Source organism: Macaca nemestrina, chromosome 11 (genome assembly GCF_043159975.1).
Source record: "Macaca nemestrina isolate mMacNem1 chromosome 11, mMacNem.hap1, whole genome shotgun sequence".
Taxonomy (NCBI): Eukaryota; Metazoa; Chordata; class Mammalia; order Primates; family Cercopithecidae; genus Macaca; species Macaca nemestrina.
Window position 1 is genome coordinate 66,842,023 of NC_092135.1, and position 288,358 is coordinate 67,130,380.

General features: G+C 38.9%; 3 protein-coding genes and 1 pseudogene across 5 annotated transcripts in view; 2 read left to right on the plus strand and 2 right to left on the minus strand.

Annotated features, from left to right (window-relative positions):
* Positions 1–3,282: 3,282 nt before the first annotated feature.
* LOC105483284 (ATP binding cassette subfamily B member 11) lies at positions 3,283–124,231 on the minus strand. Of its 3 annotated transcripts, none has more exons than XM_071072902.1 (28): positions 124,145–124,231; positions 109,972–110,074; positions 108,670–108,691; positions 106,191–106,242; positions 105,160–105,398; positions 86,847–86,934; positions 85,567–85,700; positions 83,945–84,116; positions 81,053–81,177; positions 76,598–76,772; positions 70,390–70,503; positions 67,151–67,261; positions 64,887–65,012; positions 63,022–63,225; positions 61,228–61,398; positions 60,533–60,734; positions 59,607–59,676; positions 55,369–55,471; positions 48,825–48,989; positions 34,932–35,036; positions 34,680–34,841; positions 26,053–26,256; positions 23,678–23,919; positions 20,870–21,026; positions 19,153–19,350; positions 16,420–16,626; positions 13,931–14,077; positions 3,283–4,696 (listed from the first exon to the last, which is right to left on the minus strand). In XM_071072902.1, the coding sequence occupies exons 2-28, from the start codon at positions 110,045–110,047 to the stop codon at positions 4,619–4,621; spliced, it is 3,849 nt and encodes a 1,282-aa protein (XP_070929003.1). In that variant the 5' UTR covers positions 110,048–110,074; positions 124,145–124,231; the 3' UTR covers positions 3,283–4,618. The 3 variants fall into 3 exon arrangements, with proteins under 3 accessions (XP_070929003.1, XP_070929002.1, XP_070929004.1); XM_071072901.1 differs by lacking the exon at positions 3,283–4,696 and adding an exon at positions 10,584–13,094; XM_071072903.1 differs by lacking the exons at positions 3,283–4,696; positions 109,972–110,074; positions 124,145–124,231 and adding an exon at positions 10,584–13,094 and having other exon boundaries at positions 105,160–105,426.
* A 37,751-nt stretch (positions 124,232–161,982) lies between these two features.
* Positions 161,983–188,345, plus strand: LOC105483282 (dehydrogenase/reductase 9). Its single transcript, XM_011744069.2, has 5 exons — positions 161,983–162,181; positions 173,909–174,279; positions 175,463–175,721; positions 183,841–184,004; positions 187,722–188,345. The coding sequence occupies exons 2-5, from the start codon at positions 173,967–173,969 to the stop codon at positions 187,943–187,945; spliced, it is 960 nt and encodes a 319-aa protein (XP_011742371.1). The 5' UTR covers positions 161,983–162,181; positions 173,909–173,966; the 3' UTR covers positions 187,946–188,345.
* Positions 188,346–207,231: 18,886 nt separating this feature from the next.
* On the plus strand, positions 207,232–207,611 carry LOC105483370 (ubiquitin-conjugating enzyme E2 variant 1-like; annotated as a pseudogene).
* An 11,170-nt stretch (positions 207,612–218,781) lies between these two features.
* The window catches only part of LOC105483280 (LDL receptor related protein 2), a 214,626-nt gene continuing 145,049 nt past the window's right edge, over positions 218,782–288,358 (minus strand). Inside the window, exons 45-79 of the mRNA XM_011744068.3 lie at positions 287,802–287,927; positions 285,929–286,048; positions 282,767–282,898; positions 280,873–281,074; positions 276,905–277,200; positions 274,425–274,941; positions 271,109–271,261; positions 270,415–270,585; positions 266,747–266,970; positions 265,356–265,533; positions 264,143–264,339; positions 262,848–263,093; positions 262,025–262,153; positions 260,944–261,063; positions 259,468–259,584; positions 258,620–258,736; positions 257,458–257,595; positions 254,812–254,934; positions 251,136–251,264; positions 246,503–246,634; positions 245,409–245,540; positions 243,583–243,726; positions 241,932–242,097; positions 240,067–240,195; positions 235,328–235,548; positions 234,327–234,503; positions 231,275–231,394; positions 229,062–229,152; positions 228,148–228,215; positions 227,856–227,976; positions 227,175–227,304; positions 226,017–226,118; positions 224,250–224,357; positions 220,687–220,758; positions 218,782–220,504 (exon numbers count right to left, since the gene is read on the minus strand). Coding sequence (XP_011742370.2) covers positions 220,337–220,504; positions 220,687–220,758; positions 224,250–224,357; positions 226,017–226,118; positions 227,175–227,304; positions 227,856–227,976; positions 228,148–228,215; positions 229,062–229,152; positions 231,275–231,394; positions 234,327–234,503; positions 235,328–235,548; positions 240,067–240,195; positions 241,932–242,097; positions 243,583–243,726; positions 245,409–245,540; positions 246,503–246,634; positions 251,136–251,264; positions 254,812–254,934; positions 257,458–257,595; positions 258,620–258,736; positions 259,468–259,584; positions 260,944–261,063; positions 262,025–262,153; positions 262,848–263,093; positions 264,143–264,339; positions 265,356–265,533; positions 266,747–266,970; positions 270,415–270,585; positions 271,109–271,261; positions 274,425–274,941; positions 276,905–277,200; positions 280,873–281,074; positions 282,767–282,898; positions 285,929–286,048; positions 287,802–287,927 — 5,516 coding nt within the window. The 3' untranslated portion in view covers positions 218,782–220,336. The remainder of the gene's footprint in view (positions 220,505–220,686; positions 220,759–224,249; positions 224,358–226,016; positions 226,119–227,174; positions 227,305–227,855; positions 227,977–228,147; positions 228,216–229,061; positions 229,153–231,274; positions 231,395–234,326; positions 234,504–235,327; positions 235,549–240,066; positions 240,196–241,931; positions 242,098–243,582; positions 243,727–245,408; positions 245,541–246,502; positions 246,635–251,135; positions 251,265–254,811; positions 254,935–257,457; positions 257,596–258,619; positions 258,737–259,467; positions 259,585–260,943; positions 261,064–262,024; positions 262,154–262,847; positions 263,094–264,142; positions 264,340–265,355; positions 265,534–266,746; positions 266,971–270,414; positions 270,586–271,108; positions 271,262–274,424; positions 274,942–276,904; positions 277,201–280,872; positions 281,075–282,766; positions 282,899–285,928; positions 286,049–287,801; positions 287,928–288,358) is intronic.

The following is a 288,358-nucleotide window of genomic DNA, read 5'->3' on the forward strand; positions in this document are numbered from 1 at the left end:
CAGGAAGAATATTAGTGCCTTTCCTTTGACAACCTATTGATCGGACATCTGCCTAAAAATGTTAAGTTGGTGCCTTCTTTAGACATATTTCATTACAAAACAGATGGTGATTAAAATAATTGTTATAAGATGTCCTTGATACTAAAAGTCATATCTCGAAATGCTTTACATTTTTTTAAATTTTTTAAATAAATTCAAGATCAAATTGGTACACACATACAAAAATCTTGGTGTAAGAGAAAGTCAAAAGACTTGGTTCTAAAAATGATATTCTTTTCTTAAGTATTTTAAAATTGTATATTCCAGCACTCTTCAGTTGAACTTTTTACAGTGCTGGAGATGTTCTCTGTGCTGTCCAATATAGTAGCCACTGGCCACAGATGTTTATTGAGCTCTTGAAATGTAGCTGATGCAACTGAGGAAATGCATTTTTTTTTTTTTTTTGAGACGGAGTCTTGCTTTGTCGCCCAGGCTGGAGTTCAGTGGCTCAATCTCAGCTCACTGCAAGCTCCAACTCCTGGGTTCACGCCATTCTCCTGCCTCAGCCTCCCGAGTAGCTGGGACTACAGGCGCCTGCCACCACGCCCAGCTAAATTTTTTGTATTTTTAGTAGAGACGGGGTTTCTCCGTGTTTGCCAGGATAGTCTCGATCTCCTGACCTTGTGATCCACCCGCCTCGGCCTCCCAAAGTGCTGGGATTACAGGTGTGAGCCACCGCAAAATGAAAAATGAAATGCATTTTTAACCTTCATTTACTTTTAATTAATTTACATTTAAGTGGCCATGTGTGTCTAGTGGCTACTGAATTGGACAGCACAAATCAAGTCTCACAGTGCTTTTCCTTGAAAATAAAACCCAAGTATTTTGTATATTGTCACTTGTGCCGTGTTCAAGTGACAACATGAATCAGCCTTAACGACTCTAAGAAGTTAACAGATATTGCTGCATTTTCCAAAGGGATCCTCTGCAGACCTGGATTCTCTCTCTGCATCTTCCTTCTCTCTCACTCTGTTCTGTGAGCTCTAGCCGCCTTGGTGTCCCTGAACTCTCAGCTCTGCTGCCTGGAATCAGAGAGTCTGGGTTTGCCCTCCCTGAACCATGTTCCGGAAACCCTCTAAGGGCCACAATACTGGGGGGGAGCTTTACCCAGTCCATGACCACATTCTGGATGGCTGGATGGCTTTCTAATGAAGCCTCCCTGCTTTTCTGGGTCCAGCATACATGAATGCCCAACACCTGTACGTCTGTGGCTATTTAGAAACTCTTCCAAAAAGGACCACTTGTGTCCAGTTGCCCCTGAGGATTTTGCCCTCATTGATGGGCTGTCCTAGCCACTTTGGAAATGGCAAATAGCTTCTAGGATGAATTCCTAGATCTCAATATTACCAGGAAACTAAAATGGGAGTCTAGCTTTTCCCCTCCCCTTACTTTCAATGCTTTCAGATGGTGTTTCACTCTGAAGGTAATGTGGTGCCATTTGCCAATTGTTAAAAGTCTGTTTTTTTTAAGTTAACAGTAGAAAAGATCTATAAGAAGCAACGACTCCAGAAACTTCTGCCAAATGACAGAAATTCATGAGAAGATTCTAAGACTTAGAAGTGCTTCCTTTTCAGCTCTGTAAAGTACAAATGCAGTTTATGTCCAATTTGAGCAGGTTTGGTGTGGAGTACTAATTACTGTCTGCTATCCTTTGAGGGAGAGCACAGTAATGACTCAGATGAAATCACTTCTCATTTCTTTTGGCAGCATAGAAGTAATTGCTCTAAAGGAGGGAAGAAGCTTCAAAGATTAAGGTTATAAAGGTTAGCATAAAACCGATTGTCTTCTGTTTTGAATTTTTTAATTTCTTAGAGTTTTTCTTTTTTCTAATGTTTTGCCGTTTGCTTTCTGAAGAGAATCTGTCCTCAGTTCAAAAACCATGGTATTTCCCCAAAGAACAATATGTTCTGAAGGAGCTGCCAGGACAGGGGCAGGTAAGGAGTGAAGGCAGCAGCTGCGGTCCCGCGGAGCGGGACTCCTGGCACACGCGGGAAGCGCGGGGAGGGAGGGAGGCGCTCGCAGCACAGCAGCCCATTTCCGGCGCTGGCCAAGTGGAAACTGAAGCGGCTTCCATGGGAGGATCTGGGTGCGCTGCAGGGGGAGCCGGTCATATGTGTGCCTGGAAAAGAAACCCAGCGCTACAAAGACAAAGAAGAGCTTCTCTCCTCTCGCACTCACCTAACCCTGTGCATCAACTAAGCCGATCACACTCTAATTCCTGTTCAAAGAGTTGGCTTTTTCCAGGATTCAGGCTTTGTCTGACGAACAGCATGGACCGGATTGTCCTCTGTGCTCATACATACATCCTGCTGCTAATGGAAGATGGGCATTATCTTCCACCCGCCCCCGCCCCTTGCCTCCAGGCTCAGTAATTCTGCATCAAAAACATTTCTATATAATCATTCCTTTCTTAACAGTTGTTCAAATAAAAAAAATGGTAGAGCTCTTGCAATATTTCTAGATGAAAACTGCATTGACTTAACAAAGGAAAAATAATGTTTCTGAGTTTTGGAGGGGTGTGTGTGTGTGTGTGTGTGTGTGTGTGTGTGTGTGTATCTTATTCTCTTAGCTTTGGAATGCTGATGCCCTGCCCAACCTGGCCAAGCAAGAGGCTGCGCCACAGGTCCACATGTGGATCCCAGAGGAAGTCTGAATGCAGGTAGGCAGGTGCCAGGAAATTCAAAGGCAGATGGATGTACAAAGACCTGCGTGGAGTTTAGCAAGCAGCATCCTGGACTGGAATAATCAGAACTACATTCTAGTCTGGCCCTGCGTCTAACCACTAAAACTTCAGAAGGCCATTTAGTGTTGGTGGCCTTAGTTTACCAAGTTCTCAACTGAGGAGTTTAGTATGGGGTTAAAATGGAAGGTTCATTCAGGGTGTGATATTCTGCAACTCTGAGGTTCTCATTCAGTCCAACATACTGTACTTTGGCTCTCCAACCAGCTCCTCTATTTTGTTTGCTTTTTGTGAAGCACTATTTCTGTGGAAGACTTTCAGATGTATTGTTAATTTTTCTGTAAAGTGGAGCAAGAAGGTGATAAAGAAGACCCTGGCTAATGTGTTTTGATACTGTTTTAATTTTAGTTACATGCAATGAACAAGGCTATAAATTCTACAAGGCACTCCATTTTGAAATGTGCTACTTTATTAAACAATTTTGGATTGATCAGTCTTTTAAACATTTGATTCCAATTATAATCTGAATTTTATAGCAATAAAAAAGTACATGGAGATATAATTTAACTGATGTTATGGGGCAAAATTATTAACATGAGAATAGCCATAGACTTCCTGCTATCCTGTCTTGCAAGAGACATCCCATAATTAAATTCCAACTCCAGTTCTCCTTTCTCAACATCCTAAAGAAGAAATTCTTGCTGGAAGAGATACTAAGCAGATCACATAATAATGGGCTGAGTGAGAAGAAAGGAAGGAGAGGGAAACTTGGCTTTATGGGAGGTAAGGTTGGAGAGCTTACATGACTGAGCTGAGTGAGGAAAGTGACTAGAGTTTTGACATAGCATTTTAGCAAGTTTGTTGTGGAGTAATTACGGATCTCTCAAAGACATAAAGATAAAATTTACTTTTTAATTTTTTTATGGCTGTTGAAATGTGCTTCCTGAATGAAACGCAACTCTGACACCAAGTTATATGACGCCGAGCTTTTTGAGGATGACAAAATTAGAAATCCAGATCCAAAAAGCTTCTAAAATCTTCTCGGGCTTAACTAGGGCCCTTTCTGTCCATGCTTGTCTTTTTACTCGCCCACCCACCAGACCAGAATGTATTAAATGCCTTCAGCTGCTGGAGATGCAAGGGTGAGTTCAATATAGGCTCTTCCCTGGGGGAGGCCTCCATTGATTTTGGGCTCGCTTGCAACAGCTCTGGGTGAACTTGAGAGATACCTCTGGCCTGTGGGCTTGAAGAATTGGTTTGTGACTATTTCCAGCTATAAATTAACTGGTAACTTTACTCCCCATTTCTTCTAACCCATCCTTTTCCAAATTCATCCTCCTCTTGAACCACTTTTTTTCCCACCTCTGGCATATCCTGTCAATGGGGTCTAGATTGTTCCCAGTCTAACATCAATTTTATTCTGTGAAAGGATGAGAAAGCATACTCAAAAAACACTAAGTGCCTAAGTAAAAGCTTCCTTCATTTAAAGCAGGGCATGTGCAATGTTCCAGGAAAGAATGAGCTGCCAGGACACCCATCCAGTCATATCATCTTTCCATGGCAGTGATACCAGGTAAAAAAGACTGATTAATTCCTTCTTTCACTGAATATTTTTGGAATATCTCTAGATATAATGATCATATTTGAAGATCATTTAAGCATGTGTTAATACTTCAACACTGCATTATTTTCTTTATACTTACATTTCAGGATTTTTATTAATAAAGATCTAACTATCGACTAAGATTGTATTAATTTTTAATTAACAGCAACGACAACAACAAACACAATTACAAAAAACTACTTCAGTGGCTTAAACAAGTGAGAGGTGTCTTTTTCTCCTGTAACAAGATGTATGAAGGCAGGCAACCCAGGCTGGAGTAGCTGCACAAAGGATGTTCAGGAATCAGGCTGAGTATCTTCCTGCTCTGCCATCTGTGGTGTGTGGCTTTTGTTCAAGTGATCACAGCATGGCTGCTGTGCATTCAGGAAAGAAGAAAGGGGGAAGAGATTCAGGTTTTATTTTACCCAGGCTTTATTCAGAAAGGGACAGCCTGCATAGGGCCTTGTGCCTATATTTCATTGACAAGACAATGTCACCTGGCCTTTATCTAGCTGCAAGGGAGTCTAGGAAGGTAACTATTTTGCTTTCCAGCCTCTGTAATAGAGGAAAGCAAAAGAAAAGGGTGTTGGATTGGGTGTCAAGAGAGACAACTCCTGCCATAGTGACTTATCACATACGTAACAATGAATGCAACACACAGCTGCATCTCTCCCTGCAGCCTGCCAAATTATTTTGCAGTAACATGCTAAAACCATGAAGGCAAAATGCTTTATGAACATTATCAGGAGATATATTTCAATGACTAAATTTTCTCCTTCCAAGAAATGTTATTGAAACACTGCTCATTTCTTACTTTGATTCTATACTTGAGATATGAAAAAGAAACCAAATACCACAAAGGTTTTATCTTTTTTGGTAATCTTTTATAATAATCATAGGCACTTGTTCTCTGTCACCCTTAGCAAACATTTCCATTTCTATCTCCAGCTCTTCTGCTATCTCCAGCTCTTCTGTTCTCACATTTATTTTGTATTTGAGAGCAGGAGCTGTACCTGAATTACAGGAAGGAGGGAATTGCCAATTCACCAGCTGGCTCTGTATTTTTTCTTTTTATATAACACATTTTGTCCTAACTCCGATTTATTGGGTTGAGTAGTTGCATTCGGATAGCTGCATGCCAATCATGTGTATCCTGATTACTCATTATGAGCCTTAGGATGCCATACAACTCGCTAATGAGCACATTATAATGCTGGCCAGTGCTAATTAGATGATAATCATGTGCATTGCTTTATTTACAGTCTGCTATTTAAATTAATTGGGTATTTAATTGAACACAGTGTGAGAGAAATTGGAAATGGGTTTAGAGGTTCAGTGAAGTTACTTTCACCTGCCGTCTCATATGCAGGTGAGATTATTTACTTGATCTGTGAATTTAGAGCAAATCCAAGTGGACATAGTGCTCATTTTATGAGGGTACACATGCATATGTAAATTTCTCTCAAAGTGTGTTTGAAAACAACCAAATTCTTAATTTTGTATATCCTCTAACATCCTTTTGTGCCTTGATTAAAGGGAGATTTTGCATGCATAAGAAATATTTAATAAATCAAACCCTTAGTTGGAAATATGAGGTGGGATCCTAAACCAGCATGATGAAAATGTTCTGATATTTTCTTAGGATAGGAAACTTATATTTAATTATTGAATAAATATATGGCAAACTATTCCTAATTATAATCCTATGTATTTTACACTTTCAGGATATAGTATCAAAATATTCCAAGACCTACGTTTTAAAATGAGTGTATAATTGCCAAAAATTATAGGCATGGGGGCAGCACCAAATTCAGAGCACCTTTTCATTGAAATAATTTCCTAAGGGCACATGTAGAGTAGATCTAGAGTAACTACATAAAAAAGAGTTTTTGGACAAAAAAACTAGAGGCCAATTTTTCTACTTTTTTTCTCAAACAGTAGCATTTCTAATATATGGGCATCTCGTTCATGTGATTTTGAAATGGACCAAAATTCACTGAGAGTCTCTTTTCAAAATAAGTTGGAAAAATGTGCTGCTTCAACTTTTGCTAAGAATTGTTCATAGAAAAAAAAATCATAGATGGTTCTTATAGATCAACTGGAAGAAAACTTGTTTTGGAAAAGGTCCTCAGGAAGCTTAGCTAATATGACCGTTTTTAATGTCATACTGTATTTTGTTACACTAAATCATCTTAGTTATTTCACTTTTGTCAACTCACATTGGTGAATCAAATAAAATGTATGATGTAAAGAATTTTAACCACTTCTGATACAGGCCAGTGTAGCTCTATGACTTCTGACATCAAAATGACTTGTTTGATTCCCCAAAGGTCTTTCTTTCATCCAAACTGACATCCTGCAAAACTGAAGTTTTGCAAAGTTTCTGAGTACAGTGTAAGGACACATTCCAATGGAGAAACTGGACTCATGTTTTTATAAGACTAGAATTACAGAGACAACTGAGATTCATTCAGACTAGAAAATTCGTGCACCTGATATTCTAATTCTGTGTTATCCAACATAGTAGCCACTAGTGGCTCTTGAGAACGGAAGTTGATAGAAGGTTGATTTGAGCTAAGATGTGCTGTAAATGTAAATGCACCTCAGATTCTGAATATTTAGTATGATAATGTAAAACTCTCAGGATATTTTTATTGATTATATGTTGTGAGAGCAATATTTTGGATATATTGGGTTGAATAAAATATACTATTAGCATAGATTTCACCTTTTTTTTTTTTATTTATGTGACTAGAAAATTTAAATTTCCTATGTGGCTCACATTAGTGGCCCATATTATATTTCTGTTGAAAGGCACTGCTCTGACCCATGGAAAGAATGGGTGTTTCCCACTTTTATTCCTTATGTGGTAGCTGACAAGTTATAAGCTACCTGTGTGACTTTGAGAAGACTATTCAACATGATATATTGAGGTAGCGCTTTATGCCAAGTACCGAGTAAAGCACTGGGGACATTAAGATGAACTAGGAAGTCTCTGCCCTCAAAGACCATCAATAGACATTTTAGTATATGCAGGGAGCTCTGGTCACACAAAGGACAAATGGCTGGAAATAAAAGTTACCAAAATTTGGCAGAAATTCTTCCAGACATCTTTTTACACATACAAGTATGTACAAGCACATGCCAAACACACATAACAGATGTGTGTATGTATGAGTGTGTGTGCATAGATGATTAGACAGATAGATAGCATACCATCTTTGATGATCAGAAATTGTTTTTTTTCTGCACAATATATCATGGGCATTGTTCCATAAAAAACAACAAATGTAAGTCAACATCATTATTTTGGCTTCATGATAAACGTCATTGTATATATGTACCAAAACTTATTTGACCTTTACCCCATTGTCTTATTTATAGATTTGAGATTTTTTTCCAAATGATTGTGAACAACGCAGGAAGAGAAAATTGCGCTCACTTTTTGTGATTAGAAGTTTAAAATAAACTCTGATAAATGGGCTCTCTGGTGAATCTATATCTGGACTCCCTTCTCTTCTGGTGATGTATCTTTCAAATCTATAATAGTTTCAGTATCTATTGTTCTAATTTTTGTGACTGTACTGCATTTCTATCCCCTTTTCATTTTAAACTTTAGTTTTTTCAATGAAAGATACACATGTACATAAGTCTTTTAGCAATTTCTTTCAGTATTCCCCTTCATCTTTTACAATAAGATGTTTTTATTGCTATTTGTTTACATGTTTAACTGTTCAGTTTCCATTATGAAATATGAGGACCACAAGGATCCAGTTCTTTTTTTACCCATGTCCTATCCCATCCACAGCCTACCCCACACATTTTTCTTGTTCCTTTCATAGTCTATCCATAATTCTGGTTTAGATCAGTATTAAGCTTTTACATTGATGTGACTTTGTAAATAACATACTCAGTGTAATAAAATATATTTCCTTTTTGTGTAACTTTTCTTTCCCCCTAGAGCTAATAGCTAAAAATCTCCAATCTCACTCTGTCTTCTATTATGCATTGCTAATTTACCCTCAAACTCTAGCAGGGGGTTCTGTCTTCTCTCAGCGTTCAAACCCATCAGGCAGTCTAGCAGCTCCATGTTTTTCTGGGGGACATTCCTCTCAGAACCCATGTCCCTGCCTCAGTCTGGCTCCTTCCTATGGGAAAAGCACACCTGTAATCCTGTGAGCTCCTTCCTAATCCTCCTGGACATTCCCAGCACCTCATTCTCGAGTTAGGTCATCTGTTCTTACATCCCATATCTTCCTATTTCTTTGTCTGTGCCCGTATTTTTAAAAAGAGCCCCCTTTTGTGGCTTCCTGAGAAAAGATGGGGAGTAGAGGTGTTGAGACCTGCATGACTGAGAATGTCTTTAGACCTCTCTCATTCTTGAGAATAGCTTTGCTACATATAGAATGATTTCCCCTTAGAATTTTGAAGGCAAATCTTTATGAATTTTAGTTTCATTGTCAAAAGGTCCTATGTCATTAGAGCTCTTTTTTTGTTTGTTTTGTTTTGTTTTTTTGAGACAAGGTCTTGCTCTGTTGCCCAGCCTGGAGGGCAGTGGCACGATGTTGGGTCACCAAAGCCTCAACCACCTGGACTCAAGCAATTGCCCCACCTCAGCTTCCCGAGTGGCTCATGCCACCATGCCTGGCTAATTTTTGCTTTTCCTTTTTTGTTAGAAATGGGTTTTGCCAGGTTGCCCAGGCTGGTCTTGTACTCCTGGGCTCAAGCAATCCTCTTGCCTCAGCCTCCTAAAGTGCTGGGATTACAGGCATGAGCCACTGTGCCCGGTCACATCATTATAATTCTTTATCGATTATATGTCACACATTCCCCCTTCTCTCCTGGAAAATATTCTCCTTTTCCCTCGTTTTCTAAAATTTTATAATGTGCCCAAATAGGATTTTTATTTATTATATTCAGTGTTAGGTGAACTCTTTCAGCTTGGAAATTCATATTCTTCAATTATAGGAAATGTTCTTAGACTATTTTTAAAAATAATTTCTGCCCCTCAGTTTTCTCTGAACTCTCTGGAACTAGACTACTGACTAATTATTGCACCACCTGAAAGGTTACCCTCAATTTTTTCTTTTCTTTTTTTCCCCCTACTTTTCATCCCTATCTTTCTGTTTTACTTTCAGAGAAATTTCCCCAACTTTATCTTCCAATCCTTCTATTTTTTTTTTTTTTTCCTGTTAAGTTTTATTAACTGGGGTTATGAGGAGAGTCTGATTACAACACCAACACATTATGAAAACATTAGGAAATTACAGAAAGACTTGCAATAAGTTTAAACAGAACAAATTAAGCCAGCCCCTTGGTCTTCTGAGAAACAATGAGGTAAAATTGCAGAGACCAAATCTTTGTCAGCGATAGAGGATGCAGGTTAAAAATGTAGACATCATCGCCCCCTGGTGTTGTAAAATAACATGCAATGCTATCTATCTATTCATTTTTGAAGCTGTAATCTTCTACCTTGTCACTGAGCCTCAATTATTTCCTCAATTTCAAGCCCTCTTTAGTCAATCTTTTCCCTCATATCAATAACTTTCAAGTATCTTATTTGAAAATATAATTTGCCGGGAGCGGTGGCTCACGCCTGTAATCCCAGCACTTTGGGAGGCCGAGACGGGCGGATCACGAGCTCAGGAGATCCAGACCATCCTGGCTAACATGGTGAAACCCCGTCTCTACTAAAAGTACAAAAAAATTAGCCGGGTGTGGTGGTGGGCGCCTGTAGTCCCAGCTACTTGGGAGGCTGAGGCAGGAAAATGGCATAAACCCAGGAGGCAGAGCTTGCAGTGAGCCGAGATCGCGCCACTGCACTCCAGCCTGGGGGACAGAGCAAGACTCGTCTCAAAAAAAAAAAAAATATATATATATATATATATATATATATAATTTGTATTAATTCCTCTTTCAGACTCCATAAATTCCTTTCCAGGATACTGGCCACCTCCCAGCACAAGAGTCTATGCTCTTGCTCTTTTAAATGCAAGGCAAAACAATAGCTTTAGTCTTTTTAAATCAAAATTAGAGGATTAGCATGTATTTATTGCAAACTTTAATTTCCTCTAAAAGGCATCTTTACTCTGCAACTTGTCATTGCCATTTTTCATAACCAGAATGCATTCCTTCACCATCTGCCTCCTGACTTGGCAACCATCAAGAATTCTGGCCTGATCAGTTAACTTGCTAAACCATCTTTGCTGTTATATACCAGGAAACACTGGAAAAGAGACGTAAATAATAAACCTCCATATCCTAATGTCCCAGCTTTATTTATAGGCAGAATTTCATTTGCTGGCTAAGGGAAGAAAAACCATCTACGTAGAGTGAGCTTGGGAGGAAACTGGAGTAGGGAGAAAACATGATGGCAGGATAGGTCTGTGGGAACCGTGGATGCAGTGCTGCTCTCAAAGTTTTCATTTCTGTGACAAGAGCTCTTTTTCGTATGTTCATTTTTATTGATTCCTGTTTTTATTTAAATAGATGGAAATATCTTATCTTGACTCATTGAATACATTTATTACCACGTTTTGAGTGTTTTCCTAATCACTGCATTGGCTCTGTTAGTTCTACTTTCCTTTGTCCAGCTGTCCTATTGTTGCTTTTGCTTTATATGTTAAAATACTTCCTCAGTGTCTGGTGGTCCTTGGAAGTCAATTTCCATGCAAGAGGGAGACATTGAAAAGCCTGGGGAAGCTCTGATTGAGTGGGTGCTTGTTGACTGACAGGTGGGCTTCATAGGAGGGTAATATGGCTGGAAAATTTTCTTAGGATTCCAAGGATGGGGTCCTTGACTTCTTTTCTTTCTTTTTTTTTTTTTTTTCGCTCTGTCGCCCAGGCTGGAGTGCAGTGATGTGATCTCGGCTCCCTGCAAGCTCTGATTCCTGGGTTCACGCCATTCTCCTGCTTCAGTCTCCCGAGTGGCTGGAACTACAGGCGCCTACCACTATGCCCGGCTAATTTTTTTATATTTTTAGTAGAGACGGGGTTTCACCGTATTAGCCAGGATGGTCTCGATCTCCTGACCTCGTGATCTGCCCGCCTCGGCCTCCCAAAGTGGTGGGATTACAGGTGTGAGCCACAGCACCTGGCCCAACCTCTTTTCTTAGATTGGCCAGTTTCCCCAGAAAATCATTCTTCAATCTCCTGCCAGAGGAGAGGGGCTGGAAGTTCTTTTGTTCATACACAGCTTTACACTCAGTCCCCCTGTCTCTTGCATGTTAGCTGCCCCTTCAACTGCACCTTGTGTCTCAGTGCATACCTCCCTGTGAGCCTCCTCAGAGGGGGAGTATTCAGTCTCTCGCTGGAACTGGGGAAAGGCAGCCATCCTGCTGCAGGCAGGGCTCTGCAATTCTGTTTCCATACAGGCTTTTGGCCCATTCCTCTGTCTTCAGTCCCTCTGTGCCCTTGCCTCCTCCTTCCAGAAGGACCCAGTGTTTTTACATCTTGACCTTTCTAGGGGTCTGTGGTACAAAACAGGACGTTTCTAGGCTCCCCAACTAACAGGTTACATTTTTGTTTTCTCTCATCTTGTAACTCTATTATCAGTTGTCCATTTGCTTTCTGGCTCCCAAAATTTTGCAGGTGGCATCACTGTGTTTTCTTCATTCTTCTAGATTCCTGCCACCTTTAGTTCTATGTCATTATGTGGTGTTTTGAGGGAGCAGGGGCAAACGAGTGCTTTTCTGCCATATTTACTTGCTTTTTTGTATAACACCTTATGAAACTACAGCAAAGTAAAGTGCACTATTTTCATTTCATGAATAGAATTTTGCAGAAACTAAAAACAACGATCAGTATGCAGGGAGGTGCTGAGGAGTACGAGGCCTGGGAGAGAGTCCCCTGCTCCAGCCACACTGGCAGGTTCTCACAGTAATGGTAGCTTCGCCGCCCCTACACCCACTCTGAAGCTGAAGCATAAATCAACAGCCCTAACTGGAAGGCCCATGCCAATGCTTTCCCTTTCTGCCTCCCTCAGCCTGAGAGCATCCACCCCTTCCCTATCTTCAGCCTTAGAGAGATAAAGGAAGCTGGTTTGACGTAAAAGACAACTTTAGTCAAGAAACACAGCTGGTCTTTAGTCCTTCTGTTCTTTTCAAATTTGACCTTGGTCAAGCTCAAGAAATGTTTGTTGAATGCCTGTTATAGACACGCCTCTGTGTACACTGAGGTTTCAAAAATGCAAGACAGTTCTCTGCCCTCGAGGAGTTCAAAGTCTCACTTACTCCCTGATGCCTCACTAAGTCCCACATATTAATCAGGACTGGCTCCTGCACAGAGAAGCACTGAGTGGTGGCTGAGCCGCCACTTGACATTGGGTTTTCCGTCACATGGACCCTAGTTTCTTTCATTTTCTGTAGATACATCTAAAGCAGAATTATTATGGAAGGTCATTAGAAATTAGGTTGGATTCTGATGTATGACAATGACTGTAAAAGTAAAATATTAACATTCTTCTTTAAAGAAAAAACGATCCCAGCAGTCCCCTCCTGCTGGGATCGTTTTTTCTTTAAAAACAACCCCTGTAACTGGTGCGTCATGTGTGTCTGAGGTTCTTGCATTGGGTCAACTGATGGGGGATCCTGTGGTGACTAGTTTGTAGTAGGCTCCTTTTTGGGCCATCAGTTCTTCATGGGTTCCCTTTTCAATCACCACCCCCTGTGCCATGACAGCAATGATATCCGCGTTCTGGATGGTAGACAAGCGATGGGCAATGACAATGCAGGTCCGACCCTCTCTGGCTTTGTCTAGAGCAACCTGCACCGTCTGCAAAGAGAAGATGGAAAGTTGATGCAAAGATGCATGATTGCTCCCCAGCCCACCATCATGAGAGTTCAGTTAACATGACCTGAATAACAATTCTATACTTGAGGGCAAATCCGAAGGTTTGACATGAGAGAGGATTAAGTAAGTATTCTCTGAATGCAATGCATCAGTGATTTCAATGGCAGTGCACAGGCTGAAAAATTTCAGTGGAGCAAGAAGGAAGCAAACTATGAAGTCCTATGTAATTTTACGACATTTGATGGTCTAGCTTCCTGAAATGAAACCAAGAAAACAATGGAGGGTGGCAGTTAAGTGGCCGTTCCTGATACTGCTCTTCATTGAAGACATTTTAGCTCTCTCCAAAATGGAATCCCAATTGTTATGGCATTAATTATACATTTTAAATTTCATAATTGCGTTCTGCTCAATTGCATCTTCTTTCATGCAAACCACACATCAGATATTACCTCTTGCTTTGTGTTGTATGTGGCCTACCTTCTCTGTCACATACCTTTAGAACTATAAAATATTTATAACAGATCATCTAGATTATTTCACTTTATTCAAGAAAGGTGATCATTTGCCTTTGGAAAAAAATGTCACTTAGCCTAAAGAATCTTAAAAACAATTCTTATTTTAAAGGTAAAATATTTTATTTGAAGCAATCTTATAGTAAATCACTTGCTCTAGATAATTTTCTTTTGGTTCCATAAAGTATTGCCAAATTCTACTGTTATTAAATCAGAAAATTGAAAATAATGCCATTTTATAAGGACAAATTTTACAGCCAAAGACTCATTTGTAACGATATAAGACTTTAGAAAATCAGTACTTACCTTTTCACTTTCTGTGTCTAAGGCAGAAGTGGCTTCATCTAGTAGCAAGATTTTAGGGTCTCGTACAATGGCCCGAGCAATAGCAATGCGTTGTTTCTCCCCTCGAGAGAGTTGAGACCCCTGGGACCCAACGTTAGTTTCATATTTCTGAAAGAAGTATGGTAAGTTTGAGAAATAGGAACAGTTATTGCTCCTGTGCTGTACAGAACTCATGTCAAGTTCTCCTCTGTAATTTAAATTATTTATTTGTTGAACTAGGGAATAGTGAGTGAATCCTCCTATAGGATGAAGGATGTCAAATCCACTTAGGAATATAAGAAAAACATGGAATTTGTGACCTTTGATGTGGGAAGCAAGGGGACTTTATTCCTCATGTCTGCATTTCTTTTAGGTTTATATTTTCAATCTCCTCCCTGTGTCCAGGTAGGAGCCCATATATGAGATCCTCCTTGATTTGAGACTGTCTGATTCTACACTCTTATCTGGAAAAATCCTTCCAAGATGGACTAATCTCAAGAATGGAAATGTCTTTGTGAGATCTTCTGGTCCATTTCTGTATTAGGGAGGTGACAACCTGGAACACAGGCCTTGGTTAGAAGCTCCACTCTGCTGCTTACTAGCTTGTGTTCATGAATAAATTATTTACATTTTTTTGAGCTGGCTAGTCATCTGAGGTGCAGTATTAACACTCACTTCACATATTTATTGTGAGTGTTAGATAAAATCAGGAAGAAAAATCACTCATGCCTCGGATGGCTACATAAAAATTAGTTAACATTCACAGTGCGTTTACCATAGAGGTATTGTGCTAACTATTCTAGCAAGGTTATCATTTAATACACACAGAAACCATACCCACCCTATTTTTTTTAGATTACAAAACTTAGGCACAGGGAGGTAAGAAAATGGTGTGAGGACAAGTAACAAGCAGTGAAAGTGAAATCTGAATCCAGGTGAAAGTGAATCTGTCTCTCCTTTGAGTCCCTTGACTACTGCTCTTCCTGCCTTCCACAACACGAGCTGTTTCCTTCCCCGGCTTCCCTTGCCTCCTGATGAAAGCTCCATCATGCCAGGTGAGACCCATGAAAATCTGCTTTGTCCTTGTGGAGACAAAGTGCTCAGAGAAGGGTACCATGGGGAAGTCTGTATGAGGACAATGTAGTAAACCAGCTCCATGCCAGCACCTCACCCCAAATGAGTAGGTATTCAATAAGGGTTTGTGGGATAAATGAGTCTCCCAGGAGACACACAAGCTTTGCTTTTGAACTCTGGATTCAGCAAATAGTAATTTCCATGTGCTTATAGATTGGGCTAACAGGTAAGAACCGGGCCAAGAGCCGAACACTTAGGAGACTGTGAAAAGAGCAAACAAAAAGCCCTCCACAAACACCACAAAATTTATAAACATAATCACTTATAAAGAAAAATAATTTTCCCAGGGATATTTTTAAAAAGTAAGTAGAGAAGGTAAAAGGTAAAATTTGGCCCTACAATTTGGTTTCCATGTTTTAATTTTTCTTGTGATCAAAACTAAGAGGGACTTTTGGTGGATGGGAAAATGCAGAGACAATATTGTGTGAAATCTGGACTTGGCTCTGGCAAAGTAAGAGACACCAAGGCAGGTGCAACTTACCCACCACCCACGGTACACACTGCCAAGTAATGAAATAATGATGATGGCAGTAATACCAGCGGCAGCTTTCTTTGTGTAGCTATTAAGTGTGTTTTCTTCATTTTAACGTTATTTTCTTGCACTTTGCAGATGGAATACACAATCTCAGAAAGGATAATTGTCCCAAAGCTATGAAGCTACTAAGTGGCAAAGCTTGGATGCAAGCCCAGGTCAGCTCCAAATCTCAGGCTTTTCCCCACTATGCTAAACTAAAGCTCAATGTGCAAAATAATTCTACAAAAATAGCATCCATTGCATTGGGCAATCCAATATTTTCCAAAATTAAAGAGTATGTTGATGAAGGATATTTCTTTTGCTTAAAAAACTAAGACAGTCCGGGGCCACTGTGAGATAAATTGTGTACCCTTTGACCTTCTAGAGCCACAATCATAATACAGATTGAATATTTCTTATCAGAAATGCTTGGAACCAGAAGTATTTCAGATTTTGGACTTTTTCAGATTTTGGAATATCTGCATATAATGAGATATCTTGGGGATAGGACTCAAGTCCAACCACAAAATTCATGTTTCTTATCTACTTTATACACATAGCCCAGAAGTAAATTCCTACAATATTTTTAATAATTTTGTGCATGAAACAAAGTTTTGACTGCATTTTGACTGTGGCCCATCATACGAGGTCAAGTATGAAATTTTCCACTTGTGGGATCATGTTGGCACTCAAACAGTTTTGAATTTTGGAAAATTTTGGATTTGGGATTTTCAGATTAGGGACGCTCAACCTGTACACTTTGGTCGTTCTACTTCTCCCCATCCTTGTCTCCCACAGGGAATGGCTCTGACTTCGTACTCACCTCTGGGAGTGACATGACAAAATCATGCAGCTGAGCCTGTTTTGCAGCTGCTATGACTCTTTCCACGGGAATTTCTTTGGTGTTGTCTCCATACTTGATATTGTCCATTATGCTACAGGCAAACAACACTGGTTCCTGGGAAACTATTCCAATGTTTGAGCGCAGGAACTGGATGTTTACTTTTTTGCTGTCATGCCCATCTATCATCTGTCAATAGAGGAGATGACAGGTCATTAAGTTTTCAGAATTTCAGCAGCGAGGAAAGTTCATATGCTAGCGTTAGGCGTTATGCAGGACATCTGGCTTGCTTAACAGACAGCAATCCCAAGGCTAAAATTACGGAATAAATTATGCTGCCTTTGACCTCTGGATGTAATGTCTATCAGGAGTGGCATCCATGTTAACACTAATCAGACTATAGTCCTATTTATTTCCTGAACTCTGGCTCTACAGGTGAAACAAATGAGAAAGATGCTCAGGTATTCAGGTAAGAAACAACTTCCCCTTACTTTGCTGCAGCACACTCTCTACAAATATACAGGGTTGCTCTATTTTGAGACTCATGAGTTACGGAAAGGATTTTTGTCTGGGAAGCTTTTGGTCAATATAAGGGTCAAACCTGTTTTCTTGATTTTACTAATGCCATTCTCTGAATAACTGAGGTAATAAAACCAAGTAAAAAAGGAATACATTTATTCACTTAGTCAATCAACAAACATATATTTGAATCACCTGCCACAAAGCACCATCCTAAGCAGTCTATGTCTGCTATGTAAAGAAAATATTATCTCTGTTTCCTTGGAACTCACAGTCTAGTTAGGCAGTGAAGTCCAGGTACTTGAATATCTACAACATGAGCTGGTTCACAAAAAAGTCCTAGAATATTAAAGGCACAGTATGCCTAACGTACTACTGTAAAGTATTTGGCCCTATTATTTCAGAAAAAATGGTGATAAATGGTATGAACAGATTATATTTAAGATAATTTCTAAGTAATGGAAAAAGCAAACACCATTAGAAAAAGTATAAAGCATTTCTCAATAACAATTAGCCCTGGCTTTGCTTTATGCAAGGAAATCTTTAGTTGCCTCTTTCAAGTTTTTCTCAGCATGTCTTTTCATAATGTTATCTGTCCTCATTACACTAAAGATTATACTATTCAGGGAAGTCAGGAAGGCCACTTTGAAAATATTAGCATTCAACAGTGAATCAAGTATGGAGCAAAATAAAACTTTTTCAGACCTATATCTATGAACGATTTCTTAGAAAATTGCTTGTGGATGAGCTCCAACAAAGGGGGGTGAAAACTATGAAAAGGGCATTTATGGGAACTATGAAATAATGGATCTAATCCAAGGAAATATCACAGGGAGCTCACAGGATGACAACTATTCAACAGGCAAAGGTTGCAAGTGACAGAAATGAGGGAATAGATGGCCTGAGAGGGACATTGGAAGAACACAAAGGTTTTCATAAAGACAAAGAATACAAGAAAAAAAGAAACCTTTCAGAAAAACAATCAAGAAAAAATATAACACAAATGTAACTCACTATTTGACTAAGGGATGAACAATACTTACATAATCATTTAAAAAGCTGTCAATTGGTTTTCAACTTTTAGAATCAACTTAGAGTGAAAGCAGGAAAGATAATGTTGTAAACAGAATGTGCTCTGAATTCTTGATAATAGTGCAGTTAGAACTTAAGAGGTAAAAGAAGGGAGTAAGAGGTGAAAATAAAGGTAGGATTGCTAACATTTTTATTTTAGAAAGCGAGAATTCAAGAGGAACTATCTACAGGTGGTGGAAGAGCAACGGAAGCAGATCAGAAGTTTACAAATTTATAAATAGAAGGTCTAAAAAATGATATCACTACATTGGGAGGAGGTAGGAAAAAGGAGGGGGTGGTGAGGGTAAGTAGATTTTTATCTCTTGAGAATAAATCACAGAGAGTCTAAATTTGTTAAATCATGAAACAGCAGGAGCACATTATTTAAAGACATAAAAGTAATCATCGGCAGGTCAAAAAACATCAAGTGGTCAAAGATAGTTGCCTTTGGGCAGAGAAATGTGGAGTGGGAGTGTAAGCATAAAGCAGGGGGCGACTTTTCATTATAAATGTTTATTATTTGATTTTGTGACCTTCTGTATATATTACTTTTAAAGAAAGAAAAAAAGGACAGAAAAGAGAAAGAAATGTTATGAAAAATAAATAATAAAGCTATTCACCAAAATTTCAAATATCCTTGCCAAAGGTTTATGGTACATGGCTCTCAATCTGAGTTCCTTGCCTTATTTAGATTTCAGCTTCTTGAACAAGGATTGTCTTAGATCTTTTCATGCTAAATCTCCTTTCTTGCTCATTTATCATTATTTCCCTTTTCACTCTACTTTTTTCATTCCTGGTCATTAGTTTCCTGATTAGTCTGCACTTTCTGCTCCATATACGGGTAAATGAATGCTTCTATTAAATACACTCATCTCCAGGTTTGCAGTGTGCCCAGTTTTCTTTGCCTAACTGGTCAGCAGGCCATCTGGAACTGGGGAAAATCTGACATTAGAAATTGTGAGGGAGAATAAGGTGAAGCAGCAAATGACTGGGACTGGAAAATATGCATGGGGTAATGCCTAAGGCAAGCATTTTAAAATGAGTCTGGCAAAGCAAAAACTTGAAGCCAAAAACTTGGAAATAGTCTGCAGAAGGCAAAATTCTCAAAAAGGTTGTGTGGCTTACCACTTTTCCTTGATCAGGATCATAGAAACGTTCCAACAGCTGAATGCTGGTGCTTTTGCCACATCCACTGCTCCCAACAAATGCCAGTGTCTGCCCTGGACTAATCGACACTGAGAGACCATTCAGAACTTGCGTGTCAGGTCGAGAAGGATATGTAAATTTACAATCAACAAAATCAATCTTCCCCTGGAAGTTGTTCTGTGGATGGGAGGATCAAAATTAGAGATGCTCTTACTGGAGCCTAGAATATTGAAAACACACCTAAATCTTGAGTTTAAAATCCCTACTTGAGATACCTTCAAACCACGCTGCCAAAATGCAAAGTATAGAGACAGTAACTTAATAAAAGGACATTCCATTTTCTATTCTGAAAGATGTAGTATAAAGAAAGGCTTGGGCAACACAATTAAAGACATTTGACTCCCCCATTCCCAGTCTAACCTAAGGGAATTTTCTTGCCATCCATTCCTGACATTCTGAATAGAAGAGAACAGCTGGAAGATATTATATCACAGAAGCCAGTAACTGTCCAAACCCTATAGCTTTGTTCCCCTAAAGACTAAAAATAATGTTACACTTAAAACGACCTAGAAAGAAAGTTACCTGAGGTCTGTACTGCAAAGGTGAATATTTTCTATTGTACTTTGGTGTGCTTAAAACTCTCTAGCCTATAAACTCTAGAAATGGATAGACATTTAACAGAACACACAGAAACTTTACATTTACTGAACTGAAGGAGAAATTTTACAAATTTAGAAAGATAACGAATTTAGCTTAGCTTTACTAGTGTTTAGGTTTGCTTTGCTTTCTGGAACATACTAAAATTTTCAAAAATAGGTAGAGAAGATTTAAAAATACATATCTATCAATTAGAAGAAGATATTTTGTCAAGATTGAATTAATTTTCTGGACATCCACATAAGCTAAAACTTGAATCAAGATGAACATGAATTAAATCAACGTTATTGGACAGGAAGAATTGATTTTTCTACATTCCGTATCAGAACATCAATAGAAAACACAGTGGTTAGGTAGATCTCAGAGGACAACTGGCTTCATTCATTCAGGAACTAAGTGTATTTTATATTACACAGAATTTAGCATTCATTGAAAGTCATCGCCTTGTTCAAATGCCAGCTTTAGGAATAATTTTTGATGCTAATTTGCTTTATTCCTGTGTAGTTATAAATCTACTTTGTGTCCACTCCGAGTACGTATGAATGAACCCATACACAGCAGGAATTTAGAAGCCAAGTGGTATTGATGGCCATCCCTAATGGCTGTCCTGCACACACACACACACACACACACGCACAACCTTACCCCTCATCAATACTTACACATTTTATTTATGTATTTTATTAGACTTTAACTTCTGGGGTAGATGTGCAGAATGTGCAGGTTTGTTACATAGGTATACATGTGCCATGGTGGTTTGCTGCACCCATCAACCTGTCATGTACATTAGGTATTTTTCCTAATGCTATCCCTCCCCTACCCCCAGCCATCCCCTGACAGGCCCCAGTGTGTGATGTTCCCTGCTCTGTGTCCATGTGTTCTCATTGTTCAACTCCCACTTATGAGTGAGAACATGCGGTGTTTGGTTTTCTGTTCTTGTGTTAGTTTGCTGAGAATTATGGTTTCCAGCTTCATCCCTATCCCTGCAAAGGACATGAACTTATCCCTTTTTATGGCTGCATAGTATTCCAACACTTACCCATTTTTCTCCTGCACTACTGTATACACTGATTGGGGGTTGTCGGTCCAGCAGTTCAAAAAAGCGTGCAGCTGATATTTTAGCTTTTGCATAACTTGGGGTGTAAGAGAAGGTTCTTCCAAGAGCTGTCGCACTCAGTACAACTGCAGAGATCACCCTGTAACCAGACAGACACACAGGCAGAGAGCAGGGAGGAGTAGTTGGTGTGGTGACCTGAGGGCAGAAGTTTGGGGATCTAGCCCTGGTTCTGCTAGGAAAGGACCAAATATCCTTAAGCAAGTCACTTTAGATTTGTCTGGGAATGAAGAGGGTGGTGTTTAAGAGATTAGCAGTTTTCAAACTGTGTTCTATGAAAAAGGGGTAAGAAGAGGACTGAACGAGCATGAAGGGGAGAGCTCAGACCTCCAAACCTTTATTTGACCACAATAGCTTCTTTTAAGAAAATTGTTGGAGGGGGAAAAAGACTTCTGAAGGTTTTTTTTTTTTTTTTTTTTAAAGAAAAAGCAGGCTTGAAAGATCACCAGATTGAGTTGATTTTTCTAGAATTGTAACAGTTTTTTGAACCTATAATAGATATGTAAAAGATAATGATTGATGATGTAAGCTTCAATTCTGTACCAGGTATGTATATAATTTATGCTTCAGAGAGCAAGACAGATGAAATTGCCTGTCTCCTTCTTCTTGTGTTAGCCTCTAACTATATTCAACATGTACTTAATTAATGAGAGTGAGTGAATGAATGAATGAATGATAAATATAATGAGAGATAACTTTGTTGCTGTACAGACTGTGATGTGAGTAGTAGCCCCCAAAGCTGTTCACCTGCACTGTCATGCACAGAGGGTCTGCCTGGGATGGGGATAGGGATAAGGGATGTGTCTTTGTGTGTCACACTGCTCAGTTCATAAGCAGGAATTGTTTTAGGCCAGAATTGCAAATCCAAACATCTCCAGGAGCCCAATTTAAAGCCTAAGGGAATGAAAAGCACTTGAAATGAAATGGAAAATGGTGGAAGATGACCTTTCAATTTTTAAAGTGAAGCCTGAAATTCAGAGTTTTCCATAGTCCCAGAATTTTTTTTTTTTGAGATGGAGTCTCACCCTGTCACCCTGGCTGGAGTGCAGTGGCATGATCTCAGCTTACTGCAGCCTTCGCCTCCTGGGTTCAAGCGATTCTCCTGCCTCAGCCTCCCGAGTAGCTGGGATTACAGGTACACACCACGACACCCGGCTATTTTTTTGTATTTTTTGTAGAGACGGGATTTCGCCATGTTGGCCAGGCAAGTGTCAAACTCCTGACCTCAAGTGATCCACCCACCTTGGCCTCCCAAAGTGCTGAGATTACAGGCGTGAGCCACTGCGCCCAGCCTGTAGCCCCAGATTTTTACACGTTGGCAAAAAATTATTCTAAAACCTTAATATAAACTAAATAAAAATAAGCCAATGGTTTGCATTTTTTTCTAATTTAGATTAGTAGCTTTAAATATCAAAGATTGGCCGGGCGCGGTGGCTCAAGCCTGTAATCCCAGCACTTTGGGAGGCCGAGACGGGCGGATCACGAGGTCAGGAGATCGAGACCATCCTGGCTAACACGGTGAAACCCCGTCTCTACTAAAAATACAAAAAACTAGCCGGGCGAGGTGGCGGGCGCCTGTAGTCCCAGCTACTCCGGAGGCTGAGGCAGGAGAATGGCGTAAACCCGGGAGGCGGAGCTTGCAGTGAGCTGAGATCCGGCCACTGCACTCCAGCCCGGGCTACAGTGCAAGACTCCGTCTCAAAAAAAAAAAAATAAAAAAAAAAAATAAAAAATAAATAAATAAATAAATATCAAAGATTTAGAAAAGAGAGACTTTCCTGGCTGGGTGGGTGTAGTGGAGCGGGAGAGAAGTGCTGAAAGAGATACCATGTGAGAAGGCGGGACTCATGGCTAGAGAAGGAAACCCAAGAACAGATTCCTATAGGACCACTTTTCCTAATGCCCTCCAAACCTTTCTCAGACCATCTCCACCTTTATACCCGGCCCTCTCCCCGACCCATATACATGTGTACCTCATTCCCGAGTACCCTGACTCCCTTAGGCTTTCACCTCTGGAAATGTGAGAAGTTGCACTCAAAGCTAATCTTATTAGAAAAGCAGGCTTTGGCTATACGAATGGAACATCATTTACCTGTATGGCCTATGCTGTCTCTGCCTAGGAGGAGTCAGCTGGGAACATGCCCTCTTTGCAAGAGAGGAGTTCACATAAAACAGTACTTTATGAACCATCTTAGCCAAGGCCTCTAGATTTTCTCAGCATTAACATCTGTGGCAGATTGTTTATAAACAATGATCATATTAATTCACACTATCATGCATCCCTTTGCAACATGACTTTTTTACTCCTCTCATCAAAAAGTGGATTCTATTTTTTTCTATTCCTTAAACCTGGGCTTGATGGTATGACTTTCTTTGGCCAAACAGAAAATTAGAAAGTCTCTTTGCATGGAGAGACTTGAAAAGTACTTGCACAGTGGGGCTTGCCCTCTTTTGTGGCACTTGGAACTCTGAGGCCATAATATGAACAAAAGAAGCTCATCTGCTTGACAGGCCATGTGGAGACAGAAGAATACACAGAAGCCTGACTGAATCAGCCCAGGTCAGAAGAACCCCCCTGACGACCCACAGAATCTTGAAAAATAATTAATCCCACCTATTGTAAGACACCAAGCTTGGGATTGTTCGTTAAGCAGCAAAAAAGCTAACTGACAGAACCAGGCTATTCCTTCCTTGTGTGTTGATCTTTTCTCACCTTGGCTGGATATTCCTCACCTGAACACGTAGCTGAAATGGAGCCCCTCATTGGGGATTAAGTAACCTCCATATCTGTAGGAAGCAGAATTTGCAACAAACAGGATGCACTGGGAAAAGGCAAAGCAGAATCCATAAACGTTGGCTTTCTGAATGGCTGTCTTGAGGGGCTTCTCCAGCTCAGTCTCAAGTGTTTCAATGAACCGCCTCTCCTTTCCAATTCCAGCTACAGTGCGGATGTTACTGAGGGCTTCATTTGTAATCTGAAGATCGAGAAAGAGTCTTAGGAATACAAGGGCGGAAATAACTCCTTTCATGACATTTCAATGGCTGCGTGGATTAGATGGTGCAAATGGCAGAATGTGGTACAAATCAGAGAATGCATCATCTGGGAATACAAAGAAGTGGCTGGAGATCAACCCAACTGGACCACGAGACGATTTTTCAGTTAAATTCAAGTTTCCCTTAATTCTAACATGGCATGGCTTTGTTGCCTCCACTTGTGGTGGAAGAGAGAAGGAAAAATAAAGGTACACAGTTATCCTTGAAAGCTTTTTAGCTTCTTCGTTAATTCATTTGAAATGTATAAAATGGTATCTTTAAACATTTTCTGAGACAAAAGATTAAAAATATACATTTAAAATATTAGATTATATTTTCTTAAAAAATTAATCTGTCCAAATATTATATAACTTAAATTAGTTTTAGCAGTAAACAAAATTAATTAAATTTGTTTGCAAATAATGTTTTAGGAAAAATGAGTATTTATACCTCTAGTGGTAAAACAATACTTTTTTTCCATAGCATTAAAAAATGTTTAAGTTGTATATATTTAGGGGGTATGAGTGTAGATTTCTTGCAGGCATATATTGTATAGTGGTGATATCTGGGCTTTTAGTGTACCCATCACCTGAATAATTAATTTCATATACAATAGGTCATTTTTCAACCCTCACTCCCTCCCGCCCTCCCTCCTTTTGTGGTCTTTAATGTCCACATTAAAGATGTAGACATCTTCCACATCTTTATGTCCATCCATACCCACTAACATAACTTGAAATGAGTAGGAAATGTATCTTTTAGTCTATACTATGAATTTGTATTTGTTTTAACCCACACTCTAGGGCAAGTAATCACTGTTTCTGAATTAGGGTCTTACCCTAAAAAGGCAAAAAGGTAGGCCCCTTTGTTCCATTAACATATGAAGTCCTTTTGGCGTCTGCCTACTTGAGCAGAGTTCACGTTCCCTCTTTTAAAAGAGACAGAACCTAAGTTATTGTGAATTTGTTAAAAGAGTGTGTATATGTATGTGTGATTTCTTTCTTTTTTCTTTTCTTCCTTCTTCACTCCCTTCCTTCCTTCCTTCTTTCCTTTCCTTTTCTCTTTTTTCTTTCTTTTCTTTCTTTCTTTTGTTCTTTCGTTCTTTTGTTCTTTCCCTTCCTCCCTTCCTTCCTTTCTTTTTTTTTTTTTTTTGATGGAGTTTTGTTCTTGTCACCTAGGCTGGAGTGCAGTGGCGTGATCTTGGCTCACTGCAGCCTGTGTCTCCTGGGTTCAAGTGATTCTCCTGCCTCAGCCTCCCGAGTAGCTGGGATTACAGGCACCTGCCACCATGCCCAGATAATTTTTGTCTTTTTAGTAGAGATGGGGTTTCACCTTGTGGGCCAGACTGGTCTTGAACACCTGACCTCAGGTGATCTGCCTACCTCGGCCTCCCAAAGTGTTGTAATTACAGGCGTAAGCCACTGGCCTCCCAAAGTGTTGGGATTATAGGCGTGAGCCACTGCCCCCGGCCTGTGTGATTTCTTATACTTGAGAAGTGTTTATGCCACCATCCCTCATTTACCCCCGAGGACAAGATATTAATTAGAACACACTTTAAAATGTGTAGCTAAAACCTAAGTGTATCCAAAACCTAAACTGCAGCTTGTAATTCTAGTTGGGAAAGACACTTGCCCCAAGCCTGGGGGACACTACAGTGTGAAGAGAAAAGGCATGTGCCATTAAAACCATCATAGCTCCTCTGTATATGGAAAGCATGGCTCAGGGAAACCATTAGATTGCAAAAGCCTCACAGCCAGAAAACTGAACTATCTACCCCTGCAAGTGAGAGTACACCAAATGGGAATGTGGAACGAATCACTATGCGAGAGGAAATTGAACAGGCAATCCTCTGTTCACCCCACTATTTCTCCACGCCGGCTCAAACTCAGAGCCTTGGAGCCTTATTGCCTCAGTCTTTGGGCCAAACATGCATGGAAAGGGTGGTGGAAGGTTCTTAAGTGTGCCTGTCTGTGGGCTGACAGCTTCCTTAAGTCTCTTCCTACTATTTGTTTTTAACAGTTTGTCTGATAGCCACTCAGCCATGAGGAATGGGAAAATTAGATGTGCAAGATTACCTGTCCCACCATCTCCAGGGCCCGCTTATCTCGAGAGGCAAAGCCTGTCAACATCCTGGTCTGTGTGGCTCCTGATAAAGCCAAGAAGGGGAAGAAGCACAAGATGACCAGGCTCAGCTTCCAGCTAAAGTAGAAGGCAATGATCATGGCCACAGTGACGTTAGTGAAGGAATTGACCATCATCCCAATCTGAGAGCCGGCAGCCTGCAAACCAAAAAGCAATCAACCCATCTCAGACACACAGTCTCTTTTACCAACTACCATTATAAAAAAGGTCAGATCTTTTATAAAATTGTGATAAAATATACATAACAATATATATCATTTTAATCATTCTTAAGTGTACAATTCAGTGGCATTTCACAATGTTGTGTAACCATCACACATCTATACCTAAAGCTTTAAAAATCATGCCCAACAAAACTCTGCATCCATTAAACAATAACCTCCCTTTCTTCTGTCTCCCTCGCTCTTGGTGACTTCTATTCTAACTCTCTGTCTGTGTAAATTTGCCTACCCTAGGTACTTCTAGAAGTAGAATTATACAATATTTTTCCTTGTGTGTCTGGCTTATTTTGCTAAGCATAATGTTTTCAAGCTTCAGCCATGTTGTAGCAGGTATAAAAATTTCATTCCTTTTTATTTTTATTTTTTGTTTATTTTATTTATTTTGGGACAAGGTCTCTGTCACCCAGGCTGGAGGACAGTGTCATATTATGGCTCACTGTAGCCTTGACTTCCTGGGCTCAAGCACCCCTCCTGTCCCAGCATCCTAAGTAGCTGGGACCACAGATGCATGCCACTACACCTGCTAATTTTTTAATCTTAGTAGAGATGAGGTCTCACTATGTTGCCCAGGCTGGTCTTAAACTCCTAAGCTCAAGTGATCCTCCCACCTTCGCCTCCCATAGTGCTGGGATTGCAGGCATGAGCCACCACACCTAGCTTCATTCCCTTTTAAAACTGAATATTCCATTGTATGCATATATCACATTTTGTTTATCCATTCATCCATTGATGGACACTGGGGTTATTTCCAACTTTTGGCTATTGTGAATAATGCTGCTATGAACATTGTTGTATAAGCACCTTTCAAGTCCCTGCTTTCAATTCTTTTGGATATAGACCTAGGAGTGGAATTGCTGGGTCATATGGTAGTCCTCTGTTCAAAAAGTTTATTTCTTTTAAATGATTAAGTTCTTTTAAATGATGAGCTCCCATAATGTATCTGAAGGCTGAATTAATTAAAAGGTTCTTTATTCATAGCTTATCCAAAGTTCATTATTGACTAATCTCATTTTATGAGTGTCAGTGCAAGAGCAGTGTGTCTGAGATTAATGCAGCCCTAAACACGGGCTACACATGTGTCAGGTACTGATGCATTTGGCTTGTTTGACGATATCCAGTCATTGGGCTTGAGGTAGTATTACTTATTCAATGAAGATTAATGCTTGCTCTATAATTATGTTTTTGAAGTTGATACAAGACTGTTGCAAGATACCACTTTGATTCTCATTGAACTCAGCCTGCTCATTGGTACAAAGTTACATGCTGCTGTAATACACAGCTATGTAGTCAATGCAGATGGACAAAATGGATTCAGTCCCAATGTAGATGGATAATGGACCACTGTGGTAATTATATCTTACTAATCAGAGTATCCAGTGGTTCCAAATCTTCGTTTCAGTTGCAGCTAGGCAGGTATGACCAAAGCTTGGTACACTCTGCAGAAAATACTAGGGTGAGGACAATTACATCGCTTCTTTTTAAAATTGTAGAAACACATTATTATTTAAGACAAAAAAATGTAAAACAACCAAAGGTAAGGTTTTAGTCACCATTAGATGCTAAGGCAGTGTTATTCAGGAATAATTTGCATCTTTATATTGAATTGAAGACACAAATGGAATATAAAATTGTGTCCCAAAGCATTCTCATGTGTTAGTGCTAACTTCCTTGGAGACTAACAGGCTAAATCAAGAATTTCTCATTTGTACACCTATGTTCATAGCAGCACTATTCACAATAGCCGAACAACCTGAATGTCCACTGACAGATGAATGAATAAAGAAAACATGATATATCCATAAAATAAACATCCATAAAAATGTAGCTCTGATACATACTATCGCATAAACTTCGAAAACATCATGTTACATGAAATAAACCAGACATAAAAGGATAAATTCATATGATTCCACTTAGATGAGGTACATAGAGTAGTCAGATTCATAGACACAGAAAGTAGAATGGTGGTTGCCAGGGCTGAGGGGAGAGAGAGCAGGATGGGGAGTTACTGCTTCAAGGGTACAGAATTTCTGTTTGGAACGGTAAAACATTTCTAGAGATGAATAGTGGTGATGCTTGCACAACAATGTAAATGTACTTAATGCCACTCAGCTGTACACTTAAAGATGGTTAAAGTAGTAAATTTTATGTTACAAATGTTTTACTGCAATTTTTTTTAAAAAAGAATTTTTGGTTGGCAAGGACTGTCAGGCATTACAGAGTACTTGAAAAGCAACTTTGCAGTTCTTTGGGATGTCCTTGCTTCCTTTTACATTTTATTCAATTGGTATTTTTTTAAAAATTAAAAATAGTACAGCCTAAGACACAAACAAAACATACATATTTAACAATATATGCATATATATTTATTTTTTTCTTTACAAAAAGGACTCATACTTTACATATTACTTTGTACTTTGACTTTTTTTCACTTATCAATGTTACTTAACTATCCTTCCAGATCAATATACAGGAACACTTTAAAAAATAGCTGTGTAATATTCCTCAGTATAAATGTATCCTAATTGATTCAGCTATTTTCCTGTTGCTGGATATTTGGGTAGTTTCCAGGGAATTTTATTAATTTTTTGGTTAATATAAAAATGATAAATATCCTTGAACACACATTCTTACACAACAGGAGGGAATTCACTCATGAGAATTCTGGTCAAAGAGTATATAATTAAAGAAAAAAAAAGAATTTCTGGTTGGCAAGGACTGTCAGGCATTACAGAATACTTGAAAAGCAACTCTAAAGTTTTGGGGGGGATATCAATATTTACTATTATTCTCCAAAACATTTGCTTACTATTATTTACTATTACTCTCCAAAAAACATTGAAAAAGTTTGTACATTTTATGAGAGTGTCAGTTATTCCCCATTCTCACGAGTACCATTCATGATGGTTTTAGGAACACTACACATAATATGGTTATATGAGGGATATTACTATTCATTATAAATGTTTTTCTAGTTTATCATTTGTTTATATACAACTTTTGGGTTTATGAAGTCCAACATGTCTACTTTGTAGTTTTGAGTTTTTGTCTTGCTTGAGAGAATCCCCTCTACTACCACTCTTATTTCTCAATGAGCTCTAGCTAATATAATAAGAAAATAAAATAATATGAGTATAAACATGAAAAAAGAAAAAAGAGATAAAATGATCTTTTTTGCATTTTTTGCTTTGTGGTTATTGTGACTTTTACTAATTGAAGGCTTGTGGCAACCCTGCATATGCAGAGCAATTCTATTGGTGCCGTTTTTCCAATGGTATGTGCTCACTTTATGTTTCTGCATCACATTTTGGTAATTCTCACAATATTCAAACTTTTTCATTATCATATCTGTTATGGTGACCTGTAATCAGTGACCTTTGGCATTATCACTGTATTTGTTTTAGAGCACCACGAACCACGCCCAAATAAGACTGAAAACTTATTCAATAAATGTGTTTGTTCTGACTGCTCCACTGACTGGCCATTCTCTGTCTCTCTCTCTCTCTCTCCTCAGACCTCCCTATTATCTGAGACACAATAATATTGAAATTAGGCCAATTAATAACACTACCTTGGCCTCTAAATGTTCAAGTGAAATAGTCACACGTCTCTCACTTTAAATCAAAAGCTCAGTGAGGAAGGTGTGTCGAAGGCTGAGACGGGCTAAAAGTTAGGCCTCATGCACTGAACAGGTAGTCAAGCTGTGAATGCAAAAAAAAAAAAAGTTCTTGAAGGAAATTAAAAGTGCTATTCCTATTCCAGTGAAAACACAAATAATGAGCAAGTGAAGTGAACCAGATTTATTGCTGATATGAAGAAAGTTTGAGTGGTTTGGAGACAAGATCAAACCCACTACAACATTCCCTTAAGCCAAACCTAATTCAGAACAAGGTCATAACTCTCTTCAATTTTAGTAAGGCTGAGAGAAGTGAGGAACCTTCGGGACAAAAGTTGGTTCATGAGGTTTAAGGAAAAAAGCATCTCTACGATGTGAAAGTGCAAGGTGAAGCAGCAGTGCTAATGTAGAAGCTGCCACAAGTTCTCCAGAAGATCTAGCTAAGGTCATTGATGAAGGTGGCAATACCAAATAACAGATTTTCCATGTTGACAAAACAGCTTTCTATTGGAGGAAGATGCCATCTAGGACATTCATATCTAGAAAGGAAAAGTCAATGCCTGACTTCAAACTTATAAAAAACAGGCTGACTCTCTTGTTAGGGGTTAATGCAGATGATGACTTTAAGCTGAAACTTACCATTCCAAAAATTCTAGGCCCCTAAGAGGTATGCTAAATCTACTCTGCCTATGCTTTATAAATAGAATAATAAAGGCTGGATGACAGCACATCTGTTGAAAACACAGTTTTTTGAATATTTTAAGCCATTGTTGACAACTACTGCTCAGGAAAATATATAGCTTTCAAAAATATTAGTGCTCATTGACAATGCACCCAGTCACCCAAGTGCTCTGATGGAGATGTACAAGGAGATGAATGTTGTTATGCCTGTTAACCCAACATGAATTCTGCAGCCCATGGGTCAGTGAGTCATTTTCACTTTGAAGACTTTTTATTTAAGAAGTAACATTTTGGCCGGGCGCGGTGGCTCAAGCCTGTAATCCCAGCACTTTGGGAGGCCGAGACGGGCGGATCACGAGGTCAGGAGATCGAGACCACCCTGGCTAACACAGTGAAACCCCGTCTCTACTAAAAAATACAAAAAACTAGCCGGGCGAGGTGGTGGGCTCCTGTAGTCCCAGCTACTCGGGAGGCTGAGGCAGGAGAATGGCGTAAACCCGGGAGGCGGAGCTTGCAGTGAGCTGAGATCCGGCCACTGCACTCCATCCAGCCTGGGCGACAGAGCGAGACTCCGTCTCAAAAAAAAAAAAAAAAAAAAAAAAAGAAGTAACATTTTACAAGGCTACATCTGCCATAGTGATTCCTCTGAGGGAACTGGGCAAAGTAAATTGAAAACCTTCTAGAAAGGATTCACCATTCTAGATGCCATTAAACACATTTGTGATTCATGGGAGGAGGTCAGAATATCCACATAAATAGGTGCTTGAAAGAAGTTGATTCCAACCCTCACGGATGACTTTGAGGGTTCAAGACTTCAGAGGGAGTAACTGCAGATGTCATGAAAATAACAAGATAACTAGAATTAGAAGCGGGGTCTGAAGATGTGCTGCATTAAATTGCTGCAATCTCATGATAAAATTTGAATGGATAAGCAGTTGCTTCTTATGGATGAGCAAAGTGGTTTCTTGAGATGAAATCCACTCCTGGTGAAAATGCTATGAACATTATTGAAATGATTATAAAGGAGTTAGACTATTACATAAACTTAGTTGATAAAGTAGCAGCAGGGTTTAAGAGAACTCAATCCAATTTTGAAAGACATTCTACTGTGGGTAAAATACTATCAGTCAGCATTACATGCTACAAATAAATCTTTCACGAAAGGAAGAGTCAATTGATGAGGCGAACTTCACAGTTGTCTTATAAGATATTGCCACTGTAACCTTCAGCAACCACCACCATGATCAGTCAGTTGCTGTTAATAAATTAAGATCTGTACATTGTTTATTTTTATTTTTAGACATAATGCTATTGCATAGTTAGTAGAATACAGTATAGTGTAAAACACAACTTTTATATGCACTAGGAAGCCAAAAAATTAGTGTGACATGCTTTATTGCAATATTCTCTTTATTGTGGTGGTCTGAAACCAAACCTGTAATATCTCAGAACTATATCTGGCATTTTATTATATATCTAGAAAACCCAGTAGACTATATTAAATTTCTAAAATTAAAACTTACAAGAGAGCATGGAAAGTCCTTAAGATAAGTATACAAAAACTAACAGCTTTCATCTCAACTCATTTACAGATATAATTGAGGAAAACGTCTCATTCAAAATAGTGGAAAAAATACATGAGAAAAAGTGAGCAAGATAGTGGGACATATTAATGTAACTATGAATCTTGGTAAAAACTAAAGTCTTATTTGTATGTCTCTCAGGAAAATTTAGTACTCCCACAATAGCAATCCTACTGTGTATGTATGTGTGTATATGAATTTGACCATAATAAAAACAAATTTTTAAGAAGAAATTAAAATGAGTGTAAAGTACATTAAAATACTTAACATCCAGGAATAGATAAGAGAATTTTGAAGAGGAAAAATTAGTGTGCAGGGATTTGCCTTACCAGATACTAAAATGTATCAAGTTATAAGAATTAAAACAATGAGTACAAAAAAAAGAAATAATGAATAAGACATACTATTTGATAGCACAATAGAATGACTATAGTAAATAACTTAATTATACATTTAAAAATAACTAAGAGTGTAATTGGATTGTTTGTAACACAAAGGATAAGTGCTTGAGGGAATGGATACCCCATTCTTCATAATCACTTGTTTCATGTTGCATGCTTGTATCAAAACCTCTCAGGTACCCCATAAATATATACACCTACTTGGTATCTATCTACAAAAATTCAAAAAAATTATGAATTAAAACAATAAGTTTTTAAATAGAATAAGTCAAATTGATCAATTCAGACTAGAGTATCTCCAAATAGTTCTAAGTATATATGGAAAGTTAATATTCACAATTGGAGGAAACATTTCAAACCAGTGGACAACGTAATCTATATTTTAAAAATATTTTTGGAATATTTTCTATTCAGCTTCAAGAAAACAAAGCCAAATCTACCTCACACCAATCTTAAGATAAATTTGACCTGGGCTAGCAATCTTATTTTTTAAAAAACAACAAAAGTATTAGAAAAATTCTGAGAAAATCCTCTTTTTAAAAAGATAAGTGTTTGTAAGATAATTAGATGCTACTCTCTGAATTCTAGTGATAGTAAATAACCTTCAAAAGTTCCTTGCAGATTGAAGGACACAAAAATAGAAGAGATAAGATTATGACTTATTTATTTAGCCTAAATTTAAGAGTAAGGGGAGTAGACTACAATACTCCAATGATGAGAGTGAAATTGGAACAAACCTTCTTTAAGCAGTTATGCAATACATATCAAAATCTTCCAAAATGATTATATATCGATTCAGTGATTATATTTTGAGAACTAAGACAATAATCAAGGATGTGGCAAGCTCAATGTAAAATGATATAAATTGCTTATAAGGAGGAAAAAACCTGGGGGAAAAACGTAACTAGAGAATCCTTTAAGACATGACAGTAGATGAAAATGAAGTATTGTGCATTAATTAAAATCTATTGTAGAAGAATAATGATGAAAATATGTTCACCTTAGATTATTTTATGGGAAGAAAGAAAGACTGCAACACATATGTAGAGTGCAACCCTAAGTCTATGGGAAACACATGTGCTTACAGAAAAAGCCTAGATGAATTGAAAGTGAACTATTTATAGGGATTTCCCCCTGAGTAAAAGGATTCCACGATCCACTGAAATTGTCCCATATAATTTTTGGTATTTTTGGTTAAACTGTCTAGGAGTTGAGACATGCTACAGTACTATCAATCCAGTGAGTTTTTTTCTTCCAAGAGCCTCACAGACCATAGTTCAGTTTTAAAATTGTACTTAAAAACTTTTTTCCTTTGTTTTTGTTTTTTAAAAAATTTATTAACATATTATTTCTTTTTTAAAAATAATTTTAAGTTCCGGGTTTAAAAAAAAAAATTCATAGAAAGTGGGTAGAGATGTTGGAAGGGAAATTTGGCTCTCTTCACTTTAATCCAAACACCTGGTTTTATAAAAGTCTAGCCTCATCATGTGTGTAAGCCCTTTGAACAAGGCTGTGGGTTTTGGGGTTTACACACCACAGCTCTGCCTACCTTAATCAGAAAGTCAGCTCTTTGATACCTTCAAGATTCTAGATAAAAATCATTTCTTTCCCTCAGTTTCCTGACTGGGCTCCTGCTGAGGCTGCCCAGGACAGCTTCTCTGTTCATAAGGCTAAACCACACTCTGGGGTCCTGTGTGAGTAAGGAGACTTTTGCCCTGTTTCCCCACCCTCTGGGGGGTGGTGTTGAATCTTGTTGAAGCTGAGCCTCTGGGCCTGAAAACAATCTCAGAAATGAGTCTCAGGAAAGCTAGACTCAGAGGAAATCCAAAACCCTGACAGATTTTGGTGCATGCCACACACTGATTCTGGGCACTGCCTGGGAGACACTGTGCTTTTGCTGCTGTTTGTCAGTGTTAGGAGCAGTGGAAAATGTGGCTTTAGGATATCCCCATCCCACTAGTCCCTATTCCATAGGAAACATGCAGGTGATGTCAGAATGCTCTAACGAAAGAATGCCAATGCAGTTAATACATTTCTACTTCCCCTCCCATAGCTTACCCCTTGAACTTGGGAAGCATCTGTAGCAAGTCTTGTTGTCAATGCTCCAGGGCTATTTCTGAGGTCATCAAACCAGCCAATGTCTTGCCCCAACATTGCCCTGAAACCGAATTTACGTAGCCTTTTTGTTAGGAGCTCCCCGGATTTAGCAAAGGCATATCCCTAAAACATGAAGAAAGAGACTTTAGAGACATTTTAATGAGAAAAAAGGATATATAACTAAATCACTTACTGAAAAATAACATTTCTTACCTGTAGAAATTGGGTGAAAAGAGATACACAGCCCATTGCTACGAAAAGTAGGCACACACCATTGATCTGTGACCTTTGTTCATCTTTATCAGGAAGTGCAAAAGTCTTGGAAAGATAGTAAGCAAGGTAACTTTGTTATTATAAACAATAGAAAAATAAATATATTTATATGTTTAAAATGAATTTTTCTTACCATGTCATTATAATCTGTCCAAATTCATAAAATATACAACACCAAGAGTGAACCCTAATATAAGCTGTGGATCTGTGATAATGATGTGTCAATGTATGCTCATTAATTGTAGCAAACGTATCATTCTGGTGGGAGATGTTGATAATGGGGGAGGTTATGCATGTAGAGGGGTAGGGGGTATATGGGAAATCTCTGCATCTTCCTCTAATTTTGCTGTAAACCTAAAAGTGCTCTAAAAAATAAAGTCTTTTAAATCATGGTTCCACTTTAAACATGCTAGTAATTAAACGAAAGTTAGCTATGAATATGATGACAATGTACTACAGTCCTCTGTGGAATGGAAAACCTGGTGAATGAAAACCAATGGTGATGACTTACAGAATTGTTGTCTTGTTATTTTGCCTTTTTAGGCAATCGTGTTGGTTTTTCATTGACACAGATGAAAAGGATGATGAAATGACTTAAATCATTTAAGTAATAAAGCTGAGAAAGAAGGAAGAAAGGAGGGAAGGAAAGGAAGGAGAGAGAGAAGAAGGAAGAGAGGAAGGAAGGGAAGAAGGAGGAAAGGAAGCAAACAGGGAGGGAATGAGAGAGGTAGTCATGAAGGAAAAAGGGAAGGAAGAAAGGAAGGAAGGAAGGAAGGAAGGAAGGGAGGGAGGGAGGGAGGGAGGGAGGGAGGGAATTGAGATCTGGAAATGTTATCTGTGACAAAACTCAAAGTAGTATTAATATTTTGACCCATGTCTTTCTCAATTACTAAATGAAACAAAATATGACTTTCACTCAGGTAATTTGCCGGTTAATTAGTTTTATAGAATATACATCATTAAAAAAGAAACTATCAAAGCATTGACTGGAATTACCTTAAGAGAGAAAAAAATTTCATTCATCTGATATTGAGGTTGTTGCCTCTAACTCACCAGAACCTGAAACATTTCCCCCACCCCCTAAAAAGCTATGGCCATTGTGAGGGGGAGTTTTTAGTGTATAATGCTTAGTAAACTACGCTCAAACATATGCTGAATTTACAGACATTTGTTCAAGTAACTGAGGATCTTGTTGCAATAAGAAAAATGAAAGAACACAATCCAACGACATTGCCTTGTTGTGAAATGGATTTTGTGCATAACAGAACTTTTTAAATTCAGGCCAGGTGAAGGAACTGGGAAGGTCAGAAGAAGTATGCATTAGAGAGCTATACAATAGATCTTTATTCATTTTCCTGAATTAATTTGAGTCATTAAAACAGTTTCAACAAACAGTTGCTCAAAGGAAACCATTTATTCAAAAATATTACTAAGTACCTACTATTTGCCAAATAAATCTCCTTGCGAACAATATGTACTACTCCATTAACAAATCCTTTTTTTGTAAAGCAAAAGTAACCCATTCAAATTATGGCAAATTACAAAATGGGTAGGAGGGGTTCTAAATTAATGAAATTTTACTGTTTGTAGGATAAAGTTTCTAGGGTCTTCATGGTGCTCAATACTGGTAAAAGCGGGTTCAGAAAATAGCACAGTAATTCTTCCCAGCATAGCATGACTCATAAGTTTACAGAGTCTAAAAAGTCAAGAATTTGAAGATAAAGATTTTTAAAATCACTACCCTGAAACCCCAAACTGCAATGCCACAATTCCCATTCCTCCTTAAAGTCACCTTTTATAATGATAATCTATAAAACCACAGATTTTCCCATTTAACTCTTACAGATGGAAAATAAAGCCCCAAACATCAAGTTGTTTGTTCAAGTTCATTAAGTTAGTGGTTATTACTGGATAAGGAGATGCCTGTTTTTTGGCTGCTGGTGCAGTGGTTTTCTTCTGGGTATGCTCTTTTAGCTTTTTGCATTTCTTACCTTCTCAGTGTTTAAAAAAAGAGCATTTAGCTAATGTTAAAATTCATACAACTGTCCAATTCAAGATTGGACATCTCTCTATCCATAATCTTTTTTCACAAAATTCTGCTCCACAATTTCTTTGTATATTCTTGTTGTTGAAATGCAACTCCATAGGGCTATCCATCCGTAGATTCCTCTGTTCCTTGACTAGCTGTAGTTTGGGCACCCATCTTTGCTATTTTTGTAATGGTAAGTTTGGTTAAGGAGAAAACTAACATTCATCAACCTTTTGCTATGTACCACATGTCAAATGTGTGGATTAACGTGCTCTAACTTAAATTAGGAATTATGATTCTCAAAACAACCCAGTGAGGTAGATTTTCTTGCTCCTTATACAGATGAGGAAATTAATCAAGGATAAATCACTCACCCAAATATATACAGATAGTACAGAGTAGAGACCTGCTACAAATCCAGAGCTGGCTGACTCTAACGTCCATTCTTTTTTTCCCTAGCATGCTACATCCCAATTGCTGTGCTTGGAACATTGGCACATTTTCCAAGTCAAATAGACACAGGGAAAGTGAAGCAGATAAATTACGCCTTACGTGTTTATTGAGGCTTAGCTAGATTGGCAACTGGGCTCCTAATAAGGCCCAATCATTCCCACAGTGTGGTCTCAATACACCAAATGTGCATATTGTACCCTTTAGGTATGTCAGAAGGAAAATAGAGCAATTATAAACAGACTCACAATTATACGCTGTGAGTTTACTAATGAACACATGATAATTATGCAAAGAGACAACCTACTTTACCAGGGAGGAAAAATAGTGGTTTGTTCAGCATCGTTCTCTTAGCAAATATAACCCTGTGAGAACAAGAACGACGAGCAGACTTTGGATTTCATCAGCTAGATGCTGCCTACTCTGGTCCTATAGCCCTCAAGTCTCTAAGTCCATCTTAAGGTTTCTGGTTGTCACCAGAAGAAACACAGAGAACATTGTCACCACCAATGACCAAGCAGGTGCTCAAGAAGGACAGCAATTATAGTTGAATCTTCTTTTTTTTTTTTTAACTTAGCCATTTCATGGACCACTGGAGCTGGAAGATATCTTAGAGATCATCTTTGTAAATCCTTCATTTTACAGGAAATGGAGACCGGGAGAAGAGGTATGACATGATCCCAGGGCACACAGGATGTGGTAAGTAACTAGAAGAGCCAGTTTCAGAAGAAACATCTCCTGACAGGACAGTCAGAACTCTCCACAGCAGCTCATATGCACAGTTTGGGTGGAGTTGGGTGAGTATATTCTTTGCTCTGCTTTTATAAGAGAGAAAGAAATAATCAGCAAAGAAGCTGACATTTTGGATTTCTTTTAAAAAACAGACATCCAGGACATAGGCTTGGATTCTTTCCAATCCAATCCTATTCCCTACACCTTCTACACTAACATCGTTGCTCAATCCCTACACCTTTCTGATCCAACCCCATTCCCTACACCTTCTACACTAACATTATTGCCCAGTGAAATGCATTTCCCCAGCCTCTCCCTACTAGAATGCCAGCTTTGTGCAAGCAACACACAAACACACAATGATTTTCTTGTCCTCCACTCTATGCCCAACATTAGATACAATGCCTGGAAAACTATAGGTGGTAAATATTTGCTGAATGATGGGTGGGGTTTTTTTTGTTGTTGAATATTGTCTTCCCCACAGACTGAAAACTCCACTAGGGAAAGCATCATAACTGATATGCATTCCCCAGTCCCCAGCACCGTATCTGGGGAAGACAATACAGATCTGTTGAGGGAATAAAAGATGATTCATTTTATATTTGGATATTGCACCTACTAGGAAATCAAGAAATATAAATTATTTCAAAGATTTTCAACATAAAAGGTTATGGCACCATATAACTAGAAATTCAGTTAACCACAGTTGGGTGTTTCCGATTCTCTACCTTTCTGAAATTAATGTGATGTCTTCTCTTACCACAAGGGGGCAATGTGAAATCCACAGTGGTGGCTGGGGCCCTCCTTACCCAATGGACTTGATTTTGTTTGTGGATTTATCCAGGATTTTCTGTACAACTCATGCTTGGGGCGGGGAGGGGGGTCATTTTTATGGTCAGGAGAGGTGATGTGAGAGAAAGAAATGGAGGAGGGAACTAAAATGTAAGCTTTTATCATGTACTAAGCTCTGACAATGTGATATGTTGGCAAATTCTATAGACTAGGATTCGGTAAACCTGGACTCTAGTCCTGGCCCCATCACCTAATGGCAGTGTCATCTTGAACAAGTTAACAGTTCTAGGTTTCCTTCCTTGTGGACCTCAAAGGATTTATGTGTGTATGTGTGTGTGAATTTCAGCTAAGAAAACGTGATCACATTTTTTAAAACTGCTTCTTTTATCTTTTAAACATTTTTGTATATTTAGGGGGTACAAGCACAGATTTCTTACATGCATATTGAAGTCTGGGTTTTTAGTACACCCATCACCTGAATAGTGAACATTGTATCCAATAGGTAATTTTTCAACCTTCATCTCCCTCTCATCCTCCCACCTTTTGGAGTCTTTAGTGTCTATTATTCCACCCTGTATGTCCATGTTTACCCGTTGTTTAGCTCTCACTTATAAGTGGGAACATGTGGCATTTCATTTTCTGTTTCTGAATTATTTCACTTAGGGTAATGTCCTCCAGTTCTGTCCGTGTTGCTGCAAAAGACATGATTTTATCCTTTTTATGGCTGACTAGTATTCCATGGTATACCATATTTTCTTTATCCAATCCTCTTTTGATAAAAATTTAGATTGATTCTGTGTCTTTGCTATTGTGAATAGTGTGACAATAAACATATGAGTGCAGGTATATTTTTGAAATAATGACTTCTTTTCCTTTGTATATGCCTATGTGATGGTTAATACTGAGTGACAACTTGATTGAAGAACACGAAGTATTGATCCCCTGGGTGTGTCTGTGAGGGTGTTGGCAAAGGAGATTAACATTTGAATCAGTAGACTGGAGAAGGCAGACCTACCCTTAATCTGGTGGGCACAATTTAATCAGCTCTCAGCGAATATAAAGCAAGCAGAAAAAAAAAATGTAAAGGAGGAGACTGGCCTAGGCTCCCAGCCTACATCTTTCTCTCCTGCTGGATTCTTCCTGCTCTCAAACATCGAACTCCCAAGTTCTTCAGTTTTGAGACTCAGACTGGCTCTCCTTGTTCCTCAAGCTTGCAGACAGCCTATTATGGGACCTTGTGATGATATAAGTTAATACTTAATAAACTCCTATATATATATATAAAATGATATATATCCTATTACTCCTATATATATAAAAAATAGGATACATATCCTATAAACGCCTGTATAGCTAAACTCCTATATATGTATATATGTATGTATGTGTGTACACACATATATATATATAATAGGATATATATACTATTAGATCTGTCCCTCTAGAGAACGCTGTCCCTAATACAGCCCCGTAGTGGGATTACTGGATGAAATGGTAGTTCTATTTTTAGTTCTTTGAGAAATCTCCATTCTGCTTCCACAAAGGTTGTACTAATTTACATTCTCGCCAGCAGTGTATAAACATTCTTTTTTCTCCACATCTTTGCTAACATCTGTTGTTTTTATACTTTTTAATGATAGCTGTTCTGACTGGTGTAAAATGGTATCTCTTTGTGGTTTTAATTTACATGTCTATGATGATTAGTGATGTAGAGCATTTTTTCATGTTTGTTGGCTGCTTGTATGTCTTCTTTTGAAAAATATCTGCTCATATCCTTCACCCACCTTTTAATGAAATTATTTGGTTGTTGCTTGAGTTGAGTTCCTTATAGATTCTGAATATTAGCTGTGTGCTGGATATAATGTTTGTAAATATTTTCTCCAATTGTATAAGTTGTTTATTCTGTTGACTGCTTCTTTTGCTGTGCAAAAGCTTTTTGGTTTAATTTAGTCCCATTTGTCTGTTTTTGTTTTAGTTGTGTTTGCTTTTGAGGACTTTGTCATAAATTCTTTGCAAATGTCCAGAAGAGTTTTTCCTAGGTTTTCTTCTAGTATTTTTATAGTTTCAGGTCTATGTTTAGGTGTTCTATCTATCTTGTGTTAAATTTGTAAATGGTGAGAGGTATGGGTCTAGTTTCTTTCTTCTGCATGCTGCTGTCCAATTTTTCCAGCACCTTTTATTGAGTAGGATGTCACTTCTCCAAAGAATATTTTTGTTGACTTTTTCAAAGATAACTTGGTTTTAGGTATGTGGCTTTGTTTCTGGGTTCTCTATTCTGTTCCATTGATCTATGTGTCTATTTGCAAAGCTTGGTAGTATAATTTAGTCAGTCAAATAATATGATACCTTTAGCTTTGTTCTTTTTGCTTAGGATTGCTTTGACTATTAGGGCTCTTTTTTTTGTTCCATGTGAATTTTAAAATTGTTTTTTTCTAATTCTGTGAAAAATGACATTAATAATTCGATAGGGATTGCATTGAATCAGTCATTGCTTTGGGAAGTACGGTCATTTTAATATTATTAATTCTTCCAATCCATGAGCATGGGATATTCTTCCATTTGTTTGTGGCATCTATGATTTCTTTTATCAGTGTTTTGTGGTTCTCCTTAGAGAGATCTTTCACCTCCTTGATTAAATATATTCCTAAGTATTTTTTTGTAGCTATTGTAAATGGGATTACCTTCATGATTTGGTCCTCAACTACATCAATATTGGTGTATAGAAACACTACTGATTTCTGTAAATTAATTTTGTATCCTGAAAGTTTACTGAATTCACCTACTAAATTTAAGAGTTTTTGGTGAAGTCTTTAGGGTATTCTAGAAATAATATATCATCGGTAAACAGGGATAATTTGGCTTCCTCTTTTCTAATTTGCATGCCTTTTTTTTTTTTTTTTATCTTGCCTGATTGCTCTGTCAAGGACTTCCAGTACTATGTTAAATAACAGAGGTGAAAATTGGCATCCTTGTCTTGTCCCAGTTCTTGGAATTCTTTCAACTTTTCCCCATTATGTATGATGCTTGCTGTTGGTTTTTATGACTTTTATTATGTCAAAGTAAGTTCCTTCTATGCCTAGTTTATTGAGAATATTTATTAAGATGGGATGATGAATTTTGTTGAACGTTTTTTCTACATCTATCAAAATGATCGTTTTTTCCCCTTAATATTGTTTATGTGATATATCATGTTTATTGCTTTGCATATGTTGAACCATCCTTGCAGGCATGGTATAAATCCCACCTGACCATGGTGTGTTATCTTTTCGATGTGCTCTTGGATTCAGTTATTTTGTTAAGGATTTTTACATCTATGTTCATCAGAGATATTGGTCTGTAGTTTTCTGTTTTTGTGATGTCCTAGTCTGGTTTTGGTATCAGGTGATACTGGCCTTGCAGAATGAGTTAGGGAGAATTCCCTCCTTTTTGATTTCTAAAATAGTTTCAGGAGGATTGGTATTAGCTCTCTGCATGTTTGGTAGAATTCAGCTGTGAATCCTTCTGGTCCTGAGCTTTTATTTTTTGTTAGGAAATTTTTTATTACTGACTCAGTCTTGCTATTCGTTATTAATCTGTTCAGGTTTTCTATTTCTTCCTGATTTAATCTTGGTAGGTTGCATGTTTCCAGGAATTTATCTATTTCCTCTAAGTTTACCAGTGTAGTGTTCATAATAGTCTGTGATAATCTGTTGTATTTCTGTGGTATCTGTTATAACGTCTTCTTTTTCATTTTTGATTGTGTTTATTTGGATTTTCTCTATTCTTGATTAGTCTAGCTAGCAGTTTATCAGTTTTATCTTTTTTTTTTTTTTTTTTGAGACGGAGTCTCGCTGTGTCTCCCAGGCTGGAGTGCAGTGGCGTGATCTCGGCTCACTGCAAGCTCCGCCTCCCGGGTTCACGCCATTCTCCCGCCTCAGCCTCCCAAGTAGCTGAGACTACAGGCGCCCGCCACCACGCCCGGCTAGTTTTTTGTATTTTTAGTAGAGACGGGGTTTCACCATGTTAGCCAGGATAGTCTCGATCTCCTGACCTCGTGATCCACCCGCCTCGGCCTCCCAAAGTGCTGGGATTACAGGCTTGAGCCACCGCGCCCGGCCAGTTTTATCTTTTCAAAGAAACAATTTTTTGTTTCATTGGTCCTTTGTATTTTTTTGTTTCTATTTTGATTAGTTCTGCTTTGGTCTTTGTTATTTCTTTTCTTTTATTAACTTTGGGTTTGATTTGTTCTTTTTCTAGTGTCTTGAAGTGCAGTGCTAGATTGTTAATTTGTGACCTTTCTACTTTTTTATGTAGGCATTTAATGCTATCAAGTTCCCTCTTAGGACTGTTTTTGCTGTATCCCACAGGTTTTGGTATGTTTTGTTTTCATTTTCATTCATTTCAAAACAATTTTCTAATTTCCATCTTAATTTCTTCATTGACCCAGTGATTGTTCAAGAGCGTGCTGTTTAGTTTACATGTATTTGCATAGTTTCCAAAGTTCTTCTTGGTATTGATTTCTAGTTTTATTTCACTGTGGCCTGAGAAGATACTTGATATGGCTTCAGTTTTTAAAAAATTCATTAAGACTTGTTTTGTGGCCTAATATCTGATCTATCTTGCAAAATGTTCCATATGCTGATGAAAAGAATGTACATTCTGTAGTTGTTGGGTAGAATGTTCTGTAAATGTCTGTTAAGTTTGGTATAAGGTCCAGTTTATGTTCAATGTTTGTTTGCTAATTTTCTGACATGATGATCTGTCTAGTGTGTATTTTCTAACATGATGATCTGTCTAGTGTGTGAGTGGGGTGTTCAGTTCCCCCAGTATTATTGTATTGCCCTATCTTTCTTTAGTTTTGCTTATATTTGTTTTGTGAATTTGGGTGCTCTGATGTTGGGTTCATATATATTCAAAATTGTTACAATGTTTTGTTGAATTTTCATTATATAATTACCTTGTCTTTTTTTTTTTTTTTTTTTTTTTGCTATTTTTGATTTAAAGTCTGTTTTATCTGAGATAAGTATGGTTACTTTTGCTCAACTTTGGTTTCCATTTGCATGTGTCTTTTTATGTTCCATTATTCTCAGTCTATATGTGTCTTTGTGGGTAAGGTGAGTTTCTTATAGTCAGCATTTAGTTGGGTTATATTTTTTTATCCATTCTTCCAACATGTATTTAAAAGTGGACATTTAATCCACTTACATTTGTAGAAGGCAAATATGGGCCCCCAAAATCACTAAGCTAAAGAGAAAAGTCAAGCCGGGAACTGCTTAGGGCAAACCTGCCTCCCCATTCTATTCAAAGTCACCCCTCTGCTCACTGAGATAAATGGATACCTGATTGCTTCCTTTGGAGAGGCTAATCAGAAGCTCAAAAGAATGCAACCATTTGCCTCTTATCTACCTATGACCTGGAAGACCCCTCCCTGCTTTGGCTTGTCCTGCCTTTCCAGAACAAACCAATGTTCACCTTACATATGTTGATTGATGTCTCATGTCTCCCTAAAATATATACAACCAAATTGTGCTCTGACTGCCTTGGGCACATGTCGTCGGGACCTTCAGAGACTGTGTCATGGGTGCACATCTTCAACCTTGGCAAAATAAACTTTCTAAATTAACTGGGACCTGTCTCAGATTTTTGGGAGTCACACATTCAAGGTTAATATTGATATGTGAGGCTTTGTTCCTGTCATATTGCTGATTGTTTTCAAGTTGTTTTATAAATTATTTGTTTCCCTCTTTTTCTGCTTTTTTTTTTGTCTTTGTGGTTTGATGAAATTCTGTTATGCCATTTTATTTTTTTCTCTTTTTCCTTGTGTGATTATTTTATATGAACTGTGAGTTTTATATTTCAATGTGTTGTTGTGATGGTGAATAATGACCTTTTGTTTCCATGTTTAAGACCCCTTTGAGCATTTCCAGTAGGTCCACTCTAGTGGTGATAATTTTTCTAAGTGTTTGCTTATCTGGAAAGAGCTTTATCTCTCTTTCACTTATGAAGCCTATTCCGGCAGGATACAAAATTCTTGGCTGACAGTTTTTTGTTTTTTTTCTTTTCTTTTCAGCACTTTGAAAATGCCATCTCATTCTCTTCTGGCTTTTAAGGTTTCTGCCAAAAAGTCTGCTATTAGTCTGATGGGGTTTCCTTTATACATGAGTAGATGCTTTACTCTTGCTAATTTAAAAATTCTTTCTTTTACTTTGACTTTAGACATTCTGAACATAATATATAATGGTGAATTCCTTTTTATAATGTGTTTGCCTGGGGAATCAATGGACTTCCTGAACTGGGTGTCTAACAGTCTTGACAGACGTGGGAGGTTGTTACTGATAATTTCTTTAAATACGTTTTCTAAACTTTTTGATCTCTCTTCTCTTTCAGAAATACTGATAATTCATAAGTTCAGTTGCTTTATTTAGTCCAAGTTCAGTCACTTTACTTAGTCCAAGACATCTCAAAGGCTTTGTTCGATCTTTTTATTCTTTTTTCCTTATTTTTGTCTGACTGGATTATTTCAAAAGACATGTGTTCAAGTTCTGAAATTCTTATCTCTGCTTGGTCTAGTATATGATTTAAGCTTTAAAGTGTATTTTGTATTTCCTTCAATGAAATTTTTAGTTCCAGAATTTCTGCTTATTTTTTAAAAATGATATTTATCTCCCTGGTAAATTTTTCATTCATATCCTGAATTGATTTTCTGATTTCTTTGTATTGGTTTTCAGATTTTCTTGCATTTTATTATCTTTAAAAATCAAGATTTTAAATTATTTACCAGGCATTTCAAGAAATTTTTTTGATTGGTTCTATATTAAACTGTTCTCACACTGTTATTCCTGAGACTGGGTAATTTATGAAGAAAAGAGGTTTAATTGACTCACAGTTCCACATGCCTGGGGAGATCCTGAAAAACTTACAATCATGGTGGAAAGAAAAGAGGAAGCAAGCACATCCTCATATGGCCAAAGCAGGAGGAAGAAAGCGTGAAGGGTAAGTGCTACACACTTTTATCAAAATTTGTGAGAACTTACTCACTATGATGAGAACAGCAAGGGGGAAGTCTCCTCCATGATCTAGTCACCTTCCACCAGTTCCCTTCTTCAACATGTGGGGATTACAATTTGACATGAGATTTGGGTGGGGACACAGAGCCAAACTATATCATTCTGCCCCTACCTCTCCAATAGCTCATGTCCTTCTTACATTTCAAAACACAATCATGCCTTCGCAATAGTCCCCCAAGTTTTAACTCATTTAAGCATTAACTCAAAAGTCTAAGTCAAAGTCTCATATGAGACAAGGCAAGTCCCTTACACCTATGAGCCTGTAAAATCAAAAATAAGTTTGTTACTTCCAAGATACTATGGGAGTACAAGCATTGGGTAAATGTTTCTGTTCCAAAAGGGAGAAATTGGCCAAAACAAAGGTATTCCAGGCCTCACCAGGTCCAAAACCCAGCATGGCAGTCATCAAATCTTAAAGCTCCAAAATAATATTTTTTGACTCCATATCTCACATCCAGGCCACGCTGATGCTGAGAGCGAGTAATTTATGAAGAAAAGAGGTTTAATGGGTTCACAGTTCCACATGGCTGAGGAGGTCTCAGGAAACTTACAATCAGGGCAGAAGGTGAAGGGGAAGCAAGGCATGTTTTCATATGGCCAAATCAGGAGGAAGAGAGAGCGAACGGGGAAGACTACAAAGTTTTAAACACCAGATCTCATGAGAACTCACTCACTATCACGAGAACAGCAAGGGGGAAATCCACCCACCCATGATCCAATTACCTCCCACCAGGTTCCTCCTTCAACATGTGGGGATTACAATTTGGCATGAGATTTGGGTGGGGACATAAAGCCAAACCATTATCGGTTGCTGGACACTTGTGGTCCTTTGGTGGTGTCATATTTCCAGGCTTTTTCATGTTTCCTATGTCCTTCCATTGATATCTGTGTATCTGATGTATCAGTTGCTTGTTCCAATTTTTGAATTTGCTTTTGTAGGGGAGATTTTTAAAAAATACTTTGGCTTTGATTTTGGGTTAATGCCATAGTGTGATCTTTGTATGATACTACTCTGAGTCTGTTTATGACTCAGTCTCAACAGTAGACCACAGCAGGCTGGCAGGGATCCTCCCAGAGGTGATGGGAGTATCTAGTCTCCTCTCTCTCTCCTTGGAGCAGTGCAGAGGCAGTGCGTGTTTGTATATTCCTGGTATCTAGGCCCTCAGAATGATGCCTGACTGAGGCTGCTCCAGGATTGGATGCCTGTGTGATTCTGTGTGGGTTTCCCTTTTGGAGCAACATCTCTGTGGAATCTTTAGGCAGTTCTTCATGTCAGGGAAAAGGCCCTAGTGAGTCAAGAATTTATCCCATAGCCAAGATTGTAAAAGCCCATTTTGGAACCCAGGGGGGTTTGTCTCTTACTGTTTGCCCATATCCAAAAGCCTCTTGTGGCTCTCAGGCAGTCCCTAACCGGGTAAGCTGCCTCAGATCCTCTCCTTTCTTATTCCTGGTGCTTCCCCATCCCTTGTTTGGTGAATCCTAATGTTCTAGCCCAGGTAATCTGTTCTAAATGTAAGTATCTACTTATTATTCTGATTCCTCTTCATGGTGAAGGCACATACTACCTGCATCTAGTCAGCCATCTTTCAGTACTGTTTCCATGATCAAATTTTGATAACTAATCTTGCAATGACAAGATTTTACTAGAACCTGGCTCTACAGTTACACTGGCTGGATTTGAATGCCTACTCCACCACTTGCTAGCCTAAGCTCTCTGTGCCTTGGTTTGCTCCTTTGTAAAACAGAAATAATAAGAATACCTACCTTAGATGGTTGTTATCTATCTATTTATTTATTTATTTTTTGGAGACGGAGTCTTGCTCTGTCGCCCAGGCTGGAGTGCAGTGGCCCAATCTCAGTTCACTGCAAGCTCCACCTCCCGGGTTTACGCCATTCTCCTGCCTCAGCCGCCCGAGTAGCTGGGACTACAGGCGCCCGCCACCTCGCCTGGCTGGTTTTTTTTTTTTTTTTTGTATTTTTTAGTAGAGACAGGGTTTCACCGTGTTAGCCAGGATGGTCTCGATCTCCTGACCTCGTGATCCACCCGTCTCGGCCTCCCAAAGTGCTGGGATTACAGGCTTGAGCCACCGCGCCCAGCCAGATGGTTGTTAGTAAACTTAAATGAATTATTGTACATAAAGTGCTTATATATTGCCTAATACATGTTCATAGTTATTATTATAATGATTACAGCAATAAAGTCAGATAGAGAATAAAAGAAATTCTAGGAAGTAAAAAATTGGAATAAACTTAGTTTTCAACCATGCCTTATTTTACTTCTTTCTTTTTCTGCTTCCTATCCACATTCCTATTTCAATAGTGCAATCAATGGAAAATTATACATCAAACACTAACACCTGCTATATAAGTCAAACTTTGTACCTCTTCTGTTCAGCAAGATCAAAATTTCCCTAAAATCCTTTTGTATTATTCAGTGAATCCACTTTGCATTTTGATTAGGCTTGATACATATTACTAGAAAAATTGCCCTCTTCTAACACAAAATTTTCAGTGGCAGTACCATATATATATATATATATATATATATATATATATATATATATAGGCACAATGACTCTGTGAGTGTCCTGCCAGCCCAAATGAGAGTTCTCAGCTTTGCCTTCTTAGCTTCTGTGTGATGGAGGCTCAGGAAATTTTTCATTCTTTAGACATGAGAAAAATGAACTAACAGAAAAGAGCTAAATACATGAAAACAAAGAGCGGACTTATCAAAATAATAAAATAAAAGGTATGAGAAGAAAGCTAGTCCAGCTGTATACTTACCCCAAGAATCTGGCTGAATAAAAAGGCATACAAGGGTGTGACTGTCCCATTCACAGCTGCACCCACAGACCCTGCCAGCATGTAGGGCCATTCTGGAGCATTGAATTTCAGAATCCTCCTAACTGGGGCAGGTTCAACTTCTTCCCGCACAGGAATGTCCTTGTCCTTGAGCAGAGAGAGGGTTATATTAATCATCTAAATGTACTCACGACATTTTGCATGTGCTCAAGACATTTTGCAGCAGATCCTTTGGCATTCACAGATTTAAGGGTCATAGTTCGATTAGTTATGAGTGACCTCAAATGTCTATGAGATGTGGCGGTTTGTTATTTTTTGAGGAATAGTTTTGAACAAAACTATTGCTGTGGCTGAATAAAAACTGAATTGAGCGAATACTCATTTGAAGGTGAGTTTATAGTTCTCATTTCATTATTACATGTGTATTAACTCTCAGAGAGTAATAAATATGTTGGATCTTGGAGAAAAATAACTCCCATTAAAAAAAGAAAACCTTTGCTATAGTTATATTTATACCTGTGAGGACTTGTGAAATTTTCAATTTTTTAAAATAAATGTCAAGGTTCTATAATGTAGTAACTGGTTAAAGCTCTAAGGCAGGTCAGTATATCTGAAGTAAGAAAGACAAAATAATTTTAAAAATATATTAAGTGGTGTCAACAGTTATCATTGAGATGTTTTCAGTAAGGTTTTCCTTAATTAGTACCCAGAGGTAAGTAGTACTCCATTTGGATTTCTAAATTGCACATTTCTTCACACAGAGTGAACATTAATCAGCATTTCTCTTTAGTTACCATTGAAGTCAGAGCTAGCAAATTTTTATCTTCTCGAAGGCAAATATTATACATGGACCTCCGTTGTCTTTTTTGGCCATAATTTTTCCTTACTATGGATACTACTCATGTTTTGTCTTAAGGGTAATTAATTCATTAATTTGATAAATTTATTACCCACTTTGAAAAAGGATTTTAGGTAGCTTATATAGATTTGCATTGATTTTTAAAGGTTTTTCTATTAACATTTACTAAAAATATCTATAGCAAATTGACTATAAAGCTTAATTAGTGCTCTCTTTCATTAACACAGTAATTTATCTTTTAGGGAGCTGAATGGCAGGGATAGACAACAGCAAGGATCCTCAAAAATTTTCCCTTTGCTTACAAAGTCAAAGACCACATTCAATTTAAATGAAAGTCTGGTGTCATGTCCATTTCATTACAGTTGCAAGTCAAATAAAATGAGGGGAGGCAACTTGGGCTGTTGATGAATTTGGTACTGCCTCCACTTCAAGTTCTCTCTTGGCCTGCTCTCACCATTTGTACTTTGTCATTACTGCTCACTCATGCAACAGGTCCTTCTGTTCAATTATTTCACCTGTGACAGCTTACTAGCTCTAGGCAACCTATGCCAGAAAGGAAGAAGGGTACCTGGGAAAGTGTGAATGTAATAGGCATAGAAAAAACGGAGCTCTTGGACAAGCCCCATGTGGCCACCAGTAAAGTATATCACCAAGTGCTCTAGCTCTCTGGACCTCAGTTATTTCATCCTTAAAACGAGAGACCTGGACTAAGTTATTCTGGGGAAACAATCTCTCTGAGTCTCCCATGTTTTTGCACATCTTGTGAACAGAGGCATTGATTGCCTTCATTCACATTATTTTTTCAAGGGTATTTGTATAGCAAACAGTTTTGGAGGACAAAGAAGGTGTCTTCATCCTAAGTGCAGTGCAAACCTTACTGTCCCCATCTGCCCATTATGAAAGATTCAAGCTCCTCAAGCCCGGGATTCCTCTCGTTTAAAACACTCACTTCATTTGTTGGTATCATCTGGCCCTCTTTGCATTGCCTTGTGGGAACTAGGGGTTGGGTTGGGGAGCCAGTGCAAATGCTGAACACTGGCTACTGCTATTGCTATGAGTAATAAAGTCCTTTGTCTCTGGTTCAGGCTGCTTGTGTGACAGAGCAAGACTGCATCTCCAAAAAAAAGAATATGAACACTGTGATTCAGGATGCTCGTGTATACTGCCAGCATCATGAAACTGTGAGACTAACTGAATAGCTTGCAATTGAGCAAAATATTTCAACCCTTCACTGTTTTAGACAGTGGTTGGTATCCAGATCTGGATGCTCTCAGATTCATGTGGTTTGGTGATTAAAAAACCAGATTCCTGTATCCTGTCACCAGAATTCCAATTTAGTAGGCCTAACTGTGAATCTCTGTCTTAAAAAATACTCATCGGGTAATTCTGGTAACCAAAGTTCAGTTTGTGAGAACTCCAAGCCTCCTCTTACCACTAAATGGCAAGGATTCAATAATGTATGTTTGAGATGTGTCAGCTGTGCTGTATGTACCATCAAAGGGTACGCTTTGGAACTGGTGAAGACTGCTAGCACTCACTAAATTCTGCCAGCTTCCTTGTGACATTAAATACCAGCATTTCCTGGAACCACTGCCTCACAGGATGGTCCACCCACAGTTGGACATGATAGAAATTTTCCCAACTTTCTGATACCTGAAGGTATCCTTATCCCTAAACAACAACACTCAGGACATGTCAAAACAATATAAAGTAATTCCTGTCTAGTGGTTTTCATTCCAAGAGACACTAACAAGAAACACAAATTAATTAATTTGAATACTTTTCTTTGGTTCCTCGATACTAAAAGTTTGACTTTAAAGTTTGACCCCCCACCCCGCTGAAAAAATGCAGCTGTCCAGATTGAATGCTGCAAAAACTAGAAAATCTGTCCCTAAATATTGGATTTTTGATTGCATTTTATTTGCTATCTCTACTAAAAGAACAGGAGAGGAACAAAAGAAAACAATACAAAATATAATTAAAGTCGTTCTGTAAAGAAATATTTTTCTCTCTGATTTTGCAAAATTAAACATACAGAGGAGATTAATACATTAACAACAAATTGTAACTCACAGGCAAAATTATAAAATTTATATGTGTTTCCTTGTACCTCAATTGTAGCAGTGGCAGGTTGCATAGCACTTTTTAAAAATTACATACAGCCGGGTGCAGTGGCTCACGCCTGTAATCCCAGCACTTTGGGAGGCCGAGGTGGGCGGATCACAAGGTCAGGAGATCGAGACCACCGTGAAACCCCGTCTCTACTAAAAATACAAAAAATTAGCCGGGCGCGGTGGCGGGCGCCTGTAGTCCCATCTAGTCGGGAGGCTGAGGCAGGAGAGTGGCGTGAACCCGGTAGGCGGAGCTTGCAGTGAGTGGAGATCGCGCCACTGCACTCCAGCCTGGGGGACAGAGCGAGACTCCGTCTCAAAAAAAAAAAAAAAAAAATTATATATAAAGAAGTGCCTGTCAGCAGCTGCATAGCAGGGAGAGAAACAAAGCTCTTATTCATCTTTGCATCCCCAGTGGGATACCTGGCACTGCATAGTGTACAATCAATGTTTATGGGATAAAAGAATGAATGAAATTTTTATGTCCATGCTGCATACATGCAACAAGAGATTTATTTTAAATTGCTCATCTACTATGATGGATTCATAGTTCAATGCTAGACACTGGGCTTTTCTCAGTTTCCTTTCTTACATCTTCTGTGTAGGTCAGAGGAAAAAATAACCTCTGACTTAAATCTTAGGTCCTGCTTTCTATACTTTGTTACACTAATTTCTGCAATCCATTCAATAGAGGTCTCCTGCCCTAATAATAACTTTAAGATTTGATGATAAAAAGTGGTAACTATGACAAAGGAGCAGAGATTTTTCAAATGAACTAATACTGATAGCCATTTTTATGGGTCCCATCTCTGTCTTATCTTAACCAATGCCCAAATCCTATCTTATAAGTTATCTGTGATGCAGTTATGGGTGTCTAATATTTGATCCTGACTTGATCTCATACATATTCTGCCTTGTGTTTTAGTTTCACTGAAAGAGATGCCTAAATATTAGAGACTAAAACCTTTAGCCTGTGGCTTTCCCTAATCCTAAACTTAATGTTGTCAACATCGTAACTAACATCTGACCTCATTTACAGCTAAGAGTACTGCTTGGAGAGCAAGGATAAATGGGTATAGTCTCATCTCTGTCACCAACTAACCATGAGACCTTGGGTGAAAGCACAGACTTCTCAGGAAACGATTCTAAGTTTTAGAGTCAATACTCCACAAGACCACAAGGTGGAGATAACTCCTTTGTGTAAATTGACCTTTAACACCATAAGAGAGTATTTTCCAATCTATAGAAGGTAAGGTTAGGTCTTTTCCATCAACATGAGAAACAGAAAGGATTTCACCAATGCTTGGGCTTGTGGAATTTAGTTAAGTATTAAAATACTTTAAAATACCAAAACAGAGCAACATTTTACCCTATAATGTTACTTGAGATTAGAAATTTCATGTCACATTTTATTAACCCTTTTCCATTATATTCTTTTCAAAAATCATTAATTTTTTAAACCTGAGGTACTAATAAAATTATTGTACAAACCAGTGGTATTAATATGAGACCTTTTCCCATTGGAGCTTTAGTATAATCACACTGGCTCCCCTATCATTTTTCTCTCTCTTCTTCCTTTCTATCTCCCTTAACTAGAGAGAAAATAAAGTCACATCTTTTAAAACGTATGCTGGTCTACATATAATTGAGTTTAATTGCTCTATTCTAAATATATAATGCTGACTAGTAGAACATAATATGAAACATTTTAATCACTGTAAAACTAGCCCATATATTTGATTTAGATTTCCTTTTAGTTAAATAATTCCCTCCTGAATTGTTCCTGCATCAAGTGAACTCTATGGGAATCTGATCTCCAGATGTCCAGGGAATCTGATGATCCCCTACACCTATGCTAGGTCCTCTACCAGCTTGAAAAACAACAATGAAAAAGTCAGATTTTCCTTCCCTCCCTCCCTTCTTTCCATCCTTTTACTTTTACTTTTATTGTCAAGTATTTACCCAGAAACTAGAAAAAATTAAAAGGCAAAAATTAAATATGATTGGTATTGCTGTGGTTCAATAGAAATGTCAACGTAGTGTTTGGTTCTTTCTCCCCTGAAGCTCTATTAAACTCCTGTTCTTATATAATACATCTTATAGTTATTTGGGGCAGCACCATGGACTCAATGAAGTAGCTATTTCTAGAACTAGAAGAGCAGTTGAGTCTTTAGTGGCAGGATGCAGTAAGAAACTATGCTTGCTAAATGTGTGTTCTCTCACTGTGATTCATCCTGCTGCTCCTGAAAAAACGTGTTCTATGGAATTTATTTAAAGCGTCTGTTAGAAATTGAGACCCCTGTTCATTCAATATTAATACATTGAAAACAAAAGAGAACCTCATCACTCCCTTGTCATTTTCATAAGGTCATAAAGAGTATGCTACTTTATTCCAAATTTGTCCATTGTGAACCAATGTTTGTAATTACTGCCTAGCGGATTCATGTGTTGGAATTTTATTTAAGACAATTTGAAATTACATCATGCATAATGGATGTGCTTGTAATTTAAAAATTCTCTGACTTATTTGCTTTGATAAGTCTTGCAGTTGGGGTTTTATTTTACTGTGGACAATTTTTCATTCTAGTTTTTAAAATCTCCTGATGTCTTACTAAGTGCAAGGCACTGGGTTAGGTGACCAAGTTGATTCAGACACAAATAAGATGTATCACTAACTTTAAGAGGCTTATAATTTAGAAAGGGGATAAGTCAACATGACTTTGATTAAGGCTCAATAAGAAAATTGCCATGAAAATTTTCTAATGAAGGGTGGTAGGGGAATGAATGTGAGAGTATCAGGGCTGAAACATAATGTGCAGTAATGAAGAAAGGCTTGGAGGAGAATAGGTGGGCTCTTTATGTGAAAATTAGACAATGTCTACAAGAGCAGAACACTTGTATCCTTAGGAAGAAATTGTATATTGCTATACATGTTGTTTCCCCTCCTAGATCTTTAATTTTATGGTACTTTGAATTATGTTAAAATTGATAGCATTAATTTAAATGTATCTTAAAACCATTATAAAATTGTATGAAATCAACAAATGTCTGTGAAACCTAATTGGCCTCCATTAATTCAAATATTTTGATAACTTGTAATAAGGGCTAGCCTATTCAAATACCTTTGTTGATCAAGATAGTTTTGCCAAAATTATTGTAATTTAAGAAAGAAATTTTAAAATTTGAGAAAAAAAAGTTTTCAGGTATTCTTAACTTTTATAAAAGAATTTCTACATATGAGCAAATAATTTGCTAAGTACCTATAATTCACACATTCTGTATTTGTTAGAATAGTTTGTCTAAGACTCTTAATTAACCCTTAGAAGTCCGTTTTCATTACCTTGTATTCTTAAAAGTAATCAATTAACTAATCTCCACTAAAAATATTGTCTAAAATTTAGAGTTTTCATTAGGTCTTAATGTTCCGTCTTTTAGTCTGACTTGAAACACTGCTAGGTATATACCTAGAAAATTCATATTCTCAGGCTTAAAGGGCATCCAACAGTCCCCAGGAGAGACTTTTTCCATTTCCCCCCATGAGCAGTTGGTGCCTGACCTTTCTGTCTTCTTCATAAGTAGACTTATGATCTACAACAGCTAATGGAGGTTCGTGCACCAGGTAAGAAAGCTGAGACTTGGAGCGTTGCCGGATGGAAGCTCTGTAAACAAACAGAAAGATGAAACAGTGTAGACTGTGGCCAGATTGGAGCAGGATCAACTGGTGTCCAAGTTTACATCTCATATGTCAAATAAATAGAAATGTTTGGTAGGTCACATGGTAACCAGGAAAGGGAGCCTGCAGGTTAGGTTTGACAGAGCTGTTCTTATGGTAGAGCTAATCAGGTTGATTGCTCTGGGCCCTAATATCTTGCAAGCATTGGACCCAGATTCAGAGTGCAGGCAGGGAGGGAGAAAGAGAAACGGAGCAAAGTTGTCTTACCAGTTCATCAAAAAACCACCTAAGGCTCAAATACTTTCTAAACCCTGGTTCTGCTAATTGCTGCCTTTGCAACAGTCCATTTCCTTTACCTTCCTTCTGGCTTAGATTGTGGTCTTGATCTCTCTCTCTCATACCTGATGTGTTCACTTTAGCATGGTTACAAATGATATGAGGAAATAGGGCCTCTGAAGAGATTTTCTCCAGGCTATATACTACCCCTAGAGATGCATGAATGAGTATCTTGTTGAAATATAATTTAGCTCAATGTGTTCATTCATATATTCATTAATTCAACAGAAGCTTATTGGGCATCTACAACACACAAACCAAGGCCAGGTGATGTTGGAGACACAAAGACTAGCCAATGACAGATTTCTCCTTCAAAAAGTTTAAATCTTATAGAAGAGGGCTGTACCACACCCTGATGTAAAGAAGAATGTAGTAAGTGCTATTAGGCAGGTTTGAATAAAGAGTATGGAAAGTCAAATGAAAAAGAAATGTATGGCAGGTGTTACCAAGGCAAGATTCATGGATGAGATGGCTCAGGTAGGATTTGGTGATTTGTAGACTATAGAAAAGAGCATTTCTGATTGAGAGAACAGTACAAACAGAATCATGGAGACAGGGGAGGACAGGCTTGCTTGCTGAATATACTGAGTACATGATAAGCATGGGAAGTGATTGGTTCAGGCTCCACCCTTCTCTTCCCTCCCCCAGACTCCTGGGAAGGAGGCCCCCCTTCTCCTCTAGGTTAACCTTAAAGTATTCAATGCTGGGAGTTGTTGACAATTATGTTGAGACCTTCAAAAAAAGAAGTTTCCTGAAAAATGAAGCCAGTGGTGAAATAGTAGAGCTGAGAAAGAAAGAGAGAGAAACTGCTATCTATCTTGGACATATCACTGAAGCTCTAGCCTTGCCTGAAGCCAAAGCATCTTTGGAATATTTAGTTATGTGAGCTGATTCTTTCTCTCTAAAGGTAAAGCCAGGTTGGGTTAGGTTTTCAGTCATTTGTAAACAGTCTTAATGGCTAAGAGGCAATGCTGAAGACTGTGTTTTAGAAAGAATCACCTGAAGTAAATGGTGTAAAGAGAGAGATGTGAGTGATAAGGAGACCTGCATCAACTGTTTTAGTGCCATGTAGATGAATCCATTCACATATCTTCCTCTAGCATTTTGTATCCAAGTGATATTAGACCAAAACAAATACCAAGGTGGTGCCTGCCTACTATATGCTCACCCAGCCTTCTAGAGAAGGCAGTAATACATCAACTGAGTTACTCCAATTTGTACCCATTTTATGTTAACAGCACTGCCATCCTCTTAGTCACCCAGGTTCAACACCATGCAATTACCTCAAGCCCTCCCTCTTCCTTGCTCTTGCACATTCAGACTCTTGCCAAGTCTCATTATGACCAGGCATTAAACACTCCTCAACGCTACTTCCTGCCACCAAACTGGCTTCTGGGACACCTCCAGAGACTCCCTCCCACCTAGCCTGAAACTCCACAGCAATGAAGTTATTTGTCCCAGTTAGGTAGCAGAGGTCAGGATGTCTTCCTCAGAAGGTATGCAGCATAGGCTTACGTCAGCAGGTGAGAACAAGGTGCATGATAGGAGGAGACTTAAGGTCAAGGTCCTAAAAAGCAAACGCACAGCAATGGACTCCAAGGTAGGAGTTTGTGGAGGAGGAGAGGCCATCAACATATGACTGACTACCTTCCAGTTCTGAGTATGGGAAGACCTATATCCTTTACCCCTTGGATATCTACTTTATATTTCTTAAGTCTCTCTCTTTCACCATTCTCCAGATCATTCGTGCTGTCTAGCCTAGGCTGTCATGAGGCCATGGGCAGTGCATGTGCTAGGCAGGTTTACCTCTCTCATCTACCAGTAATACCATCCCTTTTGAGAAACTGACAACATCTGTCCCTCCCCTTCTCTGAAGCTGTGTACCACTTCTCACTGCAAATAAAAACAACTAACTTGGGGGAATACTCTTTCTCAACATTATTATTTAGGAAATTTGTGGCTGTTTTCTATTAAATTGTTCTTGAATCTAAAATATATAGCTGAAAAGGAACTTAGCCATCAGATAAAACTGGAACCAAAGAAACAAGATACATATTAGCACTTCATTTAGTCATCTTTTAACGACGACAAAAGAAATCTGTCAGCATATACAAGGAGATATTTTAACAGACTTTCATACTCAAATATACAAATCTTTCTCTGCAGAAGGTTAATAGCTACTTTCTGTGTGTACATTGTATTTCTGGATTTCTCATCCTAATCACCAAAATGTAGCATTTGTGAGAAATTATAGTCAAATTAATGTTCATATTTAAATGGTTATCTAGTCCTAATAATAAACTGCAAATAAACTACTTAGCATGGGTAGAATTTTGTTCATCTGAAGAGTTAAGAAAATATTTATTTTCTTGTTGGCCTGATCATAAGAAACATCTCCACTTTGCAACCTTTAACCTACCGACCGAAAGAGATGCCTTGTCATTCTCTGTGTTTAAGAAGTTAGTTGATATTTTCGGATTGTGATTATAATGACTTCAATGATTTAAATTTAGTATTCCAATCAGAAAAGCGTGACTAAACTTACTATCAGGTGCCTATAACATTGTTTTATACCTTTTACATGACAGAGTAATGTGAAGCTATTGCTTTGTTGTTTGCCAAATTCAATAAATTCAATCAAACTAACATTTCTTAAAATTTGTTTGAATAAACTTGTTCTCAACAAGAAAGGAAAACCCAAGTCTGAAAATTCAAATTGATAAGGAAAAGATATACTAGGGCCTGAAGTATTTATCTACATCTGAAAATAAATACACTACTTTTTGTGAGCTATTCTTTGAATATTTAAATGAATAAATCTGTGTTTGAACTACTTGGAATTGTTAGCTGAATGTTTTATTTTAAGGCTTTTTAATGACTTTTTCAATAAATAATTATCCATCTTGAATGTGCAAGTCCTATCTCTGAGACTTTGCACAGCCTTGCATTAAATGTCCTAGAAATGGAAAGGGCAATTGTAGAGAGATTGCTGCCATCTCATTGCCTATTAAAAATCTTCTGACTTAAGAAAACAAACAAACAAACAAAAAAAAACCTTGAGTAACGGTTATAAATATAGACAAACACTCCTGGGCAGAATTCTTCTTAATACAGACTTTTAACATTAGAGGAACAGTTTTATTGAAACTCTTAAACCAGGATGAAAGGCTAAGGTGTATAGCCTCACTAATAGCATACTCCAAAAATATATTTTGAAAGTAAACAGCTTTATATTGATCCAGAGAAAAATAAATAGCTCTTATTTAGGAAAATTCTTTTTAAATGCTAAAAAATTACATTTCTTATTTCATCTTGTTAAGGAATGATTTGACTTCAGATGGGTTACTCTGGGAGCAGAAGTGTTTGTAATTCAATTGTCCCTCAGTAGATTAAAGAATGGAGCTAAAGGTATGAATTTGACCTTCATATAAGACAGTGTTTCATACCACAGTTAGCTTGGAGCTGAGAAACACTAAACACCGATTTTTTTTTTAAAAAAAGAAGTCCCCTTTCTAAGCTCAATACACAACATTTTAACCATAAAGCATCTCCATTGTAACCCTTATCCCCAATAAGATGAGAAGTTAAACAGAAAAAACCATGAATTGGTGACAGAAATGTCAACAGAGCAACCAAGGATCATTTGCATGTTTATATTTGACAAGACCTGGCAGTCTACTCAGAGTTTCCTTGTTGTACCTGAGATATTCTCTGAGGATTATGACTACAGAGGACTCCTAAGAATATTTGGAAACCTTGAAATCTGCCCTGTGACTTGAACTTACCTTAAACTATCCTGGTAGCTCCCTCTGCTAAAGGTCCCCGCAAGCATGTCATCTTCAGTTGCATCTTTTCCTACTCAACACAGCATGAGCAATTCTTTAGTACATATAATGAACAGAACCATACCTAAGTAGAATTCTTTACTATGTTTGCTTAGAATATAATTACTATGTCTAATGCCAAAACATTCTGTTAACTTTTTGGCAATAAATAAAACTCGGGACTTGTCCTGCAGATTCTAACATAAAATTTCAAAATACTCAGCAAGACTGAGTCATTTAAACCATACAATAGCTTGTTACCTCTACAGAAATAGGTATTTTTTAGCATAAATCATAAAAAGTTTAAGAGAAGTTCATCAGAAGTAGCAAAAAAAAAAAATGATAGAAACACTGAACTTTTCAAAAGTCTGTTCAGAATAATCCTCATATGTTAAATGTATATAGTAGTTACACCTAATGGAGTGAAATGGTAGAGAAAGTTTAGAGTGGTTGGTTAATTTAGACTGCGGTAACCACCAAGTCTGAAAATTCAGACTGATAAAAAAGAACATGCACTAGAACCTGAAGTATCTATCTACATTTGAAAATAAGTATTACACTTTCTTGTCATTGATTAATTCACTCAGCCAATAAGCATGAAGCTTCTACCGCGTGCGGAACACACTCTAGGAAGCCTCTTCCATTTGCACAGGCTAAACAACAAAAAAAGAGGGGATAAAATTGAAAGTTAGAAGACCTTGGTTTTAGTGCTATAACTTGATTAGATAGCTTAGCTTCCTGAGCTTCAGTTGTTTCCTTTACCATCTATATAATGCCTGCCAGGGTTGTTGGGAGAACAGTGTGCATTGAAATACATAGAAAACCATAAAGCACTATAGACATTAACTATTTAATATAACGTACAAGTATAGGGAAAAAGCACTTGCCCTTTATGTCCTCTTCATTAAGGGCTTGATTTCCCTGACTTTGCAAAGTCACTAGAGTGAAGTAAACACCTTTCCTTTCCAATAATTCTTCATGGGTGCCTCTTTCCACTGCAGCGCCATGTTCAAAACCAATGATAGTATCTGCAGCTTTGACCGTAGACAAGCGATGAGCCACTGAAATAATTGTGTGCCCATGCTGAATCTGTAAGAATGTGCAGTGCACCATTAAACAAAACTGTAAGACAGAGCTGACACTGACCTTCGGATCATTTCAGAATCCATAGGAAAGGTACATCCTTGGTTCCTGGGAATATTCTTAAACAGGCTGTGCAGACATTAGAAAAGGCCAGCACATTTTCTTGCAGCCATAAACCCCAACACACACTGGCCCTGTTGCTGCCATTAATCAACAGCTAAAAATTTTTTTTTAGGTAATTTAAAAAATATCATAAGCTAATCTTCACAAGATTTAAACTTTTACATGTGTAGCTTTTGGAAACAAATTATGACTTTCTTCTGTTCAACTGTGAGGAAGATTGTAGTCAGCTAATATTTTCTAAACAATCAGACTAGATGCATGAACCCATGTAGTATCAACTACTCCCATCCCTCCCACCCCACAAGGAGCTGCCTTTCCTGCAGCAGCACAAGCATTTCCACATGGGCCTGTCAAATGGACTGAGACTTCCACAAACCTTACTCAGTGCTTCTTGCACCAAGGCTTCACTCTCATTGTCCAGAGCTGAGGTGGCCATGTCCAATAGCAGAATCTTGGGATTTCGGATGAGGGCTCTGGCGATGGCTACCCTTTGTTTCTGGCCGCCACTCATCTGGCCTCCTCCTTCTCCAACAAGGGTGTCAAATTGCTAGGTGGAAGGTGACACCAGTCATGAAGGGAAAAGAATTTGATGGCTTCTGACAGTGATCCACTACAATGTCCTTTCTATTATAGCTTTCTTCTCAAGCACGAATTTTCACTGCTGCGACTTCCACTGAAAGAAATTTCCCTTTCCCAGACAGGTTATTGTCTAATCAATATTTATGTGTGAAATAAAAAAATTGATTTATGCTTTTATTCCAGGGTTTACTGGGCTATGTAAATGTTCCTCTTTAGTTCAACTTCAAATAAGATTTTTCAACCAAAATAAAAATTGGTCACGGTCCTAAATATCTATCTTAGAGGATTAAAGCACAGAGCAAATCCTTGTCTCTTTTCTCTTGTTAGACGACACAGCAAAACATAATGCAAAGGCTGTTTTTGTATTATGAATAAAAGGTCAAACTAGCTTTATAAGGATTATCATTGACAGAAGATGGTTACTGATTATCTCACAGGTCTAGCACAACATTGGAATCTAATAATTAGGTATTAACGGACAGACACTTATCTTGCTTATTACTAACCAACACGAATTGAGCTCCTACCGTGAATAAAGCATGGTGCTGAGCTTTTTACACATAACATCTCTTTTAGTTCTCATAGATACCTTATGAGGCAGGTGCTGCTATTTGCAACTGATGAATAAGGAAACACTGGGCCCAAAGAATTAAAGTAACTTGAGAAAGTTCATGAAGTCTATAAATAGAGAAGCTGGGATTTGTATCAAGGCAGTCTGATTCTAAAGCTTTATACTCTTCAACTACTAGGCTGTATCATAGCCACAGCTGCAATCCTATTCATAAAGAGAATTTAGAAGGCTGAAAGGGAAGTGTTCAAGATCACTGACTCTGAAGGCAGACCACCTCAGTATGAACCTTGTCTTTCCACTTACATGCTGTGTAATCTTGAGCAAGCTCTTTGACCTCTTAGAACCTCAGTTTTCCATCTGTAGATGGAGATAATAATATTAGCTGCTTAACAGGGCTGTTGTGAGGATTTAATGAGTTAATAGATGTGAAGTGCTTAGAACAGTGCCTGGTGTGTAGTAAGAACCGTACACATGTTAACTCTTCTTTGACTTAGCAGACCATCGGTGGCGAAATCCATTTAAGTATAATGCTGAAGAGTTGGCTTTTGCAGTTGTTGTTGCTTAGAATGGAGATAGACAAAGAATAATTTTTGACACAATATTAGCTGCCTAAGCACAAGAAAATTATAAGAGTAGACATCATAAGATTATTGTGCAAGTTATTGCCACATGACGTTTAGCATCTGCTTAGACAAATGCTTAATAAAAGGAATAAGGACACTGTATCTATGTCAAAAGAGTTTTAAAAAAGATAGTTCCCCATTTTGGTAGATGTTTAATATATTACCAACAAAGGGAGCTTTTCAAAAGAAAACTTCCTTTTTTGATAGATTCGAACATATAAACAGTGTATTTTCAGATGAAAGGAAAAACTCATGGTACTTTTTCAGACATGAAGCTAAAACATGGCTTAAGAATTTAATTACTTGGGAATCATATGAAAAGAAATGTGTATAATTGTGCTACTTTTTTTCCTTCTATGACATCTTGGTTTCTCCCAGGAATGTACGGCTAGGGTACCTGTGGCAGGTCCATAATGAAGTTGTAGGCATTGGCCTCCTTGGCAGCTTGGACTATGTCTTCCATTGTTGCATCTTCTCTGCCGTAGCGAATATTTTCTGCAATGGTGGTAGAAAACAGAACTGGCTCTTGCTCCACGATCCCAATCTGATCTCTAAGCCACTGAATGTTAAGAGAGCGAATGTCATGGCCATCCACGGTCACCTAGAGAGCATGGGCACAACATCACAACTTTTGGAACCTTTCAGGGTTCTGAATCATAATATTATGTCATACTTGACCAATGGGCAGAAAAAATAGAGGCCAATAAGATTCTAATGGAAACAATTCCTCTTGAAATGTGGTTCTTTATGTAAGGATGATAATATATAATTGAAATCAAGTATAGCTGCAGAACAATTCATTGTAGAAACATAAATGATGTAAATAAAGGTCAGTTAATTTAACACGACTGGCCCAGGAATGGACAAATTTTTAATTCCAGTAAAGGGTAGAGTCAGTTATTCACTATATTTTAAATATTTTTATATCTTTTGAGTTTTGATGAAAATGGACTCAAAAGATACAGTAAAAATAAACAATGATCCCTATCTTGTATATATGGATTATAGTAAGTCTTATTTCTGGCCAGATTCATCAAATAACAGTTTGCTGTTAAAAAGCAAGTGAAACTATCAGTGGGAGCAAATAAAAATCACTATTAGTAAAAATGTAAAAATCTTACATCAAGAAACTATGATTTCTATATATTCAGAGTGCAGTTATGGTAGTATGTAGTGAAGACTACTCAATCAGAGATGAAATGTCTGTGAAAAACGAAAACTCTGTTATATTTGCCATGCCTGTGTAATATTATATGCATGATAGAGAACTCATTTTGTTGAAGCCATTAAATACACAGTTAAACGATTCCGTCTCAAGGCATCAAGGAGATGCTGACAAGAATGATTTTGAGACAGAGTGAAAAGAGCATGGGCTTTGGAACCAAACACACCTGGATTCAATCCTGACTTGGTCATTTACATGCTGAATGACCCTAGACAAGTCTCCATCTCTCTGACTCTCTGCTTCCTTGTTTGTCAAATGGGCCTATGTACCTTTGGGGGTCATTGTGACAATAAGTAATTATTTTAATAAAGTATCTGACACATAATATGTGATAAATAAATGGCAATTACTAATACTCATTTTTCTTAGTTTCTTAGGACGGCTATCTCTTAATTTCAAGTCCTGTTATTGTTCCTATATTTAGTGTTTGGAGAACTTAAGGACACAATAACATTTTTGTTATAATACAAAGAAAAAAGTGGAATAGATAGTTCACTGAAGAGGCATCAATAGCATTTTAAATGTACAGTTATTTATAGTCAAGCGATGGGGATACATTCTGAGAAATGAGTCCTCAGGCGGTTTCATCATTGGCGAACATCACAGTGTAGTTACACAAATTTAGATGGTGTATATATATATATTTCCAAATGTCCTAGCACCATTACTAAAATCAATCATTTCTCTTAACTTGATCTGCAATGCCATGAAGTGACATATGTCAGATTTCCATATATGGTCCATCATAATCTTATGGAACCACCATCATATATGCAATCCATCACTGATTGAAATGTTGTTATGCCACACCTGACTGTATCTGCACATCCAGTTACATTACACAGTGAATGGAATTGACTGGTTATTCATTGAACACTGGTACCATGTAGGGAGCGTGTCCCATCAATTCAGTAACAAATCATTAACTATGCATGCCAGCACAGTCTCAATGTATGCCACGCCCTTCTGTTTGATCAATATGCTGCCATTTGCCCTTTACTGTCCCATGTATTGAGGAGTTTCTGGAAGACACTCACCATTCCTTCACAGGGATCATAGAGTCGCTGAATGAGCTGCAGTGCTGTACTTTTTCCAGCTCCACTGGGTCCTACCAGAGCTGTCATTTCCCCTGGTTTAATGACCATGTTGAGGTTATTTAGAATCTGGAGAAGAAAGAAAAGAGCAAAGTTCAGATTGTCACTGTTTACCAAATCAAACATTTGGGCTACAAGTGCAGATGCTTTTTGTGGATACTCGGTGTCTGTGTGTGTGTTTACGTATGCCCCCAAAGCAATGTCCACTGATATCCATCAATAACCAGCAAAAGAAAACATTGGCAAGGGTGAGGTTTTGGCATTTAGCACATTACTTAATTATTTCACTGAGAGCCATGACCAAGAAAAGAAATGATGTACATTAACACAGGTGAAGTAAATAAGACATGTTAACTTTCAAAATTATGTTCCAAAATCTAATTTAAAATATTCCTGACATACTAGGATAAGGAGACTATGCCAATTAGTTAAAGAAAAAAAACCATTAAGTTAGAAATATAGTACTAATTTACTGATCATGGATTAACAGTAAGATAATTTGCAGATTTTAAGCTACCCTTCCTGTGTATGGTGTATGAACATACCATTTGAAAAACTTACTTAATAAATAGTCATAGTGTGTTTGCTAGGTAGAGACTGAATGCTGGCTAGTAGGTCTTGCGAGGAAAGAATGAGAAGCTAATTCATAACTATCCGTCAAATATTTTCACCAATTAAGAGGTGATTTTTGTACTGATTATGGAAAGTGTGGCTTGGGGTCCTCTGTGTCACAAAATCTCACACCTTTCATTTCACACTAGGAGTCAAACTTGCAAATACATTTTCACTTATTAGTCTGTATTGGACTGTAAGCTCCCAGGGCAAGCAGGCATCAAATGTGGTTGTTTATTATTACAGGCCAGTACAATCTGGCACACAGAGGGTTAAAAACATACTTGTACTATGAATAAATACATATAGGTTTAAGTAAGGAGATTTTATTTTGCTATTAAAAGTAATGGCAAAAACCATAATTACTTTCCACCAACTTAATATAAGTTTTAGCTATCCATTCAAAAATATTTACTGAGTGTGTACTACTTTGTAATTTATAGCTTACAAAGCACCTTTACACACATTATAACATTTGATGTTTAGGTAGATATGTAATAGATAATAAAAATATACTTTAAGTATGGAATCAGAATATATATTTACTTATGTTTTATATATTTACGTATATAATGTAGGTAAATAGAGATATACACCTATATTTGTACATTTGTCATATATATTTATAGATATATTTATATTTACCTACATACCGATAATGTAGGTATGTATATATAAATATAAAACATAGGTAAATATATATTTACATATCATATATTTATGTATTATATACTATAAATATTATATAAATATTGACCTGCATTTTATGTATATGTTTACCTTCTTTCTGTATATATTCATATATTAAAAGAGAGAATTATATATATATATATATGATAGGTATGTAGTGTCAGAGTGAAGTTATGCTAACAAAATGGGATTTAGTTCTGTGCAGATAACAGAAATATTATTAAGAGAGAGTAGCTAGAGATACTCTGTTGAAAATGAGGAATAAGTCTAATTTCAAAGCCAATTTATTCAGGGGTAGTAGATCCTAATTTTCCTGTAGAGTAAATTGCCTTTGAAGATAATTTAAAGGTAGGAAATTAATTTTTTTTCACCATGTGCCCTGAACAAGACACGAGAGCATAATATCACAAGGATACCTTCCCATAAAGGCTGATGCAGTGGCCCTAGTGAATTTACAGATGGGAAGTAAAAACGTACATAATGGCAGCTTTCCTTTCCCTCTTCACACCGTATACTCAGTGTCCTCCACTTTCTGCAGTCTCTACGAAGGTTGGGAGGAACCTGTGCTTCTTGATTGTTCTAACTGCCTTGTCATTTATCTAGCACATGCATAGAAAGACAGGACCTGCCACTCATTTCAACAGAGTGTCCTATGGTTCTTTTAGCCTGAATGTGCTGCCAGACTGTGTCCCAACCAGGGGATTTGCACATTATGGTTATCACAAAGGAATGTGGTGTGTTGCCTGAGATGAGCCAACACTGGAGGATACTTCCAGAGAAATACACCTCTATTCCCTATTCCTAGGAACTGAGTCAGGCTTCAGAAAATGAGCAATTTGTGGTTATGCAAATAAATCATCAAAGAAGAAAACATCTATTGTTCTGGGGAAAAGACCAGCACTCACCTTGACCTCTGGTCTGGAAGGATAGTGGAAGGTCACATTATGGAATTCAATTTCACCCTTGATTCGATCCAACTTGTAACCATCTTCTGACATGCAGTCAATGATGGGTTTCTGGAGTGAAATACAAAAAGGACACAGTGTAAATTCAAACTAAGATGCACAACTCAATTCAAATTGTAAATTCAAACTAAGAAACATCTTTGGCATATCTCTGCAATGTTTTATCTGGTTGTTGCTCTGCTTTATGAGTAAATTCCAATGAAGATGTATATATTTATTGTGCCTCTTAGTTTGCATGTATCTTAATTTGAATTTACTTAGAGCAACAACCAGATAAAACATTGCAGAGATATGCCAAAGATATTTATACATTAAACATTTATTAATAATAGTGAGAATAATCACTACTTATTGAGATATTATATATTAACATAATACATATTTAATTAATTTATTTAATTGCTATTATTTATTGACTTATTACTGAGATACTATATGTGTACTATTATATAATAATACATATTATATTGTATTAATGTTGTATTAATATTATAAATGTATATGTTAACAATATTATAATATATTTTATATTACTATATTATTAAGATAATACAGGAGGCAATGTACAAGATGTTTTCATACTTTTATTTACATAATTGTCACCATGACCAAACTAGACAGGTGATATGCCCATTTTTCAGTTGAAGAAGCAGAGAAATTGAAGAGAGATTAAGTTTCTAGGACCATGCAACTAATCAACCAATCTGGGGTCCAAGGGTATTCTTTTGAGTATCCATGGTAGATGATGATTAAAACTGAGTGTTCCTAAATGATGTCTTCAAATGCTACCAACTTTCAATTCTTGTCCTGAATTTCACCTCTGTTGCTAAGCAACAAGCCCAATCTAGAATTTAACTACTCTGGTTAATCAGAGCAAAGTGAGGGCCTCCTCCTGCTACCAGAACACTCCAGCATCATCTTCTTCCCTTGTCCATAACTAGTGACGGAAATTCATCACTGTATTAGTCCATTTTCACACCGCTATAAAGAATACCTGAGACTGGGTAATTTAGAAAGAAAAGAGTTTTAATTGATTCACAGTTCCAAATGGCTGGGGAGGCCTCAGGAAACTTACAACCACAGTTGAAGGCCAAGGGGAAGCAAAGCACGTATTACATGGTGGCAGGAGACAAAGCACGTAGGGGAAACTGCCACTTTTAAACCGTCAGATCTCATGAGAACTCCCTCACTATCACAAGAACAGCGTGGGGGAAAATGCTCTTATGATCCAATGACTTCCCACCAGGTCTGTCCCTCGACACATGGGGATTACAGTTCCAGAGAAGATTCGGGTGGGGACATAAAGCCAAACCATATCAGTCACTTTAGCTCTATTTAGGAGTATAATGTAATCTGCCTTCTTATTGGGTTGCTAATAAAGATAACAATTTTTAAATGCCTTAATTTTTTAGTTTCAGGGCACTTTTAGAGTCATCATCTTATTTGAGCATATAACAACCTTAAGAAAGAGGTAGAATTTGAATACATTGACATCAACTTTTTTTCTTTTTCAGAGACAGGGTTTCATTCTGTCACCCAGGCCAGAATGCAGTGGTGTGATCATAGCTCACTGCATCTTCAAATTCCTGGGCTTAGGCCATCCTGCCATGTCAACCTCCTGACTAGTTGGGACTATAGGCATGTGCCATGACACCCAACTACTTTTAAAATTTTTTGTAGTGACAGGGTTGCCCAGGCTTGTCTCAAACTCCTGGACTCAAGCCATCCTCCTGACTTGGCCTCCCAAAGTGCTGGGATTACAGGTGTGAGCCACCATGAACATTTTTATGTGGTTTTCAACAACCTCTTTGTATATGAAACCCCAAATTATAAAAACAGATAAAGCAATGAGTCAGTTCCTTAGTAGGTTACAACTTCACTGTTTGGCGAAAAAGTATCAAACAGGGGACAGGGAACCAAACAGGTTCAGTGAACCCACAAATCACCTCTGGATTTCCAGGGCTTGCTTTGGACTCAGCTCAGGGCTTTTTTTTTTTTTTTTTTTTTTTTTTTTAAGAGAGAAAGAACAACAAATTACCAACTTCCCCTTCTGTTCTTGGCTTTCTGTTTGTTTGTTTTTTGAGACAGGTTCTCACTCTGTTGCCCAGGCTGGAGTGCAGTGGCGCAATCATGGCTCACTGTAGCCTCAGCCACCCTGGGCTCAGGTAATCCTCCCACCTTAACCTCTTAAATAGCTGGGACTACAGGCACATGCCACTGTGGCTGGCTAATTTTTGTGTTCTTAGTAGAGACAGGTTTTCACCATGTTTCCCAGGCTGGTCTTGAACTCCTGGGCTCAGGCGACCCGCAAACCTTGGCCTCCCAAAGTATTGGGATTACAGGCAAGAGCCACCATGCCTGGCGCGTTCTTGGATTTTGACTCCCTAGCTTGGCCTCCAGTGTGCTTCTATAGACTAACCAATAAAATCCCTTTTTGCCAGATAAGCGAATTTTATGGACATGGCCTTGAAGTCCTGCATGGTATGGCCCTTCCCATGCCTCCAGCCTCTGCCCCTTGTTCACTCTATTCAGTTGCACTGGGCTTGTTTCAGCTTCTTTAAATCAGCAACCTTTCCCAACCTGGGGGCCTCTCTTCCATGAATGCCCTCCCTGTTCTTACTTCCCGTACCCCACCCCCTCGAATCCCCCTTTGCATGGCTGACTCTTCAGTTCTCTGCTCAAATGCTGCCTCCTCAGAGATAGCATTGGCTGTCACCACCAACCAATTTAAAGACTCCTTCTCCCACCCCAATCGCTGTCACATTGCCCTATTTCATTTCCTTCCTTTACTTACCACTCTCTGCTATTGTCTTATCTTTGAATGTGCATACTTCTTTACTGCCTGTCCTCTCCCAGCATGAGTAAAGAACAGGGTTCTTACTTGTTCTCTTGTTGCATTCACTCCCTTGAGGCAGGAGAATCGCTTGAACCCAGGAGGCGGAGGTTGCAGTGAGCGGAGATTGTGCCACTGCACTCCAGCCTGGGCAACAAGAGCGAAATTCCATCTCAAAAAAAAAAAAAGAATTGGCACCAGCACATGATAGCATTTAATGTAATAAGTGTTGCTGAATTAAGGGCCTTGTGATAGCTTCTATTTTTAACATTAAGGTAAATTCTTAATGGGTGCTCTCTCCCCAGCCCCCAACTGTTAATGGACTTCACTTTTGGCTTTTACATACCCTGTCTATTGTCTCAAAAATGCTGGTGGCTGCTGCACGTCCAGCTGCAAAGGCTTCCAAACAAGGCGAGGCATTGCCAAGATTTAAAGCTCCTACTATGACACTGAGGAAAATCTGAAATGAAGAGAGAGAGATTTTTCATGTGTTTTTGTTAATGTATAAATAGTAATTACTATCATTTGGGTCATCCATGTTAACTCAGAGAGTTATCAGAAAATCTCTTCTGTGGGTTCGAAAGCTAGCTCTTTGGCTGTTTGGAAATACCCAAAATAGTTTTTGTTCTGTAAAGCATCTCCAATTTTTCCACTGTTATGATTTAGAAGACCACTTTATTTTTTACTGAATATTACTCTTCTACAAAGTAGAACTGTTTTGAAATGAGTAAGAAGTCTAAGCAAGGTAGCATGTAGACCCAAAGTGGACTTGAATAGTGATTTGATCATTGAATTCATTATATAATCAACCTTATAGTGATTTTCTGGTTAAAGGGTTGCCAAAAACAATACAGACACTAAGATCAGCCTGACTATTCTAGAGGCTGGTACATGCAAAACCAACCTGCTACTGCTGTTACCGCTATACTAATGCTGCTATTATAGTAGTCACTGGGGTAACTACTGCAACTACTGTGAATAACAGCAATAATAACAATAATAACAGGTATGTTTCTAAGTGTTCTATCTGTATTATTTCATTTTATCCTTACAACAGAAGAGTGAACAGACAGGTACGGAGGCTCCTAATTTGCATTAGGTTACAACACGTCATAAGTAGTAGAGCAGAATTTGAATCCAGGCTTTTGACTACCATTCTACCTAGCTCCCAGACTCACCTGTTGCTGGCTACATGCAGGAGGAGTGATCAGGTTCCTGTGCAGACTTGGGGCAGCTGTTCTTTGACTTAACAATGCAGTCATCTCATTACCTTAGGGGAAGGCTACCTGATCATGCCCAGATGTTCCTACCAAATAGCACTCTGTTTTATTTATATCAGCACTGTTTATAAAGGTGAGGAAGAGGCAATGAGGCAAATCCTCAAGTTGGCCTCCAGAAGGAATACCAGTCTCCTCTCTACCCTGTCAGCCAAAGAATGGTCCTATTCTTGTGACTCGCATAGAGGATGTTTCATTGGCTATAGTCTGCTGCCAAGCCAAAGAGTGGCCCTGCATGAATGTAGTCTTTTTCAGGTAATCAAATGATCCTGGTCTGTGATGGTTTCCATAGGCCAGACCCCTCTCATTTGTTCTATCACACTGGGGCAAATTGCCCGAGTCTCTCCTGCTTCTCTTTCTTCCTTGTGGCTGGAGTGGCTGAACCATGGAAAGTCTCAGAGCCTCTCAGCCATGTCTCTCCCTCTTCAGTAACCTCTTCATTCACACATTAGGATGATTAACAGGGCCAGGGTTGCCCTGTGTGGGTGGTGGGTTAGCCCACTCACGCTTTCTCCCTAGAGTCCTAGCCTATGCATAGGCACAAAAATTATCTCTTCATCTCCTTTTCCTCAATTATGGCATGTGATTCCTCCCATAGGCAGATAATGTAATCTTTCAAGCCCCCATTTCTTCATCTGCAACACAGGGATAATGATAGCATATATTTCATAGGATTATTACAAGGATCAAATGAGATAATGTGTGTAAGGATGATTAATCCAGTGCTAGTCACTTCAATGGTAGTAACGATGTTGGTGATGATGATGCTGACAGTGAAGAAAGTATTGAGGTCCCACACTTAGGAGGTGGTAAAGGGACAGACAGAACACTTCTTATGGTCTAATTTAGTTTAAGACCACACGCATCAGAGGTTTTCCTACCTCAGCAAAGAAACCTTCCATTTGCCCTAGATCCAGGGCCAGCAAACATTTTCTGCAAAAGGGCCAAATAAGTGTTTTAGGCTTTTCAGGTCATATGGGCTCTGAAGTAATTACTCAACTCTGCCATGTAGTATAAAAGCAGCCACAGACATATGTAAATAAATGACTGTGGCTCTGTCCCAGTAAAATGTTATTTATAAAAACAGGCGGTGAGCTGGATTTGGCCTGTTAGCCATAGTTTGCTGACTCCTGGCTGACTGGAGGCCTAAATTGAAGTTTGGGGTCCAAGTCTTTGAATGGCTCTCTGGAGGGGGAGGAGTGAGTGAGACGGGACAAAAGCACATTCCCAAACCATCACAGTAGCTAGCAACATCCCAATAAGCCATCACCTGTCACTCTGAACATCATATTCTTTAGCCCTGTGAACAGCAGAAGTAGTGTAGACAGAGAGATGGGAAGAGAGACTGCTGTGGAACAATCAAGCTATGGGTGTGCTGGAGAAAAACGGGTCCGTGGCCCCTGGGAAGACAGAGTCAGAGGCAGGAAAAAGTGGTTAATAGGTAGGCGCCAAAGTCAGGGAGACCTGAGTTCAAGTCCCTCTTAACGTCACTTGGCACATATTTCTTGACCTCATGGCCTCAATTTCATTTTTAAGTGGTAGTATAATGACACCAATTACAGAATGAGATTGAGAGCATTTCATGCAGTAATTTTGTTACATAATACATCACTCAGTGCTTGACACTTTATATATACTGAATGAATGTCACTCTCCATTATGTGATTATTTTTATTAATGAATTCTAAAACTCAAGAGGGTCATGAAAGAACAACCTTCTGCACCATTCAGGTCCTCTTTGTCTTTCCCTACCAGACTACAGAGTGTATTTTTTCTCTGTGTACAAGTGATACTAATTATAGTCACTTATGTGAACTACTTACTATTTATGCCCAATTATCATGCAGCCAGTGATGATTTTGTGCATCACAAAATGTACTAGATTAATCAAATCGTTAATTAGTTTTGTGGATTAAAACACTCAACTCAGCCCATGCACACTCAGCCTTCATAGTTTGCTGCTCAGAAGTTTGGCCAAGACCTCACTGAAAGAGAGAGAGAGAGAGAGAGACACACACACACACACACACACACACACACACACACACAGAGAGAGAGAGAACAAGGAGTATAGTGTTAAAGAATGCATTTCATCTTCCCAAAGGAAATTTTCTCTTAAGATATAAGCAGACGCTTACAGAAAGATGTTGGGAGTAACAGGTTAATAATTAGTGATTAAAATGTTAGAGACCCATAGTATGCCATGCCTGCACATAGCAAGGACTCAAGAAATATCAGTTGAAAGAATAAATTATTTACAAAAGTTAAAGTAGCTCACTGTACAATGGGCAGAAAATTTAAAGATGAGAGCCATAAAATTGGATTCCTACTACAGACGGTTACCAAAGGGCTTTTTATTCAAGTGCTTCCAGTTGGAATTGTGTATTATTTGATTTTCAATTTACCAATTCACTTTTCCCTCTGAACCATTATTATTGTGTACCTCTATCCTCTCCTTGTAGGCATGGAAAAAGGGAAAAATAAGCGTTCTCAATGCTTGTCTTCTTGCATAGTAACTATATATAAGCAGCTAGGACTAAGGCCAACTACTGATATCTCTAGTTTGGTAAATGTCAAAGTTCTTAGGAGGAATTGGATTAATAAAGACAAGGGACTATAGTTACAATTTGGACCTGCAATACTTCATTGGCTTTTCCAATCTGCAAAAAATGTACCTAAGTTGTTAAGAAGTGGTTAAATTATAAAATTGGTAACACTTCCCATCCATACTATCTCTTTAAAGTTTACAAAACACATGAACCTGTATTATCATATTTATTTCCTTTAACAAAGTTCAAAAAATGTCAGCCATTCATGTTGCAAAGATAAACTGAATTGAAAAGGTTGTTCTTCGTGTATTATCATGTTTAATGAAATAAAGTCCGTGGCTTGGAATGATTATGGTTTGACCTCTGATAATCACTTCCATTTGCAAATCAAAATCCTACTCAATTTTCCCAGGCAATGTATTTATCCTAAAGCAGTAGATTATGAATTTTAAGCTTTCAACTAGCAAATTTCTGGTTTACAAGGTTTTGATATTTTTCATTGTTTGCTCTACCCAGAATCTGGAGCTAAAAAATTTTACTTAAGAATTTGATATAAAACTACTCATCAACTACTTGCAGGCCAAATGAAACAAATATTTCATTTTTTGTTTCCCTGACCTCATAGATCTTACTGTCTGAGGGTAGAAAGGGATGGGCACAAGTGTAAATAAATGCAAATATTCAATGTCACACAAGTGCTTTGAAAAAAAAGTACAGCAAATCACAAAAGAGAATAAAAAATGGGTGAGCGTAAAAGGCCTGACTGGGAAAGTGACATTTAGCTGAGAATTCAAACAATGATCAGAGTCCAACTGCAACAAGAGAGAACCATAAGCTAAGGAGGAAAGGCCTTGGGAGAGGGAGCAGGATAAGAAGGCTTCCTTGACCCCAGTCACACCTGGTTATCCTGCTATTCACTGTCAAGGTTCTCTGTCCTCTGTAGCACGTCTCTATTTGTCTGTATTCATTTACATGGTTACTTATTTACTGCTTGTCTTCTCCATTAAACTGTAAATTCCATCAAGGCAAAAAAGAAAACCCCACATTTCTGTTGCTCACTGTTGAATCCCCTGCATTTTCTAAGTGTCTGGCACATAGTAGATGCTGAATAATTACTTATTGAATGAATAACTGGAAGGACAATGAAAATTAAAGGCATTAGCTACTTTAGCACAAGTGAGCAATAAAGTACATTTGTAATACCTGTTCAGTTAAGGATGTTATTGACCTGGCATTTTAGTAACTCATTATGTTTCACAAATACCTTTATTAGTACGTATCTTGGACTGTCATAAAGCTCAGTTATATGAGCTGTTAATTTTTAGCTGAGAGATCACTGACTTTCCATTTTCATGGTATATTTGCTTTTGGACTCAGAAAATCATTTCATAGCTATAAAGTCTTCAGTTAATCTGAAATTATTAAATTGTGGGTTTCATCAATTCAAATGTTTAGCATCTCTTTACTATAAAATGTATAAGTATTACTTGTTTCTCTATAAAATTTCTAGAAGATAACATTGGAAAAACCCTTCTAGACTTTGGCTTAGGCAAAGATTTCATGACTAAGAACCCAAAAGCAAATGCAATAAAACAAAGATAAATAGGTGAGACTTAAACTAAAGAGCTTTTTCACAGCATAAAGAACAGTCAGCGAGTAAACACACAACCCACATGATGCGAGAAAATCTTCACAATCTACACATCTGACAAAGGACTAATATCCAGAATCTACAGCAAACTCAAAAAGTGGGCTAAGGACATGAATAGACAATTCTCAGAAGAAGATATACAACTGGCTAACAAACATATGAAAAAAATGCTCAACATTACTAATGATCAGGGAAATGCAAATCAAAACCACAATGTCTCTTGCAAGAATGGCTATGCTAAAAATATCAAAACATAATAGATGTTGGCATGGATGCGGTGAAAAGGAACACCTCTACACTGCTGGTGGGAATGTAAACTAGTACAACAACTATGGAAAACAGTATGGAAATTCCTTAAATAACTGAATATAGAACTACCATTTGATCCAGCAATCCCACTCCTGGGTATCTACCCAGAGGAATAGAAGTCATTATATAAAAGAGATACTTGCACACACATGTTTATAGCAGCACAATTTACAATTGCAAAACTGTGGAACTAGCCCAAATGCCCATCAATCAACAAGTGGATAAAGAAACTGTGAGATGTGTATATATGATAGAATACTACTCAGCCAGAAAAGGAATGAATTAATGGCATTCACAGCAACCTGGATGGGATTGGAGACTGTTATTCTAAGTGAAGTAACTCAGGAATGGAAAACCAAACAGTGTATGTTCTCACTCATAAGTGGAAGCTAAGCTATGAGGATGCAAAGGCATAAGAATGATACAATAAACTCTGGGGACTCAGGGGAAAAGGATAGGAAGGCAGTGAAGGATAAAAGACTACAACTTGGGTTCAGTGTATACTGCTTGGGCGATGGGAGAACCAAAATCTCACAATCACCACTAAAGGACTTACTCATGTAACCAAATACCACCTGTTTCCCAAAAAACTTATGGAAATAAAAAAAAAATTTTGTTAAGGTATTACTAGTTTCCGCAGACAGACTCCATAAAATCATTGATGCTTTTTTCCTGAGGACACCAAAATAATAAACAAAACATCTAATCCATGGACTTTTCTGAGATACCAGAAGGAAATGTTATGTCTTGGTCAATAAGTCAAGGTACCTGGACGAGGGTTCCTGGTGTATATTCTCCTTCATCCAGGACAAGTGTGGAGCCATACCAGAAGGCCAGTGCATAACACAGAAAGATGAGACACCACACGAATCCTGTAAAGAATCCCATCACTATCCCTTTTCTAATTCCCCAACGCTGGGCAAACACAAGATTTTTCTCATACCTGTGAAGAGAAAACATTTGAGCCAATTTCAGCAGAAACAGCTCAAGTTATAATGTTTAAGACAGGCCATGATGCAGTGGTTTTACAAAATGATCATAAAATCATCCCAAACACAGCAACTTTAGGAAGAAAAATCTCCAACAACCTTTGTGTAGTTTTTTCAAGTTTGTTTTAACCTGACAATGAAACATGTTGAAAGGACGATACTTAACAAAGCTGCCTGATTGCTGCTTGGATTGCATAGTGAGGTAAGCTTGGCCCCAAGAGAAAAAGAATTTTCAACATAAATGTATGAACAAGAGAGATCTAGTATTACTTGTGTCTGAAGTGTTTCCTTGAGTCACATGACATGTCCCTATCAGAAAATAATGCAACGGGTTCCAAATAAGCAGACCAGACTATTTTGTTTCCAGCTCCCCAGGCTTGGAACTAGTGTTTGCACCAACTCATCTACAACTCACCCATCTTCCCTGTGGCTGAGATGCTGTGTTGTGACATACGGGTCAGGTTCACAGCCATGAGACATGGATAACTGAAACTATGTGGAAGTCCAATGCAAGGAATAGGTTTCAGTAATTCTATGATCTAGCCATTAACAATGGGCATTGTCTCATATATAGCTCAGGCATTCTGAAACCACCTTCCTACATCTCAAGAATTGAATTCATGGAGAACTTTTAACCTTTTGCAGGACACAAACTGAAGGTCTATCCTATGTTTTGACCATTTTTAAAACACTACACTGCCTCTTTTATTGACAATAAAAGATAATGTCTTTCATGGTGGAAGAAATATGCTACTGAAATTTTTTACAAGAAATAAAGAACCTCACTCCACAAACCAAAAGAAGTGGGGAAAAGAGGATAATAAGAGGTTGTAAATCCTATTAATCTTTTTTACTTGGTGGATTTGGTAGCAACTGAGAATAACACCATCTTACCAAATCTACAACACATAAAGTAAGATTTACTATTCAGTTGGTAGTTATTTTATAAAAATCAAAGCATGGCACATAGTAAGTACTCAATAAATACCAGATAAATTAAAGAACAAACAAAATTACATTTTAGACAACAGTATTATTTTGGCCATTTGGGTTTTTCTTTTCATTGAGAGTTAACCTCTAGAATAGTGATCTATAATTTATCAACACTAATTTGTTTTTTGAGACAGGGTCTCACTCTGTCATCCAGGCTGGAGTGCAGTAGCATGATCACAGCTCACTGCAACCTCAACCTCCCCAGAATCAGGTGATCCTCCCACCTCAGCCTCCAGAGTTGCTGCGACTACAGGTGCACACCACCATGTCTGGTTAATTTTTGTATTTTTTTGTAGAGATGAGGTTTCGCCATGTTGCCCATGCTGGTCTCAAACTCCTGGCCTCAAGCAACCCACCTGCCTTGGCCTTCCAAAGTGCTGGGATTACAGGTGTGAGCCACCGTGCCCAGTCTGTTTGACTAAATTGAAATCTTATCAGACTTTATAAAGAACATGTAGCATGGTACCTGAATAAAACGTGTTTAATTAAAAAGGTGTTCAATAAAAATGTGTGAAATAGCATTTTGAATCATGCTGGCATTTCGTCATTATTTTTTAATTGACAAAAGTTACATATATTTATGGTATACAACATGATGGTTTGAAGTATGTATAAATTGTGGAATGGCTAAATCAAGATAATTAACAAATGCACTACCGCACATACTTATATTGTGTGTGTGTGTATGTGGTGAGAACGCTTACCTCTCACCTGCCCCCTTCCCCTCAAGGCCCGTGGTACTGTTCTGCTCTCTGCTTCTGTGAGTTCAACTCTGTCAGTGATATCATGGGGTATTTTTCTGTGTCTGGATTATTTCACTTAACGTAATGTCCTCCAGGTTCATCATGTTGCTGCAAATAACAGTATTTTCTTCTTTTTCAAGGCTGAATAGTATTTTATTGAACGTGGCATGTAAATTTACACACACCATATTTTCTTCATTCACTTGTCTGTTGATGGGTGCTTAGGCTGATTCCATATCTTGGCTATTACGAATAATGTTGCAGTGAACATAAGAGAACAGCTATCTCTTGACATACTGATTTCATTTCCTTTGGACATATACCCAATAGTGGGGATGCTGGATCATATGGTAGTTCTATTTTCCATTTTTTGAGGAATCTCCATACTCTTTGGCTGTACTAATTTACTTTCTCACCAAAAGCGATCTGTGTAACAGGGTTTCATTTTCCCCATATACTTGCCAACACTTGATATCTTTCTTCTTTTTATGATGGCCATTCTTACAGATATAAGATGATATCCCATTGTGGTTTTGACTTGTGTTTCCTTGATGATTAGTGATGTGTGACATCTTTTCACATACCTGTTGTATGTTTCTTTTTGTATATTTCTATTTGTATGTTTTTTTTTGAGAAATGGCTATTCAGGTCTTTTGACCATTTTTAATCAGGGTGTTTTCTTGTCATTGAGTTGTTTGTGTTTCTTGTATGTATTGGATATTAATCCCTTATCAGATGTATGGTTTACCAATATTTTCTCTCATTCTGTAAATTGCCTCTTCACTCTGTTGATTGTTTCCTTTCTGAAGCTTTTTAGTTTGATGTAATCCCATCTGTCTATTTTTGCTTTTGTTACCTGCCCTTTTGTGGTTGTGCCAAAAAATCATTGCCTAGACCAATGTCATAGAGCTTCTTCCCTATGCTTTCTTTTAGTAGTTTTTCAGTTTTACATCCTACATTGAAGACTTTAATCCATTTTGAGTTGATGTTTGCGTATAGTGTGAGATAAGGATCAAATTTCATTCTTCTGCATGTGGATATCCAGTTTCCCTAGCATCGTTTATTGAAGAGACTGCCCTTTCCTCATGGTGTGTTATTGGCCTCTTTATTGAAAATCAATTGACTATAAATGCATGGACTTCTTTCTGGGCTCTCTATTCTTTTTCACTGGTCTATGTGTCTGTTTCTGTGATAGTCCATGCTGTTTTGATTGCTATAGTAATCAAATAATCAAATAATCTAATAATAATCTACTACTTTCTAGTAGATTTTGAGATCAGGTAACATGATGCCGCCAGCTTTGTTCTTCTTGTTCAGAATTGCTTTTGCTATTCAATGTCTTTTGTGGTTGCATAAGAAATGGCAAGAATGGGTATTTTTGTCTTGTTCTTATCTTAGTAGGAAAAGCTTTCAAATTCTCACCCTTGAGTATGATTTAGCTGTGGGCTTGTCATGTGTGACCTTTATTGTATTGAGGTACATTCTTTTTATACCTAATTTGTTGAGCGTTTCTGTCAGGAAAGGATGTTGAATTTTGTTAAATGCTTTTTCAGCATCTATTGAGATAACCATATGGTTTTTGTCTTTCATTCTGTTAATGTGGTATATTACATTTATTGACATGCCTATGTTGAACCATCCTTACATCCTAGGGATAAATCCTAGGATCATGGTGAATGATACTTTTCATGTGCTATTCAATTTGGTTTACTAGTATTTTTGTTGAGCATTTTCACATCCATGTTTATCATGGATATTGGCCTTTGATTGTCTTGTAGTATCCTTTTCTGGCTTTGGTATCAAGGTAATATTGGCCTTGTAAAATGAGTGTGAAGTATTCCCTCCTCTTCAATTTTGTGGAAGAATTTGAGGAGGACTGGTACTAGTTTTTCTTTAAATATCTGGTAAAATTCAGCAGTGAAGCTATCAGGTTCTGGGCTTTTCTTTCATGGAAGACTTTTTATTACTGATGCAATCTCCTTACTCATTATTGGTATGTTCAGATTTATTTCTCTTTATTTTTCCATGATTCAACCTTGGTAGGTTGTATTTTTCTAGGGATTTATCCATTTCTTCTAGGTCATCCAATTTGTTGGCATTTGTTTTTAGTAGTCTCTTATGATCCTTTGTACTTCTGTGGTATCAGTTGTAATGTCTCATGTAGGCTTTTCTTTAATGACAGCAAACAGCATTATAGACTGATATGAGGTATAATATGTGTACAAAAATACCATCAGATTTTGAAATAAATATCTACTCTAAGTTGGCTTTCTAAAAATTGCCAAGTGCAACATCTTTAAAAACATACTGCTAAAGGCTTGGGACTTCTTATAGTGCTTTGACCAACCTAAATTACTCTGCTTAGCTCCCTCTTGAACAAGTACTTCCTCTGGAGGCCGTAGACCAGGGTTGGTCTGCCACTTTGCACAGACTGAGAGATTCAGGGTACTACACTGATTGATGAAATTAGGGAAACAATCAGATCCCAATTAACCAACCTTTCAACCTCTCTTTTCTCACCACCAAAAGCAGCCACCGTTCTCATTGATGAAATGACTTCATCAGCCACCACCCCTGCTTTGGCATAGGCCTTCAGTTCATAGTCCGTAAACTTGGACACACTCTAAAAATCAAACGAAGGAAAGAAAATGTGAAGTCCAAGAAATTAGGTAAGTCAGTCTGTCATTTAGATTCATTTAGCATGTGGCATGGTTTAATACAATATCAGATTCTCACTGTAACATCACTGACAGGAGGAAGAAATCTGGTCCAGATTTGGTCTATGGTAAGCTTCATCCAGGGTTGTTTGTTGATATATCAAAATGACCCTACTAAAAGTAAGAACCTCCTCACAGAATAAATTCCAAATAGGACATTCTGTGAGACTAAAGTGTTTCCATCATTATACTAATAAAGTGTTAAGTTAGACCATGTCATAGTTCATTGCTATTAGCCAATGGCCATTGCATAATTTATAGACAAACACCAGAGACACATGCAGATATCATGACTGGGTATACATATAACATATAGAGTATAGGCATGATGTTGAGAGATGATTCCAGATGATTCCAGAAAAGAAAGTTCATTTTCACTCAGTTGGAGACGCTCAACTATGCAGTTTTCATTTTTATAAAAGGAAATGAAAAGACATCTGTACTTAACAGTAGACACATTACTTTTTCTAAAATTGACTTGGATTGAGTCCTAGTCAAAACGAACCCCCAGAGAAACGCCTGGCACAGATAAATAAATAAGAAGAGGAAAAAACACATATTGCAGAAGATCAACTAGTTCAGAAATATAAAAAAATATATAACACCCAGATTAAGGGAGTTTATCTTCCAGTAGTTTTTCCAAACTTTTAGCAGCAAAACTCTTATCAAAATCTTAGATGGAATTCTAAGATGTAAGTTAAGTAAGTATTCATAGTAGTTTTAAAAAACAATATATTTATTTCATCAATGTACATTTGATAAAACATGTGAATTAAAAATGTAACAGTAAGGAAAGTGAGGCTCTTTTTTTTTTTTTTTTTTTTTTTTAAAGAGCCAGGTTCTTGTTCTGTTGCCCAGGCTGGAGTGCAGCAGCACGATGCTAGCTCACTGCATCCTCAAACACCTGGACTCAAGCATTTCACTGGCCTCAGCCTCCTGGGTATCTGAGACTATAGGCACATGCCACCATGCCTGGCTATTTAGAAAGTTTTTTTTTTTTTTTTTTGTAGATATGGGATCTCACTGTGTTACCAAGACTTGAGGCTGTTTTTATTAACATTAAAGTTTACATTTGAGCCGAGTGAAGTTGCTCGTATAGTTTGCTTTATAGTTGCTTGTAGAAGTTTGTTGTATAAGAACAAGCATACACAGACTTGAAAGCAAGACAAGACATGTGCAGACCTACAACATTCCAAATCAGTGACATGTTTATGAGAAGCTGGAAATGGGTACTGAGATGACTAGAGAAGCTAAGCCTTAGATCTGTTTAAAACCAAGTGAACTGGGCTATGTTTTAACCTCCAACATGTTGAAATGTGGCCTATGATCCATGTGAGTGTGTATATTACTTTATCACAGGTTTGAAGAAAGAGATTAGTCTATTTGGAAAAAAAATGAACAAAATGTTTGCAAAACCCCTGAAGCTATTCTGTGGAAGTTGAGGGTTCCCTGGAGTATAGCTGGGAAGTGGTTAGTAGGAAAGACTGCTTAAAGCTTGAATGATATAGTGGATTGAAAAACATATACATCTGTCTTTAGCAATTGATTCTGTGCCTGACACTGCTTAAATGCATATCGTGGATTATTCCCTGAATCATCATAATGTTTTTGGGAGGTATTATCCCTATTTTAAAGACAAAGAAACTGAGGTTTTCATGGGTTAAATGGATTTTTCCTGAGTCACATAACCTGTGATGACCTAGTGAAATGGAGTGAGCTCTTTGCTATTGTCACTTTAAACCATTTTCTATATTATCTGGCAAATGTCTGAGTTATTTAGTCAGTGGACTGTGAGAATATTTTGCTATTGAGCAATAGGAAATTGGTACCTATTGCTCAATGATGTGTGAGTATGTATGCAGTTTTTCAGTTAAATTCTATTCTAATTTATAGCAAATTTTTAGTATGCCTGATCCCATAATGTGCTATCTAATGTGACTGATCTAATAATAATTTCTCAGTCCTTGGGAGTGTTTTTAGCTGATGTGATCCAAAATTCCTATTCCTATATGTTGTCCAGGCCTCAATACCTGGGGAACCAAGACAGTGACTGGGATAACTCTTGGAATGGGTCAAATCACTTCTCTCTGAAAGAGGTTATCTGAAAGATAAGATGAAATGGAGAACACAGTTATGATTGCAGAAATCCTTCTTATGTGCTTGTTAATGCTCTGAGTCTGTTGTGCCATTTCAGGGAAGTGCCTGAGCTTGGCAGTACATGGGGAACAATAGGCATATTGGAGAGTGAGTGGGGTTTGGAGTCAGAACCCCTTAGACTTGAATCCTGCTCTGCCAGCGGTGAGTCCCAGACAAATCTCCTTACCTCTCTGAGCCTAGTTTCTTATATTTAAAATGATGCTAGTGCTCACTTTATAAGATTGTTGTAAGGATTAGAGATAATGACTATTAAGCTCCTAATAGTGCCTAGAGAAACAGTGAATGCTCAATAAATGTATTTGCTGTTAATAAAACAATATTTACCTTATTAAAACATCATTAATCCCTATTTGATGAAATGTCATTTGACATTGGGGAGCAATCTAACAAACTACATGAAAATAGTGATAATTATGTTGCTAACTATACTCAGGAAAATGGACTCGAGCTTCACGTTTTTGGTTGTTTATGAGGGCAAATGTCTTTCCATGGAGAGATGCAAAAAGACATTCTTACCAGACCAATGGTGGCTGCTCCAATCCCAATGAGAGGGCTGACAGAAATAATAACCAAGGTCAATTTCCAACCCCTGAAAAATCCCAACAGGAACCCACAGATGGTCGAGGTCATGCGCTGAATGAAAAGGGCCATTTGGTCAGCTATGGCATCATTGATTTTATTAATATCACTAGAAACCAGAAAGATTTTGGTCACTAAAGCTGAATTTGATCATTCAAATGTCTTGCTGAAAGTCTCAGTCTTTCTCTTTTAAACATTCCCATCTCTCCATCCCCATCACCCTTGGGTAGCATTAACAGCCTCTCAAATCTTGGAAAATTTGCTGCACCTTGGGATGTTATCAAGCCTCTTTCCTCATTGCCAACCAACTTTGTCCTTAATCTAGGTCTCACAACGGGTACTAATTGTTGATAAAGGCTTTTGCCAACCATCTTATTTGCCTTTTTCTTTTACATGGCTAATATCCTTGCTCTGTCTTGAAAAGCCTTTCTTCATGTCTGCTGAATCCTTTCAGCCTCAAGGTTCTAGTCACATACCTCCTCGTTCATCAATCTTGTATAATCCCCCAAGAAGTTACACATTTCTCCCTGTGTTCCCATAACACTGTAATTAATGCCTGTGCATGTGTATGTGTGTAGAATTACTGCATTCTGCTTAGAGGCAGTATAGAGTAGCGGTGAAGAGTACAGATTCTGGAGCCAGACTAAGAATTTGAATACAAACTCTTGTTGGGCAAGTTACTTAACCTTTTCTGTGGCTCAATTTTCCTGTCTGTAAAATGAGAACAATAATAGAACCTACCCCAGTGGGTAGTAATGAGGATTGAAGTAGTGAATGTATGTAAAGCCTATAGAACAGCGCCTGGCATATAATAAACCATATATGCTAGTTCTGATTATTTGCTTGCACTTCTTATTTCCCCTACTAGGCTGTAAGTGCCTTAAGAGCACAAGTACAAGGTAATTGCTACAGAATATTGATTGAATATAATTATATTAAATTCATATTCCTGAGAACATTTCCTTAACCTCTTGTCCAGATGGAGTGAATAGAGCTTGTAACTAAATAGCAAGAAAGAACCTAAGACATCACCCAGATATTAGGCCATTGTTTCTGGCAAGGTTAGATAACTGTTCAAGGTCACAGTAAGGAGCAGAGTAAGTGCTGGATGAGCAGAGTAAGTGCTGGAAGCTAGGGGTCCTGACTTTCAGTATGCATTATCTACACTGTAGAGTGACTGTCTTTCAGGGGACCTCAAAATTCAGTTCAGTAGGGTTCAACCAATTCTAATTCCTCTCATTTAGAATTCCTGGGTGGCTGTTAATGACCTAAACCAGGTGTAAACAGCTAAATAACCTTTTTAACTGTCTTCTATAATACTTCATTTCTAATATTTTAATTGAGGTCTACACACCAAATTGCAGTACCTTGGCTTTCAATTTTTAATGTCCATACTTGACAGTGTATTACCTATGAAAAAGTCATGCCACCTAGGAAAGCCCAATTTAAGAGATGAAACAGGAAAACTGAAAAATACTTTTAAATTGTTATTTAATTTAGAAAGAAGAGTTTTATTATCCAAAATCACACACTAACATACTGTTTTACAAGCTACTTACTCAGAGAATCTTGTATTCAGCTCCCCCACTGAATTGCAGTCAAACCATCCTATTTCCATTCTCATTATTCTCCTAAAGTAAAATTTTCTCATTTTCTGTGTCTGACGAGCTGCGGCAATGACCCAAAAGCATATCTGAAAATGGACAAAGGAAGGTTTAGCATTACAGTGTCTAAAATTTTGTTAATTTCTTCTTTTTTTCAGAAGAAAGTACTTTCAATACAACAGTTGAGAAAAGGGGGAAAATAATTCAGAAAATGCCTCTTCTTGGGAGCTAAGGTGTGAGCTCTGTCATCTGCCTGCTAAAAGTGGAGGTAAACAGAACTTTGGGCAGGGTAGCCTGAGATTTGGGTTTGAATCCAGCTCTGACCCTTAAGCAGGTCCGTGTCTTCTGGACTTTACCCTACAGAGCTTCACTTTCCTCATGTGTAAAAGAAGGCTCACAGAACCAAAAATAAGGCATTATTGTTCTTAAATAACTTTTTTTCCATGCTATTTCTGAGTGAATTTCCCTCCTGAAAGACCTGCCTGGAAGCATTCATGCATAGTTTTCAGGCAATAATTTTCAAGAAATGTAAGACAAAAATTATGACATCAGCATAAATCTAATCTGCTGATAGATTTTCCCAAACTATTTTTTTAAAAAGCCTGTTATTAAAATTCCCAATGCCTAAATGGGAAAAATTGATTCATTTCTCTTTACAAACACCACTGCCTGGAATTCTTGAATGAATGGGAAGGAATTCATTATTTTTCTGCAAAAGAAAGCAAAAGATAAAATATTTTTCTTTCTTAACAAGGGTTAAGTACCTCCAAGCCCTTCCATCACTTAAATCTAAAATATGCTCTAGATTCAGCTTTTCAGAATTTGGGTTGGAATGCAGTTTGGTGAGACTTTAGCAATGCGAGAAAAAGAAAGTAAATTTTGTTTTCCTCTATCTCTCCCTCCCCTACTTTCTTCAAGCTACTCAACTGCCCCCTACAAACACACCTGCAAATGTCCATTTCTGGATATAGAAGAGAGGATGAAGTAGGGAAAGGCAGGGGACGACAGGACATTACAACTACGAGTCTATTATTCATCTCTCTGGACAACCACTTGCATCCTCCTAAGTTGTCCACCTGAGAGAAGAATCCCTACCCATTCTCTCATGTCCTCTGGAAACAGACTGTAGTTCTTAGGGCTTCTGATTAGCCTAAAGGGTGGCAACACGTTGCATCTCATTGTAATGTCTTTGAGGTCAGATATTGATCTATAAATTATATGGAGGAGATACTAACTTGAATATATCCTGTGATAAGTACTGCGACAGCAATTCCAGCATAGTAACTGGCAAATCTGATCATTTCGCTCTCAATGTTCAGCAACCTTCAAAAGAGGGAAAAGAATGTTCATACTTGCAAGTAGGATCAAGCTAAGAGAGATTACATTTGTGGATATAGAGGGATTTAAAAATATATATATATTTTAAAATATATATTATATACTTTAAATATATATTATATATAATATATAATAGATATACTGTATATAGTATATTTCTATTAAACATAATAAGACATTTTATCTATGCAAAATTATAATAAATCCAACCAAATTTCTAAATAGTACCAATCACAGAAAATATGCATATCCCCTTCATTTTTATAGGCAAAGATGCTGGGACCATGAAATAATTAATTAGCAGTGGTTGGAAGCCAGGATGCCCTAAATGGCAGCCCAGGGCTTGGTCCACTTTAGTCTCTTTCATGCATACTCATTATGCAGTGATACAGCAATCATAGGTAAGAAAGATTTTCAAAAGCCAGATAGGCTGTCTGAAAAGAAACTGATAGAATGATGTGTGCTGTAAATCAGGAGGCTTACTATTACCTCTTCTAGGAATGCAAGCCAGCTTTTCAACTTCTCTATCTCAGAGTGACACTGAAAAATGTGCCTGTTATCTTCCCATGGGAGAGAAAAGTGTTTTATTAGCCCTGTCTTTTGCTGACTACAGCCTAATCTTCATTCACCAGGACAATTTCTAAGGTTGAAGCCAGACACTTGTGGGAAATAGCAAGAAGAAAAGTAGCAAAGAAAAATACTTCGGCATTTTTCCCAGCAGCACTACCATGTTGCTGCACAGGGCTTGGGATTGGCAGTGCCAGGGAGGGGAGGAAAAAATTCTGAAGTTGCTTTCAGGAATGAAGGCATTCCATAATTAGAAAATTAACATATTGGTTGATGACAGTTATGATCCTCAGGGACAAGTTACATGGTATAGAGTCTACTTTAGAAAATCAGAAAGCAGCCTGTTTAGCATGGGTTCTTCATCCCACATCCTTTTTGCTCTCTGTCAGGCCTTCATTTTGTGGCTTGAGCTTGAATTTTTTTCTCTCTCTATTGAACTCAGATCAAGCATTGCAATAGAATTCATTTAATACAGAATAAACTGCACTATTAGTCAATATCTTTATTGACTATATTTATATTGAGTACATTTATGCTTGTCTTGCTAATAGATTGCAAGCTACTCAAGGTCAAGGGCTGGGCTTATACTGCTTGTTCACTCTTCCTGAAATCAATAAATGTTTCTGGATTTTGTTTTGACTTTCAAAATATGAATTAGGAAGGGAAATAACTGTTGTGGTCAACCCTTCTGACAACCTCAAAAGCAGCTAAGGTCTCTTGTGCTCACCACATTCCCAGTCTTTCATGATGACTAAGAAGAATGCTGAGATGAACAAGAACTAGAAAATCATAAACTTATCTATGAGGATCTACAATCAGAGGCTCTTATAAAAGCTAAATATCTCTGAATAGAGAGTATACTATACTATTATAAGTAAAAGCTTTCTAATGTATACATGAGTCAATTCTCTTCATTTTCAGTTTGTTTTGGGGTGTCTAAAACCAGAAAACTATAAGTATTTGTCCAAACATTTTACTTAGAGAATAGTAGTTAACAGAGGCTGGGAAGAGCAGTGGAGGGGGACGGATGGGGAGAGGTTGGTCAACAGGTACAAAGTTACTGTTCAGGAATAAGTTCTGGTACTACATTGCATAGTAGGTGACTATAGTTAACAATAATACATTGACTATTTCAAGAGAGCTAGAAGAGAGGATTTTGAATGTTCCTACCACAATGGCATGATAAATGTCTTAGGTGATGGAAATGGTAATTATTTGATTTGATCATTACACATTGTATACATGCATCAAAACATCACACTGTATCCCATAAATATGTATAGTTGTGTGGCAATTAAAATTATAAATAATAAATAACTTTACTTAAATTTCCTGTGGTGTCTTTATTCTATAAGCACTTTAAGCAGAAGTGATGAAGTGACTGTCATTAAAAATGCCAGTTTACAAACATATGTGGATTAAGGGTGTTGGGCACTGGCCCAGCTCTGGGATTTTCTGGTACAAAATTCAGGAGAATTCTATCACTGCTGGATGGTGCAGATAAAGATATTGCAGTTTATCACGCTTTTCAGCCCTGTCACTGAAATGAGTGGTTAACTCATTTTTATTTTATTCTGGGAAGAAGAGGTGATTAAGGCATTAGAGAACTTGATAATATTTCTGGAACAACAGAACAAACCTATCGGAAAAACTGACAGGAAGGAAAAGAGCAGGCCTGGCTTTGCTCCCTTGACTACACACCAAGGTATTTATTGTCTGAATGGTGGGAACACTTGTCATCATAAAACCCCAGGAAGGATTCTATAAAGTATGCAGGTGATTTGGACCACAGAATGGCATTTTATTTTTAACAGCAAAAACTGACATGAATCTACTTGAACGAATTAAGATTCCCCATTTGTTGAATAACAAAGACTCATTTGTTGAATAGCAAAGAAGGGAGAGAGATGACAATTAGAGGAAAGGATAAGAGATGTTTTACAAATTATTATGATATGAGGACTTATTTTGCTTTTTTTTTTTCTTTTTACCTTGTTTTGGAAACTTTTTATCTTTTCTTTTGTTTTACCTTGTTTTGTCATTCAATTTACACATCAAGCTTACAGATTAACTAAAGCCGTATCTTGCAAATACCTTGTAAAACTGTAGGACAATATCACACCCAAGATATTGACACTGATACAATCAAGATCAGGACGTTCTCATCATCTCAAGGCCCCCTCATATTGTCCTTTTACACCTCCACATGCTTCTCTCCAATCCCCACATCCTCCTTAGCCCCAGCTACAACCAATCTGTTCTCCTTTGCTGTAATTTTGTCATTTCAAGAATGTTATATAAATGGAATCATACAATGTAGAACCTTTTGGGGTTGGCTTTTTTCCACTCAGCATAATTCTTTCAAGTTTCATCATTAACAGCTCATTCCCATTTATTAAGGAGGATTCCATATAATATAGATGTCTCACAGTTTGTTTAACCACTCATCCTTTGGAGGATATCTGGGCTGTTTCCAATTTTTATCTATTAGAAATTAAGCAGCTATAAACATTTGTGTATAGGTTTTTATGTGAGCATAAGTTTTCATTTCTCTGGAATAAATCCCCAAGAGTAGAAATGCTGGGTCATATGGTAGTTGAGTGTTTAGATTTTTTTTTAATTACCAAACTGTTTTCCAGGATAGCTATGACATGGTTTGAATGGCATGAGTGATTGTATGAGTGATCCAGTTCTTCCACATCCTCATCAACATTTAGGGTTATCACTATTTTTAATTTTAGCCATTCCGATAAATCTATGGTAAGAGCTTATTTTGATTTAATTTGCATTTCTCTATTGATGCTGTTTAACAGATTTCATGTGCTCATTTGCTGTCTTATATCCTTACTCTTGGCTTTTTCCCATCTTTGAACTGAAATTTGCTATTATTTTAACACTGAGTTTTGAGAACTCTTTTTTAAAATTGTTTAATTCCTACAACTTTTATTTTTTCACAATTTGAAAAAGATGCACTTTTTCTTTCTATTTTATATGGCATGCATAAAACAATGAGTAATGTTCATATAATGCCTTAGAGCAAGCTTCCCCACAGGTCCCAAGCCAACTAGGAAGGCCCAAAACAAATTCGTAAACTTTCTTTTTTTTTTTTTAATTATACTTTAAGTTCTAGGGTGCATGTGCACAATGTGCAGGTTTGTCACATATGTCTACATGTGCCATGTTGGTGTGCTGCACCCATTAACTCGTCATTTACATTAGGTATATCTCCTAATGCTATACTTCCCCTGTCCTCTCACTCCACAACAGGTCCCGGTGTGTGATGTTCCCCTTCCTGTGTCCAAGTGATCTCATTGTTCAGTTCCCACCTATGAGCGAGAACATGCAGTGTTTGGTTTTCTGTTCTTGTGATAGTTCCCTGAGAATGATGGTTTCCAGCTGCATCCATGTCCCTACAAAGGACACGAACTCATCCTTTTTTATGGCTGCATGGTATTCCATAGTGTATATGTGCCACATTTTCTTAATCCAGTCTGTCATTGATGGACATTTGGGTTGGTTCCGAGTCTTTGCTATTGTGAATAGTGCCGCAATAAACATACGTGTGCATGTGTCTTTATAGCAGCAGCATTTGTAATCCTTTGGGTATATACCCAGTAATGGGATTGCTGGGTCAAATGGTATTTCTAGTTCAAGATCCTTGAGGAATTGCCACACTGTCTTCCACAATGGTTGAACTAGTTTACAGTCCCACCAACAGTGTAAAAGTGTTCCTATTTCTCCACATCCTCTCTAGCACCTGTTGTTTCCTAACTTTTTAATGATTGCCATTCTAACTGGTGTGAGATAGTATCTCATTGTGGTTTTGATTTGCATTTCTCTGATGGCCAGTGATGATGAGCGTTTTTTCATATGCCTGCTGGTTGCATAAGATAATTCTTTAAATATTCTGGATCCCAGTCCTTTTTTGGATACATAAGTTGCAAATATGTTCTCCCAGTCAGTAGCTTGTCTTTTCTTTCTCTTAACAGGATCTTTTACAAAGTTTTTTAATTTTTTTGAAGTCCAATTTATCACATTTTCCCTTTATGAATTGTGCTTTTGGTGTAATTTACATGCTCTGTCCAACCCTAGAACAAGAAAATGGTCTCTTCCATATTTTTCTAAAAGTTTAGTTTTATTTGTTACATATAAGCCCATGATTCATTTGAGCTAACTTTTGTGTAATTTCATTTTTTTTTTTTTATGCCTACGGATGTCCAATTGCTCCACAAACATTTGATTAAAAGCTTATCTTTCCCCCACTGAATTGTTTTTCCACTTTTGTCAAAAAATCAATTGGACATATTTGTGTGGGTCTGTTTCTGGGTTCTCCATTGTGTTCCATTGATCTATATATCTAACCTCTGTCAATGCCACACAGCCTTGACTGCATTAGCTATATAATATGTCTTGAAATTGGGTAGATTGATTCTTCTCACTTTATTATTCTTTTTCAAATTTGTTTTAGCTATTCCAGTTTTTTTTTTACATTTTCATAAACATTTTAAGGTAATCTTTTCCATATCTACAAAAAATCTTCCTTAGGTTTTGATATATTAGGGCTTAAATATGTCATTTTATTTCTTGTTTTCTATTTGTTCTCTCTGTTATTTCTGTGTTTGTTTTCTCTTACCTTCCGATGGGCTGCTTGAGCATTTTCTTAGAATTCAATTTTGATTTATCTATAGTGTTTTTAAGTGTCTCTCTTTGTAAAGCTTTTTTAGTGGTTGCTCTAGGAGATACATTATAGATACATCACTTTTCACCGTCTACTAATGTTGTCATTTTACCAATTCAAGTGAAATATATAAAGATTACCTCCCATTACATACCTCTACTCTCCTTTGTTAATAATATAAGTGTCTTAACTATTTCCAAATTAAACACACATCAGACAGTGTCATAATAGGATCATATCAGTGTTAGAGTTTCTACCATAAAACATAATTTAGAAAGCTCAAGAGAAGGAAGGTCTATTGCATGTATTCATAGTTTTGTTACTACGCACTTCCTTCCTGATGTCTAGGACTTCTTTTATTTTTTCCTTTCTACTTAAAGAACTTTTCTTAGCCATTTTTTTGGGGTAAGTCAGCTGGCAACAAATTCTCTTGATTTATGTCATCTGAAAATGTCTTGATTTCCCCTTCCATGAGGGTAGTGGTAATGTTTTGACTCTGTCACCCCAACCCCAGCAGGTAAGAGGAGAGGTGCCTTATTATAGTGGGGATGATTCAGGCCTCCCACATATTCTCTATGGACACTGTGGGGGTGGGTGAGGGGGTGGCACAAGAGGGGCTCATTACCACCTAGCAAGTGTGGAAAAGTCTATGCTCCCAACTCAACATTTGCTGGCATGGGTGAGAGTGAGGCCACCATTTTCTTCTGTGGTGTTTGTCTGGAGTAGAGCAATTATTGCTTAAAAGTTTTCTACTAGGCTTTCTCTTTCTGACCCACTATCTAGAAAAAGCAGGATTTTGTTGGGTCTTTTTGGTCTGCACTCATTGGGGTTTCCAGTTTGCCAGCTTTTCCAACACTCAATCTAGTACACATTAGGCATAAGATACCCAGGGAACTAATCAACATGTTATTACTTGGTTCCTGAAGCTCTAGCCAGTTGACCTTTTTTCCTCCACTTTTCAGAATGTTATGTTTGTTTTATATGTAATGGATTAAACAATACAATCAAAAGACAGAGATTGTCAGATTGCATAAAAAAACAAGATCCAACTATGTGCTGTCTACAGGAGACACACTTTAGATCCAAAGATACAAACAGGTTGAAACAAAAAGATAGAAAGAAAAATCATTTCAAAAAGTAACCATAAGAAACCAAGAGTGGCTATACTAAGATCAGACAAAATAGACTTTAAAAACTTGTTACTAGAGATACAAATCATTTTATAAAGATAAAAGGGTCAATCCATCATGAAAGATAACATTTATGAAGATATATGTACCAGAAAAAGAGCCCCCAAAACACATGAAGCAAAGTCTGACATTTGAAGGAAGATACAGATATTTCAGCAATAATAGTCAGAAATTTCAATTACACACTTTAAATATTGGAGAGAACAAATAGGCAGAATATCAAGAGGAAGAGAAGACTTGAAATCAGTATAAACCAACTAGACCCAACAGAGATCTTTGGAATACTCCATCCAGTAGCAGCAGAATACACATTCCTCTCAAGTGCATATGAAACATTTTCCAAGGCAGACACATGCTAGGTCATAAAATAAACTTCAATAAGTTTAAAAGAATTAAAATCATATAAAATATATTCTCTGGCTATGATGGAGTGAAACTTGAAATTAATAATGAAAATACTTGGGAATTTCACAAACATATGGAATCAAAATAATACACTCAGAAATAACCAATGGGTCAAAAAAATCACAAGAGAAACTACAAAATACTTTGAGATAAATGAAAATGAAAACGCAACATTAAAATACTTACAGGATGCAGCTAAAGCAATTCTTAGAAGGAAATTTGTAGTTTTAATGGTCTGTGTTAAACAAAATCTTAAATCAATAACTCAACATCTCACTTTAAGACACTGGAGATAAAAGGACAAACTAAGACTAAAATAAGCAGAAGGAAAGAAATAGTAAAGATTAGAGTGGAAATAAATGAAGTAGAGATTAGAAAAACAATAGAGAAAATACAGAACAATAGAAAAACAATAGAGAAAATAAAAAGGACCAAATCTGGTTCTTCAAAAAGATAAACAAAAACAACAAATCTTTAGCTAGACTGACCAAAAAGAGAGTAGACTCAAATAACTAAAATCAGAAATGAAAAGAAACATCACTATTGACCTTACAGTAATAAAAAAATAAACAAATACTTTGGACATTTATATGCCCATCTATTAGAAACTGAGACGAAATGGACAAATTTCTAAAAAGTACAAACTACTGAAACCAACTAAAAAAAAGAAATAGGAAAAAAATGGGCAAAAGACCTAAATAGAAATTTCTCAAAAGAAGACATACAAATGGCCAACAGGTATTTTAAAAGATGCTAAACACCACTGATTATCAGGGAAATGCCAATCAAAACCATGAGATATCTCCTCACACCTATTAGAATGGCTATTATGAAAAAAGAAGGACAATATCAAGTGCTGGCAAGAATGTGGAAAAAAGGGAACCCTTGTACACTGTTGGTGGGAATGTAAATTAGTACAGCCATTATGCAAAAATGTATGTAGGTTCCTCAAAAAGTTAGAAATAGAACTGCTATATAACCTAGCAATCCTATACTGGGTATATATCCAAGGAAAATGAAACCAATATATCAAAAAGATATCTACACTCCCATGCACACTGCAGCATTATTCACAATAGCCACCTATGGGTCCATCAACAAATGAATTAAGAAAATGTGGTACATATAGACAATGGAATATTATTCAGCCTTTTAAAAAAATCCTGTCTTTTGCAACAGCACAGATGCACCTCGAGTATATCATGTTAACTGAAGTAAGCCAGGCACAGAAAGACAAATACAATGTAATCTCACTTAAATGTGACATCTGAAAAATTTGAATTCATAGAAGTAGAGAGTAAAATGATAGTTACCAAGGGCTAAAGGTGGGGAGATTGGGGAGATGGTTAAAAAATACAAAATTTCAATTAGGAGGAATAAGTTCAAGAAATCTACTGGGCTGACTATAGTTAGTAACAACGTTTTGTATGCTTGAAAATTACTGAAAGAGTAGATTTTTATTATTTTTTTGTTTTATAATGTATTTTTTATTATTTTTAAAAATTTTTAATTTTTATTTCAATAGGTTTTTTGGGAACAGGTGGTGTTGGGTTACATGAATAAGTTCTTCGGTGATGATTTCTGAGATTTTAGAATGATGCACCCATCATCCAAGCAGTGTACACTGCACCCAATGTGTAGTCTTTTATTCCTGTCCACCCACGCTTTCCTCCAAGTCCCCAAAGTCCAGTGTAACATTCTCATGCCTTTGTGTCCTCACAGCTTAGCTCCTGCATATGAGTGAGAACATACATCGTTTAGTTTTCCATTTCTGAGTTACTTCACTTAGAATAATAGTCTCGGCCAGGCACGGTGGCTCACACCGGTAATCCCAACACTTTGGGAGGCCGAGGCGGGTGGATCACAAGGTCAGGAGATCGAGACCATCCTGGCTAACACGGTGAAACCCTGTCTCTACTAAAAATACAAAAAATTAGCTGAGTGTGGTGGCATGTGCCTGTAGTCCCAGCTACTTGGGAGGCTGAGGCAGGAGGATGGCATGAATCTGGGAGGCAGAGCTTGCAGTGAGCCGAAATCGTGCCACTGAGTTCCAGCCTGGGCAACAGAGCAAGACTCTATCTCAAAAAAAAAAAAAGAATAATAGTTTCCGATTCCATCCAGGCTGCTGTGAATGCCATTATTGCATTTCTTTTTATGGCTGAGTAGTATTCCATGGTGTGTGTATATAAATATATACGCATATATATGTGTGTGTGTATATGTGTGTGTGTGTGTATATATGTGTGTGTATATGTGTGTGTGTGTGTATATATATATATAAAACATTTTCCTTATCCATTCGTTGATTGATGGGCATTTGGTTGTACTAGTTTACATTCCCACCAATGGTGTAAAAGTGTTCCTTTTTCACCACATCCATGCCAACATCTATTCTTTTTTGATTTTTTGATTGTAGCCATTGTTACAGGAGTGAGATGATAACACATTGTGGTTTTGATTTGCATTTCCCTGATTTGCTTGGTAGTGGCAAATTCCCTCAGCATTTGTTTGTCTGGAAAAGACTATATCTTTCCTTCATTTATGAAGTTAAGTTTCACTGGATACAAAATTCTTGGCTGATAACTATTTTGTTTAATGAGGCTAAAAATAGCACCCCAATCCCTTCTAGCTTGTAGGGTTTCTGCAGAGAAATCTGTCGTTATTCTGATAGGTTTTCCTTTATAGGTTACCTGGAGCTTTTGCCTCACAGCTCTTAAGATTCTTTCCTTCATCTTGACTTTAGAAACTCTGATGACTACATGCCTAGGCAACGATCTTTTTGCAGTGAATTTCCCAGGTGTTCTTTGAGCTTCTTATATTTGGATGTCTACATCTCTAGACAAGAGATCTTCCTCCAGCAAGGCCAGGGAAGTTTTCCTTGATTATTCCTTCAGACATATTTTCCAAACTTTCAGATTTCTCTTCTTCCTCGACAACACCAATTATTCTTAGGTTTGGTCATTTAACACAGTCCCAAACTTCTTGGAAGCTTTGTTCATTGTTTAAATTCTTTTTTCTTTGTCTTTGATGGATTGAGATAATTTGAAACCTGTGTCTTCAAACTCTGAAGTTCTTTCTTCTGTTTATTCGATTCTATTGCTGAGACCTTCCAGTACATTTTGCATTTCTCTAAGTGTGTCCTTGACTTCCAGAAGTTGTGGTTGTTTTTTATTTATGCTATCTATTTAACTGAAGAATTTTCCTTTCATATCCTGTATCATGTTTTTTATTTCCTTCAGTTGGACTTAACTTTTCTCTGGTGCCTCCTTGATTAGCTTAATAATCAACCTTCTAAATTCTTTTTCTGGCAATTCAGAGATTTCATCTTGGTTTAGATCCATTGCTGGTAAGCTGGTATGATCTTTCGGGGGTGTTACAGAACCTTGTTTTGTCATATTACCAAAATTGCTTTTCTGGTTCTTTCTCATTTGGTTAGACTATGTCAGAGGGAAGATCTGGGATTCATAGGCTCTGTTCAGATTCCTTCATCTCATGGCGTGCTCCCTTGATGTGGTGTTCTCTCTCTTCCCCTATGAATGGGGCTTCCAGTGAGCCAAACTGTAGCGATTGTTTCTGCTCTTCTGGGTCTAGTCACCTAGCAGAGTTACCAGGCTCTGGGCTGGTACTGGCGAGTATCTGCAAAGAGTCCTGTGATGTGATCTGTCTTCAGTTCTTGGAGCTGTGGATACCAGCACCTGCTCCTGGTGGAGGCAGCAGGGGAGTGAAGTGGGCTCCATGAGGGTCCTCTGTTGTGTTTTTGTTTAGTGCATTGGTTTTGTGTTGGTTGGCCTCTAGCTAGGAGGTGGCACTTTCAAGAGTGCATCAGCTATAGTCCTATAGGGAGAATGCAAACTTGCCCTCAGGACACCTGGTTAAGTATTCAGGTTTCCCAAGCAGTGGGCAGGGCCACAGAGTTCCCAAGAGAATTGGGCCTTTGTCTTTGGCTACCAGGGCAGGTAGAGAAAGACCACTAGGTAGGGGCAGGGATAGGCGCGTCTGAGCTCAGCCCCTCCTTGGGCGGGGCTTGCTGCAGCTGCTGTGGGGAATGGGGGTGTGGTTCCCAGTTCAATGGAGTTATGTTCCCAGGAGGATTATGGCTGCCTGTGCTAAGTCATAGAGGTCACCAGGGAAGTGGGGGAAAGCTGGCAGTCACAGGCCTTACCCTGCTCCCACTCAGCCCACAGTACTAGAGGCTAGTCTCACACCCACCGTGCCCCCAACAACAGCACTGAATCTATTTCCAGGCAACCGGTGACCAGGGCTGAAAATTTGCCCCAGACCACAAGCCTTCCCATTGAGAAAGCAAGCAGACTCACAGTTTTTTTTGGCATCCCAGGAAGCCTAAAGCCAAGAGTAGATTTTTAGCGTCCTTGCAACAAAAAAAGATAAGTGTGTGAGGTAGTGAATATGTTAAATAGCTCAATTTAGCTACTCCACAATGTATACATATTTCAAAACATCATGCGGCACACCATAAATATATATAATTTTTATTTGCCAAATTTAAAAAAATTTAAAGAAATAGAAAATCTGAGTGGACCTATAACAACTAAAGAGATTGAATCAGCAATCAAAAACTTTCAACAACAAAAAGTCTAAGATGAGACGACTTCACTGAAGAATTCTACAAAACATTTAGAGAACTAATACCAATTCTTCACAAACTCTTCAAAAAATAGAATGGAAGGGAATACTGCCAAACTATCAGGTCAGAATTATCTGATACCAAAAGTAGACAAAGACATTATAAGAAAAGAAAACTGTTATATATTATATCTTTTATTAATATAGACACAAAAATCTTCACTAAATACAAACAAGTTGAATCCTGCAGCACAGTAAAATGATTACTCATTATTACCCGGTGGGATTTATTCAAGGAGTGCAAAGGTAATTCAACATATGAAAATACATTGATGTAACATACCATATCAGTATTATAATGAGCAAAACTGCATGATCATCTTAATAGATGTAGATGAAGCACATGACTAAATTCATGACTTAATGGTTAGAACGTTCTACAAACTAGGATTAGAAGGGAACTTCCTCAACATAATAAAGGACGCTTACGAAAAAGTCATAGCTAATGTCATACTTAATTGGTGAAAGACTAAACGCTTACCCCCTAAGATAGGAATAAGACAGGCATGTGTTCTCTCACCACTTCTACTCAACATTGTACTGGAGGTTTGGGCCAAAACAATTAGGCAATAAAATAAAATAAAAAAGGCAGCTAGATTGGAAAGGAAAATGTATAGTTATTTTTATTTGCAGATGATACGGTCTTGTATAAAAAATCCTAAAGAACCCACTAAAACCTATTGAACTCATAAGTAGTTCAGCTAGGTTTAGGATAAAAGATCAATATACAAAAAAAAAAATTGTATTTTGCTATAGTAGCAATGGGCAAACTGAAAAGAAAATTAAGAAAAAAATTCCATTAATGACAACATCAAAAATAATAAAATACCTAGCAATCAGTTTAACAGAAAATTGCAAAATATTCTGAAAACTATAAAACCTTGCTGAAATAAATTAAAACAGACTCAAATAAGTGGATCATGAATCAGAAGACTTAATATTGTTAAGACGGAAATATTCCTTAAATTGATCTACAGATTCAATGTAATTCCTAGCATTCTAGCTGACTTCTTTGCAGAAGTTAAACAATTTATATGAAAATCCAAGAGACCCAGAATAGAGAATCCTTAGTAGCAGACTTACACTTCTTGATTTCAAAACTTACTATAAAGCTACAGTAATCAAAACAGTGTGTTACTGGCATGTGGATGTGTAGGTCAATGGAATAGCATTAAGAGTTCACAAATAAACCCTCTTAATTACAGTAAATTGATTTTGATAAGGATTCTGAGATTATTCAATAGGGAAAAAATAGTTTTTCCAACAAATGGTGCTGGAACAACTGGCTATTCATGCAGATAGGAATCAATTTGGACCCCTAATTCACCCTAATTTACTCAAAGTAGATCATAGACTAACCATAAGAGTGTATGAGTTTACTCTCACGCTGCTATAAAGAAATACTTCTGACTGGGTAACTTATAAAGAAAAGAGGTTTAATTGGGTCATAATTCTGCAGGCTGTACAGGAAGCATTAGAGCATCTGCTCAGTTTCTGGTAAGGCCTTAGGAAACTCACACTTATGGTGGAAGATGAAGGGGAAACTGGCACTTTGCATGGTCAGAGCCATTAAAAGAAAACAAGTATAATGTTCATGACCTTGGCTTTGGCAATGGTTTCTTAGATATGACATCAATTCAGAAGCAACAAAAGAATAAACTAGACATCACCATAATTAAACACTTTAGTGGTTCAAAGATAATTATCAAGACTTTGGATTTGGCAATGGTTTCTTAGATATGACACCAATTCAGAAGCAACAAAAGAACAAACTAGACATCACCAAAATTAAACACCTTAGTGTTTCAAAGATAATTATCAAGAAGTTAGAAAGACACCCAAAGAATGAGAAAAATTGTTTGCAAATTGTATCTCTGATAAGGAACTTACATCTATAATATATAAAGAATTCCTACAACTCAATAATCAATAGACATATATCCCAGTTTTAAAAGGGGCTGAATACATATTTGTTATATTATTTATTTCCAAATAAAAGATCTGAATAGATATTTTTCTGAAGAAGATGTGCAAATGGCCAAAAAGCACCTAAAAAGAAGCCAACATCACTAGTCCTCAGAGAAATGCAAATCAAAACCACAAAGAGATTCCACTTTGTGCTCCCTAGGATGGCTATTGTATTGGTTTCCTATGACTGCTGTAACAATTATCACAATTAAAACAAGAGAAATGGATCCCCTCACATGCCCAAAATCAGCTTCGCTGGGTGGAAATCAAGGTGCTGACTAGGCTGTGTTCCCTCCTAAGGCTCTAAGGGAGAAATTTCTCCTTGCTTCTTCCAGCTCTTGACAGCTGCTGGCACTCCTCGGCTGTGGCAATGTCATTTCATTCTTTTTTTCTGTAGTCACCTTGCCTCTACTCTTCTCTCTACAGGCAAATCCCCCTCTGCCTTCTTCTTAGCAACTGTCCCTTTTAAGAACACACATGACTGCATTTAGGGCCCACCTGGATAATCCAGGATAGTCTCCCCCATCTCGATATCCTTTACTGAATCACATCTGCATAGACCCTTTTCCCATACAAGGTAACATTCATAGATTCTAGGGATAAGGACCTGGATATCTTTGGGGGTCATTATTCTGTCTAGGAGTGATATCATGGATAATAAATAACAAGTGCTGTTGAGGATGTGGAGAAATTAGAACCCTCATACACTGTTAGCAGAAATGTAAATGGTGCAGTCACTGTGGAAAATAGTCTGGTAGTTCCTAGAATAGTTAAACATAGAGTTACCATGTGATACAACAATTCCACTCTTAGGCACGTACCCAAGAGAAATGGAAACATGTTCACACAAAAACCTGTATACAAATGTTCATAGCAGAATTATTTGTAATAGCTCAAAAGTGGGAACAATCCAAATGTCCATCAACTGATGAACAGATACATAACATGGATTATATCCATGTAATTAAATATTATTTAGCAATAAAAAGAAAATATTGATTCATGCTACAAGTGGATGAACTGCAAAAAACATATGCTTAAGTTAAAGAAGCCAATCTCAAAGGATCACATATTATATGATATTATTAATATACATGTCCAGAATAGGCAAATCTACAGTCAGAAAGCAGATTAGTGGTTGCCTAGGGATAGGGAGGAGGATGAGGTACTAGAAAGTGATGGCCGAGGGGCAAGGGGTTTCTTTTTTTAGTAATGAAAATGTTCTGAAATTGACTGTGGCAGTGAATGCACAACTCTGTAAATATAAATATACTAAAAAACATCTAATTGTACACTTCAAGTGGGTGAATTTTATGGTATGTGAATTGTATCTCAATAAAGCTGTTATAAAATTATATAGCCTAAACTGTCTAGCTTGAAAATAGTGCTTGCTTATACAAACTGAATATACATTTCAGTCTATATTCTTAGACTGAAATCCAAGTGAAAGGACAGGCCTAGATTTCTGCATTGATTTATCTGTATGAGAGGAAGTGAAAACTTGAGCTCCCCAATGCCCACAGTAGTAATCAGCCTCCAAAGGGCCCCTAAAATTCTCATCTCTCAGCATTCACACTTGTTTAGACTCCTCCCAAACTATACCAGGGTTGGTTTCTGTGACTCATAGAATATGGCAGAAATTATGGTATGTCTCTTTCATAATTAAGTTACATGAGACTTTGTGGCTTCCATTTGAGTGTTTAAACTTTAATTGGATAAACGAAAATAAAACGAAATTGCAATTGTGGTATTTTAACTTCCTATTCCTTCATCTGCTTTCATTTTTTTTATCTTATTATTTAACTGTTCTGACCAGAAATTCTGATAAGTTAATCAAGAGACCTGACGCTCTGTAATCCTTATCAGTGTAATTCACTGACAACCATCTGGAAGGCTTTAACTTAAAAATTCCATCCAATAGATTACAATTTACACGTGGAAACCAATATAATAAAAGAGTAAAACCAGCTCCTGTCACTACACATACATGCTTTTGTTGCTAAAATTATTGGGTTGTCTTGTATATTCTAAGACTAATATATCTATTATAATAAAAGGAGAAACTGTACCTTTAATGATACACTTTTTCCATGAAAAAAACTTGCAAATAGTTTGGGTGACTTTGGAGGTATATAAACTACTTACAAGTAGGAAAATGTCCTCTCTCTTCTCCTCTGCCCCACCCAAGTCCATATTCACAGTGATCTTACCACATAACAGCTAAACAAACATGTTATTCAGAAGACAAATAGTATTCATGTCAATGATCATAATAACTCACAATGAAAGTATTTAACTCATCAAGGAGTTCCTAGTAAAGACATGCCTAGAAAGGTATAGTCCATACAATTTCAGCTATCTGTATGAATTTTTTTAAAAAAAGAAAAGGACAAATGTCCATTCACATTTGGTATCATGTGAATTCAGCCAAAGCCAATGGACTTCGGAAAGCTTCAGTTCATATTCTTTGCTGGCCTTCGGGTATGTGATCCAGTAACAATGAAGACAGTGAGTAATGAGTGGCCACTAGAGAATTCCTTTTTAATAGATGGCCAGGATGCAAATGTTGAAAGTAGATTCATTCTTTAATTCATTAGACAAATATTCATAAGCACCTAGTATCATGTATATGCCTCAAATTTTGACCCCTCCAACATTTATTTCCAAATTTTAAGGCATAATAAGATATACTTGAGGACTTTTTCCTCAAAACTTATCTTCATAAGTTTGGGTCAATTTACATCACACATAGGTCTGAATGCAGTTTTTTTCTCAAAGGGGAGAATGATTAATTTTATGTTTTGCGGTCAAACCCCTCTGTAAAAAGCAGTTCACTTCTGTCCTCCAACATAAATGAAGGATTTCAAAGACTTTCGTTGAACTCAGTCTCTCTTTTATACAAATTGCTCTGAGTTTTTCAAATGAAAAGAAACTTCCAATTTTAGAAAAGAAACATACATATTTAGACATTAGGGAACTTATATAGAATGAGTAGACTTGTTGTTTATAAAGAATAATTCACATTGTATATTATCCTGTGTTTTCTATCAGGTACCTCCAAGTCTGTCACTACATATTTTTTAAATGATCATTAACTGAATGATGGCTTACTAGGCTTAAGCTTCACAAAGATAGGGATCATGACTCCTGGTTTTTCTGAGATGGGATCTCATTCTGTCACCCACGCGATCACAGGCAACTGCAGCCACAAACACCCAGGCCCAAATGATCTTCCCATCTCAGCCTCTCAAGTAGCTGGGATGACAGGTGCATACCACAAAGCCAAGCTATTTTTAAAAACTTTTTTTGTAGAGACAGGGTCTCACTATGTTGCCCAGGCTTGTCTCGAACTTCTGGGCTCAAACAATCCTCCTGTCTCACCCTCCCAAAGTGTCACAATTATAGGCATGAGCCACCATGCCTAGCTGGGACCATACTCTTAAGACAACTGTGTCCTTGATGCTTTCATGAGTTCCTGGTATGCAGTTGATGTTTAAAAAAATTTTGGTTGAATGAGTAAATGAATGAAAGACTGTAAGAGAGATAATATTATGGAAGAGTGTCAATGATTTTGAAGGACTCATTCATAGTCTGGAATCAAACCTATAGAAAATTTCAAAAATGAAGGTGAAAACTATAAATTCCTTTGAGGGAGCCATTCCTAGTGTCTTTCTAGCCAAGATGTGCCCCACCCTTCATTCTTGAACCTGAATATGTGGGTTCGTACGTGCAAATAAGCTTGTTCTGAACTTGAGGCAGCATGAGGCACACTGCAAAGTCCATGCTATGACAATGAGTCAGTCCTGAGTACATGATGGATTCACTGATTACAAGGTGGCCTGTCAGGCTTATCACAAAGAGAACAGTAGCATAGTGACTGTGTCTGTGTGAGTTCTGGCTACTTCTGCATGGTTGCCTCTGATCACAGCACTGCACCAGTTTTCTCACGCCTGTAATCTCAGCACTTTGGGAAGCCGAGGCAGGCAGATCACCTGAAGAGACTGAGACCAGCCTGGCCAAAATGGTGAAACCCCGTCTCTACTAAAAATACAAAACTTAGCTGGGCGTAGTGGCAAACGCCTGTAATACCAGCTACTCAGGAGGCTGAGTCATGAGAATCGCTTGAACCCAGGAGGCGGAGGCTGCAGTGAGCCAAGATCACACTACTGTACTCCAGCCTGGGTGAAAGAGGAGACTCCACCAGAAAAAAAAAAAAAAAAAAAAAAAAAAAAAAAGAAGAAGAAGAAAACAAACTCAACTATTGGTTGAGACTAGTATCCCCTACTCCAAGTAATGCAGCATGTTCATGAAATTCCCATTACAAGTGGAAGGGTTAGGATCAAGTGGATCACCAGCCACAGCCACAGCCACAAAGCTAAGGGGCAGAGGGGAGTTAGTGGGGCGGTAAAAAAAGAACTCTTAGAGATGATACTCAAGTAAAATTCATGGGTCACCTCCCTAGTGGTGTTAAGTATTGGTGTTATCAAGCTCAAGCCTATACTCAATGAAGTGGTTACAATTTGCCGATGTATTTGATGAGTGACTTTCAATCCTGTTTCTGTTAAGATTTTAAAACATAGTAAGATAGAAGGAAACTTGAGGCAGTGTAATTTCTGGAAATATGGGTAAACTCATGTTTCTATTCTCTTTGTGTTAGATACCACTCCAGTTCAGTCAGTAAAATCCCCTCTATATATCTTGAATTACAATTTAAGATATGAGCAAAAAAAAGTAAAAAATAAAGAAAAAACAACCTACCCACAACGTGTTCCATTTGTCATGGTCTGGTTGAGGGAGCTGTTAGTCCATACGATGGTGTTATTCACACATGCTTTTCCTGGAATCTGGAGTTCTTGTAATTCAATGTCATAGTCAATAAAAACATCTGTCATTGTGCCAAAAATGAGCAGCACGCCTGGCTGGGCTATTCCATGGAGAAACGCACACAAACTTCCCACAAACATCAGCCAAATGTCAGTTGATGAAGAAAACCGAAACTTGAAAAACAAAGGGTTCAGAGATCATCTATGGGTGAAAAGCGGGAGAGGTAGGAGGACTATTTAATTTTAGTTACTAGATTCCGATGAATAGTACTCAACACCAAATTTCATGGGAATCATCTTAATTGAGCAGCAGGTTCGTACTAATTATATTGAAATAAATGGCATGGTACATCAATTATCTAAAACATTAGACTCTTACATTGTTAGATCATGTTATAAATTTCCTGGTCTCTGAATTCATTCTGTTTATTTCAGGAGCTGACTTTAGTTTTTAGCTACTCATCTACAACTCAAGGGGAAAATAATCACTATCAGTGATGCCACTGACAAGTAGATAAACCGTGTGGGGCATTCAGCAACAGTATAAATTATTTTGTACAACTGATAGTGACAATGAAGAGTGCCGGTTTAAGCCTAGAAATGCCTCCATCCTGAGCAAATTTGGGGTAAATACCTATAGTATGAAATTTCTAAAGATTTGTCATAAGAATAAATATATATAATGTGATTGTTGTGATGACTTTCCTTACAAATATGATAACCATGGGCTGAGTGATAATTTTCCAAGACATTTTTCTGATCTATTGGACAGGATTTGTATGTTTTATGAGCAACATATTTCTAATAGTTATTCAGCATGTTATCACATCGGCAAAGCCTATGACTGAAAAAGTGATCACTGAAGTTAAAAACCTACCAATATGACTAAAGATTTAACACTCCTTTCATGATCTAAACAATTTATAGTTGCACAGTCACTGCCATAAATCAACACAGTTTTATTACCAATTGAAAGAAGCCAACTCGAACGCCATCACCTTTCTTCTCATCTTGTAACCTGAGGAGAAAAACATAGGGATTTAAAGACCATCCTTTCCAATACAATGGGAAATTATCCCTAGGTGGTGATTTTATGAGTTATTCTTTAGTAAGAAAGAAAATCCTCACTGGCTGGGAAATTCTGGCCAAGCCTGATATCTTAAACACAAGCTTTATTCTTCTAGATTTACCTCTTCTAGAGATTTCAGTATAGCTCAATCTCAGGTTCACTAGCGATTCACAGAGAGGAACACCTGAGAGGTATGGAGAGAAAGTAAGAAGTCCTCTATACTCCCAGTTATACCAACAAATAACTTTTTGCCCTCAGTCATGACCCTCAATCTATTTGTGACTGCATTTCCTCATGGGGAAGCTGAAGTCGTTGGATTAGCTAATTTTAAAGTTTCCTCACACTCAAAAAGTTTACAACTACCTTAAATAATGTTGATATGATGAAAAATTCAAGAACATGCCCATACTTTTCATAGAATCATATTTCCTTAATATTTCTCATTCATTTCATTTCCCATAAGGCCATGTTTAACCTGTATTTGACCTCTTCAACTTCGGGGATCTTGACTTAACCTGAGTCACCCAGTCCATGAATACACCCTGGACCTTGCTGTCACCAGGAACTACTGTCTGACATGTGTAACTCCTTGGCACTCTGTGACTGCCCATGTATTTCATTTTCTCACTTCTTTCCTCCTTCCACACCTATTCATCAACCTCACTTGAGCCGTGCAGTCCCTTAAATCCTTCATTTCCTTCCATTGCTAAACCCCATTAAGATTTTTCTTCCTTCCCCATGCAGCCAAGGTCCCTCTGCCAGGCATTTGAACCACACTCTCACCATCATCGTCAATTATTATCTCTACATCATCCTTGTAAACTTCATCCTGCATCCATCCAGCTGTTTGCCCTCTTCTCCTTAAGCCAGGCTGCTGGGCCGGCTGAACACAATCTTACCACCTTGTGAATGGATACCAAGACAGGCAGAGTCTAGTACTCAGCTGCCCTAAGCTTCCCTTCTGGCCCAGAAAAGAATCCCAATTTTTTTCTGAGACTCCCCACGGTCTGGCCCTTAGCTCTCTGACCTCATCTCCTCCAACTATATTCTAGTTCTCAACACCCCACTCTCCTGGCCTCTTGCTGACCTTTGTCCATGCCCAGCTGTTCCCAACTCTGGGTGCGGGCACCTGCTAGTCCCTCTCCCCAGATGCATTTTCTTTAGGTAACCATAGGGACAGCTCCACTACCCCCGCTAGACCTTCCTTCAAAAGTCACCTACTCAACAGAGTCTTCCCTGGCCAAAGTCTTTAAAATTTCAACCCCACCCCCCACATACTATTTCATAGCTCCATTTCCATGTTTATTTTTCCTTCTCAGAAAGAAAGTGATAGATTATCACTAGCTACCATGCTATACATTTGATTTATTTACAGTGTTCATTATATCTCCCTCACTAAAATGTAAACTCCTCAAGGGCAGACACTTTTGCCTATTTTGTTCTTTTCTGTACCTTCTGTACCCTCAGCACCTACAATAGTGTCTGATACCAAATAGACACTCAATTAATATTTGCAAAATGAATGAGTTAATGGAGTGAATGTGTGCTCTCCAGCTCAACATGCAATTGCACACTTCATTCCTCTACAGATCGCTCCCGTTCCTCTCAGCAGCTCTGGCAAACTTTTGCTGTGTTCTTCTCATTCCACGCTCACCTCCTCTAAAAACAAAACAACTCATTCAACTTCCTACTCATCCTCTCCTTGCCATTCATCTACATCCACACCCATTTTTAAAATTTCCCACCCAATAAGAAATATGTGGTTCTCAGAGGCCCAGGCTGACCTGACCACTACCAGCCCAAAGCTAATCTTACCACTCCCACTCCCTCCCTCTGCTGTGAATTACTTAAAATTTCTAAAATACCTTTAACCCTTCCCTTTCCACCACCTCCACTTCAGGAACTTACCTGATGTCTCACTTCTGTCTTCTAAATTAGACCTCATCTAATCCTGCCTTCATACCAGACTGTGATTAGCTTATATTTGTTCTATATGAGAATTCAAAATCTTTAGCTAAAGAGAAATATGCAATAATAACACTTTAGGTTTGTACTCTTTGCCTGTGGCAAGAATTTGGGGTTTAGGGACCTCCCCAATGCCCATGAAATTATACTTGTTGTTCAACTTTTCTTCTTCCCTCTTAGGTCAGGAGTTCTGTGCCATTCCTGAATACACGAGGGAGATTTGGACTCAATCCAGAAGCGATTTTCCAAAAGGTTTTAAAAATCAAATTATAGTAATGTTTTAAAGAGAAAAAGAATGGATTATATATATTATTTTATATGAAGTGCAATGTGCATGAAAATATTCTCTGCTTTGTGCCGTTGATATGAATATTATGGAGTTATTCTAGAAAAGATGCTGCAGTCACTTACCTTGATTTCTTATCATTATTATCTGTCAGAAAAAAAATCAGTGCAAAAAAGCAGTTAATAATAATGACAAAATGCAATACAGTCATTAAGAAATTTGCTCTGGAAAAATATTCCTATAAATTACCTTTATTCATGGAATATTACCAAATGATTATTGGCCTTTTCTTTTTTCCTGCTCACGTTCTCTCTCTCTCTCTCTCTCTCTCTCTCTCTACATGCACACACACGCACACACACACGAAGACACTCATTAGGGTCCAGGAGTGCTGCTACATTTACTCATTTACAGACTTTTCTTCAGGACATGAAATATTTGCACCATCTGAATATCAAACAGACAGCAACATTTCTAAATTAGCTGAAGAAGATCTGACTTTTTGAACTACAAAATAAAATTGATATTTATTTATTGTTTTATTGTTTGGTTCTTTAAAAGCGTCAGAATTTATCTGTTTAAAATATAGACCACAAATTAACAATAAGATGTTAATAACAAGATGTCATTGACACTTCTACACCAGTAGAAACCATAGGATTGAGACACATACTGTTTTCCCCAGTGTAGGTCAGAACAGATGCAGGGCAGGAGGTGAAAGTCGGGGGTTATAGCGAGGGGTGTAAGGAAGCCACTCGGGAGTTTTGTCATCCAACACTATCATGCCTCTTTACTCTTATTAAAGTAAAGAGGCATGATAATGTTGACAGATGGCAATATCCTGGGCTTGGTAATCAAACACAACAGTTTGATTAGAATTATGGTTCCATTAATTTTACTCATGTGACCCTTGCCAAGTTTCAAAAACATATCCGAGTCTCAATTTTGTCATCTGTAAAATATAAAATCATAGGGTTAGAAAACAACAGCTTAGAACCATCTGAGCCCAAGACATCCCAGGTGCTAGTGCTACAGGCCCCTCCACATGATCTCATTCTGGTCTGCAGAGTCTGGGCACAGCTCTTCCTAAGGAAGAGCACTTACTAAATTATGATTAATAATAACAATACAGGAATAAAGTTAGTCATAACAGCCACTGCTGGACCAACCTTACTCTACCTAGGAAAGGGGTTGGTGAGGGATGCTTTCATTTACCCACACTTGGTGTGTTCTTACCTAGTGCTTTCAGATAGTACGTTATGTGGCTTCTAGGGAGAGCCACAGAGTTGTGTGTAAGGATCACACCCAATGATAGTTCTACCTACTGTTGCTGAATATTTTCTGCTCCTTGAGACTTCACCAACTTGTCCCACCTTTGTTCTCGCCTCTCCTTGTACAAGATGCAGTGAGAGAAAAAAGTCACTTACACGATTTATCTGACTCAAAACCACCATTCTCCTCTCCAAATTTCTTTACACTTCGAAGAATTACTGGGTCAGACATGGTAATTGCAATCTGCAGGCAACAAATCTATAAAATAAAAGAATCATTGCAATTATTATCTTTTCTTTCTTCTTTAACCAAAGTAGCCAAATGAAAAAAACAATTCACTAATCAATCTCAGACAAAAGCAGGTTTTTAAATTGGTTAATAACTCCCTGAAAGAACCTGATTATCAGGAAAGATAAGCTACAGCCATTGATGAAGGTTTTCTCTAGTTATTACATGGATGGTTGTTTTCTATAGCTTAATTATAGGAAAGATAAACCAAAACCATTGATCAATTTTCCTCTCGTTGTTGGATGGGTGGTTATACTTTATGCTTATCTGTGTTTTATTTATTTTTAATGAGAAAACGTGAAAACTATGAGAAAGGCAAACCAACTGGTGATATTCTTGAGTTGCTGTAGTTGATGAATAACACCCACATACTGTTGGGTAACCTTCAGTGTTCTTTTGTAAATGCAACCTCAAGATAAGGTGAGTCGAGCTTGGCTCAAAGGAACAGAAAGGAGACATTGTCTAAATAAAATGTAAATGTCAACAGAGTCATGGTTAGTCTTATTCACAGTGGAAAAATCAGTTTATAGAGGGCACAGGCAGAGAATTCCAGGATATAGACGCTAGATTCAGCATGAAGTTTATGCTTCACTAACTTTCTCTGCTTCAAATATATAGCAATGATGGATAACATGTTTTTAAAGAGATACAGTTGGACTCAAGCAAATAAAAATAAACATCTTCAGGAACCAGAAATGGCAGAGAAGCACCAAAGAGTAAACAGAGCACAGAAGCAGCTGGTATTTCCCCCTCAGGGTCTGGATGCAGACGAGTGTGAGAGTTTAGCTCCTGAGAGGACTGTAAGTGCCCCAAATCAAACAGGGAGCTAGAGACCATCTCTTTGCTTGGAGCCAGAGGAGCTAATGTGGGTCTCTTGCACTGCTGAGAAGACCCTGAGGAAACTGCTGCCCAGCATTGAAGCAGCTATTCCTTATGATGAAATGCAGACCCATGGAGGTTATAGGAGGAGACAGTGATATATATTATATACATATATACACACATGTACAAATAAGAGAGAGGAAGGGGGAATTATGAAAAACTGAACTCACCTAATTGGAATCCCAGAAGCAGAGAGTGGAGAATGACAGAAGTGTAACAATTAAAGAGATAATTACTAAGAATTTTCCAGAAGCAATAACCTGATTCTTCAAATTAACAGTAGGCTCCAATAATTGATTGGAATAAACATCAGTCAAAACTTAAATACGTTATCTAGAAATGTCCCTCAGTATATGCAGGAGATTGGTTCTAGCACTCCCACATATACCAAAATCTGCATATACCAAAATCCAGGTATACACGAGTCCCGCAGTCGGCTTGCAGAACTTGAGCACAGGAAAAGTTGACTCTCCATATCCACTGGTTTTGCATCCTGAGAATACTGTATTTTTCACTGAGATTGGTTGGAAACAATCCCCATATAAGTGGACCCGCACAGTTCAAACCTGTGTTGTTCAAGAATCAAACTGTAGTAAAGCATCAAGAATAAACAAAATCCATCCTAAACACTGTAAAAGGGGAAAATGCATTATCCAAATATAAAGAACAGACTGACAGAAGTTTTCTCATCAGCAATAGAGGCTAGAAAACAGTGGAGTAAAGTCTTCAAAGTGATGAGGGAAAAAGTAATCTTTATCCTAGAATTTTATACTGAGCCAAAAAATCATTCAGCATCTTTCCAAACATTCAAAGTCAAGAGAGTTGCCACTTACGGACCTGCATAAAACAACAACTAGAGGATGTGCCTTAGCCAGAAGGAGTATCCAGAAGGGAGCCGTGAAAGAGAGAAACAAGGGTGAGCACAAGAGTTAACAAAATATGTCAGGACGGCCAATCAAATATTGATACGAAGTATAACCTTTTATATTTCAAAAGAGCATAATTAAAACTCTACACAATAGTGTAGATACGAGTGTATCTTGAACACAAGATAAGGTGTTCAATATGCAGATAAAGTATGTTAGGTTCATTGTCATGACAATCTAAGGACATGGTTTTACAATTATAATTAAATATATATTTATACTATTATAATTAAATATATATTTATACTATTATAATTAAATATATATTTGATTAAATGAAATGAAATTGCCAATATTTAACCATTTTTTAATTACAAGGTTCAACTAATATCTGAACAAAGTTCAACCAATATCTGCAAATTTTAAGAAAAAGCAATGAAAAAGTACCAGTAAAATCCATAGCTTCTAAATAAGCACGGATTGAAAACCGAGTATGTAGAAAACTTCATCAATCCAACAAAAGTTAAAAAAAACTAAAGAAACTTTAAAAAGCATAACAAACAGAAAATATAAATGAAGGTTATTGAAAATAGTACAAATGGTTCAGTAATTATGGTAAATGTATGTAGATTGAAGTACTGATACATACTACACAGATGAACCTCAAAATCATGCTACATGAAAGAAGACAGTCTCAAAAGATCACATACTGTATGATTCTATTTACATGAAATGTCCAAGATAGGCATACCTGTAGAGACAGAAAATAAATAAGTAGTTGCCTAATACGGGGGTAGGGGTAGGGGTGGGAGGGGAATGAGGAGTGACTGGTAACAGATTTCTTTTGGGGATGAAGAAAATGTTCTAAAGTTAGAATATGGTGATGGTCGCACAACTCTGTTAATATACTGAAAACCATTGAATACTTTAAATAGGTGAACTCTATGATATGTAAATTATACCCTCAAAAAGTTGTTTTTTTAAAAAAAGACAGGTCAGTTTATGGAATTTTTTAAAGTCCAAACATATACTTTTTTTTTTTCTTTTTGAAACGGAGTGTTGCTCTGTTGCCCAGGCTGGAGTACAGTGGCATGATCTCGGCTCACTGCAACCTCCACCTCCTAGGTTCATGTGATTCTCCTGCCTCAGCCTCCCAAGTAGCTGGGATTACAGATGTGCACCACCATGCCTGGATAATTTTTGTATTTTTAGTAGAGATGGGGTTTCACCATATCGGCCAGGCTGGTCTCAAACTCCTGGCCTCAGATGATCCATCTGCCTCAGCCTCCCAAAATGCTGAGATTACAGGCGTGAGACATCACACCCAGCCAATCCAGACATATACTTATTATAAAAGAAATAATTTATAAAATCATAAAAATGGTCAAAAATTAAAGGATGAAAAGGATATGTCATACAAATACTGATTTCTCAAAGCTGTTATGTTAATGTCAGAAAAATAGAATTCATGCTCAAAACAATAATGGATATAATAAAGGACATGTAATAATTAAAAGTACAATCCAGCTAGAAGACAAATCAATTATTGGACTGTATATACCCAGCAACCTAACACAACATAACCTGCAATTGTAATGAAAAATTTAAACATACCTTTATTAGAAACTGATAAACAGACAAAAAATTAGAAAACATAAAAGCTTTTAAAATAAAAAATAAGTAATTTTATATAATTTACTATATAAAATTTGTTTTTCATAAAATTTGGTTGGACATTGTTCACATATTAGTTGAACTTTCTAAGTAAAAAAAGATTAAATATTGGCAATTTCATTTGATTTAATAAAATATATATTTAATTATAATTGTAACACAATGTCCATAGCTTTTCATGACAAATTTCATTACTATGGAACCTGTAACCAAGACATTTTTCAATTACATTTGGCACTTTTTAAAAACTTACCCATTAATAAGCCATCAAAAATGTCAACAAATAAAAAACTATGTATTTCTTTATAGTGTTGTTATTGTTAAGAGTGTATTCTGACAATGCAATTAAATAAAAACTAAAAAATTAAACACTAGTAAAACACACATATAATCAGTCAAATTGTGTGTGTGTTACAAACTTTAAAATACATATTCATATAACTATGGGTTAAGGATGAAATCACGACAGAAATAGAAAATATTTAAAACATAGTGATAAAAAATATATAAAATCTTGTGGGCTACAGCTAAAGAGATACTTCAAGATATATTTATAAAGATAAATGCATTTTGTTTTTTAAGAGATTAATAAATGAATTTGTTCTAATCAAGAACCCATAAAAATGCAAGATTTATAAGATAGAAAACAATATAAAATGAAAAACAGTGGAAAGGATATATCAATTCAAAAGTTGTTTTTTGAAATAACTAAAAACACGCAAGTCAATAAGACTGTTGAAGAAAAGAGATATAAATCACAAATACTAATAGAAAATGGGAAAGATAAAATAAATAAAGTTTTAAATCATAAGCAAATACTATGAGTAATTTTATGGTAGTAAATTTGAAAACCAGGTTAAGATTAATTTTCTAGAAAAATATGAGTTATCAAAATTTGTTGACAAAGGAATAGAAAACTTAAAAAGTAATGGCTATTAAAATATTGGTTCAATATTCAAAAGTCTCCCACCTCAACAAACAACAGGGCTAGATAATGTTACAGGCAAATTTTACTACAACTTCAAGCAGTAGATAATTCTAATCTTATGCAAATGGTTTTGGTGAAAATAAAAACAGGAAAAGCTATCCAAATCATTTTATAAAGCAAGTATAATCTTGACATCAAAACAAAAAGGGATAAAAATAGGCTTATAATTACTTCTGAAAACAGATTTTAAAATGATAAATAAAATATGTTAAATGTAATTCAGCAGTTTATGAAAAAAAATGAAATAATGTTGATCCCAGGAATGCAATGACTATTTAAGGTTAAAAAATAATCATTTTCATAGATGCAAAAAGTATTCAGTAAAAAATCATTATCCATTCCCGAGTTTTGAAAATCCATAAAATTTAAAAAATCATTATTTTGCAACCCTAATGAATAAATTTGGGTTAACGATCAGCAGTGAATACTAAAACTGTTCATTGAAATATTGGCAAAGATGAAATATCCAGTAGTACCAAGTGTTGTGAAGATGTGGAGGACGGAGTCCTTTCAAGCACAGCTAATGAGAATAGAAATTGACTGAATGACTTTGGATAGCAATTTGGAAATATCTAGCAAGGCTAAAAATGTTAATACCCCAGGTCCCAGAATATCCTTCTCTGGTATTTTCCTTAATAATTTAAAAAACAGTTAACACCAATATGGCATTTATTACGTGCCAGGCACTGTTCTAAATGCTTGATACATGCTATGCCATAAAACCTCCCAACAGCCTCCTGAGATGGGTACTAGGACTATCCCCAATTTTCAGATAAGGGCACTAAAGTATGAAGGACTAAGTTATAAGCTCAAGAGGACAAGTTAGTAAGTGATACAGCCAAGGTTGAAACTCAGAAAATACATGCAGAGATATATGTAAGCTTGTTTATTGCGGTATTTCTTTGGAAACAAAAAGCTTGGAGAAAATATAAATGAACAAGGGATTGGATTCAATAATTTATAGAATTATTAATTATTCTATACACAATGGAATATTATCTAGCCATTAAAATCAGTGAATTCGCATGGATAAAGCTCAAGCAACGTAAGTTTAAACAAACAAGACAGAAAGTTTCAGAATGATACTGTATGATGTCATTTATGTAAAATGTGTTACCTGCAAATTGCTATTTGTAATGTTCATAGATATATAGACACTCAGTAGAAATATAAAGACTTGCCTGAAACTAATAAGCACTGAATTAATGATAGTGGTTACCTCTGAGGAAAAGAAGTGGAATGAGACTGGGGAGGGGCTCAGAGGGCCCCTGCGATAAAACAGGGTATCTGCATGTTTTAATTTCTTAAAACAAAAAAAGTTTCAGCAAGTATGGCATAATGTTTAAGATATGATAAAGTTGGAATGAGGTAACTTGGTGTTCATTAAATTTTTCTCTCTCTCTTTTTTTTTTTTTTTCCTGTGGCTTTAAAATATTTCATGATACGGACACAGAGAGCACACGGAGGGGAACAACACACACTGGGGCCTATTGGGGGAGGGCAGTGGGGAGAGCATTAGGAAGAATAGCTAATAGATGCCGGGCTCAATACCTAGGTGATGGATTGATAGGTACAGCAAACCACCGTGGCACACGTTTACCTAAGTAACAAACCTGCACATCCTGCACATGTACCCTGGAACTTAAAATAAAATAAAATAAAATTTAAAAAAGAACAAATGGAAAGCTGGATAATGCCACAAAAGGGTTAATGTTAGCAAGCTTGGGAGGGTAACAATCATCATGTATTTTTCCATCTTAAGTAGCATAGCACTCCTAAATAAAACAAAATCATTTTGTAGAAAATAAAATACTTCATGACAGAAAATAATTTTTTTTCCTAACTCTGGGGAATCCCTTTAATTAAACAAATTTGAGCAGCTTTGATTTTATAGAAAAATTGTGAAGATGATACAAAATTCCCATGTACCCCACACCCAGTTATTAATGTCTTCCATTAGTATTAATGTACCAATGTACACTGTAAATATCTTAGATTAGTATTAATGAACCAATATTGATACATTATTTTTAGCTAGAGTGCATAATTTATTCAAATTCCCTTATTTTTCACCTAATTGCTTTTTTGTTCCGGGGTTCCCTCTAGGATACCAAATTTACCATGTTACATTAAGTTGTCATATCTTGTTAAGCAACTCTTGGCTATGACAATTTCTCATGCTTTCCTTGTTTTTGATGACCTTGGCAGTTTTGAGGAGCACTCATCACTTATTTTGTAGAATATCCCTTAATAGAATATTAAGAAGTAGAGTGAGAAATGTTATTTAATTAAGTAGTTTCTGAGGCTGCTTTAAAAAATACTAAAAGAACCAGATTCAAAATTCTTTTATTCAAGAACAAAATTTGTTCACTATAGCAGTATTACATTCAGAGACTGTAACATTTGCTGGTTACACAATTTTTGAAGTTTTAACCAAAAACTTTTTTCAAAAAACAAAGACACTCTTTAATAATGAGAAACTAATAAACAACATTTAACCACAGATGTACTATTGCATTTCCTAATTTTAAAATACAATATTAAAAAAATTTAGTCTCCAATTATTTTTTCCTCTGGCTTAGCTCTTCATTTAAAAAGGTTTCTTTCCACTGCTGTGCAAATACTTCACAGTGTTTAGAGGACAGTGGTCTAGTGTCTTGCCCACAAAATTTGGAGTCTCTCAGATCCTGATACTACCTGTTGCTTCACTCTACGTAGTTGGATTTATTTTTAAATCTCTCTTCACATCCTTATTTCTCCACCTTTCATGTCAGGAAGTGGTGGTGATGGTGGTAAAATCCACCTCGCAGGACCGGTGGGAAGATGAAATGAAACTGTATCTGTACAGCAGCTAGCACGAAGGGAGATAGCCGCTGAAGTTCCCTTTGCCCTTCAAGCTTAAAGACTGAGTCCCCCCTACCTGATCCTCCACCCCACCTGCCCTTCCAGGGTCATTTGTAGTAATCTGTCCTCCATTAAGCACAGGAATACTAATCCACCAACCTATTCTCTTTACTTTCCTTCTGTGTCCCCTTGTCAATTCCATACATTAGGTTTCAATTGCTTACATTTTGCTTCTTTCTGAATACCCCTACAAATCGTTTTTGTGGTTTCTAATTTACCGTTAAAAGTAACATTCCAGGCCGGGCGCGGTGGCTCAAGCTGTAATCCCAGCACTTTGGGAGGCTGAGACGGGCAGATCACGAGGTCAGGAGATCGAGACCATCCTGGCTAACATTGTGAAACCCCGTCTCTACTAAAAAATACAAAAAAAAAAAACTAGCCAGGCGCGGTGGTGGGCGCCTGTAGTCCCAGCTACTCAGGAGGCTGAGGCAAGAGAATGGTGTAAACCCCGGAGGCAGAGCTTGCAGTGAGCTGAGATCCGGCCACTGCACTCCAGCCCGGGCGACAGGCGAGACTCCGTCTCAAAAAAAAAAAAAAAAAAAAAAAAGTAACATTCTAAAAGGCAAAAATTCATCCAAGCATGGATCTCTATGCCCACAGCATTGTCAATGCCCCTCAGTCAGTGAGCACCAAGAACACACCTGTAGTGAAACAAGCTGTGTTTGCTACTCATTGCACCGAGGGTGAGCACACTGTCAGGGGCTGTGGGTACCTCAGTAAAACGGTGTTGAAAGAACCTATTATAGAACTTGGGCTTTAATCAGGTGATTTGGGGAAGGATCTAACGTAGTGGGTATTTGTTCTAGATTGGATGCTGTTAAAAAGCTGGGACTATGTTATGACTAGATAAAGAAATAGCAGTCATTCATTTAGCAAGATGTTCGGTATTTTGTGAGTTGGACAGCGACCTTGATTTTGCCTTTGCTGAGAACAAAGTACGAACTGACCTTGCATTGACTCAGGGTGACTTTGCGGTTGGTATTCTGTGAGATTGTTTAGGTCTAGTAAGAGAATAACGTGACTTAAGTGTGAGTACCAGGCCAGCTACAAAATGGAACAGGGTGTTCTTTTGTTTGTTTATTTTTCTCAGCATCAGTGCATCACTCTGAACTTTGGTAGTCCACTGTTCTTTTCTGACATGCCAAGGAGCTATACTTCAAAAGATGTGTACTCTGTAGGGCTGAAGGCATGCACTGGTTGTTCAGTCAGAAATGGAAGCTAGTCCCTTTATCTTTGGGCAGCTTAGAAATGGCAGTGAAGACTTTTGAAGGCCATTGTGCTGAAAATCTTAATTATTTGCAAGTACCCACAAAAACACTGGGAATTTTATAACAGTAAGTTTGGGAAAGTACACTGAAAAACCAAAATTACTAGAAAGAATAAATGAAAGCCTTGCCTGTGATATTTGCCACAAAAGACAATGTTTTCAGAATTGAATATTAGACAAATTGCCTTGTATCATTATGAATGTAGAATAATATATACCTCACATATATTATTAGACCATGTTTTCTCCCACTGGCGAATTCTTTTTTTTTTTTTTTTTTAAATTAGATGAGATGGTGGGAAACTCATACAGCAGATGCTGGAGGACATGGCTGCCAGTCTCGGAAACTCTGGAAATGCAGTGGGAATCTGGTTTTTGGTGATAAACACATTTGTTTTGCAGGTTCTTGAGAGCGTAGCTCCTCCTCATTCGGTACTTTCTATGATTTAAGAGTACCATAGTATTTTGCCACATTATTTTTCCTCACTGATTACAAGCAGATATAATGTCATCTAAATCTACTCTCTCAGCCATTAGCTGCAACACTTTTTTAGCACCTAACCTAATAACTTGATTTGAGTTTCATACATTGCAGGAGGCTTTAATTAGTGTTTCTTAACAAATTTTCAATAATGAAATTTTACTTAAACTAACACAAGAAAACTCATAGTTGAAAATAAGATTCAATGTTATTTCATTTTTGCTGTGCAATTTAATATATTAAATTATTTTAACCTCCCCAAAGTCTCTTCAGAAACAGACTGAGAATTTTCAAGGCATTCCAGAAAAATGTATCTTCCAATAAACTTAAGGGAATCTAGGAGTAAAAAGTAGGAAATCGAGATGTCTAAGCACTAGTTGGCAGACTTTGGCCACCTAATCATAGAATCCCCCAATAATTCTTAATTGTTCACACCAACTCCAGTGTTCCTCTCTGCTAAGTCTATAACCTGCACACTACATGTGCTTCTGTTTAACTATTCAGGGTTGAAGTTTTCTCTTGATAAAATATGTAATCTTATCAACACAGATACACACATTAGAGGACAGTCTCCTGACCATTGCTGGTAAAAATATATCAAAGATTTTTCTACCTTAGACTCTAACAACAGCATTCTGAAAGACCTCACTGCTGGAGAGGAGTGGATGGGGAAGAGAAACCATCAGCTAGATGGTCATTTGAGAGAACCTAGTACTTTGACCTTAAAAATGGGCCCGACAACCTACAGGATGGGAGAAAATTTTTACAATCTACTCATCTGACAAAGGGTTAATATCCAGAATCTACAAAGAACTCAAACAAATTTACAAGAAAAAAACAACCGCATCAGAAAGTAGGCGAAGAATATGAACAGACACTTCTCAAAAGAAGACATTTATGCAGCCAACAGACACATGAAAAAATGCTCATCATCACTGGCCATCAGAGAAATGCAAATCAAAACCACAGTGAGATACCATCTCACACCAGTTAGAATGGCAATCATTAAAAAGTCAGGAAACAGCAGGTGCTGGAGAGGATGTGGAGAAATAGGAACACTTTAACACTGTTGGTGGGACTGTAAACTAGTTCAACCATTTTGGAAGACAGTGTGGCGATTCCTCAAGGATCTAGAACTAGAAATATCATTTGACCCAGCCATCCCATTACTGGGTATATACGCAAAGGATTACAAATGCTGCTGCTATAAAGACACATGCACACGTATGTTTATTGCGGCACTATTCACAATAGCAAAGACTTGGAACCAACCCAAATGTCCATCAATGACAGACTAGATTAAGAAAATGTGGCACATATACACCATGGAATACTATGCAGCTGTAAAAAAGGATGAGTTCATGTCCTTTGTAGGGACATGGATGAAGCTGGAAACCATCATTCTCAGCAAACTATTGCAAGGACAAAAAAACCCAACACCACATGTTCTCACTCATAGGTGGAAACTGAACAATGAGAACACTTGGACACAGGAAGGGGAACATCACACACTGGGGCCTGTTGTGGGGTGGCGGGGGGGAAGGGATAGCATTAGGAGCTATACCTAATGTAAATGTCGAGTTAATGGGTGCAGCACACCAACATGGCAAATGTATATATGTAACAAACCTGCACGTTGTGCACATGTACTCTATAACTTAAGGTACAATAAAAAATAAATAAATAAATAAAAATGGGCCCAAATGAGCAGTACCACAAAGGTCCTGAGGCTGCCAAAATTGGAGGAGATACAGGGTTCTACAAGCCATGCCAGGAAGAAATCAAAGATCCTGAGAGCATAAAATATCAGTGCCCACTACTGGCCACTACAGCAAGGCTGCTAGTGTGAACTGGTGGGGATGTCAGCCTGGAGCAACAGATGGACAGGCTGACGTTCACCAGTGGCTGGGATCAATGCTAGCAACTGGCTATTGTTATTGTAGAAGAATTGAAAATAAAAGGGGGGTCAGGGCTGAGAAAAGGTGTCTCCAGAGCTGAATTCTTCTGGGCTGAAAGATACTATTACCATCCTATTTTGTAAATACAGTTTTATGGGAATACAGTCACACCCATTCATTTTCTATCGTCTTTGGCTGCTTCTGTGCTCCAATGACAGACTGTATGACCCTTTCTGTCTCCCGTACCTAAAATATTCACTATATAGCTCTTTGCAGAAAATGTCAACCCTGTACTGTGAGATCAGTTCAGGGCAGCCTGAGGCCCAGGAAGAAATCTCTGAGGTCCTGATTTACCTACCCTAAAAATTGTGTGGAGCACCAGCCCTCCAACCAGCCCTACCCTCATGGAACTTACAATGTGGCAGGGAAGACAGACAATATCTGGGAAATTAGGCATCAAGCAGGATGGCAGTGAGGAAAGGGGAAATACAGGCATCTCCTGGGTCCTCGTGCAGAAGAGCTGCCTTGTCTAGAGAGCTATAGAAGGCTCTGGAGCAAGTGCTTAGCATGAGACATTGAAGATGAGAGCAAGTTTGCCATGGGAAGAGGAGAGGGAAGAGCAGTCCAGGCAGGGAAGGACACATGCAAAGGCCCAGATGCAAGAGACAGGGCAGCCGGGTCCAAGGCTGAAGGAGCCCAGTGAATCTTGGGGAGGCGGATGGGCAACTCGGGAGGATGTGGCTGGTTGATCCTTCGGGGCCTCATGATCCTTACCACTGAGAACTTGGGACCTTATCCAAAAGGCCATGGGAAGCTAATGAAGTCTTTAGGTAAGAAAAGATTATGATCAAACTTATATTTTAAAAAAGTTCCCCTGATAAGGCTTGGGACTTGGAGCCCACACCCAGAGAGGTTAGGAAATTGGTTTGAGAAGAATAGAAATCCCACCAGACCAAGAGGCAGAGGTGGCTCTGTCTGTGTTCTAGGGTTTTTCATTTTCTCTGCAGAGATTTGTTCCACTTTCCATTTAATTTTCACCCAAATGCTATTTTTTGAAACATGTTTACCTTTTCTAGGCTTAATTAAGGAGGAAGAGTTTTTTTCACATTCAGGTCAAGATGGTAGGAAGAATCTGAATGCCCTCAAAGCCATCGAGGAGCTGAGGACAGTGAGGGGAACCAGGCCAGGCCCGGGAGTGGAGAGCACCTCCCCCCACCATGCCCCACATCACACTAAATATTCTGATCATGCGAGGGTCCCTCTGTGGCTTTTCTCTTGTGAAGCCTTGCCCTCTGTAAAGCCTTTCAAGACTCCAGCCCCACAAACCCTCCCTTCACAGAGCTGCTCTGAGAGAACAGAATTGCCCCTGCTCCTCTTCAATTTGGATGTCTTTTCTAAGCTACAGTTTTCTTTTCTTTTTTTTTTTAAACCCTTAAAACATCTTTCACTGCTGACATTTAAAAATGTAGGTAGGACACCTTTGTTATTATCAGCTCAGCAAACGATTTCTTTATCTGAAAGATCATTAGAGGAGGAAAGAAACATTAATATACGCTAAGAAACAAGGAAAATAGAAAAGCATTATTTTCCAGATAAGTTCACTGTGGGTTAATGCTGTGTGTCAACACTGTGGGACACCCTGTCTGGGGATAGACTAAAATGAGGCCCTTCCAGCCCTGAGGGCTATGGCTGATAGAGAAGGGAAATAAATACACGTGATCCCATTGGCCACATAAGTCCTTTTTTCAGAGGCACCACTGAGGTAGAGGACTAAAGAATTGCTTAGGAAAAAAATAGAATGTAACAACAAAGTTAACTGCCACAGCGATTCTTTGTCTCTAAATGTACAGTTCTTTCCTCTTGACCAAGCAAAACATAACTCCAGTATTTTATTTCTGCAATGAAACTTGGGCATTTTATGGCAATTGTAGCATTTCAAAACCACAAAATGGGCATTTTTCCCCCTAAATAGCTTCTTAATCAATTTTTGGGAGTCATCCACTAATATTTGTCACCATTATTCTTGGTACTAGGAAACGAAAATTATTCAAGGGGCTTGCAATCTAGAGTGGGGAGGAGTGTAAACAGAAGCTCCTAGACAGGGAAACAGAGGCTTCAATCAGAGGCAATCACAGTGTTCCAGAGCACAGCAGGGAGAACCAAGGTGAGGGGGTAAGCAGTGAGGGGACGTGGTTGCCCATAGAAAAGAACTTCTGTTAAACAAGAGCTCGTAAATAAGTTATCACTTCAAATATTTAATAATAACCACTACTAGATCAGAATATTAAAGTTTTCCACTATAATTTGTCTCTAATATCTCTAAAAAGCTATTCCCCCTCAAAAATGTTGACAAATACTGTCTTTTATTCTGAGTGTGAAGTGTAAATAACATTTGATCTCTGTGCTCAAGTCATTAGCGATATGTGATTCCCACTGGCTTGGGTAACCTAAAAACTGAAATTAAGTCCTAGAAACCAACTTTCTCCCCTCTAAACATGCATCCACAGCTAATTTTTTTTTAGTGTTTATATTTTTGAAAACCGGGAGAATGAAGAAATGAGTACGGTGTTGGAGAAAAGATAAAGTCGGTGTCGTTCTGTATCAAACCAGCTTTCAAGGGTAGAATTTGTGATCATTGAATTTGTGATTATTAGAGCAAACAGAATTGTGCTTTCATAACGCCAAGTTAAAAAAGAAGCCCACTGGTATTTTTACTTTGAGCAGATTATTCAATCTATTTGGTCATTTGTACCACACACCCATGTACACCACACACACACTCTCTCTCTCACACACACACACACTCTCTCTCACACACACACACACACACTCTCTCTCTCTCAAGAGATTGATGCATGAACTAGCATTACTATAAAGAAGACAGCAACCAAGAGTCCTCTGTATTGTGTACAATGTTATGAAATAATTAATGCATCCTGAAAGTTTCTATCCAAGTATTGTAGCGTTATTTACACAGGACAAGAGACCAATCTTTAATAAATCAGAAACACTACACCCCACAAAGTGAGAGTTAAAGGGAAGAGGGAATGAATTTGCAGAGACAAGTATAAGTTACTTACCTGTGAACGTGAATTGGAGGAAGCCAGAGGAAATAATGGACTCCACTGTGGAGAGTCAAAAGGTTTCACAACCTTTTCCAACCTCAGTTTTCATCATTCTAAAGCACTGAACAGAATTCAAGCCTTTTCGAGAACATTATCTATTTGCCTAAGGGTCAATGTCCCTGAGGGCAGCCTAAGCACAGTTCAGTGACATATGAGAAACATACTCAGAGCAATAACCCCAAACACAGAGTGTGCTTGGGAAACCCTCTGAGGGTGTCAACAGGCCTTGGAAAGTGCTGATTCACCTTTGAAGGAGAGGCAAATTGAGCAGAGTGGGCCCAGCAAGAAGCCTGGAATTCGGGCTATCCCAACCCTTATTTTTTACAGGCCTGTAGTTGTGAAAACTTACTTAAAAACATAACAAGACAAAAAAAAATACCTTCAAACTTTCCCCCTCAATATAAAAGATTATTCTTGGAAAAATCCCTGGTTGCAGGCTCCAGATGCTCCTGGCCCAGCCACAGAGTTTTGTGGAGACAAATACCCTAAAAGAACATCTGAAACAGCCTTGCACAAAAGTCTGAGTGCATAGACAACTCTTGCACCCTGGCATGAACGGTCATTAACCTCACGCTTGGCACACCAGACGAAGCTCTGTATAAGCAAAGATGAACGATTTTTTAAAGGTTCAAATGAACAGAATCTCAAGTCAAATAAGCACATGGAGCTCCTCCAATATATTTGTGCTGCCTCTTCCTCTCCCTTCTTGTGAATCTTTCCATTTTTCCTACAATGTTCTTATTTTTTCTCCTTTGCCTGAACCTACTCTTTCCTAAATGTATCTCACTCCAGCCTTCAGCAATGAATAATAATAGGCAACATTGGTCAAGACTCTTGGTTGGGTGCCTGGCCCACTTCAAAAATGTTATTTGTATCACCTCACTTGGGTAGCCCTAGGAGTTGGGTGCTATCATGTCATTTCTATTTTATAGTTGCACAGAGAGGTTAAATAATCCACCCAAGGTGTAATAACTAGTAGATGTGAAGCCACAAGCCAGTCTGTGCTAACCTTCTTCCACTCTGTGCTCTGAAATGCAACTGATGGACCAGTGCTTCTCAATTAGCAGAAATTAAACTGTAAGATCAAATTTTCTCAATTTTAGATTTCTCTGTCATAAATTTTTCATTAAAATTCAGCATCCACCATTTTTTTCTCTACTGGAATTTATGTATAAGATGGTTTATGACTTAGCCCATAAACCTGCATGGTTTATGACTTAGCCCACAAAACCCAAAATTATGACATATAATTTTATATGTTATTATATTTATATGTTCAAATCTCAATATATCAAGGTCAGCAAAGAGAAGCAAGATTTCTAGATGTTTCCTCTACCCAAACTGGATGGGTTGCCTTCTGAGGTGACGCAAATGTAGTAATATAGGATTTGGCACCAATTAGGACCCAGGAAAAAGAATTTTGCTTCACACAAACCCAAAAAGGCAAGACAGCTATGTGGCTGTAGCTTTGATTGGGAAAAGATTCACGATACAGTTTTGCTACCTTTGCTGTGCTGAAGTTATTGACAACAGTCAAAGGGTAAAAATGCCAACAAGAGAAAACTGTCAACTCAGGACCAGAGCTGATCTGCTCACAGGTCCGAGGGTCCTAAGACTTTCCTTCTGGTGGCATGAAGATCCAAGGGAAGACAAAAGCAGAGAGTTTTAGAGCTAGAAACAACATTGTATATATTGCTATATCATCCAACAACCTCATCTTCTAGATGAGAAAAGTGAAGACAGAGTGGCCATCTGTCCAGGGCCCTGGAGAGTTTAGGGTGTCTTCCTCTGCACCCTCATGCTGGCCCCTAGACACATCTGGGCAGTGTGAGTACTGAGCTGATCGTGCTTAATTCACTTCAGCTGTAGGCTTGTCTTCTTTATGCTTCATGGTCTGAAAATAGGTAGGGTTGTGGTCCCTACAGTCATCCAATTAAAATACCAGCTCTTTTTGAATGTTTATGTGCCAAACACGGTTCTCAGTTCTGGGATTCAGGAATGAATGAAACAGACGAGAATCCCTGCCTTAGGAATCTTATATTCTGGGGGCGGGGAGGGGGCAGTATAGACAGGAGACAAAGAAGTAACACACACAATACATCAGATAGTGTAAATGGTATGGAGAAAAGCATTGCAGGAAAGGGATATGATAGGGAGTGTGTGTGTGTGTGTGAGAGAGAGAGAGAGAGAGAGAGTGTGTGTGTGTATATGTATATGTGTCAGTAAGAGTGTGAGGGGAGAAGGATGTTGCCATTTTTAACTGGGTGTTATGGAGGCCCACTGAGATGGTGACATATGAGGAATGACCTGAGGGCAGTAAAGGAACAAGTACATGGGTATCTGGGGAAACCGCATGGGCAAAGCTCTATGCAGGAGCATGCCTGGTGTGTGTAAGGAAGCTGAACCTGGAGTGGAGTAAGCAAGACTGAAGTCAGTTGGGGATTATGTCAGAGTGGTGGGAATCAGGGAGTGCCATGAGCTCACAGGGCAGTGGCTCTGAAAGCGTGACGACTGGCCCAGCAGCAGCCTCCTCATTACCCAGTAGGAATGTACGTTCTTGGTCCTTTCCTGAGACCTACTGAATCAGAAACTCTGGGAGTGGGGCCCGATGAGCTGAAGCTTGAGAACCACTCCTGTAGAGCCTTGGAGGTCACTATGGACCAATTTGGAACCTGCTTCAAAACCATAGCAAAAATGTCTCAGAGAAAGCTCTAAACCACAATGGTAGAATTCAGCCAATAGCTGTTTAAAAAATATATTGAGGATTGCACTATGGAAGAGATAAAAGAAGTTGCCGTCACTTTACTCCTTGAATCATTCAAAAACTAATGATTGAGGATCTTCTTTTTATAAGACACTATGTCAAATGTTATGCTGGCTACCAAGTTGTACACATTACAGTTAGTGTCCTTGAGAAAGTTTAAACCTTAAAAGGATAATAAAGCTTAGCATATAAAACAAGTAAGAATAAAAAAGAACAACAGCAACTGTTATAATGTTTGATGCAGACCTTAAGTATTTAAAAAGTGACCCATCAATATGGATTCTCAAAGAAAGAAGGACTTGAGTTATATCTCAAAGTATGAGAGGCACCAGGTCATAAATACAGCATGAGTGCACACAGGCAACATTGAAAGGACCAAGATGGCTGCTGAGAGAAGAGGCAAACAGTGGCTTGTAAATTTGATTAAGTAGGTGAAGAAAGACAAAGAAGGGCTTTCAATGCCAGTAGGATGAGTCGCATGCAGTCTAAGATAAGAACTTCTGTTCACGGCCAGCCAGGGCCAGTGTTTACAAAGCTGAGCCACAAGAAGGATTGGTTAGGCAGGAAGTCTTGCACACCAATCACAGAAGCTGGTTATTACCACCCTGAAAATCAATATAAATTGTGTAAAGTCAGCATGAGTCAGTTAACAATATAATTGGCTATTTTTTTTTTTGTGGCATAGAGACTAGCAGAGAGAAAAATGTCTAGATTAGAGCTTTCTTAGGTAGTTTATGTGTTTTTAAAGCAAGCTGTGTGGAAGAACACAATTTCTGTAGTTTAGTTGACTGCAGAGGGAGGCAGAATGGTATAGTGAAAAGAGCACAGGCTTATGAAGTCACAAAGAACTGGTTTTAGATCCTGGTTTTGCCACTTGCTTGTTGGGTGATTTGGTTAAGGTAGTGATACTTGCTAATTATTTCTCCTCATGTGAAGTCCAGTAGGCCTTGAATAAGGGGAAATTGGTGTTGAGCAAAGGTGCTCTGCTCCATGCAGTCATTCAGAGACCCAGGCTGACAGAAGCTCTACCATCCTCAGCATGTGGCTTTTAAGGTCTCCTTGGACATGGACATCTATCCATCACACAGGGAAGAGAAAATATGGAGCATTTTGTATGGACAGTTCCTATGGGCCAATCCTGGAAGTGGCATCCGTTACTTCTACTCAGATTCCACTGGAGAGGACAGTGCCACATAGCCATACCTAACTGCAAGACAGACTGGAAGATAAGGTCAGGCTGTGTGTCTAGGAGGATTAGTTAAAAGTTAACCAATCTTAAGAGATGGTCTTTGAAATCACAAAGGTTTGTGTTCACTTATTAGCTATCTAACTTTGGACAAGTTACTTAATTTCCACTAGCCTCAGTTTCTTCATCTGTAAAATGGGAGTGAGAATACCACCTGCACAGGGTGATGAGGACTGCCTGAACTTCCCTGTGCCATAGATTCCGGGCAAGTATGCTGCTGGTGGAAAAGCGTTTTAGAAGTGGAGGCAATGCAGGTTCTCCTCCAGCATGAATGCCACCGACTGGTTGATCTGACTCCCAGGGATTATGCTGTAAGATTAGAATATTTTAGTTTTGATTCTGAGATTTCAGTCTATCTGGAAGGCATGTGGATGTGCATCCCAGACCTAACATCCCCCAAACACAGATTAGGCCCTCCTTAATCACATCCCACAGTCATGAGTCTGGCTGAATCTGCCCTGAAAATAGAAACATGTTTAAGATTTGTAAAATAAACTTTCTCAATCTCATTCTTTAGGTCAAGGAGTCCCCATGATGCTGGATAAGGCATCAATAGTCCTGAAGTAGAAGCCTATCCCAATAAGTCAATCATATTCCAAAAAAATATTTAGTTCATGGTTGTGCAGGGATGTTCTATATTAGTGTAGTAGGATAACACTGTGAACCAATTACCCACGCATTTTTCCTCTTCTACTTTCTTTTATCCTGGGGCTCCTCCCCCAAGTAGCCATGTAATTGAATTGTGCACATTTTTTTACCTACCAAAATCAGTATATTCCTAATTTTGTCATGTAGACATGTAAAAAAGGACTGGAAGAAGTACAATATAAAAGTGATTATCTGTAGGTTATGCAAATGTGAACGACGGTGGTTTTCATTTTCTTCCTCATGCTTTTCTGCATCTTTTAAATTATATACAATAAGGGTAAACTATTTTTTAAATATATGTTATTAAATAAAAATAATGAATATGACAAAGGAAATAATGACACATAATAAAATTTTATTAATGATTTTTAAAAATACATAGAGAGTCTAGCTATGTGGGTGTTCTCCAAATATTAGTTGTAGTTCAGTCATTGCTTTTTTTCTGGGAAAACTCTGACTTCTGCAGAAGGGATGGCGCCCTCATCTGGACATCACAAGCAAAGTTTCTGTGGATTCAAAGCCCATTAAGAACTTGGTTTATCCTAACACAGACCAGCCCCGTGTCGTGGTACCTGAAGCTCCTGTTCAGTGGTGTGCCCTGGATGTCCTGAACCTGGAGGTAGATCTACCCTATCCCAGCTCTCTGCCTCATTTGGCTCTCCCAAAAGCTGGCTCTCAGTGATCGCCTTTGGCTCAGTGCCTAGTCTGCCCCACCTCCACATCAAGTCTGGGTGGGGCTCCTGGAATTCCTTCAGGCCTCACTTGTGGGCTATTTAGAGTAAAATACTGGGCACATACAACACTTCATTATGGTCTTCAAACCATGCTTCCTTTAAGATGATCTTAAGGACAAAAGTCAGAAATAGTGAGTTGAGTAAGTCCAATGTATTAGTAGATGTTTTATGCTCCCTCTGTAGAATTAATAACACCACATAAGACTAATTACAAGCCTAGCATGTTGTCATTTACAGTTATCTAAATGAAATACATTGATCTCCACAGCACTCAGTACTTGGTTAGAATTTATATTTTTGTTTCTCGCTCTAATGAGGAAAACCAGCACAAAAATATGGACTTCATTCATAAGCAAATCTTTTCTGATGTTTTTGAGTGTGGTAGTTCTTGTCTTTCCCTGAAGGCTCATTATTGTGCATAAAGTTATAAAAATTATAAGGGTACATTTGTAATGGCCAAATGAAAAGAAATAGGTGAAATAAACAAAGAGGAGGAATCAGAGAGAATTCTGCTGCAGAACAAAAGTCAATTATAAGTAATTGTGCCTGCAGTGTTGAATATTCATTTGAACTGTAGAATTTATCACTGGCAAGGGGCAAGTCTGCCTGGGGGTATGGGTACCTTGGGTTTTCATGTCTTGGCTTATCCAGGACACCTCCCTTCTTAAAGTCATGTCTCAGTCTTGGAAGCTATTCCTTTGTTGAGGTGGAAGAGGAGGTGATAAGAAGTGGGTGCTTGTTAATAGTCAAGCATAGATCACAGTGATCTATGCCAAGTGGTTATAAATAAGCTGTGGGTGGTGCCTACTACTCCCTAGCTTAAAGCAAGGCAATTCATACTCAATGCAACATGCTTAGGTAATAAGAAACTAGTTTTACCAAATTAGTCAACACATCTTTGGACAGCAATCCAGTTGCCTCATGAAATCAAGATTCAGTTCTCTATATTAGCTTTTCAATCTAGAAAAATGTTGTTATAAACATTGTTAAACTAATATTTTTATCTTTGAAGGGGAAAAAAGGAAGGCAGACATATTATTTTTATTGTTATGTTTCATATGGCTGTTCAGAGCTTTCCAGTTCCACCCTTACTGACCCTGGGTGACTCCTTACGACTCCAGGAAACTTAGGTTGTGAAATGCTGCTCTGAAGCCATAAGCTATCTAGAACTGAGTCACTAATTCATTGCTTCTCACTGACTAGACACACATTTGGGGGTCACAATTTTAAAAAGCAATAATTAAGAGCAGTTAACTACAAGGACCCTGAGCTTGGGCACCAAACCTCAAACTGAAGTAGGACAAAATGAAGGACTTGCATCCAAGTCTAACCTGCATCTAACTGCTGGAAAGGTTGACGTGGCTGCCATAACACTAGGGACCCTCTCCCAATTCAGCCCAGGGGTTTCAGCAGACCCTGTGTCAGAGTCCACACTTACCTCTCCCAGGATGCAGCCAGGCATCTTTACCTTTAGACCACAGCCCTCTCCACAGTAGTTAATTTGCCACGTACTCTCAGGACTCTTTATTGGATGTGGAAGGGTGGTTGCCTGCATTCTCAGGCATTCATTTCAGCACCCCGCATGTGACTTAGGAACACGTGCTAATGGCAGTCACTAGATTGTTTTTCTTCTTGAGTGTTGTACATGTCTTTATTTTGAGTATACCTCGTAGTAGTGTGTGTGTGGATTATAGGTATAGATATAGATAGATATGCCAAGAAAAAGCAAAACTCACAATGTTATCATATTCTAAGTCCTAGTAGTTTCCTTCAAGTCAGATCTCAAGGAATTTTATCTGAAGCCATGAGCTATCTAGACCTGGGTCACTAATTCATTGCTTGTCACTGACACTTGTTTAGGCAAACATTTGGGGGTCACAATTTTAAAAAACAATGATTAAGAGCAGTTAACTACAGGGACCTTGAGCTTGAGCACCAAACCTCAAACTGACATAGGACAAAATGGCTCTAGGTTAGTGCTTTATACATAGTAACTTATTTATTCTCTTCAAGATAATAACTCATCTCTCCAGTTAATGAGAAAACTGAGATTCAGAGGTTAAATAATTTACTTGTCCAAAGATGCACGTGTGATAAGTAGGATTTAAGCCCAAGTCCACAGGGCTCCAAACATATACCAAGTTGTTTGGAGTTGCCAAGTTGCTCCTTAAAGACCTTTGCCAATTGCCTAACTCTATCTTGTCTTGCAGTCACTATTTGATGTTAGTACTTTCTTCCTTACTAACAAAACCCTAAGTTTGGAAAGAAACACATTCAGGGAAGGTGAGCTCCAGGCCTAGCCCCAGCTCCAAAGTCTAAATCAGTCATGGTCATTCTATTTCCCTACTCCTTTGATAGAATGGAGTTAGACATGTGACCCAGTTCTGTTCAGTGAAATATAAGGAGAAAATCTGCTAAGGGCTTTCTGGGAAATTTTTTTTCTGACGAAAAGATGGGAGTTTTAACAAGAGAAGTTATTTTGCCCTTAGATTTTTTTTTTTTCTGTTTTCAACACTCATGTATGAAAATGTGATATCAAGAGATGCAGCAGTCATTTGGTGACCATGAGGTGATGTACCAATAATGAAGAGCCACATGCTGAGAATGGAAGGATGGAGAGAAAGAACCTGAGCCTTGGTGGTATGACTGAACCACTGAACAAACCCTCTAACCAAAGACCTCCAGGTTTTATGTAATGCAAAATCATTAAGTCATCATTACTGAGATGCTCTTTTATATGCCAATTGATATCTCTTACATTTCTAGAGAGCTTCAGAAATTAAATTGCATCATTACTTTGCAAAGAGTTATAGGCAAACACACATATACACACAATTTCATATATTCTGAAGATTTTATTATAGGGAATTGAGAAAATGACACAAGAAAGAAAAAAAAAGGAAGTACTGCTAAGAAAACTGAGAAAACGAAAGAAGAGTACAACTAAGTGATTCTTCAATGACTCATCTCAAATCTTCATTCCAATGACTTCTCAAGGCTTCTCTGAGTGATCCCTCACCCAAGTGATTATTGACTTCCCACTCCTCCCTCACCCCGGATTTCTCATGTGTCACTGCCAACTCAAATTCATGGCTAAAGCACTAATCTCTTTCCACACCTCTGCTTCCTGGAACCCTTTGTTATTATCAGCCTTATATCTATGCCCAATTCAGCCAGCCATTGGAGTGATGAACTTTCCATCCTAGAACCACAGTCCAATTTGCCTGTCACCTCACTGAAAAGGCTCTGGTGCTCTGGCAAACACTGCTGTGAGTTTCCTGAAACCTACTTTGTTTTTTTTTTAAATTTTTATTTTAGGCTCAGGAGTACATGTGCAGGCTTGTTATATAGGTAAACTCCTGGCACAAGGGTTTGATTTACAGATTATTTCATGACCCAGGTACTAAGCCTAGTAACTCAGTTAATTTTTCTGCTCCTCTCCCTCCTCCCATCCTCTACCCTCCAATAGGCCCCCAGTGTCTGTTGTTCCCCTCTTTGTGTACATGCATTCTCATAATTTAGTTCACACTTATTGGAAACCTCCTTTGGCCACACTTTGACACTGTCAGGATAGGTGGGATCCTCCAATTCCTGCTGAGATCACTCCAGATACTTAGAGCCCAAATAAGATAATCAATAGTGCTTTCAATAGCTTATAGTTTAAAAAGCTGTGCTGAATGTTTTGCAGGCCACTGAGGTGTGGACATGTTTTATATCAGTGAGATCACAGGTGAGCAAGCTGTTATTGGCTATACTGTTCGAAAATCAGCCTTTAACATCTGATTATATTTGGTTTCTTATTTGAGTGTCCTTGGACCATGTGTGACCAGACTGCTATGGGAGTAAAATACGATAATGTATAATTTTTCTATACCTTCTTCATGCATAAAATCCCATTAGCATTGCTGATTTTTCCCACTATACCCGAAATTCCCAAACATTCAACTTTAAATTTTTGACTTTAAAATACTGGTAAAATTCACAGCAATAGAAGTTTCACATCCTTCCTCATAATTTCCAATGCTGCTTCTTTTTTTCTTTTCTTTTCTTTTCTTTTCTTTTTTTTTTTGAGACAAGGGTCTCACTCTGTCACCCAGGCTGGAGTGCAGTGGCCCAATCTCTGCTCACTGCAGCCTTGACCTCCAAGGCTCAACCGATCCTCCCACCTCAGTCTCCCAGGTAGCTGGGACTACAGGCATGCACCACCACACCTGGCTAATTTTTATATTTTTTTGTAGAGATGGGGTTTTGCCATGTTGCCCAGGCTAGCCTCAAACTCCTGGGCTCAAGCAATCCACCCACCCTGGCCTTCCAAAGAACTGGGATTACAGGAGTGAGCCACTGTGTCTGATGCAATGTTGGTTCTTAATTATCATCTTTTAAGTCTCTAAGCCCCTAAACTCCTTACAGCTTTCAACTCTTGAGACTCACTTCCTCTTTTCTTTCACACTTCCACTGTCTTGACATTTTTTATTTCTACTTGCAAGGGCCTGCAGCTGTGTTTTTTAATTTTTTTTTAAATCAGTAAGTCTGGTGATAATGAGGAATGGGGAATCAAGGATGACCCCAAAATTCCCACAGAAGCACTGGATGGGTAGAAGTGTTATTTAGTAAGATAGGAAAGAACTAAGAAAAAAAATTGCAAAAGTAAAACTAAGTGTTCAGTTTTAAAATTTGTTTATTTTAAGATAGTATGAGATATCTAAGCAGAAATGTAGTATAGCAATTGGGTCTGGAACTCAACAAGTAACAGTAGACTGGGGATATCAATTTTGGAGTCATTGGGGTATCTACAGTATTTATAGGCTTAGAATATAATATCTCCTAGGAGAGTATAGAATGAGAATAAATTCTATAATTGATCCCTGAAGGACTCCACCATTTAGGACTGGGCCAAAGAAGGGGGAATCAGTAAAAAAGATTAAAAAATGGGCTTATAGAAAAGTAGAATAAAAACCAGAAGAGCTTCTAGTAATTAATTCTGGAAGATAAGTTTTTCAGATAGTTCATCTTTTCAGCATATCTGAGAGCCAGACTTTGAGCCAGAAAAAAAAACCTCACCATTATTCTCTACAATCATCAAAGAAGAAACTATACTAGAAGAAATTAAACTAAATTAGTAGTTTTGGATCGATCTGGTATCCAACTGAAGACACAGAAAAGGGATTCAAACATCACTGAAGTGGCTTGGTAACATCATGAAGATGGCAGAGTAGGGACCTTAAGGGGCCTGTGCCTCCCCAGAAAAACAAAAATACAGGAAAAACTGTCAAGATCATCCTTATTGTAACTGTGGAAGATAGGAAAAAGGTTTACAGCAACCAAGAGAACGTGTAACCAAAGAAAGGCCACTAAGACATAGTAAGAGAGCTTTGTGGCATTTTAACTTACCCTTTCCCCACCCACCTCCTTGGCCTGATGGTAATCTTGAAGATGGCAGCCTGAATCCCCAGTATAAATATCTGGTCCTGGAGGAAGTAGAGAAAACCTTTTTTCCCAAGAAATCACATTTGTTTTGATCCAACTTTGGGTTTCCTGAAGAACTGACACAATGGACCTGCCTTTGTATTGCCTAACTTGGAACTCTCTCAGAGTGGAGGACATTCCTCAAAAACACTGAAAGATAAATGAACAAGCAGCTACCACCTGAGACAAAAATCAAGCATTGAGGCAAACAATAGATATGACTAAAGCTGGGTAGGAAAAGCTGGGGAGTGAGACTCTTTGGGGAACAAGGGATTTGAAATGCTTCTTTGAGCACTAGGCAATCTAGAAAGTCACATGTATACCCAAGGCAGGATGAATGCACAGAAAAGACCATAAGTTTTCACTTCTAGCTGATCTTGTGGTTTAGCATAAGCAAGAAATAAACACTAACTCATAGTTGTAAATAGCCTGGCTAAGTATTCAGGAATGTCCAACACAGCCAATCAGGAAAAATCTGCAGATTAATTTCTTTTTTTTTTTTTTTGGCTCCAAGCATCTAGGTAAATCTTGGTCAAACAGCTGGCTGACTATTAAGCTGAGAAAAAAACAGAGACTTCAGAGATCAACAAAGAAGACACCGGCAAAATAGCTTAGGAAAGTCACTAAACAGAAAAAACTACTACCCTCAACAAGAAAGACAAAAAATTTCTACGCTGAGAAGACAGTATAATTTTCAAAGTTATCAAATTATAATGTTTAAAGTATCCAATTTTCAACTAAAAACTACAAAGTATGCATGTAATAAGAAAATATGATCCAGTCTAAGGAAAAAAGAAATTAACAGAATCTGTCCTTGAGGAAACCCAGACATTGGGTTTACTAGATAAAATCTTTAAATCAACTGTCTGTAAAGTGCTTAAGAGCTAAAGAAAGCCATAAACAAAAAAATAGAAGGAAACCAAAAGAACAACGTCTCAGCAAATGATATCAATTAAAAGAAGAAATTATAAAAACAAACCAAATAGAAATTTTGGAGCTGAAAAGCTTAAATAACAGAAATAAAAAGTCATCATGACAGTATATTTGAGCTCTCAGAAGAATCAGCAAACTTGAACATAAGTCAAATTGAAATTATTTACTTAGGCCAGGTGCATTAGCTCACACCTGCAATCCCAGCACTTTGGGAGGTTGGGGTGGGAGAATTACTTGAAGCCAAGAGTTAAAGACCAGCATGGACAACATAGCAAGACCCTGTCTTTATAGAAAAAGAAAAAGAAAAAAATACACTTTCAGGAGCATTAAAAAAGGGTGAATAGAAATGAACAGAGTCTAAGAGACATGTGAGACACCATCAAATATACCAATATGCACATAAAGGGAGTTTCAGGAGAAAAGAAAAAGGGGCAGAAAGAATATTTGAAAATATAATGGCTGAAAACTTTCCAATTTTGAAGAACAATGTGAATCTACACATCCAAGAAGCTCAACCAACTCTTAGAAAAATAAATGTAAAGAGGTTCCAAACCAAGACACACTATAATCATACAAGCGTTAGAAGACAAAGACGAAGACAGAATCTTGGAAGTACCAAGAGAGATATGATTCATTGCATACAAGGAATCTCAATCAGATTAACAGCTGACTTCTCAGCAGAAACCATGAAGGCCAGAACGTAGTGAAATGACATTTAAAGTGCTGATTAAAAAAAAAAAAAAAAAAAAAAACTATGAACAAAGAATGCTATACCTAGCAAAACTATCATTCAAAAATGAAGACAAAATTAAGATATGCCATGAGAAATGAAAGCTGATCAAGTTTGTTGCTAGAAGAATTGTCCTACATAAATGCCCAGGACTAAATGGCTTCACTGGTGAATGCTATTAAACATTTAAAGAATTAATAACAATCTTTCTCAGTTTCTTTCTGAAAAGGAAAAGAGAGAAGAGTACTCCCTAATTCATTCTATGAGGTCAGTATTGCCCTGATACCAAAGCCACTTTCCTTAGGAAGATGAAAGCAAAAATTTTCAATAAAAGACAAAAAACTGAAATCAGCAGCATGTTAAAAGGCTTAAATATCACGATTAACAGAGTTTTATCCCAGGAATGCAAAGGTGGTTCAATATACAAAAATCAATCAATGTAGTTGATATGGTTTGGCTGTGTCCCCACACAAATCTAAAATTGAATTGTATCTCCCAGAATTCCCACATGTTGTGGGGGGAACCCAGGAGGAGGTAATTGAAACATGGGGCCTACTCTTTCCCATGCTATTCTCATGATAGTGAATAAGTCTCATGAGATCTGATGGGTTTATCAAGGGTTTCCACTTTTGCTTCTTCGTCATTTTTTCTCTTGCAGCCACCATGTAAGAAGTGCTTTTTGCCTCCCACCATGATTCTGAGGCCTCCCCAGCCACGTGGAACTGTAAGTCAAATTAAATCTCTTTTTTTTCCCAGTCTCAGGTATGTCTTTATCAGCAGCATGAAAACAGACCAATACAGCAAATTCATACCAAGAGTGGGGTGTTGCTGAAAAGATACCCAAAAATGTGGAAGCAACTTTGGAATTGGGTAACAGGCAGTGGTTGTAATGGTTTGGAAGGCTCAGAAGAAGACAGGAAAATGTGGGAAAGTTTGGAACTTCGTAGAGACTTGTCGAATGGCTTTTCCCAAAATGGTGACAGTCATATGAACAATAAGGTCCAGGCTGAGGTGATCTCAGATGGAGATGAGGAACTTGTTGGGAACTGGAGCAAAGGTGACTCTTGTTATGTTTTAGCAAAGAGACTGGTGGCATTTACCCCTGCCCTAGAGATTTGTGGAACTTTGAACTTGAGAGAGATGATTTAGGGTAGCTGGAAGAAGAAATTTCTAAGCAGCAAAGCATTCAATAGGTGACTTGGATATTGTTAAAGGCATTCAGTTTTATAAGAGAAGCAGAGCATCAAAGTTTGGAAAATTTGCATCCTGACTATGCGATAGAAAAGAAAAAACCCATTTTCTGAGGAGAAATTCAAGCCAGCTGCAGAAATTTGCATAAGTAGCAAGGAGGCTAATGTTAATCCCCAAGACCAGGGGGAAAATGTTTCCAGGCCATGTCAGAGACCTTCACGGCAGCCCCTCCTATTACAGGCCCAAAGGCCCAAAAGGAAAAAGTGGTTTTGTGGGCCAGGCTCAGGTTCCCCATGCTGTATGTAGCCTAGGAACTCTGTGCCCTGTGTCCCAGCTGCTCCAGCTGTGGCTGAAAGGGGCCAATGTACAGCTCAGGCTGTGGCTTCAGAGGGTGGAAACCCCAAGTCTTGGAAGCCTTCATGTGGTGTTGAGCCTGTGGGTGCACAGAAGCCAAGAACTGAGGTTTGGAAACCTCTGTTTAGATTTCAGAAGATATATGGAAATGCCTGGATGCCCAGGCAAAAGTTTGCTGCAGGGGTGGGGCCCTCATGGAGAACATCTGCTAGGTCCATGTAGAAGGGAAATGTGGGGTTGGAGCCCCCACACAGAGTCCCTACTGGGGCACTGCCTAGTGGAGCTGTGAGTAGAGGGCCACCATCCTCCAGACCTCAGAATGGCAGGTCCACTGACAGTTTGCACCATGCACCTAAAAATGCCACAGACACTCAACACCAGCCCATGAAAGCAGCCGGGAGGGAGGCTGTACCCTGCAAAGCCGTAGGAGTGGAGCTGCTCAAGACCATGTGAACCCACCTCTTGCATCAGCATGACCTGGATGTGAGACCTGGAGTCAAAGGAGATCATTTTGGAGCTTTCAAATTTGGCTGCCCAGCTGGATTTTGGACTTTCATGGGCCCTGCAACCCCTTTGTTTTAGACAGTTTCTCCCATTTGGAATAGGTGTATTTAGCCAATATCTGTACCCTCATTGTATCTAGGAATTAACTAACTTGCTTTTGATTTTACAGACTCATAGACAAAAGAGACTTGCCTTGTCTCAGATGAAATTTTGGACTGTGGACTTTTGGGTTAATGTTAGAATGAGTTAAGACTTTAGGGGGCTGTTGGGAAAGAATGACTGGTTTTGAAGTGTGAGGACGTGAGATTTGGAGTGGCCAGGAGTGAAATTATATGGTTTGGCTGTGTCCCCACCCAAATCTTAAATTGAACTGTATCTCCCAGAATTCCCACGTGTTGTGGGAGGGACCCAGGAGGAGGTAACTGAATCATGGGGACCAGTCTTTCCCTTGCTATTCTCATGATAGTGAATAAGTCTCACAAGATCTGATGGGTTTATCAAGGATTTCCACTTTTGCTTCTTCATCATTTTTTCTCTTGCTGCTGCCATGTAAAAAGTGCCTTTGTCCTCCCACCATGATTCTGAGGCCTCCCCAGCCATGTGGAACTGTAAGTCCAATTAAACCTCTTTTTCTTTCCAGTCTCAGGTATGTCTTTATCAGCAGCACAAAAACAGAGGAATACAGTAGTATACCAGATTAATAAAATGAAGGAGAAAAAAACACACAATCATTTCAATTGATGCAGAAAAAAGCATTTCACAAACTCCAACATCTTTTGATGATTTTTAAAAACACAACAAAATAGGAAAAGAAAAGAGCCTCCTCAACATGATAAAGGGCATTTATAAAAACCCCACAGCTAACACTACACTCAATGGTGAAAGTTTTTCCCTGTGATCAGGAACACGACAAGCATGCTGTCGTTTGCTACTTCTATTCGACATTGTACTAGAAATTCTAGGGCAATTAGACAAGAAAAATAAATAAAATACATCCAAATTGGAAATGAAGAGGTAAAAATATATTTATTTATAGATCTCACGGACTTATATAGAAAATCCAAAGTCACCCATAAAAAATTGTTATAGTTAAGAAACAAGTTTTGCAAAATTGCAGAATATAAAAGTAACATGCAAAAACAAAAAACAGTTGTATTTCTATACACTAACAATGATCAATCCAAAATGAAAACTTAAAAACAATTCTATTTATAACAGCATCAAAAAGAAAACACTTAAGAATAAATTTAACATAGGAAGTATAAGACTTGTACACTGAAAACTACAAATAATTGCTGTAAGAAATTAAATAAGACACAAATAAATGGAAAGACATTCTGTGTTCATAGACTGTAAAACTTAATATTATTAAGATGAAAATACCCCTCAAAGTGATCCCCAGATTCAATGCAATCCCTATCAAAATCTCAACAGCCACTTTTTTTCACAAATAGAAAAAGCTGAGCCTAAAATTTATATGAAATCTCAAGGTTCCCAGAATAACCAAAGCAATCTTGAAAAAGAATAAAGTTTGAAGACTCACACTTTCTGATTTTAAAACTTCCTACAGAGCTATGACAATCAAAACAGTGCGTTACTGGCACAAGTATGGATATATAGATCAATGGAATAAAATTGAGAGTTCAGAAATAAACTCAGGACAGACAGCAGAGAAAGATGGCCAAATAGAAGACTCCACTGATCATCCTTCCTGCAGGGAACACCAAATTGAACAACTATCCACACACACACACACAAAAAAAACTTGATAAAAACTGAAAATCAGGTGAGTGATCACAGCGCCAGGTTTTAACTTCATATCACTGAAAGATGCACTGAAGAAAGTAGGAAAGAGAGACTTGAATTACCAATTCCACCCCTCCCCCATCATCTTGGGAGCAGCTGCATGGCACAGAGAGAATCTGAGAATCTGTATGCTTGGGAGAGGGAGAGCACAGTGACTGTGGGACTTTGCATTGAAACTCAGTGCTTCCCTGTCACAGTGGAAAGCAACACTGGGAAAAACTCCGTTTGTGTCCATGGAGAGAGCAGTTAGAGCAGACCTAGAGGGGAATCACCCATCCCAGAGGTCAGAACCTGAATTCCAAAAAGCCTTGCCACTTACAGGCTAAAGTGCTCTAGGGTCCTGTCCAAACTTAAAAGGCAATATAGGCCACAAGGACTGAAATTCCTGGGCAAGTCCTGGTGCTATGCTGGGCTCAGAGCCAGTAGACTTGGAGGGGAGGGGGCACGTGACCCAGTGAGATGACATTTCTAGACACACCCTGGGCCAGAAGGGAACCTGCTTCCTTAAAGGGAAGGACCAAGTCCTGGCAGGATTTATCATCTGATGACTAAAGTGCCCTTGGGACCTGAATAATCAGGAGTGATACCCAGGTAGTACTCACCACGGGCCTTTGGTGAGACTCAGGGATGTGCTGGCTTCGGTTGTGACCCAGCACATTCCCAGTTGTGGTGGCTATGTACAGAGACTCTTTGTGCTTAATAAAAGGGGATAGAAGAGTTAAGGGGACTTTGCTTGCACCTTAGGTACCAGTTCAGCCACCGTGAGGTAGAGCACCAAGTGAGCTCTTGGAGTCCCCAGTTCCAGGACTTGGCTCTTGGACATTTCTGGACTGGCCTTGGGTTAGCGAGGAGCCCACTGCTCTGAAGGGAGAGTCCCAGGCCTTATAGCATTCACTACAAGCTGACTTAAGAGCCCTTGGGCTTTGGATGAACACTGGTGGTAGCCAGGCAGTACTCAGCAAGGGCATAGGGTGGTGATGACCATGGGGGAGACTGTTCTGTTTGTGGAAAAGGGAAGGAAGAATGGGAAGGACTTTGTCTTGTGGCTTGCATGACAGCTCAGCTGCAGAATACACCACTAGGCAGATTCCTAAGGTTTCTGACTCCAGGCCCTGGCTCCCAGATGGCATCTCTGGACTCACTCAGGATCAGAGGAACTCTCTGCTCTGAAGGAAATAACACAATCTGGCTGGTTTCACCACCTGCTGATTGTATAGCCCTAGGTCCTTGCGAAAACATAGGCAGTAGCCTGACAGTGGTTAACAAGGGCCTTGGAGACCCAGTGCTATGCTGGCTTCAGGTCTGACTCAATGCAGTCCCAGTGGTGGTGGCTTCAGGGGTGCTTGTGTCACCCTTCTTCCAGCTCCGGGTGGCTCAGCACAGAGAGAGGACTCTAGGAGAAACTAAGGGAAGAGAACAAGAGTCTCTGCCTGGCAATCCAGAAAATTCTTCTGGATCTTATCCAAGACCACCAAGATGGCACTTCTATGAGCCTACAAGAAACACAGTATTACTGAGCTTGGGGTGCCCCCTAATGCAGTTACAGCTGCAGGGACCAGAAGCTTAGGTCACAACACTCAGTACCTGGAAAGCCTTCCCAAGAAGGGCAGGTACAAACAAGCCCAGACTGTGAAGACTACAATAAATACCTAACTCTTTAATGCCCAGACACCAACAAATATCCACAAGCATCAAGACCACCTAGAAAAAACGTGACCTCAACAAGTTAACTATGTAAGGCACCAGGGACCAATCATGGAGAAACAGGGATATGTGACCTTTAAGACAGAGAATTCAAAATAGCTGTTATGTGGAAACTCAATGAAATTTAAGATAACACAGAGAAGGAATTCAGAATCCTATCAGATAAATTCAACAAAGAGACTGAAATAATTAAAAAGAATCAAGCAGAAATCCTGGAAATGCAATTCACACACTGAAGAATGTGTCAGTCTCTTACCAGCAGAATTGATTAAGCAGAATTAGTAAGCTTGAAGAAAGGCTATTTAAAAATACGCAGTAGAGGAGACAAAAGAAAAAATAATAAAAAGGAATGAAGCATGTCCACAAGATCTACAAGATCTAGAAATAACCTCAAAAGGGCAAATCTAAGAGTTATTAGCTTTTGTGGGGTAGAGAGAGAAAGAGATGGGGTAGCAAGTTTATTCAAAAGAGAACTTTCCAAACCTAGAAAAAGATACCAATATTCAAGTACAGGAAAGTTAGAGAACACTAAGCAGATTTAACCCAAAGAAGACTACCTCAAGGCATTTATTAATCAAGTTCCCAAAGGTCATGGATAAAGAAAAAATCCAAAAAGCAGCAAGAGAAAAGAACAAATAACATAAAATGGAGCTCCAATACGTCTGTCAGCAGACTTTTCAGGGGTTACTTTACAGGCCAGGAGAGTGTGGCAAGACTTACTTCATGTGCGGAGGCAAGGAACTGTTTATCCTAGAATAGTATATCCTGTGAAAATATCCTTCAAACATGAAGGAGAAGTAAAGACTTTCCCAGACAAACAAAAGGTGAGGGATTTCATCTACATCAGACCTGTCTTATAAGAAATGCTAAAAGGAGTTCTTCAGTCTGAAAGAAAAGGACATTAATGAACAATAAGAAATCATCTGAAGTTGTAAAACTCACCAACAATGAGTACACAGAAAAACACAGAATATTATAACACTGTAATTGTGGGATGTAAAATACTCATATCTTGAGTAGAAAGAAAGATGAACGGATCAAAAATAATAACTACAACTTTCCAAGACAGCACAATGAGTATAAATAGAAACAACAAAAAGTTTAAAAGCAGAGGGATGAAGTTAAAATGTAGAATTTGTATTATTTTTCTCTTTGCTTGTTTGTTTATGCAATCACTGTTAAGTTGTCGTCAGTTTAAAATAATGGGTTGTAAGATATCATTTGCAAGCTTCATGGTAACCTAAAATCAAAAAAAATACAACAGATACACACAAAAAACAAAAAAGCAAGAAATTAAAACATACCACCAGAGAAAATTAGCTTCACTAAAAGGAAGACAGGAAAGAAGGAAGAGAAGACTATAAATCAACCAGAAAACAGAAAGAAACTCAGACATTTATGGCCAACTGATTTTTGACAAAAGTGCCAAGATCATTCAACAGGGAAATAATAGACTTTCCAACAAAATGGTGCTGGGACAAGTGGTTATCCACAAGTCAAAAAAATGAACTTGGACCCCCCTATCTCACACTATATACAAAAATTAACTCAAAAGAGATCAAAGACCTAAATGTAAGAGCTAAAGTGATAAAACTCAGAAGAAAATATATGGGCAAATCTTTATGACCTCAGTTTGGCAGTGGTTCTTAAATAAGACACCAAAAGCACAAGCAACAAAAGAAGGAAGATAAAAATTGGACTTCATCAAAATTTGAAACTTTTTTGCAACAAAGGATACTATCAAGAGAGTAAAAACCAACCTATAGAATAGAAGAAAATACTTGCAAATCAAATATCTGAGAAGGCTCTGGCGTCCAGAACATATAAACAGGGTGTTCAGCATTAGGGAAGTGCAAATCAAAACCACAGTGAGATATCACTTTACACCCACTAGGATGGCCAAAGTTAAAAAAATATATAAGTAATAACAAGGGTTGACAAGGATGTGGAGAAATTGAAACCTTCATGCATTGCTGGTGGGAATTTAAAATGGTACAGCTGTCTGTTATGAAAAACAGTTTGACAGTTCTCCAATAAGTTAAACATATAATTACCATATGACCCAGCAATTTCACTCCTAGAGGATATAACCAAAAGAATTGAAAATAGACATTCAAACAAAAATGAGTACGTGGATCTTCATGGCAACTGTATTCATAATAGTCAAAAGCAAACCAAATGCTCATCAGCGACTGAGGAGTTAACCAAAATGTGGCACACAATGGAACATTATTCAGCTATAAAAGAAATTAAGTACTGATATATGCTACAACATAAATAAACCTTGAAATCATTATGTTAAGTGAAAAAAGCTAGACAGAAGAGGCCACATATTGCATGGCTCCATTTTTAAATGAAATATCCTGAATGGCATATCCATAGGGAAAGAAGAGATTATTGTTTGCCAGAGATGCAGGGGAGAAGAGAATAGAGAGTGACTGCTTAATGGATGGGGGGTTTTCGTTTGGGATGAAGAAAAATTTCTGGAACTAGATAGTGGTAATGGTTGTATAATATTGTGAACACACTTAATATCTTTAAATCATGCACCTTAAAATTTTAAATGGTAAATTTTATGTTATGTGTATTTTGCCACACAAAACAAAGAACAGAAACAACTATTCAAATGAACAAAAAGCACTTTCAAGGTAAACTTACATGCTTTATCTAATTGTAAACATTATTTCTGGACTCATCACTTCTACTCATGCAAAGATGACTAAGCAGGAATAAAACAAAAAAACATGATGCATACACACAATGATTAATGACAAAAAGGGAATGTCGTACTTACACTTGAGGTACTGTTGTGGGTTAAATTGTCCTCTCCAACCCCAATTCCTATCTAGAAGCTTCAGGATGTGATTGTATTTGGAGATAGTTCCTTTAAAGGCAGTGATTAAGTTAAAATGAGGCTGTTAGAGTAGGCCTTAATCCAATTTGACTGGTATCCTTGTAAGAAGAGGCATCCTGGCTCACAAAAGACAGTAGGGATGTGCGTGCACAGAGGAAAGACCATGTGAGGACACAGTGAGAAGGCAGTCATCTACAAGGCAAGGTGAGGCCTCAGAAGAAACTACACCAGCCACCACTCTGGTCTTGGACCTCCAGCCTCCAGAATGGTGAGAAAATAAATTTGTGTTGTTTAAGCTATCCTGTCTATAGTCTTTTATCAAGGTAGACCTAACACACTAATAACAAGTACACAGCCCTAAAAGTGACTAAAATTGACACCAGAAAAAAATAAAATTTAGAAAACTGTTTGGCAAACCAAATATGAAGCAGGGGCATATAAAATAAATGAAATAGGAGTAAAAGACAGGAGAAGAGAAAACAATTATGTGAAAAGATAATAGAAGGAAATAAGGAAGGGGAACAGAAAACTAAAAATGCATTACTATAACAGAATTGAAATCTTCATTATAAACAGTAAACCACAAGCAAACATAAGAAATGGAATCTGTGACATGATATATAAATGTGAGAATTCTTCCAAACTGTAGAAGAACATAAAAATTACAAAATGATGAAGTAGAGGTTATCAATTTAAATTACAGAAAACAGAGACCTACAGGAAGTGTGAAGCTTCCTGAAGAAGTAACAAAGCCAATAAAATTGAAGCAATAATCATTTTAAAAATTAACTTTCTGAGTAGAAAAATTTCAAAGTATAAAGATTAAAGGTCAATATAAACAAAACCACCCTTGCTTAGTTTCTGGTAAAAATTTCAAATCATAAAAATAGAGAAAAAAGTTCTGAAAATATTTAAGACAAAAAATGTTCACCTTTGAAATGATCACTTACCATGTCTGACAGTTGTTTAAAAAATTACTGGTGCTGTTCTGTTAAAAACTTGATAGTCCTGATTAAATAATTTTTCAATTTTTTGTAAATGTAGAACACTGTCTTTGCCTAGGGAATCACTAAACGTTTGCTTTTTTATTATTTAAACGAATAAACAGTTGCTTGCTGCAGAAGAAATGAGGGTTTTTAACACCAAGGAAATTGAGAAATGATATTTTGTATCTTTAGAATCCACATTAAATGACCTGTTAATTACAAAAGACTAATAAAACATCCACTGGCAGATATAGTCAGTTACTAAGCACTCTTAGCGTCATTTTTCAACTTGGAATTGCAAATGACCCCAAAATAACTACGTATAAACATAAGAATTTGCTATATAAGCTTGTATCAGTTAGCTTTTGCTGTGTAACACAGTACCCTAAAGCTTCACTGCTTAAAACGACAACCATTTTACTTGCTGATGTAGAGGAGAAGCAATATCTTTTCCTCACCCATCACGAACTTGTATGCCTTTCTCTTGTTAACCTGTCTCTTGTTGTACAGGAGACCCAAAGAGAGAAAACCTAAAGACCCAGAGAAAACTGTATTGTTATGGGCAGTGGCGCAGAAGTGTGACTGCAGGACAAAAGGGTGTGATCTAATGGTAATAAGCTAGGGGAACTTGACAAGGCCTGTTCAGATTTTTCTTGCACTTCAGGTATAGAACAGGACCCCTCGGAATGAGGGTCTTATAACCTACTTTCAGGGAATGTAGTTCAGAGAATTATTTTATGACCTGCTTCAAGAGAGAAAGGTTGGAGAAGGACAGAGAGTAACCTGCCTGATTGTGCAGTTTTCTCCAACTTAACATACTCAGTATGCCAAGGTGCCATATTTTGGGTACCATGCTCTGAGCCACAACACTGACAATTATGCAGGCTAAGAATGTAAGTGACCCAGGCAGGGTGTGGTGACACACCTGTAATCCTAGCACTTTGGGAGGCCAAGGAGGGTGGATTGCCTGAGCTCAGGAGTTCAAGACCTCCCTGGGTGACACGGCAAAATCCCGTTTCTACTAAAACCAACAGGACACCAACATGGCACAAGTGTACATATGTAACAAACCTGCACATTACGCACATGTACCCTAGAACTTAAAGTATAATAAAAAATAATAATAATAATAATTAAAAACATTTTTTAAAGTAATAAAAACAAAAACAAACAAACAAAAAACCACTGCATAAAGGTATATGTATTGATACAAGAAAGTGTTTGGGATAAGCTTATGAAAATTTTTAAATTTTTATTTATCTTTTTTTAACTTTTATTTATTTATTATTATTTTATTTTTGAGATGGAGTCTCACTGTCTCATCCAAGCTGGAGTGCAGTGGCACAGTCTCAGCTCACTGCAACCTCTGTCTTCTAGGTTCAAGTGATTCTCCTGCCTCAATCTCCCAAGTAGCTCGGATTACAGGTGCACACCACCATGCCCAGCTAATTTTTGTATTTTTAGAAGAGACGGGGTTCCACCATGTTAGCCAGGCTGGTCTTAAACTCCTGACCTCAGGTGATCCATCCACCTTGGCCTCCCAAAGTGCTGAGATTACAGGTGTGAGCCACTACATCCAGCCTGTATTTTTTTTTTTAAAGAAATGAGCCTACAATACATACAATATTTTTCTAAAAAGAAAATATGTTAAGGGCAGCTAGAGACAAAGGCCAGGTCACCTACAAAGGGAAGCCTATCAGACTAACAGCAGACTTCTCAGCAGATCTCTTAGTGGAAACCCTACAAGCCAGAAGAGATTGGGGACCAATATTCAACATTCTTAAACAAAAGATATTCCAAACCAGAATTTCATATCCGGCTAAAGTAAGCTTTGTAAGTGAAGGAGAAATAAGATCCCTTTCAAACAAGCAAATGCTGAGGGAATTTGTTACTACCAGACCTGTCTTATAAGAACTCCTGAAGAAAGCACTAAACATGGAAAGGAAAGAGCATTACCAGCACTACAAAAACAGTAAGTACACAGACCAGTGACACTATAAAGCAACCACATAAATAAAGTCTGCAAAATAACTAGCTAGCATCATGATAACAGGATCAAATCCACACATAACAATCCTAGCCTTAAACCTTTAGTCAATGAGCTAAATTCCCCAGTTAAAGGACACAGAGTAGCAATCTAGATTTAAAAAAAAAGAAGACGACCCATTAGTATGCTGTTTTCAAGAGACCTACCTCACGTGCGATGACAAACATAGGCTCAAAATAAAGGGATGGAGGAAAACTTACCAAGCAAAAAGCAGGGGTTGCAATCCTAGTTTCTGACAAAACAGACTTTAAACCAGTGAAGATCAAAAAAGACAAAGAAAGGCATTACACAGTGGTAAAGAGTTCAATTCAACAAGAAGAACTAACTATCCTAAATATATATGCACCCAACATAGGAGCACCCAGATTCATAAAGCAAGTTCTTAGAGACCTTCAAAAAAAAACTTAGACTCCCACACAATAATAGTAGGAGACTTTAACACTCCATTGACAATATTAGACAGATCATCAAGATGGAAAATAAACAAAGATATTCAGGACCTGAACTCAGCTCTGGATCAAATGAACCTGATAGATATCTACAGAACTCTTCACCCCAAAACAACAGCATATGTATTCTTCTCCTTGCCACATGGCACTTACTCTAAGATCTATCACATAATCTGAAGTAAAACACTCCTCAGCAAAGGCAAAATAACTGAAATCATAACAAACCATCTCTCAGACCAAGGCACAATCAAATTAGAACTGAAGATTCACTCAGAAACCACACAACTACATGGAAATTGAACAACCTGCCTCTGAATTACTCCTGGATAAATAATGAAATTAAGGCAAAAATCAAGAAGTTATTTAAAACCAATGAGAACAAACAGACAGTGTACTAGAATCTCTGGGATGCAGCTAAAGCAGTGTTAAGAGGGAAATTTATAGCACTGAATGCCCACATCAAAAAGATAGAAAGATCTCAAATTGACACCCTAACATTACAACTAAAAGAACTAGAGAATCAAGAGCTAACAAGTCCAAAAGGTAGCAGAAAAGAAATAACCAAGATTAGAGTGGAACAGAAAGAGAGAGAGACACAAAAAATACCCTCAAAAAATCAATGAATCTAGGGGCTGTTTTTTGAAAAAATTAATAAGATAGATAGACCACTAGCTAGATAAATAAAAAAGAAAAGAGAGATGAATTAAATAGACACAATAAAAATGATAAAGAGGATATCACCACTGACCCCACAGAAATACAAACAACCATCAGAGAATACTATGAACACTTCTATGCAAATAAACTAGAAAATCTAGAAGAAATGGATAAATTCCTGGACACATTCACCTTCCCAAGACTAAACCAGGAAGAAGCTGAATCCCTGAATAGACCAATAACAAGTTCTGAAATTGAAGGAGTAATGTATAGACTACCAACCAAAAAGAGCCCAGAACCAGACAGCTGATGTCTACCAGAGGTACAGAGTGGGGCTGGTACCATTTCTTCTAAAACTATTCCAAACAATTGAAAAGGAGGGATTTCTCCCTAACTCATTTTACAAGGCCAGCATCATCCTGACACCAAAGCCTGGCAGACATACACACACACAAAAATACTTAAGGCCAATATCCCTGATGAACATTGATGCAGAAATCCTCAATAAAATACTGGCAAACCAAATCCAGCAGCACATGAAAAAGCTTATCCACCATAATCAAGTAGGTTTCATCCCTAGGATGTAAGGCTGGTTCAATATATGCAAATCAAATCAATAAACATAATTCATCACATAAACAGAACCAAAGACAAAAACCACATGATCATCTCAATAGACACAGAAAAGGCCTTTGATAAAATTCAACATCCCTTCACGTTAAAAACTCTCAATAAACTAGGTATTGATGGAACATATCTCAAAATAATAAGAGTCTTTTATGACAACCCACAGCCAGTATCATACAGAGTGGGCAAAAGCTGGAAGCATTCCCCTTGAAAACCAGCACAAGACAAGAATGTCCTCTCTCACTATGCCTATTCACTATAGTGTTGGAAGTTCTGGCCAGGGCAATCAGGCAGGAGAAAGAAATAAAGCATATTCAAATAGGAAGAGAAAAAGTCAAACTATTTGCAAATGACACAATCCTATATCTAGAAAACCCCATCATCTCAGCCCCCAAAAGCTCCTTAAGCTGATAAGCAAATTCAGCAAAGTCTCAGGGTACAAAATCAATGTGCAAAAATCACAAGCATTCCTATACACCAACAATTGGCAAGCAGAGAGCCAAATCACAAATGACCTCTCATTCATAATTGTTACAAAGAGAATGAAATACCTAGGAATACAGCTAGGGAAGTGAAGAACCTCTTCAAGGAGAACTACAAATCACAGCTCATGGATATAAGAAAGGACAGAAACAAATAGAAAAATATTCCTTGCTCATGGATAGGAAGAATCAATATCATAAAAATGGCCATACTGTCCAAAGTAATTTATAGATTCAATGTTATTCCCATTAAATTACTATTGATATTCTTCACAGGATTAGAAAAACAATACTTTAAAATTCATATGGAATCCAGAAAGAGCCCGTACAGCCAAGACAATCCTAAGCAAAAAGAACAAAGCTGGAGGCATCACGTTACAGGGCTTCAAACTATACTCTAAGGCTACAGTAAACAAAACAGTATGGTACTGGCACAAAAACAGACACGTAGACCAATGGAACAGAATAGAGATCTCAGAAATAAGACTGCACATCTACAACTGTCTGATCTTCAACAACCCAGACAAAAACAAGCAATGAGAAAAGGATTATCTATTTAATAAGTGGTGCTAGGAAAACTGGCTAGCTGTACGCAGAAAATTGAAACTGGACCCCTTCCTTACACCTTATACAAAAATTAACTCAAGAGGGATAAAAGACTTAAGTGTAAAACCCCAAACTGAAAACCCTAGAAGAAAATCAAGGTAATACCATTCAGGACATGGGCACACACAAAGATTTCATGATGAAAAATGTCAAAAGCAATTGCAGCAAAAGCAAAAATTGACAAATGGGATTTAAACTAAAGAGCTTCTGCACAGCAAAAGAAACTATCATCAGAGCAAACAGGCAACCTGCAGAATGGGAGAAAAATTTTGCAATCTATCCATCTGACAAAGGTCTAATATCCAGAATCTACAAGGAACTTAAACTTATTTACAAGAAAACAACAAAACAACTCCATTAAAAAGTGGACAAAGGACATGAGCAGACACTTCTCAAAAGAAGACATTTATGCAGCCAACAAACATATGAAAAGAAGCTAAACGTCACTGATAATTAGAGAAACACAAATCAAAACACAATGAGATGCCATCTCACACCAGTCAGAAGGGTGATTATTACAAAGCCAAGAAACAACAGATGCTGGTGAGGCTGTGGAGAAACAAGGGTGCTTTTACACTGTCGGTGGGAATGTAAATTAATTCAACCATTGTGGAAGACAGTGTGGCAATTCTTCAAAGACCTATAATACCATTTGACCCAGCAATCCCATAACTGGGTATATACCCAAAGGAATATAAATCATTCTATTATAAAGATACATGCATGCGTATGTTCATTGCAGCACTATTTACAATAGCAAAGATAGAGAATCAATAGAAATGTCCATCAATGATAGAGTGGATACAGAAAATTTGGTAAATATACACCATGAAATACTATGCAGCCATAAAAAGGAATGAGATAATGTCCTTTGCAGGGACATGGATGGAGCTGGAAGCCGTTATCCTCAGCAAACTATCACAGGGACAGAAAACCAAACATCACACGTTCTCAGTTATAAGTGGGAGTTGAACAATGCAAACAGATGGACCCAGGGAGGGGAACAACACACAATGTGGCCTGTTGGAAGGTTGCAGGGAGGAAAAGCATCAGGAAAAATAACTAATGCATGCAGGGTTTAATACCTAGTTGAAGGGCTGACAGGTGCAGCAAACCACCATGGCACATGTTTACCAGTGTAACAAACCTGCACATCCTGCGCATGTATCCTGGAACTTAAAATTAAACTTAATTTAATTAAAAAAAAAGGAAGAAAACTAGCACAAGACAAGGATGCCCTCTCCCATCATGCCTATTCAACATAGTATTGGAAGTTCTGGCCAAGGCAAATAGGCAAGAGAAAGAAATCAAAGGCATTTAAATAGGAAGAGAGAAAACCAAACTATCCCTGTTTGCAGATTACATGATTCTATATCTAGAAAACTCCATTGTCTCAGCCCAAAAGCTTCTTAAGCTGATAGCAACTTCAGCAAAGTCTCAGAATACAAAATCAATGTGCAAAATTTGTTAGAATTTCTATACAACCACAACACTCAAGCCAAGAGCCAAATCACAAGTGAACTCCCATTTACAGTTGCCACAAATGGAATAAAATACCTAGGAATACAGCTAACTAGGGAGGTGAAAGATGTCTATAAAGAGAACTACAAACCACTGCTCAAAGAAATAAGAGATGACAGAGACAAATGGAAAAACATTCCACGCTCATGGATAGGAAGCATCAATATCATGAAAATGGCCATATTGCCCAAAGCAATTTATAGATTCAATGCTACTCCCATTAAACTACCATTAACATGCTTCATAGAACTAGAAAAAAACTATTTTAAAATTCAGATGGAACCAAAAAAGAACCCAAGTAGCCCAGGCAATCCTAAGTACAAGGAACAAAGCTAGAGGCATCACACTACCTGACCTCAAACTATACCACAGGGCTACAGTAACCAAAACAGCATGGTACTGGTACAAGAACAGACACATAGACCAATGGAACAGAATAGGAACCAAGAAATAAAACCGCACACCTACAACTATCTGATCTTCTACAACCCTGACCAAAAAAAAAAAAATCAATGAGGAAAGGATTCCCTATTCAATAAATAGTGTTGGGATAACTGGCTAGCCATATGCAGAAGATTGAAACCCCTTACCCTATATACAAAAATTAACTCATGATGAACTAAAGACTTAAATGTAAAACCCAAAACTATAAAAACCCTGGAAGACAACCTAGACACGACCATTCAGGACATAGGCACGGGCAAAGATTTCATGACAAAGACACCAAAAGCAATTACAACAACAAAAAAAATTGACAAATGGGATCTAAGTAAACTAAAGAGCTTCTGCACAACAAAAGAAACTATCAACGGAGTAAACAGACAACCTACAGAATGGGAGAAATTTTTTGCAAACTATACATCTGACAAAGGTCTAATATCTAACATCTACAAGGAATTTAGACATATTTAAGTGGGCAAAGGACATGAACAGACACTTCTCAAAAGAAGACATACATGTGACCAACAAACATATGAAAAAAAGCTCAACATCACTGATCATAAAAGGAATGCAAATCAAACCACAATGAGATGCCATTTCACATCAGTCAGAATGTCTACTATTAAAAAGTCAAAAATATTAATAACAGATGGTGGTGAGGTTGTGGAGAAAAAGGAATGCTTATACAATGTTGGTGGGAGTGTAAAATAGTTCAACCATTGTGGAATACAGTGTGGCAATTCCTCAAAGACCTAGAGACAGAAATACCATTTGACCCAGCAATCCCATTACTGGTTTTATTCCCAAAGGAATATAAGTCATTCTGTTATAAAGATACATGCACGCATATGTTCATTGCAGCACCATTCACAATAGTAAAGACATGGAATCAACCTAAATGCCCATCACTGATAGACTGGATAAAGAAAATATGGTATATATTCACCACAGAGTACTGTGCAGCCATAAAAAGAACGAGATCATGCCCTTTGCAGGAACATGGATAGAGCTGGAGGCCATTATCCTTAGCAAACTAATGCAGAAACAGAAAACCAAATACCACATGTTCTCACTTATAAGTGGGAGCTAAATGATGAGAACACATGAACACATAGAGGGGAACAACACACACTGGGGCCTATCATAGGGTGGAGGATGGGAGGAGGGAGAGAATCAGGAAAAATAACTAATGAATACTAGGCTTAATACCAGGATGACAAAATAATCTGTAAACAAATCCACATGACACAAGTTTATCTATATAACAAAACTGCACACGTACCCTTGAACTTAAAATTAATGTATATTTAAAAAGGAAGGTCATGGTTCCCTTATGACAGAAAAAAACCCCATATATATATATATAGAGAGAGAGAGAGAGAGAGAGAGAGGGAGAGAGAGAGAAACAAATATCATAGAGAATAAAAGATTAAATGGATGTATTCTAAATTGTAATAGTGATTGATTGTAACAATGTGGATTCTGAAGTAAGACAGATCTAAGTCTGAATAAGTTAATTTGATCAGTTATTTAACCCTCCTGAGTCTGTTTTCTCTACTATAAATTGGAGCCGAAACAACAGCATGGGGTTGTTGTGCTAATTAAATAAGATAATACTTGCAGAGTAGTACTTGGCACAAAAAATTAAAGATTGTTAGTATTACTCTGATTTGATAAATAAGGAGTACTTTTTCTTCTTTTTGCTTATCTCCTATTTTTGTTAGATGAGACTGAATCATTTCACTTAATTAAAAAAACTAAGAAGAACAGTACAGAACATTTCCTGGGATTATTGGCCCTGGGGATTTTGTTTAAATAAGCCTCCATACAGATGGACAGAGCCAAAACCACAGTGCTAGAGCTGTGATTCAACAAGGAAAGGCTCTCCTTCCTTTGAGAGGAGTTGGAAAAACAGGTCCCCCTGCACAGGGAAAACTCAGGAGAAACACAGAGTGCCACTGATAGCTGGAAAATTAACCTGTGTTAGGCCAGATCTACTTCACTACAGGCCATTTTCTATAGCCAACCAACTTCAACAGGGTAGTTATAACGATATGTCCTTTATTTTTGGAAGTTTCATGAACATTACCATTCCCAGGATATGATGTGTAAGGGAAGAAAAATTTCTTTCCTCACTGTTTGTCAGGTTCATGGCTAAAGCCCCATGACAACAAACAAATTAACAAGAGAAAAACATACAAATTTATTTAATAAATGTTTTACATGACACAGGAGCCTTCATAAATAAAGATCTGGAGATCCAGGTAAACCTGTGTGTTTTTATGCAAGGAAGAGTGAATAGTTGTGCAGCTAGAGGGGCTATGAGCTAATGGTAATAAACGGGGAGATTTAGCAAGGCTTATTTGTTCAGATTCTTCTGTCTTCGTGTCTTCAGAGACAGGCGCACTTCTTTCCCCCAGATACAGGGAGGGCACCTCTGGAATGAGGGTTTTATGACCTACTTCAGGGGAAGGTCAGCTACATTTTATGACCTGCTTCAAGAAAGAAGGGGCAAGGGTGAACGTGACATACTGCTTCTGCCATTTCCTCAAATGCTAAGATTCCATATTTTAGGGTAACGTGTCCCAAACCCCGTCAATTTTGCACTCGAATTAGTTTATAGGCAGTTTGCCTTCAAACTAATAATTTACATTTTAAAATAAACAACTACCATAAAGTCAAGTTTATGTTCTTGTAGTCAAGCAGGACAGTAACACGATATTCAGAAAAGCACAAAGGGGGATAGTCTTTCACAAATTTCAGTAAACATAATAGTGTCAATGAACCTTGCAAACTAAATGAATCCAGTGTATCTAGAGGATAAAGATATTTAGGTGTAAAACCACCAACTATTCCAGATATTGCAAGCTTTTTGAGGGTCAAGTTAGTGTCCTATATTATTTGTATTTCCAAAAACACTTGGCAAAGTATTTTGCACAAGACATACTTGGGACCCGATTGTCCTGTATTATTTGTATTTCCAAAAACACCGGGCAAAGTATTTTGCACAAGACATACCTGGGACCTGATTGGTTTTGTTGATTACTATCCAAAATACTTGTATTGACATTTGTGAGGCAGTACTGCCTTGCAGGTACAGGCTCAACCTCATAACCACAGGGAAAGCATTTGATGCATTTTAAAAAATAGCAATGAGGTATCTACTTTTCTGACACCATATGGCAAAGGAACAGTGAACATTTGAACGGGTATTCAGAAAGTGTAAAATTCTGACAGCAAAACTATAACTTCCATTGTGTTGGCAGCCCATTCTTAAGATGATACTCATCCTGGGCACAGGTATCGGACCTGAAATTAATCTCAGTGTATCCCCCTCCTCCTCTAAAATCTAGTTTTTAACTCTAACTCAGGAGAATGTTTAAGTCAGGAGAATTTTTAAAAATATCAAAATCAGTCTTTAATTTCTTTTAAAAATATGTGCATATTTGTAAAATATTCTGTATAAATAAAGTGTGGTCATGTTATTTTTTTAAATTTTATTTTATTTTTTCTGGAGACAGAGTCTCACTCTGTCACCCAGGCTAAATGCAGTAGCGCGATCTCGGCTCACTGCAAGCTCCATCTCCCAGATTCACGCCATTCTCCTGCCTCAGCCTCCCAAGTAGCTGGGACTACGGGTAACCGCCACCACGCCTGGCTAATTTTTTGTATTTTTAGTAGAGATGGGGTTTCACTGGGTTAGCCAGGATGGTCTCGATCTCCTGACTTGGTAATCTGCCTGCCTCGGCCTCCCAAAGTGCTGGGATTACAGGCATGAGCCACCGCGCCTGGTCTGGTCATGTATTTTAAGCTTTTTATAATTGAATACTTAAAACATACATAAAAGTAGACAGAATAGTATCATGAATGCCCATGTACATATCACCAGCCCCACCAACAACCCATGGGTCATCCTGCCCTGTCCACCACCTTTATCCATTCCTTACAGTCCTGCATTATTTTGAAATAAATCCCAGATATTATATATATTTCATTCATTAATATTTAGGTTAAATAGGTAAGTAATTGACCTAAAAGATAAAAACTCTTTTATAAATAACCGTATTATTCTCATATCTGAAAAATTAATATTCCTTAATTATCAATTATCCATTATTTACATTTATAATTGTGTCATAAACATTGTCATAAATAGATTTGTTGTTTTAAAGCTTGTTCCTTCATTTTCTCTGATTGTTTTGTTTTAGATAAATATTGTCATAAATAGATTTGTTGTTTTAAAGCTTGCTCCTTCATTTTCCCTGATTATTTTGTTTTAGATTCAGGGGTTACTTATGCTTGTTTGTTACACAGGTATTACATGTGTAAGGGGGGATATTGGGCTTCTAGTGTACTCATCACCCAAATACTGAACATTGTACTCAAAAGGTAATTTTTCAACCCTCATCCTCCTCCAACCTCTCCGCTTTTGCAGTCTCCACTGTCTATTATGTCCACCTGTGTCCATGTGTACCCATGGCTTAGCCGTCACTTATAGGTGAGAGCATGCCGTATTCCTTCTCCATTTTGTGTGTGTGATTTATTTCTATTGAATAAAACAATTTGTTTGTATTTCAGATTCCCCTGCTGGTTTGATGATTAGAGAATAGTTGCACTTGTTTCCTTTATTCTCTGTTTTTCCTGTGAATAGGTCATTGGATGTAAAGGCCCCATTCAATTCAGGTTTTTTCGTTTTGGGGTTTTTTGGTGTTGGGAAGACTTTTTTCTTGCTTTCATTGTGTCAGATCCTATCATTTTCAGTGAAGTTTTTAAAAGCTAACTTTTCTTTTTTTCTCTTACCTCATCCTTGCCTTTGTTTTGCCCACACCTTCTATCTGCAAGTAACCCATATTAAAAATAGAGTGCATACCCTTTCATATTTTTCTCCATATTCACATAGGTATCTTTACACCTGCACACACAGAGTTTGCTTTCCAAAAATGAGGTCACAGAAAGCCTTCCAAGTCAAATAGTAGAGCTCGAGTTTGTTCTATTTAGTGGCTGCAAAATAATATTCCACTGTGCATATGCACCACAATTTATTCAGTTATCTCACTACTAGTGGGCACTTGCTTTGCTCCCAGTTCTTTTTGCCCCATCCTGTTCATATACATTTATATACATTTATACAGGATAGAATCCTAGGAGTAGGATTTTTGTCTCAAATAGTAGCTTTTTATTTTAACAGATGTTTTTTCTGGACAGCTTTCAAAAAAGGCTGTAGCAATTTACATATCCATCAGCAAAGGATGAGATCACCCTTTCCCCCACAATCTTAAATAGCCTCAAGGAGCCAGCAAGGATCAGCAGTTCTTCAAGGAGAGGGGAAACTCTATGAGATTCCCTACTCAGCAATAAATGAGCTAACAGTGAATTATTCCTCAATAGAAAGGCCTCTTTCTGGCATCTTTGGATCTCTTTAGCCAAGTAGGCCTCACACAGAACCAAAGTCCAGGACACCCCAAACCAGGGTCTGAAGACAGTTGTCTCTAACTCACTCCTCCCCACCTCGTGAATCCCTGTGAGTTCTTTCCTACTGGATAGTACTTGCATATTACACAATCGGCTGCATCTAGCATCTGCTCTTAATTTCATTTGATATTTTAATCATCTCAGTTAAGATTCTGGGAAAAAGAAGTTGCCTGGGATTGAAAGAAACTAGGAAACTTAGCGAGATCATTCTTAAGCCAGGTAAAAAAAATTTTAATGCTCACATATGCATATGTGATGGTCACACCAAAAGGAGCACCCACCTCCCTCCCTGTGTGATAGATACATTTTCTTAGCCTCCACCTTTCCTTCTTTCAAGTCTCCCTGTTGCTGAAAATCTGGTGATTCTGTTCATTTGTTACTTTCATTCTCAACCATCTTCCCTCTTGCTCCATCTACCAGAACAATAACCCCCAATATAATACTTCTCACCTCACTTTTCAACGCAGGACCTCTTGTTGGGTAAGCTAAAAGGATATGTGTTCTGTAAATAAGGAAAGTCTTTGTTCAAAGAATGTATCAAATGTTCCCATGACTCCATCCCTAACTATTTGTATATCTAAAGATCATATAGTAGAGAGAAACAAAAGATTAGCCCTGCTTCATCTTACAGCTGGGAGAGTCATGAAAGGCCAAATGGGTAACAAAGCTCCTAGTTTTGACCAAGCCTAGCTACAAAGAAGCTACTTAAATGTCAAAGGCATTGTTTGTATAAAAAGGGAACCAATGTACAGGTTCCCTTTATAGTAGAAATAAGAGAACTGCCTGTTGACAAAGGGAGGAGGAAGAAAATACAAAGTACACTTTTAAAACATGAAGGCTTCATAGCAGTTCATAGTCGTTCAGAGAAACATGTTCCACTGAGAGTGACCTGGGAGAGAGGATTACATTATTATGCCAGAAGGAAGAGGCCACTGTGCATGCCCCATCACCAGCCTCACCCTCCTGGTCAGCCTTACAAGAATGACACTAGATATACTCCAGGAGTTGGACCCACCACAGCCTGCACACTGGAGTAAGTGCTTTCCTCCAGTCAAAGCTCATCTTAGAATTATCTGGGACTTAGACCATCCCCAGAACGGTGCAGTTGCAGGAAGCCTGATGTATGTCACCTGAGACAGCCTTGGATCTGAGTTTCCTCCTTACGTTTTGGTATTTGGAAGTGGGTGGAGAAGACACTCTTGGGTAGAAGTATGGGAGGCATACAAATTTAGAAGAAAAAGGATGACTCTATCTTTAGTGTGTTGTCTATGGCAGTATCTAGCCTTCCCACTGTATACTTACATTCCACCTACAAACATTAAAATAAAATCCACAGTGCACTCCTTTGTTTTAAAGAGGAACTAAGAAAAAAACTCAAATTGTCAATTTGGTTCCGGATTTTTTTTTTTAATGGGATCTTTGATCGGAAGTCAATATAGGAAGAGCTCTGAACAAAGTAGCACTTTCAAAGGTTGCATATTAAAGAGGCGAAATGAAAGACAACTTAGCACTTGAGATGTGAATTTGAATGTGTATATGGTTACAGTCTGGATAAGACACTGTTAACAAATGATTTCATTAACTCATCGCCTATGTGCGACCACTGGACAAGGGGAAGGGGTGTTCCGGCTGTGGTGCCATATACTGAAACTGAACCCATGAATTGGGCCTACTGGAATTGAGGGACAAGCCAGATAGATGGCAAGAATTCTGATTTCCAGTATGCAAATCAGTCTAAACATTTGACTTTTTAAAAGTCTATTTGGAAAGGTTTTGAAACAGGGCTGCACTAGGCAAGATCATTAAGTAAGCAAAACTTTAACTATTGTTATAACCATGTCTTTGCCCGGGTGCATGAGGCTCTCTTCTTCTCTTAGTGACAATAACATGCTCACAGGAAGGGTTCAATATGAATTATTTACACCCTACTTCATGTGGATTTAAGTCAATATATTATCTATGAAGTTTTATATTTAAGCCATACTTGTGAAACGTTGAAGAGGAAAAAGTATATTTAGCACATTTGGGGCACCCTAAATGTGTACCTGAGTAAATTTCAGTTTTTTGAGTTGTTTGTTTGTTTTTGTTTGTTTGTTTCTCTTTTGAGAGGGAGTCTCGCTCTGCCCCCAGGCTGGAGTACAGTGGTGCGATCTCGGCTCACTGCAAGCTCCGCCTCCCGGGATCATGCCATTCTCCTGCCTCAGCCTCCTGAGTAGCTGGGACTACAGGCGCCCGCCAATACGCCCGGCTAATTTTTTTGTATTTTTAGTAGAGACGGGGTTTCACCGTGTTAGCCAGGATGGTCTCGATCTCCTGACCTTGTGATCCACCCGCCTCGGCCTCCCAAAGTGCTGGGATTACAGGCGTGAGCCACTGCGCCCGGCCTGTTTGTTTTGAGACAGAGTCTCACTCTGTTGCCCAGGCTGGAGTGCAGTGGTACAATCTCAGCTCACTGCAAACTTTGCCTCCCAGATTCAAGCAATTCTCCTGCCTTAGCTTCCCGAGTTGCTAGGATTACAGGTACCTGCCACCACGCCCAGCTAATTTTTGTATTTTTAGTAGAGATGGGGTTTCACCATGTTGGCCAGGCTGGTCTCAAACTTCTGACCTCATGTGATCCACCTGCCTCGACCTCCCAAAGTGGGTTTGTTGTTCTTTTAAAGAAAAAAGATCCCTACTTATTTTAAAGGGTGATAGCAGTGTCCTGACTCTACCTAGACAGATCTGTTCATTCATATGTTCATTCCAGCTGAACCACAATAACTGCAATTTTCAAAGAAGGAATACAGAGCCTGGGAAATCGGAAGAGTATGGCAACAAACTGGTATACAAGGAAACTGAAAATGAAAAATCAGCAAAGTGGCATTTGTACCTGCCTGAGTGGCTACAGCAGTGAAGGTGAAAGGTGGAAGGCTAGATGGGGGATATTAGCACCATCTCTTCCTCTCCTCACCTGCAGCCTCAATACTTTCCATTGTGGTCCCAGGATACGCCAGGTCAACTGTGATCAACTCTGAAACAGGCAAACTCTGGGAGGGGAGGAGGCATCCTTTCCTATTCTCAATGGTCTCAGCTCCGGAGACCACTTTAGTAAGCTCTCCTTGTCATACCTTAAAACATACATTAAAACCCATAAGCAATTCCAAAACCTCATTTTATTATGTTGTTTTTATCTCCTTGCTCACCAATCTTAAAAAAATGTGGTAACACAAATCTCAGAGACTGATTTCTCCTACTTTCTTAGGAGGGAAGGAGTGTTAAATAAGCAAAGGCATGCTAACAGGAAGGAAAAAAATGGAGATTATGAATAATAATCATAATTTGAAAATTATTAAAATGATGCACCTGGCAGTTTACAAAATATTTCTTTGTTACATTATTTCTGCTGCTGAATTTGATCAAGAGATTATACTCATCATAAAATGAATATTATTGATCATTTTAAAGTCTCTTCTAAAAGTGGCTAAATTTATACTGCTGATTCCTTTTGAAATGTGACCTACAGCTTCTTGGCTTTTATGAGCTATTCAAGAGAGATTTAGTCATCACGTTGTGTCACAATGGGAGTGACTCACAGAGCAAGGAGAGAACCTGAGGATTCCTCACACATGTAGTACTCAGAGCTCTACAGAAACCCAGGCACCTCAACCTCAAGAGGATCAGCCTGGCCAGGGTGGCACAACTCTTCCTTCCCCGTGCACAGCAGGAAAGCTGCCGTCAGCTGAGCAAGTCCACCAACAGTTTCTGTGTCCCACTTCGTCTTTAATAAGGTAACTGATGACAGTTTTGTCATTTATTCTTTTATTTATCACGTCAATCTAAACTTTCTTTGATTTTCCTCACTCTTGCAGAATGAATCAGTGGTCTTTCAAGCTGTGGTCAACTGTCACTACTTCTTTTAATGTAACACATTAGAATGCAGTGATGGGAGCTGGGTCCATCTCACCATAGAAAAGACCTCAGTGTGACCTGGGATCTTGCCTTAAACTCCTCCAGGACACTCTTTGAATGTCCTTTAGCACCCTAGTGTCCCAATTCAATTCATATTTTGTTATTTTCTCTGGGCCTTCTTGACACCCTCTGTGAATATATGATTAATTGGAAACTGGAGGGGGAAGTCTCCAAAAAGCACAGGATTCTTAGATGAGTTTCTTACTGAAGCAACAGATTCACTGTCAACTGCAGGTCTGATCTGCTTGTCTGTCTGCTTTATCAATATTATCAGATGTGAGTTTGCATGAATACACACACGTATACACTAAACTGAGGGAGAAAATGCCTTGTAGGTCATGAAAAGCAGGGAAATTCCTAACAGTTCACATTTGATCCCTGGATCCTAGGGTGGCAGCAATAAGCCTGCTTCAGATATTTGCTCCTCATTTTATGATGCGATAGTTTGGTTTTTCAAATGATGATACGGCTCCTTTCTCAATGATTTGATGTTTAGGAGGTGTACTTCAATAATTACATTTTAAAATAAACAATCAAGTTAGAGTTGTACAAATGGCTCTGAAATGTCCCGCTACACTATTAGACCAAGGGCACAGATTGTGCTTCTGTACTATTTATCCCAGTACCCTCGGCATATATTAACTGCTCTAAAAATGTCCTTGTCTACACGCTGCATCAAATGAAAGTTAAATGTTAGACCACATTTCTATTCTATTTTTAATATTCAAAGAGGGTGCTCAGATTTTAGAACAAATCTCAATGCTTAAGTACACACAAAAAAATCATTAACTCATACATTTCAAGGGTAGGAAATGGGAACTGGTATTAAAACTCTTATAACAAATGTCACTGTCTTAAGGGACAGTGTTTAAAAACTCAGACCTTTCCTTCTGCTGAAAGATCACTGTGGCTGAAATGTGCTGAAGTTTTAAACACACTTTTGGAATCTACACATATGTTCTATGCTCTAAGCTTTCCTTAAAGCCTTGTGACTACAAATGATAATTGTACACAACATATAATCTTTCCCAGCTAGCAATTTTTACGCAGTGACCATAAATAAAGTAATCATAGCTTTAACAATAATTCTTAACCTGCTAATACTGTCAGGAAACACTGTCAAAATAATAAATCTAGGAGGGACTTGGGATAATTAATGAATAGTTATGGATGTGATGATGAATTATAATTTAAAAGTTTTGAAGGAAGGCAAAAGAAAATCAGAGATGCTTTTATCCTTAGAACTAAAAATGCAAAAGGTAAATCCAGCAGATATTCCCTACATGAGGCAGTTGGTACACCTCTGCTAGGAGGGAGGGAAGCTACGTCCTGAGGAGGCTGTCTGAGTGAACCAGTAGTGGAAGTACACACAAACCCCAAGCCTCGTTGTCCCACTACCCAAAGCACAGTCTGACTGCCAAGGATTACCTCCCGTCCTCAGGGAAGCAGGAATCAAGGGCACTGTAACTAACCAGAGGAGGAGCTTCTTCATCCATTGAGTAAGGGAACTTACCCTCCCATGATGGTAAATACCAACTCAATTATATCATCAGCAGCATAATAATTATTATAATTATTATTTCAGTCAGACTCTCAAAAATGCATTTGTTGCTTAATGCAAGCACATTTAATGTAGGGTCCCTTAGCTCTATTAAAAAAATGTTTTTTCAGATTTCTGGGTAGACCATTTGAACACATTTTTCACAGAAATATAATTTTTTAGTTTATGTCAGTAGGTTCCAGTGTTCATTTTTTTAAGTGTGGAAGAAAATCTCTAAAAGCCACTTGGGTTTTTTAAAAAACAAAGCAAAACAAAAACCAGTTTTTTTTTTTTTTTACTTCAATGAAAAAGAAAAAATGAAAAAGGAATGTTGTGTAAGTTAACCAGGTTTACAATATTCAAATACACAAGGGGCATGCATGTTTAGTGGCTTTCAGTATTTAGAAAGTCATACAAGAGAACTCCAAAAAGAGAATACTTTAGAAAATCATTGCTCAATGCTTTCTATTTGATGTATTTTGGTAAACAACATAGTTGTTGATTCAACTTGGACCACAATTGCAACACATTGGAAGTAAATAAAGATTCTACAAACTCCTGACAGTGTAGTTGACTAGCTTTGGTATCGCTTTCTAAAAGGAAACACTTCATGAAGTTATGTGGAAATAAAATCAACTGGTCTGGGCGGAACTATCTAGAAAGAACTCTACATTGCTTATAAAAAGTGTACTTTACAATAATATTGAGATTTTTTCTGTTCTTTTTTTTTTTTTAACTGTGTCATTTATTTTTAAGGAACAGAGGAAGGTGAATAAGAGAAGTGAAATTAATCCTATTTTTAACTTTTTTACTAGGAAAAGAAACTCAGAAAGAAAAAGTTAAGAAAAGCAGAAGTGATCAAGGAGAGCACTCGAGTTGCAATATTTTCCTTTGGCTGCTGACAGGCAGTTACTATAAAGCATTGAGCATGGGGTATGAAAGACAGAACTAGTTCTCCTTTCTTGGTTTCTTTTGAATCTTTGTGGTATGGTAGAGAACTTTTGATAAAGTGTTCTTGTGCCTGCTGTCGACTGATAATATGTTCATCTCTGCAGGTTTTCCTTCTCTTTTCACACAGTTTAGAGTTCAGAGATCGAAGTTTTAGTTCTGGTCACTCTCTGGCAAGTGACCATAGTTATGACCTCTACTCTGCACCAGAAATATCTTGACAATTACATGAGATAAATATTACATAAACACTTCCCAAAACTTTGTAATGTTATTGAAATTGGAAGTGTGAATATTATATATTATTATAATTTCTATTATCCTTTTGCCCCAGCGATTCCGAGGTCTCAAAGATTAATCCAATTATCACTAGAACTCTGGAGCTAGAGTGGAGACTTCTTTCTTTCCTTCCTCTTTTCCTTTTTTGCTGTACAACATTTACTAAATGTCAACATAATGCCAAGTATCATGCAAGGAACTGCTAATGTAGAGAGGTGTACGCATAGCCCAGAGTTGAGTGGGAATACAGACTGAAGTGGTAGAACAGAATGATCTGGGTATCAGTCCTGAAATCGCCACTACAACCGTAGCTGGAGTCAATTAAACAGAGTTTCTGGATGTGTTTCCTGCTCTATACAGTGGAGATAATTTTATTGTAAGGTGTAAATAAGATAAATATTTATAGATCCTAGAAAAGGGCCTACAACATGTTAGGCACTCAATGAACCATAGCATTATTATCATTCCTCCCTGACTTGGTCAACCAGGAACTTGAGAACTATAAATTTGCTAGGAGGATATTTTGAATTCTGTAGTGTCAGTTGGCCACCTACCAAATGGTACCCCCAGAGGAGCTGGGGGTCAACAGCATGGGGTAAACCTTGAGGGAGGGAACAGATGGGAGGTGATTAGATGAAAAGATTTGGGTGAAGACACAGAGCCAAACCATATCAGCCTCCTATCGTCCTGATGACAAAAAGACATTTTAAAATATTTATATAGAGAGAAATTAATGCTTGCAGCAGCAGGATCTGAGTAATTTTTATAAGTAACCCAACTTTTCCACTGAGGCCATTAAAAAAAGAAACTCCTCAATGTGACACTACCAAGGAGCCAATGACTAAGTTTCCAGAAAAGTAGTTCTAGTGCTATGATGTTCTGGACTCCCAAAACTAGGAAGTTCTAGAACAGTAGTTCTCAGCTGGGGGATATTTTGTTCCCAGGGGACATTTGGCATTATCTGGAGACATTTTTGGTTGTCACAACTTGGGGAGGGGTGCTACTGCTCACTAGAGAGTAGAGGCCAGGGATGCCACTAAACATGCTACAATGCACAGGACCAACCCCACAACAAATAATTACCTGGCCCAAAATATCAAAAGTACTCAGGTAGAGGAACCAGTGCCTAAATATGAGCAATACATAGAGCAGACTGCCTCATAAAGTGAAAGCAATTCATCCTGCCATGAAGATAACAAGGTTCTTACTGTAATGGCAGACATTAGGTCATTTTACTTCACCCAGTACTCTCCAAGGCAGATGTTGTATATCTATTTTACAGGTAGGAAAATGGAGGCTAAGAAAAGTTAATTTGTCCAAGGGCCCTCTGATGATAGTGAAACTGGGATGGAACCTCTGCCTGCTTGCTTCTGAGGTCTGGGCTACTCACTACTGCCTCCTGCCTCAAGCCAAGAGATTTATACCCTATTAAGCAATTTGTTGTGCGATAAATTGGAAGACACAGCAGATAAGCAAACAACTCAAGCAAGTAGGTCAGTTCCTGGAGTTTCTGAATTGTTGGGACCAAGGGGCCATGCAGAGGTAACCACAGCTGGCATAGTGTGGTTGAGGTGGCCCTATTAGCCTTTCAGTTGCTGTTACTCATTTATTTCTCAGTGGTCAATGAACCGATTGCCTATCAACCAGCTTTGTGTATAGGTCACGTTCCCATGGCTCTGACCCAGGTTACTGCTCAGAGGTGGCATCATGGCTAAAATATTGCTAGAGGTCAAAGATATGTGTGTGTTTGTGGTAGATTTAATCGAGTGGTCTAGAGGAATGTGAACCTTAGAGACTGAAGAAGAACCAGCATTTTTGGACAATAATACTTGGGGTAAGGAGAGTGTTAGCAAAACTCTAGGTTAGCATGGGCAGTCCCTGGGATTCTGTAGGCCTGAATGACCCTCAGTCCAGAGCTGTACCTAATAAGGACAACACATTTTAATGTGAGTCCATTCTTAACAGCAAAAAAGTTCCTCTTTGCTTGTCACCAGGGAAAAATGGGTTTGCATAGAGAAGGTGCAGATTGAGGGGGAAGCAGAATGGATGAGAATTAAAGAGGGAATCCAACTACTTTGGTTTGAGCTTTTGTTCTTCTTTGGTACTTGTAGAGGTGAGCTTACCAAAGCGTAGATGACAGGCAATGTGGTATACAAGTTACTATACTCCAAAATTCTGGGGTTCTTACTTATTTTGTGCATGACATCCAAAGCAGCCCAATAAAACCTTTTCACAGAAAAAAAAAAAAAAAAAGTTGTACTCTCTTTTGCCAAATGTTTAACTTTTTTATTCAGAAATAATTTCAGAATTATTGAAAAATTTAGAGGCTAGGACAACCCAGATTGCTCAAATATTAACATTTTACCACATCTGCCTTCTCATTCCTCTTTATATACACAGGTGCATGTATGGTTTTAATATGTTTATTTATATACATATCATTATTATTTTCTTAACTGTTTGAGAGTAAGTTGAAGACATGATGCTCCTTACTTTAAATACTTCAGTGTGTATTTCCTAAAAAGCAGGCCATGTTCTACATCATCATAGTATAATTATCAAAATTGGGAAATTAATATTAATGCAATACTATTTATCAAATTTTAAGATCTTATTCAAATTTCACTTGCTGGCCTAATAATGTTCTTTCTGAAAAAAGAAAAAAAAATTTTGATCCAGGATCACGTTGCATTTGGTTGTTGTATCTCGATGGTCTCCTTCGATCTGAAATGGTCCTCAGTCTTTCTTTTCCGTCATGACTTTGATGTTTTTGAAGAGTACAGCCATATATTTAGTAGCACTGGAAGACGTTTCCCCATGCATAATTAGCTTTGGATGCTCCACAGAAGAGCTGTTGTGTCCCTCCCTGTGTGCCATATCAGAGGGCATGGGACGCTGGTTTGTTCCATACTAGTGATGTGAATCCTTATCACTTGGTTAAGGTGGTATCTATCAGATTTCTCCACTATAAAATTACCATTATTCTCTCTTTAATTTGAAAGCATATGACAAGGAGATTGAGATTCTATAATTACTGTCTGTCATCCGAATTTGACCCACTAGTTTTAGCATCCATTGATCATTCCTGCCTGAAACCATTGTTGCTATGTCAGTTGCCAAATGGTGATATTCTAATTCCAATTCCATCATTCCTCTGACACTTATTAGATGGCATATTAATTCTAAGGAAAACTTCTCCCTTTACCCTTATTTATTGATTGATTTACTGCAGAATGGATTCATGAATTCGTATCTTATTCAATGAGTTATTATCCATTATCACTATTGGCTTTGATGTTCAAATTGTCTCATACTTTGCCAGTGGGAGCCCCTTCCAGCTGACACCTATGTACTAGTGATGTATCTCCAGCATTCATTGAGCACTTACTTACTTGTAGCATAAGATGCTCCAGGCTTATTTTGTACATTCCCATCCAAGCTCAGCCCTGATGTCAGCTTTTCCAAAGAACATGAACACAATGTTTAGAAATTGGTATCTGAGCCCCTGGTATGTTCATTGCTATTGGAGTGTCATTATTTCTAGCTCATCAGGTAGATCTAGAAAGTTACCTATCCATTTCTATATTTACTCACTCATATTTAAAACCAGGTGTTCATGCTGATTCTTCCAACTATAATCCCACTCCACAGGGTTCATTCCAGTCTCTCCCTTTTCATATTTGCTACTCCTCTTTCTGACAGTATGAAGCCTGGCTTCCATCATCCACAACTTAGTTACAGTAGACCCTTAAACAACACAGAGATTAGGGGCGCCAGTGCCCCATTCAGTTGAAAATTCATGTATAACTTTTGACTCCCTCAAAACTTAAGTCACAGTCTACTGTTGACCAGAAGCCTTACCAAAAACATAGTCAATTAACACATATTTTGTATATGTATTATATACTGTACTCTTATAATAAACTAGAGAAAAGAAAATATTATTAAGAAAAGCATAAGGAAGATAAAATATACTTACTATTTTTAAAGTGGAAGTGGATCATCATAGTGGTCTTCATCCTTACCGTCTTCATGTTGAGTAGGCTGAAGAGGAAAAAAGAAGAGAGGTTGGTCTTGTTGTTTCAGGGGTAGCAGAGGCTGAAGAAAATAAGCACATACGTGGATCCAGGCAGTCTGGATCCAATATGGGATCCAAACAACCCATATTGTTCAGATGTCAGCTGTGCTTATTTTCTCAATCAAATAATTGGAAATATTAGGGTTGTCTGTTTTCTAGTTCTGGTGGAGGCATGGATTTTATGTTATTCTATTTGTCCTTCTCTTTGAATTGTACATAGTTTTTGGAGTATGTCCTAGGAAATTTAGATCGACATGACTGTCACTACTACAGCTACCTCAGAAGTGAGAATACTTTTTTAACACTTGAAGTGAAATACATAGTATTACAAAAGAAACCTACGGTATTGAAATACACCCAAATATTTACAAGCTTATTGTATTAACATGGTGGCAGGAACAATAACCACTACAATTTTGAAGTAGTAATCAGCATTAATCATATTTTGAGATAACTCCAACAAATGCAATGTAACATGAAAATATTTGTTATTTCTATAGGTAACAAAATCACAGACAACAAAATACTACTGTGGCTTGTTGTTTCTTTCATAATTGAAGATTGTGCTAAACTTCAGTTACAGTTTAGAAAAAAAAAAAAAGATGGGATCTTTTTCCCATCCAAATGGAGAAACCCCTGAATTCTATCCACAGACTCTCTCAGAGCTCTAATGGCACCTCTTTGCCTAAGAAGCTTTCACAGATGCTCAAATCATCTATCCAACTGAATTCAATCCCTTTGGGGCTGGTAACCCAGTTTCATGCACAGGAACAGAACATACCCTCCTTGTGGTTTCCCTTCTCCCATTCCCTCATCTACTTTCCCCTCTGGGACCTTGTGTCAGTTATTATACTATAACAGAGGAGGCTATGAGGGGAGATGACCCTGTAGCCTACAGGGTCTGAAATAGATGACCACTATTTCAGACGTCAGATGTTGCTTTTGGCCAGTGGACTTTTATCCCTTCCTCTCAGCAAGCATGGGCAAGGTGTGAAGTGTTGACTTTATCAACTCAGCTTGTCAGCCTGGACACTTCTCAGCCCAGCCCAGAGTGGAGTGCTCCAGTCCCCAGAGCCCCTCATCTGTCTCCTACAGTGGAAGGGCACAGCACTCTAGTCCCAGTGACCTTGGCAAATCGCTTTGTTGCTTTGAGCCGGTTTCTGAGGCAAATAATATGCCCTCTCTAACTCAAAACGCTGTTGAGAGAACAAAACGAGACCTGTGTGTGAAAGCACAGAGTAGAGTGCCTTACTAATGTATGACATTCTTTTACTGTGACTCCCTCATGCATACCCCTGGTAAAAATGACAACACAAAAACTTCCAACTCCCTGCTCCAGAGAACATAAAACCCCACAAATATTGTCTTCTTCAAATAATACCCCTGGGAGTTTAGATTGCAATGAAAGCTACAGAATCCATTCAGAAGATGTATTAAACATTTAGCCATTCGGTGATTATTTACTGAAGCGATTTGAGCAAAACACTATACTAGTTGAATTTATAAATATAAAATTTCCTTAAAAGGTTTAACTATGTAATTTTGCAAGAGTTAGTTATACCACTTCCCTTCCCATAACTACACATTTGTAATATATTTGAGAAGGGGAAATCCTGCTACGTGGACATTGATTTGCAACAAATTATAACTGCTACACAGAAAAGAGTTGGAAAAACTATACCAAATTATTAAGCCATGGTAATCTACTACTTTAGAAATAGTCGTAGTTATACCACAAGAATCAAGTAGGTTCTCCAAACTTAACATATTTTAATACTCCTCTGACTTAATTTTTATCAATTGACAATTCTTTTTTTTTTTTTTTTTTTTTTTTTTGTTGAGACAGAGTCTTGCACCGTTGCCAGGGCTGGAGTGCAATGGCGCAATCTTGGCTCACTGCAACCTCTACCTCCTGGGTTCACGATTCTCCTGCCTGATTCTCTAGCCTTAGCCTCCCGAGTAGCTGGGATTACAGGCACCCACCACCACACCTGGCTAATTTTTTGTATTTTTGGTAGAGATGGGGTTTCACTATGTTGACCAGACTGGTCTCAAACTCCAGACCTCGTGATCTGCCCGCCTCTACCTCCCAAAGTGCTGGGATTACAGGTGTGAGCCACCAGGCCCAGCTGAAATGATAATTCTTTTATCCCCCTTTTTTTTTTCTTTAGCTATAGATCTTCTGGGGGAAGAAAGATAAAAGCAGAGCCCAAAATTTTCTTGAGAAGTGAAGAAGATATTACATTGATTTTTTAAAAAATCTGAAATAGTCTGTTTCTCAAACAGCAGTAAAATTAAAGTGTGTGTGTGGTGTTTAAAATTCTGTGTGCATGTTTATATTTCTTGATATAGAAAGAAAACTTTACATATACAGAAAAAATGGGGAAAATGCACTAAAATATTGAATTAAGTGTTATAATCATTACTATCTTCTTTTTATCTATGTTTTTTCTTGAGGATAAATTACTTTTATAAGCAGAAAAAAAGTATATGATTTTTGAAAAGGATTCAAAGGAAAAATCAGGAAATAATATTAAGAAAATAAAGTCCAGGCTGGGCGCGGTGGCTCACACCTGTAATCCCAGCACTTTGGGAGGCCGAGGCAGGCAGATCACCTGAGGTCAGGAGTTCGAGACAAGCCTGGCTAACGTGGAGAAACCCCGCCTCTACTAAAAATAGAAAAATTAGCCAAGCATGGCGGTGGATGCTTGTAATCCCAGCTACTCGGGAGATTGAGGCAGGAAAATCGCTTGGACCCGGGAGGCAGAGGTTGCAGTGAGCTGAGATTGTGCCACTGTACTCCAGCCTGGGTGACAAGAGTGAAATAAGAAAAAAAAAAAAAAAAAAAAACAGGACAAAAGGGGAGGAGGGGAGGGGAGGGGAGCGGAGGGAGGAAAGAAGGAAAGAAGGAAAAGGAAAGAAGGAGGGAAGGAAGGAAGGAAGGAAGGAAAGGAAAGGAAAGGAAAGGAAAGGAAAGGAAAGGAAAGGAAAGGAAAGGAAAGGAAAGGAAAGGAAAGGAAAGGAAAGGAAAGGAAAGGAAAGGAAAGGAAAGGAAAGGAAAGGAGGAAGGAAGGAAGGAAAGAAAGAAAGAAACAAACAAACAAGCAAAGAGAAGAAAGAAAGAAAGAAAAGAAAGAAAGGAAAGAAAGGAAGGAAGGAAGGAAGGAAGGAAGGAAGGAAGGAAGGAAGGAAGGAAGGAAGGAAGGAAGGAAAAGAAAAGAAAGAAAGAAAGAAAAAGAAAATAAAGTTCAAAGTCTATAAACTCGCTTGGCCTCTCAGTTCCTTTTTGAACTCAGTGTCCAGGAACAGCCATGATTCCAAAAGCATCCGCAAGTTCTGAACTTCAACTCAGGGCCTACTGATTGTCCTCTGTGAGATATTTAAAGCCCCTCTTGAGTCTAAGGTGGGTCAAGATTGAGGGCAAAGATATTGTGTGGACACTGGAGGAAGCTTTTTGGGTCACAGAGGAAGAAAATAAGGTCTTTCCCACATGTGGTGCTCTCTTTAGCCCCTCTCCCTTCCACAGGCTAGGAGAGCTAATACAGATCTGCTCCTCTGTGGGGAGGGAGCTGATGATCTCATTCTCTTGGGCTGCCCCATGGCTATGAGTGCGGAGGGCTGGGCCCATGGTACTCGGACCTGAGGCAGCCGGCCATACAGCCTTGGTACCCAGGCATAACCCTCAGGTTCTTGTTCACTTCCTCTTTCTGGATGGCTTGCTTTTCCCTGGCACCAATACCCCATGGTAAGAGTGATATATACGGAGGGGAAACGCAGATGCAGGCTTCTGAGGAAAAGGGAAAGAAAGCCCTTTACCTGCCTGACTTTAGGCCCTAGGCTACCTCTAGCCCTGACAAAATTAATTTTCCAAGTAGTTCTGCTGCACGTATGGTCAAAGCTTCAGCTTTACAGCATGTATTTGCTTTACTTTATCCTCTGTCCATGTGATTTTTTCTCACAGGAGGCTGGTGTTCACAGAAGACAGAATTTGGGGATGTGGGAGTCTGGTTTGGAATATGGTGCATTGGCCAGCATTTCTCTCTAATCGCTTCCCATTTATCTTGCTCTTTCTTGGTGAACTCACTTGTTGCCTCCCACTTTAATACTCCTCTGCACTGGGGTGTAATGATCTCAGAGTTGGGCTGAAGATTGACATTAACCCATTTAAAATAAGAAAATGGAAGCCAAGTTGGGAATATTTTCTTAGTGGCAACACCAAAATGCCCTTCTTCTTCCGACAGTTTGAAGATAATTGGGAATCTGACAGAACAATTAAAATTGAATTATTGTTTCTAATAGATTTTAAGCCCATTCTGCAGTGGAATTTCATGAACTAGCAAGAGGTAAGATTTTACTGTGAGAATCTGTCTTCCTGATGGACGAGTTCACTCCTGAGATTAATACCATCACTCCACACAGCTCCAGCTGGCCATGTCAACTCAACGGCTTGTGTCGATTTTGCCATGGCTCCCACCTCCCTCTCTTCCATTTAATTTCTCTGAATACTACTGGGTTAGTTTTTGCATTATTTTAGAGGAGCAATTTATCATTTAAATGGCCATCTTCCCAACAACCAACCAAGTAAGAGTTGTTGTTTCTTCTTCTGTTTATCCACACAAATGCATTAAAATATCATCAGTCCTGGGTTACAATGCCTTGATGGTTCTAATTTGAATTTTCTTTTTCACTTTGAACACTCAGGACACCATCTTCTTTTATTATACAAGAAAGGAGTGTACCTATCACACACAGGGGGAAAATGCTCTTTTGGGTGCTAGGCCTCCTAATCCTCTGTGGTTTTCTGTGGACTCGCAAAGGAAAACTAAAGATTGCAGACATCACTGATAAGTACATTTTTATCACTGGATGTGACTCGGGCTTTGGAAACTTGGCAGCCAGAACTTTTGATAAAAAGGGATTTCATGTAATCGCTGCCTGTCTGACTGAATCAGGATCAACCGCTTTAAAGGCAGAAACCTCAGAGAGACTTCGTACTGTGCTTCTGGATGTGACTGACCCAGAGAATGTCAAGAGGACTGCCCAGTGGGTGAAGAACCAAGTTGGGGAAAAAGGTGAGGGACATGAAAGTGGGGAGGATGGGACAGGGATAGGGGACAGGGAAGTAACTGAAGCTAAATAAAATGTGCTCAAGTTTTAAATGGCCATTCGAGAAAATGTCTCCTAAATACCGGCTGTATACTTCTCTAATCTTAGGATAGCTTCTGAGTAGTTCCAAGTACAGGCTGTCTGTGTGCATGAGAAACACGGCCCAGAAGACCCTTGGGCCTAAGCCTCAGTGGGTGAATTTGGGGCTGAGATGAAAAGATTGACTTTCCAAGGTCTTCTCCTGTGAAGCGCTATTCCCCCCTGTCCATATACAGCAAAGGAATTTAGACTAAAATGTACAGGAGAATATGGGGGCAATTCCCAAATTGCCATCTGAATACCTGGGACCCACTTCTCACTACAAAATGATTCTAGAGCTCACATATTTTCAATGGGCAAGGTTGAAAATGGCCTGAGAATTTGAGTGTGAGTGTCTTACATAGTTAAGGTAGAGTAGTGAGCCATTGGATGTTCATTCTGCAATAGATTCTGCTGTGGTGACTGCATTCTGAACTAGAAGAAATTTTATTGGCTTTGAATGAAGAGTGAAACATTCTCAAGGATTAAGATGTTGGAATTCACAAAGAAAAAACAAATGTTTGTGATTTTTTTTCTAGTACATCTTGATCGTATAGCTGAGACTCTGAAGCTCAAAAGAATGATTTGATAAGGCTTCAGTTTTTAACACTTGAATTCCAACACCTTTAACAATACTAAATGTTTCCCATTTTAAACAAGCCAAGTGAATGTCTCAATTCTTAACCAAAAATAAATGTGAAATAGATTGATATCACTCTTTGTCCATACAGAACATTATATAAATATTCTCTGGCCTTACCATCTAGCAAGGGAGGAAAAATAGATCAATTTACTCCACATCTGAGATTAAAAAGCAGAAAGACTCGCTCACAGAGTTTCAGTATTTGATATTCAGAACCAGAATCAGAGTAACAGTGAGAACTTCAACTACTTCAATTTAGCCTCCCACCCTCTCTGCTATCACTTCCCAAAACTGCGAAGTATTTCAGAGTAGGAAAATGACTTCAAGGAGGAAATGGCACCATTGTGCAAAGCAGAGGCTGTATTTTCATCAAAGGTGGCAAATAAGTACTCTCTTACCACACCTCTTTTCTTCCCTCTCTGTTCTAGGTCTCTGGGGTCTGATCAATAATGCTGGTATTCCCGGTGTGCTGGCTCCCACTGACTGGCTGACACTAGAGGACTACAGAGAACCTATTGAAGTGAATCTGTTTGGACTCATCAGCGTGACACTAAATATGCTTCCCTTGGTCAAGAAAGCTCAAGGGAGAGTTATTAATGTCTCCAGTGTTGGAGGTCGCCTTGCAATCGTTGGAGGGGGCTATACTCCATCCAAATATGCAGTGGAAGGTTTCAATGACAGCTTAAGGTAAATCAAATTAATTGACTTATTAGGAAACAATAGCTGCAAACATTTACTGAATGCTTATGTACAAGACATCCTATTTAGTACTTTTCAAAAAGCCTACCATATTTATCTCTAATTTTTGTGGGTACACAGTAGGCATATATATTTATGGTTATATGAGATATTTTGATACAAGCATACAATGCATAGTAATTACATCAAGGTAAGTGGAGTATCCATCACCTCAAGCATTTATCCTTTCTTTGTGTTACAAACAATCCAATTATACTCTTTTAGTTATTTAAAAAACCATGATAAATTGACTGTAGTCACCCTGTTGCACTATCAAATACTAGATCTTATTCATTCTATATAGCTATATTTCTATATTTCTGTACCCCTTAATCATTCCCCCTCACCCCCACTACCCTCTCAAGCCTCTAGTAACTAGTTCTCTACTTTCTGTCTCTATAGTTTGTTTTAATTTTTAGCTCTCACAAATAAGTGAGAACATGTGAACTTTGTTTTTCTGTGCCTGGCTTACTTTACTTAACATAATGACCTCCGGTTCCATCCACGTTGTTGCAAATGACAGGATCTCATTCTTTTTTATGGCTCAATAGTAGTACTCCATTATATATATGTACTACGTTTTCCTTATTCATTTTTCTGCTGATGGACATTTAGGTTGCTTCCAAATTTTGGCTGTTGTGAACAGTGCTACAACAAACATGGTAGTGTGGATATCTCTTTGATATATTTATTTCCTTTCTTTTGGGTATATACCCAACAGTGGTAATGCTGGATCATATGGTACTCAATTTTTAGTTTTTTGAGGAACCTCCAAACTGTTTTCCATAGTGGTTTTACTAATTTACATTCCCACCAACAGTGTTACGAGGATTCCCTTTTCTCACGTCATCACCAGCATTTGTTATTACCTGTCTTTTGTATGTATGCTATTTTAACTGGGGTAAGATAATATTTCATTGTACTTTTGATGTGCATTTTTCTGATGATCAAGGATGTTGAGCACCTTTCATATACCTATTTTCCACTTGTATGTCTTTTCAGAAATATCTACTCAGATCTTTTGCCCATTTTAAGTTGGATTATTAGACTTTTCCCCATAGAGTTGTTTGAGTTCCTTATATATTCCGATTTTTAATTCCTTGTCAGAAGGGTAGCTTTCAAATATTTTCTCCCATTCTATGGGTTGTCTTTTCACTTTTTTGATTGTTTCCTTTGCTGTGCAGAAGCTTTTCAAATTGATGTGATCCCGTTTGTCCATTTTTGCCTTAGTTGCCTGTGCTTGTGGCATATTGCTCAAGAAGTCTTTGCCCAGCTAATTGTCCTGGAGAGTTTCTCCAATGTTTTCTTGTAGTAGTTTCATAGTCTGAGGTCTTAGATTTAAGTCTTTAATCCATTTTGATATGATTTTTTGTATGTGGTAAGAGATAAGGGTGTAGTTTCATTCTTCTGCATGTGGACATCTAGTTTTCCCAGCACCATTTATTGAAAAGACTGTCCTTTCCCTAATATATGTTCTTGACATTTTTGTCAAAAACAAATTCACTGTAGATGTATGGATTTGTTTCTGGGTTCTCTGTCCTGTTCCATTGGTGTATGTGTCCATTTGTATGCCAGTACCATGCTGTTTTATTTGCTATAGCTTTATAGAAAATTTGAAGTCATGTAATGTAATTCCTCCAGTTTTGTTGTTTCTGTCCAGGGTGGCTTTGGCTACTCTGGGTCTTTTGTGTTTCTATATAAATTTTAGGATTGTTTTTTCTATTTCTGTAAAGAATGTCATTGGTATTTTGATAAGAATTGCATTGAATCTGAAGACTGCTTTAGGTATTATACACATTTTAATAATACTGATTCTTCTAATCCATGAACATGGAATATCTTTCTGTTTTTTGTGTCCTCTATAGCTTTTATTGCAGAGATCTCTCATTTCTTTAAGTTAACTCCTAGGCATTTTATTTTTAGCTATTGCAAATGGAATTACTTCTGTGATTTCTTTTTTGGATTGTTTGCTGTTGGCATATAGAAATTGTTTGCTGTTGGCAACAGAAATCTTTTTTGGATTGTTTGCTGTTGGCTACTGATTTTTGTATGTTGATTTTGTATCCTGCAACTGTACTGAATTTATTTGTTCTAATAGTTTTTATGTGTGTGGAGTCTTTAGGTTTTTCCAAATATAAGATCATATCACCTGCAAACAAGGATAATTTGACTTCTTCCTTTCCAAATTGGGTTGGAGTTCCATTTTATGTTATTTGTTTTTGAGGAATCTCCAAACAAATCTTGCTGCTTTTAAGATCCTTTCTTTATAATTGACCTTTGGGAACTTGATTAATAAATGCCTTGAGGTAGTCTTCTTTGGGTTAAATCTGCTTAGTGTTCTATAACTTTCTTATACTTGAATATTGATGTCTTCCTCTAGGTTTGGAAAGTTCTCTGTTGAATAAACTTTCTACCCCATCTCTCTCTCTCTCTACCTCGTCTATAAAGCCAGTAACTCTTAGATTTGCCCTTTTGAGGCTATTTCTTAGATTCTGTAGTTATGCTTCATTCTTTTTTATTTCTTTTTCTTTTGTCTCCTCTGACTGTGTGTTTTCAAATAGCCTGTCTTCAAGTTTACTAATTTTTTAATTTTGCTTGATCAATTATGCTGGTAAAAGACTGACACATTCTTGATTATGTGAATTGCATTTTTCAGCTCCGGGATTCCTGCTTGATTCTTTTTAATTATTTCAGTCTCTTTGTCAAATTTATCTGATAGGATTCTGAATTCCTTCTTTGTGTTATCTTGAATTTCACTGAGTTTCCTCAAAGGAGCTATTTTGGATTCTCTGTCTGAAAGGTCTCATGTCTCTGTCTCTCCAGGATTGGTCTCTTGCGTCTTATTTAGTTCATTTGGTGAGGTCATGTTTTTCTCCGTGGTCTTGATGCTTGTGGATTTTTTTTTTTTTTTTTTTTTATGTCTGTGCATTGAAAAGTTAGGTATTTATTGCAGTCTTCACAGTCTGGGCTTGTTTGTACCCATCCTTCTGGGGAAGTCTTCCTAGGTATTTGAAGGGACTTGGGTGTTGTGATCTAACTTTTTGGTTCCTGCAGCCATATCTTCATTAGGGGGCACCCCAAGCCCAGTAAGACTGCCTCTTATAGGCTCACAGAGGTACCACCTTGATGGTCTTGGATAAGATCCAGAAGAATTATCTGGTTTACCAGGAAGAAACTCTTGTTCTCTTCCCTTACTTTCTCCCAAACAAGTGGAGCTTCTCTCTATATACTGAGCTGCCTAGAGCTGGTGGAAGAGTGACACAAGCACTCCTGACCACTATCATTGGGACTGCACTGAGTCAGACCCAAGGCCTTCTGTAAAATTGCCTGGCTACTGCCTGTGTTTACTCAAAGCCCTGAGGCTCTACAATTAGCAGGTGGTGAAGCCAGCCAATAAGACTTATGTCCTTCCGTTCAGGGTGGCAAGGTCTCCCTACCCCTGGGTGGGGTGTCCAGAGATGCCATCTGGAAGCCAGGGACTGGAGTCAGAAACCTTAGGAATCTACCTCCTACTCCATTCTACTGTGGTTAAGCCAGCATCCAAACTACAATACAAAGTCCTTCCCACTTTTCCCTCCCCTTTTCACAAGCAGAGAAATCTCTCACCATAGCTACCACCATCTCAGGCCTGCAGCAAGTACTGCCTGGCTATGACCAATGTTTACTCAAAGCCCAAGAGCTCTTCAATCAGCTTGTGGTGAATGTTGTTAGGCTTGAGACTCTCATTTCAGGGCACTGGGCTCCCCTCTGGCCCAGGATAGGTCAAGAAATGCCATCTAAGACCCAAGGCCTGAAATTGGAGACGCTAAGTACCCACTTGGTGCTCTACCCCATTGCGGTCAAACCAAGCTGGCACCTAAGCTGCAAGACAACATCTCCTTTACTCTTCCCTCTCCTTTTCTGAAGCACAAGGAGTCTCCCCCTGTAGCCATCACAGCTGGGAATGTCCTAGGTCACACTGAGGCCAGCATGTCTCTGAGTCTCACCCAAGGCCCATGGTGAGTACCTTGGGTATTGCTCCTGATTTTTCAGGGCCCAAGGGCTCTTAAGTCAGCAGGTAACGAATTTTGCTAGGACTAGTTTCTTCCCTTCAAGGCAGAGGGTTTCCTTGTGGCTCAGGACAAGTCTAGAAATGTCGTCCAGGAGGTAGGGCCTGGAATAGGGGCCTCAGGACTCTACCTGGTTCCCTATCTTACTGTGGCTAAGCTGGTATCCAAGTCACAAGACAAAGTCCTCTTTATTCTCCCCTTACCTCTCCTCAAACAGAGGGAAGGAGTCTCTCCCAGAGCTGTGGACTGTGCTGCCTGGGGCTGGGGGAGGGGTGGCACAAGCACCCTCTTGGCTGCCCAAGCTGGCATCTTACTAGGTTGCTTGCCCCCCAAGTCTACTGTCTCTGAGCTCAGCACAGCACCAGGACTTGCCCAGGAATTGCAATCCTTGTGACCTGGACTGCCTTTCAAGTTTATTTAGAACCCCAGAGCACATGAGCCCACACTGTTGAGGCTTGCTGGCCCTCAGGTTCTAACTACGGAAATGGGAAAGTCCTCCTCTGGCTAGGGCTGGTCTGAATGCTCCCTCTATGGGTGCTGGCTGAGTTCTGCCTGGTATTGCTTTCCACTGTGACAGGACAGCACTGAGTTCCAATGCAAATCCCACAATCACTGTGCTCTCCCTCCCACCTCAAGTACTCAGATTCTGTCTCCACGCCTCATAGTTGCTGCTGGTCTATGGAGGAGGAGTAGCATCAACCATTCAAGACTGTCTTTCCTACCCTCTTCAGAGCCTCTTTCGGTGATATGAAGCTAAAGTTAGGGACTGTGATCACTCATCTGATTTTTGGTTGTCTGAAGGTTTTTTGCGTGAAGGTTGTTTAATTTGGTGTTTCTGTGGGGAGGATGATCAGTGAAGGCTTCTATTTGGCCATCCTGCTCCACCTCTACCCTATTTAGTACTATAAGTTATTCCCAGTGTATAGATGATGCCACTAAAACTAACAGAGGTTAATTCATTTGTGCAAGGTCATCCAGCTGGTAAGTGGTAGAACTGAGATTCGAACCCAAGTTTAACTCCTTTTCACTTTTTGCCTTAATACATGATGCTTAGAGTGGCAGCGAATTTATATTCAACTGGTCAGTTTGTCAAATAGTTAGGGAATCATATAGAGAGGCTAGATCAGAATAGGCTTCTCATTGGTTTACTGTCAGTTGCAGACACAACAGTACCATCCTATTTAAACCTTTGGTAGAAAACCATTAGTTCTTAAATAGCTCCATGCATGCTGTCCAAGCTTTATAGCTTCATTCCGTGGGAGAGACTGGGGGAAGTGTGCTTAATCCATCTTACCTGGAACCAGAACTTATCACCATCAGTTCAAATCCCCTAAAGTACAAGTGGTTCTTTCAGTCAAGATTCTGGCAGGAAATGGTGGCACATTAAAACTCGGTAAAAGGCAGAGCACGCTTAAAGGACTTATAAACGTGTGAGGTATCTACTGAAATCTCAAAGGATAGAATCTATGGGCTAATGACAGCAGGGGTATTTCTCTTCAGAGGACTGAAGGGACAAGGAGACAGGGCAGTTTCCAGAACCTGGAGACACAGAGGCTGGTGTCTTCAGTTAAGGGATAAAAATAACCAGTGTTGACACCACAGGAGGATAACTAATCTGGCCCCCTCACCTCTTTCCTGATTTCCTACTGGCACTTTCAATAGACTGAACTCAACAGAAGCCAGAGAATACTTAGTGCAGGTAAGACTCCCAGAATATGGTGCAGACAGAGGGCGGAGGAAAGGACTAGAGAAGCAAGTGGAAGATATTCAGCTGAGTGGTGCCGCAATAAGCAAGCGAGAAGACAAAGTTAGATATAGTTTTTCCTTCGATTCACCCATTTATTTGTTTGACTATTATTTGTTGAAGGCATATGCTAGAGTTTATTATCTACACCATGGACCTAGGTTTAGTTTACTAATAAAAGATTAAAATTATTCCACTGAAATTAATAAAGACAGAGCAACTTCATTTTACCATTTGATCAGGTTGCCAAGTTTGATTCCCCTAGGAAATAAACACAAAAATATTGGAACAATTCTTCCAAAAAACTAATGTTCATTTGAATCACCTGGGGATCTTTTTAAAATGCAGATTTTGATAAAGTGATCTGGAGAGGGGCCTGAGACCATGCATTTCTAACAAGCTCCAGGTGCTGCCCATGGTTCAGGGATCACACTTTGAGTAGCAAGGTCATAAAGAACCTCCACTGGTCTCTTTGCTTTACCTTTGGTTCCACTCTACAACCAGCAGTATCATAATAAAATTTTAGTATATGTACTTAGAGATTTACTCACGTTTAAAAAAGATTTCAACTGAAGGGTTTGTGAGCTTTGCCATGCAGCTATGCTATGCCTAAAAGTAATCAATAAAGAGTATTTTTCTTAAATGAATCATGAAACTAGTATTTTAAATGGTGTTACGTAGGTACTCCACAATCCAGTGTCAGCTCCACAATTTCTATATATAGGAAGGTTTAGGGGCAGCAGTCCATCTCAGAGAGGGTCGGGGCTCCTTAAAGTTGTATTTTTCCAGTATGCATACTGATTTAACATGATTTTTACTTACCTGGTAAGCTTGGTTGGAGGACTTGAAGCCACTTGTCCCTAGTATGTTATTTTTATGAGTGGGTGGGAAGGAAAGTCTTCCCAAATAGCCTCTTGGCACTGCTACATCCACGATCTAGAGGAAATCAGGCAACAGATGAATACAACAAAAGTAAGTTGGGAAAAATTTTAGTACAAGTCACATACCTTTCGGAATGTCTCAAGGTCAAGCTAACTAGCATTTTTAGGAAAATATATTTCAAACTTTACAATAGTAACATTGCTAAAAAGCAGAACCTAAGAAAAAATAAATTACATTTTAAATTCACTAATAGAGCTTTTTAAAAATCTTATGGTGAAGAGTTCTATAAAATGAATAAATACTTCCTTATATTATATATTCCTGGTAGGAATATAAATCAAATTTAGGAAATGATTATTCATATACTGGTTTGCCATACAGGTGGTCCCTGACTTAAATGTTAAACATGACTTTTCAACTTTCGTTTAGATGCATGCATTATAAACTTTTCTTAGAATTTGGAATTTTGATCTTCTACCAGCAACAATATGGACAGTACTCTCTCGCGATGCTGTGCAGTGCAGTGAACCTCAGCTCCCAGTCAGCCATTGCAATCATAGGGTAAAGAACTGCTATCCTGCAGGGCGCTGTGTGGCCAGATGATTTCCCCCCACTGTGGGCCAATGTCAGTGTTCTGAGGATGTTTAACGTAGGCTAGGCTAAGCCATGATGTTCGGCAGGTTAGGTATATTAAATGCATTTTTTGACATAGGATATTTTCAACTTACAATGAGTTTATGAGGATGTGACCCCATCTGAAGTCGAGGAGCATCTGTATATTGGTTTGCTTTAAAGAAAGGGGCACCATGATTCCTGTAAAACCTAGATGCCTAGGGAATGAGTAGGCTTTTGGTTTTCTGCTACAGCATGATAAAAAAAAAAAAAAAAAGAAAGAAAAAAGAAAAAGAAAAAAGCATGCTCAACAGAATAGGGAGCAGGTTAGTCACATCAGGGATTATTGTATTGTGTCCTTCAGCACATCTTCATTTGTGCTGCAGTCTCCTTATGTTGCTAGAATGGAGGTGAACTTGTCTGTCCAGACTATCATTAGTTCATTTCACCATAAGTACTGATAAGAAACCTGTTCATAACCTGAATGTCCACTAAGTCAATGATGAGAGCGTGAAGAACACTCTAGGAAGAACAACAGTGGACTGTGGGTGGTGTCCACCCAGATCCCTTTCCTATCCTGCTGTTAACTAGTCCTCACTTCACCACTCTAAACCTCAGTTTCCTCACTTGTAAAATGAAAGGGAGAAAGAATAAGGTATTTCTTTCAAATGTACCCAAATCTGTGCTTCCATGAAAAGATTTATGAGAAAATAGTCACTCAAATAGCAAATATTTTCTAAACAAACCTGAATTAAACATTTTCAATGGGTTCTTTTCACAGACGGGACATGAAAGCTTTTGGTGTGCACGTCTCATGTATTGAACCAGGATTGTTCAAAACAAACTTGGCAGATCCAGTAAAGGCAACTGAAAAAAAACTCGCCATTTGGGAGCAGCTGTCTCCAGACATCAAACAACAATATGGAGAAGGTTACATTGAAAAAAGTGAGTTTCTGGGCGGTGCCACTGTCCTCTGGAATTCTTTGTCCTGAACAGCATGAAGGAGATTCAAACACAGATGAAATAACAAGGTTCTGAGTAATACCCCAATAAGGATCTTAACCATGGATCAGGGATCACCTATTAATTTCAGTGTCATCTCTTGCTTCTGTTTATAAACATTTACTGAGCAATTACAAACTGCCAAGCTATCTGCTAAGTGTCTTATGAATTATATCATTTACTCCTCAAAAACTATTAGAGTAATGAGCAGAGGCTTGGGAAAGTGAAATGTCCTGCCCAAGATTACACAACACCTCCTAGTCATGCCTGGACCTGAGCCCAGGCAGGTGACTCCAGCCCACGGTCTTCACCTTTGCCATACCTCCTCTTTTCGTCAAGCACCAGCTGTACACTTAGCATTGTTTAAGGATTTATGGTGGTTACAAAAGATACAGAAGGTTCAGCCTCTGACCTTTAACTAGTTTACAATCTAGTTGACAACAAGAAGTAACCAAGTGAGAATGTAAAACAATGAAACAATGTAGCACACAATAAAATTGATCCTTTACTTCTTAGGTGTAATCTAACAGCCCAGAAATGGTGCTAGATGGTGTGGTTTCTAATTCCCCAGGGAATTCAGACCAGGAAAAGAGCATTGCTGGTTAAGAAACCCTAATGGGGCAGGTCAGGTTTGAATGAGACCCAAGGACAGGAAATAATTACTTGGGTGTAAACTGTCTGGAGCAGGAACACATGGAGGAGGAGACGGAAGACACCAGGAGCCTTCCTGGTCAAGAGATTGAGTCAAAGATGAGAGAATAAGTCAGAGATTGAGTCAGTGATGGGACAATAATAATAAAGATGGCATAATGATGGCTAACAAATAGTAAATATTTATTATGTATTTGTCACCATTCTAAGTGCTTTACATGGACACTCATTTAAAATCCCCCCAAAAACTCTATTATCATCTTCATTTTATAGAAATAGAGGCATAGAGAAGTAACTTACCAAAATTGTACCACAAGTAAGTGGAAGAGCTAGATTTGGACCCAGGCAGCCTGACCCTGCCATTTATGCTTGGCTGTAGCACTATAATGTGAACAAGGCATTAAGGACTTTGGTCACACTCCTGTTATCAGGCCTTGCCTTCCACCACAAACTTCTTGGGTCGGTTAAAGTTTACTTGATATTCCTCAAATACTTACTGAGCTCCTGCTTTGAGTTGAGCAGGGTTCCACCTAACTATGTGTAGATGTGTAGTTCTATTCCTCCAAACTGTGCGCATGCCTCTTGATTAGTGGATTTGGTAAGACAGTCAACTGTGGCAAGGTTCATGGTCAGCAGTTTTCAAGGCAGAACCAAAAGCCAAGTCAGACCCCCCTGGAGAGGTTTTTAAAATGTCTAACTCCTCCAACCACCACTACCCCAGACACACACACACACACACACACACACACACACACACACACGCACACACACACACAGAGGTACACACATTATCTATATATCAACTGAAATGTCTGGTCTTAAAGCGTCTTAGTGCTGACATGTCACTATAGGTTTAGAACCACTGCCATCAAATGCTCTACTTTTCAGTTCCTGACTCTGAAGGTTCTATGTAGGTTCCATCTAAGACTGAACTTAATACTTCATAAACAAAACCCCTCATTTAAAAGAGCTTTCTCTGTTTGATATTTACACCGATACTTTTTAAATGCCTTTAAATATATCACTGACTTCCATCTCCACTTATTTTTGGCTTTGTTCCTGGTTCTTGTGTTCTGTCTCAGAAATACCAAAAGCCACTGAGCTCAGTTTCAGACTGGTTGTTCTTATTAGAGTTTTCAAGTCAGGACTTGGAGATGAGCCAAAGGCACAGTTCCAAAGTAGATCACAAATTCAAGGTCATCTTTTCTTAATTTCCCGAGTTGGGATAGTAGGAGTTTAAAATAGCCACTAAGACTTATTAGGTGCTTTGAACAACTTGTGGCCAGTGGGACCTGAAGTTGAAAGAAAGATCTAACTTCATAGACTTTCCCTTGAGAAGACACAACTCAGGTATGTTTTAAAAGTATGTGAGAATCGTATACACAACTCAGGTATGTTTTAAAAGTATGTGAGAATCGTATGATAGCTCTGCTTTGAATTTGAGGGGGAAATCTCTGTGCCATTTTCCATAATGGCTGTACTAATTTACATTCTCACCAACAGTATACAAGAGTTCTTTTTTCTCCATGCCCTTGTCAATGCTTGTATCTTTTGTCTTTTGATAACAGCCATTCTAACAAATGTGAGGTGATATTTCATGTGGTTTTAATTTGCATTTCCGTGATGATTAGTGATGACAAACATTTTTTTCTTATACCTGTTGGCCATTTGTATCTTCTTTTGAGAAAAGTCTATTCAGATTCTCTTCCCATTTTTTAATCAGATTATTTCTTTTCTTGCTGTTGAGTTATTTGAGTTTCTTATATATTTTGCATATTAACTGTGTATAAGATATAAAGTTTTCAAATATTTTTTCCCATTCTATATGTTGTCTCTTAACTCTTTTAACTGTTTCCTTTGCTGTGCAGAATATTTTAGTTGGATATAATCCCACTTATCTAGTTTTGCTTTTGTTTAGTTTTGTGCTTTGGGGGTCATGTCCAAAGAAATCATTGCCCAGACTAATGTCAAAAAGTATTTCCTTTATGTTTTCTTCTAGTAGTTTTTGTTTGTTTGTTTGTTTGTTTTCAGTAGAGATGAGGTCTCACTATGGTGCCCAGGATGGTCTTGAACTCCCTGGGATCAAGTGATCTTCCCACCTCAGCCTCCAAAACTGCTGTAATTACAGGTGTGAGCCACCATGCCAGGCCTCTTTTAGCAGTTTTATAATTTCAGGTCTTATGTTTAAGTCTTCAATCCATTTTGAGTTGATTTTTTTTATATGGTGTAATATTCAGTTTCATGCTTCTGCATGTAGATATACTGTTTTCCCAATACCATGTATTCAAAAGACTAGGGTTCTAAACCACCACTAATCCCTTGGAAAAAACCTGCCTCTCTAAAGGTACCTTCGCTCATTATTCAAACATTTCATTTGCATGAGAACTGGGATCCTTGTAGCTTTCTGAGTCAGTACATTCAGGATGATTCTCTCTTTATTTACAGATTATAGAAGCCTGTGGTATACAAGTGCGCACTCACATCCACACATGCATGCACATACATGCACAAGCACATGTGCAACCCACATTTTCTCTAGACACATAATCCCCTAAAATAAATTAGAAATCAAACCTACAACTTTCTAGGCTTAGGGGCCTCGTGGGCTTTATGAAGTATCATTTGCTCATTGCTCTAAAGCACTGGCTCTCAAAGTTTGATCCCTGGACCAGCAGCATCAGCATCATCTTGAAATTTGTTAGAAATGCACATTCTTGGGCCCCACCTCATACCTCAGTCAGAAACTCTGGAGGTGGAACCCAGAAACCTGAGTTTTACTGAGCTCTCTAGAAGATTCTGCTGCCCACCCAATCTCGAGAGCCGCCGGTCTAAAGAAAGCACTGTAGTATCCTTTTCTGAGGAATAGATAGTAAATCCTCAAAATGAGCTTCCATTATAACAGACAATTCAGAAAAAATCCCCTTGTATCCATCCTCCCCTTTGCACCCTAGACTTCCACTCTGCTTTCCCCTTCTTCCAAAGAGTAAATGTGCTTTTGTCTCTTTTTAGGTCTAGACAAACTGAAAGGCAATAAATCCTATGCGAACATGGACCTCTCTCCGGTGGTAGAGTGCATGGACCACGCTCTAACAAGTCTCTTCCCTAAGACTCATTATGCTGCTGGAAAAGATGCCAAAATTTTCTGGATACCTCTGTCTCACATGCCAGCAGTTTTGCAAGACTTTTTGTTGTTGAAACGGAAAACAGAGCTGGCTAATCCCAAGGCAGTGTGACTCAGCCAACCACGGGTGCCTGCTCCAGGCTATGAGATTGGCCGATTTCAAGAGCACATCTCCTTTTCAACCCCATTCTTTATCTGCTCCAACCTGGACTCATTTAGATCCTACTTATTTGGATTACAAAAGGGAGTCCCACCATTGTTGGTGGTATCCTAGGGTCCCTGCTCAAGTTTTCTTTGAAAAGGAGGGCTGGAATGGTACATCACACAGGCAGGTCCTGCCCTGTGTTTAGGCTTTGCCTGCTTGGTATGATGTAAGGGAAATTGAAAGACTTGCCCGTTCCAAATGATCTTCACCGTGTCCTACCCTGTGCTTATGGTCCCCAGCATTTAGAATAACTTGTGAATGTTAAGTGTCGTCTCTTATCTAAATATTAAAAGATAAATCAAACATTTTCATGAGTGGATAGACATGTTTTGTTACCTTGCTGAGGATGACTCTGAAGGACTGAAGCTCAGTTCTGATAAGCTTTGAAAAAGACAGGAAAAGGAAGAGGGATCAAGCATTGTGTGACAGTGGTATAAGCTAAGAGCAGCAGTAAAACATGAGATAGAACTGCAAATAGAAGGAAAGAAAAAGATAGGAAAAGGAATAAGAGGACTGCAAAAAAGAATACATACCTAAATATGTATATATGAAGAGAGACTCCCCAACACTCAGACGAGCCTTCCCAGAGAGAGCTATGGAGGATGAACATCCTATTCAAGGCCACTAAGAACATTGATGCACACAGTTTTCTGGTGGAAAGATGTAATGACATAGTAACTAATCATTCCAAAAGAAGAAAAATGTCACATTTTTCTTCTGGTTAGTTGATTCTGATGATTGTAAAAGTAACAAGACCCAGACCAGGTGGCACAACTTACACCTGAGATGGCTGGAAATCCTGCATTTGAGGTGTCTTTGAAGCCCCATGAAGAAATAGAGCTAAATAAAAAGACTCTCTTTAGCCTACAGTTACAGTGGGATTAGATCTGCGTCTTGTTTGTATTCATGTTTCTACACTGAATTGACCCTGGGCCCACACCCCATCCGAAAGAAAGAGTTCTCTAAACAGACGTTTCCCGATTCCAGCAGCCAATACTGCACGCAAACGTTTGTAGAATATTTACAAGAAGTCTTCAGTGGCAGAATGCAACATTTTTTGCATAATAATACAGTGTAAAGAGTCAGAGAAATTAGCTAATGTACATGTGCAAGTGTGCACATGTGCGCGCACACACACACATGCATATACACACATGCTTAACATATTGCAAAGAAAGTCCACCTATAATCCCAGCAGGTCAAGGCAGAAGGATCGCTTGAGCCCAGGAGTTCAAAACCAGCTTGGGCAATATAGTGAGATCTTGTCTCTACAAAAACTAAAACGTTAGCTTGGCATGGTAGCATACATCCGTAGTCCCAGTTACTTGGGAGGCTGAGGCAGGAGGATCACTTGAGCCAGGAGGTTGAGGCTGCATTGAGCTGTGATCATGCCACTGCACTCTAGTCTGGAAGACAGAGCAAGACCTTGTCTCAAAAAGAAAGAAAAAAGAAAAAATATTTAATATCTGCTGCTTGAAACCATGTCCATTTGAAGGTATTAGTAATTCTACTCATTTTTAATCACCTTTCTAGAAATATCTGCTTATCAGGTAATTTTCTGCTTTCAAGTTTACAACATATTGGTGACTGAAAAATCAAATTACAAATGGTGTCAATCCACTTGTATATACATTTTGTAATTTTGAAGAAGTATATACTCATCATTTTTGCATCAAAATGAAAAAAAAAATCACAGCAAGAATGAGATGGAAGAATTCTCGGGCAAAGTTAGCTAACCTGCCTGCCTGTGAGATCATCCCCATCTTGGACCTAGCCCCAGAGACAGCTCACTTGTAGATCTCTGGTTTCTTCTTGTTGCAGTTAACCACCCCACAGTCCATCCTTGGAGGTAAAGTTCACCAATGTTGTTTACTGTGAACCCCCTTGCCTTGAATTCACACCTTGGCTTCATTTCACTGCTTTAGAATTCTTGACAAGCTGCTCCCTGACTTTCCAGACCTCCCAGGGCTGCCAAGAGACTTAGAATCTGAAGGAACTTTCTTTGTCAAACTTCTAACAATTTCAGTCATATTCCTGGGCTACCTAACTGTGTTCTTTCTTTTGTTTTGCCTAGACCTGAGTTCTTTGTTCATTCCTTCTAGTAGCTACAATTTGGTAACTCCCTGTTTCATCCAACCAAAAAAGTCTCTCCTTAAATGTCATCAGGTGTGATATTATTCCAAAATAATACCAAATATATTCACCTAAGCAATTTTTAAAGGTGTTTAAAATACACGAGAAGGTGGGGTGTTGGGGGCATAGAGGCGTAAGTCTCTATAGAGGCACAAGACCCGTGTGGTAGGGAGCAATGGAGGGATGAGGATATCAGACGGTCACTATGTCAGGCATCTTGGGCATGGAGTTCCTAGACTTCTCTCCGTCTTACCATAATCACTTCTAATTCTCTGTTCTTTGGGGGGAAATACCTATCAAAGTTTTATCTGTAAATATTTGAGGAAACATATTTTGACGATGATGGACATTCTTCTAAGTACTGGCCTATAATAAGGAACATGATGGATGTGAGGCCTTCCTCCATAGAGCCTTTTGGAAATAATCCAAGGCTAAGGCCAATACTCAGGAAGCCTTAGAGGACCTTCTCCAGGAATGCACGGCCAAGATGAACAGAGATGTTGTCCTCCACCACATCTAGCTTGAAGGATTCTTCCTCACTTAGTTTGGAGAGACCAAGAGAACCTCCCAAACCCTCCCTCTGATCTGATCCAAAAATCCAGCTGTGTCCTTCATCTGGGCAGCCACAATATATTCAAATCTGGAGTTTCATCTTCCCCACCCCACAGACATTTTCCCAGTCCAGCACCAACTACTGTCAATTTAATCTCCATAGGGATCTGGAGTCTGAATACCTCTCTTCATCTCCAGTGCGATCACCTGTTCAAGCTACTGTCTCTTGTTTCTGCTACAGCATATCCACCTTGTGCACCATCAGTGATTTCTCCTCATTGCAGTCAGAATTGCTCAAAATTAATATCTAATCATTCTGCTCCTTCTGTTGTTGCTTTCTTAAAATCTTCAACGTGTTCTCGTTGCACTTTGGCTAAAGACTAAAATGCTTTTGTGAACCCTGCTGCCCCCATACTCCTCATTAGCCTCATTTTATAGCACTATTCTCTACACCTGGCTACCTCAGCACCTTTCCCATGCTTCTCCCTGGAAAGTTCCATCTTACCTGGTTTTCTAGTTTCTTTGTCCTACAGATCTCAACCACGTCCTCAGGGAAGCCCACACAATTTCAAATTCTGACCACTACCTCTTTATTCAGTTAGGTTCCCATCTTGTACACTCTCACTGTGCCCTGTAATTTTCTTCAGGAATCTCATCACAGTCTGTAATTGTATATGCATATGGTTAGTTAATACAGGTCTCTTGTATCATATCATAAGCTCATGAAATCAGGAATAATGATGCTTTGCTTAATAAAGATGCTTTGCTTAATAAGTATCCCCTTACCTCGGACATCGCTGGCATACAGATCAATGTTCAATAAATATTTGTTGAATGAACACAAAAATTAGTCTATATTAGCCTTTCTAACTAAGGGTCAATTTAGTACTCAAGATCAAGCTGGTCAGGTGCAGTGGCTCACGACTATAATCCCAATACTTTGGGCGGGGGGCCAGTACGGGAGGATCATTTCCAGAGCAGCCTGGACAACAAAAGGAGGCCCCATCTCTACAAAAACAAATTTAAAAACTAAAAATTAGTCAGGCATGTTGGCATGTGCCTGTAGTCCTAGCTACTCGGGAGTCTGAGGCAAGAGGATGGCTTGAGCCCAGGAGTTTGAGTCTGCAATGAGCTATGATTGCACCACTATAGTCCAACCTGGGCAACAAAGCAAAACTCTGTCTCTAAAACAATTAAAAATAAGTAAGTTTTCACAAAAAGATCAAGCCTGCTGATCCCATTAGTTGTGCTGTCAGTGTGTCAGTTCAGTCAAAGTCTCATAACTTCCTTGAGCCTTTCAGGTCTTCCTGAAGGCTCCCAGCTCTGGCTCTGCTCTCAGCCTCCCCTGATACTGAGCAGTGTTACTGTAGTGATTTCCCACCACCTATTGCAAAGGAGCCCGTCTCCATGCCAAGCCATCCTGGGCCCAGTAGGCACAGAGCAAAAAGATCATCAGGGATCATTGAGTCCATTTCTCTGCTTACAGGCAGGACATGTCTAAGCCATCCAGCCTGAAGAGAATCTCTTCTAGTTAAAATCTCTCCAGAAACTCTATAACTTCTGTTATCTTAGGGTAGACCCATACTTAATGACCAGCATTTCACCCTGACCAATAGTTAATGAGAAAAATTTCCAGGAAACTTATTTAACAAATGATTAATTTTGGCTCTTTTGCACATTATTAGTCCCAGTAGTTCTCAAGAACACAAGAGATCACAGTCCCATCAATGTGGAGGAAATAGCTAAACATTCTCAAAATGAAAAACATTTTTAAATTCATGACAACTCAATCTAAGCCACAGTTTATAAGGACATAGCTGACCAGGAGTTTTGTGAGTCTTTGCAGGTTGAAATGTAAGATAATTTGATATTCCTAATGCTAAAATTCTTCCTCAACTCTGCAATTCATTTTTTAAAAAGAAAATATGAGTAATTTCCATCCTAGTAGATGAGGTACAAATACAGACAGAGCTTTAGTACAGATTCTGGTTTAGTAGCGTTTCCAAGCATCTTTCTTTTTTCTCCTTCTGTTTTCTTTCTTGCATATAACACCTGCTCAAGCAGGAACAAGATCATAGTTCTTGCCTGATTAGTCCCTAGAAATAGCAATCCAGCCTAGAATAGTTCAGGTGAGGGCAATAGAGCGTTCTGTCTTTCTACAACTAACAACTCTCCTGAAGTGTTCCATTTTACTTCCTTTTGAGAAACTGGAAACAGAAAAGATTCTGCTATGAATACATAGTGTATGTTCTGGGCAAAAACCATCTATCCCCAAATGTAGGTAAACTATTTACTTACAGTGTTCTGGGTCTGTTTTTTCCTCCTAGGTATGGCAACCGTAACTTGAGTATAATGCCACCCAATTAATGTTGATGCCTGAATTATGAACCAGGTAATCCAAACAACCTGGCTTGCCATGGGCATAATAGGATAAATAGTCATAATGATTGCTTAATACTTAAGTATAGGTCATATTTTTAATACACTTTACTGTCTATTACATGAATGATTTCACGTAACCCTAATCATATCTCACTTATGTGTGTTTGTTAGAGATGGAGAAGTGAAATCACAAAGAGACGAGCAACTTGCTCAAGGTTACACTGCTAGTGAATGTGGGCCAGGGTTCAAGCCCAGGCAGCTTGATCTTGGAGCCTGTGCTCAGAACCACCATGATATATTATTAAAAAGGATTTGAGGCCAGGCACGGTGGCTTACGCCTGTAATCCCAGCACTTTGGGAAGCCGGGGCAGGTGGATCACCTGAGGTCAGGAGTTTGAGGCCAGCCTGGCCAACATGGCAAACTCTGTCCTTACCAAAAGTACAAAAATTAGCCAGGCATGGTGGCAGGCATCTAAAAAAAGAATTTGAGTCTTAGACAGTATTTCCCTAAACTTTGATTCTGGTTCAACAAAAACCAAGACTTATTAAATCAATCTAGCATTAGTCTTACCTGGCCAATAATCAATTATGCATAAAGAGTGATGCATAATTTTGAGCAATATACAAATATATACCCTTTTTAGTTTTCCTATATTCTATTTTCAAAATTTTCCCACTCATTTTATGAAATAATAAAGGCATTTAAACATCATTCCCTAGATCCTTAAAGTTTTCTAACTAGATTTCTGGATTTTCTTTCTTTCTTTTTTTCTTTTTTGATCTTCTTTCTTTTTGTTGTTATGGATTTTGTCCATTTGTTGTTGTCGTTAGTTGTTTCAGGAATTTATTTGCAATCACTGTTTGCTAATTTCAATAAAGGCCTTACTTAGACCAACTGTTCTGACCCAAGGTCAACACTTCCCATCTTCCAGCTTTTAGGATGAGACAAAAGAAAAAGAGCAGAAGTCTGGGGTCCTACAAACACTATGTTGCCAGATGGCTGTATTTTTTTCAACAAATAGTGGGACAAACTATGCTGGTCCTTGTGGCTAGGGCCAGCCCTGGGAACACTAATGAGAGAAATGAGGGGACCTTAGCTGGAATGAGGTCAGGACCTCCTGGCACTACTACACTGCAATAAAAAAAAAAAAAAAAAAAATACCAGTAAGTGGCTGGACTTTCTCATTTGGCTGGAAGAGGTCATATAGCTCATAATCTGTCTCACAGAGACACTTCCACTAAGAGCATTCGCAAGATGACAAGTTTCTGCTCCAATACCACGAAAGAATGGGAGGTCACCACCTTCTAATTACCCTGTTGATTATTAGCTTTAGTTACTAGAACATTCTTTATAATTTTTCACCCAAAATTTCTCAGTGTGGATGAGGGGAGAAATGGCTATTGTTTCTGCTGTCATCATGATGATAATGATTCAGATTCACTGAGCCTTTAAAATGAGCCAGAATCTACCCAGAATGCTATCTATGCACTTTCTCATGAAGTCTTTACAACTTTTACACAACAGGTGCATTTATTGTCCCATTTTACAAATGAAGATTCTAAAATTCAAGATTATTTCATCTCTAGTAATCTAAGATTTCTAAATTCCCTCTTGATAAAATGCTCATTCCCAAAAATAAATATACAAGAAAGCACAATTAGACAATGGATTTTAAAAGCCAAAATTATTCATTAAAGTTCTTTCTGAACTCTGGAGCCACTGTAAATGAGAAACTCTAAAGCTCTGGATGCTAAAAGCAAAAGTCAAGCCTCCTGGCCAGTCGTTCCCAAGCACTTTCCCCATGCCTTCAAACCTTGAGAGAAATGATGGACAGTGTGTGCAGGCTCTTCCCATGTTCCTTCCACTCTCTCCAACCCCTGCTGCAAACACCCTTTTAAGAAACTAGGCTTTTTTCATGAACAGAAATACATACAGTTACCTTCATGCTTTTCAAATGTCAATGCTCATTCTGAATGAAATAAACAAGTGTTCTGGTCAGAAAACCCTCCAAGCACTCAAATGTTCTTTGGACCCCCTCCCAGTTGGCCATTCTTTCACCTCCAAGGTGGAATGGAATCTGATCTCAGTTCTGTCCCTGCAAGGAGAATTTTTATCACTGATTTAGATGAAAACAAAGGCAAGGTTTTGTTTATTTACCAGGGGAATACATGAGAAGACAGAATCTGGGTCTAAAATGCTGCTGTGAGTTCTAACCATGGGCTAACAGGATGAAATGATACAGGGAAAGGTGCAAGGCTCTGTTTTGCTTCCAAAAAAGCAAACATGGCATTCAAAACCACATTGTGAAAATAATTGAGATATTTTATGTAAAAATCAGTTCAAAATGAATCAATGATGTGATATGACGATGTGACATAACTACTCCCCCCTTACCTCCAAAAGGAAAAAAAGGAAATCATGCTTTGATGTCTTCTTAAATTTTAAATTTACAACATATAGAGTAAGGTTGGTAATGGCTATGTCTACACCCAGCTGCTCAGGGCTCTGGTAAAACTTGCCTTCACTGTTGGGAACCCTACACTTACAGAGCAACAGACACTTTGGAGTGGGCAGCAGGGGAGCAGATTATCTGAAGTCCAGTTTAGCTGAAGGAGATGGGGGGCTTGTTTGCTTGGAAGAGACTGAGGGAAGACAGTACAGCCCACTTAAGGGGGACTCCCTGAAAACAGGAATTAAACACATATCAGAGAGCACAGAGTGGCAGAGCCAGGGTCATGGGTGGAAGTCACATAGAGTCAAGTTCAGCACCATAGAGGGGATTTTTGTACCACTAGGAGTTTGATCGAAGGGCAGCTGCCATTGGCAGGCAAGCGCAGGAAGGACCACTCTTGGAATGGGGATGCCGGAGAAGGGAATCAAGCAATATGGGGTTGCACTTGCTGACTCGGATGACATTTGAGGATTCTGTGACTGGACAAGGGCTTTGTCCAAATATGGTACATACCAGCATAAAGAGGCCTAAGCCTTTCTAATCACTAAAACCTTGGGATGCAACAAGCCAAATGTCTCTTGCCCCAGTTTTCATGAGGCCTGAAATTTCATTTCTTCAAGACTTGAAAGAAGCGCCTTAGCTTCTGATGAGGAGAAAGGAGGCGGCTGCTGAAAGGAGAGGGAATATACATCAAGATGAACTAAAGCTAAATTTCAGATCTTGCCCAGAAGTAGCCCCCAAGATTAGCACAGGGAAAAGGAGGCTGGAAGCATTCTTGGGGCAACCTGCAACCTGGGCATCCATAGCTAGTTTAGTTGTGTGTGTATGCAGTTGTCAGAAACATGTGCTGACTTCTTAAAACAGGTGTTATCAATGGATCCAGTATAAATTGAACAAACAAAACTACGGAAAGAATACACAGTGTAATCTTAGTCTTCCTCTTCCCAGGCCTCGGTCCCTAGCTAGTACTTTCTCCTGTGTCCTTCCTGAGACGTGTATATATAGGCAATGTATATATAACCTTTTCACATACTTTTTATACAAATGGTAGCAGAGCTAGACTCCACATTTTCTCTACCTTGCTCTATAATGTTCACATTTTAATGAACAAAAGACTAGGAATCCTAAAAAATAATGTTCACAGTCATCATTTTCAAATCTTGCCCTCCTTAGGCAATAGACGGCTATGACTCCATCAGTTTTACTTCTTCAGTGCCTGACTTAACCAACATATTGTCAACTGAGTAACAAACACAGAGGCTCTCTAAAAGAAAATGATGTTTATTTGGGAGTAGGGCATTGCAATGGGAATGCATGTGCCATAGTAAACTATGAGTGCATTCAGGGAGGTAAAAAAAAAAAGACAAAGAGTTTTAAAAGAAAAAATAAGGATACATAATTATTTTGAAATGATTACCCTTGGCTACAAAGATCAATAACAAGGGTGGTGCCAGTCTGAGGTTGGGCAGACAGTTCCTGGGCAGTGTCCTTGCAGAAGTACTTTTTGTGTAAGGTCGTGATGGCCTTTGTGCAAGGTTGTGGTTTTTGCAGAATCTTTTATGATAGACTTTTTCAAAATCAGGTCATGCAAACATGAGAACTCTCTCTTCACAGCCTTCATAGCTCACTTGTGAGGGGTTTTTTGTTTGTTTGTTTTTTAACACAAGTGACTCCATTTTGGTCGTGACAACTTCACAACATGAAGTCATTAAATATCGATGCTGTTATTCCTTCATTAACAACATCTTGAAGTTAATATTCGCTATACTCTTGTTTCCTAGTTTATTGCAGCAATTATATTTACCCTGGATAAAATAAGAAAGAAGATAATTGTATTGACTGTAAGCAATTCTTAAGAGTGTAATGCCATTTATCAACAATAGCATTTACGAGTGGAATCACCAATCCATTAATAAGTCATTCTGAAGGTAAGTTACTCCTCTAAGTGAAGTTAATTAATTATTTCAGGCAACTAGTTAGAAAATATGACCTTCCCTTTCGTGATTTAATTCCTGAAGAGTGTTTGACTTACTAAGAGTCAGTTCCATGACACTAACAGTCAAGGCTTTGAAAAGTAACACATTGATTGAAACTTTCCTTTTATTTATTTCTTAAACCTGTTCTTTCTGTTCTTTAAATGAGTACCAGAGATCCACTTACTTGACTATTGGCAAAAAGTAGCAAGTGAGGCACTAACAAAGTTGCCCTGTTTGATTCTAAAACCTAAGCCTCCTTGACAGTTCGCTGTTAAGTAAACCACTTCCCTGCTGTGGGGAAATGGAGTCATCACACTGATTATTACCTTGAAATGACAGGGGAGCTGTTATGGGTTGAAATATATCCCTCCAGCAAAAAAATATATGTTGGAGTCCTAACCCCCACTACCTCAGAATGTGACCTTATTTGGAGACAGGGTCTTTACAGAGATAATCAAGTTAAAATGAGGTCATTAGTGTGGACCCTAATCCAATATGACAGACGCCCCTATAAAAAGGGAAATTTGGACGCAGACACATAGGGGGAAGATAATGTGAAGAGACGCATGAGAAGACAGACATCCACAAGCCAAGGACAGAGGCCTGGAACAGATCCTTCCCTCACAGCCCTCAAAGGAACCAACCCTGCCAACACCTTGATTTCTGACTTCTAGCTTCCAGGAGTGTGAGACAACATATTTCTGTTGCTTGAGCCCCACAGTGTGTGGTCTTTCATTATGGAGCCATGCAATGATGTGGCTGCGGCATTGGCTTGGCAGCATCATGGAGTAAAACACTCCTCAGGAGTTCATCTAGCCCATCTTCTTGTCTCTGAGTATCTTTCCTGGATGAGTACCTTTAAAAAGTGGTGAGAAATCTGTCTAGAAGCGTTTCATAGGTGGTCAAGAACAGAGACTCTTGGGTGAAGCTCCTGGACCCATCTCTACTCTTAGCATTGGCTTGACCATTGGCAGACTACTTAATTTCTCTTAGTTTTCTCAGCTGTATAATAGGGGTAGGTGTACCTTGGACAGTCACAAGAATTAAACAGGTAAATGCGTGTCAAATATAGCATAGTGCTTTTAATGTGTTGTAGCTATTAGTATTATTCATTTGGTTGGCACTTTTTCAAATTAGCTTAGGTTCATGGCAGAGCCTAGCTATAAGTTGGCCCCCACTTTGATCTGTTATTTGAATGGATTGGCCAAGATCAAAGACAAGGACAAGAGCACTCTGACTTTTGTTCTTCCCTATTGTATAAGTTAGGTGCAACGAGAAGAGATCCTTAGTAGAACACTCAGAATGATGAAAGAGGGGAGATCCAAGACTTGTGGGGAAAACAACCGCACTGAACATCCATTCATCACCATTTTCTCAGCACCCACTGTGGAGAGTCCTACCCGTGGCTACAGAGGAATGGCCCAAGATGGAAAACTGGCCTGGCAATGCCTTCAGCTACCAGAAGGATGTTACTATACGTAGTGGCAGAGTTGCAAGGCCCTTCAGATCACCAACCGTCCTCTTAATTTCAAAGAAATTACCAGCAGGTAATTTCAAAGAAAAGGGAATAGAGGCCCTGAAAGGTGGGGAGACTTAAATAATACTGCGACAGATTCAGGACAGAGCAAGAGTTGGATAAGAAGAAATGGGCTTCCTCTATTGCGGGAAAGATAAGAGCGTTCAGTTACACAGCAGGAAAGCTGACCCCAGAGACTGACCAGAATAGAGAACTAAGAGCATGACACTCTCAGCCCTGTAAAGTTGTAGAAATAAGATGATAATGATGATGATAATGGTTATTACCAAATGTTGAGCAACTATTCAGTAACAGCACAAATTGTGTGTTCATCGGCTAACTGTTAATTAAACGGTGTTAACTGTTTTGCATGCGTGGTTACCTCATTTAGTCTTTCCACAACACCTTGCAAGATGGCTATGAAGAAGAGCAGAGCTCAGATAGGATATGCAACTTATCCAGCATCTCAGAGCTTAAGGGATACCAGTTGGGACCACAGACCTCTACTTCAGACAGACTCCTGCAGGCAGCCACCAGCAACAGATGCTGCTAAGGGCCCTTCTGGTTCTGTGGTTGTATGTTTTTACAATATCTAAGTCACAGCCATGAGAAGTTTTATCTTTCATCAGTGAAGTAAATTCACTTGGTAATATAGAGTTTTGAACTATGAAAACTATTATTATCAAAAATAATTACCACAGTCACTTTGGAGAAAGAACAGGTTCACATACCAAATCTTTGGTGAATTTGGGTCTGATATTTTCTATTTTATTTTATTTTATTTTATTTTATTTTTAAATTTATTTATTATTATTATACTTTAAGTTGTAGGGTACATGTGCATAATGTGCAGGTTACATATGTATACTTGTGCCTTGTTGGTGTGCTGCACCCATCAACTCGTCATTTACATCAGGTATAACTCCCAATGCAATCCCTCCCCCCTCCCCCCTCCCCCCTCCCCATGATAGGCCCCGGTATGTGATGTTCCCCTTCCTGAGTCCAAGTGATCTCATTGTTCAGTTCCCACCTATGAGTGAGAACATGCGGTGTTTGGTTTTCTGTTCTTGTGATAGTTTGCTAAGAATGATAGTTTCCAGCTGCATCCATGTCCCTACAAAGGACACAAACTCATCCTTTTTTATGGCTGCATAGTATTCCATGGTGTATATGTGCCACATTTTCTTAATCCAATCTGTCACTGATGGACATTTGGGTTGATTCCAAGTTTTTTTTTATTTTCTAGAGACAGGGTCTCATTATGTTGCTCAGGCTGGTCTCTAACTCCTGGGCTTAAGTGATCCTGCCACCTTGGCTCACAGGTAGCTGGGACTATAGGTATGCACCACCATGCCCGACTTGGATCTGGCATTGATTGTTTCTGTGTTACCATAAACTTGCAGAAATCCTTGCTTTTCCACAAGGTAATGACAGCAGCACTTCCCCCTTGCACTTTTCTAGCACAGTGTAATGAAATGCAATAGAAACCACAGGAAATACTGTGGTCAGGTTTTGAATCTGAGCTACCACCCTCAACCTGAACACTGTGACAAAGGTACTGTGAATTTTTTTTAAAAAAGAGGGTGACATAGTAAGGAGGTCCTGGTCTTTTTTTAGTGTAAAATCAGCCTGGGCATGATAAGAAACACCACTGGAGGAAGACTGTGGTACGTGACTCATGGCTGTTGGTTACCAATGCCTCCACTTAAACCCAAACTAAGAAAAAACCAGGGGGACCTTACCTAGGAGATCCTCTCAGCTCCCAGAAGCAGTCTGATGGAAAAGGGATGTGATAGGAGGCCTGCCCTTGTGAGAACTGGCATTTCCTACGCTTGGCATTTTATTTGACTCCAAGTTAGGTGACAAGCAGACCTTAAGTGCCTTCTGTTTTCAGAGCCAAGTAGAGATTGCATAAGATCTCCACATCTCATCCCTGGATGGTTAAAGTACTGATTGCTCTCTCATTTCAGCAGGAAGTGAAGTAAGACCACCTGCACTTCTGTAAATTGCCAAGGAAGCTTGCAAAAGATACACTATGGACCCAAAATAAGTTCATACAGAAAGGAAATGTGAATGAATAACAGTAGAAAGATATATGCTTTGTTGGATACATTTTATGTAGATATGTGCTATATGCATCATCTAATATGATCTTCTCAATGACCTTATGTGGTAAGTGCCATGATGATGCCTCATTTTACAGATGGAAAAAATAGAGATGTGAGAGAGGTAAGTGTTGTGCACAAGGACACAGACATGCATATGTACACAGGGGACTAAACTAGGACTCAGCTGTCTGTCTTGTCAGACACTTGTGGGCATCTCCATCACCCCATCTCTTCCCCCACACACAAGGCGACTTTTCAAAATAACCTATTCACGTGTTCTAATTCACTTCCCTTTCTTGTAAGCATTTAAGTTTTCAGTAAAAGTTAAAAAGTCTGTCAACGATTTTCTTTTTTTGGATAATCCCACATTTACCTGTGCTACCTACGGTACCAAGAATCCCTCTTTTCTCCTTCCGTAGTAAAAATAGAAGACAGAAGAGTATTTTCTAATTAATCCCAACTCTTCTGTGATAGAAAAGTGGCCCCAAAGAAATTGAAAGGAAAATAAAATTGAAAGTTAGAAGGTTTTGAGATTTGATAGGAACACGTGTTGATATTACATTGGAGTGGGTCACTGGGAAAACTGATCCATGACTTTTAGTGAAGCTAGAAGCAAGACATGGCTTGTCCTGGTCTGGAGGTTCTGTGCCAGCCACCCCAGGGAAGGTGGACCCTTATTAGTGGATCACCTCACCCGGCCTGATTGGCAGCCCAGGTTCCAAGGCTACAGCCTAACAGTTTCTCGTAATTGTCAAAGAGCAAATGGCCACATCTAAGCTGGAAATGGTTGCACGAGATATTTTAGGGTAAACCTTAAGATTACTTTGAAAAATCAATTAAAACATCCAAAAACACACCAAAAAAAAAAAAAACCCCTCTCTATACTATATTTTTATAGACAGAAATGGCATATTCATGAACACAGCCCACGGAAGCAGTTTCAGATTTGGGGTGAGAGACAGCCAACAGGCAGAGGGGTCTAACAAACATTTGCTGAGAGTGGCAGGCACTTCCGAGGTTGTCTTTACTCTCACAGGATTCTCCTCATCACCCTGAAATAACACTTATTCCTGCCACCATTTTGAAATTGTCGCCATCAGAAAGGTTAAGTGCTTAGTCCAGGGTCACGCTACTGGTTAATGGCTAAGTTAGGAGTTGAACCCTAGTCTCTCTAACTCCCAAATCCGACCTCTTTCCACTGTGTGAGCTTGGTCTCTGAATACTCGGTGGGTAAAGAAGTCCTGGACACGGTTCACTCTTCCTCCCAGTGGTTGTGGTCTGGATGCAGCTTCCAGGAGACTGGACAAACTGCTTCCGGAAGCGGACTCCCTCCCAATTTCCACCCCTCCCCGCAACACCCCGGCCCAGGGAATGAGTGAAAATCAGTTGCTATTCCTCTTCTTATTCCCGCACCTGGGCTCGATTTGTTGCCAGGATTAGAGCACGCAAGCTCAGTGCTCTCGGTTGGACACTAGGGGGCGCCCGAGGCTCACAAAATCCCTGGGATCCCAGTGAGCGTCCCGCAGCCCCTGTTTGGTCATGTTAATAGGAAAGGAATAAACATGGTCCGTCCTCTAAGAAGTTTCACTTACATGGACCAAAATCTACCATGGTTTGAAAGAAACCTGGTTAAATTACTGGGACTATCCAGTAGGCAAGCTGTTTTAGACAACCTAAAGCCAACATACTTTTAGTTCAGTACTATGAGAATACTGAACATATACAAGGACAGGTCCCCATTGTCTGATGGAAAACCGCCATCCTCGCAGCCCAGCCATTGCTAACGTCTAGGATAACCCGGAGTAACCAGAACACAGTTGATCAATGATAAACGAAATAAAAAGCCAAGTGATCAAAAATACTCCAAGGTATACAAGAAAAATAGCCCATATCCAAAGCACTGCTCATCTCCCGCACGTCAGCATTTGTTCACCTTTGTGGAGAGGGAACAGGCATGGGTGAAGTTGGCCACTTGGAGAAGCTGTTGTTTGTTGCACCCAGGAAGCCCAGAGAGCAGCAGAAAGAAGGGGCCGTGTGCTCTCATTTGGTGAAGCCTGGGACAGAGGCCCCAGGTGCCCGCCTCTGCGCTGAGGCCTTTCAAAGCTGTGCTCTTGGCAACAGCCTTTGAAATAACTGGGTGCTGGCAACACAGGCTTGGCATTAATATGCAAATAAGAATACTCCAGGCTCCCACTTCATGCTTTTGGATCGTTTAAAAAATCTAGCCGCTTACCATGACTAACATAAAATAAAGGGGGAAGAAAAAGTGGTACGACCTTCGCTTGGTTTCTCCCACCGACCTCCTTGTGCTGGAGCCAAAGAACTTTTCAAACCAGAGAGGGGGCTGGGGTCTCAACGAGGAGCGGGGACCGCTAAGGGCTAAGGATATTTTCACCTTCCCTCTCTAACAAAAGCTTTGGGATGAATAATAGGCACTACTCAGCTCCGTCAATCAACCTCAGTTGCTCTATTTTCACTGCTACTGAGATGTATAAAAAGCTAAAGTTTGCTACAAAGCCCCCATCGAGGCATTCAGGAAATCCCGGGGAGGCTTACTGCGGGGATGACTGCGAGCTTGCCAGGCGGCGATTGTGCCTCCTTCCTGCCGCTCTGCCTTCCGTGCCTCTTCCTTTGTTTGTCTGCTCCCCTGAGATGGGCCTGCAAGGAGACGCCCCAGAGGCAAGCACATATCTATAATAAGATGTGACAGCGAGTTTGGGGAATTTGCTGGCTATACATCATTATAAAAACGAATTCTGCATCATTACCCGTTGCTTTTCTGAGACACGAACGTGAGTGGTAAGGCTTTCCTATCCCTAGCGCTCTGAGGACAAGGGCAAGCACAGAGCAGGTGTTGACTGGCCAGCCTGCTGGCAAAATGCCCTGCCAGTGGGAGAGGGACAATCTCCAATACAACCTGAATCAGCTGTCAAACTAAGCCTACTACAAACAGCTGAATGGTGAAGAAACAAACAACACTTGTTGAAGTCCTTAGAAGATGAATTACACCTGTTTCAACATTCCTGGCACCCTCTCAGAGGAATCAGAGTTCATGGGCATTTCTTTGCCTCGGTATCCTCAGACAGCAGGGGACTTCAAGCTTTTGCTGTAGAGATAGTGCCATGAGATGAAGAGCTGGAAACAGAGGAGAGACTATATTTTAACTGATAGCACGGAACCAGGAAGAGGTAGCTTTGCATCAAATGCAATGGGATGACCACACTAACGTGGATTTAAAAGAAATCCTCCCAGGTTCCACCTCTGCAGGCTGGTAAACAATGACCTCCATGTCGCCAGTCCACATTCACTCACCCGCACTCTCCATCTCCCAGCCCTTTACTCTCCTGCTTCTGATCTCTGGCCTTGCCCTTAGTATAAGACACAAACATGCACCTGCTGCTTCTGTGGACGCTACCCCTTGATGGGGTTCAGGACATGCTACATCATGTCAATATGGCATCTTACGAGCACAGGGGTTCACACCTGTAATCCCAGCACTTTGGGAGGCCAAGGTGGGAGGATCAGGTGAGCCCCAGAATTTGAGACTAGCCTCAGCAACAGAGTGAGACCCTGTCTCTAGAAAAAAAAATTAAAAATCAGCCAGGCATGGGGGCATGCACCTATAGTCCCAGTTACTTGGGAGGCTGAGGCAAGAGGATCCCTTGAGCCCAGGAGTATGAGGCTGCAGGGAGGCCCAGGGACCAAAGGTGACCTTCCCAGGGACACAGTACCAGAGCAATACTGGAGCAGCAAGATCTTCAGCCCCATGGGCCAAGGCTGTTTCCTGATTGAGCAGATGAGCCCATGGGTTAACTACCCTTGGCCTTTGTCCTTTCTCCCTGTTCTTGCAGATGAGCTGAGTCATCTCAGTGCCTCGGCTCCTTCACTGAACAGGTACTACAACCCCGGAGAAGTAGTGTTATCGGCATCCCATTTTATAGAGGAAGGAACTGAGGCATAAAACAGTCTGTCCAAGATCACACTGTGAATAAGAGGCAGAGGACTGAATAAGGAGGCTTCAGTGCAGAGTCACGTCTCTGCAACATGCTCCACGCTGCTTCTGGGCCATCTCTGCGATTCAAGGCATGACACAATGGGAAGAGCCCCATACTAAGGCATAGGAGACCTAAGTCTTAGTCCCAGTTGGCCAGAGATTAGTGATGTGATCTCACCAAGTTGCCTGTCTTTGTATTTCTTAAATGAGAGATGGAATTAGATCAGTGGTTTTAACTGTTTCATATAAGACCCATTTTTGTCAATTCCATAGGGTACCCACACTGTGAAAACTATCATTTGTCAAAAGAATTGCATTTATTGAGTAATAATTACTTTGTTTTCCTTTTTTTCATGTGATTGTAAATAGTTTATTTTGTTAGGAGTCAGATCTTATTTTCCCACAAGTTAACATAAGTTCATGAATTACATGCAACCAAAAGTCCTTGCCATTAACCCATGCAGCTTTGTAATTGGCTTTTTTTTTACTTTTAAGTTCAAGGGTACATGTGCAGGTTTTTTACATAGGTAAACCTGTGTCATGGGGGTTTGTTGTATGGATTATTGCATTTGTTTTCCATCTTTAACTAAGTCAAACGAGAGGTATCAGTTTCAGCAAGGTCCTTTCTAACTCCTTTTTCTAGATTCTACTCTCTGTTTTCTGCGTCACATGATTGATTACTTTTCTTTCTTCATCCTAGCCATCATATCTTTTCTAATAAGTCTACCTGTTTACTTGGTTTTATCTAACTAGACCTCTAGAAAGTCAACTTCTATATGGGCCAGGAATTCATCTGCCTATCCATCTCTGTATCGTCAGGGTCTAGCATCAAGTATGTCTTAATTTGTTGAACTAAAGATTAAACTGGCTGACTGGTATTGATGAGCCTGTTAGCTCCTGCTATTAAATGGTAAACACATCATTTCAATCTGGCTTTTTCAAGTATTGAAAATAACTTGAAGAACTCCAGTTCTGCTTTTTAAGTCTGGACACTCCATGTTGGAAATGACCAGATGGAATGACCTCTAGGCTCTCATCTGTTTCTGAAACTTCACAGTCCAGTGGTTTCTTTTGCAAAGCTGACTGGGGAGATTCTGTGAAGACTGGGCGCTAGATAGCGTTCTTCCCCACAGAAGCAGTTCATAGGGAGTTGAGGATTCTCAGGTGCCATCTGGCTCCAGACACGGTGATACTTAACTGCACTCACAATGCAGAGACTTCTAGGCAGCAAAACTTCTCTCCCCTTGCTGGTAAAAAGTCAACTTCCTGTGCCATTGCTAACCTACACCCTTTCTACTCAGTTAATATACAGATTATAGAAGTGTATGATTTTCTTTTCACCCTCTCATTCAGAGAAAGATGCTTGGATATGTCCCTTTATGAAGTTAAACATTAGTTTTGTAAGACTTCGCAAATGTTCTGGAAAGCTATGCATGTAGCTGTAAAGATGAGAGGAAGGCAGGATGGGGCAAAAACAAGGGCTGAATTGTGGTGCAATTGCTGCGGAGGCCTCAACCAATCCCATAGGACACTCTGAAGCTGGGAATGATCCTTCTGAGTTGTCCCAAACTGACAGGAAGATCAAGCCATTGACTCACCACAACAGCCTGGCCTTGGCCCTGATCGTCCCTGTAACCTCAAGTGAGGCAGAGTCCTGGCTGAGGGCAAGTCCATCGAGGAGCACAGCTGTGAACTCTCCGCTGCTGGGAGATGGGAACACAGGCCCTGGAGAGGAATCCAGAAAGAGCATCGTGGTATGTCTCTAAATTTCATCTGTTGCTGCTATCATGTTCTAGCATGCTTGATTTGTGAGAATTGAACAGAACAATTTGCTGAGCCAGGACTGTGTTGCATTTAGCAAAAGATGAATTAAACTACAAATAAAAATGACCTGGCCCTCCATGAGCCAGGTTTTCTAACAGAGCAACCACTCCAAAAAGTAAGCACTAGAGGAGTGATGCCACCATGGGCTTGGGAGTAAAAGTCCCTCAGAATTTCCAACTGTTGGAAGAACTGGAACAAGGTCAGAAAGGAGTAGGTGATGGCACAGGTAGCTGGGGTCTAGAAGACAGTGAAGACATGATACTTACAAGATGGACAGAGACGGTAATCGGGCCTCCAAGAACAATTGATGAAAACTGAATATACAGCCTTAAAATAAAATGTGGACCTAAATACCCAGAAGCACCCACTTTGAAAGATTTTTAACAAAAATTAATATGAATGGAATTAAGAGTTCTAATGGAGTGGTAGACCAAGAGCCGTATCAGTGCTAGCAAAATGGCAGAATTCATATAGCATCAAAGTGGTTCTGCTGGTGTGAGTTGACTGAAGGATACAAAATAAATTTTAAAAATCAGAGATACAAAGTTGTTCTGCAAGAGCTTTAGCGCCTAATGATGTCTAAAGAAAATATGAAACCCCCTCAGTCACCTGAAGGACACTGTTATAGCAGTTAATCAAAAAGTAAAACCACGGGACCTTCACCTCTTCCCTCATTCAATTGAAGCAGTCTTCATTTTCCACAGTAGTAAATTTTCTAGGTACATCTTATAGACCTGAAAGTACTGAAAAGAAAGTTTCCATTCAAAGGAAATTTATCTTAAGATACTAGAAATGATACTAATTTTTTGTCCATTTGAAATATATAAGTTGTGCTATAACAAATCATCATGTCAAGTGTAACCACTGTCCACGTAGTTGAACTTCTGGGATCAAGAAAATATATTTAAATTGATTCCCGTCATAACTGATGGGACACATCTAACTCAACTGTAAAAGGACACATCACACAATCACCTTGCTGCTGATAACATGGCCTGGGGTCTCTGCCTTCTCCCACTGCCCCCGCTCCTTCCCCCTGCAACAGCCCTCCAGCCTGGGGCGTGGCTTGTTAGAGTAGACGTGATGATTTAGGGTTGCAGCCTGTGGAACTACTGCTGGGTATGCGGGGTACTTTGCCTGCATCCCTGGTTTTTTCATTTAAGCCTTAAATGATGCCTCTTCTAAGCCATCCTCTTGTCCCCACACTCCTCCATTCCCACCCTTGGCCAAAGCATAGATTGTAACCCCTCCACTTCCCTCTGAGATTGGCCTATGGTGAGGACAGGGATATCTCCGTATCTTCTCTCTCCCACTTTATCCAGGGGTGCTGTTTTTTCTTCCCCCTCCTCAAGTCCCTTTTTGCACTGTCACCACCCAATACTTTCCATGACATTTCCTTGCTTTGGCCAGAAGCCAGGTAAAGTTGGAACAAGTCTCTTACCTGCCTTGTTTAGTTTTGGAACTGCATTTATTCACTTGCCACCAGCCTGGGAAGTAAATATTAGGTCCTCAGCTCTGACACCCTCTGCTATCATCATCAGCTGATGAGTTTTTTTGGCTCAGATTTTGATAAGAAAAGAACAGTCAACCAGGGTTACTCAGACCTGCCAGCTCTCAGTCTTTGGTGGCTAAACTTGGAGAAAGGCCTCATGAAGACACTTGTAAGCACACATGATCCCTCTGAATTGCTTTCTTTTCCTTTAATTTCTTCTTCAACTTTTAAAGATTGTAGAAGTTTTAAACAGGGCTCTCATCTGGACATCCTTTCAATCCACTGGAGTCTAGTGTGGAATCTGGCAGCTGGAACATAAAGAACCTTGAATTAAGCACATCCTTTGGTTTTGGTAGTGCTGTGTCTCAAGATCCTCAGCAGGGATTAGGAAAGAACTCAGTGTGCACAGCAGAACCTGGAAATTGGTGGGCTTGACTTCCTGGCAAAGTGCTGCATTTTTCCACTTTCTGTTCAGGACCACTAAACGCTGAAATGTGGATGCCTACCAAAATAAAAGAAATTCATTGTGTACTGAAATAAAACAAAGAGCCCCACAGGAAGGTTTCCTAACATTCCTCTCTCTCTCTCTCTCTCTCTCTCTCTCTCTCTCTCTCTCTCTCTCTCCTCCCATCAGTTACCTTCTTTCTTTTTCTTGTCCTCTTCTCTGTTAGTTTTATTCTTAAGCTTGGCTGTCAGAGGCAGCCTTTAACGGATGTGTGATTGGGCCTTTCAGGCCCCCTAGAGAAGAAGGCTGAGGGGACAGGGAGGGATGAGGCTTGGATGATAAGTGAGGAAAGGAAGAGGGGAACTTAGAGGGATGGAGGGATGGGAAGGAGGGGAAGTCCTCTTTTTGAGTCAATAGAGTCAGAATCCTTTTGCTGACCAGAAACACACATGTGATGGCTGTTTTAAGTGGAAGGAAATGATCCAGTCTTCTGAGGATACAGAATTTAAAGCTGAGCGACGTGGTACCCTAAGTTCTGTATTGCAGAAAAGGAGGCATTCTGATCTTGCAGATGAAAGGGGCATTTCTCTGATATCAAACGTTAGCACAAGAAATGTGTCCTGGGTTATTTCCATTTGTCTTTACAGACCAGTGAGTCACCTGAAGACTTAAACTTACGTTCAATGCTAGAAAGGTCAGGGGTTGTTGAAATTGTGCTGGCCCTGACTCCATGAGCTTACTTTTCAGACCTTATAGGAAACTTGCCCACCCCCCGTTAGATGGTCTCTACTTACTTCTTCAACTCATTGACTAGTGAGCATTGCATGTCTCATGCTGAAATGCAAAGTGGAATTTATTTGTTTTCTTTTTTGTGTGTGTGTAAAATATACCAATTATTTAGATTCCAGGGAATAGCCATTGAAGAAATCTATTGTAAATGTTTTATTTCAAGACAGACTTATTTTTGCAATTGTTACCAGATGGAAGGTCTTGACTGTGAGTTGTCCGGGTTCTTAGCACATTGAACAAAGAACTGAACAAAATGCACAAAGCAACAAAAGAACGAAGTAACAAAAGCACAGATTTATTAAAGCAAAAGTACTTTCCACAGAGTAGGAGCCTGTAGGAGCTCTTGTAGGAGCGGGCTCCAGCAAGTGGTTCAAGAACTCCCCCACCCATTAGGATTTTTATTAAGATATGTATTAATTTTTATTAAGCTTGGTAATGCCCCTAGGTGCCCTTTAGAGGCCTCCAGTTGGTCACACCGAAGGATTGGCCTGTGACCAATCAGTGGCTGAAGTGGAGACTTGGCTCATGGTCAATTAGAGGCTGAAGTGGAAACTTCTGTCTTGTTATCACAGGAGCTAGGATGCATGCTGCATGCTGCTTAATGCTGCCTAGAACTGGCTACACCTGCTGTTCTTTTGCTTATGCCTTAACCCTTGGTTAGCCTAATTCCCAATTCTCTTGCCTCACAACAACTCACTCCTTTGACAATTACCCTTTCCCTTTCAAGGAGGCATGAGAAAACCTCTAATTAGATCCATGGAGGCTGTGGTCATAAAGAAAGCCCCCAATTCACACACAACCCATGAGTCTCAGCCTTCCTGCCCATCTTCACCCTTCCCTCAGCTTGGGGGAGATCTAGGATCCCTTGAGAAACTATAAATGAAGAAGACAAAGAGGAATAAGTTAAGGAAATCAAGAACAAGTTGGGACCACTAAGCCCACCTTTTTGACCCCATCTGTGTTGGGGGTTGGGAGTTGTGGAGCTCTGGCTCCCAGGTGATCAGGCCTTGTGGTAAGGACAAGGGCTCCAACATTGCAGAGAGCCTGGCATGGAGTCCTAGTCTTATAACTTAACCTGCCACGTTCTTGGGGTATGTTATTTAATCTCTTGGCACCTAAGTTATTTTACTGAATAAAATGGAGATATGACAGTACTAGCTCTGAAGCTTAGTATGAGAACTAAAGGAAATAACGTATTCAAATGCAAGCTCCACAAGATTAGAGACATTTATTTCATTTGCACTATAACCCCTAATGCCCACACCAGTATTCTTGGTGCTCAAATATTTGTTGAGTGAGTGATATAGGTAAACCACTTAGCATAGAGCCGGAGCACAACCCATGCTCACAGCAACATAATGTTTTGCCAGAGATGCTTGCTGCACTCTGCTTCTAACCCAATCCGACATCCACCAACAGTTCTCGTATTTGGCTCTCTCATGCAGATTTGTGCAGGGGAACTGTGAGATTATGGTGGTGGTTAGAGACTTAAGGTTGGTGCTTGGAGCCTACTGAGGAGTGGGCCCAGCATGGGTGGGGTGCCAAGCTGATGAATTTCACACAGCAGGGATCCTGGAATGTTTGAGGAGAGGCCGCTGGGTGCTGGTAAAGGGGTCCACTGGGGAGCTGGCAGGAAGCCGAAGATCCAGCATGCTTGGTTTGTTTCAGGAACTTTCCCAGGACTGGCCCAAGACCCAGGAAAGGAGGACGTTTTCTTTTTCTTTTTTCTGTATTCTTTTCCCTCCTGATTGTCTGACTTTCTGTTGCCAAACCTCAGAACCTAGCCTCATACAATGAATTCTACAGCTGGGCCACATTTTGGATTGGATGGGCTCTTGTTAGCTGGAGAGAGATCTGAACTATAAGTTGACACATTGTTTCTATGAGAAATTCATTCTCAATGCCAAACAGATGATTAATGGCCCAGGTCTCAGAATGAAATCCATTCTGTCCTCTGTCCTGGAATCCAGACAAATCAGGGCTTGTCTTGGTGTATGTGTGGGAGGGGCACTAGGGAGTTCTGTCTGCATAATAAAGACCTCATAGGACCCCCAAAGAAGAGTCAAGGTAGACTATGAGACAGACAGCCCCAATGCAAAAAATTCTTAAACAGACTGGAGGGGTGCAAAGGAAGGCTGAGGATACATTAGCTCCACAACACTGCAAAAAGTTTTCTAGCAGGGGAAGAGCTCTACTGAAGAGTGTGTGTGTATGCACTGGCTTGTCTGAAGACACTCTATTGAGAGCAGCCCTCTAAGTATTGTTCAGATTCCCTCCCAGGAAGCTCTTAAGGAATCCAGTGGCATGGTCCCAGGGAAAGAAGGATACGAAACCAGCAGAAAAGGCTGAGGAAAGATGTGTAGCACTAGTTAAACCCAGAGAGGGAAGTCCCCTTTCAGTCATCTCATCAAAGATTTACCATGCTAGTGGAAGGGTTCTCTCACCTCACCAAGAGCAGCAACTTTGACATGTCAGTATTGGGGATGGGGAGAAGACTGACCATTCAGCAGCCAAGGACTGACCTGGTCACCCAAGGGGAGGAGCCCACAAGTAGTGAGCCAGGACTATGGGTGCCCACAGCCTCCTCACTGCCAGGAGGACCCAGAATGCCCACCCCACCAATACCACCTGAATGCAACACTCTTAGCTTGTATGATTTGGGAGAACTGCAGCTATTCTTATAAAAACACTTCTAGAGAGGGGCTTCAAGATGGCTGACTAGAAGCATTTCATACCCACCTCCTGCACTTAGAAGAACCAAAATAGTATATAGACAGTCACACTTCAAATACATTATCCCAGAGAGAATGATAGAATTGAACAGATAAGTGACAGGAAACATCAAAAGCAGGGAAAAAGAAGGGAGAGAGGCAGCCTGCCTGGCCAGGGCAAGTAAGATGAATGTGCGTTCCCCTACTGCCAACCCAGGCTGTAGTCACTGAAGATGACTACACCGTCTTCAGTGGCAGTGCCTTAGCATGGATGCTGCCATTCCTCACCTGAGTACTCCACCTAGGACTTGAGGATCACCCTGGCTCTCACCTTTGGGAGGTCTGAGCACAAGCTCAGCCAATGTGGCTTCGCCCATCCCCAACTCCAGGATAGAGCAAACAGCCCAGGGTTCTGGGGATTGCCCAACCCAACCCACCACCTTGAGAACCTGAACACTCCTCCCAGGGACGTGAGGTTGGACCTAAACTCCTGGCACTACCACCTCAGCTGGTGCTGACCAGCAAAGGCCATCTGCAGGCCTGGAGACTGGCCTGCCCAGTCCGTTGGAGCCACCACCAACATCAATGCATACTGCCTGTGACCCAGAGAATCACCTTACTTCTGCTACTGCTATCACCTATGCCATGTCAGCTGTCCGATGTGCCTGAGAACCCACCCACTCACCTGGTCCATCATTGCCACTACTGGCATCGAAGCAAGCCACTTGGAAACCTAAGAATTGACCCACCAGTAACCATGAACACAGACACCATTGTATACCACCTTGGGCCAAAAAATATAGGCATACTCAGCCCACCACTGCCACCACTGTGGCCTGAATATTGGCACACTTGGCATGCTAGTCCCCAACACAACTTCACCACAGCCTCCAGTAATAACCACACCCTAACTCACTACAGAAAGCACAGATACTCCCATGCTGTTTACAGTCCAAGAAATCATACAGAGACTACCCTACTGCATGCACTCAGAATCAAAGCCACAGTATCCTACCCAACCAACACCATAGATATAACTTCAGAAAAAGTCGTCCCCTGCAAAAGTAAATTCAAAAATGAGACGAAACAACTGTTACACCAACCATTACATCAGATATCAACATAAGGACCCAGGAAACATGAAAAAGCAAGAAAACATGACACCTCCAGAGGAACACAATAATCCTCTAGCAATAGATTTTAATAAAAAAGAAATTTTTGAAATTCCTGATAAATAATTTTAAACATTGATTTAAAGAAGCTCAGTGAGATACAAGAGAATTCTGAAAAACAATATTAAAAAAATCAGAAAACAATTCAGGATATGAATGAGAAATTTAACAAAGAAATAGATATTTTTTGAACCAAATAGAAATTCTGGAAGTAAAAAATTCATTGAAGGAAATACAAAAGCTCTCGATACATTTGAAAGCTTCAACAGTATATTAGATCAGGCAGAAGAAAGAATCTCATTATCTCAGAATCCCTTTTGAAATAATCCAGTTAGGCAAAAAAAAAAAAAAAAAAAAAAAAAAAAAAAAAAAATTAAAAGAATTAACAAAGTCTTTGTGACATTTGGGACAACATAAAGCAATTGAATATTTGCATTATTGGTATCCTCAAGGGCAAAGTGACAAAGGATTAGAAAACCTATTTAATGAATAGATGAAAACTTCTCAAGTCTAGCGAGAGATTTGGTCATTCAGATACAGCAGACTCAGTAATCCCCAAAAAGACACAATGCAAAATGGTCTTCTCAATGGCACATTATACTCAATCTGTTTAGTGTCAAAGGTAAAGAGTGAATCTTAAATACAGCAAGAGAAAACCATCTAGCAATCTATAAAAGAACCCTCAGCAGACTAACAGCAGATGTCTCAGCAGAAACCTAACAGGCCAGAAGAGAATGGGATGGCATACCCAAAGTGCTGAAAGAAAAAAACAAAACAAAACAAAAAACTGCCAGCCAAGGATATAATTTCCAGCAAAATTGCACTTCATAAATGAAGAAGAAATAAAGTCTTTCCCACACAAGCAAATGCTGAGAGAATTTATTAACCACTAGACTGAACTGGGCCTACAAGAAATACTCAAGGGAGTTCTAAATCTGGAGTGAAAAAAACAACATTTACCATCATGGAAACACACAAACATATAAAACTCACTGGTAAAGTAATCACATGAAGGAGGAAGAAAAAGGACTCAAATCGTACCACTACGGAAATTCACCAGACCACAATGACAATCAACATGAGAAAAAGTAAAGAACAAAGAATATTTACAACAACCAGAAAACAACTAACAATATGACAGGAATGAACAGAGCTTCACATATCAATAATAATTTTGAACATAAACAAATTAAATTAAATTCTGAAAATATAACGGCTGAATGGATTAAAAAACATGATCCAACTCACCATACCAGTAAAGACACATATAGACTGAAAGTAAAGGGATGGAAAGACATATTCCATGCAAACAGAAATCAAAAGCAAGCAGGAGTAGTTATATCAGATAAAACAGACCTTAAGTTGAGAACAGTAAAAAACTGAAACAAAAATAAAAAACATAGGAGGTCATTATATGTTGATAAAGGGATCAATCCAGCAAGAGGGCATAACAATTCTAAATAGATATGCAGCCAGCACTGGAGCACCCAGATTCATGAAGCAAATATTACTAGATATAAAGAGATAGAGTGCAGTACAATAATAGTGGGGGATTTCAACACCCCACTCTCAGTATTAAACAGATCATTTAGACAGAAAGTCAACAAAGAAGCATTAAATGTGAACTGGACTTTAGACCAAATGGATCTAACAGACATTTACAGAACATTCTATTCAATAATTTCAGAATATACTACAATCTTTTCATCAATACTTGGAACATTCTTCAGCATAGACCATATGTTACTCTACAAAACAAGTATCAACAAATTCTGAAAAATCAAAATTATATCAAGTATCTTCTCAGAGTGCAATGGAGTAAAACTAGAAATCAATACCAAGAGGAATTCTGGAAACTATACAAATACATGGGAATTAAATAACATGCTCCTGAATGACAATCAGGTAAATAAAGAAATTAAGAAGGAAATAAAAACATTTCTTGAAACACATGAAAACGGAAACACAACATACCGAAATCTGTGGGACACAGCAAAAGCAGTGTTAAAAGAGAAGTTTATAGCATTAAATGCCTATATCGAAAAGGTAAAAAAATTACAAACTAACAACCTAACAATGCACCTAAAGGAACTAGAAAAGGAAGAATAAACCAAACCCCAAATGAACAGAAGAAAATAAATAATAAATATCAGAACAGAACTAAATGAAATAGAGGTTTAAAGAAATACAAATCATTAACAAAACAAAAGTTGCTCTTCAAAAAATATAAACAAAATGAATAAACCACTGGCAAGACTAACCAAGAAAAGACCCAAATACACAAAATCAGAAATGAAAAAGAAGACATTACAACTGATACCATAGAAATACAAAAGATCGTCAGAAATTATTATGAACAACTATATGCTGACAAATTGGAAAATCTAGGAAATAGATAAATTCCTGGAAACATGCTATCTACCCAGATTGAATCAGGAAGAAACAGAAAACCTGAGCAGACCAATAAAAAGTAGCAAGATTGAATCCATAATAAAAAGTCTCCCAACAAAGAAAAGTCCAGGACTGGATAGATTCACAGCTGAATTCTACCCAAGGTACAAAGAACTAATACCAATCCCTCTGAAATGATTCCAAAAAAGAGGGAATGCTCCCTAATTCATTCTATAAGGCCAGCATTACCCTGATCCCCAAACCAGACAAGGACATAATAAAAAAAAGAAAACCACAGACCAATACCCCTGATGAACACAGATGCAGAAATCCTCAACAAAACACTAGCAAACTGAATCCAATACTATGTTAAAAAGATAATACACCAAGATCGAGTGGGATTTACACTAGGGATGCAAGGATGGTTCAACACTTGAAAATCGATAAACATGATACATCACTTTAACATAATGAAGAACAAAACCATATGATCATCTCAATAGATGCAAAAAAAAAAAAGGTTGGATAAAATTCAACATCCCTTCAGAATGAAAACTCTCAACAAACTAGGAATACCTCAAAATAATAAAAAACATATATCATAAATCCACAGATAACATTGTGCTGAATGGAAAAAAGTTGAAAGAATTTTCTGTAAGAACCGAAACAAGATAAGTATGCCCACTTTTAACCAATTCAGCATAGTACTGGAAGTCTTAGCCAGAGCAATCTGGCAAGAGAAAGAAATAAAAGGCATCCAAATTGTAAAAGAGGAAGTCAAATTGTCCATCTTGTATCCAGAAGAATCTAAAGACTCCACCAAAAAACTCCTAGGTTTGATAAATGAATTTAGCCAAGTAGCAGGATAGAAAATTAATGTACAAAAATCAGTAGCATTTCTATATACCAATAATGAGCTAGCTGAGAAAAAAAAAAATCAAGACGGCAATAGCTACAAAAAAAAAAAAAAAAAAAAAAAAAAAAGGACCTAGGAATAAATTTAACCAAGGAGGTGAAAGAGCTCTACAAGAAAAACTACAAAACACTGATGAAAGAAGTTGAAGAGGACACAAACAAATGAAAAAATATTCCCTGCCTATGGATTGGAAGAATTAATATTGTTAAAATGACTATATTGTCCAAAGCAATCTGCAGAATCAGCACAATCCCCATCAAAATACCAACACCATTCTTCACAGAATTAGAAAAAAATCTTCACAAATGGAACCAAATGGAACCAAAAAGAAGAGCTCGAATAGCCAAGACAATCCTGAGCAAAAAGAACAAAGTTGGAGGCATTACACTACCTGACTACAAAGGTACAGTAACCAAAATAGCACATTGGTATAAAAATAGACACCTAGACCAATAGAATGGAATAGAGAACCCAAAAATAAAGCCACATATTTAACAGCCAATTGATCTTTGACAAAGCTAACAAGAACCTACACGGGGGAAAGGACACCCTCTTCAATAAATGGTGCTGGGAAAATTGGTAGCTGCATGCAGAAGAAAAAAATTGGACCCTTATCGTTCACCATATACAAAATTCAACTGAAAATGGATTAAACGCTTAAAAGTAAGACCCAAAATTATAAAAATACTAGAAAAAATACCTAGGGGAAACTCTCCTGGACTTTCTTATAGGCAAAGAATTTATGACTAAGACCTCAAAAGAACAGGCAACAAAACCAAAAATAGACAAATGGGACTATAATAAACTAAAAAGATTCTGCACAGCAAAGGAAACAATCAACAAAATGAAGAGACCACCTGTTAAATGGAAGAAAATTTTTGCAAACTATTCACTTGACAGGGGACTCATATCCAGAATATATACAACAAACTCAAACGACTCCTCAGGATCCTTGGAAGAATCCGGGAAAGGTATATTTATTTCAGCGGTGGCTCAGTTCCCTGTGCTGTGATGTGAATATGCACTTCCATCTTCTCAACCTTTTCCGATTTCTATGCACAGGAATATTTACTGCCCTTCCTATCACCTTCAAATGACAGTAAAGCAAGACCAAACTTTTTATCATCTGCTCTTCAGCCTCATCATAGACAAGATATGTGTGAATCCTTTCAAAGGCCCAGACACAATCTTGTTCACCTCCGTAACCTCCTCCAGTAAAAAAGAAAGATCAGCCATTTCTATTTCGAATCATCATTTTCAACCAAAGCTCTTCATTAAATCACCCAAGGAACTTTTTAAAACACACAAATGGCTGTTCCATTTTCCCCTTCCTTCATAAATTATGATAATCATGGCTTCCATCAATTGAGGGTATATTTTATGCTAGGTGTCGGGTTACACTCTATATACACTTCCATATTGGGGTCTCACAACCGAGCCCCTTATTTTATAGAGGCAGCAGCTGCGGCTCAGAGAGATTAACAGTGGGAAGACAGTCCACAGCCTACGCTTAAAGGAGCTGGCTGGGAAATCGTCCTCTTGAACAAATGACTGTTAGGGGAACACTAGTTATTAGAGAAACAGGAATATGTACTCCCTGCTCTGCCTTAGCCATGGACAGCATTCAAGGACTGGCTATACTGGTGGTTACCTGGGACTCTGATATCTACTCATTTCTGGAGAGTTGTTTCCTATAACTTATCCCAGACTATCATGGACACAAACAAAATGAATGCAGAGGCTTGATTTCCAATCAAATTGCTCTGGATTCAGTTCCGGGAAGGAGTGGTACAGAACTGGTATGACTAAGAGCACTCAAAGCCTCAAGCTTTTTACACAGCAAAATACAACTGATTCATGACCGGGGCTTATGAAGCACACAGAAAACATCTGATAAAATACACATTTATTAGAAATTTTTCAGCAGCATTATTTCCAGTTGTTTATCTAATCAAAGTACATTTCCAAGTAATTACAATCAGTACTCAAAATATGAGCAACAAATATTTTGAGAACTCTGGAATAAAATAATCAGTAGTATATGTTTCATTCATCCATCCATCCATTCATTCATTGTTCAACAAATGTGCAATATTAGCACAGAGAGTCAGGAATGCTATTTGCTATGGGAAAGTGTGTATTCCTGCCATGGTTCCTACTGTGCAGACTATACCCACTATTTAAGAGAAGAGCTGGAAGCTGGGCACAGTGGCTTACGCCCATAATCCCAACTACTCAGGAGACTGAGCTGGGAGGATCACTTGAGCCCAGGACTTCAAGATCAGCCTGGGCAACATAGCAAGACTCCATCTCTTTAAAAAACAAAACAAAACAAAACAAACAAACAAAGAAAAGATCTGGACTGTACAGTACATTCTAATATGAAGGTACACATTTCACCAAAGGGCCTAATAAAAAGCTTAAAAAGAATGGTTTCCCTTTCTATTCAGGTTCAACTTAGGAAATAAATAGTGATTATAATGATATTTTCATAGAAACAAAAACCCAGTTGAGGCTTTGCTTAACTGGTATTTTTTTTTTTTTTTTTTTTTTTTTTTTGCACCTTATTTTATGAAGACACAGATTTGGTTTCAGAAATTCAGCTACTGAGCTCCAGCTACTGGGGCAGGTGACCACCTTGAATGAGAAATTGCTCCAAGGTCCATCAAGCAGAAGAGCTCATTTAATTAACTACAAACTCAATGCAGGACACTGGCACTTAATGATATGGGATTTCCTCATAGACATCACAAATACAAATGTTGCCTTGGCAGCTAGTGAGAGAACACACATGAAACGAGAGTTCTGATTAGACAATCCCAACACACAGAAGGGCCAAACTGAATTGCTTTGTCTACCTTCTGTATTATCTGAGGAGTCTACAGTCGAGTCCAGATGTCTATACAACACATAGGGGCCCCTATCAACATACCCATTAATCAAATTGACATGTAATATTGAACATTAATTAAGTGCTAATGTGTAAAAATGGACCCAAGAGCAGGGCCTGGACTCCTTTCCTAGATAATTTGATAGGAAATACGAGCAGTGCCTCTTCTTTAGACACAGCTAAAGGTCCCAAGTCAATTCCTTTTCTCGCTGGATCATTTACTATAATGATCACCACCCAAATCAGCAGATACCTTTATTAGCAAATTTGGTAACAGGATAATTTTTCCAAAATTTACAAATATACAATATATTTATAGTATTACCTTCAGACAACTTCAGTGCAAAGATATACATATAGTACATTGTGATAATTATTTGTAAAAATATGAGACGGCATAAGTAAAAAAAGACACACAGGATATTTCCAACTACAGGCAAACAGGGAAAAATATATTTTTTCATAAAGTACTGAATGTTAACTTTTTTCATCTGTTTGTAAAAAATATATGTGCAAAAGTGTGTTTCTAATTATTCCCTAAATAGCTGGTATAGCTATACTTCAGAGTCTTCTTTAACAAGATTTGCAGTGTCTTTAAAAGTGTCTTCTGTTGCGGAATAGGTTGGAGTTGGGTCTCTTCTCGAAGGAGGCTTAGGCTTAGCAGGGAGCGAAGGTGATGGAGGTGGGGTCGCAGCAACAGTTTCCTTTTGTTCGTTCTCCATCTAAGAACACAACGTAACAGGAATCAGCCATTTATTATCCCAAGGTCAACATACATGGTTTTTCATAAAGAAGACTATTTGTGGCCACTCTGCTTAGAATAATCTAAGTGTGTGTCCAATTTGACCAATCACATAATTTCTAAGAAAAAATGTCTGTGCTAAGAAAAATTGTTAAAAATTACCTGTGCATAGATTGGATTTTCAAAGTTGGTAGTTTGTTTAGTTTTTCGTTTGAAGAGATTCCATTTTGTCACCTAAATAAAAAGGGGAAAACAAAAACCTCTCAGTAATGGTATGATTTTGTGGGTTTCTTTTCCTCCCGTCTCAATTTTAAAGTTTCTTCTTACTGAAGGGTAAAGCAATTTGGGACCTGGAACCATGATTCAGCCCATGTGGTAAATCGTTCAATTCCTCCTGTGGTCCCTGAACAGTAACTGAAACTCTCCGGGCTCTTTTCATCCAATGGTTTTAAATACTTCTTTGATTTTAAATTTATATATTACAGAATTTGTGCCATAGTATCTACAAGCAGATCACATGGTTACCTCAGTACAGAGAGAACACATAAAACAGACACACACAAGATGCATCTGGAGAAAAAGAGATTTCTGGGGCTGCTTGAAAATTGGGTGTGGATGGCGAACCCAAACTATAACTCTTATTCCCTAAAGTAACATTCTTTGGTCAACTCAAGAGTATCCCTTCTCCCTTCACCATTCCCTCCTGTATCATAATAATAATAATAACAAAAACATCTAACATTTATTGAGTGCTTACTCTAAGCGTTTTACAAGTTTCTGATTTTTTTTTAAGAAACCCCAGAAGTAGGTACACTTATTATCCCATATTTGCTGAGTCATGGCAAGATTATACAACTGAATTGCAGGTAGAAGGGCAGGTAATGATTACTCAGCGGACCCAGGGGCCCATAAACTGGAGAACCCAAAGAGAATCACGCTGGACCATGGTGCGTGGCCCACGCCTGACTGAAAAGTTGCCTGTCGTGCTGACTGCCAGACAAGGGAACAGACAGCCTACTCTCAACAGGAGCCGAGGCAGCCCGCAGGTTTTATGGGGTGCCTCTCACTCTGTGAAAGCAGGGGACCAGCCTGTGGAGGAGTGGGGAACACAGGGCTACAGAAGTAGAAGAGGTCTTCACTTTAACCCACATTCAAGTGAGTTCCTGCTTTGTACATAGTGTCCCCAGGGGGAACAGGAAGACATTCAGGTCAGAGCCCTGCCTCTGGGCCCTTACAGTTAAGTGGGGCGGGCCAAAATCTCTTAGATGTCATTGCTTCAAAATGAAATGGCTAACTTGGAGTTAAGCAATTACTAACAGGAGAAAAGGAATAGTGACTTTTTTTTTTTTTCTGTCTCCTTGGGGGATCCTATGCATATCAATGTAACTTTTGGAAAATGATAGAACTGAATTTTTTTTTTTTTTTTAATTTTTTGAGATGAAGTCTTGCTCTGTCACCCAGGCTGGAGTGCAGTGGCGCAGTCTCGGCTCACGGCAACCTTTGCCTCCCAGGTTCAAGCAATTCTCCTGACTCAGCCTCCTGAGTAGCTGGGACTACAGGCATGTGCCACCACACCCAGCTAATTTTTGCATTTTTAGTAGATACGGGGTTTCACTGTGTTGGCCAGGCTGGTCTTGAACTCCTGATGTCGTGATCCACCTGCCTCGGCCTCCCAAAGTGTTGGGATTACAGGCGTAAGCCACCGTGCCCAGCCCGTGTTTTTAATTGTTAGTCTTTTAACATATTTATGGATGAAAGACACATTTGTGAGACTCTGGCATGTTCAAATCAACCTAGGTGATCTCACCCAAGCACCTCTACTGCTTTTAAGTCATGCTGGCTATTATCTCAGTGCCCATGACACAAGAAATACAGTAAGATCCCTGGACGTATCATGGAAGACACATTTTAGAGGGTCTCAGCCTCACTAATGTAAAAAAGTAAGAGGAACCAAGGTATTACAAAGGGAAAGAGAAATATTACAAAGGGAAAGAGAAAGAAAGGACTACAATTGGTGAAGATCTGCTCTCCTTTGAAAGATCCTGTCAGTATACATTTTGTTTCTGATACCAGACATGCAGGTCAGAGGTAACAGACATGCAGGCAGAGGTTTCAGCCTCCCCACCGCAGTCACCTTCCTGCACCAGCTGGGGAAAATCTCTGTTTAGTGAAGAAGATCACTAGACTAGAGATGGACTGAGAAAAAATGTTGAAAATACAAAATAAATCTGGCACTAGCTTGAGGTTGACTCAGGCTTGGAGGACCAAATATATGACATTCAAGTATCCATGTGTCTGTGGAAAGTTAATCTTCAAAATCCATTTTTAATACAGCTTAAAGAAAAAATGTTTAGTCCCTTGAAAAATATGAGACTGAAAATTCCTTTCTAGACAATATTTATGTATGTCTGTGAGTGTATGTGTGTGTGTGTGTGACATGAGAAGAAGAAATAAGGGAATTTGAGAAGGCATATAGAAACCTTATAGAGACTCTTCTCAGCATCAATTTAGCTCAAATTTTATTTTGATTTAAATGAGCAGAACAGAAACCAACGTTTAAGGTGACAGTGAGACTGCCAAGTTATCCAGATATCAGTGTTTATAGATTATGAAATTTGAGAAATAAAGATTGTATAAAATGGTAAAATTTCCAACTACTCTTAGACTTTCATTTCTTTACATTACTTCACAAAATTGGTCATAGAATCTTAGAATAGAGACATTCCAGATCCTAGTGGTTCTCAACTAAGAGTGAGTACACATGTGTTGGGGGACGGGAGGTGATTTATGGGGTCACAATGAATTAGGGAAGACACTACTGGAATTTAGTGGACAGGAACCAGAAATACTGAAATTTCCTGAGTGCATAGGACAGTTTTGTAGCACAAAGAAGTGTCCCACTCAATATGCCAATAGTGCCCCCAGTGAGAACTATTATTGAGGACTGTAGCCCCAGAGGTAAAACAGTTTGTCCAGATGCAAACAGCAATATTGAGATAGCTGCATATGCATTCATTAAAACAAATGATACACATTAATACAGAGTTTAATATCAAATATATTTATTGAATTTTTTCCTGGAGAACAAATAGTGTACCAATTGCAAAGGACCTGCAGGCATGTTTAAGAAGCTCCATCTACTGGCATTTTTTTCTTTCAGTCTCCAGTATTAAACACCATGCCTGACACATCGAGAGCAATAACTTTAGTTAGATGATTGGTTGGCCAATAATTAATAGATGGATGATGAATGGGCAGAGTCTGTAAATTCGTGCCATCTAGTGGTAAAGATCTGTAATAGCAGGAGCGGGAAGAACAGCTTAAAGGAATAAAGATGCATGCTGTAGAGAAATCACGACACACAGAGAAGAATCTTTCATCTGTATCTTTGACACAGTGAAATCTTTATTCATACTGAGTCTATTTCTCAACTTAAGTGTCCCTGGTCTGAAGGTACTGGATCCAGAAGTCTACTTGTTCTTCTTTGTGACATGTTCTCCCATGTTACAAGGAACATTATTCCCAACTCAATGTTAGAATGTAGCTTTACTTGGTGGAAAGTTTTTCAATCTATGACTTTTTAAAAAATTATGTTTATTAACTGTCAACACATCTTGGGATCTTTGATCATGTCAGAGTCTCCCTTGTTTGCTTAAGGTTAATAACAACCCAGCCATCCCAAAGTTTTTCCAAATCCCACATTATTTCAGGAGTCAGCAACTTACCTGAGTTCCATCAGCAGCTGGGGAAGTTGGGCTTGTCTCTGGAACTATCTCAGAAGGGTTTATGGGACTCCCATAATTCTTATTATCCACATTTCCAGATACAGTCACCTGTGGACATATTAAAGGCCTTTACCCAATTTTGAAAGAATTCAGTAGCAAATAAATTTGCTGTAAAGTTTGTACGAACTCTGGCTCTTTTTGCCATCTTGTTCTCCCACAGACATCATCAGGCACCATTTTTATTGCATGACCCAGAGGCCAGGACTAAACATCACTCCCACCGCCCCAAAATCAAGAGCAGCAACCACTAAGTTACCTCATACCTTAGTCCTGGGAGGCAAATACAGCCCTCACTGGTCCCACTCTCACTTACTACTAGCAATTTCTACTGTATTCTCTATGCCTTCTTACTCCCACTGTTGACCAAATTTTTGGATAAAGATATTCTAGTTATATACTGGAAGCCAAATCCTAGAAGAACAGCAAGAATAATTCCCCAACCTCACTGATGAACTGAGAATCCTATCTTTGGATCTTAATAATTTCTTTGAATATTAATAAATCCTATCTTTGGAAATTAAGATTTCATAGTACTACTAAAAAGAGGCTGAATTTTTGAAAAGATGAGAATAATAGAATTAATAATCTTCTATGCATTTTTCTATAACATTCATACAATTCCAAGGTTCCCTTTTAAGACCAAATTACCATGAATATATAATAAACTATAAGGCAGACAATTCACTCCTTTTCCTATATTTTCACATTCATTACTTGTTTATTCTCAAACTTGGATATGCATTTGTATACATGGCCTCGTTTTATTTTAAGTGAAGATGTCAAATGAAATGTCATATGTCTTTTATCATGTGATTAAAGTTTTCATGTCTGTTTATCAAAGGATCAGGGAAAATGCTTTCAAGATTTAAACATTTCCGATCTTAAAATCACAAAATATTTGTAAAATAAACATTTCTAGCTTCTGTATTAAAATGTGCCATATCTCGAGTCCAAAAGGAGCATAGGTGTTGACAATGACAGTTATTCATTGTCACTAAGGCCATAGTTGTGACAAAGGAGACACATGTTCGCAGTTGACAAGCACTAGAAGTGGTGCTGCGGCTATTGATGCAGACCTTATGAAAAGTTATTCCCTTCACCTATATTTCTATTTCATCTCCCAGCTCTTCTTAAAGATGACTGAGTGACAAGGCTGCAACAAGGAAGTTTAGATATCTGCCCATCAACTCTAGAGACCTTTGTACTTTTCAGGAAAGTATCACAACAGCAAACATAAGAGGTCCCTCTCCCTTTAATCCACCTCAACCCACACGCTTGATATGGCAGCAAGAACCAGAAAGTGGGCCCAGTCCCCAAATTCCTGTATAATGACCTGACAATTCTCTACTCATTCATTTCACAAGTATTTGTAGAGAAGCTGTGGTGCTTCAGGCACTGTGTTTACCAGGCTCCTGAAGGGACTCAGACCTCTCTTGCTCTGACACCACTCAGAATGAAAGGTTCTTGGTCAGCAGCCCCGGCATGGTTGCCAAACCTCCACCACTTGCAACAGAACAGGATTCTGATTGTTTTCAGGTCTTATGTCCTTGGTCCTGTTGCTACAGACAGGGCAGCTGCAGCACGGACCACTCACTATGCTTCCTTCCATTTGGAGGGAAGGTTAGGAAAATCCTAAGAAGACATAACTCAATAGATTAACATCCAGCGACAGCAGTAACTGAAGGAAAAGACTGTATGGTTTCTCACCTGGGTTGGCTGAACCACTTTGACAGCACTGTCTCTGACTGAGTACATTGGGTTTTCAAATATTATGGGCTGCTTCCCCATTTCCATGACAAAGTCTTCACTCTAATGGCACAGAGAGAGAAAGAGAGATTACACCATACTAATCTGGTTCACACACAAAGAAAGGTGCCTTCCTCACACCTGGAGGTATGCTAGGTGCTATGCCAAAGTTACCCAAAAGAGAACTTGCAAAAAAAAAAAAAAAAAGCCAGCAAAACACAAGGCCGTCATATGGCAAATTGTTATGCAAAGTAACATAACATGCACTCATTTACCAACTCAAGGAAACAGAAACATTTTTCTTATATCCAAATTCTGTTAAATAACTCACTTGGGAATTGGGTCTGGGCAACAGAGAAAAGGATAATGGTGGAAGAAGAAAAGAAGAATAAGGAGAGAGGGGAGGGAAAAAGAATGGATAGTATTATATTTTCAGAGAAGGAAAAAAATGAAAGATTTGAAGGAGACACAAAATTCTGAAAGTGGTTTCCCAATACTGATTACAGAAAGCCCCCTCAGCGCCAAGACTGTGGAAGCCCCTCACAAAGTATTTCATTTGGTCCTCCCAGGAGGTATTATTGTACCTATTTTACCAACAGGGACAATGAGGGTCAGAAATATCAAGCTCCATGTCTGTTTTCACATACTTAGTATGTGGCAGAGCCGGGGTCTGGACCAATGCCAACTCTAAAATCACTGTTTATTTCATCACTGTACATTGGCAGAAAAATATATGACACTAGGAAAAATATAGTTCCCTACTCCTTTTAAACATATAAAATGTCATCAAATAAAAACAAAATATCATGTCTTCCCCACACACCACCCTCAAAAAAACCAGAAAGCTCTTCAATATTCAAGTTAAACTTAAGACTGTTCATGATTCCAATTCAACAGCGTGGCTTAGAGCAGGGGTAAATTCCAATTTTATTACCAGTGTTTTTAGACACCTTTCAGCAACAAGCCTAATGTTTCCTAACTTGGTTTGTGTAGTGCAGACTTTATTCTGAGAGGCCTACTGCTGTACTTCAGTCTTCTCTAGGTGAATTTTATTCTTTATAAAAAGTATTTATTCTATAAATGACAACCTTCAAATAATCATTTTGAAACCATACTCACCATTGCCATTGACCTGTCAATAGAAGTCTCAGGTCCAAAACCAGACACTCCAATATCCATGTTAAGATCGGCCCCTGATCTGAAGGTCACCCCATTCCCATTTTCAGAGGGCTTGACAAGACTGCTTAAGCTGGAAAGAAGCAACCAAAATAGTGTCTTGTTATTTAAAACAACAACAGCAGCAGCAACAAAAACAACAAATACAACCTTTCGTAATATTACCCTTTCCTCCACATTGCTAAATCTTCCTTAAATGTAATGCTCAATTCCCACTCTGAATTTACACTGTCAAATATGGTAGTAAGTTCCCTTAGCTACCTGGAAACGTTAAAGCACATTCCTGAACCATGAGATCTAAAAGAAAAAGAGTCCAGCACATAGAAGGATAAAGCCTGGGCCATCACACAGCTGCCTTTTCACTTCTCTCTGACCTGAACACCTACCAGTAGGCACAACCATTTGGACTACAAAACACAACTTGTCACTCAGGCTTTAGAGAAGCATTTGACTAAAGTTGTGATTTGAAGTGACTGCTTTACATCCTCACTACTTTTTGTTTCTGTGGAATAGGTGAACTGCGTATTGTGCTTTTTTAACTTAGAAAGAAAACGAAGTCCTTCCCATGGCTTCCTGTGAATTACTTAGGCTTCAAACATCAATGTTCCCCATAATGAAACTGACCTTGGCAGCTTGGGCAGAGCAGGCAAAAGGGAGCCGGTTCTCCTATAGTGGAAGAATCCGGCAATTGCCAGAGCTCCAATTATGACGATCAAGAGGATTGTCAACAGCACAGCTACTGCGGCTATAGAAGAAGAGAGCAGAGAGCACATCAACACATGGGAGCCCGCAATCCTGGCAGAAACTGGGGGCTAGAAGCACTCCTTCAAAGACTGAGTTAAGTGGAAAAGCTGTGACAGCATTCAGTGTAGGGGCTATGAGTAATTTCCAGGTTGCTCACATTCTTAAAACTTACTTGTTCCTGGAGAGATGCCTTTGGAAAACGCCATTTCACAATATTTTCCGGTGTAGCCGCTAGGACACCTGAAAGGAAAAACAAAATCATTCACTAGCGGTTACATTCTTAGGCTTCTATTGCATTTTTCTGAGCGCATCCTGAAGTAGAGAGCTTTGACTGCATAAATTACGTGTTGAACAGACAATGTATCCTGCATGACTTTTGTTTATTCTGCCAAGAGAAGACAAGCAGAAAGAATAGTGCTCTGATTTTAGAAATTCACTTTTAATGGAGTAGCTGTGGCACTGATGGGGTGAGTCTGGTCACGAAAACCTATTGGTGTCTAATCTATGCAATGCTTCTTTAGAGAGTACAAATGGAAACCATGGTTATGTTTTTTTCTTTTATATGCTTTCATTAAATGCTTTTTAAAGACATCTATTTATCTTGCTCCATGTTAAGAGTTTTCTCAACACAGTCATCTTCTTTCCGAATCTTCATCCCAGTCTTTCTGCTCATTATGAGTGCCTTGTACTAAGGCAGCCCTGCAGACAGCTCTTCTCCCACAGCCCTGTTGTAATTAACAATACCAGTGAGTTGGAAAATGCTGCTGCCATTTCTCTAACTCCTTGCTCCTCAAAGTGTGGTCCAAGACCCTGTGGCCTCACCCAAAGCTTCTTAGAAATGCAGAATCTGTGTGCATGAGAACGGAGATCTTGAACCAGATCTCCACGGGATTCCTACGTACATTCTAGCTAAAGAAGCACTGCCTCAGTTCTCTGTGGACTCCCTCGAGGGAAGGCAAGCTGGTTAAAATGTAAGAATTAGTGAACTGGTGAGGTTCTTGTATTTGTTTTCCTGGCTACTTTAAGGTCTCAAATTTCCCCAGAAGAGGGAAGGCCTATAGCTGGGACCTCAACATTCAGACTTACTTGCATTTGGGGAGGTCAGTCTCATCAAAATAGCAATTTCCTCCGTGCATGCACCTGCATGGGGGAGGCAGGTTGATAGGCAGTTCGATGGCTGCAGGAAGGGAAAGCCATGCAAGTGTTAGTCAGCTGTACTCAGCAGAGTGCCCACACCATGCAATCAGGCCCGGGTTAGGGTTGGGAGGAAGGGTGGGCCAGCCAGCCAATTAGTCTCCCTGTCAAAGCTTACCTTCCCCCTAAGTCCAGTGAATTTCCTTAAGGTCTTGGAGAGTAACATACATTTAGTGGAAAGAAAGGGGGCAGTTTATAGATTTTTTCCCAAAAAACAATGGAGAGGTACTAGACTCTGGAGCACATATATGAATAGTTACAAGAATCTAGTGGTAAAATAATCTCTTAAAATGTTCACATTCTCATTTGAAGTTTTCAGAATTCTCCATGAATCCAGTTAAAACCAAGAGTTTAATGTAGGCCCACCTGGAAACTTCAACTAAAGGCACCAAAGTGTAGTAATTGATCAGTCAACAGGCAGTCACATAGCTACACATAAAGAGATATTTGATAGGCAACTAGCTAGAGAGCTCCTGAGTTTTCAAGTCCTCCCAAACTGCCCTTACTCCAGGTCCCTGCTCCCAGCTAGGCCCATACATACTCCCAGGATATGCCTGATGGGGTATTAGTGCTTCAGTGTCTTATATGTTGAAGGTGCTTAATAAGTATAGGTCACATGTGTATATTATTTAAAGAGTCTGGATACCCTCCTGGCTCAGTCCTTCAATCTGAGTCTCTACTTAATGTTCACTGTATCAGACAGTTCTTCCCTGAATGCTATCTAAAGGAGAATCCCCACCCAATCCATCCTCATCCCTCTTCCCCTGCCATCCTTTTCTCCATAGTACCACCTGACCTACTATATATTTATTGACTTCTCTATTTATTGTCCTCTTAGAATGTAAACTCAATACACACAGGGGGTTTGTCTGTTTTGTTCACTTCTGTTACCTCTAGCACTTAGAACAGTGCCTGAAACATAGCTGGCACTCAAGAAATCTCACTGGACTAATTGCTTAATTATTATACCAAACTGAAGCCCTATATGGAATGATTGCCATCATTCGTGTGCTTACTTCGGTTAAAGTTTTTTAAAACAAGAATCTTGATAAAATCTGCTTGGCAAAAAGTTTAAATGGGAAAAGTAGTAGATGAGCTGACAACCAGGACCACACTGCTCCTACGATGTGAAATTGCATTAAGTGGCAAAACAATCTATCCACAGCATAGAACAAATCTCATAAGCCTGAAATTGTCATTTTGTTCCAAATATTGCTCGAAATATTGGATTCCTACCAATATTTCCCCAGTAGCGTTGGGATGAGTGCAAGAGTAGGGGAAGAGGGGAGACAAGAAGCAGTTTTTTTCTCCCTGGATTCATTCCCTAAACCCACCAACTTTTCAGCCTATTTGGAATGAATCAAACGGTGGTTCCTGGTCTAACTGCCTGCTCCCCCTGGTGGTAGAAGGTGGTTAAGCGTTTTCCTTTCCCCATCAGCTAAAACTGGGGGAAGGCCCCAAGGATGTGAGCCATAAAATGGGCCACTAGTGAATTGCAGGATGACTTTTTCACAGGTTTTTCCAGCACCAGATGCTAGTTAGGGACACTAGTTGTTCCCGCCTGGCTTATTAACTCCTTAAAAGCGTCACTGAAAAAAGTCTTGCCAAGAATAGATCACCCACACATTTGGGACGAGAATTAAACCACAGCTTCCTCAGGCTGGTCTTCATCTCCTTATAACATAAAGCACTTTTCAAAAGGTAGCCCTTTTTCAGTTGTCAAAACTGAACATGGTTCTCTACCCTGAGGAGCTCCAGTTAAGGTTGAGTGGATTCTGGGGCAACGGGAATCCAGCTTGAGGTAGAGATCTTATAAAAAGTCACTCTTCAAAATGTTTTTACAAAACAACACAGCAATAGATTTAGGGGCACTGGATCTATATTTCTACAGATCTTAGCAAATAACTCTCAGCAGTCACTGGAACATGGTTCTGTTTGCCCCCTAAGTTCCACTCAGCTCTGTTTATACCTCCCACATCCCTTATCCCTCCTTCCAGCCATCCCCACTCTGCTGCAAGGACCCAGCATACAGAGATTCTTCAGACTCCTGAGGGCAGCAGAGGAGTGCTCCCAGGCCCCTGTGGCTGCTCGGGCAGTGCTCCTACCTGCATCACACTCAGTGGTACTCCCCTCTATAAAGCTGGAGCCTTGGGGACAGGCACAGCTGTATCCTCCAGGTCTCAGAAGGCAGAGGTGGCTGCAGATCTGTTTGCAAAGGTTGGGCACTGGAAAGCAGGTGAGAACAGCAGTTAGGTCCTGACAGAATGAATAACCTGACTACAGACATACCCAGCAACTGGAAGTGGCTCTGCCAGGTGACAGCAGAGCCTAGGCAGCATCCCAACACCTCTAGTCCACGTGTCTGCTGGCTACTCACCCTCATTTACACTATCATCTCTGCCACCACACTGCAGTGGGATAGTCCCTCTCTGGGCCCTCCGGCCAATTTCTGTACCACTCACATTTTCTATTGGCATCACTTATCTTCTCTGCTGCCCTGAGAGGTTTGGAAGGTGGGTATCTGGTTCACTGCCTAACCTGAAAATCTACTCAGTGCTAAACAACTTGAGATGGTTCCAAAGACCAGTGAGATCCACACATTATATCAAGATTTGTCACCACCCAAATCAGGATAGATCATAACAGATGGTCTATCCAAAGTATATTGGATGTGATTTCCACCCCAACCCTCCAAGGAGACATTTCTTCTGGGTTTCAGTTACCTTAATTGCAAGAAAAGGGAATTTAGAGCAATGATTCCTCAGAATCACCTGGGAACTATTCAAAACTATTGATGCCAGGCCGGGCGTGGTGGTTCCCACGCCTGTAATCCCACCACTTTGGGAGGCTGAGGTGGGCGGATCATGAGGTCAGGAGATCAAGACCATCCTGGCTGACATGGTGAAACTCCGTCTCTACTAAAAATACAAAATTATTAGCCGGGCGTGGCGGCGGGCGCCTGTAGTCCCAGCTGCTCGGGAGGCTGAGGCAGGAGAATGGTGTGAACCTGGGAGGTGGAGCTTGCAGTGAGCCGAGATTGCCACTGCACTCCAGCCTGGGCCATGGAGTGAGACTCCGTCTCAAAAAAAAAAAAAAAAAAAGAGAAAAGAAAAATTACTGATGCCCATTCACAGAGATTTAGATTTAAATTGGTCTGGGATAGAGCTCAAGTATTACCATTAAAAGCTCCCCAGGTAAGTCTAGAATCTTATTATTTCTACCTTAGCATATATTATGATTTATCCAAGGGTTGTACTGGAGTGGATAATCTTTACATTCCTTCTCAGACTAACATTCTGTGATCCTGATGGTCCGTCATTCAAGATGTAACCATAGACAAAGCATAGCTATAAGTTAATAAGACATTTTCCAAAAGCCTCCATCAATATCTATCTCATTACCATTTTGTCAGTCCTCCAGAGTGGAGCTTTTCAAATTGGAATGTGCTACCAGTCACCTGGGGAATCTTGCTAAAATGCAGATTCTGATTCAGAAGGTCTGGGGTGGGCCTGAGAGACTGCATTTCTAGCCAGCTCCCACAGGATCCCAAGGCTCCTGGCCCATGACTCACACTCTGAGTAGCAAAGGACTAGAGCAGCGGTTCTCAAAATGTGGTCGCTGAACCAGCAGCATCAACGTCACAGGAGAACTTGTTAGAAATGCAAATTCTTAGGCCACCTCAGGCATATTGCATCAGAAGTCCAACAGATGGGGCCCACGAATCTATGTTTAACAAGCTCTCCAGATAATTCTGAGGCATGCTCAAATTTCAGAACTCTTGGTTCAAACAAGATGCTCTTCTAGCACAGCTGCGCTGGGGCTGTACTCCCCACCCCCACCCCCACTCCACCAGCACTTTCCAAAGGGGCCGCCCTTCTCTGAGCATCAGCTGGCTGAGATGCTTTTCCTTCAGGGGCAGCCTCCAGACTTTCCTCCGCCTTCTCCTCAGGGTCCAGAGGTGGTAGGGAGGGGAGATGGCCTTTCCAGGTGTACTGTGCCTTCCTCTCCTACCTTTAAAATGGCCAAGTGTGAAAGCTGCAAGGGCACTTAGGGCACAAAAGCTATTCTATTGGTAGGGTCTGGAGTGTTCTGGAGTATTCTGGAGAGAGGTGGTACTACTTCCAAAACAAGGGAGCCATGCCCTAGAAAAGGCATTTGCTACCCCTGTCATCTCATGGGGGTCTCAGCTCTGAGTTGCAATTTTTCAAGGCTGATTAGGGTCTCAAAATATTAGCAGACTCAAGACAACCCCGGACTCCACCCATGACTCACATGTGGGGACAGGAAGGGAGTGACTTGTCAAAGGCCACATATCCATAGCATTTAACCTGGGACGTTGGCATACTGAACACTGGGCCAAGACAGCAAGATGCTGAGTTTTGGGTTGGATAGAGTTGAACCTAAAAATTATTTCATTTCTGAGATTAAAACTCACCCATTTTTTATGTGACTTAGGCACACAAGTTACTAAATCTGTCTCGGCCTTAGTGTCTTTACTTGGGATGAGAATAAAACGTCTTTATAAGGTTTAGGAGGTCTTTATAAGGTAACTGAAGTAACAGATGTCTGAATTAACACTGAAGAGAGAATCTGACATAAGAACTTAGTAAAAGGCTATTTCCTTTCCTCACTTCCCTTTGCCTTTCATCTTGCTCCATACACTGCTGAAGGACGAATTAGCGCACAGGTAACCCGAGGAAGCAGGGCCCAGAACTAGGAAAGTGAGACAGAGAGGTACGGGTAGGAAGGCACATGACTGGCTTAGCCTTGCAATGGGAAAGATAAGATTTTTGATGCCTATGAAACCCATTTTGTGACTTGTTAACCCAACTCACACTTAGCGGGGGACTGATGTCTGCTGGATTCTGTGGCCTAGAAGTACATATCCATAACTCCAAACAACAATGAAGGCTAATACATCTTTACTTATCTGCTGGTAGTTTGCATAATTTCATTTGACCTCCAATTTTATCTTTCTTTGGTTAAAATGGTCAAAATGCTCCTCTCCCCTAGCACACGTACATATACACATACCCCTTTCATGCACCAAGAGATTAGCCTGTTGTTATCTACTGCCATCTTCCAGCAACATAGCCATTATTTTGAAATAAGGTTTCCAAGTAATGAGGAGCATCTTATACCAAAGTTGGTGATTACCTGACTTATTGTATCTGAGTTGGTGAAAGATTCGAACTTGAGTGAGCCAAGGGTTCACTACCAGCGTTTTCTCTTTCTTTCCTTGCCCAAATTTATTTTGTTTCCATACTTCTCCCTTTTCCTTAGATATCCAGTATAACTGGTCTTCAAAGATGTCCAGGCTGTAAGGGTTCATTGCTGCTCACCCACAGGGGAAAAACAAAACAAAAGGTTATTGAAAAGAAAACAGCCACTACACCCTACCACCACTTCTAGATGTGACGTCATTCTGTTTGAATTATTCCCTCACACGATGCCTTGAAGCTCTGGGAACATTCAGGCTGATTTTAGATACATGGGACTGTGAAAGTGTGCTGCACTAGGAGGTCAAGAAGATAGTAATTAAACCACATTGATGTATATACCACCCAACACCAATCATAGGGCCCTAGCTCACTATCAAGGGACTGATTTTATTGCATTTTTGGAAAACAATTTACATGGCAAGATTTTATGTTTTCTTTTGAACATAAGACATCTATCTGACCAAATAGGAAAAATGTGGTATGTGCTGGGTCATTGCAATTCTGCACAGTCTGAACAACAACAACAACAACAAAAAATGTTCCTCTCCTTCTAGATATTTACAGTTGTGCATACTGGGCAATCTAGTAAAGTGAAAATGAATGTGTCCAGAAGCGGTTAGACATGAATTAACATTGGTACACATGAAACCATCTCTACTGGGGCAACCTAACAGGAAACTCAGTTATTTCAATATCTTCTCCTGAGAAGCATTTTTTTTAAGTTGTATAAAAAAGACAAAAAGGATTTAATTATTGCTAATGAACTCATCTGCATTTAATTCAGCAGGTGGGAGTTGGTGGGGGTGGAGGGGTGGTATCTAAAAAACTATATAAGCCATTTCCTAAGAGCAGGGCTCCTTCTTGAGAAAACAGGTAAAGACATTAGAAATATATTAATTAGTAATTTAATATATTACATTCTAACTCATTTCTAACCTTCCTTTGCAATGACTCTCCTATCAGTTCCATCATATTTTATGGTTTCAATAACGTCCTCCTTGAAGTCACTCCAGTAGATTCGGTCATTGTTCAAATAATCGATAGAAAGGCCAGTTGGCCAACCAAGGTCCTCGAAAACCAGGATGTTGCGGTCCTCTCCATTCATCCAGGCAGACTCAATTTTAGGTTCCTTTCCCCAGTCAGTCCAGAACATAAGCCTATAACAGAAGATTTCTTCATTGTAGCATCTCACCTGGTGGGACTTCTCCACTACGGCAGAGCACAGGGCATTACCTACAGGGAAACCAACTGTTTATCTCAGGGACCTGGGCGCTCAGTGACACCAGTTTCGTATTTTACAGAAGATGGGGAGCAAAAATAGCAGCACAAGAGCATGTGTGATTTATCCTTCTTGAAAACTGCAACTCCTTAATAGAAAATTGGCCAAAGGATGGATATTCAGACCCTTTAAAATGCATTATGAAAGCTGTTTACTCTTCAAGAAATATTATTGAAGGCCTACTGTGTGAGAGGCACTGTTCTGTGTTTGGGATCTATCAGAGAACAAAACATACAAAGATTTCTATCTTCATGTAGCTACTCTGTTGCCCAGGCTGGAATGCAGTGGCACAATCATGGCTCACTACACTCCTGGGCTCAAGCAATCCTCTCACCTCAGCCTCCTGAGTAGCTAGGACTACAGGCGTGTGCCACCATGCCTGGCTAGTTTTTTGTATTTTTAGTAGAGATGTGGTTTCCCCAATGTTGCCCAGGCTGGTCTTGAACTCCTGGACTCAAGCAATCTGCCCGCCTCAGCCTCCCAAAGTGTTGGGATTACGGGAGTGAGCCACCACACTCGGCAACTCTTTTTAAATGTGTATTTTGCATCCAATTAATAATTAATTGTAGAGCAAGGGTGTATGTAAGCAAAGATGATCTGACATTGAAGAATTACCTAGACCAGGGATTACATGATTTCAAATACCTGGAGAGGAACAGTTATGTAAGATGAATGAGGAGAGATCCTGGTTGTAAATATCAAGTGATGGGGAGAGCAAGACCCTGTGTCAGTGCCCAGGAAGGCAGACCTACCCAGTGTAATCTGCTCCTCTGATTTCCAAAGCAACAAATACAGATTTTATTTCTTTTCTTAAATTTTAAATGTCAGCACTACATTAGAAAAAAAAAAAAAATCTTAAAGCTCCGTGTTGTCGGCCGGTCGCGGTGGCTCAAGCCTGTAATCTCAGCACTTTGGGAGGCCGAGACGGGTGGATCACGAGGTCAGGAGATCGAGACCATCCTGGCTAACACGGTGAAACGCCGTCTCTACTAAAAAAATACAAAAAACTAGCCGGGCGAGGTGGCGGGCACCTGTAGTCCCAGCTACTCGGGAGGCTGAGGCAGGAGAATGGCGTAAACCCGGGAGGCGGAGCTTGCAGTGAGCTGAGATCCGGCCACTGCACTCCAGCCTCGGCGACAGAGCGAGACTCCATCTCAAAAAAAAAAAAAAAAGCTCCGTGTTGTCCCAGCCAAATATGTTCTATGGGCCATATTTGGCCCACCAGCCGCTGCTTTTCAGTCTCTAGTCTAAACCAGTCATCAGGCACAGACCAAGTTTTAAATTCTACTGAGGAATGCATGGATTTTAGACAAACTGGGCTCTGGAAAAAATGCAGCCAGGGGCCTTTAAAGTCTCAACAACAGGTAAATACCACCTTGTTTGGTTTTCATTAAAAAGGACACACATGTGAAAGAAGCTAGTCACAAAGAACCACATACTGCAGGATTCCATTTGTAGGAAATGTCCAGAATAGGCAAATCTATAGAGACAGAGAGCAGATTAGCAGTTACTGAGGGCAGGAAAATGGTGGCTCAGAGGAACAGGGTTTCTTTGTAGGGTGATGAGAATGCTTTAAAACTGATGTGATGATGCATATACAACTCTGCATATACTAAAAGTCAGTGAATTGTACACTTTAAATGGGTAAGTTGTATCATACCATACATACCATATGTGAATTATATTTTAATAAAACTGCTTTTTTAAAGATAATAAGCCAGGCATGGTGCTGTGCAAGTAGAAGGCTGAGGCAGGGGACTGCTTGAGCCCAGGATTTTGAGGCTGCAGTGAGCTATGATCATGCCACTGCACTCCAGTCCGGGTGACAGAGCAAGACCCTGTCTATATAAATAAATTAATTAATTCAATTTCATTTAAAAGTATTAAATACTCAAAACTAAGAAAACAAAAGGTAGGGAATGGAATGGAAAAAACACACAAAAGATACACAGAATGATTTTTGTCTCCTCCATGACTTCGTTTATGCTATTCCCTGAGCTTCCGAACAACCAGCCTGGCTCCTTTGCCTATGTGTACCCAAGACATCTATCCAGATTCCACGTCAGTCCCACTTTCTCTAGGAAGTGGCCCTTCTCACTCTCACCCACACTGACCTCACATGTCACATACTTTATCACCAGTTATACTAGCAGTGGATCCCAACCTGCAACATTCAATTCAGTGCTACTTTCTCCATAGAGCTTCCCCGGACCCTTGTAAGGTAGGAGAACTATCACAGTGTTTTCCAGCAGTTTCTGCATGACAATTCTCCCTTTCCATCTTTATTACAGTCAACAGTTGCTGACTAAAGGAGCATGGTGTTATTTTACCCATCTATGTAAATAAGGGATAGAAACCTATGACAAATTTATAGGTCCTTTGTACTATTCAAATGAGTTTATATATGTAGGACACTTAGAGTAGCTGACACACAGCAAGAATATAATAAATGTTGGCACTTTTCATTGCTGTCAGTGGCATTATCAGTAGTTATCATCTTCATCGTCCTTTGGACCCACTGGCAGATCTGATACCACAGAAGCTGTAAGAAGCTTTAACATATCATATATGCTTATGCTTATAAAACTTATGGGTCATGAACCTTTCAAATGGATCATGAAATGAGGAGGTTGTAGGTTGAGTCTGGAGGCCTTAGGCTGTGAAATCCTTTCTCACTCCTTTCTTACTTCCTATCCCTCCCAGGACTACACTGAGCCATTCTAGAGAGAAAGGAATTACAAAGACAAAAATAAGAATTTCTGGCCGGGTGCAGTGGCTCACACGTAATCGCAGCACTTTGGGAGGCCGAGGCGGGTGGATCACCTGAGGTGAGGAGTTTGAGACCAGGCTGCCAAACATGGTGAAACCCTATCTCTACTGAAAATACAAAAATTAGCCAGGTGTGGTGGTGGGTGCCTATAATCCCAGCTGCCAGGAGGCTGAGGCAGGAGAATCACTTGAATCTGGGAGGCAGAGGTTGCAGTGAGCCGAGATCAGGCCACTGCACTCCACCCTGGGCAACAGAGCAAGACTCCATCTCCCAAAAAAAAGAATTTCTATGAGGGATATCAGAGGATGATCATAATATCAGATGAATTTAAACATTAGTTACAGAGGAAAACATTGGAAACAGTCACATCATTCACACCATAGAACACACTGCATCTCTTTGCTCCTAAGATATTGTGTAGATAAGATATAAGTAGCAATGACTAATGTTGAGGATGAGTCCTCATTACAGGTTAATCTTATCAGTCAAGTATTTTTCATATTTCATTGCTGAGTTTCTAAGGGTATGATTTAACATACGAATATAACAGAATCAAAGTAGTAACAGCTCATAGTGTTCTACCTACAAATACTGGCATAGCTACAAAGGGCTAGACTGGTCCTGCCCAGGTAGGAACATTATTTGGGGTTATTCAAAAAACTTTTTTAAAGTGTCACTATTCTGAAGCTAAATATGTATGTAATATGTAAATACCAAGTCATTCAGCTTAGTGATTATTCAAATAAATGTCTTGATATGTAGAGAAAAATAACAAAACTCGTTCTCATTTACACTGAGATGATTTATAGATAAACTGCAAATTGGAACATTTCTACAAATGGATAATACATATTTATACATGTGTCATTTTAAATATTTATATATTTTGGATATAAATGTTTAATTTTTTAATTAAACATGACCAAATCCCTAGCTGAATTTCAATGAATGAGTTACTTTAAAACATCTAAATGAAAGGAAAAACAATTCTGCTGAAACCTTCATTTAAAACAGTTAAATCCAGGCCGGGCGCGGTGGCTCAAGCCTGTAATCCCAGCACTTTGGGAGGCCGAGACGGGCGGATCACGAGGTCAGGAGATCGAGACCATCCTGGCTAACACGGTGAAACCCCGTCTCTACTAAAAAATACAAAAAACTAGCTGGGCGAGGTGGCGGGCGCCTGTAGTCCCAGCTACTCGGGAGGCTGAGGCAGGAGAATGGTCTAAACCCGGGAGGCAGAGCTTGCAGTGAGCTGAGATCCGGCCACTGCACCCCAGCCTGGGCGACAGAGCAAGACTCTGTCTCAAAAAAAAAAAAAAAAAAAAAAAAAAAAAACCAGTTAAATCCACAAAGAACTTTAGAGTTCAGAGCTCTAATTTGGCAAGGAATCCACATAACCAGAAAGATTCTCAGATGTGTTCTCAAAGGAATTTCCCGATCAGAAATGGTTGGTCCTATGTGATCTCAAGGGCATGTTATAATTCTTGAAACAGTCATAGACGCTCCTCCCAAAAACCTGAAGGACAATTTCAGTATAACTAGGAAAAAACATTATAAGAAACATGGAATATGATGAGAATCCAGGGAGAAATATCTAGAACACTGAAGACTTCTCCAAGTACTTACCCTAGTTTGGGATTCACAGCAATTGCAGCTGGTTGATCCAGGTCAGTGGAAATCAGCCACTTTCTGTACCTTCCATCAAGTTTAGCCACCTCAATGCGTTTATTCTTGACATCTGACCAGTAAATATGCCTGAATTCAGACGGACAAAGTTAAACAACCGCAAAGCCTAGAGTAATCATTACTGGGTAAGAGGTGTGAAGATGAGAGCATTTCATTTGAAAGTTCTGGCTGGTGAGAGAGCTGCTCAGATACCTATCATCGGACCATAGTCCTCTCTTGGGGAACTCCAGCCAAGGCGACATCTTTGGCAGGTTAAACTTGGAAGAGTAAGGAATTGAGGGGACTCCTGCCCTCAACAGCCAAAGCACCTGAATCACGCAGGATCCGCAATGGAATTAACTCAATTCCAAAGACTAAACAGGAAAGTCAAATTTCCAATCTGTTTTAACTACAAGCCTGCTAAAAACACAAGATGTGGATTGTTCATCCCCAAGATAACTACCATAGACCCAGCAGTCAGACTGGCCTCTGACTGGTGTTATTATGAGACATGGGCTTCTAGGTAGAAGTCATAAGGCATCGTGGGGCTGGTGCCTTAACTCTGACTGTCCATGAGTCTATTTCCTCCTCAGGAAGGAGCCCCATTAGAATCAATAGGAACCTGGTGTCAGCTCAAAGATGAGTGGAAACAGCCTTTCAAAATAACAAACTCAACTGTCCTGCCTTATTTCCACTTCTGAGGCTGCAGGTCTCAGTCTCTTACAAGCAGAAAAAGTTCCACCACTTTCTTAATTCTCTTATTCATTAAGGCTGAGAAAGAGGTAAAACTTCAAACAAGAAGACAGATCTGCCATTCCCTGGTTGGTTTTCAGAAGAGAGTGTTAATGTCTGGAGTTCTGAGTTCCTGACTCTAGCAACAGTTCTCTAAGGCCCTGTTTCTTGACCAAAATTGCTGAAATGAGTCTCCTGTTAGCCTGCAGGCACAGCAGGACCCAATTAACTTCTTCAAAGATGCTGAAGTCTTCCAGGAACACCAGCCACATTTTTTAAAAGGTGAAAAAGAATTTACACTGAAAATAACTCTCCATTCTCCAGGAGGCAAGTGACCCCTGAACCTTCCCCATCAAGCATGTTTATGTTATTAGTTCATTTTCAAGGAATCATTATCCCACCAGTGTAAGTCAGTGCAAACCTCTTCCCTGAAGAAGGAGCTTACTAACTTCTCCACATCCGTTTGTACCTCACACACCTACCTCATAACCCTACTTAAGGTTCTACTTAAAAACCATCCAAAATGTGTGACTCTGGTCCCTGGGCTACTAGGTCTAGAAGAACAGGAGAGACTGACACCTCTATTACTCAATTCCAAAGACTAAACAGGAAAGTCAAATTTCCGATCTGTTTTAACTACAAGCCTGCTAAAAACACAAGATGTGGATTGTTCGTCCCCAAGATAACTACCATAGAAAAAAAAGTTTCATCTCAACTGCTTTGCTGGGAGAATTGTGAGGCTGTCCCATTTCTTCACAAAATGAACAGTGTTGCCATACTGAAAGTTAATTTTGGAATCCAGAACTCTGTTGGCAAGAATGCTATCCTAGATATATAGTGAATCTTGACCTGGGTGCTTTCCCAGTTTTTTTCATGGCTCACAAAGAATACAGGATATGATAATGTCTCCATGACATGCTGGGATAAGTGGAGGCAGTTGCTGGGGCTTCAGCAAGCCCAACCATTGCCCAGCTGCACTCATGGCTGAGTGTACCCATATCCAGACCCAGCCTCACTCATGGGCCATGGCGAGCAGTAGAGAACTCTAACCAGGAAAACAGAACAAGTAAGGGGGGAATGTATGGCAAATTTACCTTCCAACCCAGTCCACTGCTATTCCATCTGGCTGCATTACATATTTCAGTTTCAGGTCAACTTCCTGCACAAGATTATTGTGGCCGGATTCAAAGTTGGGGATGTAGGCACGTTTGATAGCACCAAACCTAGAGCCCTCCCCTCGCACGGTGTAATATACAATACCTACAGAGGAAGACACACAGGTCAGTTTCATATCAAGAGCGTCAAGTAATGGAAGAACTGGAGTCTAATCAAGTGAAGCAGTGTTCATTTATTGACATCTCCATCTCCCTCCTCACTATTGTTATAATATGAATAATTCAATAACATCTGTATAATCAAACCACAAAACCCATCAAACTTGAGCTGTGAGCTACAAATGCTTCAACTGAGAACTTAGTGAGATTTAGTCATCTCTATTTAAAAGTGATTCATTTAAATGTATTTCAACAAAGTGCTTATTTACTTTTATTAGGATCAAGTTCTAGTTTCCAAAACAGAATGTATAGAGATAAACCAGGGCAGGCTGTTGAGAATTTGAAAGTATACTCAAGATCAGAGGCAGTAAAGAAGCCATGTCAACGAGAAGTCCTATTTTATGTACAGACAAAAGGATGGTGGACAGCAGGCATGTTAAAAGCATAGGAAGACTGTGACTGTACAGGCATGCACTGGACACCCACTGCTTTCCTAGGTATGCACCATTCTTGAAAAGTGTATTGTATTGCATGAATATGTGTGAAAATACAACAATAATAAATCCTATATTGACATAGTTATTAATAGTTTTCAAAGCCTTTCATCTCATTCAATCTTCAAAACAACTCTCAGAGGTAGGCAGGCAGAACAAGATTACTACTTGATTTTGTAGATAAAAAACTGAGATTCAGAGAATCGTTACAATTATTTAGGATCATAAAGCTAGTAGATAAGGGAGACTGGCATAAAAGATAAGTTTACAGGCATAGAAGACAAGTTTTCTGACTCCTACCCTACTATCATCTCCCCCAACACCAGATAGAGCCATGAGAGATTCAACAATAAGCATTATTCATCTTTTTCCTTCATTCAACTAAATTTTTTGATTACCTACCACGTAGAGTGTACTAGATGTTGGGTCAGATGCTAGGCATTTAGAGATAAGTTAGATTCAGTCTTTGTCCCCAGAAAGCAGATGTATAGAGGATAGAAAGATATTATGTGGTCAACTAGCTATATAACTTAGAGTAACATGTGCCATAAAATGACATAGGTTCATGGTGAGCAATCATAGAACTCTGCCAGGAGGAGTGATAGAAGTTGTCACAGAGGTGGTGACATTAAACTGGGTCTTTGAGGTATGGGTAGAAATTTTCAAGGTGTACAACGGTAGGAAGGAACAAGATCTGCAGTATCAAGGACAAGGAAATTTCAAAATACAAAGAGATGTGAGATGGTTCAGAAAGGATAAACCCCAGTGATGGGAAGAGTTTTGGAAAGAAATCAGGAAAGATTGGCTGGGATTCAAGGCCACACTAAGTCATCAGGAGCATGCTGGGTTGGAAGAGTATCCTCTTCCACTAATGCAACAAAATTCACTCATTAAACAATAAATTCTTTAAAAGTCAACACCTTAAAATTCTATAAAGTCACTTAATATCAGTGAAAGATGCCAAAGTTTATACTCACTGAGGCCTATGTCCTCGGGATCCCAATCATAATCAACAGCTTGGATATATTCCTCATCTTGAAGATACTCTGAGAACCTCTCAGATGAGAGATTATATTTTCGAATTCGGACATTGTCAGGCAGTAGCAACAAAGGAGAGCTACCTGTAAACAAACAAAGGGCTACTTTATCTGTTTGAATTATACTTTCCTTAAAGTATGATATAAAATGCACAGTATGTACCTGCCCCTTTTTTAAAGAACATCAGTTTCTATAGGAATCTGACTATCTCTGTTAATCAATAAAGTTGACTATCCAACTGGGTTACAAAATCCATGAGTTGACATTCTCATCTCCACTTCAAGTGGAATGCTAATATGTCTCTTAGGGACATTATCAGTTCTTTATTCTTTGTACTCAGTGGTAGTTTGGAACAAAGCTAGACTGAGAACCCTACGTAGAGTCCTCATTTTCACTGAATTGTTTTTATTTACTGACATCAAAACAGACAAGACTGCAGACATTCTATCTCACAAAAGAAATACTTTTATAATCTTACTAAAAGTTTACCAGAAAAGTCTCATTCCTTATGCTTTCCTGACAGATTTTATGATTCTTTTTAGCAGGTAATCAGCTCTATGACCCAATTTAGCTCCTAGTTAATGAAAAAATAAACCTGACTTGTCCTTGATTTAATTTTTTTTAACCTAAAGCAGCTACTTAATGGTGACTCATCCCAAGATGCACTGTCTAGAATTTCTTAAGTTTAATTTACTTGCATAATGTCAATTGAATCCAATTTAAGTAACTTTTAGAAGTTCATTTTATGTATTTCCTCTATCTTGACATTATGTTTTATATGAATATTCCAATTTGTTTCAGTCATGTCCTTAGTTAAAAGATTTAAACATTTAAAAATTTGCTGCTTAATTACCAGACCAACTGTTCAAATACTTTCATTCTGGTTTTCATTCACTGTCAAGAGTGTTTTGAGGGTAAAATATTAAAGTATGCTAGTCAAATGTATGCTTTAAAAGCTCAATTTGTATGAAGAAATTAAACAGCCATTTTGGCCATTTACTCTTAATTTACAAAATAAAGTGCTATTTTCTTAACAAGTTCCTGAAACTCTAGTACAAACTTCAAATTCAAAATAAAGACCCATGCCTCTTAGCTAGGACATGATGATTTAGATCAGGCCTCTGGAATTTGGAGTATAATACTTCTGACTTACATTCTTTCTCTGTTTTTATCAGGCCCGATTGTCAGATACTGGTATCAACTTAAAATGTAAAACTCATGATTGAAGTTATGACTGTGCCAGACTCCTTTTTGCCTGTGATCAGTAGTCCATGAACAATACAAAAGGGATATGTCAGCAGAGTATCCTTGATTTGCCCCAGTTCATGAGCCTTCTTGGACTACTGGGACTCAAATCTTATTCTCAGTGGAGTGGTAGCTAGAGGGCCTTGTTACTTTCCTTCTATTGATGACCGTCCCACAGGCAAGATTTTGTTGTTGTTTCAGCCTTAAGAAAGATGACATCTTGTCCACTTTTTGAAGTTTTTATCAAGGTGGACAAGAGGCTAAATCCATTATAAGTAACACCCGGCTCTTGTTTGAACTGATGCGTATTTGTTGGGGGATGTAGCTATTGTTTTAAGCTGGCAGGGGAGGAGAGCAAAGGAGTGACTAAAGAGGTGTTAGAAGAGAAGCAGCTGGCAAGTTAAAAACAAAAAAAGAAAAGAAAAACTCTGAGAATCTAAAGTTTCTTTCCTCGTATAGTGTACTCAGCAGTATTTATTTCCCCCAAAAGTCAATTAATCCTGACATGAACTCATCATACCCTCAGCGGCACATCGTTTTCCAGGGTGGTCACTCATAGACGTGAAGCCATCAGCACAGACACACTCATAACTTCCTTTGGTATTTCTGCAGTGCTGGGGACAAGTCCCAAATTGCTCACACTCATTGATATCTGTAGGCAAAATAAAACCAAATATGCAACATCTGCTCCCATCCATTCCTTAGAGACCTTGCTTCTGTTTAAATCCATATTCACTAGCAATGAGGACTGAGAAGGATACAGATGAAAACAAGCAATGATACAAACATTTGTGAAACACTAAGTTTCAGATACTGTTTCACATGCTTTCCAAATATTTTCCTTGTTTAATCTTGCCAAAAGACTTTAAGAAGTATGGATGATTAAGCCCACAGTCCCAAAGCTGATAAGCAATGGAGACAGGATTTAAACTCTATGACTCTGCAATAGCAGAGCACATTTTCCCTTTCAGAAGGCATATGTTGTGTTGTATTGTTCAGTGTCCCTTCACTTCTGCTAACTAGCTTCAGGAACAGGAGTCATTGATTTGGTTTTTCAATAGAGTTCTTAAGCTTCAGGTCCAAAAGGAGCTCTTACAATCTTCTGACTATGACATATCATGAATTAGAAACAGTAAATTAAAATACTAGAAGGCATCTAAAATCACAGTCATCACTCACCATCTTGATAAGCTATCTTCTGACTCCATACCTTACAACTCATCTATATCTGGCATAAGTAGGTGTGTATAAATATGTGCTGGTTGTTTGACTTACAATGAAGAAATAAGCCTAGTTTGTTTTTTAAAAAAACTTTGATTTCACACAGTGGTGCAATAAACAGCCATCATCACCAAGGCCTTCATCATTCATATCAATTCCACAGACTCTACTGAGCACAGAGTATCTGACAAGCACTTAGGTAGGCACTGGTCAGATAGCATGCATACAGGCGGGGGAAAGCAATTCTTCAGTAGTTCAATGACCTAGAACCACGAAACCATGGGTATGGTACCATTAAGGGAATTAAATAGTGATTTATTTAATAAAGAGGAGTGGTGGAGAACCTTAAATGTAAAGTTCACCTAAACAGGAATTGGAAAAAATATACTCTACCTAGACAGGAGGTTCTGTCAAAAACATTGGTTTCGAACCCAGCTGTACAGGAGCAGATAAATCCTCCTTCATTTAATTGGGTACAGTTTTGCTCGCATATATTTTCAGCACATGTTCTTTCTTTTCCTTTATCTGAGAAACAAAATCCCAGCATTACAAACCAGATCAGCCACAAATAACAGTCAAGTGGTGTATCAAAAGGAGCACCTACTAGTAACCAACTGTAGGACATCTTGAGATGACCCCTTTCCATAAGACTTTGAGAGGACAGAGGGCACTGGGGGAGTCTGGATTCCTATTTCTGATTGTGGCCTGAATACCGTTTAGATAAATGCATATGATGTTAAAACCCTAAGGCAATTTTCACATTATATGCAGCACTCCCAGGCTCATCCTCAGAGCATTCAATTTTGGACTCCAGAACTATGAAGCCTGACACTCCATAGCTGTTACCACCTGCTCTACTATCTTTAATCCTATTGCATATAGATAGATTGACAGATAGATAGAGATAGATGATAGATCGATAGAGAGATAGATAATAGACAGAAAGAAAGAAAGAAAGAAAAGAAAGAAAGAAGGAAAGAAAGAAAGAAAGAAAGAGAGAGAAAGAAAGACAGACAGACATGGATACATATAGATTAGAACAAAATTACAAATAGGAGGAAATTATAAAATTTAAGAAGACTATAATTTGCCTAACATTGACCAATTGATTATATATGTATATACACACACCCACACACAAATATATATGTGTATATCAAGTGTTGACCAAGGTGCAGTAAAATACATAGAGTTCTAAGTCATACAACTGCTCTTAGAGCCATAAATTAGTACACAAGGAAAGAAATTTTGTACTATGTATGTATGCATCAACGCCTTTAAAAATAGTCATACTCTTTTGCCCAGTTATTCCATGTTAATGAATTTTCCCTTGAAAAGGAATAAAATATGCAGTGTAATTTATGTTTAAGGATTATAACAATATTTATAATAAGAACATTTGAAAACAACTTGAATATATGTTCAGTGATAGGGAATAAATTATTTTATAGTATACTTTAAACTAAGACATTACTGATGCACCATTACTTTATGTAACACTAAAATAGAATATGTCTGGAACTTACACTGACATGTTATTAATTGTAAGATATATATCTTGGTTTCAGAAATGTTAAAATATAAAAAAATACATCTTAGAAGCAATAAGTTATGATTATCTACATGATGAATTGCTATGTGATTATTAAAATTTATAGTTTCAAATGATACTTTGACATGGGAAATATCTATAATAAATTGAAAAAAAGACCGAAAAACTCCATTTAGTATACAATATTTCTTAATTTTTAAAAATACTAAGAAATATTTCTTACATATACAAGTGCAAAAAAAAGATAGCAAAAGTACACAAACTTTAAAGGTTAGTTCTCTTTTAGTGATGGGATTCAAATGCTTTTTACTTTTGATTATTATTGAACTTTCACAGTAAAAAAAAAAAACAACTCATAGTTTATTTTTGTAGAGCCCATATAAATGATCCTTGTTATTCTGATGCAGATGTTCCAGGATGGACTTTTAACAGCTCACACTCCACCCTAACACTTCATTGTTCATCATTGCCCCAAGAGCTTGTCTCTACTGATATCTATCCAAACCGTCTGGCTTTCATCCTTGTCATTCTTATCAGTTTGCTTCTTTTATCCTCCATCTATCCCCAAACCTAGGTCTTACAGAAAAACTGGTGAAGATGAACATAGATAGTAAGTGATAATGGGGGAAAGAGAGGCAGTGGTTATCTCCATTAAAGATTTAAGCTTCATCTACCTCTCAAATAAAAAGTCTCCTGGTCATAGGCTTCTGAGTATTTTTGACAAAGAGATTGTGGTATCTCCTGGTTCAATTCTTTCAAATATATCTATCTGTCTTCTATAGTATGCAATGAAGTGAACTTAATCACTCTCAGAGTCCTTTAGGGTAAATGACCATATCAGTATATGTGGTCTGAGTAGATTAAAAACACTGAGTTTCAAAAAGAAAAATAACCAAAATAAAGTACAATGAAATTCAATGGAATGCTGCCCTTGGAGTGCAGACTTCAAAACTGTACACATGAAAGTCTTATAATAAAGATCCTAGCCTTTATTATAGGAGCTCCTAACAACTATACATTGCTAAAACATCTATTTAGATTTTCTATTTTTTTCATGAGCCATTTTCAGAGTTTTGTGTCTTTCTAAGAATTTGTTCACTTCATGTAAGTTGTTTATCGCCATAAAATTTGTCATAGTATTTCCTTACTTTTAAATTTCTGTGAGGTTAGCAGTGATACCCCCTCTACATTGCTAAATGAATCTGACTTATGTTTATTAACTTGGATATCATGGAGCCAGTCACATAACCTCCATGGGTCTCCCATGCATCACTAGACTTTGTAATTTCCCCCCAGTTCTGAAATCTATAAAGGGATTAGGGGTCCCAGGAGTCAAGAATTTCTGGAGCAAGTGATCCACTGAATGAGTCATGCTTTTGTGAAGCAAGAGTCCTTAACAAGAGCAGAAACCACACAACACTGTAGGATTCTTCCTAAAATGTGATGGCTTTCTTATCATTGTTTTCATTTGAAAATGATCACCATTTTAACCCATATAACTGATTTCCCCAAACCCAAACATATGGCACTCTATTTATAAAAGAAATACCCTACTTTCCATTTTATGAAGAAGAAATAAGAACTACCAGAGAAACAGCAAGTCAATCTATCTTTATGACCACATAAATAATATTTGCAACCTGAGGTTAACTTCTTTCCTTTTTACCTGATTGGTGCTAGAAAAAATGCTAATGTATTTTCATCTGCAAAAATTTGTCAAGAGAGTAGATTTTAGGTGCTCTTACTACAAAAATATTTTTTTAAAGATAACTATGTGAGACAACAGATATGTTAATTTGCTTGACTATATATAAGTCAAGTCACTATATATAAGTATATCAAAACGTCATGTTGTACACCTTCAATTTTAAAAAATAGAACAATGTGTCTCATACACTTCAGTGATGCTTTTGGAGAAGAAGAAGAGGAAGGAGGAGGAGAAGACAGAAGAAGAAGAAGGAGAAGAGGAGGAAGGAGAGAAAGAAGGAGAAAAAAAGAAAGGCAAATAAATTAACAGCACCCAAGAACTAGTATTTTAAAAGAGAATTCTATCCCTCAAATTATTAGTCCAGAGAAATAAGACTGAATTCCATATCACATATCCACTTAATATCCGAAAAGAGAAGCTGCTTCCATACCTGAATTAATGTTTGTGCTACTTATTTCGTTTAAAACAAAAAAACCTGCTACTAATTAAATGCCATTTGAAAAGAAAGTACTGTAGTCTATTTTAAGCCTTTTAACTGGCACAGACAACTGAAAGAGAAACCAGTGCTTAACTACTGGACCCAAGTCCAACTTGGAAGTACTCCAAACTCCTGGAACTGCTCACCAGTCTCTGGGAGTTAGAACCCAAACTTGCCATTCAGTTTTGTGAATTCTATCATGTTCAGCTTTTAAAATATTTAATCAAGTCACTTAAGTCTGTCAATAACTCCAAGTCCCACAGAAAATGTATGTGAAACAAATGGCAAGCCAACTCAATGTGGCTGGTTATTCACACCCCTTTGTAACTCATGCAGGAGAAAAACTGATAGAAAATCCTTTGGATGCCTCAGAAAAAAATCAGTTAGAGCCCAAGAAGTTGAAAGCACATGGAGCTCACTAGGATGACTAAGCCACAGGCTCCTAGAGTTTGAAGAATGGCCTCCTTCGTCCTGTGAGGAAACCAAAGACCAGAGAGGTCAGTATGTGCCCAAAGTGGTACCGCTAGTGGCAGAGGTCCAGAGGCCAGCCCTCCTAACCTGGACTCACATGACTGCTCCAATTCTGCCTCTGCCATTCTGTGTGACCTCAAGCAAGTTACTTAAGCTCTCTGAGCTCTATTACATAGACAATAAAAGCAACTCAATGGGGCTAACTTGAGTAACCCATTAAGTAACATATGTGAAAGCACTATGTGAGTCATAAATGGACTACAAAGGTGTGACTTAGTAACATGGCATTCTAACATTTCCATCAAAACATTGAGCTAGAATTGTTCCGTGGTTATGTTCATCATCCTTTTCCTACACAAAGTGCTTCCTCTACTTTCTTTCTGTTTGTTTGTTCATTTGTTTTGAGACAAGGTCTTGCTTTATTGCCCAGGCTGGAGTACAGTGGCACAATCACAGCTCACTACAGCCCCTGCCTGCACTCAAGCCATCCTTCCACCTTATCCTCTCGAGTATCTGGTACTAGAGGTGCGCACCATTACACCCAGCAAATTTTTGTGTATTTTGTTAAGATGGAGTTTCGTCACACTGCCCAGGCTGTTCTTGAACTCCTGGGCTCAAGTGATCTGTCTGCCTCGGCCTCCCAAAGTATTGAGGTTATAGGCATGAGCCACTGCATCCAGCCACTCCCTCAACTTTAAAAATAAAAATAAATGTCCCTTCCCAGGTCCCCTGTGGCATTCCCTTCTTGCTCAAACACCCTCAGAAGCTTTTTCAAGTACCAAGGATACTGCATTTGGCTTAAGATTTTTTTACTTACTGCAACCCAGTTCATCAGACCAATCACCACAGTCATCGGCATCATCACACACATTGTCGTTTGGAATGCAATGTCCATTGCCACACTTATATTCATATTCCGTACAAGGTTTAGGGGTTGGTTTTCTACCTGTATGTAAGAACAAATTAAAATCAAAACTTTTTCTTTTGTGAAGCAAGATACTTCCTTCTATGACAGAGACAGTTTGTACTTACCAAAAAAACAAGTGCTTCCCTACATTTCCCAGTCTCCCTTGCAGGTGGGTTAGGACCATGTGACTAGTTCTAGCCAATGTACTGTCAGTTGGAGGTGCCGTGTGTCACTACTGGGCTGAAGCAATGAAAAGCACACGTGCCTTCTCCATGTCTCCTGTGCTACTGCAACAACCTTGGAAGCCATGTGTTCCAGGCAGCACAGCTACAAGATGCAGGGAGGACTTTGACACTACCGCAACCTTCAAGTTTGTATTCCTGTTATTATTATTATTGGCAGAAATGAATCTGTGGTTATAGCATTAATTTATTTGAGGCATAGCACAAAAGGATGAAAGCCCAGAAATAAAATATTTTTTTAAAAATTTGAGCAGATTTCCCCCTTCCCCAAAATCTCTTTCCATTTCCCCTACTAAAAATGCCATTTAAAAAAAAAATGGAGGAAGATATTTGTAGCACATGGTCAAATCCCAGAATCCATAAACTTTTATTCTTTTCAAGGAGCAGGATTTTAGTCTGGGAAACCACTACCAGCCACCACAGGAAGCAAACTGCAACATTTCAATGGCTTAAAATGGCAAAGGTTCATTTCTCACTCATGTAAAGTTTAATGACAGCCTAGAAACCCTCCTCCATCCTATAATTATGCCATCAGGAACACATTCAAGGTTGCCAAGGCAGGAGAAGATCAACATGGTGGAAGCACACAGCTTCTTAACTTCCTGAGCCTGGAAATGACAGATATCCTCCTGCTCATGGTCCATTGGTCAGAACCAGTCACATGGCCCCGCTCTAACTGTAAGGGAGACTGGAAAAAGGAAGAATGTGCATTCTCATACAATTTACCCTTGTGTCACTAAATACTCCTTTACGATTTTCTTCTCATACGTGGAACACCCTTAACCCCTTCCCAAGGAACATAGCTTAGTCCATTCAGAAACTGAAATCCAGGACCTCTGCGTAATGGGCAGTAGCCACTCAATCAGTTCCAGATGTGGTTCCTCTTGGTTGGGAGACCCATAAACTAATAAACAATCGGTGCCATCTGTGCCCGATAGGTAGCGGTGGAACAGGGGCAACGCAATAGAAATAAACACTCCCATGGGAAAGAAAGAATTAGAGAGTCGTGGCAGTCACCAAACTATAGCAATTCTGAAGTCCCACTAGGCTAGGATGACACATGTTGGCACAGGACAGTCCTGATTCATGTCTGCTGCCCCAGTGGAATTATGAATAGCACCACCTTCACTTTCAAAAGCACACTGGCTTGGAAAGGAGAGTAAATCACATAGTCACTCTGGGCAGACATTGTAAAGGTCCCTTCTTTGGGGAGTGGAGGGTATTTATTGATTAGCTCATGCCTCTGCTCTGGCAGGAGCTCCTGTGTCAAAATGTCTCTCATTGTTTCTGACTCTACCCTTTGAGAGTTTTTCCTTGTCTATTTTCCTCTTCAAATGGAGAGGGAAAGGGAAATATGCTCCCATTAGGACCCACACAGCTTTCTCACCCCACTTTTTGCTTATAGAAGGCCGGGAGCCCAATAGTTTTTTGTTTTGTTTTGTTTTTCTTTCAAGTCTCAAACAGTCATAGCATTTTGGTTTATCTGGTTATATCTTGCTCTCAGAAACCTACCAGGCATTTGATCTGTTTGCTTCTAGCCTGTTCTAAAAGTTAGTAACCTGACCTAGCGCTCTTTTTGAGCCATAGTTCTCGAATCTGCTTTTTTCTTTGCTTTCTTTCTCTCATATAATTCTGTCTGAACTTATTGTCACTTACATCCAATCCATGTAGAAAAACAGATGGGCAGTCATTTTATCCAATGAGGAGGTGTTATTGGGCCTTCGTGTCTCAAAGCCTTTTAACTTCAGACTTTTACTGTTTGGGATGTAGATACAGTTGGCTTTTCTCACACAGCAAATTTCTGGGCTTTATTTTATTTCTGCTTATAAGTTAACCAGTTCTTCCCTTAGCTTCTCTCTTTCTTATACTATCTTGCCAAACTCAGGAATGGCAATCAATGCACATTACTAACATTCTATCTTCTAACCTCACTCCATGATTGACAGGTTCAGTAAGCATGTGATCTGCCTTCCAGTTTTTCTGAGGTGACAGCTTTATCAAATGCTTTGACTTTGCATAACATGATCTCCATCTTTCCTGCTTCCACCATCAGTGTCCTTGTTGCTTGCCTCCTGACTGTTAACCCAATGCCAAATATTTTATGTTTTTGATGTGGAAGTACTCTACTTCCCTCATCACTCTATGTTATTTGGAGCAATTCATACTAGCTGTTGCAACCAACAGATCCTAAAGTCTCAGGGGTGCAACATAATGAAGCCTTATTGAGCACTCATATAAAGGCCAACGCTGGTTCCACAGCCCGCCTGCATCTTGCAGCTGTGCTGCCTGGAACACATGGCTTCCAAGGTTGTTGCAGTAGCACAGGAGACATGGAGAAGGCACGTGCGCTTTTCATTGCTTCAGCCCAGTAGTGACACACGGCACCTCCAACTGATAGTACATTGGCTAGAACTAGTCACATGGTCCTAACCCACCTGCAAGGGAGACTGGGAAATGTAGGGAAGCACTTGTTTATTTGGTAAGCACAAACTGTCTCTGTCATAGAAGGAAGTATCTTGCTGGAAGTAAGCATTCTGTGGCAAAGCATTCTAATACCACATCAATACAAGAAATAGAAAGTGGAAAAATTAGGAATTTATCTTAATTTTCCCAGGTAATGTCTTTTTGGGGAAAAAAAATAACTGGAGTCAGGGAAATGATTTTCCTCACTGACTTTTTTCTAGGCAAATTAAATTGCCCAGAAAATTGGTCAACTTTCTCCTTCAATGGATAGATTTTAAAACATTTTGAAAGTGCAGAAAAAGCACAGACATTTCAATGCCTGAAATGTTAAATGCAGCCAGTTTGAAACTTCTATCTTAAACTAATCTATCACTTTTCTCTTCTGGGAAATGAATTTTCATTTTCAACAAGGATATTAGATAAGCTCTGTTAACACCAGGGCTGCCTTGCTTCACATGATCTCTGCAGCTGGGCACCTGCCTAGATTAGCAATTAGCAACTCCTGAAGGCTGAAGAATGATCAAATCTTATATCTGAAAAAATAAACTATTAACTTGTGAGGTGTGGCTCAACCAGTATTTAGTGTTTGTTCTCAGTTTCTTATGAGAAAAGAGGAGGAGAAGGCTTATTAAATGTTTAAACAAAGACTGAAAAATTAATGGATTTGCCAGCATTGTGCTCAAACGAGACAGGAAGAATAGGCAGGGTTACATGTAAGCAATGCATGTGTTCGTATGGTCTTGTAAACAATTATGTCAGCAGAGATCTGCAATCATGGGCACAACCCTATAAAACAAACTGAAATCCCAGAGGTACATTTTACAACCTGCAGACCACCTGGGGTCCTTCCTTTTTCCTTCTCCCTTTTGACTTTTGCTTACAGTGCTCCTCTGTCTCATCAGTTCCATCTCCACAGTCATCCACACCGTTGCACACCTCATGACCATAAATGCAGCGATTGTTGTCACACCGGAAACGGTTTGGTGAATTACAGGGAACATTCACTGACAGGAAAGATGGAAAAATGAAATTACAAGTTAACAGTAGAATTTAAGTGTTAATATCTAAAATACTCCAGTACCAGCACCAGGCTTGCTTCATTCATGCACTCATTTACTCATTTGATTAATCAATCAGCAGATACACTATATATCCAATACACGCCAAGGTACTGTGCTAGGCACTAGATATGATGGGAAACAAGAAAGACACAGTCCTTGTCCTCATGGAACTTTCATTCTAGTAGAGAAACAGACTTTTCAAATTAACCATTCAATTACAACTACGAAACATCTACTGGGGTAATCTGACATCAGTTAGGGAGAGGAAGGCTTAGAAGAAACTTCCCATAGATTCTGAGTCAGGGAGGAGCATGGCCGGTCTCTGGACCTGAATAAAGGCCTCTGTTGCTGCAGCACAGAGTGTGGAGCACAATGGTGGCTGTGAGGCTGGACAGGCTGGCAGTACATGGGCTCTTATCCTAATAGCCAGGAAGTCATTTGTTTGATCCTTCTGATGGCAGTTGTCATACAGTGTCTAGAGCATGAGTCTTTTACTGAAGCTTTAAATTGTGTTGGATTTTCCTTCCTGAATTCCCTCACATCTTACATTTAAAATCGATATCTCACGATCAAACCCTGACACACTTGCTGTCCAGAGTGAGACCTCTAGCTGCTGCCTGTACAGCTGTGAGGTACTCAAGGGTAGTCCCCAGGTCCCCTACTTGTTTGGTACAGGGAACATGGTTCACTATACATGTACCACAAATTCAGTGAACTCAACATACATGTGGTCTTCACATGTGATCTTCCACGTGGAGGATTTGGGCTGTCTGATTTTCCTTCTGCCATTGTATCACACACAGGGATCAAGAGGAGAGACTTGTAGTAAGATTGATTGAGGGGAAAAGGTCAGATCGAAGGGCTGGTTCTTGGAAGCATTGTTATTAGAACTATTGCAATAATTATTTGCTGTGAAAGGCAAGTTCAATATTATAAAACAGTGTTGGAAATTGTTTAAGGTAGCTGTGTCCCTGACTCTCCAAAGTTTATTTTTTACTAGCTATGGGCACTTTACCTTATGGAGAGAAGAGATTTCCGAAGGACTTTTTTGAAAGTTAAACATGTCTAAGATATGTCTCAAGACTCATGAAGTTCAAAGCAAAACAAGGTTAGTTCCTAAGAAGTAAAGAAAAATGTTGGGATGCAACTGTGAAATATAATGAACACTAATTAAAGTTTTCTGAGGAGAAACAAAATACTAAGACATACCATTTTCACAAGTCAAATCTCTGGGCTAAAAATGAGTAGTGATGAAGCTGGGAAAGGGGATGGAAGATGCAATGTGAACTTCCAACAGGAGTGCTTCTCAAGGTCTTGTTTCCTAGGTTAAGGGCTTTTACTTACACAAAATCCTGACACTTTAGTTTGCATCAGAATCATTTGAGGGGCCTGTTAGTGTATAGATTGCTGGGCCCTTAATTTTCTCACAAAATTAAGGCCATCTTGGGGAAAGAGCTTAAAAAGCAGAGTCTTTGAGTTAACGTCTTTCTTTCCTCTACTTCTCTTGGGCTTGATTTTTTATTTCTATTTGGATGGGGTGCATCCCATGAACCTGCATTTCTAACATGTTCCCAAATGGCACTGACATTCCTAGTCCAGGGAAGACACTTTTGAGAACTATTACCCTAGAGTTTCTCCAGTGACTCCAAGCATGTAGCAAAATGACTGAAACAAACTCTATTTTCATTCACTTCATTAAAATCAGTAGTTCTCAACCAGGGGACTAAACTAAAAAGCTAAGAAGCTTTTTAAAAATACATATGTGCAGGCTTCATTCTTGGAGATTCGCTTCATCAGGTCTAAGCCTAGGGTGAGGCCAGGGCATGTGATTTTGAAATATCCCTCCTCTACTGCTACTGATATGTACCTGAATTGAGACTCACAAAAAAGCAGGGTTTAAAATGTACATATCTATATATATGTATGTGTGTGTGTATATATATATATACACACACACACACACACATATATGCGCATCAATCAGCAAGAGGGAATTAGATGGCCTTGACTTACCATGTTAAAAGGAAGTGACTGTAAAGATTAAGAAAGTCTTAGCATTTTCTAAAGGTGCTCCAGGAAGCTCTAGGGGTTTGGAGAGGTTACTTCCAGGGGCACCCAATGTAGGATACAGCAGGAGAGGTACAGCCCCCTCCCTACCCTTCCTCAGACTTCAACCACAACAGACCTGCCTTTATTTATGCACACTGGGTTTTCAAGCAACATTTCCTTTAAAGACATTGTTTTCTAAGACCATAAAATGTTTAAAAACATGGAGGTTTTCCCAACTTTCTCAGGTTACAGAGAGAATTGAAGCTGGAAGACCCAGTGAAATAAAACCAATGCTGATCCCGTGTCCAGTCCTAAACAATTGTACAACTGCTCTCCAGGCTCACATGCTACATGTAAGAAACACTGATATTTGACAGACAACACCACTCCCATTCACTCCGTTTCTCTCCCTCTTACAGCACAGGTGAAGTTCTTCATCTGAACCATCGCCACAGTCGTCATCGCCATCACATTTCCAATACGGTGGGATACAAACATGGTTTTTGCATTCGAACATAGTAGCCTGGCAGTATGCACCATCAGGAAAGCGTGTAGCTGCCATGGGGGAGAAGACATATTCAAATTATTATACAAATTGACTACTTTGGGAAAGCTTCCTGCTATTTCTCCTTTGGCTCTTGCCATTATAGCCTGCTCTTCTTTATTCATCAAGATGTATAGTGGCCTTGACCTGTCTGAAAGTCGAATGGACTATGTCTTAAGGGCAGTTGTCAGAGCTCAGTTTCCAATGGCATGAATCATCCATGGCATGGACAGCACTGGACTTAGTCTCTACAGGCAAATGTCAGGACTGGTTTTACCCACATACATTTATAAAGTCCTCTTGGGCAACCACATCATCAACAACAACTATCATGGATGGTTATCACGGATGATGGTTATTGTTGATGGATCGGCAATAATGATGTATCAACAGTTTGCATTTATTCAAATGAGCCATAAAGATTCAAATCTGAGTAATCATATTGACTTTCTAGTTTTTGTAGGGAAAAGAAAGAGAGATCAGACTGTTACTGTGTCTATGTAGAAAAGGAAGACATAATAAACTCCATTTTGATCTCTCTCAGTCTTCTCAGTCTCTTGTCCCACCTGATGAGAAATACCCAAAGGTGTGGAGGGGCTGGCCCCCTTCAAGTTTTAATCATTTTTATACCCCATCATGTGACTGAAAAAAATTTTAATGCCATAAATTCAAAATGTTCTAATACCCCACCCTTGTTCTTTAAACTAGTGTATTCATTGCTTGAATATTTTTTACCTGAAATTTTTTTTATCTAATTAATGATTTGTATAGTAGCTGATAATATATGAATACTTTGTTAGCACAAATTACTTAATATATTCTCCATTTAAAATAGCAAATAAATGCACTTGAATGGCCATTGTGAAATATATGATTATGATGACTTAGAACTCAGGTGAACTGATCATTATCAGTGCATGCTGAAGAGACAATACCTATGGCCTTTTAAACTAAGAAGTGGTAGCTGACTGATGTCTAAACTATCATATCCATACTCTCAGGTAAACAGTACTACATATGTGTCTAGGGACTTACGACAATCAGCTTCATCAGAGGCATCCAAACAGTCAGCGGTTCCATCACATTTCAATTCACTGGGTACGCAATGTCCACTTGTACACTGAAAATATTCAGGATGGCAGGTCCTCATCTCTGAAGAGAAAAGATTGTCATTCTGAGAAGGCCTTGTCATTTTCAGGCAGAGATTAGGTACCTGGAGTACAGTGGGTACTCCATCACATTCCTATCTACACCCTGTGACTGGCTCACAGCAAACCCACATCTTGTGGTTAGCAAATTAATACACTCTCAAAACTCACACTTTCCCCACTCAACATACAGAGATGGAAGTACCTAGCTCCCTTCTATTAAATAATCTCCAGCTCTTAAGCTTTTCCTCAGAAATCAGAATTCCCCAATTTTCAATGTTTTCTAATTTTCCTAAGACCCAACACCAAATCAGTAAAGAGCTATAAAAATTACTTTGGGTTTAGGATTCCCTTCTCAACGATCTGACCTCTACACAAGACAGTCATAGTAGTATGTGTATATTCCTTAAGGTGACTTTCCGTGGAATAGTAGCAAGATCAACGTCTTTGTTCACAGATTAAATGCAGATTAAAATCTACTCCTAAGAAGGGTTGATATTAAAATTAAATTTTTTAATCCCTGGCTATTTTCCTCTATTATGACTGATCTAGACTGCTATGAGTTAAGAATAATGCATAGAAAATACAGAGCAGAAGATACGGTGTTATGCTAAGGTTTATATATTACACATACACTAAAATCATTTTCCTCTAAAAGCCTTATAAACACTAATGTGAAGCCCCTACACTGTCACAGTACAAAATTCTATGGTAAGCTTCTCAAATGACAGTTACCACAGTCCCGTTCATCTGAGTTGTCCCCACAGTCGTTGTAATGGTCACAGATCCATCGTGAGGGAATGCACTGCTGATTGACACATCGAAACTCGCTCTCCGTGCACTCCCGGGGTGCTGGAAAGGAAAGGCACCTGACCATGAGTGTGCACCAGGAATCACACACAGGAGACACCGTGTAAGCTGGCCAAAGTGCCCGGGTGCCCAGCGCCCTCCTGTGTCCCAAGCCCCAAAGGTGTGCTTGGGCAAATTATTCACCCTCCAAAACTAGACCTTTCACCTTAATTTTGAGTCTGTAAAGAATGGCCTTTATTAAGAAGTTTGTCCAAAGGTGATTTTTTGATCTCTCTTGCTTGCCCTCTCTTTTTTTTTTTTTTTTTTTTTTTTTTTTTTTTTTTTTTTTTTTTTTGAAACAGGGTCTTTCAACATTGCCCAGGCTGGCTTTGAACTCCTGGACTAAAGTAATCCTCCCAGCTCAGGCTCCTGCGTAACTGGGACTGCAGGTGTGTTCTACCATGCCCAACTTGATTTTATCTTAATTTTTTTTATTTCATGAAACTCTAGATAACCTCTTATAGGATTCATCATGAACTTTTATTAATAAAAGACAAAATGCCACTTGGATTACCCTTTTGTATAAGTTTTTAGCTAATTGATATTTGCAGATGTAGTCAGCTTCCTAAATCTCTCATTGCCTATGGCAAGTAGTGATCACTTCTTTCTTCCAAAAGATAAATAACGTTAGAATGTATTTCATTAATCAATTAGAAATTGATGCATATCATGAGTCAGTGATATACATTCTGGGCAGGACTTCATTCAGCTTGCTTTCAGAACATACATTGAGTGTGTTCTGACCATCTAGTTTGATATGATCTCAGCCTCTTGACTTCATTTCCTCAACCTCCCTATCCAATGTCTTGTAGTCAATACCTTCAACTGGGAGAAACTAAAACCTGTCCTGTTATTTAACTATTAGCCCTCCTAAAACAGTCAGCTATTCTAGGAAGTGTAATAATGCAAACACAAGTTCTCTCTCCTCTCCTGTGAAGGCCATTTTGGGGAAAGAGCTTAGGAAGCAGTGTCTCTGGGTTAGCACCTTTCCTCTCTCTACTTCTCTGGTCCTGGTTTTCTGTTTCTATTCTATTTATCTTTTTATATTTTTCCTTTATCATAAGTCACCACAACTTCTTTTGGAAAAAAAAAGTTGGGTGTGAATAAATTCGACACAGAAAAGATACACTTCGGTAAATACCTTCATCCAAAAGCTTGATTTGAAACACCTCAGAAGGAGAAGATGCTTATGTCTCTAGTGGAAGAGAAAGTAGAAATGTGCTGACCAGCAGAAAGAAAGAGATCAGACAGCTTGATATCCTACCCATTGAGGATCAATGACATAGACAGTTGAATTATGGACAAAAAGCAAACATCACAGCTCTGGTGGCACATAAGGACCATAGGACTGTGAACACTCACCACAGTTTTCCTCATCTGAGTTATCTCCACAGTCATTTTGCCCATCACACTGCCAACGAAGAGGGATGCAGTGGTGATTTTTACAGCGGAAATCCCCCACAGGATGGCATGTCCTCTCCTCTGCAAAGCAGTCATTGCAAAGACTTCATAAACCATTGGCAGAGAAATGCACAAAGTAGTATTGGCTTCCTTGTGAGACAGTCTGAGAATTGTATTAGCACACTCTTGAAGCTCCAAAGAGAGGAATGCCAGCAACATTCATGGTCAATATTCCGTCTTTTAGCTACCCTGAACCTATCCTACCGCTTGAAACTCAATCCATTCCCTTTGGTAGGAACCGTGCAAAGAATGAAATGGTATGTGGTTTGTAATTTGCAACAAAGGCCTGGTATGGGAGGCTAAAATGATGCCATAATAAATAAATATTTTGATCATATTATCTTCAGTCAGTTGGACTCAGTGTCCTTAAAAGAATTTAGTATCTTCCTTACTTCTCTTCCAACTAAACCCAACACACATATTCACAGATGCTTTGGTTTCAAGTTAGACTATGACTAATCTTGACAAATTCCATTAATTTATCTGACTTTCCCATGTTACCAGAGGGACTACAGATGTCCAATAGATAACGGGGAAAATCAGAGAGACACTCAGAATATGAAAATCCCCAAATAAGAAATATCCTAATTTGGAAATATCGTTTTTAGAGATAGATACCAAGTCTTTTCTGTAACCCCTTTCTACCAATTTCGACCAATTTATAAAATTAGAGAAACAATTTAAACTTGTCAAGTATGAGTAAGAATTCTACATCTGGAAGAAATTATGCAAGTTTCTAACATCTTAATAATGTCTTCCTCAATGACAGCATGATTTAAAATGCTATAAATTCAATACTCCCGGTAACCCTGCAAAATGCTACAAAATGTAACATGTCATTAGAAGAATCAACCATTTTTTTTAAAGAGGTAAACAAAGAAAAGATGACATGGGAAATACACTTTCATCTCTCATCTAATAAATGGCGCTTGACACGTGGACTTGCTTGTCCCTCCCTCCATTCCCCTGCAGCCCCTCCTACCACAGCCTTGCTCATCACTGTTGTCCCTGCAGTCGTCTACACCATTGCACACGGCCCACTTTGGGATGCAGCGGTAATTTGTTTTGCAGCTGAATTCTGTGAAGTTGTCACAGAGATGGGCAGAGCTCACTGAAAAGGGAGGAGGCATCAAAGTCAGAACTGAAGGTACAAGAAAGCACCTTTCCATTGTCACACTGAGGCTGTGGTACTGAGGAGTAACAATGACCATGTTACCAAGAAAACTGACTCTGGCAATGTGTGTCTGCTTTAGATGTGATCTGTTCACCATGAACAGAAAAATAGTTCCAAGTCTCTCACTATCTCAGCACCACTCATTTGTTTTACAGTATAACTTTGTGGGTGGGGTTGGGGAAGAACAGGGTTTGAAGTTAAAAACCTGGGTTGAAGTGTTAGATCTGACACTAAACAGTAATGTGACTATCCACTTAATGTGAACCTTAGTTTCCTCATCTGTAAAATGGAACTGGTTCACACCCACCTTCCCTACCTCATAACATTTCTCTGTGGCCCAAGTGAGAAAGCAGTAGATATACAACATGTAAGCTCTTGGTATCGTATTCTGGTTGGTTAGACATTCTATGTATCAAAAGGAAGTATTAGCCACTTGAGAAACAGCGTCTGGTTCCACCTGCAAGTCATACAGCTATACTCTGCCTTTCAGTGCCAGAGTTTGCAGGGAGTGCCAAGGCAGAGCATCCCATCAGGCTGAAAAAGAAAGCTCCATGTCCTCTCTCAGTCCCCATGGAAGTTTCCTCATGTCTCCCTGCTCTGGTCATGCCTTGGCCCTCCCGTAGGAACTTACTGCATTCTTCAATAGGCTCATCTGAGTGGTCTCCACAATCATTATCCACATCACACTTCCAGGCCTGCGGGATGCAGCGGCCATTAGCACACCGAAACTGGCCCGGCCGGCAGGTTCTGCTGGCACAGTGGGAACTGTCTTCATCTGAGTTATCCTCACAGTCGTTAAACGTGTCACACTGCCAGGATTCTGGGATGCAACGTTTGTTGGTGCACTGCCATTCATTGGAGTCACAGTGGTGATTCTCTGAGAGCAGGGACATTTGGTTATCAGCTTGGAAGGCATCAAGAATGAAAGCTCCTAACTGACATCAGTGAATCCTGGATAGCAGGATCATGATTTCTTTTTAGAGGACTTATTTCCTAATGTACTTATCAATCAGTACTACTACATGGAGCACTTCTTCTTTTGACTATTATTGTCTCCCAAATTCTTAAATATCTTTTTATTGCATAAAGACTTAAGAGATAAGAACTGAACGCCCTGACCTGTTAAGCATACCTTCCTCAGTCCCTATTCTCCTACTGGAAAATAGTCTTCAAACTTTGTGTTTGTTACTGTTATTGATGTGTTGTTTTTAGTTTGGGGGAATTTTATTTTTTGCCTGTTTGATTATTTATTTATTTTTCTTGAGACCAGGTCTTGCTCTGTTACCCAGGCTTGAGTACAGTGGCACGATCTCTGTCACTGCAGCCTCGACCTCCCAGGATCAAGCTATTCTTCCACTGCAGCCTCCCAAGTAGCTGAGATTACAGGCACATGCCACCATGCCAGGCTAATTTTTTGTATTTTTTGTAGAGACAGGCTTTTGCCATGTTGCCTAGGCTGAAACTCCTGGGCTCAGGCGATCGACCTGCCTCAGCCTCCCAAACTGTTGGGATTACACGCATGAGCTGCTGTGCTCACTTTTTTTTTTTTTTGCCTTTTAAATGGAAATGTAAATAAATATGACAACTGAGAGTCCCTGTTAAAAATGGGGGTGGAAACCTCTCATTTCCTCCTCAGTGTTAGCTCTCACAGGGGATTCAATGCCTAGCACATGGTGAAGAGCCACCAGTAGAGACAACTGATTATCTACTTCAACCATTTGCCTTGTAAAAACCTTAAGATTTCTTAAAAAACAAAAACAAACACTTCCTAAAAATAGAAAAAGGGTGGAGCCTGAGTTTCCTTCTAGGACTTTGAACTGGTTTTTAGTTCATGATATTCAGGAAATACCCACAGAATCATGATTGTATACAATTATACAATCAACATAGAAGTGGGGAAAAGAGGCATAAAGCAATTCAACACACCACAAAGAAGACGGTCTTCATCAGACCCATCAGGGCAATTTTGGTGAGCATTGCATAAAGTCTGTGGGCTGGTGCAGTTGCCGTCATTGCACTGGAATTGTCCTAGTCGGCAGAAGCGCTGCGGGCAAAGGGCCAGTTCATCAGAGCCATCTGAGCAGTCTTTCTGTCCATCACATTTCCACCAGATAGGAATGCACCTGCACAGAGAACATACAGCACTTTTTTAGCAAACCACCAGGGGCAACAGTTATCTGGAGAGAAGGAATCAACACTGAATTCCAAGAAATGACATGCATGAATTCTCTCGTGGCCCCAGAAGAGGATCAATTAAATCTCAGTTACAATGGTGTATTTTCAGAGAAAACATAACTTGGCAAGATAAAACAGGTTTCTTAAGATCCAAATACAAACTGAAAATGTGCTTTAAATATGATGAATAAATTCCATCCACAACAAATAATAAATAAACACAGAGTGTATGTTTTGAGCTGTGTTCTAGGAGCAGTGATTGGTTCAGATTGTTTGCCAGGGTGATATAAAAGTATTGTTTGGGAAGTTGGAGGGCAAAAGCAACTGCTGAGGGTCTTTCTCACAATAAATGTATGCTAGATTCTTAATCTCAGATATCTTATTTAATCACTACAATCGTCTACCGCTGCATCTTAGATGCTATGATCTGCATTAATGCCTCTCTCCATGCCACTCTCTAACTCAGGTCCCCTAGTCATCAATGGCCTGTGGACATTGTTAAGGAAATAATCTGTGGCCATGTTTCATAGCAAACACAAATGATCAAAAATGGATTTGAATGTGTAACCCTAGATCCCCTAGCATAGGCAGCTAAGGAGCTAGGCCGACATAGGCATGGAAAAGACAGTGAAATTCTATTACTTCTGGGGAATATTTTTCAGTATGTACTTATATACACTCTGGCTCCAACACTCAGGACAATTAAAAATGAGAAATATACGGTTTGCTTCCTTTCTATGAAAGTTTGTATATATATGCATAACAGTTTGGTTAGCAAGCTCCTTCTATTCATGGAAAATATTATCTGAAGTTGGAGGCTGAGAGTCTTGCTGTGTTCCACATAAACCAAGTTAATTAACCAAAATCTTGTCTCATTAGAAAACTCCCATCCCTTGGAGCCTTGAAGGTCAATGTCTGTACAAGGGCTAGAGAGGCACTGAGGAGAGGGGAAAGAGAGCCTTACTTTTCATTGTTAGCGCACAAGAACTGGGTGCTGGAGCACATGGGCATGCAGTAGGTGCTGCCACTCAGCTGAAGGGTGCGGAAGTCATCTGGACACTCGCAGGTGAACCCTTTTCCTCCTGGTTTGATGAGGCAGAGATGAGAACAGCCACCATTGTTGGTACCACAGGGATTGCTCACTAGTGGAAAAGGAAGAAAATATATGTTCATTTGCTTAAAGAGAATATCAAGCACAGATTAGCTGATTACACATCTTGACATTAAACTTATCACCTCTTAGAGAATAAAAAAAACCCAACTATCCTAGATTTATGATTTTCCCAAAAGTTCTTAAATAAAATGGATGATAGAATTATACAAGCAACAATCATGTGCTTTAAGAAAGCTCATTTATATGCTACCAGAAGTGAGCTATACTCACTGGTGTTTCTGACTAGAAAAGATGTGTTTCTCCAAGTCCTGGGACAGCAGGCAGTAAAATTAGCTTATATTCATTTGCCTAGACCTAGGTTAAAGTTTTAATTTCCAACAGATCCTTTATTCATTCCCACATTCTAAGTATATAGGTAACAGAAGTTTGGCCAAAAATAACGTGGATGAATAAACTGAGCATCATCTTTACTAATTTTCCAGGTCACCACTTTGAGATGAATATTTACTTGAACTTCTAATAAAAATTATATGAAGAATATTAACTTCCAGAAAGAAATAACTAAATTTCTTTATTTTGCTAATTCTCATTTTTCCTTAATTCCAACTTTATCATATGTTTTAGCAAGACATCACAACAAAGCAGACCCACAAAAACCAGTCTATCCCCAAAATATACTCCAGACCTTTACTAGATTATCTCTAAATCATAAAGTTGCTTTAATTGCGTAAAAAGGGATATAAGTTTACAATCTGATAAAAACAAGTTCTCTTACTTAAAAAACACTAAAACGCACTGCTCTTGACATTATCTTCTAGAAGATAAGCATAATATCTATTTTATACACAATATCATATGCATTTATTTAGTATTTAGTATTTAGGGCTGAAATGCCATATTTTTAATTCCTTTAAAATACTTCAGTCCTCCCATAGAAATAGAAAAAGTAAATATGGCAACATAGTAACTGTTAAATCTTATCAAAAACAAAGGAAAAAAAAAGATGATCTTGAAGAATTTAGCGAGTTTTAAGAAAAAGAAGAGTTCTAGGTAGTCTTTCCAGGGAAGAGGGATAAACTCTCAAGATACTTGCCTACTGTCAACTTTCAGCATATGCTTTGAAGAACACACTAACAAGTAACCACAAACTCTTTGTAAATCATAAAGTTCATGCTTAAAGACAATCATGACATGCACATAACCCAAGGCAACTATGCCAAACCCCTCAGTCACCTACTCACCAATGGGCTGCCTATATGGATGGTAAACATGGATGTCAAATGGTCTGTGTGTTGTGTTCACCAGTGTCTGTCTATTTGATCCATCGTATTTGTTTCCCTTTTCCACTGTCCTTGTATTCCAATCTGTCCAATAAATACTGTCTTCAAAAATGGTAATAGCAAAGGGGTGAGGCAGTGACCCATCATACACTGTGTGTCGACGGTGGCCCTCCAAATCAGAGTACCTGCATCAGTAAGCAGAAACAGTTACGTGATGGAGGTAATCCCTCTCCTCTAATGTCTTGCAGGATAAACGAATTCACAAATCAACAAAATTCTACCTCCTAGAGATAATATAAGTTCAGATCCTCAAAACTCCTAGTCTTTAATTAAAACAAAAACTAAACTTAAAGGATTTATTTGAATTGAACAAAAGATGTAGAAGTGAAAAGGCAATGCTTAACAAAATAGGAATAGTGTCAGGAGTTTAAATAATCACTAATTCCTAACCACAGCTGCTTTTCTGCAGATGAAGCTGGTATAGCTATTGTAGGTTTACAGCCTCTTATGTTGATGTTCCTCATTAAGCACCCTTTTGATATCCTGGGGTGAACACCATTCTTGTTTCTTCCAACACCGTTGGAAGAAATCAGAAGACAGCAATATTGTACTGGAATTCTACCTTCTCATTAACATTCCGGAGGGGACGCTATTCTAGGAGATAGTTGGGTTCTCAGTATAACCTGAGGGGAACACAACTTAGAGGCCTGCAGGGTTAACTTTGCAAACACCAGCAGGACATTTATTATTAATCGTGCCATGGCACCATTAGCGAATACTTTTCCAGATGAACAAACCTCCAGAGAAGGTTCTCTGATTTCAATATATTACAGAGGATCCACAACCAAATTCCCAAGTCCTCTCAGTTCCAAGGGCTTTCATTATTATGGGTCTATATCAGAAATCATTTCTAAAATAGTGACAACTTAATATTTTAAAAATTTGGAACATATCCTAAAATTCAAACAGGAGATAGAACAAGCTATCAACTAAGAAACTTGATAATGTTAGCCATGCAATGTTAAAAATATTTCCTAAAATATAATTTATGGTAACTTATAGAAGCCATAGGAAAACTTGAAGATGTGCTTGACCTCTGTTGATACGGATGCAGGTAAATGACCAGAAATCAGTCACAATCTGATTTATTTATTTATTTATTTATTTATTTATTTATTTATTTAGAGACAGTCTCACTCTGTCGCCCAAGCTGCAGTGCAGTGGCACAGTGTTGGCTCCCTGCAACCTCCTCCTCCTCCTGGGTTCAAGTGATCCTCCTACCTCAGCCTCCTGGGTAGCTGGGACTACAGGCAGGTGTCACCACATCCAGCTAATTTTTGTAATTTTTGTAGAGACAGGGTTTTATCATGTTGCCCAGGCTGTTGTTGAACTCCTGAGTTCATGTAATCTGCCCTGCTCAGCCTCCCAAAATGCGGGGACTATTAAGTGTGAGCCACTGCACCTAGCCACCATCCGTTTTTTTTAAAAAATCATAGACCAGAAAGTAGTCCTGAGACGTTCCCTTTCAGTTCCTTTGTAATCTCTGTAGAGAGACCTCAGATACCTCTATGAGCATTTTTTGTCAAGAGTAGAACTACACGGCCATGCGTGGTGGCTGACGCCTGTCATCCCAGTACTTTGGGAGGCTGAGGCAGGCAGATCACCTGAGGTCGGGAGTTTGAGATCAGCCTGACCAACATGGAGAAACCCTGTCTCTACTAAAAATACAAAATTAGCCAGGCGTGATGGTGCATGCCTGTAATACCAGCTCCTTGGGAGGCTGAGGCAGGAGAATCGCTTGAACCCAGGAGGCGGAGGTTACAGCAAGCTGAGATCATGCCATTGCACTCCAGTCTGGGCAACAAGAGCAAATCTCCATCTCAAAAAAAAAAAAAGTAAGAGTAGAACTACAGGCACAGCTCCAATGATGTGTTGGTGCATCCCAAGATGTACAAGGAATCAATTGGATGCTCTATAAAAATGTATTGCTTTATGTGTCTATGAAATATATTTCTGAACACAGGCATTGCTACCTCTCCAAGAGGTAACCAATTTAACATGGCTCATGAATATTAAAGTTTCCTTTATTCCCAGATCACAGTGCCTCATATTATGATTTGACTTTTAGACTGAAATCTACTGCCTAAATTTTATAATCCATCTACACAAATAATCTATATTGGATTGTATCAAAAAGTAAACAGAATATTGTACAACTAGAAAATTCCTTTTTTCGTCTCTAATGCTCCTGGAAACACTGTCTAAAGGTACACTGAGTGAAACCTACTAAGCTTTCAAAACCAAGAAAAATCTATAGGATCCAAAGAACAATAAAAGTCAGTTAGAAAATTGTTGAAGCTCCTTTGAACATCTTGATGCTTCTACTAATTCAATATAGGATTGCATGGAAAGCTAACTCAGCTCTCTGATGTGCCTTTTAAGAGAGGATACACACACCGTGGGAAGGGCTAAGAGTATTACCATCAGTATATCACATCAAAATGGTATAAGTAAACTAGAAATAATATTTCACTGCTTCTAATTAAAGTTAATCTCTACCCTAAGAGTGAGTTAGTATCTGCTACAGTAAATTCTGCAATGAGAATGCTAAGGGCTACTTTAGTGTAGCAAATGAACCAGTTCAAGGGAAAGTTCTGGAATTGATTAATTATGCCTGCCATGAGCACAGGAAGAAAGAGCACTAGCATGTGTGCCAGGTATTCGTTCTTTTCCAGTGGCATGTCCCAAGGGAATACGGTGTTAGAGAACTCCAAACTTTTCTACACTGACTTTGGCAGCAAAATAAACATAACAGAAGAAAGGAATTTCTAAAAATAAAGTAAAATTAAAAACTTTGAAATAGCTCTACTGAATGAATGGCATTTCCATGCTTTTGAATGCAACAGGCTGTTCCTGGATCGCTATCCATAAATGCTTATGCAGAAGACATTACTATGGTCCAACTAGGCCATAATTAGCAAAATTCAAACTAAACCCTCAATATGGGTATTCTTGATTAACTGTTGATTAATAATGCATATCATCTTTTTTACAATGAGTATTTTTATTGAACAGTATATTTAACACACTTAAAAAAATTATCCTATTACCAGAAAGATGTAAATGCCTTATCATATTGGATTAATGTTAACAGACTCTACTGCTACCTAAAATACTGCATTGCACTTAATCATAAATGTGCCAAAGTATTTTAGGGAAAGTTTTCCAAATCCTTTTATTCTTTTCCTTTCCTCAAATACTAAAATTAATCATATATTTCATAGGGGAGAGCAAAGTAAAGAGATAAAAAAATTAAGATGAGTTGCACACTGAGCTGACTACCATGGGGAGAGATTATTAGCTCCGTTTTCTAGATGAAAAAAAAAAAAACAATAAGAAGTGAAAACACCAGGTCATAAACCCTGATCCATATGATTTAAAAGTTCACCCTCTTTTTACTGCACCACCCCATAGAGCTCAGCAGTTTTAGTTAGAAGGGTGACTTCCTCCCAATGACTTCTAACAAACAGGTCAGTTAGACAATAGAGGGGACTAATAGACTGGAATCACAAGCTCTGATGTTTGAAATAAACAGTCACACAATTGTTTTATGCTTTTCATGTACGTACTCTATGTAACCCAAGTGGGCATCTGCCCAGTAGAGTAGATCATTGGTGTAATCAATGGTGATGCCATTAGGCCACTCTAACTTGGTGGAGATAATCACAGACTTGTTGGTTCCATCCATGCCTACTCTCCCAATGTATGCGCGGTGACCCCAGTCTGCCCAGTAGATGTACCTGTCAGAGCAAACACAAAAGGTCAGTCCCTGATGCCAAAAGAAGTCAGTAGCCAAAGTACACACCTTTTCTCCATTTAGAGAAATGGAGTCTGCATTCTGTAGAGCCCCTCAGAAAGGAAAGAGAGCTAACAGCAAATAATCTAAAAAAGATAAAGGAAGGGGACAATGTACAGAAAACGTTCACAAATAAACACAATTAACTGGATTTCAGTGGCTTTGCAATAGAGAGTCCAGTAAAGAAATTGGTTTTCTAAAACCACAATTTTCTTTGCACACAGCCAAAATACATGACTCGAAAAGTGCAAAAGTGTGTCAGGGCAAAGAAAACAGAACAGCTGATGATGATGATTTGAAGAAGCCATGCTTCTACTCATTACACTAAATGATTTACCAAGTAGGAAAAGCAGAAGACAAACCCCAGCAAGACATTGGCCTTGAGATAACCATATGAACAACCTTTTTGGTAACAGAGGCGGAATAAGGAGGTGAAAGAAAAGCCCAGGATTGCAGGGAGACAATACCCATATTGAGGGTGAAGGGCAAGTCCTCTGGGATTATCAAAGCAGAAGGTGTTGTTGGCATCCACACAGTGCTGGGCCAGCATGCGGCGGTGTCCACCATTGAGGTCAGAGACAAAGAGGCCATCCAGGCGGGCATCCAACCAGTAGAGCTTTCTAAAATGAAGAGCCAGGAGTTAACCAATACAGTCACTTTGTGAAATGGGACATATTTAGCCACCCAGTTTCCTATCCAAGCTACCTGAGAATCACAGACAGTTGTTAGAAGTCACCTTTCTTCAGGCAAATGAGGGCAGGGGAAAATAGGAAGTTGGTCTTCCTGCAGTGAGGCAACAAAGGGTGCAAGACTGTGTGCAATAATTCCCACTTTAAGGTGGTGTCATGTGGACAATACTGGGGACACACCTCATTCGACGGGGCTGGTTTTACTTTCCTCATGCAGCATAAGGCACCCTCTCCAGGCAATGCAAAGGCTTAGCAGAACAGGGAAGCAGAGGTGAGTATCATGAATTACAGTTTAAACGGTGGAGTCAAGGAAACAGACTTGTCTAAGTGTGTCACTGAAACTGCACAGAGAAACTCTGAATTATGACATCCTTAAGATAAAGATTATGACACCCTTAGGATAAAGAGACATCCCTGCCTCTGTCAGACAGGCTGTCAAAATGAGTTTCTTAACCTGTGACACGTTTTACTTAATCAAACCTAAGAAGCTTTAGAAACATATTAGGATCTGTTAGAAACTGCTACCGCAAGGATATTTCTGTTATAAATATATTTTTATTCAATAAAATTTATTTTTCTTATAAGGTAAGTGTTCTTAACCCAAGGTCTTTACCCAGAATCAGAGAAGCCAGCTTTGGGGATCTGTGTACTTTCTAAAGGGGCCCATGGTTTTCACCAGAGTCTTATAGTAACCATAACCTTCCAAAGGGTTAAATGTCCCTATAATGAGAAGGTCATTTAGGATTCGATAACCAATTCCAACCAGAAGGAGAATGATTTCCCTTCCAAAAGACCTGAATGCCTCTTTGCAATAAGTACGCCCTTACCCATTCATGCTGGATATCTGAATAGTTGGGATAGTAACATCGCTTCAGGCTTGAGCAAGAAGGAATGAGTATCCATATATGTACAAGTCTTGCCAGTTAATTCACTTGGGTAAACGACTAAATCCTGATTAATAAGACGGCTATAACCTTGGATTCCATCACTAGACACTAAGAACAGTGACAATAATAGTAGCTAACTATTGAACACTTGCTAAATGCCAGGCCTTAGACCAGGGACTTTTTAAAACATTACATTATTTCAGATCACAACAGGCTTAGAAGGAGTTGCTATTATTATTCTTGTTGTATTATTATTCCTGTTGCTATTACCATTCAAGTCCTGGTAGACTGGATACCCCATAGGGCACTCTACTCTGTTGAGCTTACTGTTTTCCCACTAATTTCTCTTTATTCCACAGTCAAAAGACACCCTGTAAACAGATTCTTCTCAAGAAAACATGGAGAAGATATTCCATATCCACTACTGGAAAAATTAAGATAACTGAGAGCCAACAGTATCTTCCAATGTACATAATAGTGGTTTAAAAAGTTATATCAAATGGAAACCAAACACCCTAGTGTTGACAGCAGAAATTTTTATTAATATTGGAGAAGAAAAATTGTTGCTAATTTCAGTGTAGCTAGTATCTCAGAACTGCCCCCTACCAAAGTAAACACAACTGAGCTCCATTCTGCCTTTGTGCTTTCAGGAACATTGATCCTGGTTGTGCACCCTCCTGGACTTTCAAGAAAAGTTTACCCTACCCTCACCTAGACTTTCTTGCCCATCTTCCTCACATGTATTTAATTCTCTCCTGATCAAGAACACACCTCAATAGAGAGGAAAGTAGCTGAAATCCGAGAGAAATGTCATTCTAGCTGTTTCTGAGAGAGAGGGCTGAATGACAATATCTTATAGTTCGAATATTGTTTTTTCTGCACTGGAACAAAGGATGGTGACAAGAACAGTACCATGTTCAGTTCTGTTCCTGGAAATCATTAATCACTATACTTTTTGACACGTAGGATATGTGAAACAGGAACTGATACATACAATAGGAATGCTTAGTCAATGTTTCATTCATTATTCAGCAAGCACTCAGCACCTATGTCAGGCCAGCTACTGGTCAGGGAGAACTGGGAAGCCAACTCTCCCCACCCACTTTAGGATCTTTACCCTTAAGGGGGTCAAATAGGAGGATGTGGAAAGGAGTCCTCTGGAGGTCTAGGTTGACGGCAACAAGAATCTTTATAGCATAAGTGCCTGCAGATTGATGTCTATTGACCACAAGGCCAATTAGTTTATGCTGCCAAGAATCTGATAGATTTGATATTCAATAGAAATGTTAAGAAGTGTGGTTGATCTGGTAGTTTAGTTAAAATACCACTGGCCTGCCTTAAAGCCTGTCAGTTTCCAGAAGGGCAATCTCAAAACAAGAGTCTCGTGTTAGCCATTCTCCAGTTCTCATGACCAGCCCATGCTGGGAATGACTAGCATTGGTTGGTTCTTTTGTTTCATTTTGTTTTGGTTTTTTTTTTTGAGACAGGGTCTCACTCTGTCACTCAGGCTGGAATGCCATGGCATGTTCTCGGTCTCTGCAACCTCCATCTCCTAGGCTTAAGGGATCCTCCTACCTCAGCCTCATGAGTAGCTGGGATTACAGACATACATCACCATGCCTCGCTAATTTTTTCATTTTTCATAGAGACAGGTTTCGCCATATTGTCTAGGCTGGTCTTGAACTCCTGGGCTCAAGTGATCCTCTCGCCTCAGCCTCCCAAAGTTCTGGGATTACAGGCGTGAGTCACTGCTCCCGGCCAATGACTAGTATTGTAAGCAAGCCTATGCACTTCAGGAGAGCAAGGGCCATGTCTGCCTTGTTTCCCTCAAAACCCCTGCTGCTTGTCATCACACTGGGCATGTGGGAGGGACTCAGGAAGTGACGACTGTGAATGCACCGGTGAATGCATGAATTGTCCCTTCATATCATCTCCAGTTAAGTGAATGGCCAGGAACAGTGAATTCTCTTCCCTTGCAATTCCTCTTTCCATAAGAATGATACTATAAATTTTAAAATAATTAGATATTCTCTTCTGTATCTCTCATTTGAGTATCAGATACAAAGCAGAAAATAAACCTGCAGAAACATTGAATGTATCTGCATATTAACCCAAGTTGAAAAATTAATTTCCTATCAACATGAAAACATGGTTAGAATTTTTTTTTTAATTTTTAACTTTTAAAAAGCTCATCAGTGTTTTCTTACCTGGAAACCCACTCTACAGCCAGACTTTCTGCAGCTGGTAGTCTGTGGTTTATGATTGTCTCCTTGTTTGTCTTATTCAGAAACATTCTCTCAATGACTTGCCTCTGTGTATCAATCCAGTACAATCTCTTTTCTACTCGGTCAAAATCTAATGCCACAACATTGCCCAGTCCTTCCAAGATGAGGGAGTAAAAATAGCCATCTATAGTTAGATTTCTCAAATAGTAACGGTTGCTAAAAATGAGATAGGGTTCGATGTTACTGTTTTGCCGGCAGGTCTTTCCATCTGGTTCTCGGAGGTAGCCTGGGGCACACTTACAGATGTAGGAGCCTATTACATTCTCACACTTCTGGCTACAGACAAAAGGCGTCTCTGTGCATTCATCAATATCAACACAAGTCCGCTTGTCAGACATAAGCTTGTAACCAGGACGACAGGAACAATAGAAACTGGTTAAGGTGTCTGTGCAGTTATGATCACAGCCACTGATCGAAGGGTCATGGCATTCATTAACACCTGTAGGTAAAAGGCAATTCTTAGAGATCCTAAAATATCAACAACCAACTCACTATAATGGCTCAAAGTCAACATTCTACTAAATAGAGCCAATTCTTAATGAACCATGCTAAGACAGACAACAGAGACTTCCAAATACTGTGGATTATTGAAAAGTCACTATTTTTCAACTTCCTCACCAACTTACTCCTTCATCAGCAGTTTAAACAACTAATATAGGAGAAATGAGAAAGAAGAGGAGAAGAAAAGAGGCTGGCCAGTGTGCTGGTCAAACAGGGCTCAGGGAAAATTTTCTAAATGCTCTGATTTGTAGCATTTTCCAGTGTGACTGCTCACACCATGGTCAAGCTCAGGCTTCCAGTGTGACATCACTGAACACGGAACCACAAAGAGATACACACATTTGCCTCTCACAAGATGGCATCAGCTCAACACTAGGTGCAACACAACACTACATGTCCCTCTGGCTGGTCCTGTAACACGTGGGCAACCTCACCCAAAAATGATCTACAGAGGGAGGAGTGCATGTTCTTATTAGTTCTCTATTCATCAAGGAGCAATAGATTAAAACTTCATGCACTGCAAAATCCATGATCCAAATATCAGACCAAGCTCTGCCACTAGTTTACCGTGCACCCCCCAAACAATTCATTTCCTGTCTATGGGCTACAGTCTTATCATCTGCAAAGAGAAGAGGGTACAGAAGATCACTAGGACTCCTTCTAGTTGTAAGAGTGAATGTTTCATAGGTTTGGAAGAGACCTAATGAGATCACTTCCTCTTCAAACTAAAAATTTTAATTTCAATTTTGTACTATTGGGAATTTAATTCTTACAGTTTAGGTAAGGCAAAATTAATTAAAATGCAATGGGAATCTATATGAATTAGGACTAAACATTTAAAACTTCCATATGATTTTTGTATAAATGTATAATATAGCACACATTTTTCTTAATTATTAAATGGTTTTTGAAACTTTGGTAGAAATTTGTAGAAGTTTTTCTTATAATGGAACAAAAGCCAGTTTTAGATGATTTTTAAATTTTTTTCATTTTTTTTCTTCAACTTTTATTTTAAGTTCAGGGGTATCTGTGCAGGATGTGCAAGTTTGTTATAACAGGTAAACACACGCCATCGTGGTTTGCTGCACAGATTTTTTTAATATTATGCCTAGATATTCTCTTCTCTACATTTCCACAGCAGTTTCTGTCTAGCATTTAATTTTAATGTTATTTCATATGAATCTTATCTTTCATATAAGGACAAAAACTACATTATATACTTTCGGGTCAATTAGGCAAATACTTTCAACGAGTACTGACGATTAACCAGTGAAATAAAGAAAACAAAATAAATGAAATGATATGGTCTCTCTCTCAAAGTATTTAAATTGTTATTACAGAGACAATACCAACATACACGAAACAATGATTACCAGGATTAACCACCACAAACAGGATGAATTGCCAATATTATGGAGTTCAAGATGGTGCTAAGCAAAAAATACCCATGTTATGGATTCTCAACTGCTTTACTTGCGGTGGTTGGGGTGAGAGGGATATTAAACTCTCCCATTCAATTACCTGAGGACAAAAATGAAGAACAGGCCAAGGAGTCCTAGCAGAGGGATGCTTCAGGCAAAAAGTCATTACAGGGATTCAAGAGAATCAACATGGTTCTCTTCATTCTCGAGTACCTTATTTGGCAATGTTAAATGATGGCCTGAATATTTGTCCATCTTCTGTTCTCTCTAATGACTATCTAAGTAAAGAATTGGTCCAAAAAAATGTGTGTCCCCATCTTATATACCAAAAAACCTTGGTACCTTTTGCTATACCAGGAATAGTGATTTTATGGTAACTTTGTAGTTAGAGGACAGGTTGGAAAGTCTAAGTCATAAAGGGTTAAGAATCCATATTCAGTCTCCCCTGTATCCTTTCCCCAAATCCTCTGTTGTACTCACCACAGCCTTTCTCATCGCTGTTGTCCAAACAGTCATCCAGGTGGTTGCAGAGTTTCATCATCTCAATGCAGCGCCCATTGTCACACTTGAACTCATGAGGCGGACACGTGGGTTCTGGGGTGTGGCACAGGTGCATCAGCTCATCAGATCCATCTCCACAGTCATTATCCTCATCACAGACGAAGGTTTTACTAATGCAGCGCCCGTTCTGACAGGTAAACTGATTCTGCTGGCAGGTCTGGTATAAGCAGCCCCTCTCATCACTATAGTCACCACAGTCATTGTGCCGGTCACACCTGTATCATGAGATCCAGTACCACTTTTAGAGAGGTTGACAATAAACCTCAACTGTTACCCACTTGGAGCTTTGTTTCCTTCTCCATCTACCTAAATGCCAGATCAACCATTTTAAAAACATCACCAGTGTCCCACCAACATGGGACATGTACACATATGTAACAAACCTGCACGTTGTGCACATGTACCCTAGAACTTAAAGTAATATAATAATAAAAAAAAGATCACCAGTGTCCTTGGTCCCCTTTCCCCCAACATCTTCATCTACCCCACTAATCACCAATTCCAGAAGAATCCAATATTTGGCATTCCATACAACTTCCTCAGGGGCTGGCTGCTACCATTAGAAATGCTACCATTAAATGCTACCATTTAATAGCTATAGACCATTAGGAGGTCTATAGCCATTAAAAATAATTGTATTCATTTTTCCCTTAGTTGATAAACTAATTAAATACAACTTTTGTAATTTTGGTATACATCAGATCTATGAGACAGCTTATGAACACTGGCACTATCTATGTTCAACAGATAATGAGATAGCCAGTGGGTACTGGCAATGTACTGAGTAATCACATGATAAAAGTGCCCATACCCAAGTGGATACTCATAGGGTGAGTGCTACATATTATAAATAATACTATTGGGTGTGTCCTCTAAGAACACATATCTTCCCACTGGAATAACGTTTACATTGTTAGTCCTGTTCCTTCCATCTTTCATTACACTCTTGCCATCTATCATGAGATGTGAGTCTTCATGGTGATGTAAATGAAAGCAAGCTAGTAGGTTAGTATGGCACACTGGCCAAGGAAGAAGGCATGCTGTAGTACTAGAAGCTATCTCGAGACCTAACATACACAGGCATCATTATAACAATATAGTTTCCTGAAGTTCTGTGAGCCAAACTGGCCTTTCTTCTCCATATTACTCCAAGATCCCATAAAAGTTGTGATGTCTAAAGGGGGTCTCACATAAGCATAAAGGAATCTTTGATAGGAATGAACAAAGCTAATGGTTTTGAACAATTTAGCATAGAAAGCATAGGAGTGACACATAGAGCATTACGAGATGTGAAGGCAACAACGGTGAATGTGGTCAGTTTTACGACTGACCTATAACCAGGCCTGCTAACCAGCACTGCCATCCATAAACCCAGGGCCTTGTCAACATGATTTACAGCAAAATGTGTGCACGTAATTGTGAAGAAAGCTGTGGTCAAGGCAGACTGGCTCGGCTCCATTTGGTCTCCCGGGAGCTATTTAACTCATTTCCAAATGGTTTGAAAACACCAGTGCTTTCCTTTCTCTAATTTAGATCCAATGTATGAGGAAAAACAAGTCACCAAGCAAATCACCAAGCTTTCAGACACTATTGCAAGTCAGTATTCTCGCTCACCACCAAATTGTCGTCCCTCAGTCTTATCATCTATGATTTTCAGCAGCATCAGTAATGAGTCAAGAGAAAAAAAAAAAGTCAATAGGAAAAATGATCTCCTGTCCCACTGTACAAAATGGAGAGCACACTTTCTGCCAAGCAAGCAAGGAGATGCACACTAACAGCACACCTAGTGGAGGCTACTCCAGACACACAGATTTTGGACTTATTTAAAAGCTGATAGCTCAGGTTTTCAAACAAACAGTATTTTTTTTTCTCTTCTACTATATCCCTTTCCAAGGAAATTCAGAAATCTCAAGGAAAAAAAGAAAGAGAAAGAGAGAAAGGGAGAGAAAGTGAAGGAAGGAACAAGGGAGGAAGAAAGAAAGGGAGGGAGGAAATGTTACTGTGCTGTGAGGTCATAGTAACGATAAAGGAAGAACCTAGAAAGCTCAGAATGGGGGGAATAAAGGAGATAACTTGGAGTCTGATCAAAATCAACACCTGCTACAGTTCTTGTGCCTAGAGTCTAAGCCTAGGTATTCAGAATATATTTACATCTAAGACTAATGCTATTAGCTATTTACCAAATTCAGAAAAACTATAGAAGTGCAACACAATAGAACTCTTGAGCAGTAGGGAGAAAATACAGACAAAGAATTATCCACTTTAGCTGCAAAAAATAAAAATCTACACTTTACATCCATATTACTTAAATACAAAGCATATTCTACTGCAGCTTCACTACAAAAGAAGACAGCTCCATCTCTTCAATGTCTTTGGATTGTCAGTTCACAAACTGCCACCTCTCAGCAATGTCCACTCATCAGAGGATGAATCACGCACAGAGTATATTTTCTTGATAGCATTTACCCACTTGTTAAATTACTGCTAAGTCCCTGCTCCTTCACCTCCTCCTTCTTCCTCAGGACCACCACAATAAACACACAATCGTACACCACACTGGACTCCAGTGGTACATTAGCGCCTGTTGATGAGCCGTCCGCCCCTCCAGTCAATGGCCCCTGCGACTCTGCTGCTCTGATCTTGTGCCTACCTAGTATATCTTTCCCATTGTCTTCCTTCGTATGCTGTAAACTGGCCATTCCTGTTGCTCTCAATGTGCCTGTGTGTCCCTTAACAGTCCTTGGCACAAGCAGTACCTCTTCATGGCTCCAGTTGTGCCCAAATGCCTAAGACATACTTTCACCTCAGGAAGTCCTACTATGTCAAACTCACCTTCTACCTTGAGCAAGCTCCTTTCTGGACTCCCCTACTTTTGCTAATGCTCTTACTATTCTCCTAGTCAATCAGGATTGAAACTTACAAATTGTTCTTCTTCTCCATTTCCTTCCATAATCCAAGTATTTGTTAAGTGAGATGACGAGAAGTTGGGACATTAAGAATGTATATGAACTGTTCGAAGAGGCCCATTTGGAGAAAGAGGTAAGAAGTCAAACAGTGGAATATTGCAGGAGAGGTCCCCCAAACCAGCAGGCTGTGAGCCGAATCTGTTTGACCCACACAGTGTTTTAAGAATTTTAAAATTTGCTTCCAGCTTTAAAATCAGACTATTTCATATGAAAATCCAGATTTCCAACTTCTCTCAAAAACTGCATCAGAAAATCTGGCCTCCCAGCCCTCCTGCATGATATTGATCAATGTCTGCATCCTTAGTTGGAGACACTGTCTCAGTTCACTCCACCTGCCTCTCCTTGACCCTGAACCTAAGAGCCAAGCTCTATTTATCACCATGCTTATGCTGTTATTTTTCTTATAGCAGAGAAAGGAGAGTGAAACCATTCTTGTAATACCAATGCCTCTATTCCAAGTGGAAAATTAAGCGGGTCACTAGCTTCAAGAAAGAATTCTTATCTCAAGCCCTCTCCACTAATCTCTCCGGCCCCCTTTGCAAGGCCAGATTCTTTCACAGGCCCTAGGCATTTTTGCCTTCTTGGGCTCCTTCCTCCATAAAAATATCAAAAATTGTATTTAATTTTAAATTGTTAATGATATTATATATTAACAATTTATTTAAGTATCTAACTTCTTTTCATTTTAATGCAGTCATACTGGTATAAACCCAGATATGTTAATATTATATATTAAAATACTTTCTTTGATGTAAAAGGTTTTTTTTTCCTCTTGATTTTAAAAGGAATCCAAACATTTTCATAGGCCACCAAAAGCAACATGGGCCCTGGGCACTGTGGCCACTGTGCCTAATAGGTAAGTGAGCCCAGCCCCCATGGACATTTGAGGCTTGCTGGGTAACTTTTGAATCCTCAATTCACCTGAATATCTCTGGGATACACAGTCCGTAACCACAGGTGAATTCATTTTCAGAGCAAGTTCTCCTGGTGCAATTCTGATTCTCATCGTAGCCATCAGTACAATCCACATCGCCATCACAGACCCAAGACTGGGGAATGCACCTCCTGTCCGGAGGCCTGTCATTTACACAGAGGAACTCGGAATCCGAGCAATTTTGATTCTCTGAAACCAAAGCATGCAAGAATCAGAAAGCATGAGAGCTCAGTGCAGCAGTTAATTCTCTTTGCTTTAATGTTACTTACCATTCTAAGGATGAAAGGAAATGGGAGGAAAACACGTAGACAAATTACATTGCTACTATAATAATAGATCATAATACAAATACCTCCAAAGGTTCCACTTTAATTGCTTTAGACCCTGGCTTTTTCAAAGAAATCAATATAATAAAACGACTCATTTATTTTTCCATAAAATACATTAGAATGGTCATACTTTTTCCCTTAGGGCTTCAGAAAGCCACTACCATTTTGTTAATTGGACACCAAACGCCTTATATTTTGGTAACTTTTTTTAGTTTACAAAGTATAATCACACAAGCACAACGTGAGGCAGGTATTTTTACACCAGTTGTATAGATGAGAAAACTAAAGCCCAAGATGGTTAACTGGATGTCTCAAAGTCATAGAACTACGTGAAGAGCTAGGGCTTCAAACCTAGGTCTTTCTTGTCCAAATTTGGTGCTTTTTCAACTACATTATAGCTACCACCCCAAGCAGTATTGGGGTGGAGAGGAAAGGCATATGCTAACAGAGTTGTCAGAAACCATGATGCTATGAGGAAAGAGATGAGATACTGACATCGAGTCATTAGTGTCCACAAAATAAAAGAACAGGTGTTTTATCCAGTCTCATTGTGGGTGAATAGGAAACAAAAGAAAGAAGGAGATGTTGGTAAAGACAGCTGGGAAAAATGCACATGCCACAATCCATGTATGTGCAGCTGTCAACCACCCATGTCAGTGGATAGGGTGGATAGAGTAAATATGGAGTTGTGACCCACCCCCACAGTCACAACACAGGAGGGTGCCATCAGATGAAAGCAGCAGGGAGTCACTGAGTCTATTGCCCTACCATAGAAAGACATTCTGATTAATTCTTGGACTAGCTAAGACTTCCATACCCTGTTGGTAATGAAAATGATGTTCCATTTTCTACTCAAGAGGCATAACACCCCTCCCTCCATACGGCTTTAAGGTGACGAAGGAAACTAGAAGCAGTCCATTGTTATACTGTGAAGGTTGCTATTAAGAGTGGCCAACCACTGGGTGCAGTGGCTCACGCTTGTAATCCCAGCACTTTGGGAGGCCAAGGCAAGAGGATTGCTTGAGCCTAGTAGTTTGAGACTAGCCTGGGCAATATAGTGAGACCTCATCTCTACAAAAAAATATAAAAAATCAGCCAGGCATGGTGGTGGGCCTATGATCCAAACTACTTGAGAGGCTGAAGGAGGAGGATCGCTTGAGCCTGGAAGGTGGAGACTGCACTGAGCCATGATCCCGCCACTGCACTCCAGCCCGGGCAACAGAGTAAGACCTTGTCTCAAAAAATAAAAAATAAAAAATAAAGTAGCCAACCAAGTATTTGTGGGGTTTTTTTTCCCTAGAAATGTAGGACGTTACGTCCATTAGCCAAATGTAAGAGAAAGAAAGTAAACATAAAGTCATTTTTCATTACTCTGAAGCATTTAAGTGGATGATATCAAACACTCCCAGCATGGAGAAACAAAGGTAACATTCTATCAGTGTCCATTCAATTAAATAGAAATCTTCGATCGTACTCTCCAAACACAGAAAAGCAACTCTACTGCGTTTCCCTGGAATGTGACTCTGCAGAGGAATTAATCAGCTTCACTTACGACACTGGTGCCTTTCATCCTCATCACTCATATCCCCACAGTCATTATCACCATCACAGATCCATTCACTTGGGATGCACCTCCCCCGATCACACTTGAACTCATCGGCGAGGCAGGTTCGCTCAGGGTGACCTGAAAAGATCAATAGCGTTCTCAGTGAAAAGAGTGGTTTGCAGTCCAGGAATCTGGAGACAAGCTGGCTGGAGCATGGGTTGTCTAGACAACCTGAACCAGAGCATTATTTTATTATATACATCTAGGGTAGTCCTCCAATAAGACTAGTACCAGTGACCAACAGTTTGAGATAAAAGCAGTCAACTGACAGTGCAAAGCCCTAATTATCTTTGGTGACTAAAATGAGATACAATATTCCCTTATGGGTATGGTAGAGAAAGAACATTTCTTTTCCCAGGGAAGATAGGAATTACCCACTATTTCACATGTTTCTATTTTAAAATCTACTTTTCATCCAAAACCATTTTGTTTCATGCAAACTCTCCCCGGCCTGCACTCTCCATCCCCGCTTCCTTGCTCCCTTTCCTTCTTTCCATAACACTTACCACCATCTGTCAACATACTAGACAATTTACTGATTGATTGCCTGTCTCCCCTCTTTAGAATATTAGCCCATTTGGGCAGGGATTGTTGTCTTATTCACTGACACAGCCCAAAAGTTCCTAGAACATGGCTGTTCAATAAAGACTGAATTAAAATAAGTCACTCTTCCACTTCAAATTAGCCATCACTGATTCAGATTCTTTAACCCTAACCCCACATGTTCCTATTTAACTAATCAAGGTGTCATAGGCTCCCAAACCCAGGGTGTACTGGAATTAGCCTAAGGCGAGAGAAAATATAATTGCAACTGATAAAGACATAGCCTAATCATAACAGTAAGAACAAACAGGCTCTTTTAGAAGCTGCTATGAAAAGTGTGCACATTGATCCAGACCTATTTTTTTGTTGTTGAGACAGTCTCACTCTGTCACCAAGCTGGAGCACAGTGGCGCAATCTTGGCTCACTGCAACCTCTGCCTCCCAGGTTCAAGTGATTCTCCTGCCTCAGCCTCCCGAGTAGCTAGGACTACAGGCGCCTGCCACCACACCCGGCTAATTTTTGTATTTTCAGTAGAGACAGGTTTCACCACGTTGGCCAGGATGGTCTCGATCTCTTGACCTCGTGATCTGCCCACCTCGGCCTCCCAAACTGCTAGGATTACAGGCGTGAGCCACCACACCCGGCCTGACCCAGATTTCTTGAAGAGATATATCCCCTTTGACACAGCAGCACCACTTGTGGACATCTAGACCAAATGGATCTTTCCACATGTGCACAAAAAGGTTTCTAAAAGGATGTTCATCCTGGCACTGTTTTTCATAGCGAAAAAATGGAAACCACCTAAATGTCCAACCACTAGGAAAAGGATAAAAATACATGGAGACCATTCATATTTCAAAGTATTCTTTGGCAGTGTACAGGAATGAGGCAGGTCTGCATTTGCTGACATGATATTAAGCTTAAAAAAATAAAAGCTAATTGCAGAAAATATGTATAGTTACACCCCATCTGTTTTTTTTTTAAACCATATATCAAGATATATAAAAGTAAAGTAAGATATATAAAAGATAAAAGTAAGGAGAATTCACACCCATCCTTAATAGTGATTATCTTTGAGGAGTGAGGGGATTGGAGAAGGATGAAAAAATGTAAATTTTACTTTTTTGCACATCGTATTATTTCTTTAAAATATATTTCTGAATATTATTACTTTACTACAATGAGGACATATTCATATGTAAGTTATATGCTTAAATTTTATTTAAATAGATCAGGTCATTGGTACTCATTGCTATTACTATGACTCTCATTACCATAGAGAAGTTTAAAAAGTCATATTAATTCTTCATATATTTGAACCAATAATTCACACATTTGAACCAATCTCTAAGACTATTCTACTCATCTAGTAGTTATTAATTATTTTCTCTACAGGTCCTCAAAACTCTATGTGTCCTTTGCTTTCTATAAAACTTTCAGTGTTGGGGAAAAAGAACTTAGTAAAGCACTCCATATACCACTCTCCAACACGGAATTTAAACCTGAGAAAATTGGAATCAAAAATAGTTTGACTTCAGCTATAAAACTATACTAATAATGATCCTAGGAAAATATCCTGAAAATAAAATGTTTTAAATGTGGTGTTAATATTTACTGCAACAATATATACAATAGAAAAATAAAATAAAAGAAACCTAATGTTTAATAATAGAGGCAGTCAACTTGATGATACTATAACCACTCAATGGAATATTATAGTCATTAAAAGGAGTATGAAGACAAGGATGAGCAAACTTTTTCTTAACTAGGTAGTAAATATTTTAGGTTTACAGGCCCTATGGTCTCTGTTGCACCTACTGGACATAACCATTGTAGAAGGACGGCAGCCATAGATGTTATGGGGCTGCATTTGAGTAAAATGCTATCTATAAAGACAGGCAACTGGCCCACAGCCATAGTTTTCTGACTCCTAAATAGCAATATGATTTATTGACAGGTTTTTTAAAGCAAAGTAGAAGGTTGTATTTTTATATTTTTACAATGATGTAAAAAATGTGCACGGATATAGATTAGAATTTGTGAAGGCCAATAGCAGACTCCAAATGTAAACAGGGCATAACTATCCCCAGGAATACAACCAAAGGCCCCTGCAACTTCTTGGGCCTCTTGTGCACAGAGACAGAACAGGAAGAGGATGCATGCCCCTAATATGCTCCTTCCGCATGTATATTACTCCAATCACTTTTGGGTCTTCTGACAGCTTTCTGGGCCAGCACTCAACCAAATTCAGGAACTTCAATTGAGAGTCAACTAAAATTAAGTTCTACCAGCTAAGCACTGTATTAGGTGCATCACCAATATAATTTCATTTTATCAGCATCAATCAGCAGCTTCTACATCCTGATCAGCTCCCCACACCGTGCTCTGCACTAACAGGTCTTTAATGAATATCCGCTGAGCAGTGTCAGCATTCCAGATGAAAGCTGGGACAGGAAGTGCAAGCATTCAGCAGTCACGACCCTGGTCTGTATTTGAAGTGGTTGGAAGAGACTGAAGTTGTCTAGCTGCATCGTGATGTTTTTCATGCTTGCTTACTCTCTTACCGCAAGAGGCAGGTTCATCAGAGGCATCAAAACAATCTATTTCCTGATCGCAATACCAATGTTGAGGAATACAGCGCCCAGATGTGCATTGGAACTCACTGTTGCTGCACGTGTGAGTGGCTGCAGGAGGGAAAGAAGATAAAACCCATGAGCAAAACGCAAGCATGTTCCCATCAGTCTTAACCTGCCTCTATCTCTGAGCTAGATAATAGTAACCAAAAAAGGAAGACTAAGCCTGGAAAATGGGTGTTTGTGTAAGCTTTCTGTGGGGAGGGAGAAGTATGGGAGACAGAAGGAAGTCAGTCCTGCCCCAATTCCCCAATTGTTTTTTCTGGATTCCAGAAATCAAAAAAAAAAATTGTATTTGTTAGAAATACCAAAGAACTATCTTTATGATAAATGAAATCACAAATTATAAGTCTTGGTTTTATTTTTTCTACTATAATGTAAAATTAAATAAATTCCACTGCAATAATAATTAAAAGCAAAACAATAATATGACCATATCTAAGTTCCCTCCACACACAACCTTTTAGCCATGTTAGATAATAATTCTAGAAAGTTGGCAAAGTTATCTTCTTATTCATCCTTGGAATACTAGACTTTTAGTTGAGTAAGTGGGAAACTCTGCCTATGTTTGAACATTGACTGTTTTCTCGAGTAACTTTAGGTAGCTCTGGTCATATGCATTTTCCAAATTGTTATGTGGGTGCACATCTAATTAAAGTCTTGCAATTATTCTGGTCTATGAGGCTCTCTTGCTTTGGCCCCTGATATCTGATGATTTGCCAGAGGAGAACCGACATGGAAGCAGAGGTCCCCAGAAAGTCAGCAATAACTCCTATCTGTCTAGCCCTATCTGGTGGCGGCATCCTGAATTCTGCTTCCTTGTGCTGCTGTTATTACAACAGATTCCTCTTCCTGTGCTGTACCCTAGCTTGGTGGCAAATAATTATGATGTCCTTTGGTTTTCTTGGGAGGGGACCATTGACAAGAGTTTAACTACATATACCCAGAACAGGGAAGGGCAATCACTAAATCCTTAAATTATGTAACTATTTATAATAATAGTCTCAAAGTTATCAAACTTAAGAAAGGCTTTTTAATTTGAGCTATAAATACAGGAAATTGTTTGAATGAACCAAATTGCTAAATATGAAATAGAGATTTCTGAAATTCAAATGTACCTAGGAGATATAAAGATACTTTCAGTTACTGGTCAGGCACGGTGGTTCACACTTGTAATCCCAGAACTTTGGGAGGCTGAGGCGGGTGGATCGCTTGAGCCCAAGAGTTCCAGACCAGCCTGGGTAACACAGCGAAACCCCATATCTACAAAAAATACAAAAATTAGCCAGGCGTGGTGGCACATGCATGTAATCCCAGCTACTCAGGAGGCTGAGGTGGGAGGATGGCTTGAGCCCAGCAGGCGGAGGTTGCAGTGAGCTGTGATCATGCCACTGCACTACAGCCCAGGTGACAGAGTGAGGCTGTCTGAAAAAAAAAATTGTTTTCAGTTACTAATAGCCACTATAATAATATTAAGAGTAAATTATAAAGGTTTAACAGGCAAATTCTGCCTAAGTAGATGAAGGTGAAAGGCTTTCAACACTGGGAGAAATGGCTCTCCAATAGTAGCAGATCTCTGGAAGAAATATTCGGGGTCTGGGAATTCCAGCCAGGGAACAGAGAGAAAGAGTTTCTCATACCCATGCAACCACATACGAAAGCAGCTGCCTACCACCTCTACTTAGAAGGTCAATGTGAAATGACAATTGAAATCAGCCCAGATACGCAAGCTTCATATTTTTGTATTAGCTCACAACGTGCATCTCTGGAACAATGGAAAGAAAAGCAGTTTTATCTTACTCACTGCAATAAGTAGGGTTTTCATCACTGTTATCTCCACAGTCATTGTCTCCGTCACACAAATAAATGCGAGGAATACAAATATTTGAATTCTGACATGTCGTGTATCCAGACTGGCAAGTGCGATCAGCTTGAAAAAGACAACCAGATAAATATTTGGAATATATCCACCAAATATGTATTATGAACAGTATCCATGCTAACAGATCTATTGTAGAAATCAAACCACTGGGAGGGCGGCATTTTCAAAGCTATCAGAAAGGCAGGATTCATGATACTTATGTTACTTATAGACTCTATAGTAAAAAGACATATTTCCAGCTGATACTGGGGAGAAGGGAGAGGAGATACTGATTTGTAACTTAAATCAACTGTTTTCATTAGTTAATAGTATCAACGAGAGTTCCAACTCTTGGTAAAATAAACTATGGCATTTCCACACAATGGAGTAATATGTAGCTATTAAAGGAATAGAGAAGATTTCTATATACTGATAAGTAATGACAGTATAATCTTCAGGATATATTGTTAATAGTAAGAAAGCAAGATTCAAAACAGTAG

What these genes read in the sequence shown, in the direction of transcription:
- LOC105483284 (XM_071072901.1), bottom strand. Translation starts at nt 110,047, where the DNA reads ATGTCTGACCCAGTAATTCTTCGAAGTGTAAAGAAATTTGGAGAGGAG. An exon ending in TTTTTGAGACAATAGACAGG is followed by an intron (nt 67,262 to 70,389) that starts GTATGTAAAAGC and finishes ATTTCACTCCAG; the next exon opens with AAACCCATCATTGACTGCAT. An exon ending in TCATTATGGACCTGCCACAG is followed by an intron (nt 61,399 to 63,021) that starts GTACCCTAGCCG and finishes CCTTCCACCTAG; the next exon opens with CAATTTGACACCCTTGTTGG.
- LOC105483282 (XM_011744069.2), top strand. Translation starts at nt 173,967, where the DNA reads ATGCTCTTTTGGGTGCTAGGCCTCCTAATCCTCTGTGGTTTTCTGTGG. An exon ending in GAACCAAGTTGGGGAAAAAG is followed by an intron (nt 174,280 to 175,462) that starts GTGAGGGACATG and finishes TCTCTGTTCTAG; the next exon opens with GTCTCTGGGGTCTGATCAAT. An exon ending in AGAAGGTTACATTGAAAAAA is followed by an intron (nt 184,005 to 187,721) that starts GTGAGTTTCTGG and finishes GTCTCTTTTTAG; the next exon opens with GTCTAGACAAACTGAAAGGC.